This window comes from Amblyomma americanum, chromosome 4 (assembly GCF_052857255.1).
Source record: "Amblyomma americanum isolate KBUSLIRL-KWMA chromosome 4, ASM5285725v1, whole genome shotgun sequence".
Classification (NCBI taxonomy): Eukaryota; Metazoa; Arthropoda; class Arachnida; order Ixodida; family Ixodidae; genus Amblyomma; species Amblyomma americanum.
Genome location: NC_135500.1, coordinates 187,376,807 through 187,665,164, shown reverse-complemented (window position 1 = coordinate 187,665,164; position 288,358 = coordinate 187,376,807). Strand labels below are relative to the sequence as shown.

The following is a 288,358-nucleotide window of genomic DNA, read 5'->3' as shown; positions in this document are numbered from 1 at the left end:
TACGAAACTTTCGTAACAGTAGCAACTTAAGATGTTACGCAGGAATACTCCACCATGACTCAACACAGCAAATATATTCGGTAAAGCTGCCCTGAATAAGATCCAAATCTTTACGGACTCTTATAGGCTGCTTTAATGCCGTTTCAACACGTTTAAGAGGAGCAAGATGAATGAAGAGAGAAACGCGACAAGCAAGTAAAAACGCATCGCGGAATGTGTACGCCGACTAGCGGTACGATAAAGCCTGCTTCTCACGATTAAAAAGCTGTTTCATGGACATCTTTCAGAAGAGCCATTACAAACACTGTGTATCCCGCGATGCGACGAGAACTGCGTTACAAAGGCGCAGCAAACGAATCCATCAACAAAATAGAATGCGGCGTCCGGCGCCCATTTAGCTGCTCTCCGAACCCGAAACAGCAGCGTTCCCACCCCCCTCCCTCCGCGTGTAAGCACACAGCAAGGGGCTTTTAATCCCCAAACGATGACGAATGACGCAAACGGACGCGATTAGTCGAGCCAAGTGCTCTCGTCGCTTCCCTGTGGAACATGGGCCTTTTGTTTCCTCGAGATTATAACCTCGTCCCCACATTCGGGAAATCGCGCCACATAAACGGCCCTCGAGCGTAGAGCGTACAAAGCGCGGACGCCCTCTGCATGTTCTCTCTCTCGTGGTCCCCCACAGCACTCGGCAACTACGGGAGTCGACCAGCAAACGACCTTCGCAAGAGCTCGCCTACCAGGAAGTAAAAGCAAGGCGACGTCAACAAGGGGAGTCGACATGAAAAACTGCGCTTCCATACACGGCGTATGCGACATTCGCACGCACTTACTCCGCCCACTGTGAAGGGCGCAGCAACTTCGCGCCAGTGGGATGCCTCGCCACAGCGCCGTAAGCCCAGCCCGCACATGATTTTTTTTTTTAATGCGAAAGCATCATATGGCTGATCAGTCAGCAAATCCGGCTTTCCGTCCACGAGGAACGGACTCAAAGCACACGAGATCCCATGACGTCATCAGCAGTGTCTACATCAGGAAAGGAGAAATAAATTTTAAAAGAAAATTTATTTCAAAATAGTTTTCGAACTCCGGCCGGCGCGAACAGACCAGCTTCGCTGGCCACTTCATTAGAGCACTACTACACCGTCAACCAAGCACAACACCCCGCGCGGTAAACTGCCAGCCTCTCGCGCTAGGTTATCGTATCTTCGTCTTCATCAACTTTCATTCGGGCGGCGCGAACAGATCAGCTTCGCTGGCCATTACAGTAGTAGTAGTAGTAGTAGTAGTAGTAGTAGTAGTAGTAGTAGTAGTAGTAGTAGTAGTAGTAGTACGCCGCGGGTGCATGCTTTTGCATTCGCAGCACGTAAGTTGTCTTAAGTGCCCTCCATATTTTTTTGCCTCCATCAAAACGCAGCCTCCGCAGCCGGGTTCGAACTGGGGTACCCCGGCAGCGTAGCCGAGGTGGTGGTGGTGATAAACTTTAATATTGAGCCATATCTTAAACTATTCTTGGGTTGGCTTTTGGTCGCTTGAAGTGGCCGGCAGTCGGTGACGTCCGGCGACTTCCAAAGCCCCGCCCACCATTGGACAGCTGGGTCGGAGCTGGACACAGCGACCTCCCATCGCTCGAGGTCAGTGAGTTGCCACTCTGATGGCGGCTGGAACGCAGAGCATATGTATAGTATGTGATGGAAATCAGCTCTTGGGTCTCCGCATAGGGTACACTCTGGAGAGAACAGCCCTGGGTGCATTAGTGCTAAAAGGGCGGGGGAGAGAAAAGTGCGAGATTGTAGCTGGCGCCACGTCACCTGCTCTAATTTAGTGAGTGATTTGTGAGGCGGAGGATAGTGGAGTCGTTGCTCTCTGTAGTGGAGTGAAATTTCGTGGTATGTGATCATTCGGTCACGGGCGCTCCCTGACTCGGCGGCTTGCCCTGCTGGGTTGACGAGCGGTGTCATGGGCGGCTTCGTTGCCTGGATGGCCCGCATGCGCGGGGACCCATATGAGTTGAATGGGCCTAGTGGGGGGCTGAGATGAATTGAGAATTTTATGGGCGACGGCATGCGTCCGCCCTTTCGCAAAGTTTCTGATCGCGGTTTTTGAGTCACTAAATACGAGTGTGGCAGTGGTGGAGGAGATCGCAAGGGCAATTGCAGCTTCTTCGGCTTCTAGCGAGGTGTGAGCCGAGCGCGCCCTAACAGCCCGCACACGACAGAACCTGTATCTCGGACACACACTCGGATCGGCACACGACGCAGTGAGACGCAGGTACGCCGGGTTAATTTGCTCCTTTACCAGCCCCAGCATTTTCAAGACTAACAGCGGACCCATCGAGCCAGAACTAAAACCGTAACTAAACCGAGTCGAGTCCAAGCTAAGAAAACAAGCAGCAGCACGCACGCAAAACGTTACCTCGTCCACCTGCCTTCGCAAAGCAGCACTTGGCACGCGCGCAACGTCAGATATCGCACACCGTGAGAGCTGTCTTTTCCGAGCCGACCAGCCGGGAACGGGGCAGGGAAAAGGCGCGCCACCAGCAGCGCGTCTCGATTATTCAAGGCCCAGTCGGCCGATGCGATCATGACGTATTGGCAGGCGAATGGTGGAGGAAATTCGCGGAAACCTACGTCGGCCGCGCGCAACCGACTGCTGCCGCGGGAAGCCCTTTTCGCCCAGCCACAGGCGCACGAGCGACATCGATCAAGGCGCAGTTGCCCGCCGCGTCGGACGCGGCCAAGACGGCCTGGAACACAAACCGGTAGGCAGCCTTCCTCGGTGCACGCTACGCGCGAAATGGCGTCACGACTACCGAGCCGACGGCACCAGCGTGCATACACGGGTACAAGCCAAAAAAAGACGCAGGGTGCATTTTCGAATCACTTCGACGGCTCTGTGCGATCGGTTTTCAAAAGGGTATCCCATGTTGGTATACATTCCTTCCGGCAAATCAATAAAAACGAACTCCAATAATAGTAACAGTAAACAATGAGGCGAAAAGTAAAGAGCGCCTTAAATATGATAAAAATTCGAACCTCGTTATAACGAAATAATGAATATAACGAAGGAATGACGATTCCACTAGGAAGCTCGGTCAACACGGGCAATAACGAAGTATCTCCGGACCTCTTCAACTTCGTTATAACAAAGTTCAACTGTAAATATTCTAAATGAGTTCGAACAAACAAAAAGTGCTAAAAAATAAGCGCTAAAAGGGATCGCTCTAGAAGTCGAGAGCCTGAAGGCCCATTCACGTCATGAAGCATTTAAGCATTTCATTTACTGCTACTGATACTGCCTTCGAATCATCAAGGAATCACAGGAGCACCGGCGCCGCGCAATAAAGCGTTCGGCTGATTTGAGAGCCGAGTTTGTTGAAGCAGCAGCAGCCGCTTCAGCGGACGCGACTGCTGTCACGCACGATTTTCTTTTTTTTTTTTTACAGCGACAGCTGTTTCTAGAACATTGTAGCGCCGAAGCACGCGTCGCCCCATTCGGTTTAGTCTGCTTAGCACGAGATGGCGCTGCGCTCCTCTACCTCTGCGGGCCTCTAATACCGAGCGAGCGAGTTCACCGTAAGTCAGCATATTGGACGTATCGTGTGGCTGCGATAAGACACGCGTGAGACGGATGCAGAGGCCAAAGTTTCCTCCTTTACTTTACTTGCCCACACTATCGAATGCTAAAAAATATTAAAGGCGATGGATACAGTAACTCCGCTTCTCTATCTGTCGAGACATCCCCATCTGCCCAGCGGGGAAATACCTCCGGCAAATCTAACAGTCCCATTCGCGCTATACCCTGTCAGGTGTCATGCACCACGCCTTTTCAAAATGTCTGTAATCCTGGCCGCCTGAAAAGAAATAAGCCGGAAACTAATACAAAGCGATGCGCCGACGCCCAGTTCCGAAGGGCTCCTTCTCGGCAGTGCTTGCGCCATAAAAGCGCGTTCATATCGCAGTTTAACCAAGCGACGTACGCGCAGAAAAGCGCATGATCATTTCAGCTGCAGATGAACACTTTTTTTTTTTGCCTTTTCCGCACAGTCGCCTTATTCGCTAAGCCGTCAAACCTATTATATAGCAGCCTTTCTTCTCTGTCGGAGGTTGCCAAGGTATCACTCCAGTTACATTAAGTCCCGGCTGCCGTAACGAATGACGAGAGTTTGACGGCCTAATAACACCGCCACAGGGAGGCAATAATGGCAAACTCTGGTCTTGGTGCTGATCAAGGCACTGAAACATTCGTTTATTAACTACGTGCTGAGCGAGGATCAGTCAAGGGTTTGAAATGTAACGGCGTTTTTTTTTATATTCCTGCTGTCACAAAGACAAAAAAATATTAACGCAAGAATCCTCGAAGTTTACCTAAGTAAGCGAATATCTTCCTAATCTGTGAATGATAGTGGATCACTGCAATACAACGCACATACCAGCAAGACTCCGGAGATGACCTGCTCAACACTTTAAAGGACTACAAACACCTAGTTTTAGTTGCATGTTTTGTTCTTTCAAACGATCCGCTAGACACTGTAATATATGCATCACAGGGTGGTAATCGCTTACGACCACTAAATAATTTATGACAATTTCCCCTCTGATATTGTTTCCGTTTCGGGTTTCGTCAGCCGAACGATGGCTGTTGACTTGTAGATGAACTTTAGGTCACGTGAGGGACGAAAAAACCTGCAATATAAACGTTAAGACGTAGTTTTAAGCCACTACGACACTTAAACCAGCCTGTTTCAAGAGCTGGAATGACAACAAAGGACGTATCAGCAGTTATACTGTTTTTTTTTCTTCATGCGTCACGCGACCTAAAGGCCAACTACACGTCACAGCCATCGTTCGGTTGATGAAGCCGCAACGGCGTCAAGAATAAATTGAATTATAAGTTATTTAGCGATTGTATGCGAATATCACGCAATGATCCGTGTATATTAATGTCTAACGAATTATTTGAAAGAGAAAACACGCAAGCAAAAAGTTGGCGTTTATCGTCCCTTCATTATGTTTGATACATGCACGACTCTGTCGTGTAATGCTTTTGGACAAGTAAAGGCAAACATATTGGCGAGGCAATCAACGATGTCGCACTAATTCGCTGCAGATGACTCTCTCTTTGTTCACCACTCTGCATGCAGCGTAGCGTCAGCGTGCTTTCTCTGGGCATGTAAGACTGAGTTTTTGCAGTTTTTTTTTTAATGAGACAGGAGGCTTTGGTGGTATTTTCGAGAACTTTTCATTTACTACAGCCGACACCACCCCTCCCAGGCATGAAGCGAACACAGCCAGTGCTGCATATCGAACGCGAGAAAGACGCACACTTCCTCCGCCTCACTTGCCGCTAAGCCCTGTGACATCGCTCCTCCGATTGCGCCCCCTACTTAAACGTTTAAGGCGATAGCCTTTAATGGCTCATACTTGCGTCCGTCCGTTACATTTTAGGTCACGTGACCTTGTGATGTCGCGTGATCTCTATACCACGCTCGCGCAAGCTGCTCTTCTCCTCCGTCGTGAAATGAATTCAAGCGCGGCAAATTCAAACCAGTGCAATGAGTCGCAAACGGCTTTCGCCTCCCCGCAGTTAAGAGATATTATCCAAGTGCCTCCAACGAATTTATCCCCTCGGCGCTCTTCCTGGCAGGGTTGCCAGATTGGGCTATTAATAGCCAAATTGGGCTACTTTTTGCCCGAGTTTGCGTCAAAATTTTGCTTTCAGCTATGTGGCTATTTTTGGGCTCTGTTTTGTGGCTACAGCCTTTCTCGGCTTTGTGCCAGCGATCGATGCATCTGCGGAGAGGCTATTTTCTCTGTCCAAGCGCTGCTTAACGTGGAATATTGTGTGCGCCTCGGAACAGACGGGGCAAGTATCACGTGGGGCAGCCCAACAGCTTTTACACAAAAACTAAAGCAGGAAATTCGTGCTTCTAAAGTGTACGTGCCATCCCCTAGATCTAACTTGTAATTTGGCGATCGATGTGCTACCCGCCCACACTGACTACCGTGTATATAATGTACTATAATTCTTGTACGCGAAACTTTCAAATGGACCACACATTCTCCAAAAAGGCAGCAAGAGTACAGGGAAAGGTACGCCGCCATCACCGAGGTGATAGCGGCAGTGCTGGGCATCGTGTGATAAACATGTTATTCTCGCACAGACATCTACCAGCTTCTGTGTGACAAGATGGCTCAGCATTGTACCTACCTTGCGATTAATCGTGAATCAGTGGGCCATACTGGAAGGCCGCTTTGAAGCAACGAAAAGTATAGAATGCTGCTACGCAGCAAGAGTACATGTTAAGAGAAATGTACACAGATGAACAAAATTTATTTTTGTTGAATTTTTAAGCCCAATTATCGGTGAATTTAAGCGACTGAACATTCAGCGCGAGGCCCCAGCCCCTGCCGAGCTAAATGAGAAATTTATTCGGAAACGTTACTAGCAAGAGCTGCAATGCCTGCAGCTACTCATCATGGCAATGCCGAATGGGAGCAGCACATATTACATTTCAGGCCATGCGGTTTGGGAGTTCTCCAAAGCCCAGAGATGGCTTCCTTCGGGATCTCTTATGGACGTTTTCTGGCGGGTAGGTGCCGCAACGTTATTTTTGCGCGCATTAAAGTGTGCTGAAGAGGCTTCCTGCGAACCTAAAGCTTGTGAGCGACCAGCGCCTTCCCAAACCAAAAATTGCGAAGCAAGCCTTCGATTTTGCGCGTCGCACATTCGGTGCTTTTATACCGACAAATTTAATTTATGGAATATAATCTGAGTATCGCATGCTCCGAACGAAAGTCGACTACCTGGAAGAGGATACCCGGTTCAAAATGCAATTTGGGCAAGCGTGAGAAATGCAAAAAATGTTGCCGGCAAGCCAACCTCCACTGATATCAGAGCTGGAACTCGCCTTTTCTTGTCACTATCCTTATCAAACGCCGTCGTCGAATGAGTGTTCAGCCAGGTCTCCCTCACTAAATCAGACCCGCGACATAGAATATCTAACTAGACTTTGTCCTCCGCGTGAAGTTTGGCCTGGCCAGGAATAAAGGCTGCTACAAGGATTTTAAACTGGCCATGTATTTTTGTCCCGTTTCAGTTATAACATTTTGTATGGACCAAGCAGTACCACTTCGAAATAAGCTCATGATGGCCGAGGCTTCGTTAGCCTAGTTTATTCCGTCTATTGTGAATTTGTTGTGAGCTGTAACTATACTACATGGATAAACGCATACGATTGCTCAGCGAGTCTATTGTGTGAAGCTATTTGTGTTTTGTCTTTTTTTTGTGATTTTGTGTTCTTACAGAAAAAAAAAACGACGTTTGTGATGAAGACCGCACTTGCCAAATCATGAATTCGCTTGCACGCCAGCTTTGCTCCACTCCGAATAATAATAATACGTACTTGTGGAAAATAATTTATATGGCTAAGGAGTTACGTTGCAAAAAAAAAAAAACTTTTTGGCTACTTTTGGGCTACCTAAGGTGTTCACTTTGGCTACATTTGGACTACTATGGAAGCCAATTTGACTACCTGTAGTTGGAGCTATCTCGCAACCCTTTTTCCTTGCCTTTTCGCGACATCAATCGATCAGACGAGGAACACTGCAACTGTAGCCAAAAGAAATCGCTATTCGCTTCAAGAAAGGAAAAAGAATGAAAAGTCAAGGACGGGGTAACGGGTAACTCTTGGAGGGGGTTCAGCCACTGAATTCATCCACTGAGTACTGTTGGGATTCGGGCAGCGTGGTCGGGCCGGAGAAGGGACGAGGAAGTCAGAGACGCGGTAGAGCCCGAGGGCGCTGGAGAAGACTGTACAAATTTATTCACATATTTAAAGTGTTCGCAAGGTATTTGAAGAGATGAGAAGGTCTCTCATGGCATAAGCATTCCGGGGGTTTTAAAACCTCTCAGGTCCCCAGCTCTCCCGCTGGGGACTCTGGGCACTTGGAAGAATATTGAATCAAGGGTCACTCAAGCCGGCTTGGGCAGCCGCCCACCCCAGAAGGTGTCAGCATTGGCCCCCTTCGCAGCGGATCAGGTGGTGAAGGTCGGCATTCCAATGGCGAGGTCGAAGCTGTCACCCTGACGCAATACTTCTCACAGCGACGGTGATTCACCACGGTCGGTAAAGCAGGCCTCACCGGAACCAGCCCCAGACGACGGCGCGCAAATGGAATCCTCTTTCCAAGAGCAGTCATCCCTTTGTGAAGAGGTCATCGGCTTCCATCCCCAGCGACCGTCGCAAGGGACGGTGTCTTCACTCTGCCGGCCCTGTTCTCGGTAGAGGGAGGACTGGGGCCTTTGTTCCCGCATACCAACGCCTTTTGGTATGGAGAGCATTGTTCCGAGAGGCCCGTGGAAGTGGCCTGCAGGCGAGATAGGGAGGGACCCTTCGTTCCCGAGTCATGGCGCGTTCACACTTGGTCATTCGGCGGCGAGAGGAAGCGGAATCCGCGGCCGCCGAAATGCTGTCTCGTTCACACTTCCCGGCCACCGCATCGCCGCTCATCATGTGTGTGTCGTCTGCTCACGGCGTTCACAGATGTGGCAAGAGGTTAATCGATGCTGTCTACATACCAAAACCTTATGCACGTTTGCGTAGGCTAAATGCAGCTATTTTGTCGGACGTTACGACATTTCTAACATTCTCACTTTTTAAACGCCCAGTGGCGCCATCTGGTGGTTAGGACAGGAACCATTGTTGTCAACAACTCGACGCCCCTCTTAAGCCTAAAGGGGGAAGAATCGTCACCCGAAATAAAAATTAAAGCAAATTTATCGCTCAAACGTTTTTTGCTTTTTTTTTTGGGGGGGGGGGGGCGAAATAAGACAAAGCGAAAGACCGCTGGCTCTTTTATGGCCAGTGAACGCGCTGAAAAATGCATTAACAGCGACGAATTCAGTCCGAAGCGAGGCGTCCTGCATCGAAGGGCGCCGCCATGTTTGTCGCCGCGGGTACTCGCCTTCCTATTGGCTGACGAGATTCAGCGGGGTTTTTTTTTCGGCGGCAGAATTGACCATTTGCGGAGAAGTTTCTGCGCATGCGTGGTGAAGGCGCAGGCAGCGCCCTCTCTGGGCGGTTTGGTTTTTGGTTGGGAAACATGAGCCAGCCGTGCATTCCTGCGCTGTAGTGCGACGACTGATGTGAGCTGTAACTTCCACGGAACTGACATGTAACTGCAACGCGATTTATCTAAGCTAACCACGTGTTTTGCAACAGCGAGACTTGTACGTAATAAAGGCCGCGACGAGATAAAAGGCGCAAAAGACGAACCCGTTGATGGGGCCAGTAATGCGCACATCCAGCGCGTTTCGAACAAGGTGTTGCTGCTTTATTTCGCGCTTACTGCCGAGTACACACTGCTCGGTCGTTCTAGAAGAGTTTTGCCACCGACGCAGGAAAACCGAATGATACATACTAGTATGAACATTCACCATTAATGCTACAATGTGCTTCCTGAACAGCGGGGGCACGGCCGAGCGCAGCCTCGCGTATATCCGCGCATTCTAACGCTCCCGCGGCCCGTTAGCACGCAAAGCAACGCTCTGCCGTATCAGCACGAGCCGGGATTGAGATAGTACAACGGGTTCTTTAATAATCAGCTAAGTGTGCCCTGAGGCAAAAGGTGTTGTGTTAAGTTGGCAGAAACTCCGGCCCTATCAAGGAAGCGCAAACGTAAACGTCTGTGTGCATTAGGAAAGTGCATCCCATTATACTGTCACACTCGCCCGCGCATAGGCGCACATTCACGCACAATTTCACTTGGTCATTCGGCGCTCCGTTGAGGTAGCAGAGTGCAGGTATTGCCACACATGGTCGTTTTTCAGGCTACAACGCGAAAATAATCCGCTACACCCTGTTTCTAAAAACGGAAATGGGATGTTCTCCTCTTCCATCATACTCTTTCGTTAGCTGACACACGTTTCCGGCCAATAAACAACACTAAAACAACAAAACAAGCGCACGTGAGCTGCTGAACGCTGCCTTGCGCATGCTTGCTCGAGAGCCCCTTTCCAACCAAAGGTACCGGCGGAGCTTCTCTGTTTGCATGACAGGCGGCGCTCGCTTTTCCGCAAATGGTCCATTCGGTCCTGGGCCGATCGGCCTTTCCGCTGGGTATTTCGGCGGGATCTCTGCCGCGGCAGCGGATTCCGCTCGCTCCCGCCGCCGAATGTCCAAGTGTGAACGCGCCATCGAAAGGGGAGTCATCGCCGCAGCCGCCGTGGTTGCAGGGAGCCAGCGCCTGGCGGTCGCGAGGATGGCGGCTTTGATGGCAGTTCACGGGTCCTGGGTGCTCGCGTCCTCGTTGCTAGTAGTGCGATCACAAAACGAACGCAGTGTTTCAAGGAGGCCTTTCACAAAAGTACTAGAAAATAAAACCTGTGCCTGAACAATGTTTTTGTTGGGCCCCTTTGCTCAAAAGAAATGAGTTCACAGTTCCCTAAGTAAAATTTCTGGGTTGTAAGGAAAGGAGTGCCCCACCCGCCCATGAAACCGCTTCTGTGACAGATAAGGAACGGAACCAGTTCTCTGGAGCATCGAAGTGGGAAAAGCTAGTAAAAACAAGGCGCTACCGCCAAAGAGACAAACCGCCACTCCAACCGAGAGGACACTGGTGCGCCAACACGGAGACCCCCCACCCTACAACCTCCTCCTCCCAAGGACACGTGGGACGTCCAACTTCCGCGCTCCTGCGGTCAGCGCCCGGCACGGTCGTACTTAGCAGTTTTCGGGCAATAGTAGTACGCTGATACAAAGCACACTAGGCAGCGCTTGAAAGCGGTAACTTAAACAGGACTAACTACCCGCGTACAGCTTTTTACACAGCTCGCAGCCAAATCATAACAACCCACAAGGAAACTGCACCTCTGCTAAACTGCCGAGCGTACCGTCCTTGGCAAAGGTAACCAGGCAACGGTGGTTTGTTTCTGAACCGCGTAGCGAAGCACTTCTAGCAGCGCTTAAGCTACGAATCTGTGTAAAGTAAAGTGAACCCTTGTCCTCACGTTCTGACACCTTTCGGGTCTTTAGGGGTGCCGTGAAGGCTCCGTTATACAGTGGAGAAGCAAACGCCTGCTGATCGGGTACTCTTGGCAAAGGGTACGTTCCCCGCTGAGAACAGTGAGAAGAGGCGTAACAGCAGCCCTGCGAGGCCTCACCGACGGGAGAGACTGCAGCGGCCGGAGTGACGCCTTGCAACAGCGCGTGCACGGCGCAACGACCTTGCCGCGGGGGAGGCCACAGCGCCGGCACGCAGAGAGGGAGGCGCGGGCGCCAGCCTGACGCAACGCCTCGTCACTTCCCGGGACGCCGCCGCCGCAGAAGGACGAGTGGGGACTCGCCCGAACAAGGCAGCGGACAGCTGGCCCCGCGCGCAGGCGAGGACGAGCATGATGGCACTGGGTCACGAATCTCGCCGACCAACACATGCGGAACCTACTCAAATATCTCAACGCGTATCGATAGCCCCTGTTCCTTCCGCCGCTTTGATTTTGAGCTAATTGCCATCCTGTCTACCTTATGCTGCCGCACTGTGTTTCATTACGCATAGTCAAAATTCCGTCGCCCAAGTGATGCAGAAGCACTTGGTTTACGGGGGGGGGGGTTTAATATCCCAAGGCGACTCAAGCTATGAGGGACGCCGCAGTGAAGGGCTCCGGATATTTCGACCACCTGGGGTTCTTTAACGTGCACTGACATCGCACAGTACACGGGAGTCTAGAATTTCGCCTCCATCGAAATTCGACCGCCGTGGCCCGGGATCTAGCCCGCGTCTTTCGGGTCAGCAGCAGAGCGCCATAACCACTGAGCCAACGCGGCGGCTCATTCGTTAATACTATTAATTCCGCACGGAAAACAACGTTCCACCTTACAAGTCGTCTGCGCACTGCGTGCCAAGGCAGTAAAGGTTTTTCAAGGGCGCGGACAGACATGCAATGAGCACGGGGACAAAAACTTGCAGCGCATTTGCAGCTAAGGCTGGCGCTTTGCGGGCAATATCCGATTCGCTCGAACCACGCAGCTTGTCGCTTCCGAAGCGCAACGCGACTTCTCACCTTGCGCCCCCGTTTAACGAAGGCGTCACCCAGAACGGTCACCGCAGAGGCAATATTCATCTCTCTTTATTAAGCAGAGGTGGGCGGCGCCAAATTTTCCCTCAAATACTACGTCATGCTACAAGAAAAACAACACCACGACATCCAGGCAAGCCGGTTTGGCTACGTTTATTTATAACCAATTCCACCTCGTAGATACTTACGTCACTACGGGGACTGCAAAGAGAACAGAAATACATATATTTACTGAGACAGCAAGCGCCTGGTCGGGGCTTCAACAGAATAGGAAACGTGCTTTCGCCACCGCAAATAACCACGACGAGGCCACGACGGCGACTCGTGAGAAGCCCGATCGAACGCGGCTTCGGGGAAAACAATGACGCTCAAAGAGAAGGCAGGCATACAAGCGAAAAGGCATGCCAGCGTGCATTTGCATTTTTCGAGGGCACCAGGCTAGAATCAGCCTTAGACTGAACGTTTGGTATGGAAGAAAGACTGACGTGTTGGAGAAGCCAGGAAAGGACATCACAAAAGCATCGTCGTCATGCGCGTAAGTACACGGTTCCCTGGCGCATGATCACAGCAATCTTTTCAAGGAAAGCGTGGAGAATCGTTATTTTTTTTCTGGACACCTCGAAGTCGATATAAATCAACAAAGAACTATACTATTCGTCTACCGAGGAATCACAGCTCAAATTCGCAGCCTTAACTTAATACTTGAGGTGAACCACGATATTTTAGTAAATTAGCTAAAAAATAGCACGCCACACTTTGTCTCCGACGTCCCGAGCAGCCAATGGCACCATCATTTCGAAGAAAGCGCATCATCGCCGCGAAAATCCCCAAAAAAACCACTGCCTGAAGTCTTCCTCCAGAGTTCCAACTAAGCGCAGACAAGCGCGGCAACAGGAGATTGAGTAAGAACATCGTTAAGACGCAAGGAGAAAAGGGAGCGATGGGGATCCCAGCAGGGGCCCGGAGCGTCGGGAAGAGCTTCTCTTCAAAGCCAACCAGCGCGTGCTCCCGAAAATAGGTTGCTCCTCCGCCCACTAACCGCCCACGCGTGCCCCGTGCCCTCCAGCGGCGCGATGCCATTTCAGGAAATGTCGCCCCTCTTCATAGAGCACAGCACGTAGTAGTAGGGCCGCTCTTTCCACCGCAAACATTGCCGGCCGCGCGACGACGCTGCTGCCCCCTGGCCTCTTCGCCCACCTGCGACCCCGAGACAGCAAAGATTCACGCGCCTGCCGCGAGATAGAGGAGAGAAGGGATTAGACGCGCGAGCTCAGTGACGTCATCAAAGGCGGCATCCCTCGGCGTGAGCACAACTGGAGGAGGAGAGGAACAAAAGAAGGCGAGCCGCCATGACGTTTCGTAATCCTTTCTGCCATCGAGAACCAAGGAGCGGCGCTTACATAAAGCGCGGCCGACCAATCGAACGAAACCGGAGGACAGACCTCAAAACGCCAGACGAACGGAGAAAAATATTTCATTGCGGACACGAGACACGATGGAGCCTGGGAAAAGCCTGCGAGCACTCGCGAGAACGCTAGTTGGGCAAGTTAGTTCCAATTGTGAGTCGACCCTAAAGAAAACAAAAAAAAGATACTAGTAACACCGCTGCGGTGGCTGAGTGGTTATGGCGCTCGGCTGCTGGCCCGAAAGACGCGGGTTCGATCCCGGCCGCGGCGGTCGAATTTCCATGGAGGCGAAATTCTAGAGGCCCGTGCACTGTGCGATGTCAGTGCACGTTAAAGAACCACAGGTGGTCGAAATTTCCAGAGCCCTTCACTACGGCGTCCCTCATAGCCTGAGTCGCTTTGGGACGCTAAACCCCCTTAAACCAAACCAGATACTAGTAATGTCACAACGGTAGAAGCAGAACTTCTGTTTTAGCGGCCGATTCGATAAGGCATTAACGGTGAGAGGCGTTGTTTAGACTTATTTCTCCCACCTGACTATGCGCAGGGGGTTCCGCAAACTTTCCTCCCACCTCCGAGACAATTTCGTTTGGAAGGCTCGGGGCAAACTCCGACTGCTCGCTGGAGCACATCACCAACTGGTTCGCTTGAAGCACTTTTCTTTTTCTTTTCATTTTTTTAGTCATCATGGAAATGATCGTGCAGTCTAAACCATCCAATTTTAGTGTCTTGGTTAGAATCAAGGTCTTCAGAAAGAAAAGTCGACTAACACTGACATTCACTGCTGCATCCTTGTAAAAGCAACTTCGATGTTCCCAGTTTCGTAACTGCATTAGGGGCAACCCGTGTCACATAGACAGCTGCTTACTGACGTTCACTATCGTCTTGTTACCGTCAAATAAAACACAAAGGCCCCAACAACACTGGTTATTCAACGCCGTGTTCAAAACAGCTCACAGCATGTCAGAGAGGTGCGGAGAGACAATACAAAAACCTTAGTACACGATATGATTGCGAGTGCCGGATTAAAGCGAAAAGCTGTCCAGCGCGTGGGGAGTGAAGACGCTGGTTGAAAGACAGCGGCTTTCCCGAAAAAGGAACATGCCGGCTTGAAACGGATGTTCTATTTATAGAAGACGCAACCGCCGCCGGCCTGCGCGAAGCATCCGCCCCTTCCCCTGCGCCTCCTCACCAGGCGCGCGCAGCAGGGCGAAGTGCAGCGCCCTCGTGATCGCAAGAACGATCGTGACGTCATAGGAGGCGGCGACCAATGGGAAGCGCCGGAGCAGCCACTGCAGAAAGGCTGCCTGACCGTGGGCGAGAACAGGCGAAAGGGTCACTCCGCCGATTCCCATTATGCGCCCAAAAAGCGCGCGAAAAGTGTGGGCGAGCGTGTTCGCGCGTCCCAACCAGAAATCGATATCGCGCGAACGCAAGCAAGCGCGTACGCGGAAACGAGCGCACCGCGCAGATTTGCGGACGACCCGCCAATCTCTTCCGATCTTCAACGACACGAGTCTCGCCTCTTTCAATTCTGATGGACCCGGACTGTGCGAATTCTGCCGAAAACTTGGGCCCGTGAAACCAATCGGTTACCTCGCAGGCTGTGCCAATCATGGAGATGCCGTAAGCGAGGGCGTCGCCCTATAGTCCCGGCATCCCTGCTGCCAATGGGGCCTTCACTTTTTTTTCTTTTAATAAACCACTACCACCACGCCGAACACGGGACACTGCACACAACAAGCAGACGTTCCTACAAGGCACTCTCTCCCACCCGACAGCTTTTTTTCCCCAGGCACTTTCTCGTGTATACAGCTGCGATGACAGGACAACAGTTGACAAGACGTGGCATGACGATGACATGACCGACGTCCTTGGCGAGAACAGCGCAGAGTGGGTCTGTTAGCGCTCTCAGTCCCAAAAGAATACTCTCCACACCGAAAGAACCAAGCCCCCACTAGAGTCGACACACCATTCACACCAGCTTTACGAGGACACCTTACACCTGTTTTCCCCCCTCCGCAACGATAGGGCTAGGAGGTGCCCGCATAACGTCTCGCGTCAGGTTTCCGATAAGCATGCATCGGCGAGCGTATTGCCTCGCGACAAGCAGCGGATAAAACCGGGCGAGTCTGTCCCGACACGGTAAACATCGTCCGCCCGGATCGGCCGACGTAAAATAAAAAAAAGAAACAAAAGCGGAAGTTGCGCGTCGCTTCCGCGATCCACTGTAATCTTCGCCTGACCTCTGAGCCCGCTCGCGAGGCGGCAAATTAAAAGGCCGCCCGACAACCAATCTTCCGGGAAGGAAGCGCCCCAGCCCACAAGGAGGGCGGCCGCAACACGGCAGCAAAAAGGGCGCCACTACATATTCGTCATACCCCGTCGTCGAGCGAAACGTGAGAAAAACGCTCACAAGGGGGCCCCGTTACACCTCATTACGACTCGGCGGTTGCGGATAATGGGGGGGGGGACACGATGGAGTTTTCTTGACTCGAACTCGCTAATTCGAATTTTCGCTTTATTCGAACAGGCGGCTCTGGTCCCGTTATCAAGCGCACCAAGAAGGATCGTCCTTAACTGCAATTCCAGATATAACGAACCATTTTTCATTCCCTGCTTCGCACGCGAGGAAACTGGCCTGTTAGCGCCCGATCACACAATAAGCGTCCGATACACATTCAGCACGTACCGTCCTAATCACTGTTAGCGGGAACACTAAAGCGCGAAGCCTCGCGCTCTACAAGCACTTCCTAGCGTTCCGTAAACGGCACTGCAGCGCTTGCGCGCCGCGGGAACGACGTTATTATACGCTCCGGCAGGCGCACCACGTCACCGGTGCCCTCTTGCATATTTTGACAGGCTTGTCGACCTCTGCCTAGTGCCCACATAACGTAGCAGTTCTCAGTCAGAGCTGCGTGGGGTACAAGCACCCGCAAGAATAAAAAAAAAATAACGAACATGTGAAAAGATGCGGACATATGTGCGACCCGCGTACTGCCGAGGTTAGCGAACTACATAAATACAGCATTTTTTTTTTTCAGGTAACACCTCCTTCGTTGGGACAAGCTTATGGTCGAATGCGCGATATCTGGTCACGGCCATCCGTAATAGACTGTGCAGTAGGCACCCATCCGTTTCTGCAACAATGGTATCTCGATAAACAACTAAATATAAGCTACAGACACGGGATCCCCTTCAGGCAAATACGATTTTCAAAAGTGAAAAGAGTGCGAAAAATAAGTCAACAGAGTGGCAGTCGAGTCACTGCTTCCAAAAGCAACCCAGCCAATCCAGCATCAGCAGCCGAGTGACAGCACATCGACACCACGACAGCGAAACGCGTTGCACCACAAGACACAACGCGTTCCAACAGCAAGACGAAACGTTTTCCATTACAAACGCACGCTTCTGCGAACTCCGCGCAGTTTCTCAAGAGCTCGAGGAAGCTAGCCGAGAACCGAATGACTATCTTCCCAAAACTTCCGTGCGCGCCCGAACAGTCGTGGTGGGGAGAAAAAAAAAACGAGCGCAGCTGGCGATCTCTGAAAGTTCCACCGAAAACATTTTTTTTTTCCCGCACCGATACCCCACACAAGACAGAGGGGGGACACACGGAACCAACGACCGGCGGCCGAGCGTGGTAATGTGCTCTGCTGCCGCAGCGGCCGCGAACAACAGCAGCAGCAGCCAGAGAAGGGTGACCCCAAAAAAGAAGGACGTCGCCGCTGCAGCTTCGTTTTCACCAAAAAGGCGCAACTTTTTGGCCATCTCTACTTGTCCGTCTTTTTCGGCGTCTTCAAGGCTGCGTTTCGGCGAGAGTGCCGGTGCTGCAGCTCCAGGGCACGCATGAGCGAGAAGCACGCACACCGCATCTGCGGCAACCCAGTTGTGCGCGCTAAGCACCACAGCCCGGCCGCCGCTACACGCCGGGTGACCTCGATCGCACAGTGTCCGAACAGGAACCGACGGTGCGCAGCGACCAGAGGGAGGGGGGTGAATTCGCTTTCGCTACCGCGCGCGCCCTCCGGAGTGACTCCTTTCTCTCGGCGGTGACGAAATTAGCTGCGCCCAGTAGCGCAAACATAAGTACGCTTATGGAACAGGTTTACCGCACTATGGCAGACGCGGCAGAACGAGAAATGCGCGAGAGAAGAGAACCCGTCCTGTGTACGATCCGGCCGAAAACCTCGCCTCCATGCGGCTGACGGAAGCTGTGTTATACCGCAAAGCACCGTATCCCATGGTTCAGTGCACACGACCGAGAATCAGCTCGTGAGAAATCGGAAGCAGAAAAAAAAAAATTGTCCCCATGCACCTGCCCCATGCTTCCCCACCTCGGCCAAAATTAGTCCGATTCGATTACGCGCGCCAACGACACCGCTTTGACAGCTGGGGCATTGGACAGAATTACTGCGGAACGCTCAGCCGCCATTAAATCTAACCAACAAATGCCCGCACGCGTCGACGTGCTCAGCTGCTCTTTGCAAAGCACCGCTGAACTCTACGATAATGAGCAGAAGAAAGACCTGTGCGTCAACGCTGCCGAATGGGCAACTGCCGCGACCATCTCGATAGCGCTGTCCAAAAACGCCAAGGTCGAGCCGCACCGGCGGTGTGCAGCCCAGATCTGCACAGACAGAGCTCTGCCGGCGTCCAGGCGGGCAGCGGCGAATAAGTGACCGGCAGAAGAGCCAAGGCACGCACACAGCGTGGTCGCATTTTCGGCGGCGTCGCCACCGACGATCGAGAGAGGTGGCACGCGCGCGGCACGCCCACAGAGGCGGCCGAGCTCAATAATCGCGCCCGACGCTGCATACGGTGCGTGAGCGGGCACCGTTGCCCTTTTCTTTGTTCCTCCCCGCCGCTCTCTAATGGCCCGCGTATGCAAACAAGCGCCAGCCGCATTGACGCCGAAGAGCACGCGAGGGGTGCGTCGCCATTCGCGTCACGTAAACATGCAGATGGCCGCGACACCTAGGGGGGAGCCGCAGAAGATTAAAACAAGCAGAAAGTAATGGCCTCCCAATCGCCTCCCTTTTGTGTCGGCGAAGGCGATAGCTGCGGTACACGGCTGAAGACGCGCCCGGCGGTGTTGGGCCGGCACGACGACCCCCCGCCGGGAGGAGGGAAGGCTCATGCGTCCTGACGTCGACGAAGACGTGATGTGCTTTGCGGTCGGCATCAACTGCCCAAATGGTCGCCCCTCCTGCACTGCGGTGGCGCAATGCATGAAGCGCTCCTCAGTCGAGCACGGGGTCGAGTCCCGGCCTGGCGGTGAAATACAAAAAAAGCGCGCGCGCTGTCCGGCATTAACGCACCATCAAGAACCCAAGGTGGAAGAAATTAATTGGGAGTACTCCACTACGACGTCTGTGACAGCCTACACGTTCACAGCTGCATGATGATAAACGCCGCACAGCTTGAAATAGCCAATGCCCAACCGCCCACAGAAATGTCAGAAACTGGCGCTACCGAATGAACTTCCGCCTCATCATTTGCTCCCGGCCAGGCACGGCCGCCGAGTTCGGAAGAAAGGCGGCGCTGGCTGCACCGCCGTAGTAGCGTTCCTAAGCCTGGTGGCACGAAACCCCCCCCCCCCCCCCCCCCCCTGGGATACACAAGCCTTAGTAGACGGGCACAATAGGCCCAATGGGCACAATAATGAGCAAAAAAAAAAAACAGAGCGCGCATGCGCAGACACGTCTCTCGAAGCAACGCCGAAAGAAAGCGAGAGCCCGTGCGACGCGGCGACCGCGTTACAACGCAGCGCGTGACGAGCCGCACGTGCACAGCGTATCCTCCTCCCTCCCTAAACCACCATCCCCCCCCCCCCGGCCTCTTTCTTTCTCGGCCAGCGACCACGAGAGAGAGAGAAGATCGAAGCGAACCTCCTTTCCGTGCAAGATCCAGAGAAGGGGATTAATTGGAAAGAAAAAGAAAAAGGAAGCCAACCGGCCGGCCTCGTTAGCGACCTCGGGGAACGACGACGAAGTGCCCGCCTCTGACGGCCCCGTCAGCTCCTCTTTGGTCCAACATCCACTCCCCATTATCTGCACTCTTGCTAAGCTTGAAAAGTGGCACGACGGAGAAAGGCAAGAAGAGCAGCTGGCACGTGTTCACCCTCGCAACGCGTGCACGGCACAGCGCGAGCACTTTGTGGTCGACGCCAGACAACTGGGCCACCACAACCCTGCCGGAAAGCAACGCGCGATGCACCGAATTTCGACCTGCGAACCCTTTTGCTGCGTTCGTTTCTCGCGCCAAAGCACGACGTTCGCGTGTATGCTAACGACTTCCCGGGCGTCAATGCCACTGAGATTCGCGCGAAAGATAAAAGACGCTACGGTAGTAGCACCTCTGGCTACCACAGCTTCCTCCAGAGCTGAAGAGCAACAGGCGTAAGCACAAACTCCCTCCGTTCTGTCCTTTACGAGTCATATATGAGGCTACAGCAATGGAAATGCAAAGGTGACACGCTGCTAAGAAGGAACGTGCCAAGATCCCCTGGCCACTCAGGCGTAGCGTGTCATACCGCAAGCCACAGCACGTATTACATTATAACACGCGTAAACAAAATGTTTTCCTCGTTCGAGTCGAAGAACGAAAAAAAGATGTGAAGCGCATATGGGATTCGAGCATCGAGGCTGGGCGCCGCCCGTCAAGCTTTCACATTCGTGAAGCACCATGCAAGCAAATGGAAGCAGAATTATCCAGACGTTTTTAGTACCCCGACGTAAGTAGCGCATATCTGCATATTAAACGCAGCGACCTCGCGACGACATGCCCCGCAGCGAGCTACGCCGCGCAAGACGATGCCTGCTCGCTGCACGGAGAAGGCAAATGCGAGGCAGTGGAGCTGAGTGTTGGCCGCCAGACACGAACCTAAGGTCACCGGGGAGCGCAAAGCGGGCTCACTGCAGCTATCCTCGCAAACTAGTTGCTAGTCAATCTGCTCCGCGATTCCACATGCTCCTCCCGTGGCTCATATTGTTCGACTTTAGGGCCCAAGGTCGCGGCGTCTAATACCAACCGCATATACACGGCGGCGAAATCGGAAAGTGCCCGTCTAGTGTGTGATGTCAGTGTACAGACTTTGCCGACAGTAACAGCGCAGCATAGTTTGCTTCTCATTTGCGTAGTGGAGTCCTCACGGCCTCCCTAAAGTCTTGAGAGGTGAGGTCTACTGTGTGTTGTCAGTCCTCGCCAGAAGTAAAAAGGCTATATTGCTTGCTTATTTGAGTAGTGGAGTCCTCACGGCTTCTCTAAAGATCGAAAGGTATTAAGAGTTGAGGAGAAGGTCCTTCTTAGAGATTTAGAGCTTCGTGAGTGCCATATGACGGAGAAGCAAAACACACAGCCTGGTTACTTTTGGCAAAGACGGTACGTCGAAGAACCCGAAGCGGAAAACTTTACGGACATATATTTTTCTTTTTCCTCGATCCTTCCACCTCCCCCTCTTTCCTTTCCGTCGCGATTCAGTTCATATGTACCCTGAGTGAGACAATTAGTAGTGCGCCCTGCCTTTGCTCCCAACAACCAATTATTATTTCCTTCAGTCCAAACAAACGCGGCGACGCGCTCGCACAATGCGATGCCAGACCGCGCGTTCCCCGGATGCCAATCGCTCGCTTCACCACCACACCCTACGTCACCGGTCTGGAAGAGGAGGATGAGGGACGAGAAAGAGAAGACGTTCTTCTCCGCGTTGCTAAATCAAGCCAACGGAGTGGGCCGCAGTGAGACGCACGCATACATACAACAGAGCGCACACACCCACCGGCGGCGGTCGGCAACGGCGCACTGCACGTGGCCGCATCCAGCCGCGTGTCGCAACCAGCCCATCCTCTCCCCTCGGGGAGAGAGCGCGCTGGGGTTTCGGCGATGCTGTCAACGACCGGCGGTGCGCCGCTGAGCCGTTATGTTTAGCGCCGCCGCTAAGCGGGGCTGCCCCGCGCGGGAGGGCGTAAGGTTACCGGGGCAGCCGCGGTTGCCGGAGGCACGGATCGCGACACGTGCACTGCCTGCGTCGACTGCGAGGACGTCCGCGTTCTTCGCGAAAAGGAGAGGGAAGAGGGAAGGGAAGGGGGAGGACGTCCTTCGCCGAAATCACGCCGCTGCTGCCGCCTGGAATCGCTTGCGCCGTAATCGACGCCGTCCTCCAATTTGCGGGCCGTCCGGGGAAAGGCGGTTTCGTAACGGCGTGTTTCACGGTGCCGGGGGAGGAGGGGGGGCGTCGTCGAAAATGAAAATGTTCCTCAGACCTTGCTCGTAACTTCCAGCACAGCTTCTCCGCTTTCATTCGGTACTTTCTCCGCCGCTCTCGATTTCTACGCGCGAAATTTTGCGCACGCGCGCCCTCTGTTGACCCGGCGGGGAGCAACAATGGCGTCGCACTTCATCCCCTCTTACCTCCACAGGTTGCCAGTTTGCTCACTGCTCAACTACCCCGTGCAAAAACCGATGGTGCGCGGCTCACGAGAACATGAACCCCCCCGTTGATCCTTGAACCCACAAAAACGCGCTCGCAACGTGTACAAACAAGCGCGATCGGCACCACGAATTCCCGACAACGGCAATCGATGTATACAAACGGACGTCCCTCACACGAGGCAGAAAGGAAACGCCTACTCGTGATCAGAACATTCCAGTCGCGAAAGCATAAGGAAGCCCTCATACCCTTCTCATGACCCCCCCCCCCATACTCTCCCCTAGTTTTTGCGCCTCCGGTGGGAGATTCAGCAACAGCCACATCACTAAAGCATGGCACGCGAGGCCCACCGTTTAAACACCCAAAACAAACGCGAAGCGCGAGGGGAGGAACGGTGTCGAAACCAACAACAAAGCAAGGACGTCCAAACAACGAGGATGCATACCCCCGAGCGGAGGAGCACGTCGGTCCGTCCGAGTCTTCACAGAGCGGGCTAGGGAGGAGGAGGCCGACGGAGAAGGCGACTCTCCCCTGGAGCGGGGAGAGCGACCGCGCGCCCTTATTCCGCGAGCGCGGCCCATTCCAAACAGCGAAGCAGAAATCGCGGAGGGCGCCACTGCGAAATGCACCCGCGTGCGTCGTCGACCGACGCTCGGAGAGGGCGTGCCCCATTTTCTTCATTTCGCTCATCGAGCGGCGCATAAAACGGGACGCGGTCCGAAGCGTTCCACGCCATCCAAAAAAAAAAAGGCCGAAAAAACGCGCGAACGCTCAAGCCAGCGCCACCAAACGAGAGAAACTTGGGGGACGAGAAGAATTAAACGAAAAACAAACAAAGGAATAAAATCATGGCCCGCTGATGTCGGAAGAAGAGACGCAGAACATCCCTCGCGTAAGCCAGAGATGGAAAGCTTAGACGGCCGGCGCGCCAGGAAAGGAAACGCCTGCTCGGAAGCCGCCAAACACTGCACGGCGGTAGAATGGCCAGGGGGGAAAAAGAGAGATAGCGGCGGAACAACAACTGAAAGCGGTTATGAAAACATGAAAAACTACTGCTGATCCGAAAAGCCGCTCGCTGCCAGTCGGGAGATCAGGAACAAAAGCGCCACTTGGACTCCCAGAGCACGGCCCGCTGTCAGCGACATGTCTGTTGTCCGTTTTATACGTCTAGTTTTCTATCGCAACTCTGCTGCAGTTAACAGTGTGTTTTGGCATGGGGAAGGGGGGGGGGGGTGCTATCGGTTAGGGGGAAAGCGGAAAAGTGGAGCGCCAGCGCGCATGCGCAGGACAATAATTCGAGGACCATTATTCTTCGCATGCGCACTGGCGCCTCGCTATCTTGCGATACCCGTCTAAAACTCACTAATGATAAAACAACTAGACCAGCTATGTGCTCTCAGTAATATGGCGTCCAGCGCTACGGCGTGCCTCATAGGAGGCATTGCATGTCATGCGGATTTTTTTTTTTAGAAAACATTACAGTCCAACCAAAAGAATGTTCAGTTTTTTTTTTTTCTATCTAGCGCGCCTCCCGGCCAACCAGGTTTGTCACAATGTTCACATTGTCAGAATGTGCCCACCACTGGCGACAGGGGGAGGACCAAGATGACCGAAGATAGCGAGGAGATCAAGCCCGAAATGAGAAGCGGAAAAATATGGTAATAAAGTGGTTTAATCAAGGGGCGCTCCGGTTATCTTGTCACCTAGCAAAAAGACATACAGCCGAACCTCGTTATAACGAAATTGTTTATAAGGAAACAATGGATATAACGAAGGAATGACGATTTCACTTGCAAGCTCGGTCAACACGGGCTATAACGAAGTAATTGCCGGGCCCCTTCAACTTCGTTGTAACGAGGTTCAAATGTATAATTACTAACAGCGCGCGTGTCAAGCAGCAATGCGCTGAATAGGCGTCGCTGACCTTGGCGCCGAAGAGTGGAGCGCGGCATCCGGAAAGAGCCCCGGAGGCACGAACGCAGAAAGACGCAGGTGCGACAACGCACAGGAACAAGCGCAGCTGCCTCGCGCAAGTCGAGCCCGCGAAACGGAAAAAGAAGAAAAAAAGAGCCCGTCGGCCGATAACCTATCTTCCCAGCGCACTTCGCACGCTCGCTGGCGACGTCCGTACGTCGATTTTTCAGTAGCACGGCAGCACGCCCGCTTCGAGCCCAATACAAATGTCGCAGTTCTCACTCGATCGCGTCCTACGAAACACTTTTAATGCCATCGATACGTTGTTTTTTTGTATATACTGAATCAGCTACTTCGCTTCGCACACGGCAACATGCGAGCGAGTAGGCAAACGGCCCGCGCGTCGGACGTTGCCAGGTAAGGGCCCCCCTGCTGACCGGTTGCCCCCACGAGTGCAGCAGATCGCGGCCGACCTGTCCTTGAACTCTCGAAGCCGCAGGTCCCGCTCCTTATGATTCATTTCTTTTTTTGTCAACCAGGCAGCATGGTTCACTGGCATCACTCTGCTGCCGCTCATCCACGAAATGTCCTGCCACCTCAGCGCTCTATACGCTCAGCAAGCACGACTCGTTACGTGATGAGAGAGAGAAAGATTCGCACACAAAGTGCTCTTCTAGACAGCAAATGTGACGCCGATACAGGCTTGCGCAGGGTCTTCCTGACGGGCCATAAACGCCTGCATGTATGCGGCAGCAGCTGCTGTAGCACTGCGCTGTACAGTCACCCCGGGATCTTGGTTCGCGGGAAAAAAGTTATTGCGGCATACCAGGCATACCAGATCATTAAAACACCGAGAAGCACGAGGACAACTGCGTGATCCTCCAGCTACTAGAAGAATACAATCCGCGTAGCTAGCGAGGCACCGCAGACATAAATTTCGTTCCGCCAATGCGCATCCCGCAAACTTTTGTCCATGACTGTGCACAGGTATAGCTCCTATGTGAAAGGAAATAGATTGCACGCAAGAACGACTCTGAAACGCTCACTGCGTCCAGCCATCCATAGCACGCTTTGGCCTCGCTATTTCTCCGCATAGCAGCTCGAATTTCTCTCCTGGTACTCCTCAACCCACCAGCAGGGCCATTACCCTTGTACCTGAGCGGACACTGTCCAAGCATTTTCTCTTTCTCTGCACAGTAATCAAGGAAGAAAAAACACGCAAACAAAGCACCGGAAACAAACGACACATCCTTCTTACGTAGGCGGCCCAGCCGACCATCCCCGCTGCTTCGTGCCAACCGCGGGGTCAATTCAATCGGCGCCCTTTTAACATGCCCTTGTAACATGTTTAACATGTAAACACGTCTTACCCAACGTGCTGCACGCCTAACTGCTCCGCACTGGCCTTGTTCACTTCATTCGCACAGGCTGCTATGCCACCTGATCGCCGAAGTGCACCCGAGCTAACGGCTCGGGTCCGTGGGCGGCCGCACAAGCGCCAATCACCCGAGATCGTCCCACGCCGCGTCCGAACTCGCGAACAGGACACGACGCCGACGCGCTTCCGCCCACCTGAGCGAGGCCCGAGCGCTCGAACTCGCCCCGGTGCCAAGCTATGCTCGTGACGACGTCGCACACATCGCAGGACGCGGGGAAGCGTACACGACCGAAACGGCGAAGCATACGCAGAACACGTTACGCCTCGTGTCACGCAACTGAGGCACACACCTTTCGTCAGCGCGCGTTTTGAATAGGCTCTGAAGCGCCCTTAGCGCCGCTTCGCTGGGAAGCGCGATTCCTCAGAGAGTATATATAGAGGTTCGCAGTTGCAACGGCCGCGGTTAATCTATTTTTAGAACCTGGCGCGCTTAAGGAACACCGAGCGCGACCACGTTGCGCGCGCTGTCAATATTTGAACGGGCGAGACGACGCACGTGATCGTATTCAACGTGTTCCCTCATGAGGCGAGATGCGCATCCTATTAAAAAAAAAAAACGAAATACGTTGCCGGGTCAGTGGACAAATGGCACTGGATAACAGATACTAAGGCGAAGGACGCCCAAAATTCAGGAGGAAGTGCTTGCCCAGAGTCGTCTTCAGGTTGTCCCTGTTCACTGTTCCAATCGTGTTTCTTTTTTTTCTTTTTTTGGAACCGCGTATCGCAAAGAGCAACTCGGTTTCGCAAGCGTACACAGCTATTTCGAGCACGTTCCAAGCTCCTAGCCTTCTTGTTTCACCGTTTTGTTGGCATGGATCATCATTTCAGAAGTGTGGCTACAATTGTGTCAGTTGGTACATGGTTTCACGAGCAAGAAATGGCGCGAAATACACGGCACGGTGCGCGCGCGTTTTGCCTCCCTTTCCTCAGCCTGTCTTTTTTTTCGCCCCTTTTCTTGTTCGCGGCACAGATATCATATACAAATGAATTCACAGCGCGTGCCACTGTCTTCAATGTACAGGCAGGCTCAAGCAGCCCCTTCAAGGGCTCGCTGAAGTCAAGTATGAATATATCCGTTGCCTGCTGCCGACAAGCGGATTGGAAGTAAGGGCACTCAACCAGACATCATGTTCCGCTTCATCAAAAGAGAAAGAGTTAGGGGCCGGTCAGTGCCAGCGCTTAAGATATGCCCACAGTAAATTCCTTGACAAACCAACCCGCAGTAGTTCCTGATCATCGAGCTATCAAGACAAAACCCCTGCTTGGCTACAGTTTGTTTGTTTGGTTAGTCTGTTTCATTTACCAGAAGCGTACTGGGCAGTCTCATGGGTTAAAACTGTAAAACGAAATATTACGTTATACAGAGAAGAGTATTGTTGGGATTCAGGTAGCGTGACTGGACCGGAGAAGAGACGAGGACGATCGGAGGAAGCAAACTTGGAAAACTTTATACAAGGACTATTTACATTATGTACAAGCACGGGCAACTGAGAGTGCTTCTCAGTAAAGAGAGCTTCTTAGGAGTCGGGAGTCTCTGATACCTCTCAAGAATGGGGCTCTCTCCTGGCATCAAAACAGCAGCTCCTTAAATACTTTTCCTATTCCCCAGATCCCTAGCTGGGAAATACAGTTCGAAGAATGATGTCCAATCACAGGATGGCACTGAAGGTACCACCCACGGCAGGGCGGTCCTGATGTTTCTTCCCAGCTCGGTAGAGGGAAAGGGAAGCCCGGTCATACCGCGCCCATGTTGAACAGGAGGGCACCTGCATGACACAGGAATGCAGGCAGTCTCCCAGCAGGTGTGGAAAGAGCTTGTACTGGTGACCGGAACGCGGAAGCTCTGTCGAAGGTGCGGCACTCGGGCATTGTTTAAATCCAGCGTGACTGAAGGGGACCAATACCGCACTTCGTAGTGGCGAAGACTGGAACGAATACGCTTATGGTCGTCGCTGGCATTCCTGTGGAACAGGTGGGGACGCTATTGCCCTCGTTCCCTCTGGCATTCCTGCAGTTACGTCTCCCCCAGAGGGCTAACCCACCCTCTCGCGGTGGTCTTCAGGGAATCCTCCCCATGCCCAACTTCGCCGAATTCCACAGCAGGAAGGAAGCGCGAGCACAACAGCATGCAGTACCATTATTCCAACAATATTGTATCATTTGTATACCATCCAATTCAAGTCAATTCAATTTATTTCACCACATATATACATGGCTGGAGCTCTTGGGCAAAAACCTCTTATCACAGAAGTATTCAAGAAAGAAAGAAAGAAAGAAAGAAAGAAAGAAAGAAAGAAAGAAAAAAAGAAAGAAAGAAAGAAAAAAGAAAGAAAGAACCAGACATAAAGTACGATAACCAGGACATTGAAAAATAACTAAGACTGCTATAGAAACACTAAGGAAATTGCAGGTCTACATGGTCTACAGGATCGCAAAACCTTTTATTGTCTGTGCTCTCTTTTTTGGTTTTTTGTTTGGTTGGGTGATAAAGTGTAAAATGGAAAGTTATGTATTCATTCGGTGCAGACGGCAAGTTGTGTTAAATGAACATAACATTTAGTTATTTCGGCATCTTGGAATTAATCAAGGGTCAGTGCTGTGTGTATCGAACTTAAGCAGGCAATTGTTGCCAGGAAAAATTAAGTGCATTCGATGAGATATGAAACGAACGTAAAAGGCGGCACTCATACAACTGTTTCATTTCAATTATGCTGTGTTCCCTTCGATATTCCACAACTGGGGACGAGTAATCGAGATTTGCAGTAATGCCAATTTTTTTCACATTTTTTTTGTAGTAGAAGCCCTAATGACGAGGACAAAACAGCGACCCCTGAAATTTTACGTTCACGAAACTGTTCTCTGAACTTCTAAACTACATGTTACTAGACAGTTTTAGCTGTGCGTACGAAAGCACTTGCGTACGCACAGCTAAAACCGTCTAGTAACATGTAGAAGTGCTTGCGTACGCAAAGCACTACGGCGCTACGTGCGTTACGCTGCCCGTTCCGAAGTATAGTTTTAGTTGGCCGTGCCGTAGCGTCCCTCAATCGAACGCGTAAACAGTAGCGCCATCTAGTGACAAGACGTCAAAGCACATCAACGCTCGGCTGAAGAAAATTTCATCCGTGATTACTGATAACTAGGGTAAGTGCACTGTTAGCCTTTTTTGTTCCAAGAAGAAAAACTATGCAAAGCGAAGAAAATGTAAGAACTGACTAAAAGCTAGAAAACTGCTTCGCCAGGTGTCGTTGCTACGAGGAAAACACTGCATTTAGTTAGGCCTAGGGGTTTGAAAATCGCCAAATTATCTGAAAGGCAGGGGTTAGTTATCGCTTATACTGCTACGTTTGGGCAAGGGTAGGCGAAATAAAAGCGAACCGCTACCATTTGAGCGAGCTATTGCGTCGGGGAATCCAGCGGCGACATGTATTTATTCCGAAGCGGGCGAGCAGGGCGCCGCGATCTTGTCAACGTTAACGTACGCAAGCCACGCAAGCGCCGCAACGCGAAGTCCGCTGGCTAGCGCACGCACGCAAGACGCAGGGCTTGCGCTTGCGTTCTGCGCATGCGCACTACCGTCCCCGCAAACTCCTTGCGTACGCTAAGCCGTTGCGTACGCAAAGCTGAAACTGCCTATTAACGTGCCGCGCTTAACGGTGTCGTCAGGATTTATTACCGCATAGGCTGTGCGTTCTGTTAACGTATTTCATTTCTGTGCAATGTCTGCATTACGACTTTAGTCACAGGGCAGTGAAACAAACACCCCATTTTAGATAAATACACAAAGCCTGTCCTTACTGTGAGCATAAACGGCGAGGAAGTCACAAAAAGCCTGCGCTACAGCACTGTGAAGAAATAAAAGGCAAGCGGCATGGAGACGTCTTTCTCCACAAATTCTACGACCAACCCCGCCACAGTCACAGTGGCCAACAATGAAATCAAACGCTACTTAGAGACTTATTGTGACAGATCAGATTCTAATTTTGTTTTGTGAAACTTTCTTTTCCCGTCAGCACACCTGCCAGCGGCAGTCAGTGGCGCACCCATCAGAGAAGTCTAGCAAATGCGCGTAACGTGCGCCGTCGGTGCCCATGCGCAGGTCGCCTTGAGAGCGCTAGATGGCGCCAGGTGCCGGCCAGCTGCGCGCACTACTGCAGCGTATGGGCCAATCAGCGCGTACGCACTGCAGGGGTGCGGTAGGCACTATGCTAAAAGTCTCGATTAACCACGACAGCGCACGTACAGGCCACCGCCACAAGTACTGGACAGAGAGAGACAGAAACAGGAAACAACTCGGCATTCGTCGCAGAAACTCGAGAGGAGGGTGAGGGAGGGAATCGGCGGAACCCCGATCGTTGATCTTCACGGAAGCTCCCACACAAAGCGCGTCGTCGTCCCCCGCATACGGTCGACTTCCGCGAACCGCCCACAACTGGGGTCACTCGCCGGGCGTGTTCCGCGAGCGATGCACGCGACGACTCTGCGACGTCGCTCATCCCAACTGGGGATGCGGTGTGCGCTTCGCACCTACACTGCTCGGGTTGGTGCACTACGCCGCCTGTCCCCCTTCTCTTCCTGCCGGGGAAAAAGTTTGCACTGGGCGGCCGAATCTAGCAACGCCGTGGTAATTTAGCACAGCCCATTCCGGTGCCAACGCGTTTAGAAAAGCTGGTTGTAAAGAAAATAGCGAAAATAACAAAACAGTGAGGAACGGAATCGACTTTCGTGCAATCAAATCATACGAAAAAAGAATGCCCCTCGTCGCAATTGCGTAACTAAGCAGTTGCATAACCAAAACGTTCCCACAGTCGCTATTCAGAACACAGCCAACCGGCACATCTCGTTCAGCGGCAGCTTAGTGAAACTCGCGCTTCCGCCCCACCCACTTCCCTGTCAGCGACAGACGAGACTGAAACTCGGATGTCTTTGCAACCAACTTCCTCGGGAGCAGTCGCCACGGGAGGTCTGCAGTGCCCTGAAAGAACAGCTCTCCAAAATGACTTCTCCGAAATTCTAGGCGCTTGCCGACAAACACGCCATGCGCGACAGCACACGCAAAGGCGAGCAATGCCGCGCGCACAAAGAGAAATAAAAACAGGTGGCCTGTTTTACGTGCTGCAACTGGCCAAGAAAAGAAAAAAGGTCCGGTCCTACCGCACAAGTCGCAATGCGCTTATCGTACAGCGCTCTCAACATTCCTCCGCGAGTGCGCTGTTTTCTTTCACTTACAACGCATCGCTGTTCGCAACAGCATGCACATCCCGCGACGAGTGCACACTCGCTCGTAATTATAAGCTACGCGTTTACATGAACGCGACAGAAGTCGACTCCAGTCCCCGTTTTGAGGGAGAGACCAGGTATCGAGAAGGAAAGGAATGACTCGTCCTCTACTCTCCCCCTGCACGTTTTTACTTCTTTCAAAAAGTGGACTGCAGTCGACTTCTGTAGCTTTCATGCAACTGCGGCCAGTGCGCCACTAAAACAGGCTTTGCAATATTTGAACCACGGCCGTGGTCCGCAGAAAGTCACGTGACGTGCCGCCGCGCGCTTTCCATTCGCGGAACCCCTCTCAACGACTGCGCGGCACAGCGACCAAAACTTTTTGAATCCCGACCGGAGAGAGCGTGAGACGAGAGCGACGGTTCCTCCAGTCGCAGAGGCACTCGCGGCGTTTTTTTTTTTTTCGCATTTTCTTTCCGCAAAAGTTGCCCCACGTGAAACAACAGCCTCGAGTGGGCGACCGCAGTCAGCCAGCTGAACGACGCAGCGATAGGAACACGGCAGGAAACGCGGGGAGGCAAGAGAAAAAATCGGGGAGCAAGGAGGCACAAAAGAAGCGTATCGCATTCCACTCAAGGACGAAGCGCCTACCTGCCCGCAACAACTACGAGACAAACGCACGCCCTCTCCCACCGAAAACGCTCGCTCGCGGTGAGGAGGAAGGGGAGGAACGGACGTCAGGAGAGCGCACGCGAGAGCCGTGCGCTCCGACCGCTTCTCTGCGTGGACGCAGGCGAGAGGGGAGGCGGGAGCTTCGGAGCATCCTACCGAACACACTCGACAGCCCCGGATCGTTCACGAACACGGCGCCGGGCTTCAACGAGAGAGACGGCTCTTTTTCTCTTTACCCCCCCTCCCCCCTCCGATTCCCGCGACCTCGCCCCTCCGCCTTCTTCGCATCCTTGCCTCTTTGCCCATTTCTGGTTTCGGTCCCCCCTCGCCCATTTTTATGTCCCCCGCTTCTTCGTCGCAACCAGGAAAAGGAGAAAACGCGGCGCGACAACCACCGCTCCGATGCTTCGGGAAAACCGGCGAGAGACGAGGTGGACGACGCGCGCCAAGAACGCGCCGGAAGAGGAGGAGAGAGGCAGGTCCGCACTGCGGCCGACGGACAAGACGCGAATACCGGGAAAACGGAGCTATGCTGAAAGGGTGCCGAGGCGGCAGAGGAGAGCGCGAGTCCGGATTCCCTCTCCCAAGGCTTGCACGGCGCATCACAAACGCGCGGCCGCCATCCGCGTTTACACGAATGCGACAGAAGTCGACTCCAGCAGCCAACTTTTTGGCGGAAAGTGCAAAAACGTCGAGGAAGAAAAGTAGAGGACGAGTCATACCTTTCCTTTTCGAAACCTACTCTTTCCCTCAAAAAGTGGACTGGAGTCGACTTCTGTCGCATTCATGTAAACGCGGCTGCACTGAAGAAGCCGAGAAAAATGAAAACGATATCAATGGGGGTGTGGAGAACCTTCTACATAGCCCCTACGACACGTGTTATTCCTCACAGGAACCACCCCGTGACAAAAGAAAACCGCCCGCCTGCAGCCGCTCTCAAAACAAAGTGCACCCGAACTGCGGGGAGTGCAAATGCATGACTAAGCCCACAATGCGGCTGTACTAAGAAGGCGTTCTCAAGCAAGGCTATCCTCTCTCGTTCCGGCCATCGTCGAGGTACTCACAGCTAAAGAAAACACCATTCGCAGCGCTTCAAGACGAATCCAGGCTGAATAACCCCCCATAAGTGCTGGGCACGCAAAACACGCGGCGGTGCGGCGCGTGCCCGGGCCATTAGAGAGTTTTAGTTTCACGTACGTACATAGTTCACGTACGCAAACGTGAGAAGTCTACGTGGCGTGCGCGCATGTCGATTCAAACCCTTTTAGTTGCACGTACGCGACAGACGCCGCGCGTTCTTCCTGGCGTCATCTACTGACAGATGCAGACACTGCTGTAGCCACTCTAAAACAAGACGAGTCAAGAGCTAAGCCACTTGAACTGCGTCGGAGCGGTGCTTCGTTAGGCTTAACAGCTGAAAAATCGCCCTTCTGTCTGAAAAACAAAAGCTATTTGTCACTTGAAACCTTACGCTAGGGTAAGAATATGCAAATCGGAGGCGAATACAACAGTTTAGAACACGATATCGCGTCGAGGGATTAGCGACGAAGCTGTTATCGCTGTGAAGCGGCGGGCAGGGCGCCGCCATGTTTGTCAACGCTACGTACGCAAGCAACGCAAAGACCGCAACGTAAAAATCCGAACCTCACGTACGTACGTGAGACTCGCGCATACCCTTTGCGTTCTGCGCATGCGCACTGGTCACCCGTAAGAGCTCTACGTACGTGAAGCTATTTTCTTTTCTTTCTTGGCGAGATAGTGCACGTGCGCAACTCGCGCTAGGATTAGGCTCAAGCATGCAGGGCTCCCAGGTGCAGCACTGACCGGCAGAAGGCAAAACTCGAGGGAGGGGGGGTTCTGGCGCAATTCTCGCCATGAAACACCGAACCGACACCACGGAAAACGAGACCGTTGCATCAGCGGGTTAACACGACGCATGATGCGTCGTGATCTCGCAACCGGCAATTTTTGACGAGACGAAAGGAAATTACCCACCACGCGCGGGTAGAGCGAGAGAGACCGAAACACGCGCACCAACTTTCGCAAAGACCGCAGCGTCGGTTAAGGCTCGACGGGAGCAGAGAAAAAGCGCACTTACTCGTGAAGGTGTCTATGCGCGCGAACCAGTCGCACCGCGGCAACGGATTAGTATTTGCACTAACGTTAAGAGGCTTACCCATCTAGCGATGCATTAACTCGAGCGGAGCCTTTCAGTTACACTAATCGGGAGGCAATTAAGCGTGCAGTGAAGCTCCGCCCATATTCATGGCCACCGCACAGAATTCCTTCGCGACACACACAAAAAAAGAAAGTAGTCCTCTGTTAAAGGTTTCTCTTGTTGCCTAAACAACAAGAATATCGCAAGGCGACATTATCAGCTCGGAAATTTTGATGCACTTTAACACGGCGGCCCTGCGGGCGAGCTGGCGAGTATCAAACATATTGTGTGGGACCGAAACAACTCCCCCGTCACTGCCGACAATGTGAAAACTGTGTTCCGGGTTCGCATAAAATTTCGGTAATAGGAAAATAAAAGAACTGGAAGGAGAGGCAACTACTGGAAGCCTATCATATCAAGATACACGGTAGTAACGCGTGCATCATTGCACTATCACTGTTCCTCACGGATTAAGAACAGTAGTAGATATGAAAAACAAGTATCTGTCATTATGTTCTGTGCGCCAGATAAGTATAAACGTGTTAACTGTGCTGTGGTGACTCGCCACGTATGCTTTGCGCGCTTGACAAGCGTGCGTCGTTTGGTATCCTGGGCTGGCCGTTTGTCAAACTTCAGTCAGTCCAGCGCTGTCCCGTGTACTCGTGGTGATCGAGTCTGGTGCCAATATAATTAATTTTGATGCCTCTGGCTCTGCGATACAGTCAAACATTAGGAATCTTGATTTTCTTTACTGCTGTGGTTAGTCAGAATAGTTACACTGGACTCGGTGGGCCCACTGCTATCAACTGTTGTTTTTGTTCTTAGCTGCAACTACAATACCGAGGGACCAAATCTATTTCACAATGGTGCGGGCATTCAGCTCGTTTGTTATAAACTATTTATTACATCACACGATGAATAATTTAGTGCACTGCACCCATCGCATCTGCAGCGCTACTTGGCGTTGCAGAGGCGCGCTATGTGTATGCATACGCGCGCGACACAGGCAGTTATAGGAGAACGCGCACACACGCATTTCGTATGTGTGCCTGGCAGACGCTAGTCAGTTAGCCTCCCCAATTGAAACACTCTGGAGACCGTTGCAGTAGAACCCGGAAGCTTGTCAAGGCCTACGCTGCTCTTTAAAGGAGCTGTGAAAGGGGCTCTGATAAAGTTACGGTACGCCTGGGATGTGAAAGCACGCCGCTTCACGAATATTGTCCCGGAAGAACTTTTCCTATGTGCTTTGTAGAACCTGAGTTATATATACAGTCAAAATTGGAATTTCAGCGTCTTCGCGCCTTTCCCTCTCCTCTAGTCACTTTCTGCATACTGGAAGGTCGGCTATCCTCAGCTGGCCCCACCTCCTGAGGCAGAGCTTCCTGGCCCGCCGGAGCTACGCGACTTATTGGCCGCGGCCACGGTAGCTGCCGGACGTCTGAAAGAATCTAGCCAATGGCCACCCATCAACGCAGATGCGAGCGACGGAGGAGGGTGCGAGCATGAAAAAGTCGCCGGGAAGGGCTCGCCAACTTTCGCGCGTGATTATGGGTTCTCTGCTGCGTGCAGAAGTGCATTATTTGGCTCAGGTGTTCATGACGACCCAATGTAGTGATTGAGCCAGCTGTTATGCTCCCCCTAGGAAGGTGTTTCACAGCCCATTTTACCCGATGTCCTCTGCCCCTTTTGGCAGAAATAAATTCGATTTGAATTGATAATGTCAACAGCCGCGAGAAAGATCTTAGGCCCAATCAGACATCAACATCAGAGCGAAGTAAAATACTCGCTTTATTATTTTACACCAGAGCTTTGCCTTAACTACGAGCCTAAACCCCAAGGCTGCACAAGGCGCGGCAGACAAGGCCTCTGCTAAGCCACGCCGTAAGGCTAAGCAAGATTCAATGAAGAAAAAAAAATGTGGAGGGGTACAACACTACAGCGCTCATTAGCTGCGGTTAACAGGCTCAACCATAAACCCGTGCCAGAATGAAAATGCCACGTGCAAAGCGACCCCCGAAGGCTCCTACTGCAGACGCACACGCTCATCGCGGACAATTTCAAGCAGCGCTCGAGGCAGCTAAAGCCGGGGGCAAAGCGTCAATTGACGCTTTGCTCGAAGGTCTCGCCTCTCCAGCACGACGTCGTTAGGCGCGCACACGCATGGTCGGCGACGAGCCCCAAGGCAACTCCAACGCAAGCCTCCGATGAAAAAGTGGAGGCGCAAAGTTTTTCACTACGCCCGACAACTTTTAGACCACCAAAAGGTGACGACTAATGAAATTAAAACAGCCCGCACGAGAGTAAGGAACACGACGACGGCCCACCACATTTACTACTCGGACAATCTCGTCACGTTTTGCTTCGCTCGAGGTAAAAAAGGGGGAGAAGCGCTGAGAGGGGGGACAAGACGAAACCTAACCTCCCACCCCCCCACCCCCTTCCCCGCTTTGCACTGTTTCCAGGCTTGGAACCGCTCGGCTGTTCTTTCAGCCGAGGAGGCGCGACCAAGACACGTCGGCCGCGCGCCGTTGCTCAACTCGCTCCCCCCCCCCCCCCCCCCCCCCCCTTTCAGACGCCCTCCAAGAACACAACGGGCGAAGCTCGCGGAGGAAGAAGTTGGGCAACGGGGCAATGGTGTGCACAGCTAGCTACACACTAACACAAAGGCACGCAGGCAGGGCTGAACGAGCCCAATGGGGGCTTGCATCAGCAAGGAGGCTCTGTTCTGGAAGGCGTCGATGACGACGACGCTGTTCGGGTCCCGCCAGCGGTAACACAAATAGCGCCGCTGCTTGACACCGACGCGTTCTGGAATGCCCCATCCTCGCTCGCTCCCCTCCCTGCGGCACGCCCGGGTCGGCCGCGGAGAGAGCTTCAAGGAGCACGGGATCAATTGTCGCTCGCTCTCGCGGGCTTCTTCGCCACCGTATGCACGGCAAGACTGCACGGCCGGAACGTTTAAATATCGAACGAGAGATATGATACTGGTGTCGAAAGCGCGGGGAGAGAGAGTTGGAAGCGGTTTCACTGCACACGAATTGTGTAACAACCAAATTCTTGCGGCACGCACCTTACTATGCATTTCGTCCTCGCGGAACCTTTCACGTTCTGAGACGCAGAAATATGCACGTCTGGTGGAACTGGCTGAACAAAAGCCACTTATATGCCCGGGAGCATTTGGCAACGCTGGAAATTCGAAGCAATACACGACGGTTGTGCCGAAAAGGAGAGAGGGGGGGGGGGGGGGGTGTTCTACCGCACAAGAATTATGTACAAGAGTACATTTCGCTGGGCAAGTTGGTGGAGACCATTCTCTAACAAAAGGTAAAAACAACGCTAAATTTAACACAAACCACACAGAAAGACGGACAGGACGGAATTGTGTAACGCTTCTCGAGATATCGACAAAAAAAAAAGTGTGTCGTACTGCGGGCCAATAGCGGAGCAAGAGCTATTTCTGAAACTGGAAAGACCGGGTAAAAATGGCGACGCTAAAAGAATAAAGAAAGTGGCACCGTTGCGCTTCCAGACGCTTAACCACACGTGCCTGACGCCTCAACTTGTTGCGAGTGTTGTAAGCTTCAATGTACACTGAACAATGCCGACGCTGTCGTTGAGAGGAAACACAAATACCTCTCCATCCATGCCTACAGTGAATTACGACGACCGCCGAGACAGCGCTGTAGGCGGCAGTAACACAAGCGTCCCCGGGAGTCTCGCCTTTTACAACAGAGGCGATAAAGCCTGATGCGCGACAGCACTGAAACTCGCTTTCCAAAACTCGCTTCGGAGACACGAAGAAAAACGCAGGCTGCGGTGACATCTGGACTAACCAGTTTATTTTCGTGTTCCAACGCTACAAGTGGATACGCGAAACACTGTTTACGGCGGTGGTTCCTTAACGTGCATTGAAACTTGAGTGAATCGATGACGAATATTATGAATTTTTACGACGCAAGGACATCTGCGGCCAAAGAGCGCCACGACTCAAGGTTTTTCTTTTTTCGTCTGCTGGAGGTTGAGTGAAAAACCCATTTCCCAAGCATTTAACCCTAAACCAGCGCAGCACCAGGCGAGATGAAAGCATGTACCCACCGTATCATCAGTGGGTGCCCGGCAGCACCCTCAATCTCATGCGAGGCGGGTGCTCAAATCACGCCCCCATCGACTTAAACGCGGCGACAGTCGAAACCGCTGCCTTCATTCGTGCCCAGCAGCAGCAGCAGCAAAAAGCCACGGCGCGGCGGCAGAAAAGGACACGTTGCGGCCGAAGGTTACTGCGACTAAAAACCGACGTTCGACCAAATAAACCATCTCTCCGAATAGCTTAAATTAAGAGAAGCAGTGATGCAGTTCCTGCAGAGAGAGAGAGGGAGGGGGGGGGGGGGGAAGAAACGACTGAAACAGAAACATTTCCTGTCCTTATACACCGCCCACGCAGAAAGCGACGTCAATGCGCCGCTGCTTCCCTCCCAGGCTTTCGCAAAAAAACATGAGCCATGCATGCGGCTCGAGGACTTCCGCTCCATCGAGAACTGTAACGGCGCACAGGTGCTCCGTCTCTTCTGGTTCCCCAGCGCTGCAGTGCAACAGTGCAGAAACGCACTGCCGGTAGGCCCGCAAACAGATGAGCGCACCTACACAGCAGCCCTCAACCTCTCCCCGGCTCGCTGTCAGTAACAGTTCTGCCATTGACGCTTGTCGATCATGCGTTGTACAGAAAGAAAACGCATCAACAGCGCAGTCGTTTGCGACACAGTGTTATAACTGACGGAAAGGCCTGTTAACACACAATGATGAACACAATAACGACGACATGAAAAAAAATAATAACGGCGACGGTATCCACTAAACTTGAGAAAATCTGCACGCGGGCTTAATTAACGGCCTTAACGAGTTCAGTTCTCTCGTCGAGACGGATAAAGTTCACTCAACGCGAGACAGCCGCCGCTCGTTTGCCGCCGACAAACACGAGGCGCAAGGAAACCTTCCGTTCAAGAAAAAAACAAACTAGAAAAAAAGCGTCGTGCGCCTCTTGGCTATTTGCCCGCCTCGATTAGTCTTCTGCACGGGCACATTTGCACGGAACGCCAATCAGACGCTGTGTTCAACGACCTCCTCTGGAGGCCCCACTACTGAAGACCCGTGACGGCAAAAAAAAAAAAAAAACGCCCTACAGAAGAGAAAAATCTTTGTCTCTTTAACAGACAATACAAGCAAAACCGAAAGAGCGGCAGTAAGAATTCAAGCTCTGATGCGCAGGCCCCCATTCCCACTCACACGTCGCACATAGGCGCACCACGTGGGTCTGATCATCGAAAACTGGTCAATAAATGTGCCCTCCCTCGCAGGTCTCCCCCCTCAGATACCCATTCCCAATTGCTTCCCCTTATCCTGATGCTACTGCGAAAGAGCTCAGATGCAAAAAAAAAAAAGAAAAGTACTGCTTCAAACGCAACCACAATTTCCTCGTTGTCAAGTCATCAACCCGCCAGCTGTATTCAAGCCAACACACAGCCTGCTTACTTGACTGTCCTTGCTTCCAGCTGCCAGTTTGTTTTATTGTTTTTTACGAGGAACTCGTGCTCTGTACGCTGCACGCGTTACGGTTCCAGGGAGGCAAGGAATATAAAAAGAAGCAAGCCAGTAGCCGCCGTCAAAAGGAGCCATTTTCGTTCGCATCCAGAAGCCTTCGCACAGAAATCAAAACTCCAAGACACTATACGTGTTCAGTGAGCGTTCGAGGTCCAAAACCCCACGTTTGAGATCCGACCAATGTTTACAAAGTTTCATTTACATAGCAGCACGGAAGGCAAACAGCAAGAGCCTATGAGGTTTTAAAAAAACGCTGCTCGTCGATAATTTAGGCACTTTATTTTGGATTTACTGCTGAAACTGAAGATGTTTTGGTCGGGCGCGCCCAGCCCTTTTTATGATTAATGGTGACTTCCAATCGCAGAGTTGGAGCACTTCGGGAGCAACGTTTTCTGCTCTTCTCGGAGCAACTGTATTCCAATCGCAGATCTGAGCCACGGATCGCGTCTTCCAATCGTACACAGGGAGCGGTTGCCGAGCCGAGATTGCTCCGTGGAGCAGTCGGGACTGCTCCGCCGAAATCGGCGGAGTCGACCGGAAGTTTGCGTGACGTTCTCTTTCAGCGGCGCCCTCCATTTCCGGCGGCTTGTCGCGTCTGCCAAGAAAGTATTTAGAGGGTGTTGGTCTGCCGCGCCGGCTCCTCTCCGCGCTCCGTAGCAGACGATCTGCTTCGCCCGCCGCTATGGACTCAAAAGTGAATCGCGCGAAAAGCGCAAGGAATGACGGGTACTTCCTCCAGCAGTTCGCGAGCGCCACCTACATGCTCTGGCCAGAGCAAACGTACTCCAATCGCAATTTCGGGTCACACGCTCTCCGCCAGATTCAGGCGCTCTGTCACAGAGCGTGGAGACCGCTCCGGGCTTGCGATTGGAATTCACCATAAGTTAAGATTTCTGTTTGTTTCTCACGCTTTTTTTTAAGGCACACTCTTTGCTGACATTTTTTTTTATGACCTCGTCAGCTCCATCCTGATTATTCTTCATTGTGTGAAAATGTGTGTACACTGTTTTGTCTGCGGTATACGAGTACCAAGAGGCTATATATCGGTTGTTCCATGGCACCTGGAATAAAGATTGACTGACTGGTTGGTTACCGTTGTTATTGTACTGTTATTCACAAAACCTCAATATGAAGTCAATAAAAGCTCGGCATGGCCTCCCAAGTGCTTTCGGATCTTCCAAAGACAAAGCAATTTTAAACACGGCGGACTAACGAGCGCTGCAGTATAGCGAACTGCACTTACAGCGAGCCTGCTAAAACGACAGAGTCAGACCGGTCCGATACAGAACGGCTTGCCGTTTTGCCGTACGGGCGAGTCTCCCCCCCTTAACAAAACGCGCCCAGAGCGCACGCCTGAAAACGCCAAGGCCGCGCGCGGTGAGCCCGGCCCCAATGCAACGTTGTGCGTCGGAAGCCCCCCGGGGAGCTTAGCTAGCTGCTCGGTCGGCCGTCCATTTATTACCGCGGCGGCGCCACGACGCCACAGTGCGCTCGCCGGCTCGAATATATCTGGTTAAGCGCGCGGTGGGAAGCCACCACAAAGACAGACAGCGCTGCGAACGCTAGGCTCACAAGCGACGCTCCCACGCAAAACTATATAATCCGGGTGGCACAGCACCGCTCTCCCTCCCACCTCGGTAACGCCGGGCGGACAGGACTGGTTAATGCGCGCGCATACGATACCGGGGCGCGGCATTAGGGGCCAACCACGCCTGAGAGAAAGTCAACACGGAAAATACAGGTACACTTGCCCGGCTACTTCGCGAGGGAAGAACCCCGGGAATATACTGACGATGAGAAAACGAGAATTAACCCAGAGGCGCTCGAGGTAGAGTACGACAAAACTAATGACTACGCGTGTTCAGGGCACGGCGAGGAGTCGGCTCAAACACTGCTGCGCGAGCACGAAGGAAATGACGGCATCGCGTCAAGTTATTCGCAACGGTTCTCTACGCTCTAAACATTAAAAGACTGAAAATGGAGCAAACTGTCCAGTGGAGACACGGAAGACAGGTTACACCCAAACAGCGTACTCACGTTTGGTAAAGTCCCTTTAAAAACTTTATAGTGTTTAGACTGCAACGCTTATTCGCGAAGTGGAGAAGGTGTCACCGTGAACGGTTACTGGATAATCGCACGCACTGATTACGGTTAACGTAAACAGGCGCATCCCAACGCGCCAAAAGCGGGTTAATTCACGTTTAACCGCATCGTATTCGAGTATACTACGCAAATTCGCGAAAGAAAAAAAAAGAACGCGCCGCATTTAAGCCACTCTCGTTGGCGGGTGGGTGACCAGCAAGGGTTGGGGCTCGAGACGACAGGAGGTGCGCGAATTCGCAGCGGCGCCTGTAACCAAAGCTGATATAAGCCGGGTTTACAGGAGTGCGACAGCATTCGACTTCAGTCCACTTTTTGAGGGAAAGTACAAAAAACGTCGAGGAAGGTAGTGAGTGGAGGACGAGTCATGCCTATGCTTCACAAAACCTGCTCTCTCCTTCAAGAAGGAGGCTGGAATCGACTTCCGTCGCATTCGTGTAACCGAGGCTATGCAGATTGTCAAGTTGGAGGTGCGCACTGCAAACGAAAAACGCGTTCATAGCGGGACAGCCGACGCAGGTGGCCCGGAGGACACGGCAGCATGCGCAAAGCACTGCGACGCCCGTTAAAAGGAAGCAAACATGCCTCGCAAATAACACGTAACATAAAGCACGCCGCAGATCTCAGTTGGATCACAGAGCTGAGCATACAGCCACCAAAAAGCAGACACTATAGGAGAGTCCGCCGGCGGAATTCCTCTGAACACTGTATTCGCAAGCAAAAAGCACATGGTTGCCAAAACGGGAGCACAGCCTGTCGGAAACGACCGCGGCGCACGCGGGCGATGCCTGCATGAGCCGCACCCGCAGGCAAAAAAAAAAAAAAACAGCAGACCGGTGTCAGTGAACAGCGGCGACGGACAGAGCGCAAACGTACGCGGGCGAGACGCAGCAGCGCAGGCATCATCGTCCGGGCCGCTTTGCGACGCGCGTCAGCGTGCGCTCCTCCGCCACGCAGCGAGACAGCGGGAGGAGCGCCGCGGAACCGAGACAAGCTTTGACAAAGGGACTCCGAAAACACTGAGGGCTTGAAACGCAATGAAGCCGGTCTCTAGAGATGCAATCGGGACGGAGTGCGAGACCGACTTCAGCGTCTCGTTAACTTTTACACCTTACTGCAACTCAGTCGAATCGGAAAAATTTTGTCCGATCAAAAAGCGGACCGACAGGCTGCCCGTGTCAAATTCACGAGAAAAAAAAATTAACAAGGACACCTAAGTTTACTGTGTGTTGGGGAGTGCGAGAACATACCCTTGGCGGAAATGACGTCACTTCCTGCCTGGTGACGTCACTTCTCTCCCGCCAATGGGAATGCTCCGGTGTGGCGAAGTCGCTTCTCTTCAGCCAATGGGCGAATTTTAAGACCAACGACACATTTCAGCCTCATGAGGAGGCGTCTATTGATATCGCACTAAAAAAAAAAAAAAGCGACGTTAAGCCCTGCCGCGGCGGGGTAGCGAAAAAACTAGAACCACAGCGAGGATCCTACGACGGCATCGCTATTCTACGTAGCGTTCTTACGAGAGATCCCCAGCCACACAAAACACACTCGCTCGTCCATGACTGCCATTCAACCAGAGGCCATCATCGTCATTGTCCATGGCAAGTCGGAATAAGGGCGCGGAGTCGGTCAAACCGGGCCACGGAGCGGGTGGTGGCGTGCGTATCCGCAGCGCGTGCTACTACGGGTGCTGGCGCCCAGTGACTAACCCCGCGGGAGTAAATACCGAAACCGTACCCCGGACGCGCATGCCGGTCGTTCCGGGAAGCAACCGCAGCGACCGAGACGACGATACGAAAAGGCCGGATACAGGCACCCAACAAGAGCGAAACGACAACGAACAACTGCACCGGAGGGAACGACCATTTATGGCGGGCCACAACTACCAGTCTGCAGAGAGAGAGAGAGAGAGAGAGAAACGGTAAACAGGTAAATGGCCGAAAACACCTCTCCTGCATGCTTTCTTGGCATCCCCCTTTTTTCCCCCTCTATTTGCAGCAACCTCCCCTCTCCTCGTGGCTTTTTCATTGAGCGCTCTTCAACTATGCTCAACAAAAGAAGCGGGGTGTCGCTCCCATCGCTTCGACACGATCTATACACTATACCGCGAAGCACATCGCGCAACGAAGCGACCACTGACAGCCAGTGCGACCGAGTCGTTTGCTCGGGAGCTCGCGAACGCAGTATAACTCATCCCCCCTTCCTCCCTCGCTGCGATAATAACTCGAACGGGGTCTCCGCGTCAGCAGAGACTACTCAGCTACCCTCGTCTCAAGAAGATGAGAAGAAAGCCCCCGAAGGAAGGAGAATGCAGTACGAGCTGCGCATCGTTAGGCGCAACACGGTCAGGACACGCGGGAGGAAGAAAGTACGGCGCGAGCTGATGACGCAAGGCGCAGCAGCACCGGCCGCCCACTGCCGCGCTAAGCACGTCGAAGTACTGTGGGCGCAACTCTCAAGTTACTCGTGACGTCCTCTACGGGGCGGCGCCGGCTTTGCTTTTACTAAACGCTCGTTCGTTCCTTCCTTCTTGATTCACTCTGTCCGTCCGTCCTTCCTTCATTCGTAAACTCCTCCCTTCGCTCTCGGCTAGCCCGATTAAAAGCCCTTCACTGGCGCAGCGCCAGCGAGGGCAGCTATACAGGGCGTTTCGCCTAAGACTTTACGCAATTTTTTAAAAATAGGGTTTTTGAGTTAGGAGAAGGCTTTTTTTCGACACAGCACTGTCAGCGGAGTACTACACCAGAATGCGGATAAAAAGTGCTAGCTAGCAGGTTGATTAACTAATAATGAGTAGGTAACTATTAATGTTAGGCTCCTTAATTATTGAGAGGTGTGTAGCCCACCGTAAGTAGTATCCAAATCAGTTTCTAGACTAGAATTTCGAAAATGCGGTTACCCTCGGCGCTGCGGCCCAACAATTTATGGATATTTCGACGAGTTACGTGCACTGGAGAGGTTGCTTTGCCTACAAGCTTCTCGAAAGTGCATGCATTTTGGCGCGATGTAGCAAACATTTGTTGGGGCACAGCGCCGAGGGTAACCGCATTTTCGAAATTCTAAAAACTGATAAGAATATTATTTAGGGTGGGCTACATGCCTCTCAATAATTAAGGAGCTTAACCGTAGTAGTAAGAAAGTTAGTTAACTATTCAATACTCTTCAACAACCCTGCTGTTAACACGTCTCAGCTGCACTCTCACGTACTTCCCCGCTGACACTGCTATCCCGAAAAAGAGCGCCCTTCCAAGTGAAAAAGCCTATTTTTAAAAATTGTGCAAAATCTTTGGTGAAACACCTTGTATAGCGTTCGCACAGCGCAACGGGTTCCCACGACACGCCACCAGCGGCGCGATGCGCAAACAACACTGCTCAGACAGGAGGCGGAGGACAGAAGGCACACACGGGCGTGAAAAAAAAGAAAAACAAACGCGGGCGCGCGGTCACAATCTTCCCGCTGGCGGCCACAGGATGAAACAGGCGTTCACGCCGGTATTTTAATGCGCGCACGCGTGCAGGGACGGTGGAATACAAAACGCCTCGGACGCGGCAAACAGGTGAGAAGCACTTGCGACGCTGAAATGCAGCAGCGGCGGCGGCGGCAATCAGCTAGGACCCCTGTACGCGAAATTGAGGAAAATATAGACAGTAGACAGTTTTAGCTGTGCGTACGCAACGGCTTAGCGTACGCAAGGAGTTTGCGGAGACGGTAGTGCGCATGCGCAGAACGCAAGCGCAAGCCCTGCGTCTTGCGTGCGTACGCTAGCCAGCGGACTTTGCGTTGCGGCGCTTGCGTGGGTTGCGTACGCAAACGTTGACAAGATGGCGGCGCCCTGCTCGCCCGCTTCGGAATAAATACATGTCGCCGCTGGATTCTCCGACGCAATAGCTCGCTCAAATGGTAGCGGTTCGCTTTTATTTCGCCTACTCTTGCCCACACCTAGCGGTATAAGTGATAACTAGCCCCTGTTTTTCAGATAATTTGGCGATTATCAAGCTCCTAGGCCTAACTGAATGCAGTGTGTTTTCCTCGTAGCAACGACACCTGGCGAAGCAGTTTTCCGGCTTTTAGTCAGTTCTTACATTTTCTTCGGTTTGCATAGTTTTTCTTCTTGGAACAAAAAAAAAGGGGGGGGGGGGGGGCTCCCAATGCACTCACACTAGTTATAAGTAATCACGGATGAAATTTTCTTCAACCGAGCGTTGATGTGCTTAGACGTCTTGTCACTAGATGGCGCTACGTGCGCCTGGGGGACGCTACGGCTCGGCCAGCTAAAACTATACTTCGGAGCGGACACCGTAACGCACGCAGCGCCGTAGCGCTTTGCGTACGCAAGCACTTGCGTAAGCACAGCTAAAACTGTCTAATAACTATCGGACAGAACGGGGACTGGGGAAGCAGAACGACGACGCTCATGTAAAACAGGCTCGCCAAACAGCCGTGCGCGAAGACAGCGGGGGCCGGCGAGAAAGACGACTGCCCCAAGGAGCCCAACAAAGAGCACGACAGCTGAAAATTGAAGGAAAGAAAAATGAAGATGACGGAGAAGATTAGGGAGGAGGCGGGCAGATCGTCACTTAGATTTGGTTTGGTTTATAGGGGTTTAACGTCCCAAAGCAACTCGGGCTATGAGAGACGCCGTAGTGAAGGGCTAAAATTTCGACCACCTGGGGATCTTTAACGTGCACTGACATCGCACAGCACACGGGCGTCCAGAATTTCGCCTCCACCGAAATTCGACCGCCGCGGCCGGGATCGAACCCGCGTCTTTCGGGCCGGCAGCCAAGCGCCATAACCACTCAGCTACCGCGCGTCACTTAGATTTAATCACCAAGTACACGGCAAGGAGCCGAATATGAAGCAATTAACCCGCCAATTATAGCGGTTAGTTTTAAGAAATAAAATGAATGAAATAGTCCAAAACAAAATCTCCCCGGTTTTTGGACTCGAGAGAATGAAGGCATCTATGCTACCATCTCGCGGCGCGGTTCAGACAAGCCTTGCGACGATTTCCTAAACACTGCAAAACGAATAAAAAGAGGCACGCTTTCCAGCACGTCCGAAATGCACAGAGAAATCGGCTCGTTGGGAAACCGCGGAAAATGGACGACTGCGAAAATAAGTTTTAAAAATACGCTTTATCATAAATCTAATAACACAAAAGAAACCAGCGATCTGCATGTATTAAAAAAGGCGAGGAAAAAACCGAACTTGATTTGCCTTCATGGGAAATAAAAAAAAAATACCAGAAGTGACTATTATGCTAATGACTTTGTTATAGCTAATGACCGTTGCCGAAAATAATCCAGTAATCTGTAGGTGGATGACAATAATCAAAACGCATTTTCTGCCACTGAATTTCATGACTCTCTGGGCAAGGTCTAGCAGGCAGATCATTAATAGACATCTTGTCACCGTCGCTACCCGACAATGATTTAAGTGGCGCTAATTCGCTCGATAACTTTGCTTCTCAATATTGTAAACAAGCTAAGAGCTGCGGTATATATATATATATATATATATATATATATATATATATATATATATATATATATATATATATACGCTATGTCAAGCGCATATCATGAATATGTAGAGCTATAGTTCTGCTTTTCGTAGTGGTATGCCGTCGACGCGAGTTTCTGACACGAACTATGAGAAACCAAAAAAACGAGGTCAGGCCAACATCAATACTCGCAGTGTTTTTCAAGATCACTAGAAAAATTAAAATATCAGCCATTGCTTCCTTTTATATTTCAAACTCAAACTCACTGATTCGCAATGCGGTTTCAGAAAGAACACACCCATTGCATTTGCGCTGTTGGATCGCTAAGAGTGTATTCTGAGGGTATAAAAGCAATATTATATAATTAGTAGTCTCGCAGTTTTAATTCCGTAAGGTTCACCACTATGCACTTATGAGTACGCAGTCTCACTCATAAAACCTCGACACTGGTATCACGAACACGATGCACGGCTTCACATCAAAAATGCTGACTGCAAACACGAGTCTGGAACAAAGTACACACCTGGTTCCTTTCTTTGCACTACTTATAACAATGACACTGTTCATGCTATGTCGCTCTGACTTGTGTTGACTTGTTTACCGAGCATCGACAAGTTCACTTGCGCACACCGATGCTGCGAATACATCACTGTGTGTAATTCACGCCCGAGTTACTGTGACTTGGTTCGCGGTACTTTACAAAGCATGCAAAGTACAAAAATGTATGTGGTACAAAAGATTTCTTGACGCCTAGTAAAAAATTTTGCTGCATTACCAAACCATGAACTTTACCGAAAGTATAATTCCGACAAAAAAAAAAAAACACGTCACTAAATCTAAGTATTAAAAAAGAAATGTCTAATAGCGCTAACTTTTCTTCAACAAATTCCTAGATTTAAACACGTCGTACAAAAGCACATGCAACAAGCTAGAACTTGTGGAACCTAAAAATCTGTGTCGAAACACATATGGTATATGCGGACATATGGTATATGCACATATGGTATATATGGTAATCAGCTGCGACAACTACTTAATGAGCTTTCAGAGCAAAATGCTTTTTATATAACATCTCGCATTTAAGCGCTTGAAATTCTTAATTTCGAAATCGAAATGCTCCTATTGGTACTGCTTGCTTCTGAAAGCACCCTCAGCGATAATTGCTCTCTGCTGTGGCAACTTCATTTCTTGACGGCTACGTTTTCTGTCTGTGTCACATTGTCATAACGCGATATTTCAGTTGCGCTATGCTCTTATTCTCTGGCCTTGTCTCTTTTCTCGTCTCGGTTGAAGTTTCCTTCGCGTTATTTAACAGCTACTCAGGTTTTCTTTCCTATTTTGTATTTTCCACGACAATGAGCTTACTTTTTTTTCGCCTGCTGCGCCACTGCCGAAGAGTGCGGGCGCGTAGCTTCGCCAAGCTGTCAATGAACAGCTTTTATACCAACTCCTTCCTCCTGCACATAATGATGGTGTAATAAAGATTATAATAAAAATAAATGCGCCAAGGACGCCGACGAAATTTTGGAAAATAAGCGGGCAGTTCTCGGCTGTCAGCTAATAACCGCAAAGTAAGTGCAATCGCTAACGCAAATGGAATTGTAGAGCACCCCCCCCCCCCCCCCCACACACACACACACCTTGCACTTTATTTTTTATTTCTTGTTACGCTTCTCTACGAGCAAAACGTCAAGTACAAAGTACCGCCTCGCCCGAGCAATCGCCTTTTCTCACGTCGGTCAGTTCAAGCCGTTCACACCGCACCCGCAACCGTCAGCGTTCAGTGAAGAGAGGCTGGGAAGTAGCCCGCCGGGCAAATTGCGCGCAGCACTGCGCAAGGCTGCGCCGACGCGCCCTGACCCCTTGCGCCACGGAGGCACAGATGTGGAGAGTGAGCACGTCCTGCCCTTTCTCGTCGTGCGCCGGGACTCCGCTACCGCCTCCGCTCGGATTAGTAACGAGAAGACGGCGTCGTAGGATTAACTTCGCTTTTCCTTTATTACTTTTACAACACAGTATGCATGGAAAGACGAAGATGCCGCGGGGGGGGGGGGGGGGGGGGGGGGGGGGGGTGCACATTTTTCCAACAAAATCTGCAAAAGGCCGCCCTTTTTGCTAAGACGTTTATGCACTGTAGGCTAGTTGGTGTATTACTGGAATAGGTTTTAAGAGCACAAGAATGTATTCAAGTAAAAGGGCGCAAACCATGCCGTGCTGCTTCATCGAACCACGCACGTCAAATTGCAATATCGCACGTTCAGCACCAGTGCTAAAACTCTACAAAATAGTTCCTAGCTGCAAACGCACTATGGTTGCAGCCCATACTAACGATGCGAGCGCAATCGTAATGGGCAAGCACGGCGAAAGGAGTGCGTCTAAACCGACCACTGAGCACGCAACTTCGAACTCCCCCTTCTCACTAGTTACGTGCATCGGTTACAGTCTCTACAAAACAAGACGTGCGTGCGGGGATTCCGCGCTTTCCCCGCAACACGAGAGAGCGAGCGCGCTCTTCTGGGCAAAGGCGCACAGCCTCCAGGGCGCTGCACGCATTTACCTACGCCGGGTGGAGGGAGACGCGGGGCATTGCCACATCTTATCGCCGCCGCTGCTGCCCCCGCCCGAGGCCGCAGGGTGTCGCGGGAGGGCGATCCGCTTTCATCGCCTCCTCGGCTCGCGGCCGTTACGCGAGCACGGGGAGTACGTGTGTGCGTACGTACGGCGGAAAAAGCGTCGAACCGGCACAATAGAAAGACAAAAAAAAGCGCCCAGAGCGCTTGGAAACGACAGCAGCGCAGAGCGGTCCCAGTCTCGTACGAGTGTGAAGAGAAAAAAAAAAGGATAAAAAGGGAGAAATAGTAATAATAATAAGCCGCGAAAGGGCGAGAGAAGCGGGGAGCGAGAAACGTGTCAGCGAGCGAGACAACGGCGACTTCTCGCCCGGAGCCGTTGGACACCGCGCGTTTATGCGGGGTACAGCTCGAGTGCTCTCTCGTCAGGTGAACGCACACATATCATGGGTGGTTGATGGGGCGGGGGGGGGGGGGGGGGGGGGAGTATGACAATGAAAGCAAGGAAGCGAAAAGAGAAAGACTGAAACGGAGGGGGGAGGGGAAACTCGCCGTCACAGCCATCGCCGTTTCCACGCTCGCCACGACGACGATGCTGCAGCGAAGACGACGAGGGAGCGGTGTGGAGGTCGTTGACTTTTTTTTTCGGTTTATTTGTTAACCGCGCCCGCGCTAAGGGACAGGTGGCGGGCTAGTCGAGAGCCTGCAATTACACGACGCAGCGGTCTTTAGTGTTGTTTTCTTCTTGCCCTGGGTTCCGCCGTCCGATGAGGCGATTTTATCTAGCAGCGTCAGCGGCGCTTGTCCCGGTCCCATTACCATAGTCGTCGTCACAACCACGCGCTTTTACGTCACGCCCAGCTGATGAGCATTGCGCAACGTTCTTCCATCGGTCTCCGCTCACGTAGCCGCCGGTACATCGTTCCTCCTCCGGGCGCGTGGACTGATTCGCTGATTCGGATCCTCCGCTGGAGACAGGGCGCCAAGCCTGTTTTGAGCATTCGCAACAAAAAGGGGCAGGGAACCGGCTCGCAGAAGACGGGCTTCAAGGTTAGCAAAGTTCAGATGCGCCACACCATTGTAGAGACGACAGACACAACTTCTCGCAAAAAAAAAGAACAAAGAAAGAATGACTCGAGCGTCCGCCGAGGCTTCGTAAGCGTCAGCTAAGCATAAATTTCTCACCGCAGAAGATCAAGGCTGCTTCCCTCGTCTTCTCACGCTGGGCTAAGTACAATCAATTATTTTATTACCCAGAGTCAAGTACGCTTCTCAAGACATTTCATGCTGCACGTATTTAGGCAGAAAGAACCGCCCCATCGCAGCTTGCGTCAGCGGGCCGGGTCGTTACAGCAAGGAATCACTCAAGGCTGAAAAAAAAAAAAAAAGTTCCACTTCGCACTCCCGAGCATACGCAGGTTAAGCCAAAAAGACGACGCTTTTCCCGTAGTGACACTTGACCGCGACACCCCATAAAAAGGCTACAGCATTCCGGGGAACGAAAGGGACGAACACGACCACAAGCAGCAAAGCTTTTCTTTACTTCTCTTTCGGCCGAAGCGGGCATGTTCGCACCAGGTCGCCCGCAGCTGCGCGCACGGCACGCACTCGCGGCAAGCTGCCCGCCGTGCAGGCGCAACAGGCGCGACGTGACCGCCGCACGTCGTTCCTTTCCGCACGCACAAACTAAACGCCCAGTGGGACAGTGGCGCCTCCCATCCGTCGTCGCGGCAACTGGTGTCGAGGCCGTCGTCGCGAATCAAGCAGGGAGGGGGTGTCACGCTCCGCCACTTATCGTCACACATCGCCCACGCAAACAACCCGCCCAGGGAGAAAGGGGGAGGGCGAAATCCCGGGGGGGGGGGGGGGCTCCACTCGCCCCTCCCCATCTCTTTTACACAACCGCGGACAACAACAGATAGGCTAAATAGCACACAGCGTCTCCACCTGACGGTCACGTCAGCTGCGACCGCGACGGAACGCAAGGCGCGACAAGCTGCGCCACAAGCCATGCTCACCGCGCATCTTAAAACAAACAAAGCGCGACGCAGGGCAGTCTTTTCATCCTCTCCGCCACACACAGCGCGCCAAGCACTGACTGCATTCGCATCTCGTCACCACCGGGATCCCAGCTAGCGAGTGCCGAACCGTTCTAACAAACGGCACGCCTGTGAGGCGGCCGCTGCGGCCCTCATTGATTCGAGCCAGCTGGAGCTCCGTGCCACGTCGGCGACGCTTCCCCACGGAGACATGCTGCGGTTGCCGCTGCTGTACACAGGCGGTGACGGTCTGTTGACGCAGACGCCGCTGATACAGTGCGGACGACACGACGAGAGAGCTCGATCAGAGCGGTGGCGATGCCGATTGCAAGGGCACTGCTTTGAGACGCAACATTAGTCGCTTAGGGGAGGAGCTAATCCGGTAAGAAGCAACACAGTTTTGGACGCAACGCAAGCACACCGCGATTTTCGGCTACAAATAGTGCGCGGATAATTAGGCCAAGGGATGCATATTCATGACCGAATCCGCGGCGCAAAACAAGACAAGGCAGGGTGCCTCAAAGAGCTTGCCAGCAGCGACGGCTTTGTTCCGGAGCACAGGAGAAAACAGTTTTACGAGACGACTCGTCCAATGACTGCGTACTTAGTCTGATTCGACAATGTTAAAACGACAAAGCCGCTAATTTAGCTGAAAACGGAGCTTCTATAAATTGGAAGTGGCTCAAAGAAAGAAAAAAAAACTCAATCAGGCGTTTCCCTTACCTCGCAGTTCTCGCAAGCAAAGTGCGGTGCGTCCGAACAGTTCCCCGGTGCGGGTCCCTGAGGCTCGCCAACACCACCACAGACTCCCGAAAAGTGATCACGGAGTCGTTCCGGTATGGACGTCACGAGTTTGAATCGAGTGGAGGGAATTTTTTTTAATTTTGATTTTTTTTTCTTATCTACTGCCGAACAAAGAAGAATACGGCCAGAAATAGCCACAGAATCGATAATTACTAAAACAAAAGTTCGATGGAGTAAAATGGAGGAATAAAAAGGATGAACAAACAAAAAAACCCGTCAGCATGTGCGAAAAAGCTCGGGCCACAAGAAGCGCGAATTTTACCAATGGTGTACCACCTCGTAGCAGATGTTGAAGGAATTGTGAAAAGGGAGACGTCTTCTGGGGTCAGACCGCAACCTGCGATGCAAGTTCGCAAAAGCACAGTGGCAAAACCAGACCACATCGTTTTAGCAGCCGGTCAATTGTGCGAATTTGACAATCAGAAAATTGTCATGCCTTTGCAAGGGCCCCAGCCTCCGTCGAAATACGACCAAGAAAGAAACTTTGGGCTTCCCGCCTGATTGCACTGCAACGAGCCTACATGGATTTATCGGGAGCACTGTAGTATCGGCAATCTCCTTCCTGTCGATAAGCGTCAGGGGGCAGGTAATGAATCAATATGCGGTGGTAAACTAAAGGAACAGGGCTCGAATTGGTTGAAGCAAGCGAATGCACCCGCTACTATTGTTTGTTTTTATAATGTCCCAAATAGAAGCCTTTAGGTGCGCAGAGTGCACGTGGCCGGGACAAATCGGACTGGCGAAACACACGAGACAGACAGCCTTCGCTGCGATACTCAAAATGTTTGCTTTCCGTCCCGGCAACGATAAGCGGCGATAAATACGGCGACGCAGATAAGGTATTTCTGTGCAACGCCTCCGCGGATCCGCAACACTGTTCAGCTTCCTTTTTCGCAGTCAGAAATCTACCCCTGTTTCCTCAAGTAACGAACAACGGTGGAAGAGGGACGCGTTCGTCAAACCCCTGAATACAAATTCTGCCTCCTTCGCACGTTTCTGAGGCAACTGCGCCACAGCCTTCACGAACGTCTCGCAAAAAACCGTGCGGCGCACGAAGGCCCACCAATCTCGGTAGGCGACGATACGGTAAGGTACGACACGATGCAGCACGGACTATTCGTACGTGCGAACAAGTGAGTCAATTCGACGCGTTATAATCAGCTGCCGCCAGCCCCGGCTTCGGTGCACACTATTAACGACAAAAGAGTACACGGAGGAAGGAAGGGGGCGGGGAGGGGCTTTAGTTGCAACAACAGACAATCGTCAACCGCCACGTTGGGCAAAATGTAGTGCGCTACAGTCAAAACCAAATCACAGAAAAGGCCCGATGACAGCAGAGTTCTCGGATCCTAAACCAGATCTCGGATGCGTAAACTTCCGGAGCAGACAGTATTGGTGAAAAGGCCGAGGCTGTTTTTCACGTCTCAACCACCAGGGGAAAAAAAGAAGAAAAAAGCAGCCCAGTGGAAGACAGGCAGACCTCGCTACTCGATCAACGAGGCCCGACGCGTCGCTCCCTCTACCTCGGTCGCCGTCAACGAACAGCTCCCACAAAAGGAGCGCCCGGGAAAGGAGGAGGTGCAAGGGAAGGAGCCAGACCGCAGCCGCGGCAAAAGGCTGGACGCAAGACTGCCGCGCTTGGGCAACAACCGTCGCAGGACGCGAAGAGACCGCGTTGGCGAAGGAGCAAAAAGAACAAAAATTCATCCGGCGCATTTCACAACGCGGCGCTGTCTCGGTCGACCAGCGCGACCACAGGGACAGGGGGACGGACGGACAAGTCGGGGGGGGGAGGAAACTAGGGTTGGCGCATGTTGAGCAGCGCAACACAGCGCACGGGCAAACTGTACACACCGGATCCGCAAGACATTTCCAAGGAATATGTAACCACCGACACGTCCACAGTTAATACACGAGATGATCACTACAGAAAACGGCGACGCCGCTCCTGTTGAGTAAGGAGCGCAGGAGAAATGAAAAGGAAAAAAAAAAGTGTTTTGGAACCGTACGCCTCCCAAGCACAAACACCAACCGATCGTCGGTGGAGTCACTCTAATCGCCGGCGGCTGGGCGACGATTGATGCTCCCGAGCGCCAAACGGAGGCAGCACAGTCGCACGCAAGTGCTGCTCGGGGAGACCGCTGTAGCGAGAGGGCTGTACCCGTGTTGCGTTAAAACGGCGGTCTCGTGAAGGCTTGACCACGTGGCAAAACAAAATCAGAAACAGTCGTAACGGTCCCACTGCATATACAACTTACGTGAAACCTATGAATATGATTGCTCTATGGGCCATTTTAATATTCCGTCCCGTTGGTTTTCCCACGTCGCTATAATTGCGTCACTGGTCATCCGTAAAACGAGAATAAGGAGGTGATCACACATATTACTGCTTCACATGTGAACGTACTGCTGTCAGGGCAGCTGGTTGACACATACTGCACTTCATAAATTAATCCAATCTGTTTAGGAGTAACCCCCCCCCTCCCCCCCAGGTGGAGCAGCTTTCAATTAGGGTGTAATTACTCAAAAGCGACCACCTGTCCCCGGACGAGGACGAATTTTACTTCAAATGCGAAGCTTCCGAGGAAACTGCACAGTTTTCCTTCGTAGTCGTATATACGGCAAGCTCACTGGTGGACGCTACTGAGTAATCACTCCGTAATGCATACATTGTTTCTAAAATCCGCTGTTCGGTCAATAGTAGGCCAAGCAACATCGAGCTGAACCCGGCTTAGCACTAACGAAAAGTTAAACCGGCACTGGTCGATGCCACTCTTACAGGAGCGAAACACTTGCTCAATTTCAACCCCTCGATCCGAAGGCACCAATCCTAGCCTCCACAAAACTGCACCGTTTTAAAAAGAGCGAGAACCTACGCTGGGTGCGAGCGGTGACGCAACGTCGCCTACACTACACCCTCCTCTTCGCAACGAAAAGGCAGCGGCGACTGCATCCCAAGAATCGCAACCACTCTTTGTTTTTCTTTACATTACCGGTTAAGGTTTTGGAATAAGAGATGGCACCGAAATGCTGAAAGGTAGTTTACACAACTCGCGAGCACAGAACAATGAAATGAAAAGGCCCACAAACGTTTTTTTTTCCCCCGAAACTCAACGATTATGCAAGGAACAACGTAAACGGAATACATAGCGCGAACGTTTTATACAGACGGTCTCTGCACGCGTTTCTTGACACCGCTGTCACGCGGTCCCGCTATGCGTATGCGCCGGTTCATCACCTGCTTGCTAACTAGGCCAGCGTTAATTGGAGGGCTCCGTCGGGCGAAGCGCGCCGACAAGTTGCGACAGCGGGTTAAAAAGTGGCATGCTTACTTCCTGGGTTCCCACATGCGAGACGTCTGCAAAGAGAGAAGGGAGAAGAGCAAAAACACACTTGTCTGAGCACATTTAGCAGAGTTACTAAGGGACCGCTCTATGACGCTAGACAGGGTGTATACGCCGACGTAACCGCCGGCACACTTCTTCCACGTCACTGCAAGCAGAGGAGGAAACACGCACCTCGGGCAAGCGAGCGGCTCCTCAATTTCGCCGAGATGCCGGGCTTGGAGTTAGTTTTAAAGTGCGCATTCGGTATAGGTACACTTCCAGGCCCAAAGATCAGGGGAAAAATATTTAAAAATAAAAATGCAAATAAAGGTAAAAGGCGGGAAAGAAAATGAATTCATAGGATGTACAGCTCTGCCTGAAAAACATACGGCCCACGGTGCTTGCTTCCGCGCCATGCAGTGCGGCTCGATAAGCCTCGCCAATGTTCTGAATAGTATATTTCCCAAGCTGAGAGTAACGCTGTTGCTCGATCCTCTGGCGCTTAAGACTTCCACTGGAGCTACAGGCGTCACTGCGCGTCTCAGAAGCGAAACTTTTGATCTGTACGCTTTTGACAAAGACCCTAGACGTGTATCAGATTGGGCGCCGGAGTCCATATAGCAGATCGTGCGTTCTACGGAGGCCACCACCTTCAACTCGTTCTTCCTTATTTTCCACGCCCACCGGGATAGCGTTGTATCCTACCGAGGCAACACAGAACAGCCAGAAGGGATCGGCCTTACACAAGTGCTACGCGTTTAAAAGGCGCGTTTGTTTTGGACGCAGAGTGCACAACATTATGCTGTTTCAAGTAAAGGACACGGCTGTAAACCACGGCGCCCGCGTACCCGCACCGTACAGGGCCGTTAACAGTCTTCCTAGATGCAGCCACACTCAGCGGTAAACAACTCTGCAAACCAGAGATCAGTGCCCTCTGCTTCGTTTGATTCAAAACACGACACTCACCAAGGTAGAAAATTCGTTCATCTTAAAGTTAGCCTTCTTTTGATTCAAAACATTACGCACAAACGCAGGACGCTCAGTACGCGTTGCTGCCAGAAACGCCGACACGACAAGATTAGAATTGGGCTCAATGCACCCGAAAAGGTGAGCAACATCAGGCACGTGCACACATGACTGACAGACAGGACACTTGTACGCTGCGGTAAATTTACAACCCCGTCCTGGAAGAGGAGCGGGTAGCAAAAACGAAAAGAGCCAAACGACAGCTGCGCTCAGACCCGCAGCTCCACGGATCGAGTTAAACTAAACCCACCATGCAAATTTTGCTCTTCAGCAGCGAACGGCGTAGCGACTCGCTGTCGCTTTAGCATGTGATTACCTTAAAGAAGTGCTTTTAACTGCACCATCATCAACACAACCACGTCCACTGCGGGACGAAGGTTGCCTCCAAATCCCTCCAGTTAATCCTGTCTTGTGCCTGGCTGCGGCCATCTTATCCCTGCAGTTGTAGTAGCTGTACAGGCTGCTACTACTCCGGATTGCCCGTGATTACGGTTCCAACCCTCAAAAGCCGGAGTAGAAATTTCTTGCGGTTCAACTACTGCTGAACCTAGTTAGAGAGCGAAAGCTGTGTAAGTGGACCTGGCTTGGCCTCTAACGCTGAGTGCGTTCCGCACACTGGATAGGCAACGCGCCCGCCCTGCTAGGTGGTTAATGGTTGATCGCGAGAGGTTGGTCACCCAATGAACGCTGCGGCTTATTGCTGCAGCGGCGCCTGTCTGCCACGACGTTGTTCATGCATGCAGCCCACATCTCTCTCCCTCTCTCACCCCCGCCACGTACCTCAAGGCGCGATTGAGGCGTCCACTGTCCCAGGGAGACAGTTAAGCCCTCTTGCTTTCCTCACAATAATAAGCGAGGCCAACGCCAATGAACACAAAGACCGCCGACGGTCTTCAGTGCCTGCGTTTCTGCTACAACGTTGTGAATGCCAACGCATTCAGCGCACATCTGTCACTACCGCCACGTAGTTTAAAGCGCGACTGCGGTGTCCACCATCCGAGGAAGCCAGTTATGCGCCTTTCCTTTGCTTTCGAAGAAAACTGAAGATCGGTTTTTAAAATTGGTTTTGAGGAACGGAAATGGCGCAGCAACTTCCTCACATATATCGATGGACACCCGAACCGGTTTTGAGGAAAGGAAATGGCGTAGTAACTGTCTCACACACATATATCGGTGGACACCCGAACCGCGCCGTAAGGGGGTTTGACCTCTGGCTCACTTGAAGGCCAAAACCGCAAGAAAGCACCGCGAAACCGTTACGAGGGGCAGCGTAGTGAAGCTTTCGCTTCAAAAAAGACGAAATGACCGGAAAATTCGCTCCAATTGCCTAGGCAGCCGAGTGCGAAACGGGATACGAAGGAGACGGATACATAGAATAACTACTTGATACGCCGCAAAACGGCTATCGATTACCCGCGGTGATACCTGACGCCGCGCGGCGCTTCAGCTCTCCGTGGACGCTCGCTTCCGCCGACCAGACGCGCGCCTCGGAGCACGCGCGGAAGGTAAGGTTTCGCGCGTTTCGAACAGCGTCGAAGAGCTCCCGCCGGCTCGGCGGAACAGCAGCCGCGGGCTGTCGAACTCGACATACCTTCGGCATTGGGCCATCGGGGGGCATTAGCTTATTTATGCACAGGACGCGACTGACAAACGCGCGTACCAGGTCATAGCGCTCAGAAAGGCGTGGACTTGTAACCGACCCCTCTTCCCAAAAATACGAGCACGAGCGAAACGCGACACTAGACAGTTTTAGCTGTGCGTACGCAAGTGCTTGCGTACCCAAAGAGCTACGGCGCTGCGTGCGTTACGCTGTCCGCTCCGAAGTATAGTTTTAGCTGACCGTGCCGTAGCGTCCCTCAAGCGCACGTGGCGCCATCTAGTGACAAGAAGTCAAACCACATCAACGCTCTGTTGAAGAAAATTTCATCCGTGATTACTGATAACTACTGTGAGTGTATTGGGAGCCTTTTTTGTTCCAAGAAGAAAAACTATGCAAACCGAAGAAAATGCAAGATCTGGCTAAAAGTTAGAAAACTGCTTCGCCAGGTGTCGTTGCTACGAGGAAAACACACTGAATATAGTTAGGCCTAGGAGCTTGTAGATCGCCAAATTATCTGAAAAACAGGGGCTAGTTATCGCTTATACCACTACGTGTGGGCAAGATTAGGCGAAATAAAAGCGAACCGCTACCATTTGAGCGAGCTATTGCGTCGAAGAATCCAGCGGCGACATGTATTTATTCCGAAGCGGGCGAGCAGGGCGCCGCCATCTTGTCAAAGTTAGCGTACGCAAGCCACGCAAGCGCCGCAACGCAAACTCCGCTGGCTACCGTACGCAAGGCTACCGTACGCAAGACGCAAGGCTTGCGCTTGCGTTCTGCGCATGCGCACTACCGTCCCCGCAAACTCCTCGCGTACGCTAACTCTTTGCGTACGCACAGCTAAAACTGTCTACTGTTTTCCGCTTTCGCCAGAACGTCAATAGGGGCTAATTGAATGTGGACGCTTTCGCGGCGGAGAATACCAAAACGAGAACTCTGAAACTGGAGAGTACTGACATCGCAGAGCTATTTTAAATGCTGCGCATCTACGCATTACGACAACAGCGGTGGCGTCAAACAGGACCGCTCTGGTAAACGGCCCTCGTGACACACAACATGGTCCATGCCTGTCCCGTGTGTGCTCCCGTTTCGAGGATATCAATCAACACACAGGTATCCTAAACGTCGACGTTTGCATGAGCGAAGTTACTTCGGCATGACCATACGTTACGTGTATAACAGTGCTGGTGCCAAACGCTAGTGGGTGCCACGGTGTACTACACGGCACGCGACCGCCCCATGCCTCGCCTTTGTACCGCGCGCATCGGTCGGCATCGCTAGACGCGAGGTCGGCGAGGTGATAAGACCGGCCCGGACGACGAGATAAGGGTAGCCTGCAGGGCTTCTGACCAGCAGCGGCGCGCGCCCTTAGATAGCGGGCCCGCGCGACCGACGACGCCGGCAGCGCCGACGGCTAGCAGCAACAGCTGCTCGGTGGCGACAATTGCGCGCGAAGCCCGCCTGTGTACACGAGCGTACAGGGGCGTTACGCACAGGTACATGGTTCACTGGACAGACGGCCGGGGAGGGGGGTGGGGGGGCTCGAACCGATAACGGCCGCACGAAAGTTGTTCACACGTCCTCTGACCAAGCACTACAAGCCTTCATTCACGTCAGCACGAAACCACTGCCTGGCTAGCAGTATCAGAAATAATGCTGTCAAGGTCGAAGACAAGGTCAATCCGGAAATTATTACGGGCGCAACCGTCGCAGTCTTTCATCAGCTTTGGCTTTGACGCTTCACACGTCGCAATCAAATGCGACTCACTTCATATGAAAGAGCAAAAAAGGAGGGTAGAGGTGAGCCTGGGGAGAGAGGTCATGCAGTTAAACCCCCTGGAGAACAACGCGAACAGAAACACCAAGAACAAGAAATATCCTGAAATTCGAGAAAAGAAATGGTGAGAGAGAGAAATGAGGATTGAACAACTCACAACGTACCACAATGTTTTGAGAAGCACAAAAGGCGACCCCGAAGTGAGGCAGAAACTGCAAAGCAGCTGCGCAGTGTGCGCATAAGGATTCCAGACAAAGAATGCAGTCTGGACATGAGAAAGTTCTTGAGCCATCTGTGGAATAATATGTAAAGCCAGGCGCCTATACATCAAAAAGGCTATCATTTCCACAAACAACACCGAGATGTCCGTGAGCATAATGTCGCAACCTTTGAGAAGCACAGCGCACAGCTGTCGACCGCACTGAATTTCGCTAGCATCATTATGGATTGGATTGGATTTTTATGGCGCAAGGGCATCTATGGCCAAAGAGCGCCATGGCACAAGGTATTTTCGACTTCTCAAGTTGGGGTCAAAGACCCATTTCCCAAGCATTTCACACTAAATAAGCGGAGCACCAGACCAGGGGAAAGCTTGTACCCATTGTATCATCGGTGGGTACCCGGCGGCACTGGGGATCGAACCCCGCACCTCCCACATGCGAGGCGGATGCTCAACCACTTGGCCACCGCTGCGGTCAGCGTCATTATGGGATTGACACGTTAGAATCACTGCCATTTTTGGCCAGACCGAAAAAGCAGGACGGAACCATGACATAACCACAACACTAAAAGCTCAAACGACATGCGCAGTTATGTGGATGACAGTCACAGATAAATTTTGATAAGCATCAGTTACCCTTGCCACAGGCTGAGCATGAAGGAAGGAAGCTGATGCACTGACAGTACCCATAAAATCTACAGCAGCGACAGCGAGAAGCAACATGTCTTCCTGGTAACAAAGTCAGCAAGCACAGTGTATCACAAAGGTTTTTAGAATAGCTTCATGTAATGCAAAAGCTAGTAAAACATAAGTAGGGAAAGGAGGGCAGGGGAGGTTATGGAAAAGCAAATGCATAGTAACTGTTTCATGGTAAGCACCTGAACTATCACATGAGCAAAGGGATAGAAAAAACACTAAATTCTGTAGGAAATGAACAGGAAGCTCATAAAAGATACCATCATAGTTGTAGGGTACTACACTTGTCAGACACATTCACAAGCTCCCTGCCAAGGTGGCTCAGTGGCTATGGCGTTTGGCTGCTGACCCGAAACACACAGGTTCAATCCCGGCCGTGACAGTCGAATATCGATGAAGTCGAAATTCTAGAGGCCTGTGTACCCTGCAATGTCAGTGCACATTAAAAGAACCCCAGGTGGTCGAAATTTTCGAAGCCGTTCACTATGGCGTCCCTCATAGCCTGAGTCGCCTTGGGATGTTGAACCTGCCTAAACCATAAACATACACAACCTCAATAACACAAGAGGACAGGCATAAGTTACCTTGACAACACTACAGAAAGCTACTAACTACATTTGCATCAAAGGAACCATTTTGTGCTAAAATGAGGAAAGAGCAACTCATTGGCGACAACTAATGCATGAAGTTCAACAGTAGGGAAACTGCATGATATTGTGAAAAGCCCTTACATTTTTTACCTGGCTATGCTGATTCTCAGCGTTCGCATAAATATGTATTCACCTCATATTTTACATGCAGATGCTTGTTTCACTGCTACTGTCTGGGAAATAGGTGCACTGCAAACACAGCAAAACATATGCAGCTCTGTGATCAGCAAAAGAGGTTAGTGAAAACTAGAATAAAAAAAAAAAAGCAGAACCCAACAGAAAACTGCATGGTAAAACAGGACGACAGGGATAAGCAAAGATTTGAGAAGACAGCGGTAGTGAAAATTTATACCGCAGGTGAGCTAGCCCACGGAAGGTTTCTATGGACTCAATGGCAGGACGGTCACATGGCTAACAACCGCCATCCCCACAAGCACTAACCTCACTTGTGACGCTCACATGCGTACCACGCAGGCCTACAGTATGTTGGGCCGTTGCCATTCTGCCCCTGAAGTTACAGCACGACAGAGAGGAACTGGTACAACAATGTTCCAGGCCATGTTGCAGTGCATGTGCCACATGTACCTAAGGTGCAACATTTAAACAGCTGTATGAGTGACAACAATGGAAGTCCGAACTCCAAATTCCAGTTATCACATTACGTCTCCCTTTCATAAAAAGAAACTTAATCAAAATGACTCTCTCAGTAAATCAAAAGTTTAACTTCCTCACACAATGCTACATACATAGCGTGAAGCTTTTTAAGCAATGGGCCATTGAATATAAGCACTGATGGAATGCTGCTTATGAACGATGTGATGTATGGACCTAGCATTTGCATGTTAAAAGAGTAGTTCAGAAATGCAGGAAAAAGTGGCAATTATAACTATAAAGCCACAGCTAGCTATTTATAACCACTGCTCAGGAAGGCTTTATGCCATTTTCCCCACATCACTGACTTCTCTGTCACCTCATTGCCAATTATTGTCTCTGCATATGTAAGGGCAGTTGTTAGTCATCAAGCACTAAAGATGGAACGAGTTCCAACCGACCAAGCCAAACCAAGTTTGGCAAAGAGTATCGTGACATTAATGCTTTCTTTTTTTCCATCAACTTGAACAATGAAGAACAAAGGACACCTGCAAGGAACTTATTCAAAAGGACAATAAGATCTCAAGAGAGGCAGCATAGTTTTTAAGTGCACCGTCTTGATATGGAGTGATGAGCATAGGAAATTAACTGGTACTAGGTACTTGGCCTCATCTGGCACAAAGCAGGCATAGTTGGAGATCAATTTGAGAGTTCTTTGTCCTGGAGCAGACGCAGCAGCCAATGATGATCTCCACAAACAAACGAGTGGAGATTACTACTACAAGTTCAGAGTAAAGACAGAAAAGAGGATGTCATTTATGAGGCACATTTTCATGAAGACAATTTTGTCTTGCTAGTGTTACTTTTAATTTCAGGATTCAAACAAGTGGTTCCTTCGAGCTTTGTGTTAATGAAAGTGGACTGTAGTCAGAGTGGACTTTCATTTCATGACGTCCCAAAACTGGGCAACCACTAAAGGCAATTTCAATCTAAAAGTACAACAAACAAACTCACCGACTAGTAGCACGAACAATTTCGCACAGCACATACTGCAAACCAATACCGACAACAAAACCATGGCAGATCAGTAAGAATGACTAGCAGCTTTAAACAAGCATGAAGAGTGAAAATGTCCCGCTGGAAACAACGATGACCTCCACCGGTGACATCTCATCTAAGGTCACTCTTGGTCAACATCAGCAGACTGCACTACACGCCAGTCCACATAAATTTCTAACGCTCAAAGTGAAACAACCACAAAGTATAGAAAAGAGTTAGGACCTGTGGATACAAACCAAAATTATGGCCAAGACTAAGAAAAAGTGAAGAAGTCAAATTACATTGCACTCCTGTCAAGATTGCAGTTTACTGTGTAACTAAAGCCCGAAATCCTGACAGAAGGCCATGCATTTTGAACCGGATTCTTGAATGCGAAATGCGAATCACTGCCTTCAGAGGAGTGAACAGTAAAATCCTGGCCACACATACTGACATGTCAGTGCTGCGAAGACGTGCTGACCTTGTCTGCATTCCTCCTTCCCTTCCTCCTAGCTACAACAAAGCGAACCAAACATCCACCTGAACTTTGCTTTTTCCAATCCTCAGTAAAGAAATCTCTTCACGCCTTCACACACTGACAAATAGCACAGGTACTGTTAATGACTACGGCATACATCTACAGGCCAGTCTTCCATTTTTATGGTTTATGGGGGTTTAACTTTCCAAAGCGACTCAGGCTATGAAGGACACCGTAGTGAAGGGCTCCGGAAATTTCGACCACCTGGGGTTCTTTAAAGTGCACTGACATCGCACAGTACACGGGCCTCTATAATTAGTAGAGCTGTGCGAATAGTACTTCTTCCGAACCGAATCGAATATGAATAGTGTAGCTCTGCTGCCAGATAGAATTCGAAGAGTTTAGCTAATAACCGAATCGAATATGAATCGGATATTCTGACTAATATTCAATGCTAGTGCAAATATTCAATGAGCAATCGTGAGTAACAGCGAAGCACTGCTTTCGCAGTTACAGCAGTGTCTGTTAAAAGAAGGTAAACTGATCCCAACTGGGGGGTCGCAACACGAAGTCAGTGAATTAACTTTATCAGTGGCATGTTATGCTGGTAGGAAAAGTACATTTTGCTGTTGATAATGGCAGATAATAAACTAGCAGCACTTCTCAGTGCATGAGACGGGCAAGAGCTTCTGTATGAGGCATGGCATCTGGGGCTGAACCTGCCTGGGCCCTGCTGCTTTGTCCAATCTCTGAGGCCATGTATGAGGATTACGAACACCGCCACATGAATTGAAATCGCCGCAGTGCTGAACCCTCCATCCCAAGCATACCGATCGCGACAGCATGGTAACGTGGCATGTATGGTCCCTGTTTTTGGAATAGTCATGGAAGAAAAATACGGCGGGCCTTGTTAGAACTTCATGCCAATTATTCCAAAAGTATTTGAAAACATGAAAGCATATTCGATTCATTTCCAATAATTTTGATCATACACTATTTGATTCGTTTGAATAATCAAATACGAGGATATTCGATTTGGCATCCAAAGTTCCGAATATTTGCACACCCCTAGTTTTTAGGAATAATTTCACCGCAGTGTAAAACAGCAAATGGGTGGCCAGCCTATGTAGGGATCATCGCCAGAATATTGAAGGATGAAATAGGTTTATTGGGCTGTGTAATCATTACTGCTTGTCTCTGAGACGATTGCAGATGCTGACAGAGTGGCATCCAATGACCAGCTACAATGTTTATTCATTATGTAAGAGGCCAGACTTCAGGAGCCATCAACAACAGCAAGATAGAATTTCTTAGACCATTCCTTCGGATAATGCACAGAGCTATGATGTTGACGACAACATCACTGAACACACAACATAAGTTGAAAAATAACTTCTCTACTACCGAAGACACCTGCTGCCGAGCTCAATTTGCATACTTCTTGTACAATGTATAAAATTTTATGCTTCTTATAACTAATTTATTTGTTGACCACTTCAAGGGCTCATCAGTGCGGCTACACAGTTTTAAGACACACCTACTATCTTCACGGTACCGCTTTTTACCTAATCTGTCATTTATTGTAGTCATCTTTACCTTGCCAGGACAACATTGTTCAGGTATCATTTTTACTAAAATGTGAGCAGAATGCTATAGCTTTGCCTTGGTAATTGCAATAAAAGTGACCTCTTAATGATAAATACAAAGAGAACACAACAAGCGGCAGATTTATGGGTGACTTTTGGAGGAGGCAGTTCCATTTAAAGGGACAATGAGGAGAACTCTATCAATTTTTTATTCTTAGCAAAATCTGATAGTTTGGCATTTCATGGCTTCGTTGCCGCTTGTCCGGGCACGAAAGATGCATTTATTTCAAAGAAATTTGGATTCGAAGATGAAAAAGTTTTTCCCGCCGCTCTGATTCAAACTCAGGGAACTCTTATGACGCCACGGCAACTCTTATGACGTCTTAGAACGGAGCGACGTGACACGTGACGTAAATGCAGACTCCGTGATTTCTGACGGCTAGCGGTTCGGTGCGCAACCTTCCTTTGCCAGCCTCAGAGATTCGCGACATCCATGAAGTAAGGAGAACTCCTCCAAGGTGCCGCCTGTTGTCCTAGGAAGTCATCACGCTTGTACTTGCGAGATTGGCCTGTGGCGGCGATACCTGTATTTTGGTTCTTGCTATTTTCTACATTACAAGAGCTTTGTTTTCAGTAAGAGTGGCGTTTTTGTGATCAGGAGCTGCTATTCTATCGATACAAGCCAACTTCAATTTCTCCTCAGTGTCCCTTTAAGCCATGTATTTCTTCAGACTTATTTTTGTCGTAAAATGGGGTGTGTAGAGCTTTATACTTAAACAGTAAATGAAAGCTTAATACATTCCGTGCATAGCATGCTAAATAAAAATACGAAAGTACACCCTCCTCAGATCCTGATGCTGCATGCATGTTCAAGAATCCTAAACCTCCAATTCATTTACAACACCATTCATGCCACAGAAATTATCGCTGCATAACAAGCAGCTTGTATGGTTCTGATTTATGCTTTTACAGAACAACACTGTTTAATGGGACCTTATTAAGACAGTATGCTAATTTGCCTCTTCGTTTTGCAAAAGTGCCAGGAACTGTAAATGTTACTGAATTGGTGCCATCAGTATTTCCATCTTTTACTGCTATGTGTCAGCCCTTCCTTCTATAGCCCTTGAAGTGACTGGAACACATTAAAGTCAATTAATTTATTGCTGCCTCAGGTGCCACCACCATGAACCTTATTAACTCTCATAATGAATGCAGCTTTTTTCCCAAAAATCTCAGAAATTTTGGGGTGCATTCATTAGGCAAGGTAAATGTTCATAAAAACTGTAAGCTGAAAAAAAAAGGGGAAAAAAGCAGTCTCGTGCAATAAATATGTACTGCACCTTTTATGACTCTCCTAAATAAAGTAAAGCATTATCTTCGGCACAGTTTTCGTGCTCGAGAACTTATTCAGGAACTTTTACATAAACCCGCACCTATAACTCATGTAGCAGCCCATAACTCTGCCCAAAGAGACCACAACTACAATTTTCTCTAGCACAACTTACAGTATTCAGCACGATGCACAGCTAGAATAAGTTTCCACAATCATTAATATGGTAGATCGAACAGAGCAACCCTTTGTGAGCAGGCATGGTCTCTATTGGCTCTCATATTACTTACAGAACATGCTTATTTACTATTCACCTTGTAGGGTGAGGTATAGTAGTCTCTGCATTGAAGAGATGGTGCTTGATATTATTGTGCAGCTGTTTTGCTATTAAAAAAAAAGGGCGCCTGCTTGTTCACTATCATCATTGTAGGCTGCAAGCCAGAGGAAAGGTTAGTTGGTTTACGGGGCTTAATCTCCCAAAGTGACACGGGTCATGAGGAACGCCATAGTGAAGGACTCCGGAAATTTCGACCTCCCGGGGCACTTTACAGTGCACTGACATCACACAGTACTCGGGCCTCTACACTTCGCCTCTATCGAAATGCGACCGCCGCGACCATATCAAACCCGCGTCCCGTCAGGTGAGCAGCCGAGCACCATAACCACTCAGCAACCGTGGCAGCCCAAAAGAAAGGCATGCATTTATTATTACACAACGGGAGAAAAACTATGCATTTTGACAGCCGAAGGTTGGAGTGCATTCGTTATGCAAGTAAATACGGCACTCGCTTAAAAATGTGGACCTCAAAGTCTAGAAACCATAAGTATCAGGACATCCATGTGATTATATCTCTCGGTTATAGTATTTGGTTCAAGCCCTTGCACAGGTACCAGTAGCAAAACAGACCCACAAGTCTCAATTTGTTCTCAAGGGCTACACAATTGGCTGAGAACTACAGCCTCCCCGAAGCATTTGCAATGGCACGACAAAAGTTTATACAACTTTCTGACAGGCTAGCTGGCTGCCTTTCTTTCCTCTGTCTCCAAGTTTCCTGTGTTCGTCCTGTTAGCGCACGCTATTTAATAGAAATGTACCAAGTAGCCCGTCGGAAAGTTCTACTACAGCATATATTTTCTACTACGGGTTCTTTTATGTGTCTTCAACCCAGGCAAGCTGCTGCTTCGGTGTGTGTGAACCATATCGCTGCCACAATCTACCGTTCTCGTGCCTTGTCCTTTTACATGAAGCGAAGACTTGTGCCAGGGGAAATTCAACAGCTCTTTGGTGCTCTTCAGCCCTCCTGGGGTCATGCCAGGAGGATCTGCAAGATTCTCAAGTCTGAAGCCTGGAGACAAGTGCGATACTACTACGATTGGCTCCGCATCCTGCTGTATGAAGGAAACGGCAACTTTCTGGCTGAATCCCTCTTCAAAGGGTACAAGAGGCTCGCAGCAGAAACTACCGAGTTCCTGTGGCAGACAACGAGACTTGCGCTTACACCTGCTTCCACCTAAAGTAAGTGCAAAGAAAAAAAAAATTTTTTTTTAATGCGCTTCTTTCCTCTGTCTCCATGTTTCCTGTGTTCGTCCTGTTAGCGCACGCTATTTAATTGACAAAAGTTTATATGGCATGTAGCATACTCCGCCATTCTGTAAGAAATGCTGACATCAGGTAGCGATGCTCCTTTCACACAGGGACCTCAGAGGCCATTTAAAATGAGGCCCTTTCATTCAAAGGCACACGGCACATTGTTACCCAGTATAAACGCTGCGCTTTAAGTCATAAAAGGCATTAAAAGTAAAAGTGGCCTTCCAAAAGCTCTGAAGCCTCCAAGCAGCCTTCAAGAAACAATGTGATCATGACGCCATTCAACTTAGAAATCTAAAGGTAAATGAAAACTAATAAAGGCAGCTAACAATGCTTGAGAACATTTTATAGCCATAATAAAAGCTTGTCAAGTTACCGTCTTGGACAGGTGCTACCTCAGCCATAAAAATAAGAATCCATTAGCAACAACAAGCACCCATGGTGTCCAGGACTACAAAGAAACCTGTGGTAGAACTCCAACGAGTATCTAGTTACACTGCAACTCCTTTCAAGTTTTGCTCCTTCAGTGAAACAAAGTGTCGTTCCAGAAACGTCTCTGCAAAGTGCCATGTGTCAGGGTAGATATAAATCCTGGAGCAGCTAACCTGGGTTAAAGCCACACATAAGTTCGTAAGTCCACACAGCCACCAGCTGTTTTTTTAAGCCAGGAAGCCCCCTGACATTGATATATCTGCTGCTTTTCACAATTTAAATCGAAACTGGATGCAACTGCTGATACAATTAATTGTTGATCATGCACTGGTCAATGTGCTGTTCCATAAAATAATTACTGCGCCAAATCCAGCAAAAACAAACAAACACAGAATGAGAAGACCCCAGAAATGTGGTGCCGATGCTTCTTGAATGATAAACTGAAACCCAAAAACTAAAAGCGACATGAAAGGTAGACTCCAAGAAACTCAGTGTACCATAAGAATGGAAGTCATGGAAGAAAAGTGTGTACGCCCATGCGAGAAAAGCTGCAGACGTTTATATTCAGGAAATTTCCTGAGAGCACGAAAGATCATGAGATGCCGGCAGGTACAACTACATCAGCTGGTACCTTATCAAATCATCAGAAAGGATTACATGCAGAAATATAAAAATGCAGCTGCCTACAATGCCCTCAAAACTCACCTAAACAAGCCCGTTTGCGGAGCAAAGCCATATTTTTTTCCTACATTCTCTCTGCATTCAACAGACAAGAAAAGCACCATGCCTGAACATACTTTCCACACTTCAGCAACAAAGTAATGAGAGAATCTCTGGACTGCCAAAAGTGAAAGGTGCATTCTATCGGATACATGAAAATAAACGCCATGAACCTTTATTGCCCAATACAAACTGCGAAGAAGGATTCTACAAGGACATGAGCAGATTCCATTTTAACGAACCATAGACTATGAGCGTGTATTGCAAAATATGGTGCTGGCAGCTGCACGTAACCTCTGGGCCCAATTTATTTCTCATTTCACTTAATATTGTTAAATGAGTAATGAAATACATATTATGAACTCTCACGACAACCACCGCTGAGGAAACTACGGAAGCCCTGTGACTAATCTCATGGAGGGACTATTACATGCATAAGACTCACAGAAACCAAAGCTGATAACAATGCGGAGCGAATTCTTCAGTCATGTCATCAAGTGGTTGACTCCTCCAATGCACCATGACAAAAACAAGCAGAATATGCCAATTCATCTAAGTGTGATCGGTATCAAAAGTGCACCACAAGCCGCAGCCAGGGCATTACAAATGAAAGCCAAGATCAACAATGAAGCACTTTGTCTCAAATGCTAATGCAGATGACATACAACTGATGGCTCGCCATCATCAGCATAGATAGCAACACCTGCTGAAAGGTGACAATAAGTGGAAAGAGACTGCAGCCTGCAGACTGCAAGCAAAAGCAGAATGAAGCACAAACAAAGTGAAGGCCCCGAATAATTAAGCACAGGCTTAAGTTTCTGAATGGTACAATGCCAAAACTTATCAGGACAGAATGAGGTCCTTGAGCCTTAAGTGCAGGCAACAGTTCTGTTTCACAGCTAAAATCTGCACTGCTGTCCTATGTGTCCTGTTGCAGTTCCCAGCACCCCAGATTGGCATGCCCTAAGCAAAACAATGTTGCTACTAACTACAATGGTCTGATGCCCAGGTTTGTATAATGGAATGGCCATGTTCCTATATGATTACCATATATGAATTTCAATCATGTCAAAATGGCCGGAATGAATGTGAATTGAAATCAGAGTGAACTGCTCACACTAAAAATGGCACTAAGTAGGAACCAGTATGGAGAGCAAATAATTGACACAAACGCTACCTTACTCACCCATCAACAGTATGAAATGATTAATGAAAAACACTGAAGGATGTTATTGTAGATACCCATCAGTGATATCTCTCGTGAAGAGAAAGGACAGTGTTTGAACAAAGTGTGCAACGCCAAGTGATGCAGCAAACATGGATAAAAGAGACAGGACACCATTAAAGACCCTTCTCTCTGCAGGCATCACACGTGAGGGAGATAAAACAGGGGGCTTGATGTTCACCACAGCACACACACACATACACATGGACGCATGGGTTCCACCACAAGCACCAACTCGACCACGGAACGGAAGAGGCAGGCAGGTAAGGCACGTCAGAACTGCACAGCCGGCCCACGGCGAATTCCACTTCAACGGCGGGGGACCACACGGGAACCCTCAGATCGATGGTTTTCGGACCGGTGGTCCACGATGGCAAGGTGTCTTGATGGAAGCCAATAACGCACACTCCGCCACCTGACGTCACACGCACAGGAGTCGTTTCAGCATGGCCACACACCGGTTGAGACGCGATTTAGGTCACTGCCTAGATTTTTTTTCTTTCCTCTCGTCTTCCCCCCCGCCGCCACCACAGCCCTCTCGCTGCGTGCCCAACTACGAAGTATGGATTCCAGCAACACGAATAACAGCGAAGGAACCATTGGCTGGCATGCACCGGGCCGACGCCAAGTGGTGCCGCCGAGCAAACGTCACCCAGAGATACCCCCGAGATCGGCCCAGCGGCGCAATACGCTGTGACCGCAGGCCTCGTTCGCAAAAGCCTCCGGCATCACCCGACCGCTAGCCGGGTCGGGCCTAGGAGACCGACTCGCGAAATGCCCAGACTTCTTGTGCATGTGCTCGCTTCCGAGAGGCGAGGTGACGTCGAAAACGAAAAGCCCAGCCACCTCCGACTCTCGTTACGACGAGAATTTGGACCGGTTTCAAATAGCACAGTTCGCACTTTTTTCCTCCCTGTTTTCGCTGCTTGAACATTTTTCTTCCCTCGCGAGGCGCTATTAAACTCCAATGAGACTTCGATAAAGTGTGTGCTAATTAACTGCACAGCTTGTTTCGTGCGATGCATCGCACACGATGAGAATCACAGCCGCGTTCGAATCACGAGCAGCGATCGCAACCTTTCACTCCAACGCAGCTACAAAATGAAGCTCCTCTACTACGCGAATCGGATAATTTATGGTGTTAAATGATGCACACGAACATCGCGCTGTACTATAGTGAAACGCAACACCTTGTCATTGACAGATAAATCTGCTAGCGAGCACAACAAAAACGACTCCTTTTAAAGCTCCATCTTGAATGTCCTGTCGCTGCGGCGCGGTCGGTGGCGCCGACCTACGCGTCTGCTCGGTGAGTAATGCCGGGCCGGCGACAATGTCAGCAGCGTACATCCGACACAACTGCTCAAACTTGGCGCAGTCACCGGTAATCGCGAATCGGAATACGTTTTTAACAGCAAGAGTTGAGCACAGCCGAAACACGTAGTGCCGTCTGCCAAGGTCTCACTCGTCGGGCCAGCGCAACTTCGGAGTCGGCGCCGCGGCCCTGCAACCTGGCGACGCAAACCCCGGCCAGGGGGACACTGGCAGGCCTTCCTCCGGCCTTCCAGTTTCTTGTAAAAAGAATAAGACGCGATCACAGCCCCGAAAACGACCGAGAAACAGATACCCCTAGGCCTAAGCGAAGTCGGAACATGGCCGTCTAGTTCGCGGATATCGGGCGGTTGATTACAAGGGGACTTTAAAAATGACTGCCTCTTACCTCGAAGCGATCTTGCTGGACATTGTGAGCGGACCAGAGCCCCTCAGTGCTCTCTCATGTTGGCCAAACAGTCAGCGACAGGGAACTTCAGCTGGACGAGCACCATTTTCCCTCGGTGAAAATAATTAGGCCTACAAGTCAAAACTCGGCAGGTAGCTCGGAGCACACCAGAAGATTTCGTTTTTTCCGTGCGCACTACATCTTGGCAGGATGAAACAGTGAAACCAACATTCACTCTGCATCCACCGCAGCACAGGGCAACCAGGCGATCATCACAACGATGGGCACAAAACGGCCGAAAATCCCGTTTGGCCGGAGCAACACGTTCCCAACGGGAAAACAGTGTTTACAAGTTTTTCGCACCGTGGCTGTATCCATCCGCGAGCAGCCATACCCCGCGCAAAGGCCGCGTCCGCTTTGGAATGTAGTCTTGAGCCAATTTCGACGTGTTGCGTTAAATAACGTTCTCGGTTCGTTGTCGTGCTCTACAGTAAACAAATATTCTTCATCTTATGTGACACACACGGTATTTTTCTTCTCAGGACGAATAAAGTGGCGCGCCAGGGCCAGTCGGCGCCAATCACAAACCAGCTGTGCCCCGCGAATAATTTCGCTGGGTTTTGCCAATGCGTCGTCTCTCTAAAGCGCGGGAAATACGATTTTGGTATGCGAAAAAACGCGTGCTTGGCGCGAACCAGTCGAGAAATCGCACTGATTTGGGGTTTGTCGCTATACTAAGGCGCGACTGTCAAATTTCCATAGAAAAAGTAGGGGATGCTAACTGAATTCAAGACGACATTGTGAATCTCGTACCCACACGCAAGTACATGTGTGTCTCGAACTGTGTGTTGAAAAACCATAAGTGTACTCATTACACGGCAAGCTATTTAGAATCTGGAGGAAAAAAAAGAAGAAATTAGTCGCATTTCAAGTGCTATGAAAATTTAGTCTGTTCTTTTTTCGCGCTTAAGGTCAGATGCCAGTTCCCCTTATCGAAAGTCGATAACGTCTGCGTAATAAATAACGCTATTAGTATCACACGAGATAATATAAATTTGGGCATGTGTCATGCATCGACTGGCATGCCTTGCTATACTTACACATGCATCACGATCCAGTGTCATAGCCCTTTTTTTTTTTTCGCGCAGGGGTAAGAGTGAGCTGAGAAAGTAGTTTAGTGAGTGGTTTTTGTCGTGAAAATTAAAATGGGCTCTCAAGCTCTCTCACATGACACGTCAACTGCGCCATTGTGGGGAACGAGGAGGCCGTGTTTAGCTAATTCTTGTATGAGTCTGCGCTCAAGAGAGGCTGGTCCCCAGGTAGCACCGAAACATTACAACAATGTTATTTCTTAGTTTGGTCAAATGTTATTTCTTAGTTTGGTCAAATGTCATTTAAACGTTAATGTCAATTTTTTCCAACGCTTCCTTGATGTCCCAAACAAACGCTAAAATAACTTTTGAGTAATATTGATTAAACATTTCACAACATAAATGAAACATTCTCCAAAATGGTACAGTAGCCTTACACGCGCTTGCAGGTGCGCCAGTTTTGGAGGTACAAAACTTAATCAACGCTTTGCAAGGATCAACAACGAGGGCGCGGCTTCAGCTCCACAATACAGCACAACATGTAACTCATAAAGTCACCTGCAAAAGGATACCATGGAGTCACGCTTATATAGCCATCACTGAGGGTTGTCCCATAAGTGATAGTAGCGAATGGGTAATAAGCAAAGCTCTCTAACAAAATAATGGGGCTGCGCATGAAATCTATGGCAGGTACGACCTAAAAGGCTTAGTTACAAAGTATTTGCTGCTTGAAAAATATCTTTACTCTAAGATCACCTGGGAAAACTTCTCCGACCAGGTGCTTGAAAAATATTTGCAATATTGTTTTATAGTGATGATTCAAACGTTAAATAACGTTCAGAAAACTACATTAAATAACTGCTTATTAGGAACGGTATTATAATGTTTTTGATACAACATATAACATTATTTGTTGATTTTAAACGTTATAATAAAATCACAAATTATGCTTTAGAAAATGTTTACTTCCAGTGTTAAACTAATGTTTTCGATATAACAAATGACGTCATCTGTTAATTTATAGCATTAATGTAACGTTTCAATGCAACATATAACGTTACTGCAACTTACATAACATTTTTTTATAACATTCTAATTTTCGGTGCTCTCAGGTCGCATTTCGATGAAGTAGAAGGTGCCCGCTGTAAGGTTCAAGCCACAAGATCAGCATCATCATCATCCCGACTCCGCCACGGTCGTATTTGCAAATAGAAGAAAGAAAACTAGCCGAAATACAATTTATTCTATAAGTTACACACAGGCTCGGTGGCATTACAATATAACATTGATTTGTGACTGTTGTAGGGCCTTTATTGTGTGCGTTGTAACATCACTAAATAAAATAAATGTTGATACCTTCGCAAAAATGATAACTAGAATTAAAGAAGGAATAGAAGAAATGGTTATCTAACCAACGCGACGCAATTTCCCGAACAGTTGTGCAATGGTTCATATTAGACCGACGAGCCGCCGCGGTGGCTGAGTGGTTATGGCTCTCGGCTGCCGGCCCGAAAGACGCGGGTTCGATCCCGGCCGCGGCAGTCGAATTTCGATGGAGGCGAAATTTTAGAGGCCTGTGCGATGTCAGTGCACGTAAAAGAACCCCAGGTGGCCGAAATTTCCGGAGCCCTTCACTACGGCGTCCCTCATAGCCTGAGTCGCTTTGGGACGTTAAATCCCCCATAAACCATAACCGTACACTGCAGCATCTAGACCTGCGCCCACTGACGGAAACGAAGATACTCGGCCACTGGCCGCAGCGGTCGTCTGCGGTGAAGGCCTCCAAGGCACTGCTCCGCTTTTTGAGGACTTCTGGCTTGCACGATAGGCTGTGATTTTACTGAATGCTGTGACTTTGCAGACTGACTTTAATTTCCTGCAACTGTCTTTTCTCCTTCATCTTTTTCTCCCCTCACCCCTTTCACCCCGTGCAGGGTAGCAAACCGGCTATTCGTCTGGTTAACCTCCCTGCCTTTCCTCCTCCTCCTCCTATTATGAAATAGGTAAAATAACGCGAAAATGAGCCTGTTTATGATGGTAACCAAGGAGAGGTGGCTACGTTTCGTTTCTCTTTTAGTAGCAGTGTCATGAAGGTTATGATCTTAACACGAACGTAATGTTTTAAAACTCTACTTTATTTCAGGGCTTGCAAAATTTTCAAGAAATGCATTTCACTTAATTTTCAACTCTAAAAGGTGATCTGTGTCCATACAACGCAGTTCAAAGATGACGAAGGGATATCCGCGTTTTCTTTGTCATTGCAGCCGGTCGCACTCTTATTTGCGGGAAGCCACACTAGGAAGTCCAAATTCAAATTTTAGTTGTTGCTTTTTTTTTCTCGTACAGGGTAATAGCCTGGCGGAATTGTATATAGCCGGAAGTTCCAAGATAAACAAAAGGGGTCGAATTTGCCATCCGTTTTTTTGTAAACAAGCCGTCGCCACTGGTGCAGCCTCTCAACTTTCTCGTTCCTAACCGTTAAGAATGTAGCCACTGCGCATACGTCGATTACTAAGGGGGGAGAGGAAACAGTTCACAGGGACATCTAATTGCATTATGTACTGAAAACGCGATAGCGTTAGAAGCTGTTGATTCACTTGCATTCACTTTCATGGTTGTGTTTGCTGACCCCTATAGCATTAAAACCCAATAATGGCCCTCGTATGCCCTTTCTGAGATGACGCGGAGGTAGCGCAAACACGCGGCGCCTCCGTATAACTCTGGAATGCAATCGCGTATCAATAGCGTTTGTGCGCAATGAGATTTTTTTTTTCTAGATGGAGCAGACGATGTATCGTTGTATTCAAAACTCATTCCAACCGATCCCTTGTTGCATATTTCTTACGCCGGCACTGTGAAAGGGCATGGATTCACTTGGCCCGTTATCATGCAGAGAGGCATACGATAATGCCTCCCTAATTGGTCTAATGATATTTAGTATTAGGCGGTAGCACAGCTTAGCTTCAATGCAACATTCCGCTGTCTTGTCCGTTTAGGCACAGCGAGGCAGGGCTCGGAATAAGCTTCTGCACTTCCAGACAGCACGTGTCAAACACCGGCAGTGGTAACGTCCGGATTTCTTGGACAATACTTTTGAATATTGGAATAGTGTATGGTATTGTTGCCGAAATATTGAAGGTAATTGTCCATTCTTCCGATGCGTAGCAAAGTCTTTCTTTTAAACTTTTTCTATCGCTCGCATCGAGTGGTTAAGACTGCTATAGAAAACCAATGGGGAACGCTTTTAACTGTAGCAAAAACGTTAATGGCAAAAAAAAAAATGCAAGCCTGCTGAGGGAAGATATGCGGATATATTTATTGTTATAGTGAAATCCTTCAATGTGCGAAAAAAATTTCGTTCATAAACTCTTTTTCGTTTAAAAGTGTTTTTGTCCAGATATCCTGGGTATGTAGGACATAACTCTGAAGTAAACCACAACTCGGGAATTTCAACTTTTCCGCGCAGGAAAATCCCGTCCGCCCTTCTAATTTCCACCTATCTAACTTGCGGGAGCGTCGCGATCAGTGGATGCCGTGCGGATGCCGTGCGGATGCTGTGCGGATGCCGTGCGGATGCTCATTATGCGACGTTGCCGTGTCTTACACGGAGCACATTGTCCACAATTGGCACAGGAGACAAGAGAATGACAAGAACAGCCAGAGAAGACGCGGTTTTACAAACATATTTAGTATATGTTTCATGTTTGTACAGGAAGCTGAAACCAGGCGTAGGAGAGAATATTAATCACTCTGTTACTCTGCCCCATACGATACAAAGGAATATCGATCATTTTGTCAATCACTCTCTCTCAAATAAAATAAACAAAGACGTCTAAAATAAATCACTCTGTCACAGCTGAAGCCACAGTTCACGGACGAGGAACCCAAGCCGGGGCCTGGACCTGCCCTGGTGGCTCAGTGCTTATGGCGGTCGACCGGTGCAAACGAGCTCGCGTGTTCGCGATCCCTGCGGCCGCATTTCGATGTAGGCAAAATGCAAAACCCCCCGTGTACTGATTCCTCGGTGCTCACTGAATAGTACAGGGGTTTCGAAGCTGACGCGCAGGGCTGTCCAAAGACCTGCTTCGTAGTACACAGTGCCAGCAACGTGCCGTTCTGTCTGCACGCCCGTCTGTTTATTCCCTCGCTTCCAAACGCATTCGTGTTGCCCATAATGTTGCCTCGGCTCGTATAAACACATTGATGAGATAGCCGCCGTTGCACTGTACGGAGTCGCGAAGGATACAGCCAGGAGGCTACGGAACACAGTGACGTTGTGGGCTGGAGCCGGTCAGGGCGGCATCGCGCTTTCGCAGTTTTTCGATACCACCAGCTGAATTGAAGGTTGAGGTTACCACTTACCATACTATATAGCGGGTTTAGCCTTGCCATTCCTGCGATTACTGATCGCACCTAGCGGCATTTTAAGTAAAAAAGGAGACACGAAGAAAAGCTTCGCCATTCGTGGCTGCTCTCCAGGGCACGTCTATATTTCCCATGACTAAAGGCCCCGTCATCTGCGTTGTGGCTGTTGCCCAATCATGAAATAGCGCAAAGCCATACTTGGGCATCAACCAAGTGTCTGGAAGGCGTTTGCACTTGAAACGTACCTCCCACATTCGCAATGTAAAAAGTCAGCGTAAGCATTTGTTTATTAAAGGGTCCGCATCTATAAACTCAAGAACAAGGGAAGCCTTTGTCCGTGCAAATGTATATTATACCTTTGAAGAATTTGAAATAAGTATGCAGAATTCAGTAAATATTGTTTTGGGTTCTATGGCACGTAAGCACCTAATGCTATCATGCTTCTCAAAAGAGATGCTATAACTAAGGAAAGAAAGGGACTCTGCAAAAACAAAAAAAAGACCTGTTAACAAAAGAACTGATAAAAAACGGACCAACCGACCGTCCATAGAACACAAAAGAAACCCATTACGCCATTTACTGCTCTTCATTTAAATGTGTTTTCGCACATTTTTAGAATTCATTAAGGCAGAACGGTCTATATATATTCACAACTTTACGCATTATTTCGAATTCGAATTCAGTTTATTTCCGTCAAAAACAATGGAGGGGGCTCTAACAAAAAATGAAGCAAGTTCAGTTTACTGCGTTCAAGCCCCCCTCTTCGTGGCATACAGTGACGACAGAATTCTATTCTAACAGCATGTGCATTTATATTTGACAGAACAAAGCAAATGTTTACAATAAGAAAACGCTTCATTAAGTGAGGCGTTTTCGTTCTTCTACGCTGCTGATGACGAAAATAAAAACGAGCTATCAAATTAAATTCACGCACATGTAGCAGATCTCAAGTTAGCTCGCTAAAATTTTATTATGCTGGGAGGCTTCGTAGCTGATGCTATTCTTATAATCGAGGTTCCAATGTCTCGTCCGTGAGTATATGCGCTCTCAGCTCCGAGCAACAAGGAATTCGCCACACCGCACATAAAACTAGTGCAGGCATCGTTGTCGGTGGCGTAAAATTACACACTAATAAAACAGTGATGCTGCCCTTTTCAGCGCGACAACCCCATCACTGTGGCTAATCTGCACGCAAAATGTTGCATTGTTGACACTATGCGAAGTGCCCTGAAAGTACTTATAGATTCCCACTGTGTTGTCATGATTATGAATTGCCCCTTGATGAAAAAAGAGATCTACGGGAAGGTCTGCCGACCACGGTTGGTCATCGGGTACCATTCCCAATGTCGAGAAAACGTGTGACTTCTGCCGGGTGTTAATTTACCATGTCGTGTATGCAAGACGGGCGTAGATACATTATTCAAGAGTCTGCAATCGAGTAAAGCGCGAAAGGAAAAACAAATGCGTTTTAGCTGCTGAATAACCAAACATAACGTCAGTTTTCTATCGTTTCGGTTTTGAACCGTTCATAACTTAATTGAGATTCATTTGCATGGCTACAACATAACAATAGTGCTTGACAAATTGTATAGAATATCTAAACAAACTCTAATATGAAACAGCTGGCGCAATATATTTCCAAAAGAGCTCGAATGTAAAGGCACCGAGTATATAGTCGCGGATTAAGTAAAATCACTCCTTAATATGCGCACAAAGCGTTATTGGCATGCAGAAAAGTGTCACAAGCCTCTGGTGAAATCACATCTCAACTTTTGTATAAGCACCAATGAGGCCATATTAAATTCTGCTGAAAATCTGCGCATAAATCACTCCTTAATATGCGCACAAAGCTTTAGTGGCATGCAGACAAGTGCTATTCAGACTCTTGTGGAATCACATTTCAGCTTTCGTATAAGTACCAATGAGACCATATTAAATTCTGCTGAAAATCTGCGCATATATGCCGAAGGAATATTTGCTGACGTTCTCCTTTCCTGAAAGCAGATATATAGAGATAAAAAAAATCTCGCATCAGTTTTACCTACAGCTGTCGACCGGCGAATTATGTCTTGCGACTTTAATTCTTACTGCGTGCACAACGAATTATTAATTGCGCATCTATTCATCGGTTTCGACTGCAAAAAAACACTGGGTGTACTACACTGTGACGTCGCAAATGCCGAGTCAAACGGGGCAGCAGAACTACGACAAACCGCTGAGGCGCCAGTGTATAAATTGATCATCTTCTGACGTACGCACTCCTAGCTGAACGTTACTGAAACTTGCAGACGTCATCACGAGCATATTAGATCACGATCATGTTACGGCCACATGGAGGAAGGAAAGCTAACCCTCGCTATCCAAGCTGCACGCCAAAGAGTGCGCCGGAAGTCATGTGCTTTCGCAAGGACTACTGGGAGTCTTTGGCTGACGGCGCAGCCAATAGTAACGTTGTGTGCAGCGACGTCGTCTGCTGCATTGTCTGCTGCGCATGCGCAAGCGCGCTAAGGCAGCGGTCAAGTCGGGGTTAAGCCTTCACGTCCGCGGCTTCAAAAAATGTGACTCAACAGCCTCTCCTCAATTCTTTCCTTCCTCCATGACGTCCACGGTGAGAGCGCCTCACTATTGAGACGGTCACCCAAACAATCACTGTAAAATAAAATCAGGGGATCGCAGCGAGCCCCGCCGCGGTGGCTCAGCGGTTAGGGCGCTCGACTACTGATCCGGAGTTCCCGGGTTCGAACCCGACCGCGGCGGCTGCGTTTTTATGGAGGAAAAACGCTGAGGCGCCCGTGTGCTGTGCGATGTCAGTGCACGTTAAAGATCCCCAGGTGGTCGAAATTATTCCGGAGCACTCCACTACGGCACCTCTTCTTCCTTTCTTCTTTCACTCCCTCCTTTATCCCTTCCCTTACGGCGCGGTTCAGGTGTCCAACGATATATGAGACAGATACTGCGCCATTTCCTTTCCCAAAAAAACAATTATTATTATTATTATTTATGCAGACTTGTCTAGAAAGTTCGAAAGGAACGCGGCCCGAAGCCGGCCGGGGGTATTCGGATTGCAACCAAGCACGCGTCGCTGTTACCACCAAGTTTGTTTCTTTCCCTTCTGTGGACACACGTTCGACCACCAATTCATTTGCCGAATTTTTCGCCAAATATTTCGCCGAATTTTTCGAAGTTTGTTTCCCTGCTGTCGCCGCCGCGTGACATCGTGTGCTAAGCAACGTTACTATTGACTTCCTTGGAAAGTTGACTGTAAATTGTAAATTTAGCGGTTTAACGTCCCAAAGCCACACATGGACTATATATGAGGGACGCTGCAGTAGAGGGCTTCAAATCGCACAACAAACGAGCGTTTTTTTTGTATTTTACCTCCATCAGAATATGGCCGACGCATCAGCGATAGAGCCCGCGACCTTAGAATCAGCATATGAACGCAAAAGCGACTGAGCCAAAGCAGCGGAGGATTTTCTGTGAAAGGCACCTGTGCATATATCTGTACGCAGTGCTCAACGAGTCACACGCGATAATCGCAGTACGCGGATCTCACAACAACAACAACAACAAAAGTATTAATATTAATGTTTATTGCCAGCAGAAAATAGAAATACAAAATATAGTGGGCCAGTGAAGCCTACAAGGGCTTGATCGACTAGGCGCGGCAACGCCAGAAATTTGCTGTCTGGGCGGTTCAGAAACCTGCACAAAAACTTCTGAATTTTTTTTTTTTGCTAAGATACAGCAGTATATTGCACACTTTCAGAACCTTAAACTAATGAACATGAGCGGTTCAACGTCATAGTAAAAATAGTTGTCATAGCAATAATAATTTACTCACTCATGTATACAAGTACAGTAACACAAATTAGGTTCGACTAAGCCATCAAGAGGCTTGTCGCACGAATCCCGAGAGCCAATTCTTTGCCACAAAATTATACTGCAGCCTTAGAGAACAAAAAAATGCAAATGAGAAATTCAAAGTACAAAGCAGGACACAAATAACAAACACAATAAAAATTTTACAACGATACGAAAAAACATAATTAGTCGATATATAAGTACTTTAGATTTTTATGATTATGACAACGATGTACAGGAACCATAGTTTCCAAGAGAAGAGCATTAAATATGCTTAGAACAAAGTAGTATCGGGTGTATCTACCAAATTTAGCACGTGTATGAGGAATGAAAAATGTAGATGTATGACGCAAAGGCAGACAATTCCTAGTGGGTAATTTAAATGTATCCGTCCAGAAATGTGTGAGTAAAACTTGTTTGAACAAAAAGTTATCTGAAATTACGCATTCCTAGCCAATGAAAGAGGTTCACATCTGGCGGAGTGCCAGATGTGTGCATGCATTTAAATAAACAACAAGCTGATGCCAGACACCAGAACAGTGCACTGAAATTCCATATCCAAGTATTCTGTATGGCAAGGAATGGACCAACTGTTTCCTGGTAGAGACGGTACACGTATTTTAACACTGTATTACAAACAAACAAAAAATTCAGAATTTTGGCACAGCTAGAAGTTGAATGTGTGCGGACCAAAGGAGACCGGATTCAAGCCATATGCCTAAATACTTTACCGAGTCAGAAAGATTAATGCGAGGGCAAGATCAATTTGCACATGGAGAAGTGTGGAAATAAAGTGAGTCAGAGAGTGCGACCTTCAGCGGGCTGCAAAAGCAAACAACTAGCTTTGATTTAGAATGATTAAGCACGCAGCGAACCAGTCCATTAACTTTTTGACGCTATTTTGAAGCGTTGCAAGTGCGTTCGAAAAATTCACGTGACTAGCAACAAGAGCAGCATCATCTGCGTACTGAAATAGTTTGCAAGTGAATAGAGCATTATGCATGTCTCTTACGCACGCATTAAAAAGCTGGGGCGATAATATGGAACCTTAGGAATACCAGCCTTGAGAAAAACACAGGATTTACGAACATTTGAAATGGAGACGAGCTGTGGACGATCGATATATAAAAAAAAAATTGCAGCAGTCGAAAGGAAGGATCGCAAAAACCTATTGTAAAGTTTAGCAACCAAAAGAACATGACATACTGTGTCAAATGCTTTTGCGATTTCTAAATAAAGTGTACATGATACAAAGTGAAACGAAGGAAATAAATAATCTCTTCTAATAAAACTTGTGTGCCCCCCCCCCCCTTTTTTTTTCAATTAAAGCCGTATTGGCATTCGGAAAATCATCCTTATTTGTGAAAAAACATCATTAATAAAAATATGTTTGTCAACAACTTTCGCTGAACTAGAGGCAGGGTGAAAGCCGGGCGATAATTTCCTGCACATTTAGCATCACCGCCTTTATGAAGGATACGAACTACGGCTGTTTTTAACAGAGTAGAAACACTGCCGCTTCCGAATATAGAGTTTAAGGTTTATAATTTATACACCTCCTTCAGGGTGCCAACATTGCGGTAAAGGTCAAGTATGCAAATTCGGTCAATTCCCGGTGAACGTCGACAACTGAAGCTGCCTAGTAAAGGATAAAGTTCTCGTCTGTAATGGTGGTAAGAAAAGACTCAGTTACCAAATCAGAACTAGTGACAGAAATGCAGCGGCATTGGTTAGACACCCTAGAACACTGTGTTTTTTTGGACACCCTAAAAAAAAAGTGCTTTTGACAGTTCAATAAGAGGCACAAATTTTGTGCCAGAAACCGGAGAGGGTCGAGCACAAACGCTGGTGTCGGAAATGATCCAAGAGTCAAATATCTCAGTCAAACACAAATTAATGGTTTTTAGCTGAAACTAATGTCACGCGTTCCAGCTGAGGCCGGTCAGGCGGACAGAATGAACGACGAAGCAAACGTTGCCTCTAACACAAATATTAATGCGATAGCAGTAAAAGACTTATGAGGCCAAAATGCGCCGTAGGTGATTAACTTAAACCATTGGCTGGAGAGAAGTGACATCACCAGACGGGAGCACTTTCATTGGATGGAGGCAAGTGACGCCACCAGATGGAAGCCTTTCCATTGGCTGGAAGGAATTAAGTGACGCCAGCAGACCGGAAGTGAAATCACGTCCGGCAAAGGCATCAACAGCTGATAATGCTTTCTCAATGCCAACAATACTGAAATTAGATGTCCCTAAGATATTTTTTTTTACAGTGACACCGAGGACAAACTGAAGTTTGCGTTTACCCGCCGCGGAGGCTCAGTGGTTAGGGCGCTCGTCTACTAAGCCGGAGTGCCAGGGTTCGAACCCGACCGCGGCGGCAGCGTTTCGATGGAGGTGGAGGATCCCCGATGCTAGGTTACACCGCCATTAACCTGTTTTGTTATTTAGTCTTGGCGTCACGAGAAGTAATCGATTGGCGGGAAAAAAATATTCTATTTTTAAGTGCAATTTTCTAAGCAATAAATGTGCCTCTTTGCGCCAAACTAAACGTCAGCGTGTAGTCAGAAAGTGCCGTAGGATGAATCCTTATAAAGAACAAGCATCGAATGGAGTTACCCTCGGCGTCCCTTTAATTCACGTGACAAAACAAGCACAAAAAAACAAAAGCGTACAAACACACGGCGGGCACTTCAAGAAAGTGTAAGTGAAGCCACGAGTACGCTCTCGAACGCTACGGAAGCTCTCCACGCGTTCCCAAAGAACGAACGGATAACTGCGCGCTCAATTTTAACCCGTAATCAAACTTCCTGGTATCATTCGACAAATGAATGTAAGCAACAAAAAAAATAAACTCGCAGGACGGCTGCCATTATGCAATGCGAGACTCGGCGACAGTGGTTTGCAATGGTGAATAAAACATCGTTTATTTTTTTTATTGCCGTCTCTGGCAGAGTGCGTGTGACGTCACTAGCTCTCCCTAATTATATCATTGAGTTCGGACCACTCAGCGTTGTGCATTGCCATGGCGTGTTGCTCTGACGTCATGTATGCGTCACTACACAGGGACCAATCAATGTGGCGCGAATGAACAGAGAAATGTACCCTTAGCTGCTATCGCTGCAAAAAAAAGGGGGGGGGGGGGGGGCGGGGGGGGTAGAGGCAATGAATATAATTGATGCGGCGGAAATTCGTTAGCATAAGGCGTATTCCCTTTGAGTTCTCTCATATGTGTTTATGCGCTATTCTAGCAAGTGGATCAGACAGAGGCATTTATTAAAGGTCTTCCCTGCCCGCCACCCGACGTGTCCCCCCTCTCCTCTGAAAGTGAAGAGGGGTTGTCCTCCCTCAACTCTGCGACCTGCCAACCGTGACTGGTGAAGGCTCACAGAACACGATGGACACTTTTATTCCCGAACTGGAGTCCCCAATGATAATGCATTTATAAAATATACGAAAAATTTGCTTCCGCTCTGTTTTCGGGGTCTAGTCGGCCTGGCCGACTTGTGTCGTGGTCCGTCAAAGTGTTCGATGCGTCTGTGAAGTAGCGAATCGGCGGCAGGAACACTCGAGGTCAAGGTTCTGCACGGGTTAATGCAGCAGGCCACGGGTCCGGTGCGAAGTTGGTGAACCCTCCACCCAAGACGGGCGGCGTTGCCTCAGCGTCAGGTGCCCTTTGCGGATGGAGCATAGCCACGAGTGGGATTGGCCCCACAGGGAAGAAGTCGAAGCCTGACATTGTCGCGCAGAATTTCGGACAATAAAAAAAATGACGGACGATTTAGCGTGGTTAGCTCAAAATGCGAATTAGGCGCGCTAGCAACACGGTTTTCACTTCGGCAGTGGCTTCAGGTCGAGTCTCGGTTTTTCAAGGCCAAGCCGTCGCCATACAAAGATCGGCGAAATGGTAGAGTGCGGGCCTTCCGGCAAGCTAGCGCACTAAAACTTAAGGGACACTTCAGCTCCGCCTTAAGGGTATGACGAGATAGTGTTAATGGGTTAATGTCCATATATGCGGAATTGGTCATTCTTTTATTTACATTCATAAGTCCCCTGGAAGTCCTCACACCACTCCTGGCGCAGTGGTGCAGCGGTTAAGTGATGAGCCACTGCCCTGCGATGGCAGGTGCTGCCACCGGTGGACCTTCTGAGACCCAGATTGCTCTTTCCGAGCAACCTCTCAAGATTAATCATTAACTGAAGTGCCACCTACCACGGTAGGCAGCTTGCTCACAATCCGGCGGGTTTAACGTCCCAAAGCTACTAAGGCTATAAGGGGCGCCGTAGTGGAGGTCTCCGAATAATTTCGACCACCTGGGGTTTTTTAACGTGCACTGACATCGCACAGCACACGGACCTCTAGAATTTCGCCGCCATCGAAATTCGACCGTCGCGAATGGTATCGAACCCGCGTCTTTCGGGTCATCAGCCGAGCGCCATAATCCCTGAGCCAGAAAGTAAGATGAAGTGATGAGGTTAAACAACTGGTATGTATGCGGGGAGGCTCAATTGATGTAGCACCGCCGACGAACAATTAATGTCCGATTCAAAAGCGCTTCGTATCCTCAATATATTTTGTGATGCTATACTACTGGATGAAGGTCTGACGGAGATAGAAGTCCGGTTGTGGGTTAGTCTAAAATAGAACAGTAAATAATTAAAACAGGCATAGCCAAATTCCGAATGCATTTTAGTGTTCTGTCGCACAACACAAAAGAGTGTGCGCAGGATTTGCAATAAAATACAAAGGAAACCACAGTATCGTTTACGGTTGTTTTAGTTTCCCTGGTTGCTACGTCGAGTTTGCCACTGCCATCCTCTGTAGAATTTTTCATTATTTGGTGCGTGGATTCAGTGGTTAATTCAGAGAACAGGCCGCGGGAACTTGTGTCGTATTCTAAATGCCAACGAGTCTCATTTGCACGTGTGCGAACCTTCCAAGTGGGAGACGATATGAGGAAACTTGCTGCGGAACACGGCCGTGGCTAGCGCACTATGCATGAGCAATCAGAGATCAATGATATCAGTGAACGTAATCTTGCAGCTGTTGCCGCACGATTATAAGGACGACGAAGACGAAGGCGATGGAGACAACGACGATGACAGCAGCACCCTGGCCAATCCTCCGCCGTGGGTATGTGCCATTAAGCCTGAGGTCATCATCAGCAGCAGCAGCATTTAATGCTTCCAGCAGCCTAGTGCGTACATTGAGTCACGGGCAAGGACACAGCCAGAGCAGCCCGATGCACACTGTATTTTGCAAGGCAGCGGAATCAAGAAGCTTTGTGCCTAAATTGTGCCAACGGGGTTGTTATTCTCCTGTCTGGGGAACGAGCTTATAAAGGAAAGACTGCGAGATACGTCAAGGACCGGCTCCGCGAACCCAAAAATAACGCTAAGAACGTAGTGACTGGCCATCCATGAGCCAGCTGCAGCGATCTCATTTGTCACGCGCTTTCTAGTAAGAGTGTCATGATGGCCAGGAGGAAAAATAAGCTCACGAAAAAGACTGAAAAAACCCTTATTGTAGTTTAATACCTTCAATATAGCCAGCTCCGTTACTTCGACTTCATATCCCAATGACTTGTACTTAACCCTATCCTGCGCCACCTGCGGCCATCCCATGCCACGAAATTTTCCAATCTCAGCCCCCCCCCCCCCCCCCCCCCCGTTTTCTTTCCTTTAGAACCGACTCTGTTACCTTGAGAGACCATTACACGCACACCCAAAGTACATTTTCTCCTTTTCAATCAATAATATTTGTAGACATATATTACTAGGATAGCCCTAGCTCGAGTCTGGCCGCCGCGGTGGCTAAGGTGCTCGGCTGCTGACCCGAAAGACGCGGGTTCGATCCCGGCCGCTGCGGTCGAATTTCGATGGAGGCAAAATTCTAGAGGCCCGCGTACTGTGCGATGTCAGTGCACGTTAAAGATCCCCATGTGGTCGAAATTATTCCGGAGCCCTTCACTACGGCGTCCCTCATAGCCAGAGTCGCTTTGGGACGTTAAACCCACATAAACCTAAACCTAACTCGAGTTTGTTCTCCACAAAACATGGCATTCTCTTTTTGTATTTCACGAACATCTGTGGCTTTTTTCCTGTCCATACATCATTGCACTGCCCTCTACTCGACTACAAGCCTTTTCATCAGCCTGCATGCTTTTGCCCCATAGGAGGATAGTGGAAAGATACGAATGTTACAAATCTTTCCTTCCAGGAATATCTGTAACTTGTTCGCAAGTATTACTGTTAAGTTAGAAGCCCACGGCGCCGATGGGTCGTCGTTTCCCCCCCCCCCCCCCCCCACACACACACACACACACACACCTGTTCCCAGGAGCGGTCATGCCCGGGGGAAATAGAGGAATGCAGGTCGGAAATTTGGGCGAGTTGGTAAGTGTTCATTCTCGCCTGTTTGTGCTAGTCCTTCGTCTTGTGTCCCGTTCGTGTTGCGCTGAGAGCGAAAAAAAAAAAGGGAATGCAGGTGCAGGCGTGACGCCCCCGCTTAGGGTGCCTCTTTGCTAGCTACGGAACTAATCCTTTTCTGTTCTGGCGCCGAGTCAACCATGTCCCGCGGAAGACATTCCTTGGCTGTCAATCCTGTGCGTGGCAGTCGATGGAATGCGCATGCAACGAGCTGCGTACGCGGAGTCACGCGCCCTGCACGTTCCAGGAGGAGCGGGGTCCACTGGGCTCGGACCGGTGAGCCCTGGGCTCCGCCCACTTGTACATTGCATGGCTATTGGTTCAAATTGGGCGAGGGCTGGTTTGGTAAAGCTCCGCCCAATTATCGAAGGGGTTAAAACCCTAGGGAAACAACGACTTTGGACGAGCGCGCCGAGTCTCAAGCTCGGCCGTTTTTAAGAACCTTTTCTATCAGCCTTTTTTTTTAAACTGCCTTTTGCTCACTTGCCTTTTTATGTCAGTGCCGTCTTTAATAAATAAGTTTTGTCGTAAGAAGTTGGAATTGCTGCCCCAACCGGCAACGTGTCGCCGGACGAGCGGACGAAGACTCGAAGCGCTCTTCGTACCGCTAACCGCCGTATATTCGATCACCGGCCAGCGTGCCATCATCGTTCACCGCTCGCGAGGAGCAACCGACTAGCCAAATCCGGCCATCCCACAAGGAGGAGGGCAAGAAATTTAACTATCACCTTACATTGCCTTTCTAATGCGCTGCGACCAAATGCAGCAGTTTAATACAGACATGCTAAACTTGACGAACTGGACAGTTTCCAAAATGAATAGACACTTTTCATTCATTTTTGGCAGTTTGTGGGCTCTTTAATTTTTCCTGGTTACCATCTGTCCTTACGCGGCCCTGTTAAGAACGCTTAGACGGAGTTCTATTTGGTAATTTAAATCGGTCCGAATTAACCAGTATACTTTCGAGGATATAGACACAGCAGAAGTAGTCACAAACCATGCTCAGCTGCGCTCTTCTTTCAAAACATCTGCATAATCGCCCTTTGCATGGGCGCTGAGTGGCGCCCAGGTATAGTGAGTGTCAACCTGCATTTGTAGCGCAAGAAGGCGTATTGTCTTTTGGGACGCGGCATCAGCGAGGACAGGGCTGAACTAAACTGGGGTGAGATAAGCGAGGCAGTCAGGCCTCTCCGATTAAGCACTGGGCACGACAGACACTCGTGCCAGTTATCAAGCTCCATGCACAGGTAGTGCAAAAGCCGTCACTGCGCCGTCACGCACAAACCAAAAGAAGTGCGAGCACGCACGCACGCACGCACGCGCGCGCGCGAGAGAGAGAGAGAGAGAGAGACACCGGGAGGCATTACGTACTCGCCGTCTGCGGGCGTAGCACTGTTCACTGGCATCGCCTTCTCAGGCAAGTCACTTTGTTAAGCAGACTTCTCCGCTGGATGCAAGGAGACTTACGTGGAAGAGCGCCAAGTTCCGTCTACCGCTAAGGTTAAGCGGCAATTTCATAGCTACAGTCAACTCGGCTGGACTCGTGATGCCCTGTCCATAGAGTTTCTCAATACTAGGGAAAAGTGGAGCCACCGTCTATGCGAGTTTCTTAAAGAGCACTTCATCCACCGCGGGAATGCCGAGAAGACGAGGTTTCATATTTGGCTTCGCTAATGTTGAGCCGAAAATGCAGATTCTGCCTCGGAATCGGTAGCGGCGATGCGATGCTCTCTCCCCTGAGCGCAGATTCAATCATTTCAATGGTGCGTTTTTCCAATCTGCAATAAATTTAACGCAAGTGTTAGGCTGGTATGGAAACGTTCCCGCATTTGTTCGAGGTTTTCCTCGAGAAGAGTCTTATTGTCAGGGCTGAATCCACGTTTCATGCCCAACAATAGCCAAGCAAAACGCAAACGATCATCTTCCCAGCAATACTGCGCCTCTTCATGGTGGATTAACTAGCGCAGCGCCAGCTTTCCCTCTCTCTCAACCAAGTGGAACAACCTAGCGATAACACAGGATTCCACATTTTAGAAATCAACTACAAGTGCTTCGTCAGAAATTAACGACCACTTGAGCGTTAATTATTGAAAAATCGAATGCTCAGAAATATACTGCAATACGGTAGAAACTTGGATTTGTTGGTTCTGACCTAAAATCAGCGTTGTAGCGCTGTGTGTGTGTCCTCTCGTTCCGTGTCCTAGTCGTGCGTTGCGCTACAACGATGGTTCTAGGTCAGGGCCACTTTAGTGTTAATTACTGAAAAATCGAATGCGCAGGCTTTCAACAAAAAACCGAGATAAACTCGAAACGACGACAGCGCAGGAATACCACATCATATCACCGTAAAAGACCGATAATTCGTCTGTCGGCAATAATATTTGCTGGAAGAAACCTAAATCTGCATTCTTAAATAAAGACCGAAAGGAAAACAAAAACTAGAAGTCCCACCCTTACATATTGGGCACCTGTCAAAGCTGTTGATCCTAGGCAATTGTGTTGCCTAAATGGGTGTAGCGCTCACAGTCCGGACGCGACCGCGAAAAGTGCAAGGCCAAGAATGCATTTCTGCACTGAAACAAAATGAAGGGTGACATGTGCCATGTGTCATGTGACAACAGGTCATATGACCGTGCTATATCGTGAAGTCATTTAGTGCGGCCGAGGCGAGATGTCGAGGAGGTGGAGGAGGTGTCTGACTGTGAGACGGCATTGTAAAATTTTATTAGGCGGCTCAGATTCGAGTCGACTTAATTCGTCCGACGTTGACGAATGCAACGCGACAAAAGGTTTTGACTCTGCAGACACGTCATCTGACGGTATAGGTGGGTGGCATTTCCACTTGGCTGGAATTAGTCTGAGGTGTCGGCAGTGTTTTTTTTTTTATTCGCAGTCGTTGGAGGACCATCTTCGCAAGCATCGGTCTTCAGAGATAACAGAACAGCACGAAGGAGTGAAGGCCCCCGAGGTGCAAGTGGCTGTTTTGCTCTGCACCTCTCTAGGTACACATATGGTAGCGGTTCAGAGGAGGGGACGTAACTGAAGACATTAGCTCGGACAGCTGGTTAGTCCCCTAGTATGGGCACTGGTCGATAACAAGGATGCAAGGTATAGGGTTGTGGTGTAGGGTTTCGGTATAGGGTTTGTGACGATGACAAAGGGTGCACCCCTCGGAGCAAGGCAATCCAGGCGGCTAAAAAAACATCTAAGATATACAGAAGGTCCAGGTTATTAGGCGTGCGAAGATGTTGTCGGGAAGGTTGATGTGCCTTCGACCTGTATAGTATAAATCAGCGGAATTTCCTGTACCGGGAAGATGAGAAAATGGCTTGCATTCCCGAGGTCATTTCTGCTCCCGACGAGACAATAAAAGTGTGAGCTTAATCTGTATGTCTAAGACATTGAGTTGTCGCAGGCTGAAAAATCCACATATAATTCCAGTGTATAAGATCGTTAAGTAAAACTCTAGTTTGGGCGAGTTGGTTCATGTTGAAAGAAAAACTGGTAATGGCGCAAGAAACGGGGACACAGAAGGCACACAAAAGACAGGACTGACAGTCCTGTCATTTGTGTGCCTTCTGTGTCCCCGTTTCTTGCGCGATTACCAGTTTTTCTTTCATAAGGTCGTTATCGGCCGAAGTTCGTTTCGGGTGAGCTTTCTCTGCATACGATGTACGGGCAAGTCGGGAGTCCCTCTTTCGGTAAACAAACTCCGGCAGCTCTGCATCCTGCCGCAAGACGTAGACGGCAGTATACGTTAGGAAATGCCCTGCACCGCAATCTTGGCCACCCTGTCGAGACACTCAAGGACAAGGTGTTGACACAGCTTAAGAAGCCAAACAAGGTTGAAGGATGACACGGGTGAAACGACAGGCGGCATCTGCTCTGAGACCGCGAGCCCTGTTCTAAATAGAGAGCGCAGCTTTGAACCCATTGGGCACATACATATCGAAGTATAACTCCAGTTCGGTAACCTCTAACGCCGAGAATCGCGTTTGAGAAAGCTACAGAAAACGCAGTTCTGGTAATATGGATACAATAAGCAGTGCTGCGTACGAATTTTCGTCTAGTTTCGTAGCACGATGAGCGCACAGCGGCCTTTCTCAGGAGAGAAATCGAGACTGTTTGTATGACGATCATCACTGACACAGGAGCCCATTACCTGATTTGCCTGCCGGGTGACAGACCTGTGCGCGCTACATGTCGTCGTGTCGTTCACGCTGACTACGGATATGATGTCACACATCTTCCCCAGAAAAGACGCAGGCAAAGGGTAGCGAGGACTATATACGTTAAAAAGATTTCATGAAACGACCGATATCCTTGAGGAACGCGCGATGCAACAACTGTACAACTTAAACAGCTCGTGAAACGACGTCGAAAGTGGCTATAAAATGCTTGCATTACGTACAGTAAAGGCCAATGAGGGCTCATATCGCGTACAAGTCCTCGAAAGCAAGTAGATTATTCGCAACTAATTTAAAAAAAAAAACTGCAAGGGACACTTGAGCTCCGCCTTAAGGGTATGACGCGATAGTGTGTTAATGGATAAATTTACATATATGCGGAATTGTTCATTCTCTACATGACATTCATAGATCCGTGGGAGTGTTCATACCACACCTGGCGCAGCGGTACAGCGGTTAAACGATGCGCCACTGCCCTTCGATGTCAGGTGCTGTCACCGGTGGGGCTTGTGAGACCCAGGCTGCTCTCCCCGGGCAGCATCTAGCAACCAATGATTAATTTAACTGCCACCTGACGCGGTGGGCAGGTTGTGATGATGTCACAAGGTCACGTGACCTAGGTGGCAGGTGGGCCAACCACCTGCTTCTCTGGAGATTTATCGCTTACGCTGACGACGCCGATGACGACGACTGCCGCGTGCCGACAGAAGTAATCAGAAATAAATAGATGCGAAAAAAAAGATAAAACGAATAGTGTAGCCCAGCAACCAGGTCGGCCGAAGCGATTGCTGCAGCAAGAAATACCTTCAGTATCCCCTCCCTTCCTACTGGTATGCAGGTCGTAGAAGGTTATGCAAGGAGAACCTGCCCACATACTATGGTGCCTCGCTAATATGGACACTTTGGTTTCCGCGAAGAACTGCTCATAAAGCGAGTAGTCCGTAATAACGAATTGTTAAGAAAAATGTATGCTGCAGGTCTACTTATGTGCACAGGGCGGTCACTGCAGTGGCATGGACAAATTCTTGGAAGCTTCGATTTCATTATCATAGTAGCCATTATCAAACATTGTGGAGTACTTTTCAGCGCCCAGTATTCTATTAACATTGCCAACCACAGCGTTGCTAAAAGCTGCCTCTAATCTCGTACGCAGCGAAACACAAGAAGGAAAGCAAGGATTTATACAAAAAGACACCGTACGAGAGATAAATTTTATCCGCTGTTGAGTGCACAACGTCCTCACGAGATGCCAAAGAGACACTCCTTGAAAAAGTTGCAGGTTTTTATGCATTTGGATAGCGCAGTCTCTTTCTTTGAGGTGAGTTCTCTGCTCTCTATTTCTCTCTTCGGGTATGGAGGTCTTTGCGTGTGGTTCGCTCGTCGCGTGCATGAAGTAAATTAACAGGCGATGATTCTAAGCCGAAATGTCGTATACGTGCTATGTCATCGCTGGGTGCATACAACTGAGTAACAGGGCAAGTTCATAAATGTTTCTTCAGCAATAATCTTCGTTGCGCTGTTCCTTGTGCATGCGTAAGGTAAAAACATTGAACAGCAGACATGCATTCGTGCAGTGGGGTAATCTAGCCACAGCGCGGATTAGACTGTTAATGTTTCTATCGTTCTAATATATTCCGAAAAAAAAAAATTCTCTGAACATCGTGCGGACATCAAAATGCGACTCCACTGCAAACAAGTGCAAAGGTGCCGTAAAAGACATATCTGAGTGTCATAATTATCAGTGGGTGATACCACAATTCTATACTTTATATTGGGACAGGTCGTCAGAAGCTTTTTGTAAGGACTGTTTGGCTTCTCTCTAAGAGTGCACCAAGCGCAAAGATGACCAGCGTCTTTTAAAGCTGTCTGTACTTGTGTAATTTGTAAGCAACTCAAGACGTAGCTGTGAGGCTGCAAAGCAGTGTGTGCTGAGTTTAGCTGGCTTCCATGTGATGGTGCAATCCAAGTAGCAAAGTTGTGTGGTACACATCTGAGATGTCTCTGTGCTTGACGGCCGCTCGAACTTGTTCCAAGAAGTGTAACCAGAAGTGAGATGAGGAAACCCAGGGAAATACAGTTGAACCTCGCTATAACGAAGCTGAAGAGGCCCGGCAATTACTTCGTTGTAGCCATAGCTTCGATATAGCCCGTGTTCACCGAGCTTCCAAGGGGAACTGTCAATCCTTCGTTGTATCCATTATTTCGTTATAACGAGGTTAGGCTATGAGGAAGGGATGTGATGCATTGTAACATATTTTACACACTTATTATTCCAAATGTTCAATTAATTACTCATTGGTCGTGCTCTGAACAAAATATGCTGTGAAGTAAGAATTCGAATCAGAATGAGACGCATTTTTTGTGTTGAGTTTAGGTGTACAAGTTTAGGCGTACAAGAAGGTTTGTGGAAGTTTAGCCAATTTAATTTGGGGCCTCAATAGAGGCGCAATTCGCAGCTGATGATGCTTTTTTAAAGGACCGTTTTTAAATTTGTGCGGTGATGTCATCAAAGGCTCAGGAACGGCGGGGACTCGCCCAACGAAATTCTCGGATGGGAGAGGTAGCATGCTTCGATCAAAACCAAATCCAGGGTTAGGAGTGGAGGATTGTTTGCACACAGAGAGATAAAGAAACGTTTCACATCATCTGAGAAGCCGCGGCCGACGTTCTGTGACTGCTAGCTTCGAGTAGATCCTTTAATCCTACATAAAGTCCATAGCGTAACCTCTGCAGTCCAGATTTCGGTCCTGCGGTGGAACGAACCACTCTCACCATGACGGTGGCATTGGGCTGGAAAAACCCGCGTTCTTCGAGTATTATACGAGAGGCTACGTTGTTCTACAGCAATATGGACAAATAAGGATTCCTACCTAATCACCGGGCTATGAGATCTTTTACCGCTGGTGTCAGCATGACATTCTGTTCCCAACTATACATATGACTCAAAAGCAGAGAGGACGAATGAAGTGGGCATCAAGCGGTGACAAAACTGCGCGCGTTTTGAGAGAGATAGAGAAACCACAATGTAAGAACAGTAAATGAAATCAGAAAATACACTGTAAGCGTTGAACCCTGGGGAGACAGCTGCCACGATGTACTATTTTCAAACCGTTTCGCAACTTCTGTGGCAGACGTATAATAAGTGAGGGGAGGGAAGCCATAAGAGAGATTATAGAGTAAAAAAAAATAAAGAACAGAATAAAACGCCTTTCACAGCTGCTCAGGCAGCAGACTGGTCCCACAGAATTTCACAATTTAAGCTGCGACTCGTAATATATGCCAGACGTGACCATACTACGAAGAAAGGAGAGAGCACAGTGCCTTGCTCTCTGACTCCGCTGTTCCGAACATTGCGCTGTGTTTGCTTTTCTGCCGTTTAGTATATGCGCTGTTCACTGTGATGCCAAGTCAACGTGTATATACCTCCATCGTCCTTAACGCAACCGGACATGATTTACCAAGTCACGGCTCTCGAAACGATTGCACATCGCATTTGCGAGAATCTTGCTCTTGGTTGCACTGAAAACACGACTGAAGAAGGGAGAAATTAAAAAAAAAAAGTGTGATAAGCAAGTCGCAACAAGGCGAAAAACAAAATTGCGCGTGGAGCCCTTCCCAAGGAACAAAAAAAAAGAAAGAAAACACCCACCGAGAGGCCGTGAAACGTATAGAACAACGTGGCGAGCTTTCTTACATAAGACGACGGACGCATCTCTCATGCAGTGGGCCACTTGCGCAAGCTATTGCGCGAACATTTCGCACAGTTGTTGCGTATTACATGCCTCAGAGGGGCGCGGAGGATAGCCCCATCCAATTTCGGTTCTCAACAAAAGTGAAAAAAAAAAAACGATTCTGACCCTTTCTGTTCCTGTTGATGTTTGGAAGGCAGGAAAAAAAAAAATTCATTTGTTGCCGAGAAAATTTCAGTTCAAAATTTCTCTTGTCCCTCGATTCATACTCGTGACGTCTACATCAAAAAAGACTCCGTGATCCCCGTTTTGAAGTAAATGCCGGTGTAACGTAGCCTCTGGGATTAGCGCAGAAAAAATATGTCGACGCACCGCAGTTTACTTGCGAAGTCGGTCGGTGATGGCGACACTTGTATTTTTTTTAAACTTTCTTTAGCTTATGAAAACATTGTTTTTCAGTGGAACAAGCTTATTTGTCGTTAGAATGCGGAAATATACCGATACAGGCCGACATGAGTTTGTCTCCGCAGTCCCTTTAAGTTTCGGTGACTCTTTCATACCGCGTATAGGAGCAGCCATCCAGTCCTGCTAATGAGATGCGCAGCGTTGAGGTGAATGGAGAAGATTGGGAGAGGTCTTCGCCATGTTGGGGACCCTGATGATGACCTTATTTGCTTCACAGTATAGCAGAATTAGGTACTAAAGATGATTAATCTTTTCCTTTCTGAAATAATTTACATTTTCTCAGCGTCTTGCACAGCATGCACCATTCTGCACGGAATATTCATGAACTGCATTGAATACTCCTTGAATTTTATCTCGCTGGAAATGTCCAAATGTGATTACCTATAAGGAACGTGTTTCTTCAAAAGAGGTCTGTTGATTTTTCCTCTTGGTCTTATAGAGGGAAGTAGGGTGAGAGATGATGGTTAAAGGATGCTTCTCGTTTTGTAGATTCAATATTGTTCGATCAGGTTGCTCGAGGACCCTTTTGGAGAGGTTAACTTTTTTATAACAATTAAAAAATATATATACAAGCTAGGAGAAAAGGCATTTACACTTGACTGACTCGTAGTTTTACCCGACGAAGCCAGCTTTCCGTCCCGCGGAGACAGCTGGTTTTAAAACCTATATCCCCGCCCTTGGTGGGGACAGTAACCAGTTAGGTAACTCCACAAACATCCCACCAATAAATGATTGGGGAAAGGAAAACATCACAAATAAACGATCGGTAAAGGAAAACACAGCCAATCACAATCAAAAATTGGGGAAAGAAAACTCATCTCGACCAACAATGTACAAATATGTACACTTTCCACAATGGAGGTTTCAGAGGATTCACCCTTCCTCCCGCGAGCTTTGCGAACACGGTCGCTTTCCCACAAGCGAGCGCTGTTTCAACCTCCGGTAAACCCAGTTTCGAGGAAAGGCAATCTTCAAGGCATATCTATTCGGCGCCGTCTCTCACAAATTGTCATCATGTACAGCAGACGGACGGTCACAAACTCTCGTACAAAGCGCGTCTCTCGCGTGTCCCTTCCCTGTGCATGTGAGGTTGACCCGTGCTAATGAGCGGTCATTCTTTGTGTCAGCAGCTAGCGTGGCAATGTCTTGTTGACCGCAACTCAAGGTGTCAACGTCAACGAGCGCCGCCGTATGAACCAACGCTTTGAGCAGCGGAGCCGCAGACATGCATGGGACAAAAGCAACGCGACGCGACGCGGATTTTGATGGCTCGTCGCCGCTCGTGTGCGGCCGCTCCGCGGCAAGAAGGTGCACAGTGGGACGCGACCTGAAGTGTACCTTCCCGGATAGGGTTTGACCTTTCCCGTATTCCCGAAATCGTCCGGCTCCCCTTATCCCGCTGGGTACCGACTGTGACTAACCCCCTCTTCTGCTGTTGTGCCGAGGGCCGAAAAAAAAAAAAAACAATGGGCATTTCTTTATCGCGAACCCAGACACGGCAAAGAACACATAGCGCCACAAACTTTACTAGGTCTAACTTCGGTTTTCGGTTCACAAATCAAGCAATTCTCCGTTTAAAATTCATCGGATAAGTTTTGTCGACTTTATATTAGGAATCCTTTTGTTCCGGCTCCTCTTTGTTGGTGTGCTTGTATCTATATTGAAGCAATGTTGCTTGCACAAACACCTTGTTTATTACAGGAGCTAAATTACTTTGTGTATATATTGTAAATTTGCGTACACTCTTAATATTTTTCACAAACCGCTCTCTATTTCTTGTCGTGGGCGGGACTGTTGCATCCTGCCTTGAAAGGGTTACTTGGGCCTCGTCAAGCTGTACAGCTTTTAGCGCAGTTTATGGTAAACAAAGCACAAACCTATCAGTACCGTCTACCACCCAGCTCTACAGCGTTATTAGGATTGTAGTTCAGCAGGATGCGTTGTTAGGCAAGTTGACTCATAGCATTAGAAAAATTAATTGCGCATGTGGAACGTTCGCAAGAGAAAACAAGACGAGACAAGCGCCAACTTTTCAACTCAAGTTGAAACGAATAGACCTCAGGTAAATTTTTTGCGCTTGTCCAGTCTTGTCCTTTCTTGTGAATGTCCCATATGAGCAGCCCATCTTTCTGGCGTTATTGGCAATCTCACTAACGTTGCTCGTGAAGTTGCTGTATAGTACACAGACTTGATTTCTACGCTAAAGCAACATCTGAAATTTTCATCACATGACACGCAAATACGGTATAGGTTACAGTAAGCCAGGTAGCCGATTTTATTAATCCTTCCTTTTCACGCGCACAAGCAGAGTCAGCAAGGAAATGAGAGCTAGATCGCCTTTATTCCGCGCCAAATTTCCAGCGAGAAACGCGAGTAAAACAGATCAGCCTCGAGCCTATCGTTTCCGGGAAACAAAGTATTTTACTGCTTCCCGCAAGTGCTGCATCAAATGTGGCGAATGACCTTACCGCTTTCCTGAACAGCGCCTTCAAACGCTTCGGGAGCTTTCGTCTCTAGCTTTGAACCATATTTAACGTGCGTTTTCGGATTCAGGGGCAGCCCTATCTGATATCTCGCCCATCACAAGACGCTGGACGTCCTTTCGTAAAAGGCAAAACAAAAGAACAAAGTAAGGGCTGGTTATTCGCCTCGCTGCCTTAACGCCAATCGCCAGCCTTACAGAGGCCGACAGGTTGGAAGCAACGCTCTGACTGGAGGTCACCACGACGGTAGCAGCAATAACACGGCACTAATATGGCGACCGCTCGATTTCTCCGAATATCGCGAAATCTCGCGCCGCTTAAATCCGCGGGATCGTCGTGGCGATAACGCGGCATGCGTATAAATACGCCTGCCCCCAAGCAAGGACGTATACGAACGATAAGGTCGGCCCTCGGCTTCTGTGCAGAGTGAGCTGCGTTTATAGCGGTCCTTATCACACAGCATCTAGTCCCGTAATCACAGACGTCTGTTTTTTCTTTTAACTTAGTTTAGTTTCCGGAAGCTATATACCTTGTAAGCCCGGAGAGTATACAGGTCCCCGCATTGATTTCGACCTCCGCGCGTTCTTCAACGAACGGTCAAATTCCAGCACGCGAGTGCTCCCTTACTTTGTCGGCATCGAAATGCAGCCAGTTCGGTCGGGAGTTGACCTCCTATCGGTGAGCAGTGCAGAATTCCACAGTCTTCTTGGACGACAGCCGTATGTCCACAGAGGGCGCATGTTACGCAGTGCAGCGAGCAAGCAGTACATGCGAGTTGACGCGCAGCTTAATACAGAACCTCAGTCTGATAAAAAAAAAGTAGAGCGTGCAAAAAGTTCTACTTTTTAAAACTTTCTCTCGTGGCTTTTTCCTTCTATGGAAACGAAAAGGCGCGGTACGCTCGATACATTGCGAATTTCCCGGATGAATATGCCCACCAGCTTTTAATCGGCTTTCAGCTTTGCGCCAATGCTACTGAAATGCGCCCCTCCAGGAGGCTTTCGAGCGAAGCTGTGCTAAACTCGGGCATTGCCGTTATCTTTCAGCACGATCCTGTAAACTAATGCACTGGCTAGGTTCCGGCGATTGACATTTCTTACGTTTGCTTTCTTTTTCATTGCTTCTAATAACGAAAATATTAGTTTAAGGATGAAGATTTCGCGACTTTGACAAGCGAAATTTTTTTTTTTAATGTATGATGCATTATACCGTTGTGTTCTTACCTCCTGTGTGTCCGTCCACTCAGATGCACTAGTGCAAAGATCAATCCACCGCTGCCTTGAACCTGTGCCTATCTTATGCACAAGTGTACCTGTTCTGTCGGCGACAAAAGTTTCCAGGACGCGTCCCCCGGGAACCTATGCTGATAGCTCTGTGATTAGCAGCGGCCTGCAGACCACACTGGTCGAGGTGAAAGAAGGATTCGCGGTCTGTGATGTGTGGAAGTGATAGCGAACCAACATGACAGCTATTAGCGAAATCGCTTGTCGCGCTGCCTGGTCAATATTGTACCTCACAGCACATTGTGAAACCGGATTACGCTGTCAAACCGTATTACTCAGGCTGAGAGTTCTTTTCTTGTTTCCTGGGGTAAGGAAATCTCCAGGGCGGTTCGAACGCTATCTCCCTTTCAGCGGTCCTCAAGATGGCAGTATTACTTTTGATGATGATAATGATTACGAGTTTTTATGGCGGAACGGAAGCATTCTGCAAAAGAGCGTCATGGCACAACGTATTTTCGTTCTTACACAAGGTGGCATCAGAGACCCATTTTCCAAGCATTTCACCCAAGAGAAGCCGAGCACTAGGAAGCTTGTACCCATTGTATCACTCGTGGGTGCCCGGCGGTACTGGGGATCGAACCCCGCACCTGCCGCATACGAGGCAGATGATGCTCGACAACTAGGCCATCGCTTCCGTAAGGCAATATTACTATTAATATCCACATGATTCCAGCCGCAAGGGCTCAAAAGAAAGCGATGCAGCTTCCTGAATCTTCCCGCAGTTGAGGAAAACCGCTTCTTGGTCCGGGCATCGAACCCGGCATCCCCGCCTCGCAAACGCCATCGCTCTGGGAGCTGAGCTAACCGCGCCGGCTATCTGTGGTTGACGGCGGGAAAAAGCCAAATTTGCCTTTCTCGGTAGCTGGCGGTTTGTTTTCAACCAGTGAATCACGGGAAAGGGGCGGACGCGCAGAGCGGCCGTGTGGAAGAGGCGAGTTGATCACTTTACGATGGGAGTTATGTTAATTTCGTACACGGGTACCCATGAGCGATCGTTGCACTGAAAGGCATCTGATCAAGGCTGAGCAAACTGGCGGACGAAAGACTCGCTGTCTTTCAAGAATCGCAGATCAGAAAGAGAGGCACTGAATTTTCGCGTTCCGCCAGTTCATGACCCGGCATCACACGCAGACCCGAATAAGAGGGCAGGGACACGACCTGAAGAGCCGCAGCCGAGGGTAACACTTGCCAGTGCAATGCAGGAAACTCAAGAATTCCGCACTGCTCTTGCTGCCCAGCGAGCGTGCGCAGAGAAATACAGAATGAAGGCGGAAAAATAAAGTAAAATTGCAGGAAAGGGGGGGGGGGGGAGCTGAGGCAGACAAAACGAAGACACGCAACGAACAAACAAAAATATGCGAGGGGAAAGAAAAAGCAACGGCTCCGAAGAAGGGGTTTCCAGCAGGAGGAAGATGTCATGATCGTCATCCTTCCGGAGAGCATTTAAATAGCGGCATCCGGAAGCGACATTTTTCTCTTCTTTCGTGCCCTAATGGTCCTGGAAACAGGAGCGCGGCGGAGGAACGCGCCGTGCCTTCCCCGCGCCACCCCCTCCCTCCCTGAGCGAGGCGTCGGGTCAGCACAAATCCGTCTCTTTCGCGGCTACGTAGCGCCAGAGCCGCCGCCGCCAACGCCGCCGTCGTCTGCTGCCACCGCCGCCGTCTGCTGTTGCTGCTGCCGCCGCTTGTCGGGCCAGCGCGCACGACGGCCGCCGCGCAGCAATTCAACTCAACTCGGCGGCCGACTCGGCGATCCGCTGCCGCGCACGGCGCAATATATACGCCTCGCCCAGCGCCGCGAAGAGGGAGGGGAAGGACGGAGGGAGGGAAGCCAGGCGCGGCAGCAACAAAAACGAACCCGTTTCAGGGATTTCCCGGGCGAAAAAAGAAAAATAAAGAGAAGATCCCGGGCCTAGATAACGGCACAAAACACAAAAACGCCGCCGTAGAATAATCGCGAAAGCTGCCACAGTGCGGGAAGAGACGGAGGGGAAGGGGGTTCTCTCCGAGAAACTGGTTCTCGCCGGAGAAGTTTGCTTCGCTCCGGCAGCGGCTGCGAGAGAGTGAGGGTGAAAGAGGAGGGGGGGGGGGGATGCGCCTCCGTTCTTTTCCGTGCCGCCCGAGCAGCAAGCAGCCAGGCCCCACGGCGAGCCCCTTGGCTTCATTCTCATGAATCACAAACGTCGCCAAAGTCGCTGATCCTCGCCTGTCTCCCTCTGTATATTCTCGTCTTCATTCGCTCCCAGACCCTTGCCGTTCGCGCGAGGGTTGCCTTGCCCTGGATGAAGCCGCGTCTGAGAAGGCTGCCCCCCCCCCCCCCCTCGCCTCCTCCCCTTCCCCCGCCTCGTCCCCAATCACCATAGGGTTGCAAGAATGTGTCACGCTGCTGTTGATGCCGTATTTTCGTTCTGGTTGAGCTACGTTTTGCGCTAACAGCTACGAATTTAAACGAAAATGTGAGAACTAAAAGGAACACTGATAGGCAACAGCACAATTGCTGTAATATGAAAGTTAACTAAAGAGAGTATATCTCCGTCTGTTCCCGCAGCTTTTCAGTAATGAGTCCTTCTAACTGATGTGCACTGAGCCGCATAATGTAGGCTTCTGTTTGTCGAATCGCCGTGCGCTATCTACTTGCATTAAATGGGAAACAGAACAGCGCAAATAAAGATAGCCCGGCTCTTGCAAAATATAAAGGCTGCAGAGACCGAGCAAGTAGTTACGCTGAATACAAATGAGTGAGCAATCTTTTCCGAAACCACGGGAGGAGGAGCTGGGGGAGGTTTCTGTGGAGGAAAAATCTGCCCTTCGCCTACGCAGCCAAAAGGACGGGAAACTCAATTTTCCAGAAGCAACCTGGTGTCACTCTTTCTATTTGTTTGTTCTTTTAATAATGAACCTTGTTTTCGAAAAAGCTGTTTTGTTTCTTTTACATATTTTTGGCCATGTTAGGCAGAACATATTCATTCCATCAGCACTAGAAGTGGAAGTAGTAGTAGTAGTAGTGGTGTAAATAACAGAATCAGCCCCGCCGCGGTGGTTCAGTGGTTATGGCGCTCGGCTGCTGACCTGAATGACGCGGGTTCGATCCCGGCCGCGGCGGTCGAATTTCGATGGAGGCAAAATTCTAGAGGTCCGTGTACTGTGCGATGTCAGTGCACGTTAAAGAACCCCAGGTGGTCGAAATTTCCAGAGCCATTCACTACGGCGTCCCTCATAGCCTGACTCGCTTTGGGACGTTAAACCCACATAAACCAAACCAAACTTTAGAATCTGTTCGTTGCGCCATTCTAAAAGCGCATAAGTTTATGCGCTGAAATATGCTAAAATAACTGCTGAGACATAAAGAAGGGGCTTTTTTTTTTTTTTTTCACGGAACCATTAAGGCCTTCTCCCTGTAGTACTTCAACGCCCACTTGTGGGAACCAGGAGTGCCTTCTCGCACCAAAGGCCACCGTGGATGCTTACGGTGTGCACATATATATTCGAGAATATTAAATACATGCTAGGGCAGAAGGACCTGTTGCACTTGTCCCCGACACAACGGACAACAAAGGTTCAACACTGCTTAGTCAGCCCTCTGCTTATCGGTTCCGATAAGCAGAAAGGAACTTGCAGAAAGGAGAAAGCACGAGTTGAAAGGAACGAATGGTAGGTACAACAGTTGCGCAACTGTTTTCTTTTTTTTTTATTAAGGCGGACAAAGTTTGTAAATCTCAGCACGTTAATTTTGGCATGTGCCTTTGTTGGCGAAGATAATATGCAGCGAATTGCTGAACGAAGTCCAATCCGGGCAAGACGCGAATGAGAACATTTGTCTCATATCTCTCAATTATGCTATATAAGAGAACACTTTGTGGGAAAAAATTTTTTTTAGTAGATACAAACTGAAAATTAGTGATCTATCTAAAAACCATACTAATTTATCGCAATCCAAATGTTAAAACAGATGAAAAAAAAGATATGCATAATTCTTAATTTATTTTATGTGCTAAATATACACTTGACGCCAGCCATCATAACTTTAATTTAGTTAATTGCAAGAAAAATTGCTTTTCTGTTATATACATAAATACCTGATCTGCGCAATGAACCATAATAATTAAACCTTCAATTGTCATTGTGTAATGGTGGAATGACCAAAAACAATGCTTTTCATATAACCATCATTTTGAGAAAAAATGCAGCATAACGAAAATATGGACGGTTTTATTTATTCTGGTTCATTGCACAGCTAGATATATAAGAAATATGTGTAACAAGTTTCAGGGCAAATCTTGTATAGGAATAAAGTCAGCATTGTTCTGTAAGAAGAAATGAAAAAAAAAAGTGAATTTCGAGAAAACCGGCAAAGAAGATTCGGAATAACAACAAATGGATCTGCACCAAACCTTGGCCAATCCCCCACCGTGGGTATGTGCCATCGTATTTGAGGCAACAACAAATGCCAGAAAGCAATGACCTTAAGCTCATCTCTTCCTTACTCTTGCTGTTTCTTGCCTTTGCACGTGTGGGAGTTCACTTTTTTTGCTCACGTTTTCATTGAGACATAAGTAGACCGACAGGAAAAATTTCCAGATACGCTGTTGGTCCCCTGTCAGTCAAGATTTCAGTGATTGACGACCAGGTTTTCTCCTAATGTGCTTCAAAATGTCTAGCGTCCATGTGTTGCCATTGTTGAAATCACACAACACCATACAAACCAATCTTCAGTGTTGTTAGGCTGACATGACCACCCAGTGTGCTCCAAATGCCTTGCGTCGCTTTTGTGAGGGATTAGTCATTAAACATGAACTGGAATAGACATAGAGGCAAGAAACAATTATCATCAGTTCAAACTGGAATAAACTGGAAAGAAAAAATACCTTGTAGTGAAAAAATAGTCACTTATTTTGATGTTAAACTGTAGTTTCGGTTTCGCGAGATGCACAGGGGTTTACAACCTTGGCTGTTTCTTTGGAAATGTATTAAGTAGAAGCATAAATTCTGTTGCAGTTCATTCAGAAACGAATGGGTGTTTTGACGAAATAAAACACAAAAATGATTGTTTTTAATATCGAGTTTTCAAAGCGACCTAGCTGATACCTTAAAGAATATAGTGATGCAGGAAGAACGCTGAGGCCAACAACAACAACAAATCGGAACAATGTGAGAACGCGCAGGAAGTCATACGCGACCAACGGATATGCTTGGTACAGACCGCTAACACTATCCGCGAGCCAATTACGTACAACGACTTTCGAAAAGCGAGCGACTGTACATTTCGTTCATTTCTTCGCTCGACTGAGGATCGGGTTCATAATTCCTGAGTGCCGACGGGCAACGAGGCCTTTCGATCGCTCGGCTGCTGCCTTGTGTGTACACATGCATTTCACTCCAGTCTGAGATGGAGCGATACCGAGCCGCGAGGCCGAGGGGCGCGATATCGGCTCGGCGCAGCCCCGGCCTTCGGAGAGAAATTCGCTGGGCGGGACTCGAAGAAAGAAGAAGAAAGAGGTAGACGAAAGAAAGGGAGAGTGAGACAGAGGGAATAAAACCAAGACGGCGGGATAGAAGCGCAGGCCATGAGGTCTGTATCGGAGACAGCCGGGCAATACGGATAGATGATGCCACAGGCGAGAATGAAGTGTCCGACTATTTTTAGATCCCCGGGGTCATCGATGGCGGCATTCCTAACTAGTTCGGACGGACGATAAAAAATACCCGGTCGCTGAACTTCCGAACAGGGTATGCACTACTGCAGGTTGTTATCGTATCGCCGGATGCTATGCGAGGATAAGACCTCCCTTGGTGAATGATTGTCGCTATTCAATTCTGTTTACTGCCGGGGTGGCCGATAACTAATTCTGAGGAAAGCTCGTACGTAGGGAGCTTCGCGTGATGTAAGAAAAGATGGATGGGCCTGCCGCTTCCCTTCCCTGTAGCCGTATGAAGCACTGCACTTAATTTGTGCAGCCGAAACTTGATGCAGTTTTTAGCAACTTGGATATAATTAGCGTCTGATTTTTATAGGCCAGATTAGGTTAAGTAACACCTCGACAAATTATGTGTGCCGCAGCGGACTCTGACAACTTGCATACCATTAGCGTACGCTCGGCCTTGTGATTTTTAATGGCTATAGCTCAGATTATGTGACAGCTGAGTGAATTATGTGCTCCGCCATGGCGATGTAATATGAACAAACACTATTATTTTGTGCCTTGCAACGATGCTCTGTCTAGTGCCGGCAAGTGAAAGAAAAACTAATAAAAGAACCAATTTAGGTGCACGGCGGAGTTTATGACGAGACAGCTCAGAACGAGGCTCGACTTAAGATGAGGCCAGCTCTAATCAGTAACACAATCGGCAAGTATACCTGCCTCCACAGACAGACTCGGCAAGGCGCACAGCTGTGCGAAAAATTAAGAGTAATCGTAGGCCTTTGTGCAAACAGTATATATTTGCACCTGTACATCGTAGGTAGATGAAACAATAGGCACACAGTATGTAGCAGTAGTTGACAGGTTCACGCTGCTGTCGCTGTGGACGGACGGACGGACGGACGGACGGATGGATGGATGGATGGATGGATGGATGGATGGATGGATGGATGGATGGATGGATGGATGGATGGATGGATGGATTGGATGGATGGATGGATGGATGGATGGATGGATGGATGGATGGATGGATGGATGGATGGATGGATGGATGGATGGATGGATGGATGGATGGATGGATGGAAGACAGGAGCTTCTCCTTTGAAACAGGGCGGTGGCAGTTGCCACCATGCTCGGCTTTTTTAAATTCATTTTTTTATATTTCTATAAATCTCTCTACATATTCGCCATTTTCTTTAAGTACCTTTTTAATCCCACACTTCTAACATTATCTCACCTCTCTGCTTTTGAGTCACTAATCCTTCAATCGTTTTTTGCTAACTTCCACCGCAGATTCGTTCACATGACCATCAGTATTTCTAAACCCTAGGGCCACAGGGAGAGCGTTTGTGCCTGCATCCACATCCGGATGGATACCATCCCATTCGACAATAAGATGTGTAATTCTTTCTACAGATTTACGATACACTGCATATGTGTCAATCATCTTCTTGGTTATATTTCTTTCTGTAGCTGCGCGCTCTAAGACACCCTTAGAAAGATTTCTTCGTTATCTGTCTTTTTCAATTTCGATTTAGTTCTACACTCTGCTTCTTTTACATTGAACTAATCCAGTTTATAACTTCTGTTTTTTACTTGTCGTATAAAGGTCTTTATTTCTCCGTCCTTTTGTCCTGCATACTTACTGGTTAGTTTCCTTGTCCTTTAAGCTAGCTGAGGCGCCATTGCACTCTGGTGGTGAATAAACCCCGTTTCAGAATATCAGCTCAGAGACACTGGTTCGACACTACGGCCTGAACTAAAACCTTTATACGCAACGCGTGATTGCAAAATCATTCTCTATATATATTTTTCTCTGTTTTTTTTCCCCACATGGCATAATCAAAAACAGCCCAGTCATGCAGTGACAAAGGCGGCATGGAAAACCGTGGCCAAACAGAGGACGTGCCTGATAAAAACAAATGCAATTATTGCTGAGTACAAACGCCAAACATGCTTAACATTATCAGATTATCACGCCGCTATCTGTGGTACGCAAAACGACAGCGCTGTTCCCGGCCAGACTTGGGGAAGGGGCGTCAAAAAAAAATGATAACGACCACGTCTCTGTGATTAAGTGCACAGGGCCGTAGAGACTCACGCTTGGGCTGTGTTGAGAGAATTGCTGCCGTGCAGAAAAGGCCGTTCCGCGCGCGTACTCCTTCAAGATTGCTTTGCACCACTCCTGACCTTGAAAACGTAATGGCATCGAAGGAGCGCTCCAGCGAAAATTGGAACCTCGTTTCGAGTAAAACTGAGCAACCACCGCTCAGACGTAAAATTGCCGTCCGTTTTCTGCACGCACGTATAGCTGGTAAAAGAAATTCACGGCGGCTGAGTTCTGCATGCTTATAGCTTTCCAGATGGTGCGTTGAAGCGTATATACCAGAGCTAAGAGAGAACACAGTAACTTGGCTCAGACGTGGCGTGCGATGCGCAAGCTGACGCGCTCAGGGATCCATTAAATGCACCGGCGCGTCGGTTGTGCTCCTGTCGTTTCCTAACCCGAAGCCTTCAATTTCAAGCTCGAACTCAGAGGCACCATATATGGGCAATGCAGTAAAGCAAGCGGCGGAGGGGAGCCTTCTTTGCGCTCGGTTTCTGAGAGGGCGTACGTGGCATGGTTTCATGAATATGCAGAAACAGCGCGAAAAGATACCAAAGTATACGGTGCTTCTCAACAGCAACCCCGCGTGTTTTCTGTAAGCACTCGCTGAGGCGTGTCGCACTGCCCAAGCAGTGCGAGTGATATTCTAGGTTCTTATAAGTGAGGAAAACACTCTCTCCCGCTGTTCGAAGCGGACAGAGGCAGATGTGTACAACAGAAGCCACAAGGCAAGGAACGGCGGCTGTTAGGGGCACAACTGAGATAACCTGGGAACCCTCGAACAGTACTACACGTGCAGTAAATTGGCACTCAATTTTTATACTATAGCCGCTTCTTAACGTGTATCTTCACACCTTGGAAAGAGAGGCTGAGCTTTCGCTCAGCGAGCATTAAACTTGAACATCGTAAACGCGTTACATGCAATAGAGCAGTCCGCTCATTGAAAACCTGAAAGCAGCTGTTACTCCCAAACATCTCTTTGCCAAAAATACGCGGATGAAATGAGACGCGCGCCGCCTTTCACTAAATGGAAATTAGTGTCCCTATACTAATTTACGAGCTCTTGAATAGCGGCTGGGCAACAAAGGGGTCGATTTGAATGAACAGTTCCCACTGCAGCGCTGATTATAAATTCTATATATACACACACACACGGACTGAAGCCGCATTAAGAGGCGCAGCACGAGTAATCCAGCCGCCAATTTGCCTGCACGGGCTTTAAAACCACACAGCGGCAGGGAAGGATGGCTGAGGAAGCCCTGTAAATCGGCAGGGAAGACAACCCGACGTTTCCCAAGGTTGAGCAACCTTCATTTGAAGCTGCGCGTTCGTTAGGGAAGCCCCCGTCTGACGTGCCTTCTTTATCGCCGCCCCTAACGGCTGCGCGCGCCAAAGAAAGCTCCATGCTGGGCGAATTATAGATCGGACTTATGACCGCGAAAAGCTCACGCGGGTCCGGTTTATTTGTTAAAGCCGCAAAATAGTGTGACGAAAAATGGAAATTGGTTTTTGGGGAAAGGAAATGGCGCAGTATCTCTGTCTCTTGGTCGTCGTCTGTATAGACGAGATCACACAGCAAGATCATGTGACCCACTGTCATCGGTCTCATAACCGATAGATCACATCATCTATAAACATATCGGGATAGTACCAATACACAAATCTGGAAACAAGCACGCTCCCGATAATTACAGACTTATTTCTATCACTTGCGCCTGTTGCAAGATACTTGAGCATGTCTTGGCAAACTGCTTATCCGACTATCTTGAGGGCAACAACAAGCTAAATCCTTATCAGCATGGTTTCAGACGGAGGTTATCTACTGTTACCCAGCTTGTAGAAACGGTGCACGATTTTTCTAAAGCAATAAACAACAGGGATCAAGTGGAAGCAGTTTGCCTGGACATGTCTAAAGCATTGTCTAAAGCATGTCTGTCGCTGGAATATGCGAGCGTCATATGGGATCCGCACCACAAAAACCAAATTGACAGGATTGAAAAAGCTCAAAGAAGGGCGGCTAGGTTCATTTTGTCAAAATACAGATTTACAGACTCAGTGACTGACATGCTTCGTGAACTAAACTTGCCTCAACTTTCAAAGCGAAGGAAGGTTGCCAGGCTAAAAATGTTTCATCTGTTATATAATAACCACTTCAACTTGAACACAAGCAACTACTTGAAACAGCGTTCCTCTAGAGCTGTGAGATCTTCTCACAAATATCAGGTTACACCGATGACGGCCCGAATCAATTCCTTTAAATACTCCTTCTTCCCCAGAACCATAGCTGAATAGAATTCCTTGCCTCAGGCCATTTTACAAGCAGACAATCTACACCAGTTTGAAACTTATCTGTCCGGTTATTTAAGCCTATAGAAACCATTTGTCATTGCTGTCATTCATTATGTTCATTACCTGCGGTTCCGATCCTCGGTGGTCTGAAACCGAGCGTATTATTATAAACGCTTACCTATCTGACGCATGCACACTTGTGGTTTTATCTGCTGGCAAGATGATTTCATATAGTTGTATAAATTTTGTACTTGTGGCTGTGTGTACTTCTTGAGTTGTATGCGTCCACCCTGTAACGGCCTTGCGGCTGACAGTATCAGTAAGTAAATAAATAAATAAATAAATAAATAAATAAATAAATAAATAAATATGACATCTCTTATCGCATTCATCCTTCCACATGTCCCCCATACACATACTGCTGCCACTGGAAAAGTGTCACATTACGTGAAAGCCGATTTAATCTTTTTCTCTTGTTGTAGCTGTGTGGGTCCGCTGCGGCGCATGATACGATTTCTGATTATACTCTTTTCACAGCACATGCCAGGAACGATCGATCTCTGGACGGCCACTCATTCGGGTCTGAGCTGGCTGCGCGTCCACACGCTATGCGCCATTCGGTGACTAGGCGTCCTTCCCTTTCGTAGCCTGGCGAGAGATACGGAAATATTTTTTTTTTACTTATTGATAGCGTGGGCGAGGATATGATCATGTCGCGGAAAAAATCAGCACCCGATACCTCCTGGTCTCCATATCGTGTCTCTTGCGAGAGTTGGTAACAAATCAGGCGAAAATAGTTTCGAGAAATGATTCTCTTGGCGTCCCCGATAGCGGCTCGAGAGGAGTCGGCGTGCAGTGCTCGATGTGTTTACTGACTGTCATCCGTTTTCCCAGTATAGAAGGGCAGGAATCAACTGTAAATCGATCGATAAAGTTAACTGTATCGACAGATCAAGCAGCACTTGCCACGCAAGAACTAGCAGAACAGTAAATAAGAAAAGGGTCCGAGAGAGCGGGGAGCCCGCAAAAAAAAAAAAAGTCAATAAGCGATGTTCATATATGCTCTCCGATCAACACGCCTTCTTTCGAAAGAGCGACTCGACGCATCGCTCTTTTTTATCGGTGATTCCTATTCTCATTCTTCGGTCTTGTCGCGCATTTCCTCGTTATTTCTCCGTTCTATATCATCGCCGTCCCCAAGCACTTCACGCACCCCGCGTTGTAAACCGCCGGGACGTCCACGCAAAAAAAGCACTCGCACCAGCCGCAGGATTGCGAGCGCTCGAAGCATTCGCGAAGGCCACTACACACCGCGGAGCGAAGGGCTTTCGTCGCCAGGCAGCCTGCATAAATTGCCCACATGGCCAGCCGCTCCGCCGACGAAAACAAGCACCCTCTCTCCGAGTGAAGATGTGTACGAAGGTTTTGCTTCCCCTCTCGACGAGCAGAATACAACAGAAGATGTGCGAAAACATCGCACACAACTAAACGAAGAAGTCGACACCGATACGAGTGTTCCCTTCAGTTCTTTTGTTTGTTTAGCCTTTCAAGCATTTGCAAAATCCGGCTTTCCAAGCGGGCGACTCTTCTTTCTCGTTTTTTTACAACCAACCGATCTCAGCGCGGGTTCGGAGGAACAGTGCAAACAAACCGCTGTTTTAGTTGTAGGTAGAATAGTGTATTTTTATTTTGGTTAACGACGAGCGCGGCGCACTATCAATTGTCCACATAGTGGAGCGCAGTCGAATCGTTGCCCGGCATGGTGGAACAACCACAATTTTCTTACTGCTTGCAGTGCTGGCAGAATGGAGGCTTAGGTTAGGAGGGAATCAGTAAATGTCCCGCAACATTTCAAATTGAACAAGAAATAAAGGAAATTCATCTGGTTCTGTGTTTACATCGCTATCCTCCCCCTTCTGCACCTATGCCTGCCTGTCTGTCTGTCTACATCTATATCTGTACCTGTACCTGTTCCTATACCTACGGTTTTTTTTCGCCTCGTAATGCTCCGAGTGCTGTGCATATAGTGTAGTGTAGTGTATAGTGCATGTACTTGTTGTAACTGTCCTCGTCTTTTGGTATTTCGTTTGAACGAACAAACTACGGAGTTTCGTCCGAACATTGAGCTGAGTGCAAGTTTTGAAAAAAAACTACAAGTATTCAGTCCTTGTTTATTTTTATCTTGCATAAAATACAAAAAAGCTATACAAGAGCATCTGGGACAGGCAAGCGGGCGGACGGGCGGACGGACAGATACATGTATACAGACAGGTACAGACACGGACAGACAGTAAGGTGGAGCCTAAAGGGGTATGCATCTCCGCCCGAATCAAAATTGATTTTTATTTTTCATAAATCGTCCTTTTAAATGCATGCACTCTCGTTCATGACATCTACGCGGGATGGTGGCCTAGCCACAGTTAAGGCGGTTTATGGCGATGTTGATTTGACCTTCTTCGACTGACTCTAAAAGCAAGTGCTACTCGTTGACTGTCTTTAACTTTTAATACACACAACGGTGTACATTTCAAAGCATTATGTAACTTAACACTGTAGCATGCAACAAAGCTTATTCCCCAAGTATGAGTGAGAAGTCTTTTTGCTCCAATATAATTAGTTCTTTGACCTTGCCTGGTCAAATGCATTCTGTACTTGTGCTCTCACGTTCGACGATGGCGCAGGTTCGATCGTTCGCCGATTATCGGTTTCCGAACTCGTGCCTTCGTCGCGGCCGAACGTGGATTGATTGCATTTACATTTGCGCGTGACACGGCCGCATTAAGGTGGGAGGATAAATGAAGCGGCCGAGGTGCCTCAGACGGTCGCCGTTTCGATAGCGAAGCCTATCTGTCACAGGACTCATTACGCGGCGTCTGAAGCAATTGCCTCGTTTTATTGTTCTTAGTTCTTCGCTGTGCGTTTCGCGTCGTCGACCTCTTACATCTCTGACTATGGATTTCGGATTGTTTAGTCTCCGCCATTCTTCCTTATCTCCTTATTGTCCGATCACTATAGGATAAAAAAAATAATGTCTTTCGCTTTCACCCTGGTGTATTTGAAGGACAATAAGAAGACAACAAATTGTTTTCATCATATTTGTACTGCTGACTATAGGGGGAAAAATAGGGGTGACCTGTCAAAGCCCCTAAATGAACTTCATTGGGGGGCTTTAAACCTGTCGAAAATGACCTTAGGCCCGTCTCCACTCACTGCCCGCTTCAAAGCGCACGCCAGCCTTGAGCTCAACGTAAGGCAGTATAGTTGGTGCCCTGCCTCGACCAACACAGCATGTTTTTCTCTTTTCTGCTACTTGACGATAGGCGACGTTCGGACGGTACAGCGAGCCAGCTGAAATCAAATCAGCGGCTGGTAATTTCCAAAAATTTTCTCATATGACGACGGTTGGTACATGCCTAGCTCGCACCCGTGAACTCAGCAACTGCATTCATTCATTCATTTATTATATTACATGTCCAAATGGAACTACGTGGAGGGATGCATTAGAACAGCAATTTGGCGACAAAAAGAAACACGCAAAGCAATCTTCCGCACGCATGGTAGTATACTGGTGGATAGTAAAGGTGCCCAGCAGCCATGGACCATTTTAACCTGGAAGCAGTCTCGAAATCTGGTTTCGAATTGGTTGACCGAGCTATAATCTGACACAACGAGTACCATTTTTTGCTTCAGCGAGACAGATAAGCAACTCCGAAGCAACTCCTTAAATTTGTTCTCCCCCCACAGAAACTTGCATGCTTGGCAAAGAACGGTCGTCGAGCGCACCTCTTGACAAAGTGCAAGCTCGCGTCGACAGAAGCCGAAGCCATTCAATTTCCCGTGGAGCCCTGGAGCTCGTCTCGGGCGTATATATCAGACGCAAATCCCCTGGCGGTCTTATCTCACGTTTAGTATTCAAGATGCGACGGGCGCTGAGAGCGCTACTACTCTGGCCACGCCATCGCGATCCTTTAAAATCTAGTCCCATGCGTATTCTCTGCGGGGCCGAATGCTCTCAGCGTCCTCCGGTCACGTGTGTATATATATATATATATATATATATATATATATATATATATATATATATATATATATATATATATATATATATATATATATATATATATATATATATATGTGTGTGTGTGTGTGTGTGTGTGTGTGTGTGTGTGTGTGTGTGTGTGTGTGTGTGTGTGTGTGTGCGCGCGCTCTTCATAGCTTCAAGTGGGACAATCGCCGAGGGCGCGATTACCTCACGGGCTCTGTCCGTGTGGCTCGATGTGCAGAATGCATATACTATCAACCCAACGTCGCGACATAAGTGAGGATGATTAAGAAGACATCGGTCTTCTAGCTCCAGTGCCGCGAGGCCTGGATTAAACGGTGGCAACACACCGTGGAACGTGTAATTTGCTCGCATGGGCTTTGTAACAATAATTACACAGCCTAGCGCTTACGTGATGTGCCTTAGCACGAGCAGACTGGTTACTCAATCTTAACCTCTTTGGCCTTACATGCAGGAAGGTCAAGCGGTACACCGCTTGCACGGTATAATCAAGCATGATGGACGCCCGAGTAGTTGACGGGCACACATACTTTGTAAACCTCTGTATGAGCTATTTTCCAGGGTGCGCCCGATAGCAGGCTAAGGGTCTGCACGATGGTTTCCATAAAGCTCTGGACAAAATAAAGTGGGGGCTGGAAAGCCCAGCGAGGTATTTTTCTGGAGAGGAGGTCTCGTATAGTCGCGCGGCCGGGAACTTTCCGTCCGAGGTGGCGTACGGCATTCCTGAAACTATGGGATCGCGAACCGCGCTTTAATTTATCTTTGACACCAAAGCGTAAAACGCACTATCAGGAAGCAGATTAGAAAGCCTTCGCAGATTATTTAAAGATTTTACGGCTGAAAAGGAAAGCAGATGATGAAGGGCGTGGGTGTTCGGAGAATCAGCGGCGACGACTTTCATGTTTTCGTCAACCAAATATATTTAAAAAGTCAAACTATGCCTCACGTAATTGGCTCCGTTTTCAATGCACGCAAAAGAACTCATGTACACCGAGAGTACAATACTTTTCCACTGTTCTGGAGAAGAAAAAAAAAAAGATGCGTTCCACAGAAATGAATAAGGCAGGTAAAGGAAGGCAGCACGCAGGTACAAGTCGGTCGAGGCGAAGAACGACAAAATGCTACATAAATACACCAGGTGGCGCAGTGCCCGCCCTCTTGTCTGGGGGAGGAGAGGGGCTGAGGATGAGAGTCCCTTCTCCCAGTTCCTTTCTTTTACTTATTTGATATAACGCTCTCTACTGTTGCATCCACCGGTTTGTAACTTTTCGTATTTCGCCTTCTTTATCGCGCTCTGAAACTCATTTTCCAGCCATCCCATGGCACAATATTAAAGTATAATTGTCTTTTTCTTCTCCTGTGACTTTTTCTTCTCCTGAGATCAGCTCCGAGCGGCGAACGTTGCGAAACCTAAAAGAAAACATTATCAACTTCGGAATAATATCTCGAATCGAGGCAGCCAGGTAAGGGTTCGGCATATATGCTTGCGTCAAAACTGTCCAAACTTCTCATGCCGGCTGCTCCAGCGGCAGAATACCATGAGGCTGACATGACGGCGGGAGAGAGCAGAACTTTCAGTGCTTCGTCACTAACGGTCCCTGAATTGCAGAAATGTAAAAAAAAAAAAAACTGGTAGGTTCATTCAAAAATTGCTACCGCATGTTTAAATGTAGCAAATTATTGTTATTTCTGAGTGGCGCCCTGCCTCCCTCTTCTCGTTTTCTTTTCTCCCTCTCTCTCTTGACTTGGCTTGGATCTTTGTTTGGCTTGCCTTGGCTTTGCGCCTATCTGCTTGTGCGCCAAGCTAAGTAAGGGAAGAATAACAACTACATCTACAACGGGCTTAGTCACACGACGATTGAGGGTGGGCTCCCATTAACGGCTCTCGCCGCAAATATTGTTCTATCGTCTGCCAGGAATCGATATACACCAGCGAGCATAAATGAAAACTATTCACTTTTTCTTTTAATTGCGGCGTACGCGATAAGTCGGGCATTACTGGGCTATTGCGTCCAGCCAGATGATCGGCCAGGTGGTCAATTCGCTTTCGTCCTACCATATGCCGCCCCGGTTAGCTCAGCTGCTAGAGCGTTTGCCCCGGCGAGGCTATGGTCCCGGGTTAGAACCCCGGACCAGGACGAAGTTTTCTTTAACTACGAAGTTTCCTAGAAGCTGTTTAGATCTCCTTTGTAGCCGTACGGCTGCGCTTGTGTGAATTCTAATGAGTAATTGCTCATTTATTAGTAATCTTAAAAGGTGGCCGAACTCGATGCGGCAACGATGTCAGACCACTTCGTTGCAAGAGCTTAATCCGATGGTTGGCAGAGTTTTCAACGAGGGAGCGATTCATATTAGGGAGTTTTAGCGTATCGGAGCGTATAGGCACATACCGGACCAACCGAGTGTCTACCGCGCAAGCGCAGCAGTGGTCGGCGTGTCCGGTGCACGCCAATACGATACTGCGTCTCAGCTACGCTAAAACTCTCTATAATTAACGTCCACATCCGACACACATATTTTTATCGTGCGTCACTGCGTGGGGCCAACTTTCCTGAGCATGAATAGTGCTTGTATACAAACTTAGAACGCAACCACAACACAAGGGTTCAGCGAACACCCACGCGCTGTGCGCTTCCTGTAAACAGCATGCATGGTTCGGCGCAGCCGCTTCAGCAGGCCGCTTCAGCCGCGGCTCGGCCTTTTATCTCTGAAGACCCACTCGAATCTTGTTCCCGAGTCAGGCGAATACGTTCGCCGCCACAGCAGCAGCAGCAGCAGCAGCAAGGAGACGCCAGTCCACAACGCATGCACGATGCGTATACGGTGCACTTGCGCTGTTCGCGCGTGCGCGACACAATCTTTGAGGCTCATCGGCGCTTCTTTTTCTCCACGAAACGAAAATAGCAGCGCGGCCACGCCGACCGAGACGAGCGGAGAAGAAAGCGGTCGCCTCCGCCGAACACGTCGGCGAGCGCCAGCCGACACCTCTCGGAATATAAGAGCGCCGCTAAGAATAACAGGCGCGCGCGGAGAACACTCTTCCATTATTTCCGTGCATGTTTACGCTACGTGAAGAGTGTTTATGTGGGAGCCGGAGCGCGGCGGCGCGCGTGGTTACGCACTGTGTTTACGTTTCGGGTTACGTACGAGTTGAGAGGAGGACAACGTCTCCGGTTGCTCAACGCTTGGCTTGTTCCCTTGCTCTGGCAGACGGGAGACAATAGACGGGTTTATCAGTGGGAAAAATATTAGCGCAAGCTATGAATTAAAATGGGGGCAACGCAAGAGCTAAGGAAAATGAAACGATTGTGGTAACGTTAACAGACAGCCTTAAGAAGGGGACATGGACAGTCTATAGGGCATACAATATAGGGAGCAGATAGCCGATGGTCAGTTATGCTAACGGAGTGAATTCCAAGAGAAGGTAAATCAGTAGAGGATGGCAGAGAGAGAGAGATAAGTGGTAGAGGAAAGGCAGGGAGGTTAACCAGCAAAATGTTTCGGTTGGCTACCCTGCACTGGTGGAGAGGGATGAGGGGGGCGTAAAAGAATAAGAAGTAGACAAATGCGTTCCGTAGCAAGCGCGACAGGCAATGACACAAGCACTGTAAGTCACAGGCCGCCGCAGCTGTAGCCTGCACACCTTGAGGGCTGCCGACTGCTGCGACCTGAGTGGAACAGATCGAGGGCCCTCCATCACAAGGCAGCGCAGACGTTTCAGTGTCAAGAAAGGCTGCTTGCCGTTGGGGCTGACAATGTTGATGACAACGTAAGCATCGGACTTCTGCGTTGTGCCAGCTATTGGGCAGCTGCAAGCACTGGATTCAACAAATCCAGCATATACAGTGCATTCTGTGCAGCTGGCATGTGCATGCTGGAAAGCAGCACACGCAGCAACACACTGGGTGCGCGGTGACTGTTCTATCATTGAGGGTGTGCAATGCTTCGGGAGCGATGGCCAAGTCACTTGCCGGTCCCGGTCTTGGACCGGAGTTGTGACTTGTGCTTGATTAGCAATGGGCTCGGGACTCTTAGTAGGCAATACCTACTTGGTCACTGCGGGTGTGTGTAGCTCAGGCAGGGATGGCCAAGGCCCGTCTGCGACAACCGTCTGTGCCTCGCCAGTCATACTGCTCCCAATCCTTAAAGTAGTATGCGGAGCGGAGGACAAGTTGCGGAAATTCTTGGACGATCCTTTCCAATGCTCGCTACACTTTTAGAAGTTCTGTGACGAGGGCGACAACGTCGTCGCACCTTAGCGGCAGCTTCTCTGTGTGTGGAATTGTCTCTTGTCATTTGTTTCAGTACCGCCCTTTCCCTTTTCAGGCGAGGACAGTCTTTTGAGGCAGCGGCATGAGGGCCGCGGCAATTGGCACACGTAAGGACTGTTGCCCGGCAAGAATTGCCGCTGTGTGGGCTGAGTACACCGTGGGCACACGATGGGGAAATTGCACACACTACTCACGTGCCCTATCTTCGTGCATTTCCGGCACTGGAGAGGCTTCGGGTAGAAAGACCTAACTGCATGCCGAAAGTGTCCAACCTTCACGTACGTTGGAATGCCGTCCCCTTGGAAGGCCAACCTGATGCACTTTGTCCTCCCAAGGCGCTGAGCTTGCACCGTCGGTAGCTGGCTGAATCAAGATGGGCAGATCAGAGTCGCGGATGGCTACGTCGACGTCGTAAATGACGCCTGCCGTAGTGCCACTGCCTAGAAGGACACGGGAACGAACGCTGATGCCGTCGAGCGTTCTGATGTTGCTCAAACTCTCAAGCGCGGTCCGGTCCATGACATCAATGGCGACGACACTCCTAAAACGATAAACCCTCGCGTCTTTAATTGCGACGCGAGCCTCCAGGAACGCAGACGTGGCTTGCCTATTGACGTGGTTGAGATTGTCGGTGGGAGTCTCTGGCACAAATAGGACAGTATGTGCCGACGATCCTCGCTCCGTAGTGATCGTGGACGTACTCGACGACGACGAGTCCTCACCTTTGCGCAGTCTCCGTTTGGCCTTCTTGCTTAGGACTCTGATGAAGCCGTCGTCAGCCGAAGAGTCATCACTGGTGGCCGAGTACACCACGGTGGCCTGGCTGCTTGCGTCATTCGGGAGGCCAAGACGTTTCCTCTGGGCGGCAGCGGCTGACCAACCGGACTGAAGTCCAACAGCGTCCGCTTCCAACACCGTCACCAAAAAAGAAACAGTGGTTTCATTATAATGTCGTAAATCGGCAGAGAGTGTATATAATCGCACTTCTCGATCGCCCTCCTGGCAAATTTCCCAAATTCATCTGCCGGTAGAGAGTGTACATAATGTCGGCAGATGAGTTTGGGAAATTTGCCAGGAGAGCGATCGCAGCGAGCGCAAGAGAGGGCTATAGTTGGGGATCAATGGGTGACACATTTGCCTCGCAATTGGTGATAGCCAGCAAGATGGTGATGATTATGAGTGCAGGTGCACAACCGCCAGCCGGATGCCTGCTTGACATGGGCAGTGGCAGATGCGCGCCCTTACCTGGCCATTGCGCATGCGCAGCAGGCACTCGATTAATTCAGTATGCGTCAACGATAGTACCCTTCAAGCGAGCACGTTGTTGGGGTAGTCGGTCGTTAATTATAACAAAGGTCTAATCTTGTTTGTCTACGCTATGCTGAAACTGTATTGAATACCTGCCACTGAAAGTAAGGACAAAAAAGATTCACAGGGACACCTAATTTCATTATGGGTTAGCAGTGAGGTAGCATAAGCAGCTGTTGATGCCTTTACCGCATGTGACGTCACTTCCTAGCGGTGACGTCACTCCCTTCCAGCGCATGGGAATGCTGCGGTCTGGTGGCGCCACTTTCCTCTAGCCAATGGGAATGCTCCGATCTGGTGACGTCACTTCCAACCAGTCAGTCTGAGAATTTTATGACCGACGACGCATTTTGGCCCCACGGAGCTTCAATGCTACGGCATTAAAGAAAAAAGAAACATGCATATCTCTATGAGCTGGGGATGTGAACGTCGAATAACCGCAGTATACCGACGCCGTTTTAAACCCAGTATGGCAACGGCGAGATCGACCGTTTGGCGCTGTGTCAAACAGATCGCAAAACGCATCCGCGGGAAAGATAAGCGCGGAAACGAACAAATGAAGCGAGCGGCAGCGTCTGACTCTGCGGCACCGCTCACTTCGCAGCAGCGTTTCGCCGGCTTACCGAACAGGGGCACTTGAACCACTTAGCGTCGTTCCCGGGGCTTCTTGAGAAATCGCTGCTGCATGGCCTCCGCACGCCGCGCGGTTTGCTCTTTGACGGGAAATGGGAGGCTCTTGCATCTTTTTCACCTGGAAAGCTGGAGCACTGGTGTACTACAGCCGTCGCTAGATACGCGGAAAACTGTACTTTTCTAAACACAACCAGCAGCTGTGAGATTATTACCGGGGAAATTGAAGGGCAAACTAGCGCAGTACTGGGCCAGAACCCTTCTCGAAAGCAACAAAACAAGCCCTTCATTTTCTTTAAGGCCTTCAGTGGCCCATTAAAAATGAAACTCTGTGGTTATGTTCCGGTTATGAACTTTGTATAGCTGTTATAGCCAGGAGCTATCGCCACTGTGTAGTACGAAATTGAAATTGAAGCTGATAGGTATATATTCTGAGAAACTGCAACTTCTACCTACATATCCTATTTATTTATTAATTTAAGTAAAAATATATTGTATACTACTCTTCTATGCAGCAAAATATAGTTGATGTATTACAAATGGAACGGCTATTCAATAATCTAAAAAAAAAGAAACTCTTTATTTCTACTTTTCATCATAAACGGGAGGAGATAAACAGATGTCGACAGCTGTAAAAAAATTTCCAATCGTGGCCTTCGGCCTCCGTCACTGCGCAAATAGTCAAATACACGCACACACGCGCAGTTTTTCAGAGAAGGGCCCACGCCTTAGCTTGGAAAACAGGCCCGATTCCACTCTGAACACTGTGAGAACGCTTTGATGGTTCAATAATATGAGCCCTTTCCCACACACCGGCTCTCTCACGAGAAAGAGAGAAACCAATGGGAAACCACTTGTTTCTGTATTTCCTGGTGGGCACAAAAGCTAATGCGCAGAGGGCGAGCTGGCTGGTCTCTGTAGTACCGTGGGTGGGGGTGCGGGAACGCCTAGAAAAAAAAAGGTGGTCCTAAAGCTACATCAGGTGGTCCAGTGTGGCACACGTGGGACAAATGTTATGCCTACGTTATGCCGGGGACTATGTTATGCCGGCTGTTGCCATCGCACACAGCCCCCGCCTGCCCCTCCAAAAAGCTCATTTCCTACTTCATAGAAAACAATCACCTCGTGTGCCGGTCACTGCGATTCCTTAAACGCACCCCTAACACCACGCAACCCCAAACCGTTGCCGCCTCGAAATTGGACGGTCGACATTTGCAAACACCGCTTCTTCACGTTTTCGCAACACACCGTCAAAGCTTCCGCGTCCACTCACTCTCCGCCCACACCCGCCTCCCCCTCGTCCATCCTTCTAACCCCTCCCCCCGCACACCCCAGATCGAATACCTCCATTAACCCCCCGACCGGTCAATCGGTCGCAGTGTTCAGCCAGCGCCCCGAAGCGCTGCCATAGAGCGCGGCCTTCCTCCACTTTCGATCCGCGCGCCATCTTCCCACGGTGCTCGCAACGAAAGCTTGCCTCTCTCCTTTCCTCCCTCCGCCCCGTGATCTCAGTACGTGCGCGCGGAAACGGAGAGGGTTGCTGTCGCGCAGCGTGTTTATTAGACAACTGCAAACATAATTACGCCGTGCCAACCGAAAGAACAGAGCGGCACTGCTTGTGGGGGAGGGATGGAGATGAGCAGCGCCCGCCAAGCGTGGGGGGCTGCTGCCTCTGCGAAATGACACGCGACCGCCGCCCCGTACATACGGGCCGATTGTCTCGCCGCTGCTGTCGCAAAGTGTGACGCGCGCCGCCGCGGAGTCAGCGGAACAACAAAAGGTGGCCGGTAGGCAGCAGAGCGCTGCGTGCAGAGGGGAAGGTCAGGCTTGTGCGTGCGGACGCGAGCCCACTGTGAACGCGTGCGAGACGAGTGCACGTATGTTTCGGAGCGCCCAACAACGAGAGGGTGCTTTTATTTCGAAGACCGAGCGAGTCGCTCCTGTGAAAGCTTTACGGATCGGTAGGGCGGGGTGTATGTGAAGAAATGGAAGGCACTGGGCGCCTGACCTTCATCGTGAGGAAAAAAGAGAAAAGGTCATCGTTGTAAAAGGCTTAAAATTTCAAATGAGCCTTACAAAGAAAAAGAGCCGCAACTCAGCGTATTCGTATTGCGTATCTCATTCCCGCTGCGTAGAACCTGATGGCGTAGCAGATCCCACGTTCCTCAAGCAAGGTTTCAGAGTTTGTAGCGCAGCTACAAAGCTACAAAGAGGGTTTAGTTGCAGACGTCCTCACGGCTTGGTTCTCGGCTTCCTTCCAAGTTCGTGGCTGGAAAAAGATTAAACCGTTGCTTCCAAGAGTAAGTGGTTCCTTCCGCCGTTTCACCCTCGAGCGATAAAGTATAATTGGGACCAAAATAATTTTCGCTGAAAGCAGCAGCCGAGTTTTGCTCATCAGGTGCGATAACGCGAAAACAAGAAATTCTCTTGTTTTTCCGTTTTGTTCGGAACGAGACAGAATAAAACTGATAGATTATATGAACGCAAGGAAAACAGTTAATGAAAAATGTATGCACATGTCATCATCATCAGCCTGACTACGCCCACTGCAGGGCAAAGGCCTCTCCAACGTCTCTCCAGTTAACCCTGTCCTTTGCTAGCTGCGCCCACCGTATGCCCCCAAACTTCTTAATCTCATCCGCCCACCTAACTTTATGCCGCCCCCTGCTACGCTTGCCATCTCTTGGAATCCATCCTACTCTTAAGAAAAACAAAACAAGAATGCGCCAATGTAAACCGCGGTCAACATTCGCACAGTGTCCGGCCGCGTGCGCGCAGTCGCCTTTGACATGAATCATCGGCAGCAACCGGAAGACGCCGCATGTACCGCGGCATGCACGCCGTTTCCAGTGCATTCAACCAGTGGCGAATCACTGCGGTAGCATCGGCGCTTGAAGCCCTAAGCGAAAGGCGACGTCACATCGCGCGCATCGTCATTTATTTACAGAAAACGGAAGAGCAAAGAATAGAAAGAGCCATGGAACGCTTTTACGACCGCATCCTTGTCTAACACTCTCATAGAGAGGTCAGGGACCGGTTGGTCCGCTGCACAGAAATGCCTTCCGGTGTATGGTGTACCAGGCGAGGTAGAAGGAAGAGGCGGGGGTGCTAGCATGAAAGTCTGCAGTGAAGCTCCGCCCAGATTCAGGACCGCCGCCCAGAATTCCTCCACGACAAAAATGTAGAAAAAAAATGTAAGCTCTAGAATTTTTGATGACTGGCTCGTTTAACAAAGCCAAGCATTAAAAAGCTGATTTCGTTTACTGTTTTGATTGGCTAGCGGAGTAATACAGGACGCCGCGGACCGTGGCCCGGAGTTAACAACTGCTTTTTTTTAAAGTTGTATCCTACTATAATAGCTCAGAATAGTTTGTGACGAAATGAAACCGCGGATGCTGAGTGCACGTGACTGAAGAGCCCCCCTACGCACGCACTTACACGCCGACGGACTCACATTTTGTACACAAACTTTTGGTCAGGTGCCCAAGTTAGAAAAGTTTCTGGAAAAAGTTGGCTCGATGCCTATCAAGGCCATGGTTTGAGCCACTTCACGGACGCCATTGGGAGAAATGTGTACAGAAGAAAACGCACTAACGTTTAGGCGCAACGTTGCAAGAAAAAAAAACAAACTCACACAATGGACACCTTTAGCATACCGTGTTACCGTGGTCGGAGTACCGGAATCCAGCCCACCGGTAGTAAGCATGCGCTGATTGGTCCCGATGCAAGCTTGCGCGCAGCTGCCTAGTGTTCCTGTATATGCTCCCGCAGGTATATGCTCCCGCAGGGAGCATATACAGGAACACTACAGCTGCCGGGCACTTGGCACCATCTGGCGGCCTCTAGGCGATCTGCGCATGCGCAGTGACGGCGCGCGGGCTCTCGGTACTCCGGTCACGGCAACGGTAACACGGTGCACGGTATGCTAAAGGTGTCTAATTTTAGTTTTCCTCACAGGCGGGGAAGCGAAAGCAGTGGTTGTGCCGTATCCGTCTTCCCCAAGCCTTTGAGAGTTATGAATAAAAGGTTCACTGAGATAATTCACGTGACCACGCCGACGCTTACTCCCCGTGGCCCAACTGGTGTACAGCTATACATTCCAGTTCTTTAGTGCAGCATCGTTAACGAGCTGCACGCAGAGGTTGCATGTCGCCTTGCGATGATCCCATGCATGGTGTCGCCACACGGGCTCCTCGCACACCCGGCCACGTGCTGTCTTCAACTGTGACACGAGCATCGTCGCCATCGTGATTAGACACCTTTAGCATACCGTGTGCCATGTTACCGAAGTACTGGGAGCCCGCGCACCGCCAGTGCGCTGATTGGTCCCGTTCGGTAGGCGTTCGCGCACGGATGGAAGGAAGAATGCCCCCTTTGAGACGGTATGGTGGCAGCTGCCACCATGCTTACTCTTTTCTTTTTCATTTTTCTTTATATTTTTTTAACAGTGTTATAAATCGTCGGCCTATATATTCGCCATTTTTAATATGCGTTTTTAATTCTACAATTATAACATTATGTCACGTCTCTGCTGTTGAGTCACCGATCTACCATGGATGGATGGATGGATGGATGGATACGGCTGAACCCTTTACATCGGGCGGTGGCTCAAGCCACCTAGCCATGTCTTGTGAAATTTTACTCCTGTCTTGCTTTTAGCCACCAATCAGATAACCTTCGCTTGGTTACTTCTAACCTCTTAAAATCCACTTTCCCTTCACTATCCCTAAACCCCAATGCCTTGGGTAAGTCAGCCCCGCTGCCTTCCACTGTAGGGTGAAGCCCTTTACAGAAAAGTATCAAGTGTTCAGCCGTTTCCTCCTCCTCTCCGCACGCAATGCACAAAGTGTCTATCTCCTGGTACCTGACTCTATACTTCTTAGTCCGCAAAACTCCAGTCCTGGCCTCAAAAAACAAAGAACTTCCCCTACAATTATCATAGATATTTTCTTTGACAATTTCCTGTTTAAAGGTCCGGTATGTTTCTAGTGCCGATTTCGTCAGCATCCCTGTTTTCCACAAAGCTCTCTCTGTTCCTTTAACCTTTTTCTTAACCGATAATTGCTGATTTGCCCCCTTACTGCTGTCCAGATATTTGCTTGTCAATTTTCTAGTTCGCTTTCTCCATTTCGTGTCAACATTCTTCATATACAGGTATCTGAAAACTTTCCTAGCCCACCGCTTTTCCTCCATCCTTCTCAATCGTTCCTCAAATGCTATCTTACTGCTAGCCTCTCTGCTCTCGAAAGACGCCCATCCCATATCACCCTGTACCCCCTGATTTGGTGTATTGCCATGTGCTCCCAAAGCTAACCTCCCTACTCCCCGTTGCCTAATTTCCAGCCTTGCTTGAACATCTGGCCTCATACACAGGACCGCATTCCCGAAGGTCAGGCTAGGGACCATCACCCCTTTCCAGATCCCTCTTACCACCTCATACCTATTGTAATTCCACAGTGCCCTATTTTTCATGACAGCTGCATTCCTACTAGCTTTATTCATTACATATTTTTCATGCTCTGTCAGATACTCAACACTGTTATTTATCCACACCCCAAGATACTTGTACTCATTCACTACCTTTAGCACGAACTCCTGTATTCTATGCTCGCCGCCCTCTTCATTAAATGTCATGACTGCAGATTTTTCCTTACTATACTTGAAGCCTAATCTATCTCCCTCTGTACTGCATATGTCTAACAACTTCTGCAGGTCTTCCTTGTTGTCAGCCATTATCACTATATCGTCCGCATATATTAGTCCCGGTAATGTCTGTTTAATCAATTCCCCTTGCTTGAAAAAAGATAGGTTGAAACCTAGTCCGCTCCCCTCTAGCTTGGCCTCCAAACCTTGCAGGTACCAGCTGCCGGGTACCTGCGCCACCTGACGGCGCGCGGGCTCCCGGCACTCCGGTAACGATAACATGGCACACTAAAGGTTTCTATTAGTCGTTCACTGTAGGCATGAATGCAGGACAAGGCTTCCTTTCCCACTGACCTCATTAGCCCTCTCCTGCCGCCTGGCTCTGCCTCCACCCCTGGCTACGTTCTCTTTCCCGTAGTGTGCATTATGTTACCCTAACAGACCGTTGGCTATCTGTTAATTTCCCGCATTGCATGTTCCGCCAAAACGCCTCTCTCTTCTCTTGCCTCTCAACGCAGACCGTCCCGTTTTCCCTTTCATAGCCCGCTCCGCTGATCTAATTTATTTGCAAGTGTTTCCACTAACCTCCGAGTTTCGGCCCCATAATGAAATATGCTGACACGATTCAGCTGTTTTACAGCATTGCTTTTGAGGGATATATATGCTGGAACTTTAGAGCGCGTTTGCATCACTCTTCGTGTGCTTCATGACTTCTATTTTATGCTTAATTATTGTCGCTCAATTTTTTTTCCGCTCATTAGTTTTCACTCTCCTCCTCGGCTTCCGTGTCCTCCTGGGGTCTTTTAGAACGAAAGCACTACTAATGCCCCCCCTCCCATCATGGGAATATGCAGTCAGGGTGCATTGAAGCTTCGTGCAGCTCGCTATAGGTGATGAAAAGAGTAAGGCGCAAATCTAGGAGCGAGATAACGAGAGGGCGGTAAGGGTGAAAGCCACAGCCCCTGTCAGCAGTTGACATCTGGCAGCGCTCGTGTCAGCGATAACGTCAATCGAGAGGCGCGGCCTCGTTCTGGCTCCTATAGCTGTGTGCCTGACTCTCTTCATCGCATAGGCGAGGTACACACGAGGCTTCACTTCACCCTTACCGCAGATTCTCAGGGGGAGGGGTTCCTGTAGCAGTGCTTTTGAGGACCCTCCGCCGCTCGCTTGCTCGATGAAGTGTGTCTCTTCGCTCTCGAGAACTGCGCGCCCGCGCGCTGATCATAAGCCTAAGGTCCTGGCGATATTTTCCAACCCCCCGCAAAAAACACCAATTGACGAATACGCTTTCAACAAAGCGCCCGTGCCATAAAACAAAACCATTCACTGGGTGATCGATGTGTGCAAACAATTACATCACCTCACACTGGTGCAGTTGTGCCATCATGGTCTCGCGGAAACAATAGCGGCGAGCATTACGGCCAGTCACTCATTGCAAACAACATTGCGGCAAGCCCAGGCCCATGCCTGTCAAAGGTAGCAAAGAAGATATGGAATGATCTGATGCAAACTCAGGCATTTCAATGCACAAAATTGGAAAATCGTCAAGAGCAAAAGCATCATATCAAAAAGCTTTCATCATAAAAGCTTTTGGGCAATATCACCACTGCTTACGCAAGTTGCCCGCATCAGATTGTCTGATCGCCATTCCAATTTTTTATTCCATCTCCCCAACGCAACGCAGCATGTAGACGATTTAAAAAACCACCGGAAGAAATACTTCTTTCGATATAAATAAAGTCTACGTTATCTTTTATTGCCTGTCTGCATGGTTTTGTTTTATACGTGGGATAAAAAGTACAGCCCTTATTAGGATTGAAGCCACTTGAGAAAGTGGGTCTTTGACTCTACCTTGCGCAGACGAAAATATCTCGTGGCATGGCGCTCTTTGGCTAAGCTAACCTTGCGCCATTAAGTAATCGTCATCTTCGTCGTAAAACCCACAACTGTTGTGCATTCTTTCGGTTTTACCAAGCAACTTGGCTACATTGATATACACGAAAACACGGGGCATATACGTGATCGGTGAGTCCTGAAGCGTCACGAATATTCGACAGTGTTGTTAAACATATTTTGGAAGAACTATAGGCCACAGACTAGTTACAGGATTCGGCGACAGCGGCCACTGATCGCAGATGTGACACAGGTGCCGGCGGCTGTTTAGCGCTTATGCTTTCTTTTCGACGATGTAGACATGGTCTGTCTCTCTTTCTGCGTGCGTGCGTGCGTGTGTGAGATTGATTAGCACCGATCCAAGCGGCCAAGATGGTGGACAGTAAGTAAAGCCTCCCTCCTCCCCAGCCAGCGCCCCTAGGGGGATCGCAGCGTTTCGGACCAACTTCCGTGCATCCTCTGGTGGGTAGACCTCCGGGCACTTTCCACATTTTACCCAACACGGTTATACGAAGTCCCAGGGCGGGCTCTGTATAACGACTCTCACCGTAAAAGGCCAAGAAATAAGACTGCATTGAGGTCTATCTGCCAATCAGTCAGCGCACAATGCATCGTGCGCTCGAACGACAGACAGCCATAATCGTAACGAGCGGAGCGCGATACGCGCAGCCTATATGAGCAAGTGAGGCGGCACTCAGACTAGTCTGCACGCAGTGCAGCTGGCGCAATCGGACAGCGGCGAGGAGTGCGCGTAAAGAATTGTGACGGATGGAAGGGTGCGACGCGGAGTCACACTTGCCGCGGCCGCAGGCTTTGGGTCAAGGTCGGTGCCGTCGACTCGTCCCCACTCGGCGTAATTGCACAAACCCTTTCGCAATCTGCGACACGCAAAGGGGAGCTTGATATCCGTTTCCCCCTTTGTTCATAGCACCACGCGAATGTGTGCGTGTGTCACGATCCATGTCTTCGAACCGATCGCAGTGACGTTCCCGGTGAGGTGACATATATACATGGATGAGCATATAGTGTTGAGTACTCCGTCCGTCTGCGCCCCAACTTTCCTCGGGGACTGCGTGAGGCCTTAATCAGCATTCATACACGTGTGCGATTGCGCATCGAGGGTGGGCCTCGACCAACCAAGTACACCCGAAGCGGTGAACCTTCATCGCGGACACTGCATAACTGCGATCAAAGCCTCAGAGGATGCTACAGATGCACCGTGCGCAAGTGTTTGGCAACGAACGACGGCTCTCGAGTCTGAGCGCTGGCCAACTCGATTGGTGTGTCGTCTCACTGGGGCGTTGCGACAGTTATTACCATTGGGTAACGTGATGTTACAATGCAGTTTATAAGCAGGCATTGAGGCACGAATCAAACGCGCTGCTGACGCATGAAATTAGAACTGAAAGCAACACAGCTGATGTGTATATATACAGCTTAATCGCAGGAATGACCAATCTGTCACGTGCTCTTGCCTTTTACAAGGAATGATAAAGCGTTTAATCGACTCCGGAAATCAATACAGAGCATCATCAGCTAGGTGACCTAATGGACTTAACAGTGGGAACTAAGCAAGAAAAATGGAGGGGAAACTTAAGCTCCGCCTTAAGGGCAGCACGCGATAGCTTTATAGGTTAATGCCCATATATGCGCAATTGGTCATTCCCTACATTACATTCATAGATTGCTGGGAGTCGTTATAATATTCCTGGCGCAGTGGTACAGCGGTTAAGCAATGTGCCCCTGTCCTGCGATGTAAGGTGCTGCCACCGGTGGGGCTTGTGAAACACAAGTTGCTCTTACCGAGCAACCTCTCGCTACCAATCATTAAGTGCCAGCTGCCACGGTGTGCAGGTTGTGATGACGCCACCAGGTCACGTGGCTTAGGGGGGCCCACCTGTCACCTAGGTTGCTTCTCTGGTGATTTTTCGCTCACGCCGCCGCCGCCTACGACGACGCCGGGTTTTCCGCTAAGCGGGACCCTTAGCGCTTTCGCGTTAAAATAAAGAACAAAAATTTCGTATTCTTACGACTGAGCCTTACCTTTCTGGTCACAGAGTACAACGTATGTGCAAAGATGGTACTCATGAAATAAGCGGGTAAAGCGAAAGGTACATGCTAGTCCATTTCTTAGAGGGAACACAGTAATGGTTTATGGGGGTTTAACGTTCCAAAGCGACTCAGGCTATGAGGGACGCCGTAGTGAAGGACTCCGGAAATTTCGACCACCTGGGGTTCTTTAACGTGCACTGACATCGCACAGCACACGGTCTTCTAGAATTTCGCCTCCATCGAAATTCGACCGCCGCGGTCGGGATCGAACCCGCGTCTTTCGGGTCAGCAGCCGAGCGCCATAACCACTGAGCCACTGCGGCGAGAGGAACACAGTAACGATCAGCCGGAATGAGGGCGCCTTGCACACTAAAGATCAATATAGGTGCATCGATGATCGCCCATTTCCTATTCAAGCAGATGACAACCGCCATTTTGAGTCTGAATCAAAATGACGTAGTTGTGGGCGCCCTGAGTCTGACGTACGCATAAACTACGCCTGGTAGTTGCACTGGGGCAATATACGCAGCCCTTGCGAAACAAAATGCGTCTCATAACCGAACAATGGTTGTCACCACCTGTAAAGAAACAGTACACCTGACCTATGTTTGGCAGCTGAATTCGGCAATCTACGCAGCCCTTGCGAAACCACAACGGCGTTTCCTAACCGAACAATGGTTGTCACTATAGTTGTCACCCCCCCTTTTCCTCATAAGGAAGCGCCGGCATGGAGGCACCGTCTAACGAACGGGTGCCCGAATGCTTGTTGATGCATGTATACACGTCAACGAACATTGACAACGTTGCGTTGACTATGTCCATCCCAGCACAGTTCGTACTCTCGCCTGAATTTGTTTCTCGCACTAGTATATGTACTCTCATGTCTCTTGTACCAGTGAACGACCTTGTGGTACCTTCGTCGAGACCTTGAACCCCCCACGAGAGAACGCGCACACTACACGGCGCATTGGCCGCACTGTCGCCCAAGCTGGTGCCTCTCCATCAAGACGTACACAGGATTGCGCCAGGCCAGACAGCCCGCGCTGAGGCGCTCACGCAAGCTTGCGACGGCGCCCGTATTTGGCTGCACCGTTATGATGAAACTGCTTCAGCGGCACGACTCCAAGAAGAACAGACGCGCGGCACCTCACCCGGGAAAGAGCGAGAGAGAGTTCTTCGTCGAGGCAGTGCCGGCGCGCACGGTTGCGCCATAGTTAATACAACGCGTATATATGTACTGTCTCGAAGTGGAGCCTATATAAGTACGCCAGAGAAGCCTCGAAATTTTCCACCGAGTGTTTTTCTTTCGCGAAATCACGATGAAAATGTCGCAATGCGCTGGGCTAAAGTAGGGCATCGGTGATGGCAACAGGAGACCTGCGAAAGAGAGACAGAAAAGAAATCGAGATTACAAAATCCAAATAAAACTGCTGTTAATCGCAAGTTTATGAAGATTTATTCCCACGTAGCACCGAAACGATACAGTGCTACTTTTTGTTTTGGTCACACGATAATACGTTGTTCTTAACGTGCTCATTTTCTAGCGTTTATGAAACGTTGCAGATAAGCCTTAGAATAACATTTTCATAACCTTAATCAAACGTTCAAAACACGTATGTGCGACTTTCGCTAAAATGGTGGCGCAAGACCAGACGTGCCAATTATGATCCGCCAATCATCTATTTGCAAGGGGCATGAGGCAACGACGGCGACACGCACTGCAATACACCCCAACTAATACATGCAACTCACACACTTACCTTCGAAACGGATATCATGGCCTCAAGCGTGTACAAAGCCAGCCGTGAAGGGTGCTATGAGTGATAGTGGTGGATAGGTACCAGATGCGAAGTTTTCTAATGAAATCATCGGGCTGTGCATGCAGTCTACGGCAGGCATCATCTAATACGTTTAACTGCAAAGTTCTGCTGGTTGAAAAACATCCTCACTGCAAAAACAGTGGGAAAAATCTTGAAACACAATGCTTGAAAATATTGGTAATGTTGTTTTATTTAAGGGAAAATAGCGCAAAAGACGGGGACAAGTGAAGAAAACAACAGGACCAGCGCTATTTTCCCTTAAGCATGTATCACCAACTCGCCCGTCTTGCCATTGTGTTGTTTTTTGTCAGGATTTCAACATTATAACAACCCTAGAATTTGTAATGCTGTTTTATAATTATGGTTCAAGCATAAAATACATTTCGGACACAGCATTATGAAAATGTTGTTTGAACATTAAATTAATTTTTACCACGCAACATATAACATGCTATTTTTAAAATAGCCATAACGTTATTTTGTAATGTGTAACGTTACTTCAACTTACACAACAGTTTTATAACATTATTGTTTTGTTCGGTGCTACACGGGGTTGTTCACCTCCGGACTCTGCGTACTGGGGGCACGCACACGTGTGCAGGATTTAAACGTTACAACGAGACGCAAGTACAGGATTTTCTTCGCCCTCATTAAATTCAACAGAGACGTGGTTAGTTAGTGAACGGTTGAACTCGCTACAGAACGCTACACTTGTTTCTGTTTTTCATTTGCTACGTTGGACATCTATCCAGTACACCTAATCAATGTGCCTTACCACCCACCATTGTGGTAAAGACTGCAACAAAGTAAATAAATAAGAAATTACTATATGGTGGTGCGCCCGAGCAGGGGGAGAGGCAGCCCCGTTAAGTGGATCCATCACGCTCCCTCATTTAACGTAGCCCGCTGAGAAGCGATAAGCAAATAACGTTCACGGGGTTTTTGTGCAGGGCTTGGTTTCACCACGATTCGAGAGGACGTAATCAAACATGCGAACGAACGCAACCAGTGCTTATATGATTTCGAGATGTGTAATCGCCGGAAGTTTGAAACAAGCTTGCGAAGATAGCAAACACATCATCTTTTCATTACACCTCAGCTCGCTATACGGGCGTATGTTTAAATATTTGCATGCGCAAACGGTCCTGACGCCTCCATCTTTATTGAACGCACTGCTCCAAAGAAGAGTGAAGTGTGCTGGGAGGCGTCACTCATGATATTTTTTTAAACAACAAACGTCCATTAGGCACCCTGGGGAGCAATGGAAGACTCCCAACGTTTCAGAGCCAGCCCTCGATCCGGCCAACGAGACTCTCCACAAACCCTGCCTTTCCATTGTGCGCAAGGCTTATACACTGAAAAGAATGCTGCTTGTACCCCTCACTCTCAAAGTAGCCATAAAAGTTGCGAGACTCGCTTCCCGGTACCATCTGATAAACACTGCAGACAAAATTAATTTGGCCCGTCCCACGGTTGAAATGCACTCTAAACAGAAAGGAGTAAAAAGTCCTCTAGGACACTCCCTTTTATAAAAGGGAATGTGCTAGAGCATAGCTTACTCTTATAAAGGGGTATTAATGTTGCGTGTAGCGTGATTTTTGAGAGTGCGAAGTAATGTTAAGCCTCACCGAAGTGAGCACGGTGCGCTGATGGAGATTATGAGTTGAATGTTGGAAAAATTACCGAGTAGGCTGCATTCGTATAGAACGGTATAGTGCAGAATGCAGGAAATTCACAGTCAGCCAGGGTACGTTCATCTCTCGTCGTAGCGCGTGACCTTCTCCAATAGTTCGGGCCTTCATTAAAAGAGACAGTGTTACACACGGAAAGAGGCTGTTTCAGCAGTGTCGGACCACTCCGCGTGCACTCAGGCTGGGCAGCGGCCGTTTTCCCGGCCAGAGAAGCCCGACAACAGAGCTTCTCCCGCGGACTTTATGGCGCAAGCAGATTGGGCCAGACTGTCCACGTACGCCACGCGCGGTACATGTTGTGTTCAGAAGTTGAGGCACCTCTTACTACAGGCACTTATACGGGAAGAGGTGCGGCACGTGGACCGTCGACGACGAAGTATACAATGGCAAGGCGCCACCTTTTGCACTCGCGCAAGCAGCCTAGGCTCGCGCGTTGTTCTCGTTAGATTAAACAATGCACATGTTTGATTTATGTGAGCTTAACGTCCCAAAGCGACTCAGGCTGTGAGAGACGCCGTAGTGGAGGACTACGGAAATTTCGACCACCTGGGGTTCTTTAACGTGCACTGACATCCCACGGTACACGGGTCTCTCTAATTTTGCCTGCATCGAAATTGGGCCGCCGCGACCGGTATCGAACCCGTCTTTCGGGTCAGCAGCCGAGCGCCATAACCACTGAACCACCGCGGCGGCTGCACATGTGTGCGATGAAGGCAACGCTGGCCCCATTGGTGTGCTCAGTCACCGGGGGGAAGGGGGGGCATTCCATTCGCGGCTTCTCAACGACGAAGTTCAAGTAGCTCAATTAAAACCAGCCGCGTCACCGCGACGTTCCCTATATCCAGTTTCTACAGTGATACATCGCAAGAAAGATGCAGCAAATGCCCCTCAAAGGAGAGAAACCCTCTAGGCAATGGCGTCGACCGATTCTGACGACGTCGTGGTTAATCCTCTTGGACTTTGTCACATATATTAAGGAGCCTAAATTAAATTTTAAAGGAGAGAGGTGTGAAGACGACGTAGATTAACCGAAGAATAAAGAAGAGGAAGAAGCATTCGGTGAGGTGGAGAGAGATGATTGGTGGAGAAAAGAAGAAGACGACAAGGCGTACGTGGACTAACACCGAGGCTAGAAAAGGGCGAGTGAGAGCGAGGCAGGGGGGGGGGGGGGACAGCAGAGAAGGGGAGGCTTCGGCGGGTCAGGGACACTTTGGCCGGAAGAAAGCGACGCCGGCTACTGCTCCGGTGAGCTCGCGTTCTACGGCAACGCATCGCGGACCTCCTGCCGTGCCTGAGCCCGTTCCGGGGAGTCAACGGAGGACGCGACCACCTGTTACGGCCAGGGGTATCTCCAGCGCTGTTGCCACCCATCCGGGTGGTGCCCCCAACGCCAACACCGGCATCACCTCCACGGGCGCTTGGACCGGGAGCTTGTACGACGCAGCCAGCGACGCCAGCCCAAGCACGTCGAACGCCGCCTCGACGCCGGCTACGGGATCCATACAACACCGCAGCCGCACCGAACCAACCGTGAGCACGAACGCCGACCATTAACAGTAGAAAGCTAATAGTAGACGCTGGTAGCAGCGTTCCCGGGTCGTGTGTATTTTTATTCTTTGTTTTGTGTTCTAGTATGGGTGTCACGTAGGGCGTATTTAATGTGCGTTTGTGTGGGTACACCTGTCGCCTAGTCCATTCTTTCGACCCGAGTGTTCTCCGGGGAGATCCGTGACAGAGTTGCTAGCGTGACATCGCAGGGTGGCAGTTGAAAGGCACGGAATAATCGGATTAACTGCGGCGTCAAGAAAATCAGTCGACCCCATTGTCTGGAGGGCCTCCTTTGAGGGGTATACATGCCGCTTCGTTCTTGAGTTGTATCCCACCCACTATAGTATAATCTCAACAGTCAATAAAGGAGAACTATATAGGAGGCCAAGTAGCAAGGAAAATTAGAGCGCCCGCCAATGCAGCATAACTAAATCAAATACTACCAGATTTCAAAATAAAATCACAAAACGAGCGAACGCGGCCCGATCTCCTCAAATGGAGATTTTCCATATATCGCCGCGAAGGTCACGAAGATAGAAATAAAGGCGCTCAGACGCCGACCAATAGGGTTGCGACGGCTGCGAGTTAAGCTGTCCAAACGATGCAAAGCTTTTATACAGTGCTTATTTCGAGCTGCACTGCTTTCGGGACACCTGTCGTACCGCCTTTCGTACAGACAGCGTTCAGTCAGCGAGGCGTGCGGCTGTTAGCCATGCTCAAAGTACGTACAAGAACAGTGCCTCGGAACTCAGAGCATTGAGTGCAGCTCAAGGCGACGGACACGCGATTTTTCTCTCGCGTGCCCGAATAAGCTTGCGTTTTCCTGCTGAAGTGGTGTGCACTTGCGAGCAAGGCCCTTTTGCGAGCCATCGAAGCTTGCTTTTAGAGAACGGCAGTTTCACACACCATTGGGATCGGGTATGGCGTTTCATTGCCGAAGCCAATGACAGTGATGACGTAAGAGGCTTTACGTCCTGTTCACGAGAACGTGCAGGGGATATTATGAACACTAGACTTTCCTCCATGTATAGAAGGCATGGAAAGCTCATTTTCAGAATACAAACTAGGCATTAACGATAACCACCGCAAAGCGTGGCAGCGTGATGCGGTAAAAAAACGCGCAGCATTCGTGCATGAACACAGCGCAGTGCGTTGTATTGTCGAACAGTTATCACATCATCGCAGAACATAAGGAACGCAATAATAGCATAACCCAGTTATGCTGCTATAGAGCCACATTGACTTGAGCGATCACCCAGCACGGCTGCTCAATGGCTACGGCGCTTTCATGCTCAGCACGAGGCCGTGGGTTGATTACCCAGTCGCAGTGGCCACGTATCGATGTAAGCGACACGCAAAAAAAAAAAAAAGCGTACTGAGCTTTCGATGCATGTTTAAGAACCTGCAGGCGGCTGAAATTATAGCTCAGGAGCTGTCCGCTTCGCCGTTTCACATACATCCTGCAGCAATAGTTTTACGAGACAAAAACCCATTACAGTTCCTAATCGAAGTAAGCATTCGTTCATGCAAAATCAAATTAGTTTACTATACGCAGAGAAACGACCACCCCACCCACGTACGCAGCGCACTGCGTTATCCACTCATTCTGTTTAGACAAATGTACTGCGCGGCCGCAGACTTGTTAAAAACAACATGTGGGACAAGGCCGACACCACGCGCCGGCGTGCCTCTTCGCAGGCCGACCTCAATTTGCGAGCCCCCCCCCGGTGGCCGCCCAGACTCGGAAATCGATGGCCAAGGCCCTTTCACGCAACGCGATCGGCGCGACCGTTACCGCACACGCTCTTAGCTCTGCTCGCCGCTAGGAGAAAGTCTCGCTCAGGATCATCACGTGGCAGCCGAGGTCAAGTGGCGACCCGCCATCGATTGCTTCCGGACTTAATCAATCGGCGCGGTCTAGACGAGAGCTCAGACAGTACACGCTGTTGCGTACCCGAGGACGGGAATAACTTCCGAATCGACGCTTCACTTTTCACCGGCGCAGAAACGCGGACATCTAGCAGCAGCCAGTCTGGTAGAAGGCAAAGAAAAAATAAACTGAACAAGGCGCGGCAAAACACAAACCAATCACGATAGAAATCTTCCAGCAGTTTACAGCCGACTAGGCTTCTCATGCGGAATGGTTATGGTGGAGCGCAGTAATGCGATACGCTATCAGCGTTGGCGTGACCTACTGCAGTACAACACATGGGCGAAAAGGCCATAGACCTGTTGATGTTTTGGGACGCCACCCATGCATCCTGCTCCACCGCTTTCATTTGCAGCGAGGCACCGCCGGCCACTCTGGGATTGCCCCAGATACACGCGGTTCCCCGGCGATGCGTCCTCAACAGTATGGCTGGGACCCCGGCCCACCTACCTCCGGACCTTGTCCTGCCCGGAGCAAACTGTCCCCCCGAGGACGCCAAGAGGCTGCGGCGCGCTCTCTACTGATGTTCACGTCGTTGTAGTAGTATAGTCGGCGTAATCGGGGGGGTGGTAACCATGGTCACGTGTACCCCCCTCCCCATCCCCGCTCCCAGCTGTGCCCCCGCGATATGGGTGGCAGAAATCGAGCACATTCCCCCCACGTAGCCACATGAAGATGGTCACCGTGGAAGGAGCGTTGCGCTGACGTCGCTGGAACGTACCGCGGTAGCACACCACGCTGTGTGGTATGAACCCGTTATCTCCGGTGTGGCAGCGTAGTTTTCATCCCTCGCAACTCCTCCCACGTTGCTGTGACGACCTACCGAAACACATGCATAGACTTCCATCTTTCAGAATCGGGCACTGGTGCAACACCTTGAACACATCTCACCATTTCTCAGCTTGTAGACTTCCTTCAGGACTCTCAAGGACTGGGAGTGAAGTGCTGCTCGAAGAGCTAGTGTGTCCGAAAGGTAAAAATAGTGGTCTATAGCATGTGCATATTTGCATGTCGCTCTCAAGTTCTTTACCTGAATACATCACGAAATGAAAATACCTCTTCAGCAGTCGCTGAATCTCGCATTACACAGTGGTACACGTCCTGAGAGTTTTTTTTACCGCCCCCACCACCACCATAATATGGTGGCGCCGTCCTTAGCTCTGCGATGTTCGCCATGCTGCTGCCTCCGGGACATTGACGCAATGGACTGCAAGCCACTACAGGTCACCTTTCCCCATCTCCTCTACCGCAGCGTTTGTAGACATTAAACTTGATATACGTCAGTCACACACCCACGCAGCTGAACAGTATTAAAAAATTTCTGAATAAGCATCCAGGCAAGTATTACTTTCAAGTCCACACAGATGCTGACAAAAAGCATACACACAGGACATCATTGGTACAAGGTAGCAGTGCGCTCAGTGATTGATGTTCATGATCTCCCCAACGCAGCACAACCTGAACGAAAAATAATGCCACCTTTATTCAAGAGCAATTACTGTTTTGAGTAAAAACTGGCTCTTTCCGGATAAGTCGACGTTTTTCCGGCAGCGAAACACGCATTTAATGGCGAGAAAATTTGTAAAAAAAATATTCCCGCCAGATTCAAATTTGTGACGTCCTTACCGAAAGAGAGGCCGTTATCTTCCTCTAGTGAACGGCAGTGTAGCATAGCCTCTGGGATCCGCGTTAATAATCGCTACTTACGCACACTTTTTACTCATGAAATTGGCCGGTGATGGCGACACCTGCATTAATTTAGTTTCCATTTTGCCTTTTCTAGCGTACAAAAGCTAAGCTTTCGGTGAGTGAGAATGCGGCACACTGTGATAAAGGCAAATTTTTATTCGTCCTGCCCTTTAACGTGGCTGTCCAAAGGAAGTAAGGGAAAGTACAGATGCCTGTCGACTGGCACTAAACGGGTCACTAACCCGCCTCGTGGGAATAGACGAGAGTTTTAAGAATGGAAATGGGAGAAAGAGATTGACTAGCAGAATTGAAACAAACTGCAAAACGTCGGCGCTGCGAGCGAAAAAGCAGGTGCGGCCTTCCTGCCACATAGGTCACGTGACCTTGTAACGCGCACCACTGCACTGACAGATGGCTGTTTTAAACATGGCCACTTGTGGGGCTTGCGAGACCCAGGCTGCTCTTTCCGAGCGATTCGAGGAAGAATAGCTCCCGCAAGCTTCATTTTTGCATGTAGGCCTACTGCTGTCAGTCATTTTTGCCGAGTCATTCTTCATCCTGTCTCTCTCTCCCCTACAAATGAAAGGGTGAGAGGACGGTTGACAGGTGTCAGGTGGAGGCTTGCACTGACGAAAAACTGTCACCTTCATGGTCCTCCTATTGCTGTTGCATTAAAGTAATTTAGGGGTGATCAATGGGATTGATGCGGTGGAATTCTTTCACTCGCCAGTCTATCCATTTCCGAGCCCATTGTCTTTCACTCACCGGTCTATTCCAATTTCGAGTCCATTTTACGCGACAGTGTATACAGCTCGTTCGGTCCAAGAGCTGTCGGTGTAGTATAGTAGTCTGCACCACGTGTCAGAAAAAATCGGGGGCTCCATAAAAAAGAATCGTATCATGGTAATTGTCATTCTAGTTACTGATGAGTGATTGGTGTGTGCTAGGCGATAAGTTAATGAAGTCAGTAATTAACTGAAGAAAATAAAAAAAAGTGGAGTTAAAAGGTGTCAAAATGCTTAATGAAAAAGCCAATGCTTGATGATGGTAATTAAGAAAATCTAGTCTACCTGACCATTTAATTCAAAAAATTGAAAAAAGAAAAGAAAAATGCATTCAAAGTTGTTTCTAGCGGGCAAGGAGTTGCGCCGAACGGGCGATGGAATATCGTGGACTCCCTGGCAGCGCTGCAACATGCTGTCGCGTTCCACTCATAAAAGCGAAGTTTAAATTTTTTCTTCCACTCCTCAATCTACTGCAATTATGGTTCTTTTCAAATTCCGACAAGACAAAATGCATCACACTGTTAGACCAGTGAGACCACTGCGAGCCATCGTACCTTTACCGGTGCAGTGGTGCTGCGGTTTAGTGATGCACCACTGCACTGGCAGGTTGTTTTATCAAACACAGCAGCATGTGGGGCTTGTGAGACCCAGGTTGCTCTTCCCGAGCAATGCGAGAAGAAATAGCTCCCGCAAGTCTCATTTTTACACACACAGCTCTTCGGTAGGCTGTATATATCGCACGTAGGCCTTCTGTTGTCCGAGTAATTTTCGCATTTGCAGTAATTCTGTGTTCGGCAGCTCCCTCCTCTCCATTCTAGTGGAGGCTTTGCAGACGCCAGACAGTTTTCGCCTTCGTGACCCTCCTAGTCCTATCGCATTAAAAAACTCAGGGGCCTTCTTGACCACATTCTTAAAGAAGAAAATGCGACAGTATTCAGGTTGCCTGCTATGGTATCTAAAATGAGTGTCTGCTGTTCTTGCAGTTTTCCCGCCAAAACTCCGGTAACCGCTTCTACAGCCCTTATGCGGTATGTATATGCTGTAGTTAGGGCACTCGACTACTGAGCCGGAGTATCTGGGTTCGAATCCGGATGCAGCGGTTGCGCTTCGATGGAGGCAAAGCAAAAGGCGCCTGCCTGCAAGTTAAAGACCCCCAGGTGGTCGAAATTACTCCGGATCCCTCCACTACGGTCTTCTTCCACCTTCAATCACGGCATGGTTGAGGTGTTAACAGAGAAGAGTTACTGTGCTGCCTCCTTTCCTCAAACACTTATAGAATGTTCCAGTACCTTCCATTGGATCATCATGTGGAAATATACTAATCCAACCCACTAGTTCACCTTAATCCATTGTCTGAGGGGAGCCTACTTCCAATATTTTGAGGGTGCTCTGGAATATTTAGGGGTGAGCCAACTTGCAATGTTTGGGGGTCCTCAGATGTTCAAAATTGGCGGTGCCCTACGAGTGGTCCACTTGTGGTCACATGCTGTTGATGACATCGCAACCCTATTGCATTCATACATTATGGGGTCCTCATGTCACTCCTCGCGCAGCGGTGAAGCAATGTGGCACTAGCCGTTTCAAACACAGCCACCAATGGGGCTTAAGACTCCGATTGCTCTTCCCGAGCTCGTATAAGACACACGCGCAGCACCTCGATGGGCAGAGGGCAATTTGAATTAATTTCACTGCCACGTGGGGCAGGCAGCTCACAACCCCGTGGGCAGGTTGCCATGTACCATGGTGGCCAGGTTGTGATGACGTCGCAATGTGACATGGCCTCTCTAAACCAACCAGGCGATTTTGCAACAGAGAAGCCGAACATTCCTGTGAGACAACCTAAATGCTATTGCATTAAAAATTGAGAAAGTTCAACAAAACAGGGTACAGGGCTTTCAGAGCAAAAATTTGGGGGACACTTCAGCTCCGCCTTTTGGAGTACAAAAGATACCACAGCTGGGCTAGTTGGTTCACGATACTGGAACGAAACAGCGTGAAAATACGGGACTACAAAAAGGAAAAATACAGACACAGTGATGACTTACAACTAATGGGGCTGGCTGTAAGTCAGTGCTGTGCCTGTGTTCTTCCTGTAGTCCCGTGTTTTCGTGCTGTTTCATTCCAGTTTACGAGTACGACACAATAGCATTAATGGGTCTTCTCACTGACTCCACTTGATATCATTAGCATATTACTCGATCACGTGACACAAACAGTCGTTTGCATACACTCGCCACTCAGACATGCATTTTGTAACTCTCTTAATCACTACTACCTTAATTACAGCCTTTAGCACCCAGTCATAAGCTGTCACATTATGTGAAAGACCACACAACATACATATAATACGCCGCTTTAACCAAGTCGTACAAATGTGCTTGTATGTCCTAAGGGTAGCGTGTCTGACTTGCAATCCAAGGGCCAGGGGTTCGATTCTCCTCTAATTACCCCAATTTTCTTTTCAGCGCAATTCATATACTATATATACTAACATGTAATGACATTTGAGCCACGTTGCAACCTTATAATCACAACCTATGTCATGCTTTAATCAATTTTCAACCAACCCAGAGCTTCGTGACAACGCTGGATGCCAACCCCACGATGCCGAGTTTTCATTTGATTGGAAGTCTTAAAGCTAGCGCTTTAAAAATGTGCTGTCACAGAAGAGCAATCTACACACAGCAAGTTAAAATAAAGTGAAGATGATAGTTTTATTTCTCTGACAAGGTGATCTTTTTCCAATGGAATGGAGGCGTTCGAGTGTGTAATCAATGTCTGAAACAATAGCATGAGGGTGAGTTTATCACACACAGCGCAGCCCAGAGACCACCAAGACGTGGGCCACGCCGACTTGCATTTTGGGGGCCCAGTGATTTAAAAACATTTGCGTTAGAACCCGGGAACAGGCTGCCGCACAATAAACGGTGCGATCTACAACAACCGCCCACCCCAATTTAGGGTTCTTCCGGTGACCTTCCTCCACAACACAATGAGAAGAGATGAGGGAGATCTTGTACTCTTTAGCAGGAGCAGGCAGACAGTGCACTGAATGATGTAGGAAAACTTCTGCAGCAGTTGCAGAGCCAGGTGACACACGCACTGCTCACTTGTTGCATGCCCTGTTGCCCTCAAGGGATGAAAAAACAATGAATGATAACAGAAAAAGAAAAGCACAGCGCTTTGCGTGACTATTACCATAACAAGTTTACAAAGAAAACAGGGCCAGCCATCGAGCGTGTTTAGGTAGACACAAAAAGCATGGGGAGGCCAGAAAACCTGTAAAAATGATTGACACTTCAACAACAGGACACAAATGACTTGACATATGCCTAGACTGCTGCCACAATAATCTGCTAAAAATAATTAGTGGCCATGTTCTGAATGCTGTAAACATGCTGGTACAGTGTACAGAAAGACCAGCCACAAAGCTGTCACTTCGAAAACCGGAGTACTAAGAGCTACTCGAGCACAGTGACTTAAAAAACAACAAAAATTGCAACAATGCCTGCAACAGAAAAAGCTCCTGTGAATTGTTTTTAAGACTTAAAGCTCTCCAAATGTTATGAGGTACAAAACCTTGGCCTCAAAAGGAACAGCCAATGTCAATTGGAATGAACTTCGAACCTAAATCACTACTTATATGAAGGCCACACTGTAAGGCTCCAGATTCTTTGACACCAACTAGCACAACAAAGTAAAGAGCAGGAAGCTAAAATGAAGAGTTCATACCAAATGGGACAGAAAAATAAAAGTGCAAATAAAAAGTAAACAGCACCCAGAGGTGCCCAGTTGTAAAAAGGCACTGTGTGCTAACCAGTGAAACAGCAGTGCATTCGTTCTGCCTGCTCCTCATTCTGCGCGCTGGGTGGGGGCAAGCCAGCGGAATAACCTGTGCTCGAACTGTGGCTCTGAGCTGTGCTTTGGCTTCAACGTGTGTGTGTGTGCGCACACATGTGCGCCCTCCCCTCTCAGCATCTCCCACTGCCGACTGGCTGCCGGTTGCCTCAGAGCCGAGTCCGGATGTAAACTGCTGATGCGTCATGCTCTGCGTAGCCGTGCTTCTTGGCATGCTTGAATACCTGACCGGAGGAAGAAAAGCAAGCGCATCGACGTTATCACGTGCGCAGACGAATACAGATGAAACCTGTAGACACACCAAGCACACGAAAAATGCATATAAACAAAGACAATCTAAAGAGCTGAGACCATCACCCCAGGAAGCCAATCGGTCCTTCCATTTCTATCTCTGCTCCGCTTTTCATTCATGGTGTACGCCACTGGCATATCAAAATACACAGCCGTCTGGTCGGCGTTGCCGATTTGCAAAAGGTTGTAGCCTGCCGCTTCTCTCTTTCGCAGCAAGCAGCGCTGAAAAGCTATCAGCTTTTCTTCGAAATCGCCTGGCAGCATCTGGGCGACTGAAGAGCGACGTTGGAGGCTGAAGCCGAAGCGCTTCATGAATTTCTGAAGCCAGCCCCGGCTGGCTTTGAAATCCTTTGGAGTTGGGCCTCGCTCTCTCGAAAGTTCCCTAGCTTTCGCTTGGAGCACTTCTGTTGTCACTGGAAGGGCAGCTGCTCTCTGCGTCCGAACAAAGTCGGCCAAAACTGTCTCCACATCCTGGTGACGGCCTTTCTTTGGTCTGCTAAATGCCATCCTCGTTGCGGCGCACGCAAAAAGCTGCTGTCGTTCCCTCCAACGATGGACTTTTTTTCTTGTCGACGCCGAAGTCCCGCCCGGCTTGAAGGTTCGACGATGCCTCTGCGGCTATCACAACTTTTCGCTTGAAAGCGGCACTGCAGTGGCATCTCCTGCTTGGTGCCATCGCGATAACACCACGCCACACACCGATACGGCCGACACGACACAGGTCAAAATGGCGACCTCACTTGAGTACGGTTGGCTACTGGCAAGGCTAGTAGTGGCTGCGACACTGACTTTTCTAGATGGCACTAGCTATGCACCATATTTAGCAGTTTCAATGAAATACTGGTGCGTTTTTTAAAATCCTTGAATTTAAGCCGACCCTAGAATTTGGAATATGATTATATTTGAAGAAAAAAAAAAAAACTATCGGCCTAGATTCGAATAAATACGGTATCTCCTTGCAACCAAAAAGAGTAAGTGACTCAGAACAAGATATATAAAAAAAACAGCCACTCTGAGAGGCTGGTTAGTTGAAATGTAAGCTCGAGATGCCCACCTCATTTGCAGCTGCCGTGACAGGTAAAGGCTGTTCCAACTGGTCGCCAATGCCAATGGCGAGGCAGAGGTCTTTCTGGAGGTGCTGCAGGGGCATGTTGGTGGCAAAGGTACCTTCAATGATGGCTGCAATGGGAGAAAGCCATGCACGTAAGTTAAAGGCATTGCTTCTCTCTTGGCTCTGATGCCACATTGTTGCCTGCTAGAGGTAAATATGCTAGAGAAGATGGAAACCTGGTCACATAAACTGTAATGATTAGGGGCACGCAACTATCAACAAAGTTCTGAACAAAGCAATAAAAGGCCACACACTATGACCCATTTTGTGTGTGCATACATCATCATCATCAGCCTAACCACGCCCACTGCAGGGCAAAAGCCTCTCCCATGTCTCGCCAATTAAGGGGTGATGCAAGTCTTGAAATGAACATTTTTATTATTAAAGATATCCTAATGAAATTTTGTGCATATATGTGTTTCTTCCTGTTTTCAAAAATATAATTAGTTTCAATGTCTCAGTTAGTTTCCATATCACGGAAAAAGAATTGAAGCCTACTTAGTTAAATTCTTACTATATTCTAATTATATCTCTAATTATACTGTTGAAGTACACCATCATATAAAAATGTTAAATTATGTTCAAACACCATAATTATTATGGTTCACATAATTTGAAATGTTTGACTGAGCCAGACAAAAACAGCATAGCTCCAGTTTAGTACTTTCTGAATTCAACGGTACCAAACTAATTGCAATTGCACCATAAAAACTTAACAAAAACTTCTGTAAGGCATAGTCATGTTCGCAACAAACACGAAGCTGAGAAAACTGCATTTGAACTGCGTGCGCCAGCCATTCGGAGGTCGTTGTAGAGGCCCCCAAAAATAGCGGAATACGGGCATTCCAAAACTATTTCACACTAGTAATTAATACCAGGCAGCTGGGAAGGGGCCCAGGTTTCAAACAAAAGCAAGATGGCGGCCATCGAGGACACGGTCGTGGGAAGTGACGGGCGCAGAGTCCTGCTGCATTTCGCTCCAAATTTTCCATTTCCGGGCTTCGTAAGCTAGAAATATACAGACATTTTAGTAGTTGGAGGTTGAATTTAGACCTTGAAGATTAGTAGACAGGAACTTAAGAGTGTATTGAGCCCGAATATACCATTTTTGCAAAATCAAAACTTTTTGTATTTTTTTTATAATTTCAGGACCCGCGTGTACCCTTAACCCTGTCCTTTGCTAGCTGCAGCCACCACCAGCTGCCGGCCCCCGCTATGCTTGACTTCTCTTGGAATCCACTCCGTTACCCTTAAAGACCATCGGCTATCTTGCCTTCGCATTACATGCCCTACCCAAGCCCATTTCTTCCTCTTGATTTCGACTAGGAAGTCAATAACCCGCTTTTGTTCCCTCACCCACTCTAAATACCCGGATTGTGTGCGTGCATACATGCACACACAAAAAACCTTTCACTTATGCTACAATTGAAAGTGACTGAGTTACTGCTACATTAATTGCAAGAAAATGCCTCTATCTTTGCTCAAACACTACACTCTACTTAGTGCATCCATGAGACCAGGTGAATTTGTCTGAAAATTTTTGAAGCAGCCAACATGTGCTTAACACGACCAGTAAAGAGTAACATGTATCCGAACTGTGGCGCTGTTGACAGGAACACGCTTTGGTTCAAAGGAACAAGTGAAAGGAGATGTGAGACGCAAACGCCTTAATTCCACTCAACGTACTCATGATCACCAATGTTGAAATAATAGCAATCCTCCCTAGATCCAGACAGCTTGGTGGCTGCCATTGCTACTGTGCACAAAAAGGTCATCCGTGATCATTCTGCCGCAGTATGACACAGTTTTTGGTAACGTCATGCGTAAGCAGACACGCCGCTTACGCATTTGTGCAGCAACGCTGGTGGCAACTGTCACATTTTATGAAGGCTTGAAATTTGCCCAATGGCAAGGCTTTCTGCAGTAGCACCATTTGCATCGTTCTCCATCTACTGTTTCCACACCTGTGGATGGGTTTGCACCTTGATGTGTGCATTGGTTGACTTATAAGCGAGTAAACACAACGGCTACAGTAGACCCTCGTTAACCTGCACCCTCATATCTCGAAATAAATTACTCATGTCAAACAACACTCTCAATCAGACAGCTGTGTTACAATGGCCTAAAAAATAATAATTAATAATAATAATAATAATAATAATAATAAAAAACAGGTGGTGCCCTGCCTGCGCTGCCTGTTAGCATAACAGGCCTCAAATAGGTACAGTGTGCTTGTCTCTCTTTATTTCAAAAGCTACTGGTGACGGAATTTAAATATTTAGAAAACTATGCCAGTGCACTGAATGGCCCTAAGGGCACACCAAAAAGCGAGGTGCTCATCTCTCAGATTTGAAGTTTTGGGATTTCAAAGAGACACGAGATAAGGACAGTGTGTTTCCAAGACAATGTGATGGCTGACTGGGCAGGGAAGAGGAAGATCCATACATGCTCCGGAAGTTACTGCCAGGAACACTGCTCCCGTGCTATGTTAGCACGCTGGGTAAGCAGCTAAGGTGGTGTGCAGTGCTCTTCGGAATGTTAGTGGCAGAGCCGATTTGCGAGAAACTTAACCCTTTGAGGGTTTTTGCTGTATATGTACAGCGGTGCTTTTCCGTCCTACAAGGCTTTTGCCGTATGGGAATGGTTTCAACCCTCCGTTTGAAATTTCACGCCATAATAAAGATGCATGCTCAGTGGGAGGTGCTGCCACCTCCTAGTACTTACAAGAAGCGTTTGAAATCTGTTTGTGCTACCTTCTTGCGGAGAAAAATAGGACTGATCTCTAACTTCAGCATGTTGCGCGGTCTGAGGCAACGCCCTTTTCCTGGTTTCAGTTTTGCCTCGTGATCCCAACGGAGCCGCGCAAAGCTTGATTTTTATATTTATTCGCACTCCTTTGCAGGCCCCCAACCAACCAACCAACCAACGTTCATGAGGTGTTCTCGTTCTCCTTGTTTACCGAATTTCCTTGCAGTTCTTCAGATGCATGGCAAAGCGGCGATATGCCCAAACCCACTGCCCATTCTCTTGACACCGGCGGCGATGACTCTTCCGCATTCTATGTGTGTGGACTGCGATAGGGCGGTGTGCGTACACCTTTGTTTCAAAGAATACGACACTCTGAAATACTGTTCCCGATTCTTTTTTACTATTTCTTTCTGACTTTATGCACTTTTTATGTTCAAAATCTGCAATAAAGTAATTTGACCCCCTGGGAAAGTTTTCTTCAAAAAAATTCGGCCCTCAAAGGGTTAAAGGTCCCTGAAAGGTGTGCTGGAGGTTGGCTATAAAATGCTTGCATTATGTAGAGTACGAGCATTCATGCCACATAAGAGACCTCAAAAGAAAGAATATTTTGCATCTTTAAATGTTCCACTTTCACAGCTCTCAGCGACCAATCAGCAGCGCCCGGCTATCATGCAAAACGTGGCACATGAAATCATGTCATGCAAGAGATGTCAGCAGCTGGGGGTTATCACTGCTTTACCATGCCTACTCTTTCAGACGTCACGCAGTTACCATGGCTGCAGACACTTCGGCAAGTCAAGAATCGCCAAACATCATTCTCTTTTTCAGGGGTTCCTGCCATGCAGGGAGGTCAAAGGAGCATATGAGCATTCTCTACTGTAATATAGATGGAAGTGAGAAATCGAAGCGACTAGTTATCAAGGAGTCAAAAAGACCTTTGTGCTTGTCCAATGTGCACATTCCTGTTGACTGAGAGCCAAAGAAAAGTTCGTTGATGACAAACAGAAATTTTTAATATGTGGCTACTGGACTCTGATAGCAAGATGAAGAACCAGAAAAAGAAGGTGCTACTTTTCCTTGTTACCTGTTCGAGACACATGCAGGTTCCTGGGCTACAGGTCACAAAAGCTGCGCATTTCCCTCCAGGCACAGCACAGTATCGCATTTGTCTTGCAGACCGAGTACTTTATGACATATAGCAGAAGAGGGGTTTTAAAAGAGACCTGAAATCTGCTGTGCTTCCGCAAACTGAATGAATGTTTCCGCAAACTGGCTTTCTCTGTCTTAAGTGACAGTAAGCCCCCGACTTCTCTGGTGGAGAATCCAGACCAGGCAGATTCAAAGTTGAGGGAAGCTGTGGAAGTAGCTTTTGGAAAGCAAGAGTTTTCAGAGTATGCAAGTGTGGATGACAGCCTTGTCAGTACGGACCTCAGATTCCAAAAAAAAACACCAAAACAAAAAAACATGGCACAAGACGAAACAAAGTGTCAAAAAGTGTTATTCATATAGCCCCCGTCAATGATTACCAACTTCCTCGCAAAATGTCAGATTGAATAAATCACTTCTTGTCTATAGCTGTGTGCATAGCTTGTAGTTCATGCTGGTTAGGAAAGAGTCATGTACAGTTACAAATCAAAGTCTGTTGTAGCAGTACAGTCGATCCCAGATATGTCAAACTCGAAGGGAATCACAAAAAAGTTTCAATATACAGCATAGACCGCTGATAACGCATATTGTGGGAGCGGGGAAAATTGCCATTATAAGCGGTACTGCACTGTAACCAAAACAAAGCTTTTGCATGCATTCGCGTTTTCAGAATGGCCAGCCTACCTACCTTGCAAAGTGCGCCTGACAACGCATCAGATGCACAACACTGCAATCACAGGCAAGAAAGAAAATTTTGATATTTTCGTCGAAGCGTCGTAGTGAATGGAAGAACGACTTTATTTTAGTCTGGCGCACCAATTGAACTGCGTTGCTAATGGCTTCATCTTCAAACACAGTGAGGCACTTCAGCGCTTGCTTGATAAGGTGTCTCTGAGCGCAGTTTGTTGCAACAGTCGAGCGTGTCTTTGCAAGAAACTTCTGCTGCACTTTCACTCACTTCGTCGAGCTCATCCTCCGATAGAGGCTCACCGCGACCGATGCCACGATGCCTTCATCTGTGGTGGCTACTTCACACACAATACCGTCGGGGTCACCACCGACGACGATGAGCTTATCTCGCTGGTGCTTGAAACGCTGAATCCCACCGTTCAATGGGTAGAAACCATCATTCCCCAAAATGTTTGCAAGGCACCTGGCCTTAGCTTGCAATATCAAGCCTCTCAAAGAAACGCAATGGGTCCGGACCTCACAAGACCATTCAAACGAAGCGCCGACATCTTCATACTTTCACGCATGAATCCGCTTCCTTGCAAGCGAAGCGGAGTCTTCCTGCAGTTGTTGTCGCAACTTGCCGCTGTTCTTTCAAATGACGGGCATGGTAGCGTTAGCGCCACTACTTTTAAGAGTGTTAGCTCTTACTCATCACGTTTCGAGATTTTGTGGTGTCTGCTACCACCCTGAGATCCCAGTGCCATTGTGGCAGCAACTACTCACCACGCTTCGAGATTTTGTGGGGTCTGCTACCACACTGAGATCGCAGTGCCATCTGTGGCAGCAACTAGATAACAGCACATCTTGCATTGCAACTTGTAGCGCCAATGATACAGTGAACTAGAATAGGGATAGTGTGCTCACTGGCCGGGCTGGAGTGAAGCCGCTGCTGTCGTGCTCACTGTAGGAAGGCAGGGAAAGCGGTCCAGGCGTATACGGAATAAAATGCCGTGTTACTGACAAAAGATCGTGCCTTCGCGGACTAAACTAGTTTGAATCATGTGTGTTGTTCACCATTAGCGGATGAAGGTTTAATAATATCCTCATTCGCGTGAAGGCAGGGCAAAGTCAAGCGCATGGAGCGCTGGTGCACAGCAGCCGCTACTTTGCAATTCCAAGAACTCATCAGCTGAAATTGTGGACCCGACGCTCCGCATCGTCCGACAAACGCGACTTAAAAGCATATGCTTTGAGCACAGCAGTGCTGCTATGGCGTGTCGCTTTATTCCAGACTTTAAAGTAGACAAATATCGCTTCAGATGAATGCTAATGACGGCTGTGAAACTTCACACATGCTCGCCGATTTAACTCTGCCGTTTCACTACCATGCAGTTCATTTCGTGACTCGTTCGCTCTTTTCAATTGCCTGAACCCACCCATTCCTTTGAACTTGCATGCTGCAACTCCTATGCCATAGCATATATCAGCCTAAAGGTGTTCAGCGCACATTTGAAATTATGGTTTATGGTTTATCGGGGTTTAACGTCCCAAAGTGACTGACTATGAGGGACGCCCTAGTGAAGGGCTCCGGAGATTTGACCACCTGGAGTTCTTTAACGTGCACTGACATCGCACAGTACACGGGCCTCCAGAATTTCGCCTCCATCGAAATTAGACTGCCGCGGTCAGGATCGAACCCGAGTCTTTCGGGCCAGCAGCTGAGCGCCGTAACCACCCAGTCACCTCTGCGGCTGAAAATTTGAAGTTAAACAGTACACGAAGCCCTTCATCTTCGAATGGAGCAGACAAATTTATTTATATTGTTTGAGATAAGCGCGCAAAGAAAGCAAGTGTCGCAGTGGTTCTGCTACGGCTCAACTTCAAGGGCTTGGCTCATTCACGTCTGCCAGGCCTCTCAGTGTTCACTCCTTTCACAAAAAAGTGAAGCCCGACTACGATGTAAAATTTTAAAATTAGCTCGGAAAGAACTGCGTGAAAATGGCAACCAGCTCTTTGCATAGCCTTGCCCTGACCATATCCAGCACATCAAAGATGCTCTCTGAATGGAGTTGGCTTTGGCTGCAGCATTCTTTTAAAAGGTTCTCAAGCTTCAGCATAGAATCATAGAGCTGTGCAGAAGGGTAGATGAGTCGCATACCTTGTCGCAGTATTTTGCGTGCCTTGCAAGTTGAAAACTGTCATCAGTGGCTGGCGTACTTAGAAGGGCAATGGCGCTTTCACACTTTGCCTTTACGACACAGTTCCAGTGTCTAAGGAAATGATCCACATAAAAGCAATCGCTATCGCTCAGCACATGAACATTCGACCTGAGGACTTCAAAGCCAGTCGATGGCTTTAATGTTTTATGAAACGGCCCCAACTCTCCATCTGCCGTCGGATGACGTGCCAGAAGCTGCCAGCCGAATACGAGGACCAAATAATGAAGTTTCATCACTTTGTCAATGCACTTCAGAGGGAGCATGAGTACGACCTCTCATAGATAGGCAATGCTGATCAGACCCCTGTCTGGTTTGATGCACCTGAAAATTGCACAGTGGAAGCCAAACGGGCCAAAAGTGTCTCCATGAGTACTACTGGTGCCAAACATCAAAGGTGCACATCACTGCTGATGGAAGGAAGCTTCCACCCTATGTTGTCTTTAAAGGGCCACTGACCAGGGGTCTGGGCATTTTAGACAAACAAGCCCAGTGCATAGCTGAAGCATCGAAGATAACCTCTGCAAAATACTAGAGCCATGCGCGCCCCGAAAAGCAGTACAAATTCAAATCAAAGCCTGTCCGCTCTTTCCTTCGAGAAGCCAACCTCCTTATCTCTACTCTGGCTCCCGAGCCTTCAAGTTGACGTCATCTCGAAGACCCTCGCGAAAGGCATTCGATTGGTGCGTCGTTTTGACTGACGGGCGAAGGGTGGGCGTAGCCAGTTCGTCGTGTCGTCTGCTCGTTGCTCGCACGCTTTCCGTAGCGCCTTCCGTTTACGCACACGCATACAACATCCCCCCCCCGAAGGTTTTTAGTTACTCATGCCAGTTCATGTATGCTTCACCGTGTTCGGTGCGTGTGCCGTGTCGTGTGTCATAGAGCCTTTCCCTTTCTCGCACACTCGGCCGCTCCGCACACACACTGCTTCTCGCTGGTCCATTTTGTCAACACTGCCACTGCCTTGGTTTTTCTCGGCTCCGTTGAAAGACAGAAAGTTTAGAATCAGAGAAAAGACGCAAACGTACAGAACACATAAACACCCACGGAGAAGTGCAAATGTGCAATTCCAAGAAATACTGGACGGTTCCCGGGTCCGCGCTTCACCGTGTGTTTCGAAAAAAAGCGACTCCCACCCCCCCGGTCATAAAACAGCAGGAAGGCCTCTCTTACACACATATACGCACACAAAAAGAAGGTCATGAAAAGGAAACTCGCCAACTGGGTATGTCACTGACAAAAACAAACAGATATATGAAAGGATGCGCTCGCTAACATGTTGAGGTGGTCGAGCCGATCGCGTCTCTCGATCGCTCAGTGTGCAGAGAAAATGCAACGACGCTGTTTCGGCGTTGAATGCGCATGTAGCGAATGGAGTCGAACCACGATCCTAGGCAGAAATGTCTCCTAGGCAAAGCAGCCTCAGATAACATCCAAGGCGCAGAGTGCAGAAACACAACTGTGAGCACAGCAGAGCAAGGCCGCCAAGGCACACGTGCCAAGCAATGCGCAATGACGGTGGAGAAGGGGGGGACGAACACAGGCCGGAGAAGAACCCCCCTGCCCTACCACCCACCTCCGCCATAAAATATCCGGGACAGGAAAAACAAAGAAACGAATTCTTTTCAAGGTGGGGCCATGATATAGATGTGAAATATTCCACCAGACACCACGCCTCCGGCTAACAACCGAGGAGGAAGGGTGAATTTCCCTTTCGGAGCCTACTCGACGAGGCACGCGAGAGAAAATTCTCGGGGAGGGAACGGAAGGAGAGGAGCATTGCGAAGTAGCCTGATTGCGATGGCTGTAACTAGGCTATTAATGAGTCTTTTCAAAATTTGCGGCTGTCCATCCGGGGACGATGCCTCGTTACCACAGGTAGAAAAAATTTTCGACCAGAGGGTGGTCAACAGCCCTTTAAGAAAAAGAACGGCCCTTTAAGAGAGAAGCTCCCCCAGGGTACTGTATGCAACATGCTGACCATAGCATTACAATGCTGCACCATATGAAGAGTTACGGTGGCGCCCTCACCTTGGCCCTTCTGGCTGATGACTGCCGAGTTGAGGTCGCCCAGCTCGAGAATCTCCAGCAGGTCCTTCTGAGACAGCTCAGCACGATCACAGAGAGCCATGGCTTCGGCCAGCCCCGCTAATGTTGTGCCCAGAAGCATGTTGAGGATGAGGCTCATCTTGGCGCCGTTGCCCACCTCCCCTGCACAGTGTAACGACAAACAAGCAAGGAGTGAGCATAAAGGAACATCAGGACATGCAGCCAAACCCGGTTACAGCAGCCGACGGGTAATTCGGACTCCAATAATTCAGACTTGCAGGATATTTCGGACTTTGGTGAGGCACCGTCAGTCACCCCATAGAAGCGCATACATATTCGCAACGGATATTCCGGACTCTAAAAGTCTGAAAGTTAGATTTTTCAGACTAATTTAAGTCGCCTGTGGGCCAAAATCGGCCATCTTATTGGCTTTTCACCGGCGCAAAAGGCGTCATCTTGGATTAAGGTGGATTTACTCTGCAGTTGGATTGGCTTGACATACTCTTGGTACCTCATTTTTGCCAGTAGGGGTCCGTCCCTGCGATCCCTGACACTTCAAGGTGGCAGTCGGATTGTCATTGTCGGCAGCTTGGTTTTGTCGCTAACGTTGTCGCGGGCAGTTATCGCTTGTCTCATACGTTGAAAATTGGAAAATTGGTTTTTGGGGGAAGGAAATGGCGCAGTAACCACCTTAAGGGAAGGAATAAAGGAGGGAGTGAGAGAAGAGAGAGGTGCCGTAGTGGAGGTCTCCGGAATAGTTTCGGCCACCTGGGGTTCTTTAATGCCCACTAACATGCTGCAGCACACGGGCGCCTTTGCATTTCACCTCCATCGAAACGTGGCCACCGCCGTTAGGTTCGAACCTGGGTACTCCGGATCAGTAGCCGACTCCCTAACCACTGAGCCACCGCTGCGGGTCACATACGTTCGTCATTCACCATTTCATCACTTTGATTTCTCCGACCACGTCGACCGAGTGGCGCGCCGTCTTCACGAAGTTACATAGCTTGCCGTCTTGCAATTGCGTCCGGATGTTCCACTGTTTTGAACGAAATGTGCCTTGTCTTTGCGTGCGTTTGACGAGCAGTGTGGTGCACACTCGGGTTGTGGACAACATGGCCCCGCCTGTGCCGCCGGGTCCATCAAAGAAGCATGGGAAGTATTCAGCTAAACGCCGTGACCTTGCTGTCTAGCATGTACAGTGAAAGCACAACTTTGGCGCAAATACAGGCGCATATCGTCGCCAGCAAGATAAATTTTTCCGCAAGGTAAAATCAGGGACTTTTCTAAATCGATTTTATCTCAACAAAGTGATTTTTTTATACTTCGCAGATTTTTCGAATTGTTCGATTATTTGGACCATTTTTCAGGTTCCTTCGAGTCCGAAATATCGGTCGGCGACTGTATGACGAACTTGGGTAGAGCAAATTATGCTTTATAACGAACACTCAAAACTGTCTTAGCATTATTCATGTGAAATGTACTTTCTGTAATGAACTGTAGATTGTATATAGCGAAGTGAGCGCGTGGTCGACGATCACCCATGGGCACCGCGTGCCGGCTCCCGGGGTGCCTCAATCCGCCTTTTTCATTTTCCTGTGCTGCCACCTCGCGTACAACGCTGGAAGCTCACTGGTAGGGTACTACGCGCCCAACCCGGCCGGACTGAGTGCCGCTGCGGAGCACGTTTTGTTGGAATCTATCAACGATGGCGTGTCCTGGGCAGCACCTGGTACCTGGAGGATTTCTAGGCTTGACTGATGGCTTGGTGCGAAGTCCGAGGCAGGCTGTAGTGCCCACCGAAGAGCAAATTCTTCAGTATCTCCGATCATCCGGCATGCGATGCGAACACCAGCTAGCAAGGGCCGCCGCTTCAGAGATGAAGGCTACATTCGGAACATAATGTTCAATGAAACATCCCAGAACAGTGAGGTTGTCGTTTTCCGCTGTATATGCCTGCCATTCATGAAAGGTGGATACTACATCGTGCACGCCGTAGTACAGAAAACGACTGGGGACAACAGTTTCCACAAGCAATCGTTGTGCTCAAGCGCTGCCGAATAGCTACACGAGCTATAAAAGCACAAGCGTACTCGCAACAAAGCAGCTCTGCTAGCATTTCACTGTATTTTCCCACAACACACCGCTGCATAGGTTAAACAAGCATGCGCGTCCATAAAGACGAGCGCGAGAGGCGCACATTAATCCATTCCGGCGATACCACGCAGAGCTCTTCATCATGGATATGATTCGAACACACGCATAACGCACCTTCTTCTGCCTCTTAATACATGGCACATACCCACACGGGGGGATTGGCCAGGGTGTAGTGGCATAAACAAGGAAATTTCCATAGGAGATTATGACAAAATTTTAGCACCATGCGTGAATGCTCTCGTAGCTTCTTTTTCGTTGTCCGCACCATCGCGCGTTGAAAGCGGCTCACAGCACTTTCCCATTCGGCCTTCTTGCTTGAGAAAGCAAAAAGCGCCAGAACGAAGTCTGGGTGCCGCGGTGACATTCGAGGCCTTCCTGCCCATGAATAAAACACTTCGTGATCGACTGCACACGCATTTAAACACAGTACCTCGTCCGTACCTGTCACAAAGTGATTCCCGCACAGTCTTGACGTGCTTGACGGTGCCCAAGGGCGGCACAATCGTCGAGCCGGCGAACTGCTTTTATCCACGCTTCGCGTCGAAGGCTGTCCCGGGAAGCGCTCGGAAAGCGAAAAAATCAGAGTTTACTTCCCTTTACATATTGGGCATTGCTGCCGTATGCAACACATTTCGTAGGTATCGCCAAATGCGTCGCGCTGAACGCCCGACGGCTGCAGCAACGCACCCCGCATAGGGTATGTTTACACTTCCAAAGCCGGTCTCGAGCGACCCTTCCAATATGTTTCGCGACACCGCCGCCAGGGGATGGGCGCATGCACAGTTGCGTCGTGAAAAAGGCGGATTGCGCCTGCACCCACCTGCTCCCTGCCCCGGTGCTGCGGCGCAGCTTGGGAAAAAAAAACAAGTCTACTAACCAACGTGCTACCAACAGAGCGCACAGAGAGTGGAGGGGGAAGCAACGAACCAGTCGAGCAGCCCCTGTCGCCTTTGCCGGCTTCGCCCTGTTGCTGTGCAGCGCTCCTATTCGGCGACTGCTCACCACGTGATCAAGTTACCTGCATGCATCTCCAGGCCTATCGTGACACCGGACAGAACAGCGTCATAAAAAAATAGCCAGTAGAAAAGAGCAAGAGGGTAATGTGACTTTGGCTGCACACCTCGCCTACCGCTCTCCTCCTCTTTTTTATCCCTCATGTTTTCTTTGTTGACGTTTAGTCTTCCAGTTGGTTTGGTTGCTCCTCGTGCGTCGTATGTGCTGGTGCTGTTGATTCCGGCCGTTGCTGCGTCCCCGTACCTCCTGGCTTTGGTGTACTTCGAAGATGGCTATGAAGCAGTGGCAAGCTCTGCCCGCTTTGCGCCAAAGTGAATATTCTTTGCTGCGTCGAGCGCGGAGAAAAGAAAACGCTTGTCGCGTGAACTGTTTTCGGCATTCTGGACTGTGCCAGGCGGCTGCCGAAGCCGCGAGTGCAGCTGAAGATAATGGCGACACTGCCGCTCTTTGGGAAGAACTTGCCCGCGTTCCTGACACTGTGCCCCAAGATGTCTGCTTAGAAGATTTTGCGAAGATTGGTGATTAGGTATCGGTGCCGGCAAGCCCACTGGATGCAGAAATCGTTGCTGATGTGCTGGAGTCCGGTGGCAAGGAGGAAGAGCCGCCGCCACCGCCGGAAGACGAACGCCCTCGCCCTACTTTTCATGAAGCACTTACCGCAGCAGACGTGCTGCGCCGCTACTGTGCCGAGATACAGGGAAGCAGACTTGACATTTTATTGCGCGTTGAGAATGTAATTCACGCTGATGTTATTAGGCGCTCTGTGCAAAACAAGACCACCGCCTACTGCAAGTAAGTGCAGATTGCTGTGCAATAATAAATAAATGCGCTAACTTTCGTTAGCGCATTTTTGCTCGACTTCACAATATCCTGTATAACGAACTGGATGCTGAAATTCGTTAAAACTGGGTTTGGATAGAGCAAAATATTTGCTATAGCGAACAAATTCTGGAAAATCATGCTGTTCATTATAACCGGGTTCGACAGCAGAAGATGGCCTGCATCAAGAGGGTACCACATTGTAATCACAAAGGGCATACCCTCACCGAAAAAGAAGCTTTAACAAGCTAGAAAAGAACAAAAACAAAATACAGGCGTTGCTATTACATGAAAATTTTGCATGTGAAATGTGTATGGACATTGATTTCTGGGCATGGATCTCAGAAGCTATGCTAAATTTACATTCACTTCAAAGCGGTGGCAACCTTTCCTTTTCAGTATGGTCACTGCGAGTTTGAATTGACTGGAAGGAAGATTATAAATCAAATTTTCTCGCAAGAAAATGCCTGTTTCATTGCTAGACAAAAATCAACACATCCTGCAAAGACAATGATATAGCACCTTTTGCTACAGAAAATGTAAGGGCGCCCACAAGAACTATAACAATGCTTAACTGCTGGGCAGTCTAAGCACAAAGCCATGAACTGAAGGGTGTGCTTTGCATTTTCCTGCACCTCTAAGCAGCGATAAAATACAGGTTTTCGACGATTTCAGTGTTCAGAAAACTTTTGTAGGTACTTGACTTGCAATGGCAACATTGCATGGTAGCTGAAAGGGCAGCAATACACATTGCAGAAAACCTTACCATGTTTTTTTTTTGTGGCTGAATTTGCATTTTTTTCTAATGATTATCACTTGTACATGACAGCAGAAGCAGAAAACTGTGACTAGTAGAACAGAGGTCAAGCCCTCTACGACAAGAACACCCTTTCTAGAATCTGAAGATGGCCTATTCAGCGTTAATTCCCCCTACCCCACCCCTTCTTCAGCACGAAAATAAGTGTGAACAAGTGCTCCTGTATTAGGACAGAGCTGCAATGATTAAGCTTTTGTTTTGGCAAGAGTGGCACAAGAGGCAACTGTAGCTGCATTACCAAAACCACTCCCAATCAGGAAAATGCTCTGGCTGTCCAAACTTTGGTGAGGAAAGTGATTACACAGCCTGCGCAGTTTTCTACAATCATTTGCAGTGTACACTTAATAGGGAACAGTAACTGACCCAAGTAGAATGCATGCCTGCCGATGGCTTCAAAGCAGCTTGCACAGTCGTTGAAAAGTGACCGATCCCCAGCTCCAAGGATGATGAGTGTGCCATCTTCTGCAGGTTTTTTCGAACCTGATACAGGTGCTTCCAAGTACCGGCCGCCCCTAAGCATGATGGCCTGGGAATAAAAGTACGAGCAGAAAGCCCCGTTTCACTAAACAAGTGTAATGCCAGTGGCAAAAAGTCGAAGACTGTAGGAATGGTATTGTCCAAATTATTGCGTTTATTCAGATTCAAACAGAGATGCATTACAACTTTATGGAGCTTGTCTCCTCCAATTTTCCTGCCACTACCTTGCCTGGCTTCAAACTGTCTAGATAGAGGTGCTTGCTAGCTGAGCCATCATCTCAAGGATTGTGCCATGACCTTATTAAAAATTTACCTAACTTATCACATTCCCCTCAAAAGCAAGCCATTGGCTGGTGACAGTCATTCAGGGGTAGGCCACTCTCCTTGGCTGAATAGACAGCATATGCCATGAACTCTTAAAAAAAAAAAAACACCATCTTAGAGATATTACGAGAAAAGCCAATGGTTGATGAAATGCAGATATGTAAAAGGGCCCATGCTTCATACACCCAAAAGTGGTAACAATGACTAGACTTAGAGCTTAATTAATAATGCTTTGAGCAGTGCACAGCAAATAAAAGCAGAGCGTCTTCTTTATGATGCAAAGATTTGCATACGCTTAGCTGCATCTACAGGGTGGCCAGGAGCTGCACATATCAAGAAAACTGTGGAATGGGCAATAAGGGCCCTCGCTCTTACCCCACTTTGCTGCCAAATGCGACCTATGCATTAAAATGTGGACTGAAATGCTGCCGCCGTGGAAAAAAGCTGCATGTATTCATTCACCTCTTGATCCAGTCGCAGTCACACAGCATGGCGACAAAAGAAAGGGTGTCTGTGCTGATCACAACAAACATGAGCGGCACAGAATGATGCCACCTGCTTGTGGTTGGTACCCACCCACGAGTTCTGTGGCTCGACTCCCTACATGGTTGCATTTCTTTTTCTGGGCATCTCTACTGAGGCGATGCAGCATGGTGGTCTTCTACCAGGAACATGCCAAGGGTTGGCCTCACAAATGCAAAGCACCTAAAAACTCCCTGTGTGCGCACCCATCATGCTATAACGAACTATGTAAGCTTGGATCAGAAATCTAAACCCTACTTTAAAACTTATGTTCAGAATTTGTATGCGGTTAGTGAATAGCATGCAATACAGCGATCAAAGAGACACTTGCAACACCAGATATGGACGGAAGCAATGTCACCTAGTGCTTACCTCCGATATGTCTTGCGATGTGTCAGGGTCTATGGACGTCATCTCCACGTACCCCTTGTTATCCCGAATTTCTTGCAAGACGCCACAGTTTCCAAACACCATCTGAAAGTTCAACGAACGAGACGTGCAGTGCTACAGAAGCTGCACTTCACCTGACCCAATCTGCAATCAATAGTGTGAAAAATATGCTGTTTAGAGACATAGCCTTTCTTAAAAAAAAAAAAAAAGGAGGGGGAGAGAGAGAGCCTAGAGGCAAAAGCATGCTGAACTTACTTGCATCATACAGATTACAGAATGTGCTGTGTGAGTTAACAGCCTTTAAAAGCATGTGTTCTCAAATGTAGCTTTCGCAAAAATCTCAGGATGTGTTTCCAACACTTAGTTTCCAACCTTAAGTGAGACCTCCACTTCAAGGGAAAGAGAGAGTAGGCATATGTGGTAGCTAATTGGCACATGTGACAAGTTTTCTATGTCAATTCAGCAGGAAATTAAGGGGACCCAGAAAGGGGCTTGTACCGAGGGTAAGAAAAGCCAGAACACTGAACCGCCCATCATTCTCCCGCAAAAATTTTCAACGTAGCTTGCGCAACACTAGAGATACAGGTGATTAAAAATGACCCAATCCGCCTTTTCCCTCTCAACTCATACGCCAAAGGGAGCCATAAAAAAATAAAGAATACAAGCTGGCGCGACGCTCCGCCTATGAATACGTAACCATTGTTTACTTCCGGTACCCACGCTCTCTCGCTCACGCCTGGCGCATCATCGCATCGTCTGCCATTGATGAGATTTGCTTATTTGTCACCGTTATGGACCCCGATCTCGAGAAACGCTCGATACAGATGAGTGCCGAGATGGGCTTTGAGCCATACAAGAATACGCCGTTTGAAAACCCGGCGTTGAATTTCACCGACGACGAAAGTGATTCGTCAGCGGGTTCACCGGACCCTCCCGACGACGGCAGTGGCGATGCTGTTGGCGGGTAAGTGATGCATCTGGTAATGATCGTCGACATATTCTTAGTAGTACAAGTTCTGTAAGTCATACAAAATCGTAAAAAATAGCTAGCGTGAGTGCTTGCTTTCATCAATATTTTGAGCTGTCGCCCATCGAACTATGTTCTGCCCATAAACATTCAGGGCTAACGCAGGTGCAGTTGCGGCTTCTGCGGTGTAATGCCGACACCCCTGGAGCAAGTTTGCTGCCGCGACGTTCTGGCGTAGTTGCGGAGTGCGAGGAAGGGTGCGTGACACAGCATCACGCATTCCAGAGCGTATGCTGCACCCCCCGAGGTTCTCAGGGTGGTGTATTGGGCGATGCGGGAGAACGGCCTCCACCTGGAAGAGGACGAGGAGCTGCACAGGTAACCCAAAAGTGTCTTACAACTGAAACACAGTTATATGTTCACAATAACCCTTGATTGTTTCACAGCTAATCGGTTCCTTGCGTACCGGGCATTCACCCATTGGACACGGGGGACGCTCGGGAGAGCCAACCGTGTGGTGCTGCCAGCCTGCGTTGTGTGCAGGATTCGGAGGGAATTTCCCTCAGCCAGCTACGTGGGCTTTCGGCACCCTGCTCAATAGCGCAGGTAATGGTCCACTAATGCCATGATGTTCACATTTTCCATTAACTGCATATTACTGTCTATCTGCTGCTTAGTGCCGCCGTCGGCTCATGTCTGTCGTTCACTGTTTTGATACTGTTGACAAGAGGCATTGCTTCGGCGAGGCAGCAACAAGTTTATATAGGCCCTTCTAGGGCCTACAGATACACGTGCTTTATGCATTTAATGTTTTGTGCATGGCTTTATCTGTGCAGGCAGTATCGTGCATGCGCCACATTTTTTTCTCACCAATGTAGTAGGATCACAACATGCAGCACAAAGTGCAACTTGTGCCTGCTGGGACAACATTGAGTAGATTTTGGATGTCATGAGGACACGAATGGTCAAAGGGTAGCAGCAACTGGGCTGCTTTCGATGGGTGCAGTAAAGAGACGTATGGCAGCTGTCAGTTTTTATTAGGATAGGACACAGTAGGCATCTCGGTTTTTTTTTTTTTACATCAGCTCTCATCATTCCTCCTTCGTTTGTGTCATCATCATTTGTGCATTGCAAGTTCCGTCTGCCACTAAATATTTATTTTTACCTGAACCACTTCTGCAGTAGATAGGGTTCTTATATTGGTCGTCATGCCAGTTTACTGGTTTATGGGGGTTTAACATCCCAAAGAGACTCAGGCTATATATATGAGGGACGCCATAGTGAAAAGCTTCAGAAATTTCGACCTCCTGGGGTTCTTTAACGTGCACTGACATCGCACAGTACACGGGCCTCTAGAATTTTGCCTCCATCGAAATACGACCACCGCGGCCGGGATCGAACCCGCGTCTTTCGGGCCAGCAGCCGAGCGCCATAACCACTGCGCCACTGTGGCGCTCACCAGTTTACTATGGTCTACAATGGGCAAGAACAGGAATGCAGTTTTTTCTGCAGTTTTGGTGGTGTGCGCTGCTTACAGAAAAGTGGTATTGTGCACTTCAATTTTTAACTTGTATTCTAGGAAACTACCTTATTTATTGTCCCGTTGAATATCACATCATCTTGTGCCTAGTCATGGATACCATTAAGATTCTTCATCACTCTTAGTGTCGCCACTGCTGGAGGCCAGCTAAGTACCACACACCAGCTTCCAAAACAGGCCGCTCAGGATGCAGCTGGAAATGGTGCTAAAGTGAGCAGATGAAGGGCTTCAGTACATTCGTAGGTTGCCCAGCAGTGGGACACACTACAAAATGATAGCACCCTGCCGGGTGAGCTTAGCATCAACCTGCAGTTACTCACTCGGTCTTCTGTATGTGTGTCTGCATGTATCTGCCAATGAAAGCCTCGACTGGCTTGCTGGGCTTTCTTCCTCATATTGCATTTTGCCCTTTCGTAGACCACATTCACATGACATGTGGCATAAAATGGGCTTCAAACTTAGCCTTGACAATATTGTAAACATTCGAACCTTCCTCTGCATATCAAGTGAGGAAAGAACATCTCCAGCCTTTCTGGCGACTCAATGGTTATGCCACTCGGCTGCTGACTTGAGTATGCGGGTTCGATCCTGACTTTGTTGGCCACATATTGATGCAGGTAAAATGCAAACGCCCATGAACTGTGCAATGTCAGTGCATGTTAAGGAACCCTAGTTGGCAGAAATTTATCCGCGGCCCTTTCTCATTTTATTCTATTTATTTACAACATACTGCTAGCCTCATAGTGGAGGCTTTTGCAGGACAGGGATAAATTGTATACACACATGAAAAACGTTTAGTCAGGTTACTGCAGAAATGAAAAAACAATAACAAATAATAACAAAAATAAACTCTTGGTTACAAAATAACTTGCAAAACGAAAAAGGCAATACAATGCGATAAATCAAGCACGCAAAAAACAAAATAAAAACAAACAATTCCAAAACAGTGCACTTATTCCCATTCTAGATTTCACAATAGTCCCAGTTTCTTTGGGACGTCGGACCCCACAGTCAGTTGTAGTGAGCGTATAGTGGGGGCTGATGGCTCCAGGGGAAAAGGTTCTCAGTGTTAGCACAGCTAAGGATAAAACAGCACAGGTCAGCTGAAAAGGAGGATGCGCTGGGCTTGATACACACTGGACTGCTTTACTCTGCGCAGCTGGAATCATTGAAGGTGTAGTGGGGCTGGCATCACCAGCGGCACTGATGAAGCTAGGAGGCCCTCTGTTGGAAAGGCCCTCTGTTCCCGGCAAGCGGTCCCAATGCCACAGTGGGCTCGCTTTTGCAGACAGCCGGTCCACCCCGTCGACCACTTCCCTAAATGGCAGCCTGAGCCCTACGCAGCAGATCTCCAGCCCAGTGTCGTGCGCCGTCATTTCGCTGTTGCCAGCAGCCAAGGCATCGTATTCATTTCTACAGATGTGGCTTCCGCACGCCATACCTTCATCTGCACCGACTAAGCCAGCGAACACCCCATCCCTCCTGCAAATCCCCACGTGGCTGCATTTCCTGTATGGACATTTCCCGGTCAACATCAACCCAACTGGCGGCCCCACCAGTAGACCTTATGACTGAAGCACACCTAGCTCGCCTCCAATTCCTCGATTTTTCCTGCCTGTTCATTCCGTCATCATTCTCATCTTTTGGCTCCCTCCACCCTTTGCGAAGCATCCAGGCTCGTCAGCCCGAGCTCGTTTCTCCTGCCCGACGGCCATCACGAACTTCACTGGCATGAAGAAACTTGTAGATACCGTTTTTCTTTTTCTTTCATCGCGCATCGCACTAGGGAAGGAGCACCTGTAGCGGTGCTGGCATGGCCAGCAGCGCTGATAAAGATGAAGCTGGGAGCGCGACCTGGCTCGCGCAGAACAGAACAGATTCGGCAACCGGCCTGGCCAGCAACGTCGACAGCCCGCTTCGCCGGCTCACCAGCCGCGGCTGCCGGGACCTCCAATAAATATGGATCACCTTCCACAAAAGCATACTGTACTTGAAGAGAGGGGGGTAGCTTGGCACACAGGCATAGGAGTGCGAAACCAGCAAGATGGCAGTGATACAGTCTATGTAGTGTCCAAACACAGGGCAGGGTAAATGGTGCCAAGATATTAAATGGTCGAGTGCTTTCTCTGTGGTCCAGACTGCCAACGTTGTGCTCAGAGGTGTTGCTCACGATGATGACGCCGATGGTAGGGCAGGCAGTGAGAGTGGGTCTGGTAGTGTTTTTGATAATCTGGAATGTCTGGCAGAAATAAGGTCTTGTTTTTCGGGCCTGTTGTAGTGGCTTGTCATGTGGTGTAGAGTTGGTGGCTCATTGCTCAGAAAGCTTTCCTTGTAGGAGGAGCCCTCGCAACTTTCGACAACATTCAGCAAGACGTTGTCAACATAGCCTGCGGAGAAAAACACCAAATTAGATGTTGTTTGAGTACACAACAGCGGTATTAGACGAAGTATCTATCCAAGTTTGTGCAATCGGCGTCAAGTTGCTGATGATTCAGCATGTGTGTTTCCACTGAATGATAAACAATTGCTTGCTTACTGTATGTTGTCTCCTCTTTTACCGGACAGACATTGTGACCCCTTCTAGCCTTGGATGTTTTCACCTTCCACCAACGTTCACCGTCAGCTGTCTCCGCTTGCACTTTCGTAGAGTTCTCATTGTAGTACACCACAGCCAGCTGAGTCCTGGATGAAATGGTCATCTCATCTGCTTGCATGCCACAGGTCAAAGTGCGCAGGTACCTTGCTTGCATCCCTTCCTCCGAGAAGGCATTTGTCTTGGGAGCGAACTGTATAAGCAGGCTGTGGAACGACTCTAACGAAAACGTTTGCACGTCAGGAGACAGCTGACGGATGTCACGCAGCAACAAAGGGGAGCTCACAATTTTCTGTAGCTCTTGGAAGGCCTTTTTGAGTCTGGAAGAAAAGGTTATTAAAGGGATATTAAAGCGCTGCTTTAATATCATTACCGGAGCCTAAAATTCAACACTGACTAAGTATTAAAGTAACGGCATTCGGCACCAGCACTTACTTTGCTTCATCCACAGGCGTTTTTCAAGAGGGCCATGTATGCATTTTTGGTAGGGTCCCTCATGGCCATTGTGCTTGTTGCAGACATTCAGCAAGCTGTTCCACATGCTGACCACGAGGTCCCCATCTCCTCGGCCCATAGCAGCCACCCAGTAGAGGTGGTCAATAATGCTCACAATCCATCCCTCAAGAAATGTGTGTATGCGGCAGCATGCCTGGAGCTTTTTCTTGAGGCCTAGAATGAAGATAAAGTTACCCTGCTTGCAAAGCATATCCTGGCCCTACTGCACTAACAACATGGTGCCTAAATTACCTTTAGCAACATGCCACACATCAAACCAATGCTTGATGCCTGGCTTCTCCGTCCGGCAGAAACGCATGACACCGGGATGTCTGTCTGAAAATAGAAAACAATAACAAGCAAAGCACTGTAATTGCTGATAAAAATATTTGTCTGCAGAAGCAGCACAACATCAGGACTTATGCATATCCCGGTCAGAGTGCCATTTTGAAACCCCTTAACTGATGGTGTATCAACTCAAAGGCCTATTGAACGCTGCTACATGGGCAGCTGTAATGGCATTGAATGAACAGAGGAGCAAAGGACTGTGGTGAGATTTAAAAGGCCTTTGAGCAGTGGCGAGAAACCACAGCCAGGCTCAAATGAATGAATTCATAGTAGTAAAAGCGGCGAGAGCCTTTAATGGTTCATACTCGCGTCCGCCCGTTACATTTTAGGTCGAGTGACCTTGTGATGTCAAAATGCAGATGGCATGCTACTAAAGAGGCGATTCCCAAGATTCACATGCCACAATAGAAGGAAGTGAGGCCTGCGATACATTTAAGACATGTAGCCGCTGCTGATGCGGCAGCAGTGGACATCACTGCCTTGCTACCGCTACTCGGTTTTGAAAGCTGCCCAGTCCTGCACCTGTTTGCCCTTTCTTCTCCTACTCTGCTCAACTCATTTAGTGCTTTCTCTTTCGCAGCGACCCACACTACCTTCTTTCTTCATCCATAGCCGCCTTTTCTGCACTTGCGCATAGTCCTTTGCCCCAAGGCCGGCAAAAAGCTGCTCTCAAGCCTCATGACGAAGGTTACTTTAGCTACCATGAAAAGCTTAAAAACAATTCACACTGTAGTATGTATTCCGCAGCATTATTTCATACCTCCCGTAGAAGATCGCTATTCTTTGTTCTCAGAAGAATTTTTAATTTTCTACAGCAGAAAGTTAGGGGCCTTAGTCATGGCTATATGCTGGTAAATAATGCTTGAAAAGGCAGCTGTAAGATATAATTTCTTTTTTCTAAATTCAGTGCCAAATTGTGAATCATTAAATCCTGCAAAGAAAATATGTTTTTGCATTGATGCAACAATGAAAGCAGGACATTTCAAATGTCAAAACATTGTACAGCATCAGAATCTGACACCCACAAGCCAAGGTTCATAGTGCCAGCTTCAATGCTTATTTTGATTGGAAAAATGGTCTGCCATATTAATTTTAAAAGCTAAATAGAACCTGTTTATGTGAAGCCTCACTTGCACCTATACACAGTCATGCATCCTTAGAGCTTTACGATACTACTTGCATCATATTCCTTCCAGACAACAAATGAACTAGGCCTGCATCATTACTGACTCATTTATTGTTTTTGTATGTTTTCTTTCTCTGATGAAACTGCTGCTTGTGCCGGGCTATAAAGTCGCACAGAGCTTTGCACAGCATGCAGCCATTACCTTCTTTACAGCGGACAGCAAGTAGGCCCGCTGATAATTGTAGAATGTTCTCTCGCAGATGGTTTGCACATTGATGGACCTCAAACAATGCAGTGATGCAGCCACCGGGCATCCGGAGAACAGTATCGCCGCAGCCAGTAGAAGGCTGCCAGCTGCCTTATCACCCACATGTGGCTGGCTCTTCCAGGTGTAACTATGGCCTAGTGCACACACAGCCTGCACTGTGAGCAGTGTGCCCTCCACACTGAAGTGACTGCGGCAGGGATGGCAGCAGGTGTGGCAGGTGCCCACTAGCTCTCGCAGGCACCTCTCAAATACAATGAGCTTTCGTTCACTTTGAACAGGTGCATCTTCATGTGAACGGAAAATAAACAGCATGCCACTGCATTCGAATTGCCATGCCCTCACCATACATTTTTTTACTTGCCATTACAAAAGGTTTGAACTTTCACTGAGCTGCCCTTGTTTTCACAAGTGCACTCCTACAATGCAAAATGAATGTTTCCACGTTTCATAGGCCCGTTTGGCGCTAACGCTGAGAATATTAAGACTTCAACACCTATTGAAGTAATTGACATGCCACCCTACCGTCTAACACTGCATATACCTTATTTCACAGTGCACTTCAGCACACGGCCACATAAATTAGCAATGAGCAAAAAGGAAAGCGCGGTTCCTGTATCACTTTGAACGGATACCACTCATTGAGTATGAGGGAAGGAGTGAAAAACGGGAAAGAAAAAGGCACCATAGTTGAGGGCTTTAAATTATTGCAATGAATTGAAGCTCTTAAATATGCTCTCGCATCGTTCGGCATGTGAATGCCTTCTGCATTTTGCGTGCATCAAAATTTGTTCATTAAGGGCAAGAATTAATCACACCCTCTCAGGATGATCTACCGAACAGTGACCATAAAGTTGCTGTGACCGGAGCAGTTGCTGGTGTAGGTGTTACAGTATTAATCATAAGCTTCACATACCTGCCGAAACTTGTATCAAATGATGGCATGTATGTGATGTGCTCTGCAGCTGGCTGTACACCTCCATCCCAATCAAAACTGTCCACTGTCTCCGACACCACACTCGCTGCCTCTTGTTTCTGTGGCGTTGACGCACCCTGCGCTCTGAAGCCGGGTGGTATGGGCGACAGCGGGGCAGGCAGCATTGCAAGTGGCTCGGTCTGGGTCCTGGCCGCAACAAGAGCTTTGATGCTGAAGTTTACCTGTGTAGTTGCAGCAATTTTCTGCACTTATTACCTGAATAGTGCACTTATTACCTGACTAGTAGTGGTTTCCAGCCTTTTCAGGCTGGAAGCCACTACCATGTTGCGGAGTGCATCCTACTTACCAGAAGATTGTCGCAGCGGTGTGCTAGGCACATCAGGCCACTGCTCTGTGGTCTGTGTTCCCACCGTGTTCCTTATTGCAGAGCACGTACAGTTACGAAGTGGCTCCTAAAAAAAGGCAGATGCAGTTATCTGAAAGTTGTGAACTTATGGCGTGCTCACTAGTCTCGTGTGTATAGCAGTACTCCTACCATTTTCTTATGCATGCTGATGCTCTTGCAGAGCGAAGGAAGGCCTCACTTTAGCTGAAATTCTTAACAGCCACAAACAAGCAGCGCTGTGAGCTGTACAGCTAACTTTTGTGAAAATCATCTGCTCGGTATATGCCGTTGTCGGCAATGTGCAGGAAGCAAAAGACCACAATTGTGAACAGAGAGTCAGAATGGTGTGCCTTGTGGGCATCGTGTCAGTGGGACTACCCTTATTTTCCCTTATGCCATGAAACGACTGTCCATAGCACAGCAGCATTGAAAAGATTACATTGGTTGTGTGTAAGGCACGTGTTATGTCATAATAATGCTAACAAGTGGAGCTGTTGCACATTAACTGATAACAGTTCCTAGCTTATAAAAGAACCAAGACAAGTGTCATGCGGCAGCCAACTTGGGCTACAACTTACTGCAGTTTTAAGCTGGCTGGTAGATGCTCCAGTGGCTTCACTGTTTTCTACCACAGCCTGTGGTGGAACTTGACGCTGAAACCAAATTGGGGGTCTTACAACATCATAAGGAAGCACATAATTTTTATACTCTATGACCTGTATATTAAACAAGGCTGAGCTACCTCATTTTTCTTATGTAGTAAACAAACTGCAGGGAATGATAAAAACAATATCAAGAACACTCAAGGTGAACCAGCACTCATATGCAAGAAGAAATTTTCCTTTTTATGCAGTGTTGTTCATTTTGTTTATATTATGAAGAACATGCAAAGTTACTTGTTCCTTAAGTAAATAACTTGCTCTATTTTGCACAGTGCTATATAAGGAAGCCTTTTCTGTTCACTGAATACTGAAAATGAAGTTATCAATTAGTGCCAGAAAGAGAAATCTATTTCATTTGAAAGTTTATTCAATGAACTGATAATTAAAAAGGTAAACAAATGCAAAAATAGTAGCCCAGCTGTTTTCAGTATCTGCTTAATTGTTATAGCGCTTTTGAGTGGGGACCTGTCTTTATAGCATTACTTTTCCCGACCTTCTTACGATGGCCGGCATGTTTATGCACTCATGAAATTTTTGCGGACAGAAAAATTCTCCCATAACTGGCAGGCTATACGCGCATTTTCCTTCGAAACAAAATGCATGGTGAGGAAGGCTTTGAATGCCATTATCACATTTCTTTTTTTGCGGTACCCCACTTCCTTGGGAATGACTGAAATGTTTTTGCTGTCGCGAGGCCTGCGGCCAAATCATGCATGTACACGTATTTACGGCACAGGTGATCCTGCACGGAAATCGCACAACGGGCACACGCACGTTTAGTATAGTGCCATGAGCATTTCACCTGTCCGCTAGCCAGTTTATATATATATGGTGCTGGAGTTGTGACTCACGCACTACATCATACGTTAATTATTAGAGTGCCGCATTGCAGTTTTGCACACAGGAATACTTACTTTCGTCGTTGGAAGAAATAACGTCAGCAGAGCTCTCGGCTTCAGCCTCAGCTTCTTCACATTCACACCTGTTCACTGCACGAACTCTGGGTTGTAGCAGTAGTCGTAAGGCGAGAAATGGCGACCACAGACACGGGGGCTCTTGCGCTCGTCCAACTGGGAGAGTCCGATGCGCTGGAGCCAGACAGCTTGCGTGCCTTCATCTTTCGGCAGAGTGTGCCGAATGGTAACACCTTGCCGGTCCCTAGCTTTGCAACCGACAACGCAGCACGGCCCATCCATTCTGATCGCGCATGCGACGGAGGTCGCGACCGAAAAGGCTGGAACGTTAGCATTAGCACCGCTTCTAAAATTCCGAATTCTACTACGTCTGTTAGCGAGCGTACTTTTCATGTCTATATTAGGCGACCGTAGTGCGTCCCCTTCTAACACGTTGGAAACACGTTGGGTATAGTTCCCGATTCAACAGCGGCACCGGCAGAGTGACACACATGCTACAAGCAGACGACAGTATTGAAAACCGGAAGTGCAGTACTAATTTTTGATGCTGCACACACAATAACGGCATAAACATGCATATAAACGACTACTTTCCTTTCTTAGATGAGAAACGTTTCCGAAAAAGCAAAAATTTAAAGTATCTAGCGTTTTTATTTCGGTAATTACGGGGTCTGGCATTTGGTCACGTTGGCATGGCGAACCAATGAGAACCCCCGGCTCCTGACGTTGTCTGCCAGATTTCGCTCGAAAGCCCGCCACCGCTGGTCGCCGCGAGGTGCGAAAGCGGGGATTTTTAAAAATGTATTGAAAATTATCCGCTCGCTTCTGAGGCCTCGTACATAGCATGAACTCTCAGTGGTCTATACTCTACTCAATGAAACCATTTTATAGCCAACCTCAAACCGACCCCCCTTTAAGCAAAGAGCCTTGCACGTAAGTGAGTACATCAAACAGCATCTTTTTAAGTTTTACATGTAAGTCTAAGGAGAGAATCAAGAGCGGTAAATGAGCGCTTCTTTAGGGTACTGTTTGCTGGATAATAGGACAGATACATCATTGCACAAGCATTCCCACTCCACTGTGAAACATGAGGAATTATGCGAGGCATGGGAGAAAATGCAGGTTACAAGATATATACTAAGTCTTGGACTCAGGCTCTAAGCAGTAAGCTCACGCTTAAATGCTAAACACATGTAGCTTTTTGCATAGAGTTCCTTACTATTAACTAGAGGGAAAGCTGGCGCCCGCCTATGGGAGTATGCATGGAGCTTCTTCAAGACCACCTGAGCCACCATAGGCGCTCTAAGCATCATGGGGCGGAGAGCTACAGACTGCAGGACCACTACTTTTGGCCAAAAAATAATGAAAAAACAAACGTTGTTAGATGATCAGGAATGCCCTAGCATTCAATATCCTGTCTACAAATTGCAACAAACGAGCACAAAAGCATGTATAAATATAAAGTTTGCCCAAAATAATCGATGGCTTGCTCTCCTATTGGCCAAGTATTGCAGACAACAAAAGCCAATATTTTGTGTTTAACAGGCGTTTTTTTAAAAGAAATGTTTTGAAAAAATTTTTGTCTCTAACATTTTAAGAGGTTTTTTAATGGCATTTCGGAAACCAAAAACCTTTTATTGGTGCCGTTTGCTGTTGCATTTTCGCTACTATGGCTTTTGCGCACTATATTTGCGCCAAAGTCGTCTGCGTTGTGGACGGAACGAAACATCTCAGTAACACCACTTTCTGTTCCTGAAGAAAACAGACTGCCTCGCACCAAGTAGCTCATCGCCCCATGATGCTTTGAGCGCCCATGGTGGCTCAGGTGCAGCTCCGCCAGCTTTCCCTCTAGTTAATAGTAAGAAACTCTGTGGTTTTCTCTGCTCCTGCTTCAAGAAACGATGTTTAGTTTTGAGAGCGCTCAGGTATATTCCAAACAAAAATGCGGAACAAGTTTGCACCAAGCCACCTTTGACCCTAACAGCCTCTAAATTCCTATGGAAGTGCCACAGTCCACAGTTATGTGCCTGCACCACTGGCCAGAGGTGCAAAATGGTCCAGAGGCATGTTCAAACTGAGCAGTGCACAGATAAGAGTAAATAACATCTTTGGTGCAAATGTGCCAGACTTGCTTTCACTAACAAGGCTGGTCAATTTGTCGCATACCCAAAAATGCAGCTACAGAACAGTAGTTGCACACCATTATCTCACCGCATTTTTAGTAGTAATACACAGCCACAGTATGCATTTCTAGTATGCTGTTCATTACAGTGAAAATGGTTGTGAATGACTGTATAACCTGTCCACTGTTATGTACCAATGGGACAAATCAAATGTAACTTTAGAGGCTGCTGTCCTAGCAAGTTTAAAAAGATGTCAACTTTCTTTTTGCACGAAACAGTTTGTGAGTTCCTAGGCTAGAAAATTTACACACACTGAACACGAGAATTCAATACCTCCTTGGCTGCGACAGAATTGGAGACGCAGGAGAAGGTGATGTCGGATGCTGCCACGACGTCAGCAGGTGTTAAGCCCTTGACTGCACCTGCCTTGACAAAGTCTCGACACTGCATACAGAAAAAAAAAAATGGCAAAAAAACTGTAAAGCAAATATGAACCATAAGTTAAAAACAGAATGGCTACTGCACAATCACACCACCACAATATCACCATAAAAAGCATCTGCTCAGAGGCCATTCTGAAGACTCTTTGTCAGGTCTCAAAAACATTCTTTAAAGCTAGCAATATGTCAGTGACACGGACTCCACGCACAAATTGCAGAATGATTTCACAAAAAATAACATTTGCCTTCTATACGGCCGCAACAAGGATTACCCTGTGACTATTGCACTAAGTTAAGACTAATGAAGTGTCATTTTTTTGAAAATACTATTTCCGATCTTCCTAGATAAGCCTTTACACTTTCGTGTGTGCAGTAAGCCCTGCTCAAAGCATAAAGGCAGGGTCCTCCATAAATACACCACTCGTACCATGTCAAGCAAACATAAATCCAACACGTCCCAACAATGTGGGCTCTTTACACAAAATCAGCAGTTTTATTGTGAAACCTGTCTGTGCTAAACTGACCTCGTTCAAGGCTGGTAATTACAACAAAAACATGAAAGCTTGCTTTCCTGCCATGTTACTCGGCTGTTGAAGCAGCACAAGTTGCCACTACAAATAAATGCTACAGTGAAAAGCTCCCCAGAGAATGTAGGTCTCAAACTATATAAAAGGGTTAAGCAGACTTATTTTTTATAAGGAGAGCAAAAGGTTTTCCAAACACCTGAATCCATTTTGGCCCTTTCTTTTTACTTGTATCTTCAATACAATTTCACACAAAATTTGTACTTCACTGCGGGAGCTATAACAATTATTTTAGAGCAGCCTGTTTCACTACTATGTCCAGTCATTATTTATTGAATTGAGTATTTCTTGAGGGTTGTGCATTGGTATACACATTTTTTACATGCGCGCCACAGGCTGAACTGCTAATATAGAGGGTTCTCTACACGCCCCGTGTTCCTCTAGGACAAGAAGTCTGAGAAAGAATCCCTTATGTAGATTGAAACACAAGCGGCGCATTCCGAACTCATGCGACATGCCACATTTCCTTTGAAACCATATTGAACCAGGCAAGCTTCAAAGGAAAGTCAAAGTCTGGACAGATCAAAATGCATGTCATACAAACACTCAAGAAATGACATGGTGGCAGCACTGCAGAAAAACTTAGTCTTATCACAATGTGGGTTCCTGAGGGTCGCATCAATTGTTTTTATGATATTAATAAAAAAGGAGGCAACAGCAAAAAAAACCCCACCACACTAGCTTAAAGGAAATATCAACTATAGTCCAAACAAGAGTATTTTCATTAGCTATGTTAAAGATTCCGTGTGTCACTTCCGTCAAGAAGGCTTCATGGCATGACACTTGGACCCATCCACTCTGTGCAAAGAAAGGATGCATTAGACAGCCCCAAGAACATTTGGGACTGTGGTGTCCCTGAGGAAGTAATTTCTAGATCAGGGCTGAAGCGCCAAGGAGGTGATTGCTTCGTCAAGGTGAACCAGCAGACCCGTACAAAATGTGGAGTAGTGTGCCGCTCGTTTCAGCTCACTCCTACCAGTGTACCAGTATTTATTAATAAAGTTGTAAATAAACCTCATTATAGCTGCTTTATTTTTATTTGCCATAGGTTACTGAAAAACAAGCAAGCTCAATCGATGAATTAGCCAACTCGCACTTCTCTACGTAGAAAGGCGTATCAAGTGCTCTGCAAAAGGTTGCAGGGACAGAAACAGGGTACAGAGAAAGCCGCACCAGTCAAAGAGTTCAGCACCACTTGGTGGACAAAACAATAGTTTGCATTGCTTCGCGTTCTTGAGCAGAGCACGTTTTGTGCTAACTCAGCGCTCTTCGTGCTTTGGGCTATGCCTTGCCCATGGTGATCCAGTCCTGCCACTGAGGCTCGATTATATGTGAGCATTGCAGACTGCATAGAATGGGAGATGTTTTCACAAGCTCGCACTGTAGGAGAAGTGTGCTATACAGCTCTAAATAAGAAATGCCAGAAAAACAAACCTCAAACGAACTGTCAGGAGCACTAAGTGCGAGCAGAGATATCCTGCATAGTGAATGCTTGTCTGGGATGAGCGTGCTTTTAAATGACGGAAGATATCTGGGTGCTGTCATTATGTAGCACTGCTGGCCTGCTGCAGACAGGGCTTGCAAATGAGGCAGGAGCACCACAGGTAATTTTTTCTTGTTTTCATATGCGTTTCTTTTTCTGCTCTGTGTTCTATGATTCAAGTCTCAGCCTAAATAAACTCTTAAAAGGCATACAATAATTCGAATGGTATTGTTCACCAATGATTGTTGACAACGTTAAGGCTGACTTGATAATGCAACATTCATGACTTGCGTAGCACATGCCTACAGAGTCAGATTTATGCAACACATTGAGCGGGGGTCTGGTTTCCCAACGGTGGTCGCCATGGCTTTATATATAAAAGCTTGCCTGCTCTGCTACAAGCCAAGCAAACAACACGCAACACTCGGCGTCGGAAGCTCAGCCAGCCGCGTCGGCGCGACCAGCCATTCTCGCCTACATTACAGCACGCGCTGCCGCACATAGACCCCCCCCCCCCCGGAGAATCTCGGATTGCGCCAGCCACCAGCACAGCCGTCACCAACGATGGCACTAACGACGCCGGCAGCAGCGAGTGAAGCGGCAGGCTTCGCGAAGCGAGGGCGGGAGCCGCCGCCGACACCATTAACTTTGCCGTCTTGGCTCGCGTCCAGCGTCGCAAGTCGCGAGATGAACGGTGGCGGCTCTGCTGGCGGCCTCGGCAACAACGCCCGTTGCCGCGGCCGCCTTTGAGCTTGCCCACTTTAAAGGCGGGCCGCGCGGGTGGCTGCAGTGCCAGGCACGCGTGACGAACGCACAGCTGGAGTGCGGCAACCCCGCAAGTCAACTGAGAGACGGGCAAATGTGATATCAACGCACGCAAAGTTTCCCCGGTTTTCATCTGCTCAGGGTATCTGCGATGACGTAAGATGCAAAGCGACCAAACCTGGAGTACAAAAAACGGCAGAATGCAATGCGAACACAGCCGTTTGTTTGCACTTCGCCGGTTGATTTCGCACCTACAAAGGTGCGAATCGGTTTAGGCCTGCCGAACGTTGCAACTACAGAACAGGTTACGTAAGCTCCGATATTTGACAGCGGACTTGCGTAACGACGCATGACACGAACTGCCAAGCTCTTTCTTTTTTCAATCACTGAAGGGCGTGAACCGCAGGAAAGACGCACGCCGCCTTTGCTTTGTTTTCCTTTTGCCAAGCTGAAGGCTGCCGAGCGAGCGACAGAAGCGCCACCCTCTATCCACTACTCTGCAGTTGTGGAAAGAGGCAGCAGATGTCACCACGTGTGGCCAAGGTCCTTGTTCTACATGGGGCAGCTCCGCGGCGCCGACTAGCTAAGCTTAGGCCCCTTATCACCTCCTCTTCGCTAAGACTTACTTCGAATTTTCAAGGGCTCCCTCTTCAGTTGGTCATCGCAATGTTACAAAATGGGTTTCTCCGGAGCGCACCGCTCCGTGATTTGGTCGCCGTCGGTGCAGGACCTTTCTTCCTGCAGCAAGATTACGCTGCGTGTTAGGGCCTTGAACAGTCAACACACAGGGCTGCCATCATGCGGCCTCTACTTAGCGCTATTGTCAAAGCTCGAGAGATCGTTTACAGCGACAGGTTCAGAAGTAGTAGCAAACATTACACGAGGTGCACTTGTCTTCTTAGGTGAGGAAATGCGAAAACTGTGCGCGGTCCGCCACCTACGCCATCTGCTGGGCTAGCGCCGTACATAGCGAGGGGGTTTTCAGTGAGTGCAGCATGATGACGCTATGACTGCACGCCAAGCACAGAGGAAATTTACCGGAAACAGAGGAAATTTGCTACTCGCTTGATTACAACATCTGTAATTAACATGCTCATAATTACTCACCTAGGCCTCAGTACATTTTTAGAAACTGTGCATACACTCGTGGCGGAGAGGCAGCGTACCCTCTCGCACGCCGGCGGCCCGGGTTCGATTCTCACCTACACCAAATTTCCTTTTCTTGTTTTCTGACATTTCGCGGACAGATGACCTTGAACTGAACCATCTAATGCTTTCGCATTAATAAACTTTATTCACTTCTCGACTAGGTAGGTGAGCCACTGGGTAGTTAGGCTACCGGCAACTCTAGCGTCAAGTTGATGGCTACAGGCTCGCGAAGAACATTTGAATGACGAGGGTCGAACCACGATTGCAGATGCAGGGAGAAATGTTTGGCTACGCCCGAGTAGCTCGCGTCACGTCACGTCATATTAAACGTTCGTCATCGCCTCGGTGTTTCATCGACGGAGCTTGGCTGCTGTCCGCTGCCACCGCACGAGTGTATAACGAAACCACAAGGTGGCGCCACTAGGTCATTTAGCAGCACTGCTGCGTTAGGAGCTTTTGAAAGCCGACCAAAGACGTTTGCTTGAGAGACCTCCGATCATTTTCGCGGCGTTTTCGAGCCACCCTTGCACCGCACGCAGTACAGGCACGAGAAATATAGACGGGAAACATTAGTTCGCACTCAGCAAATATAAACATTGGCTCTCACCGAACTCGGGAAAAATCATGAAAGGGATCCCGCATTCCAGAAAAATTAATTAGAACACGAACGCACTGTGGAAGCGACCGCCGACAACGTGTACCCCTTAGTTCACTGATCCAGAACATACAAAAAAGTACCCCTCCCCTCTTTGTTTCGGTCTCGTAGAACCAGAACTTAGCTTCTTTTATTGATAGTAACTCACTCCCCTCCCCCGAATGTGATCCGTTCCCTCAGGTCGCAGATAAGTTTTTTCCTTTCTGCATAACCTCCCCCTTCGTTCACACGCAGATGACCCTGACAGCAGAAATGACAAGCGGGAGTTTCGGAATGACAATGCGGAAGTTTGGACACGCTTGCGTTCCACTACGCAGCTGCGAGGCGAGCGAGTTTATCGCCGCGCATATCGCACGCGCCGTCCTGGAGGCAGCGATCCTGCGCGCAACGTGCAGAGGTTGCGCCTTTCTAAACACTGGCGGCCATCACAAGTCGAGTCAAAGAATGGCTATCCGCATCACCTGCCAAGGCTTCCTCGCAGCTGCTGTCAAGCAGGGCCGTCGTCCCTTCATGACGTGACGCCAGCACGAAAAGACAAAAACTGAGACGCCGCTAGCACCGAGCCGCGCAGTTAGAAAATTATTTGTACTCGTCCGATAGCTCCACTACTTATAGTCAACGTTATTACCAAATACCAAGCACGCGTGGTTCTCGATGCGCTGGTTGAGGCTAGCAAGCTGATGCTGAAAGACCCACGTGTCCATGAGTTGGTTGCGCTTTCCGCTTTTAGGTTGGGGCAACCTAAAAAGATTGAAAAATAATAAGCCCCAGCCTGCACCGCTCACGTACAACAGGCTTAATTCAATATGAAGATAAACGAAAAGGACCGAAGGCAATGATGTAATTTTACCACCCGTAGGCGGGGAAAATGGAAAAAAAAAGAGGGATAACAATGGGCCTGCTAGTTAAGTAGAATGCCGTTGTGCGTAGGGGAAGACGACATCGCCACACCCCGCGCCAATTGTTCGGCAACGGACACCCCCCAACTGACGCAACCAAACCATCGCCGACGCGGAAGCCCAGACTCCGACAGGCAGCGAGCGCCGGTGTTCCTTTCGAGTCGGCATCGAGGCACCGTACTTCCAAACGCGTCGCGAGCTGGACGAGGCCCGGCAGTCTTGCCCCAGATACAGCGACAGGCGTTGCCACACACTCAGACGCCGACGAAAGGCGCCAATTCGGAGTGTTCGCCGAATCCCGATAACAGCGTGCCCGCATATACAAAGACACAATCTGCTCCGTTTCATGTTACAGCGCCACGACACGTCTTGTTACCACCGGCGGCCCTTTCCGCCGTAACCAGTTCACGGCCGTCGTCCTCAAGCCTGTATCTTCGCGACAAGGTCGGTAAAACCAGTAGCTGCGTGCAATGCAGCTTAGGGAAGTTCCTGCGTTTTTCGTTGCCTCAGAAGGCCGCACAGTCGCCTACGATCCGGAAGACAGTTAAACTAATTTCGACCATCCGGGATTTACTAATACAGGAGCAATTACTCATTGGCATCCACCCAAGCGCAAATAACAGCAACTTACAGGCGCTTTTGCGCGCCGCTCTCATCAAAATGCGGCCGGCTATCGACCTTGCGCTGACATTAGACCCCCCCCATTTGTCTCGCACGCTGTTTCTTATCTCTGGTAATAAAGAGAAAAGCGGAAAAGACTCTTTCGCACAGCACACACAGTAAGAGAGATAATCGTTTTCTGCGCCACCAGCCCGACGCATCGGGGCGAAGAGCCGCAATCTCGTCCCGAGATAGGCAAGGCACAATGGAGTCCCGAAGCGCACCTTTCTGCGCTCACGCGTCAAGGGCAGATAACGGACTCACTTTGGGCGTTTTTTTTCAGGGTGAAACGTGAGAAGAGGACACTGCCGACAAGAGAAACGGGTACGCGAGCAAAGCGAGGTCGGCCCGGGAAATCCCGAGCGACGGAACAGAAAACACAACTAGGCACGCGCATATAAAGAACGTCACAAGGATCTCACGCTTTACTTGGGGACAACGACGGAAGGCAATTGGACGCAATACAATGGCTCTGAGTTTCAACTCTCACCCCCACGACGACAGCTATCGGTCGAGGCAAACCGCACGTTGCATAAGGCCGGGTGAAAAGAACGCCCGTGCACCAGAACCGCGCGTCGCCTACCGTCAAGCTTTGAACGAAAAGAACTAGGGGAAACACACTTAAGGTCCGCCTTAAAGGTATGACGTAATAGCGTTAATGGGCCGATTCCCATATGCAGAATTGGTCATCATTACGTTCATTGATCGCTGCGAGTCCTCATACCACTCCTGGTGCAGCGGTTAATTAAGCGATGCGCCACTGTCCTACGACGACAGGTGCTGCCACCGGTGGGGCTTGTGGGACCCAGGTTGCTCTCCCCGAGCAACCTCTCGCGACCATTCCTTAGCTGCCACAGGGGCAGGTTGCGATGACGTCACAAGGTCAGGTAACCAAGGCGCACCTGCCACCTAGGTTGCTTCTTGTTAAGAACGAGTTGCGCACGCATAAAATACGCAGACAGGAAGAAAAAAAAAAACGATGAAGACGGAGAGAGCGCAATTCCCCGTTTGCGCTCTTTCCGTCTTCGTCTCTTAAAAGTGTGTGCGCAACTCGTTCTTAACAAAAGCCACGCACCAACTCGCCCAGCAAGTTCTAATCAATGTTGCTTCTCTGAGCAGTTTTCGCTCACGGCCGACGACGCAGTCTTTTCAGCGACCTTAAGACTTTAAGCGTTAAGGGTCCGCCCTACTCTCTCTCTCGCCCCCTTTCAATTACAGTGTTCCCGTGTGCAGGTCGAAGCAGTGCCTGCGACATTCCGCTCGGTCTCGTCGTTCCACGCGCAGTTTTCGCGTCGAAACCACAGCTGCTTCCGCCGGCCGCAGCACCGGTACACGTACTACAGTCACGATCGATACGAAATTGATTTCGCGTCGGCCGAGCGACACCTTATCTGGTGTCACTGTCAATTTACTCCCCCCCGGTTAAAGTGATCGCGCCGTGTACAGAGAAGAGGAGTCAAGCGGTCAATAATGCTCACGCATTCTGGTCACCTTTCTCGCAAAAACACACCGCTGCAGATCACTCTATTCCCGGCGCGCTACGCTTAAAGTGATCGGCTCCATATTGATTCTGACTGCACAGGCGTCCACGCAGCTGTATGCAGCGCTCGGACACTGGAGTCATCTGTGAGAGCACCTTGTCGAGCATATTTAGTCGCACCGATCATGGTTTGCTTCATCGGGTCGCAAAAAGCTGTGCTGATCGACCCCGGCACGGAAGCGACTAATGTCACAAACGTGTAGACGTATTGTGCAGCCTCTGCCAGAAGCAAAAGAGCGGGGGAGGTGCTTGCTTCTAAGGCGTGTAGGGCTCCTGTAGCATTCGTGGAAGTCCTACTCGTTGAAGGAGGCAGGCAGGAGCAAAAATCTTCCTACAGTTGGGTGATGTTGATCATTAATGATGTATTACAAGCCGTACGGCATGACTCAGAAGAAGCAAACCCCCTGGGCTCTGTCTGAGTTTTTGACAAAGAGTGTAACTGCCTCAGTCATTCAGCCCGTAACCCGAACGGACCACGCAATTCCTATCCCACCTCGCGCCTCTCCGGCGGCACCGTCGGAGGCCCACCAACCCGAAAGAGGCCGCGCTGCCAACAACCCGACGTAAACTCGCCCGCGATGCTGCGTCGAATACCGCAGCCTGATGCGACGACAACCAGCCCCGCTAGCGAGGGTTCAGGACTGCTCCGTACAACGACACAATCTCCGGGAACCAGATGTCCGTCTCCCTCGCCCCCTAGCCGGCGAGACTCTGAAGAGGCGGCGGCGTTCGAGGTTCCAACGGGGAACTTGGTAAAAAGAGAAGAGCGGCAGCCGGCCGCCGTTTTCCCGAAGGCCGCGCACGTTAGTGGAAAAAAAAAAAGCAGACACGTGCGGCCTAAACGAGTAGAGTGCGATGCCAGCCGGCACTGCGATTCCTGCTTCTCGGAGCTCGGCGAACCACGCCTGCGCTCTTCAAGGTGAAAAGAACTTCCTCGTATAGTGAGCCTCGCCAACCGCTGCGTCTAGTTTTCAAAGCTCAAAAGGATAACCGTCTGGCGCTGAAGTAGACGATCGTGTCGCTCTTTTTCGGTTTCCAGTCGAAGAAAGAAAGAAAACAAAATACGGGAGGGTCAGACACCTGATGCGACTATTCCGCGAAATCAGTTGTATTTACCTTCGGTGATTACTTTGACGCCAGTTCTGCTCGAATGAATGTTTTTACTCCAAGCTGAGTAAAGTGCCTGACGCAGGAGACTGCCCAGAGTTCGTATAAGGCTCACGAAGCCCATCCCGCGACTCATTAACAGAAGGAGTGGCCGCAAGAAAAACGTCTCGCAAATTCCCCTCCGCACTGTGGAACGCGCGCGCAGCGCCGAACAGACCCCTCGACATGACACAGCCAACGCCGGTAGCTCGGAAACGACTTCCGACAACCACTGGTAGACGTGGCCTGTTCACGTACGCACTCATCGCATGCGGAGAGAGAGAGAATGGGGCAGTTTATCCTCCCCTTTCACCACGCCGCGAAACGGGACCAAGCTGCACAGCACCGACCGACACCTCCGGCGCAAATCAACACAGGTCTCCACACGCTCAACGAAGGAACCCCAACTGCGCCGCCTTTCTGTGGCCGCCTCCCACAAACTTCCGCATCCTGCCGCGCCTCGGAAAATATTTTGACGCACCGCGAGCACGTATCTCCTGACCGGTCGGCGCCGGGAAGCCAGGGATCGAGAGAGAGAGAGAGAGGGAAACTACTTTTCCTTTCTCAGAAGAGCTGCCCCTCCTCCTCCTCCTCGGTGCGTGACGAGACGTCAAGCGTGTTTACGCGCCAACCTGCCAGCAGTGGTGCCGCAGTGCGCACAGTTTGTAAACAGCGCGCAGTTAGAGGGGGCTATTACGTCTCCGCATTCAGGCGCGTCGTTCGGCTCATTACCTGCGGTGCTCCGCTCGGGACGACCGTAACGGGACGGCCAATTAATGTGTTTTTCACGCTCCAAAAGCTACCCACAGCCCCGGTTTCGAGGAACGAGGACCACAATTCCGACCACCGAGAATTCTTTAACGAGCCTCCCTAATCTCGCTGCGCGGGGGGCATCGTGTAAAGGGCGGTTTTCATACCCCGCGTTGTGTACCGCGATGTGCGCGCGAAACCCCACAAAGGCACGTGTGTTTGTAGATGGATTCTGAACAGCAGAAAGAGACACACGAGGTCCACACAAGCCCATAAATCAAACGAGACACGTAAAACCAACTAGTCATGCAAATTAAACCTCTGAAAAAAAAAAAGAACACACTTTTATAGCAAAAATGATAAACAAGCACAAACGCCGTAATTGTAAAAAAAGAAACACCGAAAAGAACGGACGTTGTTTTTTACGGCTCTTTCGTTTTGCAAACACGTCGTTTTTGCTAGTCCTTCCTCGCCCCAGTAAGTGTTTTGCAAGAACAGGCTTTCAGTCGCGAGCCAGCGCTTGCGCGGTCTTCACCTGTCCGTGTCGTCGTTCCGCTTAAAAGGCACGACTCCCAACTGCTCTTCTTTCCACACGTTTCGAGTGATCAGATCCCCGAATAATTAAAGGCCGAATGCCAGCCGATGCGTCAGATGACAAACACTAGGCACACTAGGTATTGCGGGGAAAATAGCTCGACGCATTTTGATTAGCCGCCGCAAGATACCGGTGTACGACATTGCGGTTCAACGGACGACAGCTTCGATAATACGGCCGTTCGTCGGCGGCATCACGAAAACTTCCGTGCGGCTGCGTGGTCATACAACCGAGTGCCACTCGCTGTGCGAGCAGCGCAGTGCGCGACTTGGAAGTACACCGGAAGGCACACGGGAGCTGCCGAAATACCGTGGCTTTTAACGGGAGAGCATTAAAGCCACGTTAGCCCAAAATGCATCGTCGGTGATAAATTCGCGCAGTGGCTAAGGTAAAGTGACGTCACCAGAGCGGAAGTGACGCCACATCCGGTGAAGGGCATAAACCGCTTCTGATGCTATCGCGTTGCCAACACACAATGGCACATCCTAACGCCTCGGCTGTCCAATCAAAGCGGGGGCAACGAGACGGACTTCAGCGAAGGCGGTATATCTCGTTTATTCGAACTGACTTCGGTCCCGTCAAAATCAATCACGTGCATACCGACTGCATGGCCTCCTTCGGTCCGAACAAATGTTCAATCTCTTTCGAATACTAGAGAATTGTTCCGAGGCCCGGTTAGCGACTTCCGCCCGACGAGGAGAAACATTCCGAAACGACGCGTATGAATTAAAGAGAGGCGGAAAAGATCGGAGACATCAGCGCTGCCCACTGCAACCTGCGTAATTTTCTTTGCCCATTCACGCGCATCGACCAAAAGCCGACCCGCGTTTTCCTTGCATCCTCTTCATGTTTACGCATTCCTCCCTCCATCCTAGCATCGAGGGCGTCGAGAGATCGAACAGCACTTTCCTTTGAGGAAAAACCCGGCTCTGCGCGCGTGACTAACAAATGGCAAGGGAAATAAGAGCTGCACAGACTGCTGGGCAATTCGGGACGGCCATCATGACACAAAAGCTACAGGTAGAGCAGTTCGCTTTCATACGCAACTGGCGTCTGCCTACATGTGCGCGCTTGACACGGCTGCGAATTTCATTTAAAAGGAAACACCGCGCAAAAGCTGCACAGCTTGGAAGTAACAAAAACATCCTGCAAGATCCTGGCGACGTGGACTAAATTATAAACACCATGAATAAAGCCTAAAGTGCCTTCGCGCTAAAAAAAGAGAAAAAAATTGCCGTCGGTTTGGCTTTGGTTAAACCTGGAATGACGCGATAGCTACAGCTGGCCGAGTGGAACTTGCTCAGTTGAATTGCAAAGTCAGCCTTTCGCCGGCTCGGTTTGGTCGCGCGCCGCCGGCAGCAGCAGCTGCTCCGCACCACGTGGCTGGTCACGTGACCAACCACGTTACCACGTGGCCACCGCCACGCTGAAGGCTCGAAATGCTACCGTAATAGAGCTATCGCTACAAAAAAAAAAAAAAAATCCCGCGACAGCGGCAAGCTCCAGCCCGAACAACGGACGAGGCTACCCCGGAACAACACGCCGTAAGAAGCCCCGCCGTTCGAGTTCAGTGCGGCGCAGTACCCTCGACGAGGGACAGCTGCAAGCGACGTTAGAAGCTATTCATGCACTAGCGAGCTAGCTGAACATCTACACGCAGGATGATTAAGTGCAACCCCCGCTGAACAAAAACATGTTTTGCTCACTAAAAGTCTTGTTTGTTTGTTTGTTTCTCTTTAAAACGCACGAGAAGACCGTCAATCGGTGGCTGACATTTCCTCTCCGCTACGTGCCGCAGCTGCGCTGCTTCCTCGATGCATCCCGCCAACTGCGCGCTTTTTCGAACCGCTCTTCGAAACATTCCCCAGCCTAAATTTATCCCTCTCTAGTTTGAAGCAACCATTTCCGTGCAGTCGCATAGCAGCATCAGCGTGCCCGAACGACACACGTTCGACAGTGACGCAACAACCTGCAGGGCACAGCAACTATGATTACATCGAAACGTACCCCTGCAGACCTTGAACGCAGCGCTACATGAAAACGAACAACCTAGCAGCACAAGACTGACGCAGCCTGCTCGCCCACATCGCTTCGATAACAGACGTCACTCGCACCAAACCCACCATTGAAGATGCTCATACTGTTCAGACCGCCATACGCAGCCACCATTTCAACACCCAATGCCTCGTGAAGCGCCCGATAAACGGTGCAATGCGGGCGCCCGCTGTTAAAGGAAGACCAAAGACACGTGCAGGTGTGCGGCCATGCAGCTTCCAAACCGCACAAGCATCCGGGCAGCTCCATGCACAATGTGCGCAGCAATAACTCCGCGGCATTTCAGAGACAGACCACCTGCCACAGGTACGCGACAGCGAGCGAGCGCTGCAGACCGCGAACTCACTGCTGACTCACTGCCAGCGACGCATTCAGGCCGACCCCGGGGACACGGGGGTGGCACGCGCCAACGTCGGGTACGCAGCGGTCTAGGGCCCTCCTTCTGGGCCAGCCCGGTCCCCGACGGGTTGCACAACACGCATCGCGGCAGCCAAGAAGCCCGACTGAGTCAGTGGGTGCGCACCCCGTCTTCCGCGCGTCTGGCTGCCGACGGGGGAGGGGTACAAATGGGGTGCCGCGCGGTTTTCACGCATTATGCAGCCGCGGTCCCGACCGGGGCTCAATTACTACGGAGGAGCGGGAAATCAAGAAGAAGCAGGGAGCGAGGCCAAGTTCCCCTTTGGCGCAATTTGCCGCGGGTGCGCAACCGAGGAGCGGGGATTACGCAAAACGCAGTAGCTAGCAGGTGCGGCGGCGAGCTCCCAGATTAGGAGACAGAGGGAAAGGACAAATGCTTGCCGGATCGGGAACGCTCTTGCGTCAGAGCGGCGCCGACCTTCCTGGAGAATCGGGTGGCGTCTGCGGCGTCACAACTCCCGTCAGTTGCTGCGTGGACCTCCAGAGCAACGAATAGGGGAAAAAAAAAAAAGCCCTTCGTCCGCCCGCAATGTCAGACCACCCGGACGGGCGGCATGACACCGTCATCTCAAGGGTGCTCCCAATACCCACGAAATACTAAACCACGAGTGACATATCGGCACCGCTCCCCACAGAGGTCGCGTTTCCGGTCGTCGCTGCAAGAAGCAGTCCGAGGGAAGTGCGAACTACATCACGAACTTTTGCTTCCTCCGTGGTAGCCGTCAGATTTACCAGCTGGCTTATCGAGCGCACCTGCGAAGCGCTCGGCCGTGCTGGGCTTCGCTCAGGCTGCAGTTGTAATGGGTTTGCTAAAAAAAGCCGCGAGTAGGGCAACCACGGAAGTCCTAACCTTGGAAGCCAGGGGTTTGGAACGCAGGGGGGCTGCATAACGAACACCAGTGTCGACTTTTGACAATGGCTGCACATCATTAAGTTAACCCTAACTACGACGCAAAGAAAAAAAAAAGGATCGGCCGGTCGTCTTTTTCTTCCAGCTTTGTATACTGAACAGCAGCGCAGAAACATAGTAAAAAAAAAAAACGCGAGAGGGAAGCGAACCCCAGACCTCTCAGAGGGAGACGAGACTGCGGGTCTCGACTGAAGCGTCAGGGCAAGACTGGTCACAAATTTTCGTTCATTGTCGTAACGGCAGGCTATGAATTATTCAAATGTGTGCAGAATGCGATAACTAAAACTCGCCAGTGTTGATAGTAGATAAAGACAGTGCCCAAGTTGTACGTCACTCGCATGGGTCTCCGAATCTTCCTTGACCCGCAAATCGTGGGCTCACTCGCTGACAAGCCGGCCCGCCACGCTCGGCACCTTTTTCCCGCGACATGTACGACACTACGCGGAGATGTAGTAGCTTCGATCCGAGAACAGGCCACAGTTCGTGGCCAATGAAGCGAGTGCGAATTTCTAGTCTAATGAAGGATAAATTGCCATAGGCAATTATACGGTACCGCGGTAAAAATTGCGCCCCCGTAGCCCTTGGTACCCCGGTAACAGTGGCAATGGCAGCAGCGGTACAGGCTACGTTATAACTCTCCTAACGACCGACGACCCCGCCTTAAGTCGCTCCTCATATCCACGCCTGAGGGTATAGGCGTGCACTACGCGAAGGATGTCCGCCTCTCTCAACCCATGTAGTAGTAGTAGTAGTAGTCCGAAAAGCCCCGAGGGAGACCGCAGTGTGAACCCTGAGACAGCTCGTCGTTGGGGTGCGCGTAGGCAGCCAGGGCGGACCGCGACTCGACTCTCGGCCACTGCGGGAGGAGCTTGGAAGAAGCGCCCAAGCAGTTCTGCCCCGCCGGAGCGCTTCCCTTCGTCCATGAAAACGCTCCTCTCCGCCAGTACAGGTGACTGACAGGGCGGTTTCGGTGCCTACGTGACAGGGCGTGACCCCCCACGGTAGCCACGCCGCCTCTGACGAGTCCCCGCAAAGAGAGACAAGTGCCTCACAGCACTCCACCCGATAGACCGTCGCGGGCTTGGTCGTGAAAGTCCATTGCATTTGATGACGCAGCGCAGCGCTCCTCTACATCTGAACCGCAAAACTTAGCAGTCGGTTCCAACAAGCAGGCACTGCTTAACGAAATCATCCGGCGCAGCTCAACAATCGTTTTGGCTGCTTCCGCGGGACTCAATTAACGAAGAAAAAAAAAAAAACACGCCGCTGTTCTGCGAAGAGAACCCCGATTTCATGGCCCCGTGCCAGGGGGCCGCAAGGACCCCACGACCGCTCTTTGCATCGCTTCCCGATAGGGAGCCTCGTCTCGTACCCCGCCCCAGTTAACGAGATGGCTGCTGTCGGAGGCCTCGAAATGCGGCAGGCCACTAAAGCACGCCCCGCACATGACGAAGATGACTGCGAGGGGAACCCCTGCTGCGAGTGTGCTGCCGCAGTCACGGGACCCGAGCCGGCGACCGCGCCACGAAAATCGCACGATGTCATCGGAAGCCCTCGCGATAGCGGAGGCCGGGCGAGGGAAGCAAATCGCCGCTCCTGCACCCCACTCCGGTGCCTGCAGCCCGCGTCACCTTGGACGCCGTCCAGGGCCGCACTGCGCTGCGCGCCCAATTTACCCAAGAAGACGACACACATACGCGAAACCCTACGCGAGACTCACTGTCGCGTGGGCACAGAGATGAGATACCGAACCGAAGGAAAAACACATGAGAGGTTCCTCGAAAATGGCTAGGAACACGGCCCGAGGCGAGGTGCTGCTTTCGCGCCAGTGGCCTGCGTACAGCGCAGTTTCGGTGCCGCCACTGCACAGGCGGCACAGCACAGCGACATAGGCTGCCCTCTTCCTAGTCCGAAACACATGGGAATGCGGCCTCGCGAGAGCCCAAAAGCCCAGCCGAAAGTAAACCAACCGCAGCAGAGACGGGAAAGGGTGCAGCGTGGGTGACAAACGACGAAGTGCGTCGGCACCGTCCGCGCTTCTTTTGTCCCCGCGGCCAGATTAATCGCGACACCCGTCCTCAGCGATAATCGCGCGCAGCCGCCCTTTGTGCTCCTCGCCCACCCTCCCGCCACAAGCGAAGCGCGACGGATCACCAATAATAAACACCGGCACGCGAGCGCAGCCGGACGACCCCGGAAACGTTGGTTTCCGCTGGCAGAACCGAACCGCCCCTCACGTACGACACACAAAGCTCCGCCGAGGCACATCGGGGCAACGGTTCTGTAGGGAGGCGGTGTTACAAAGCAGCGGGTTTGGCGAAGCAGCACCGCGGTGCCCCTTCGACGTCGCGCCAACACGCGCAGCCTGCCGACACCGGCGGCGCTGAGAGAGAACTCGGCGCGCACAGAGCTGTCAAAATCGCGCGCATCGGTGGCCTCCCTCCCTCAGGGAGCACGCGCAACGCCCTCCGCAAGTGGCACACCGGGACGACGACACCCGCAAGGGGACGACCAGGGAGGAGGGAACACTCCGCCCGACACCCATCGGGTTATCGGGACAATACGCCGTGCACTTGAACACTTGTTTTTCGGCCTGACGCCACCCTACGGAGCAGAGAGTAAACACTATTATTGCCCCTAAGCCCGGGGTGTCAAAGGGGACGACGCCATCGAGGGGATGGATGGACGTCTATACAGAGCCAGAGAAGCAGGTGTGGAAGCCGTGAGCGTATCTACTGCACACGAGTCTCGGGGCAGCGCACTTTTGGATAACGGTGACCGAGTGCGTCCGACGTGACGCGGGGGGCCAAGCTGTCCGAAAAAAAAAAAAAAAAACCTCTACGGTGATGACGCAGGTGTCGTGGACAGTGACTAAGTACCGCATCGATCCGCCGACTGAGTTTCATTACAGCTACGCTCGAACAAACCACCGGCTCGAAGTTCGCCCCGGTAAATAAACTACGACGACGTTCTTTTTTCTAACACTGCCCACCGGAAAACAAAGCGGCAGCCCGCACTGCTCCACGCGTGAGCCCAGCCATACCCGCGGGGCGAAAAAAAAAAAGCCGGCACATCGGAACGACCCCGAAGAACGAGCGAACGACTCCGGCCAGTGATCCGAGTTTCTGGCGCGAAAGCATCTAGCCAAATCAAAGGGCCGTCCGCCCAGCGACACAGATCATGGACCCACGGGACACGCGAGTCGCCGCCCGCCACGGGGGTATGACGACGACGACGGTTCATTGCACCACCGCTACTGCCGCCCCCTACACGACGGATAAGGTCACCACCGCAGACTCCCCCTTTTATCTTGCAGACGCACGCCCTCCGCTTTCGTCGCAGGAAACCCTTTCGCCCGACAAGCGCTACGCGGCCACTGGAGGCGCAGCATCCCGCGACTTTTATCCACGCTCAGCGCGAAAAGAAATCGATGCTGTCCCTCGATGGGGCTGACACTGACGCCCTTTGTGTCCTCGTCAAGCAAAGATCAGTGACTCGGTGCTGAGGAACCTTCCAGGGCAGGCGAACGCACAGAGAGCGACGTTAAGTGGCGCGCCTGCAGTCAACGATCTTTGCGCAACAGCGACAACTCGGTCATCTGCGACGATTTAATGGACGACCCAAACACGTTGCGCCGACGGGGGCCACATACTCAGCCGCTTGGGATACTCGGCGGCGCCGGACTCCGAAAAATCGATAGGAAAAAAAAAAAAAAGCTTAAGGAGAGGGAGACCATGGGAGCGCCGCGCAGTTAAGAAAAGAGGCGCAAACAAGCACTGATTAAAGTGAACGGAAATTACACACACTCGGCGAGCTCGTCGCGGAAAATGCTGACCGTTAGACCGTGATGTCATGGCCTGCACGGAATCAGCGTTAAATACGGCCACAGTACTCAGTTATTCTCTCCCCCTGTTGCCATGACAACTGCGCAAACATTCACGGTCAAAACAGGACAGCTGGGCTAATTGGTTTGACACTGATTTGCGTGTCTGTACAGAATGTGCACAAGGAATGTTCGTTGGCTGCGTATGACGACCCTTAATAGAGCATAGCCTGTCAAATAACTGCACCCATTCTAAAAAAAAAGAGGAAACAAATGGTCCATAGATGCAAGACCAGAAGCCAAACGCATTGACACAACGACAAAAACAGGACCACGAACCGATAAGCGGCCACTAATTTTCAAAAGTGCGAAGAGGGAAGCGAAAACAATACTCAATCAGCGCCTTATCGCTCTCTTCCGGCTCTGTGTCGACCGCCAGAGGACGCCCCGATGCGGCCGCCGAAGTCTACACGCGGCAGTTACACCTGAAAGATTAATACAAGTCGCACTTACGACGTATGCCTCTTGCTGAAATCTATAAGCAATAATGGGTTACTGTTCGCGCCCGAAAGCCTCTCCCCCTCCCCCCCCCCCCCCCCTTCGTTTTCCGAACATTCATTATTCTGCTAGCGCTTTTACACAAGTCCCGCCCCTTTCTTCCACGCTTTGCGGTCAAGTCTGAATCTTTAAAGACGACACATTCGTCTTGCGAGCAGTGGGAGGCTCAATTGAGTAGCGTATCCTTGTGAGATAAGCTGAAGCTCACCTACCTGTGAAGCAGCTCGGGCCACTGGAGTTCTGGAATGAGTGGCCCCCACCCATCTGATCGGCAAGCAACTCTCGAAAACCAGTTTCTCGATAGGGTTTATTCTCCCTTTCTCCACGCTGTTCTGGTGTGCCCACAGTTACGAAAGCATCAACGAAAGACACCAGTAATTACCGTGGGACAGTACCGTACAATAATTTACACGTACACGCTACTAGTAACATAACCCAAGCCATGACAGGGAACCAACCCAGTGTTTACAGACACGCCAGGTTTCCTCGGCGTGCACGGCTGACGCGCCAGTTGTCCTCCTGCTCTGACCGCGGGGCGGACGCCTCTCGCCCTCCTATGCGCACGTACCCACACCTCAGCTGGGAGGGGGGAGGCGGCAGTACTCCGTCTACCGGAGCTGGGCAGCCAGACCGGGTGGTCGATCCGGCGACCTTGGCAGCCGCCGTCACGACCCCCCCTCCCGCCGCCCACGCGCGCCGGCGCACGTCGGCCACGCCGACGTCGATACTACTGCGCCCACGTACTGCTGCTGCTGCACCCCCCCCCCCCCCCCCCTACACTTCTTATACATCTAGCGTTTCGGGGGAAAGGTAGCCCGGAGCGGAACACAGACAAGCCTGAAAAAGAGTGAGCGACAGTCTTACAGGTGGGGCGAGTACGAAGAGAAAAAGGTGAAATCAAAATAAAGCGCAGTTGGAGGCGCATCTGGGTGTAACTAAAGCCACCTCAAACTTCGTAAATGCCAACCTTTGAAGAATGCCACCCCGCAGATCACCATTCCGTGTTTTATGCTCCCCCACGCTGGGCGCGGCCGCCCTGCGCCTCCCCTGCAACGCGATTTTTGATGCACGAATAGACGTTTCTGCATCAAACGAGAGGAGGAAGGGCGGAGGGGGGGGGGGGGGGAGAGATGCCGCTACTTTACGAAGTTTGATGGGCTTTAGTTGAAACTCTCCCCTCCACCCCGCATCATTTCGAAGGCAAGGCACCGTTGCACCGCCCACCGGCGGAGATACGCGACGTCACAAAACCGAGCAGAAGAAGGTGTACAGCAACAGGCAGATGTTCGGCGCGGCGGAGAAATGTAACTAACCGCTTCACAAGCAGCTGTTGCTAGGGCGAAAAAAAAAATAGAGGGCAAAACACGCGCTCGTTTAACTACTTCACATCGCAATTCACAAGTTGCCTCATTGGCTATCTCACTTGCGAGGCGTCTCAAATACGATGAGAGCACTCGTTTCACTGTAGTCACAATTTACACGAGGCACAGGCTATCCGCTGGAGATAACGAGATTCTGCCGTAGACACACGCGTGATTAATCCATTCGCAGCCGTTGGGCGACGCGCTGAGTGACCGAAAAAAAACCCCACTGCTTGGCTACTGAGCAATAAAAATTCGTTCAGACCCCCACTATTCCCCCCCCGATCTCAACACTAAGCGCCATTAAGCGCGACAATTTTGAGTCGACTAAATGGATTAACGGTGTCAAAACTTCCACAGACAAGTGTGTGCGACTCGCGACAATTGCCGATAAGAAGAAAATACCGGTCAAGCTGCAAAAAAAAAAAAAAAGCTAGCCGTGCAAGTCTGCAGAGGCAGCCACTCGGAGCGTGATTCCGATTTCAGATAAGGCCATGAAAAGGCGCACCGCGACCCATCCACAAACGCATCGACCCGCCGCGGTGGCTCAACGGCGTTGAAGTTCGGCTACTGATCCCAAGGCCGCCAGTTGGGTCCCGTCCGCGGAGGCCCCATTTGGACATAGGCGAAAAAACAAACGTCCGTGCGCTGTGCGATGTCGGGGCACGTTAAAGAACCCCGGGTGGTCTAAATTAATCCGGAGCCCTCCATCACGGCGTCCGTCATATTCCATGCGCCACTCCGGGACGGCAAACTCCACAATTTAACGATTTCATAAACGGCATCGCTTCGCCCTTGCTCGCAGATGCTCTGCAAAGCTGCAAAACAATATGCGACGGGCCGGCAAAGTGAGAAAACACGTCGCAGTCACGAGATGCCTCGTAAAAGGTTAAAACGACAGAAGGACGGGGGGAACAGGTGTGCTGGGGCGGACGATAAGCACGGCACGCAGGAGGGGGGCTGCGAGACGAAGAGAGTGGGATAGGGTGTGTGTGTGAGAGAGAGAAATAGATGGGGAGAGAGAGAGAGTGCAGCTGCCGCTCGACTTACGCATCCGCGCCGCGAAATAAACGAGGCCATCCACGGCCGCCCATTCCCCTTCGCGCAATTCCGGCCGACCGCAAAAACACCGCCGCTGCGACGCGACTCCAACGACATCGCCGGCGGCAGCCGCGCGTTTCCTTTTTGTTTTCGTTTCCAGGCTACTGCGCAACGGGAAGGTCGCCGCACCTCTCGCCGATGCCCGCTACACGGAGACAGGCGGCGCTGAGCTGGGCCACAACACCGCCCAGCTTTGCGGGTTGACATCACACGGTGGGCCGAGGACGAAGGACGGATGCGGCATTTAAGTTGCAAGGGCGCAGAAATTCGAGCACGCGACGACACGCGTGCGAAATACAAGCGCAAACCGCTGCTCCGAGAATCCCGACGGCGCTCGCTGAACACCTCGCAAGAAAGCGGCAAACTCGGCAGCGTACGCATGAACTGAACGTGAAGGCGATGCGCGCCAGCACGCCGCATTATAAGAACCAGCGGCGATGGGGAGGCAATTTTTTTACCGCATCGGATCCGCGAAAAAGAAAAGAAGAAAGTGATAACGTCTAAACCCGCAAACAACGGCTCCTCGCGCGAAAGCAAAAGGTCATCGAGACAGAACAGCCTCTCGAGAGCAACGGAAACGACCGTTTCACGGCATTCCCCTCTCTCCGGGAATCCGCATCGCCTCCCATATGCAGCAGGGAACGATGGCCCACCGAGCGAACCCGTCTTTCTCCCTTCTGCGACGGAAATCTAGCGCAGCGGGCGCTTAACGCCGAATGCCGCGCCAGAGACCGTGGCGGAGGAATGCGTCTAGAAAAACACTCTAAACGCACAAACTACACGGAGCCCTGCATCCAACCCCCTCTCCACCACAACACTTCCGACAAACGCACCCTTTTCCTCTCGTTCGCCAGCAGATCTGACACGAGCTCGAATTCCCAGATTCGCAAAGTAACGCGGCCGGGGACCCCACCACTCCCCGGACATCCGGGAAGCAACGACGCGCGGTTTCCTTCCGTAGCCAGAGCTCGACCTCGTCGGAAGGAAGCCGAAGCGAAAGCAAGCCAGGCACAGAACGGCCATCGAGTGAGAAGAGGGCTGGCGGGTATTTTGGGGGCCCGAAAAGCGAACACGACGCCGCCGCAGCCCGGAAGGAGAGCGGAGGCGCAGATATACGACGCGACAGAGATCTCGGCGCTTCTCCGAGGCCGAGTTCGCGCGCCCCAGACTCTCCGCTTCGAACCACCCGCGCACCCCCGCAAGGCACAAGCCGCCACAGCTCTCCTCGACGCTGGCGAAACGGAGAGAGAACAGCGTCGAAGCAGCCAAAATCGCTCGATCAGACGAAACAATGCTCGGACAAGCGAGAGAAGACGCAAAGCGATACGCAACCACGCAGTCGAACGCTGCCTTGGCCGCACCGGTGCGGGGAAATTTGCATACACTCTCTACTTTTATTCGGCAAGCACAGAGGACTGCAAACCCGTATAGAATTGCTATGGCGCGGCCACTTCGGAATTCAGACGGCGACCTCGCAGCCGAAGGAGGCACACGCGCAGTTCCGTGACATTGTCGAAACAGCGCAACGCGCCGTTCCGACGGGCTAGCTTGTACAAAACGTCTGGCATAAAAAGGAAATTAAAAATAGGAAAAAAAGAAACCCAGAAAGCTCAATAGGTGCGAGACCTGGCGCCGCCAAAACGACGGCCGCGGCGCGTTGTTGAGAAACAACCGCCCTCCAATACGAGCGGGCGGCTCCGAACTATTTCGAGTGACGCCCGCCGCCGACTCTTGCGCCGCGCTGCAATTTCGGGACGCCACGACGACAGACGACCGTCCTTTTTCTTTCAAACTCGGCATCGATCGAATAAACGCCCTCCTCTGGGCAAAGAAATAAAATAAAATAAAAAAGAGGAAGTCGAAACTTCTACCTCTCGAATTACCAAAGAAGCCTGCCCCTATTATGCAGCCCGGGTCGATTTTGTCGGAGCGGTGATTAGGAGAACATAATGGACCCCGCCGAGGCAACCACAGGGTCCCCGAGGGGCGCGGTTAAGCGAATGGGCCGGCGACGCGGTTACCGAAACGAGCAGAGAGATTCCAGATTCTGGTCCGTTCTCAACGCCTGCATCAACAAGTGGCCCATCCCTGCAGCAAGTACAGGGCGTGCCTTCGTCACGGCCAACGACCGCCGCGGTGCGACAAGGCTGATTGGCAGATGCCCTTTTACTGGCCAAATTAACACGTGCGCGCTTTGAGCGGTGGACGGCTATGGATTAGCTGCTAAGATGACGCGCGGTCATCTACCGTGTATACCGATAAGTTTCAGAACGGTGAAGGACTAAAGCGCGAACCGATGGGAATTGAATTGTCACCCGTCCTTTGGCTTGCATAGAACGGAAGAAATGCGGCATGAATTGTAACGGTATATATATATATATATATATATATATATATATATATATATATATATATATATATATATATATATATATATATATATATATATATATATATATATATATATATATAAACTCAGAACAACCTCCACACTAGAATCGTTAATTACAAACAAGTTTTGCGATTGCAAAAAAAAAAAACGAAGTTCGATGCGTAGGCTCCTTTTTTTTCCAGAGATTTTATTAGCGCGCCTCAAAATTGAAAGCCCGTGGTTGTTTTCGCATGGCAGCCGCACCGATCGTGCAAAAAAAGAAGAACGGGGGCGTTTAATTATTATCATGCGATGACAATGCGTTAGTATTAAGTGTCATCCTGTATTTTAACTGCTTCTATTCTACTTATCTTCTCTTTACATACATTTTGCTACATAATTTGTGATGTATTTATTCGCTCATTAAGGGTTCTTTGCTCAACTTCGCTGTCCTCTTTCCAGAGTCATGCTTAGCCACTTTCGTTTTTGTTCGGTCATTCGTGGTCATTATTAGTTATGAAGTTTACGAAGATTTTATTTTTTCTAAGGGGGGGGGGAGGGGTATTTCCGTGACAGCCACCTACCGGCCTCTCCCTCTATCCCCCATACAAGTAGTGAGGAGTATTCCCCACTCCACTTCGCCATCTATCAGCCATTGCAGGTAGCGAGTGGTACACATCACTACACCGGACACTTTCTTCACAGCGGAGCGTCTATGCCAACGCATAAAAACAAAAATAAACCAAACACGAGAATCACACAAACAAAAACACCACGAAATCTAACGCGGCGGCTGTCGGCGATGCGCAAGCAGCACACCAAACTCCCAGCTGCCAAACGCGCTCGACAACAGACGCGGGACCCCGCTCGGCGGGTGTCGGCGAAAACAGCTCCGGGAAGGAAGCTGCTTTCATCAGAGCGTCCGAGTAGGCTTTCCCGGCAATCGGTGCACTCGTCGCGAGGAGAAAGCGGCGCGCCCAGCGCACACTTTAATCGGCGCTCTATATGGCGGCAGGTGATGGAGAGACAGCAATGCGTGCGCGCGTCGTGAAACGAAACCCGTGTAGTACACGTACTCTCGCGGGAGATAGCGGAGCTCAAGGACTAACGAAATGGCCCGCTCAAGCGCGCTCTTCGGAATGAGCGGAAAAGCGATAAAAAAATAATGGGACCGCGATGTCAGCGACAACAGCTGCGCTCCCGCGTCGAGGATCTGCACCGGCGCTAGCAGAATACGCATTCAGCAGCACCACCACGAACGCAACACAGTGGCGAGAATCGTTCAACGTTTTCTTAGGACAAATTCATTCCAGGATCGGGCGCTTAATTCGACGAAGGAACGCTGAGAGAACAAACGCCTCTTTGGGGAAACTAGCGTAGGGCGGCAGAAGAAAGACACTATAAGAAACAGGTGGCGTACACAAACCGGACAGGGCCATCATCGTCTATATAAGCTAAACAAGCATCATGCGCGAGTGTCTATAGTGGGACAAAGAAGTGAAGAAAAAAGCAGCTTTTGCCCGTCAAAGAACCCCGTTCCAGCCAATGGCGTCGGCCGGCTATCCTGAGCAGCGTGACAATGAAGAAAAGGGGTGGGGTATCCCCGAAAATGCAGGGAGCGGACTATCCCCTTTCATGTGCCACTCCTTGCGTCACGCTAGCAGGTTCACGAGAATCCACCGCCGCCACCGACTGGAAGTGGATCCCTTGACAGAAGAGAAAAGCGCTTTTTTTCTTGACATGTATCCGACTACAGCTGCCATGCCTGTCGGTGCCATACCGCGACTACTGGTTCGGCAGGAGGAAACGCTCTCGCCGCTGGCAACGCTCTCGCCGCTGGCACGCCACGCCAGCGGCGAGAGCGTTTCCTCTTGCGAGAGCAAAGCGCCCCTGAGCAAGGCGACCGCAAAGACAAGCCAGCGATTTTCGACGGTCGCGTGGCTCGCTCGCCACATAGAACCAATAAAGTTTCTCTCTCTCTCGCCAGACAGGGCAAGGCTGCGCACCGGACGACGGTGGCGGCGGCAGCAGCAAGCACGAGAGTCGCGTGGAGCTGGGTCCGCATCCATTAGCTGGGGGTCCGCATCGAAAGCGAATCAAGCCGGCCGACGTCAACAAATGCACCGAGCAGGAAAAGAAGAAGGACGGTTCCACTTGGCCGACGTCCAGCGCGTCACGGTCAGCTTCGCACTACTCTGCAGGCCGCGGCGGCCGCGCACGTAGTCCCAAGGGCGGAACGGAACGAAAAAAAAAAATAAAAAGGCGCCGCGTTGCGAAAGCTACAGAGGCGGAGATTCAAGCCAAAATCGGGCTCTGAATTTGCCTCACCTTTCGCGCGCGCAAGAACGGTTAACATTGTCCGACAATCGTGGGGCGTGACTTTTACACGTCTAGGTAGTACCCGTAGAAAAGCGGTCATCTGGTCAGATGACGTAACACCGCATCCAAGTTGACAAGTTTTTTTCCCGCGTGCCAATGACGCGCCTAGGGGAAAACTGGGGCGCTCTTGCACTACCACAGCATTTCTGTAGACATTTTTTTTTTAAATCCCCGCTTCTGTTTTCTTCGGTCTCCGCAATCCAGTTCTTGTTCGCAAGCGGCGAATGCCTCTAGACTGCCACTTTTTGTGATAATGTTCAGGAGTTTCTCAAGTTTCAGCAGCTACTTTAGTCATCTTATTCAGATACCTCCCTTCCTTACGGGTATTAACGGGGTGTATGCGGGAAGGAATCAAACATTAAAAAACAGATGACATCTAAGAGTCAGTTTCGCTTCGACGACGGGAAAATTAAACACAGCTGATTACCCCGGATATCTGCACCCTCCAAAGTAAAGACTTTGTCAACAGTATACATATGGCGTGACCGTGTGGTGCCCTACAGTCTTGACAGCTGCTGCACCCCGAAATCACAGCTTCCCACTAACATCGCACGCAGCCGAGGCACGTGACCGGAGAACTCGTGCAAGCCACCGCAGCGGCGATAACGCTGCACAGCTGGCACATTCCTGGTGCGGCAGTACGCCCACACTCTATCACATCACCTGGGAATGCAAGAGAAACATAGCATTCCACAATCAACAAACACCGAGTGCGGAGCAATGGGAGAGCTGTCTCTTCAGCAGCGAGCTTGAGGTCCAGAGGGCCTTGGTAAAGCACGCAACTGAAGCGGCACAACTCAGTGGAGCCCTGGACTGAGGGCCCACTCTTGCTTGAAGACTCAAGTCGCCAGCACCCAAGCAAGACGACCAGGAAGTCTTCATCCCCGCGAACCTCTTGGAAAGAAATAAAAGTTTTCTCTCTCTCTCTCTCCAGTCACACAAGAAGAAAAAGACAGCCCAGACAGACAGCCAGAGAATACGAAGAGAAAGGCAGAGGCGGCTCTGCGACGAACGCCGAAGCACCAAGCAAGAGCGCACGACCGCTACCGGCAGTAAGACCAGTCACGTGGCACGACCTCCCGCGAAATGACTCCGCAAGGGCGATGGGGACGTTTTTCTGTTCCCCTGTGCGGTCGAGCAGCGTAGAACAAAGCGGAAAACACCTGTCTTCTTTCTAATTACCTCGATTAAACACGTACCTAAAGAAGAAGACGAACAAAGAAAATCAGCATTCGAGACAATCGCACAGAAGACTCGATCGTTACACTAAGCGTGGAACAGGAGAGGCGAACTGTTTCGGCCATCGTGGGCAACTTGATGCGACTTTCGAACGGCGAATTCTCGGCGCACACGTCGCACGCTATTCGCCTCTCCGAGGCACAATTACGCTGCTTTCGACGCCAGTGCGATACGGTCAGTGAAACCTTGATCGCAGAGCCGTGCCGCTGCTAAAGCGGCCGAGCGCGCGCGCTCTCGCTTCAGCCCCAGTTACCTTGAGGCTGGGGACACGACAGCGGTCCGATCGATTGCAGCGAAGCACTGCAATGCGGGACCGTGCACTCTCCCCCACCCGCGTTTCACTCGGCCCCGCTAGGGCATCGACTTGGGCCGCAGCAACACACATCCCCGCTATATGATAACACGGCCTTTATCAGCACTTTATCGTTGTCAGCCTTCCATCTGACAATGCAAGCAATAACCACGAGCATTGCTTTTTGACGTCGAGGTCTTCGCTAGAGCTTCATGCAGGCGAATGAATACTCGTTTTCAGCGCACAAGTAAAGCGCATTCTCCGTACAGTCTTTACCAAAAGTGACCAGGCCGCACTGGTTTGCTTCTCAGGCGTGTGCAGTAGAGCACTTCGGCCACCACTGAGCGCTAAATCGTTTAAGGAGAACCCTCGTCCTCGGCTTTCAATACCTGTTTACTTTCCTCCTCCTCTTTTTTTACTTTTTGAGCGCCTAAAGGGTTCGACTCGCTGCACGGCTGAGAGGCAAAACATGCAGCCCGGTTACTTTTGGCAAAGAGGGCACCTGCAGTGCATCCAGCGTTAAGTACAATTCTACTTTTGTAACACTTGTCAGCAACTAAAGCAAACCGGGGTACTACCACTACTACTAAGCGCTGCTCTCGGCGGAACTTGTCCGCATTATTACCCCAGTGAGCGCTGGTAAGTTGCACCCGTCAGGGAGGCATTACACACGCATCGATGACGCCGCAAACGACTCCTCCCAGCGCGTCAGCTCCACCGTGCGGGCCCCCGATACCGCTCTCCCCCTTTACGGAGCCTCGGGGGCGCGAAGACGAGGAATTAGGACGCGCCCCCGAGGAGGAGAAGCATCCGAGCAGAGCGAGCAAGCAGCGCGCCGGAAAACGACCACACGCAGGCAAACAACGGTGTCCTCTCCGGCAGACCAGCAGTGCGCCGCCGCCGATCAATAGCGCTGCTCGCACTTTGCTTAATGCACTTGGCCCCGTCACTCGCACGCACCCCCCCCCCCCCCCCCCCTTTTTTTTGTTGCGCTTTCGGTCCGATCGGCGCTGTGCAGAGCCCGGGGCGCAGCCGAACAAGGCGTGCGCAAGACGTTCAATCGAGGCGCGCCACACTGGCGCTGCAACAGCGCCCCAACCTAACATCGTGGAATAAAAACAGCGCAACACATCGGAAGAACGCGGAGCTTGGGGGATTTTACGGTGAGACACCCGAAGCGCGAATTTTCGCTTCTGAGAGTTGCAAGCGCTCTGTTTCGAGCTAGCTGATCGGTTCATAGCCGTACAGAGTACGCTTCGGCAACGCCGCAGGAAAAGACAAAAGAGGAAAAAGAAACAAACTTATTCAGCGCCTTCCTTTGTCCCTCTCCCCCTGTACCAACACTCATCAGCAGAATGAGTGCGGCCCCTGTACGTGTATACAGAAAGGTGTCACCTCGTTCGTCCTTCACCCGCATCCACAATGCGCGCGCAACGCCGCTGGACGCGGGAACGTCATTACCGCGGCAAGAAACCGACGGAGGCGGGCAAGCGGAGCGCTTATTTAAAGCACGGATTACTGCCTGTCCCAAGCGCAAAGAATCTCGGGCACGAGCGGCAACACCGCTCTTCGTGTTTACGTTTCCACTGCGATGTGGACGACCCGCGGAAGGAGTGCGGCGTTACACAGTCGCCCCCGCTGCCGAGAGCGGAGAATAAACACCGGCCGGTCACGCGGAGCAAAAACACGCCGCGCTCGAAACGAAAAACACACGACGACGGCTGCTCCGGTCGGAGCGCGGGCGTATAGGTAACGCCCTCGAAAGCGAACTCTCTTTTCCCGATGCTTGCACTGCGCGAAACCCGGACGGTCGCGCGAAGCAGCCGCGACGGAGAAACACTCGACAGCTACCGCCTCCGTTTTACCCGTCGCCCTAGACAGCCGGCGGGTTACAACAGGGTCGTAACTTCTCCTCCGACCGGTGACGTCAGAGCACTCGCGTGAATCACTGTGCGATTCGAATCCAGCCGCCCCGGCTGTCTTACCGAGGCGCAGCTGCTAACGGGTTAACCAAAGAACAGACTCGCGGTCACCCCTCTATTGGCAGCAGCGGAAGCGACACAGAGGTCAGGTTTCTGGGCGCTTGCCTCGCAGAAAGGAGAGAGAGATACGGCGACGAACAACGCTGGCATTCTAACACGCAACGGTCGGCGTGACTGGGAGCCACGACAAACCATCGAACCCGAAAACGTATACCACAATCGCGCATTCAGGCTAGAATTCTAAAACGCCTACGACCAAGAAGCAGGCACAACGCACAGTTTTCAGAAATCACATAAGCGTCGTTCTCCGTCAGGAGCGACCGAACGCTCCGCGAGTTCTTCCTTGAACGATTAATAACTGGACGCCCCGCTCCAGTTGTAACCAACACAGTGCTGTGCACGTGTGTGATTTAATTCCTCTAAAACGAACTAATCACGCGCACAACCTGGACACATTTCTTATTGTGTAAATAGTTTGTACATATTACTTCTATCCTCTCTTCCTGTCCCCTCACCTCTTTCATTTCATTTCTCCATTCTGCCTGCTGTCCTTTACTTCCGCTGCCCCAGCTCAGGTGCTTAAGTAACGATGGCAGATGCCGGGGCTAGCAAAAATCTTTTCCTTCCTTTTTAATATTATTTTAATAAACAACCACCTTCGAAACTCACCTAGCTCCGTTCGAAAACTTGCATATTTTACATTTGTTCGCCCACAGCTGGAATTTATCTCACCTATATGGTCTCCCCATCAAAAATATCTCATAGATATGCTCGAGTCCATTCAAAGCAGAGCTGCCCGGTACATTTTTAGCAATTATAGTCCCCTCGCAAGTGTATCCCAGCTTAAATACCTTAATGACATACAGATACTTGAAATTCGTCGCTCCATTTCACTTCTGTGTTTATTCCATAAATATGTTCACACCCGTCCTTCGTTGTTACCTCTGGCATCACCTTTCCGCTCTTCACAACGCTTACACAATCAACTCAGCTTCAACCGGATATATGGGAAGACCCTGTCGTTTAATTCCTCTGCATTACCTAGAGCAATAAAACTCTGGAATGATCTTCCTGACAACATAATCTCTTTCATTGATCCTGGTGAGTTTAAAAAACATCTATGTATACATTTATTGCCATAGTGATGTTCGAAATGTACAACAGTTTCATTTGTTCTTAACGTTGTTTCGTGTCTGATGTTATTTTAACTCGGTTTTGTATAAATTTCGTGTTCCTTTCTTGTATTTGACTTGTACCGCGTTCTTGCACCGATATTATGGGGTTTTTTTTTTCCATCTGTATGTACATCTGTATTTGCCCCCCTCACCCAATGCTCTTCGGGGCCTGTGAGGTACTAATAAATAAATAAATAAATAAATAAATAAAAAATAAATAAATAAGCGTCGGAGCAGCCGGCCAAGGAACCGGCGTCAACTCCGCGAGCCATTTGCCAAACTCGCTCGAAAGAGTGAGACAGAGAAGAGCGAAAGAGGAAAAAAGTAAAACGGAAGAAAGGCGCAACGGTTCCGCCGCTCGCAGCAAGACTCAAAAGCGAGCGTCAAATAACCGAGTTATCGAACCGCAGCGCGGCCTATGTCGAATCGGAAACTCCAAGCGGACAAAAAAATAAAAACGAGATAGCACCACCACCGGCAGTCATTTCTCCCCGGTTCTCGGCGCGGGCACCGATAGCACGGGATACCCGGATGACAGACCTGGGCACATGGAAGAGGGCGGATGCCCCCCTCGCAGAAGCCAAAAGGACAAACGGTTATTTCATTCGCCTTCCTCGCCCCTCGGGCGGCACACACAACAGTCGCGCCACTCTCTCTCTTTCACCCCGGCAACTCTCGACCATCGCGCGGTCCGCAACACAGATAAGTCAGGGCTGCGCTCCGCAAGCGAGCAGCAAAGGGCACACCGGGCGCTAAGACGGCTGCGAAGCGCGGGCGTTCATAAAAAACAAAACATACGAAAAAAAAAAGATCACTTCGCAGACACACCAGGAAAGGCAGAATGGAAACGCGCGCAGCTCCGCCTGCAAACCAGCGTGCGTATGTGCAGCCGGGCTGAATCTATCAATGCTTTTTTTTTCCCTTCTTTCTTTTGCCTGCGCAGCAAACTGCGACGCCCACGCTCGATTCGAGTTTTTAAAGCGTCTTAGGCGACAGGCGAACCGAATCGGAGCGCACTGAGACGTTCGCCGCGGGGTAGAACGTTTAGCGCCGAACGACCAACTTCGCGGTCACGACCGGTTCACCGAGAGATGTGGCAATGCCGCGGCGCAAGCTGCGACGCCGGGTGGCGAAAGAAAATAAATATTCCAACGAGCTCCTTCACTCGCTAATGTCGCACTTGAGCCCTCAATCATACGTTCTCTGGAGGGGAGGGGGGGGGGGGGGGGGCAACTTGGTCGCTGCGTAGCGGCGCACGCAGGCCACTACTGCAGCAAAGCGCTGACACGGCCAAACGCCTCCTCCCTGAGCCTCTCCTGCGAATATAGTCGCGCACGTAAGATACCGAGCAACGTTCTCGAAGCCATGCTGTATCCGCTATACGGCCGCAACACAATTAGCATGCGCGAGGCGGTTGGTAGCGGCCAAGCTGGTCCCTCCGGTGCGACGACGGGGCACAAAAGAAATCGTCAATCGAGGACAGAACTGGAACAAAGCGAACGAGTTTGAATTCTGGAAAGAGGCACTGCTATGTGCGCGCGGCGCTCTTATTGGGTTATCTTCGTTTGAAGAACTAAAGGGGGAAAAAAAAGCGACAAGCAGACGTGACAACCCCCACCAAGGGAAAACAACAACAACAACAAGGCCTCGAAGAGCGACGCAGATGTTTGGGCAGACTACGCTCCGACACCGGCGCACGACAACGAAAAGGTTCCTCCTCCTCCTCTGGGGCGCAACAATGCATCGCAACGGCGACCCAGCAAAAGCGCCGGAACGCAGAGAGGGGCCGATGCAAGGAGGAGAGAGAGAGGGGGTAGCGGAATCGAAAGAGAAAGGCGCCGAAGCAGCCTCCTCGCCCGCGCGCGCGCGCACCGGATCGGACGGACATGTTGGCGCCGCTCCGCGCGGTAGCAGCAGAGCAGCAGACGGGGGCCGACGGCGGTCGCTGGGCCTTTCGCGACGGCAGCAAGCTGGAAACGATGCTCGCGGGTCGCAGCCGCGCCGCAACAACCACTCGTTCACGATGATCCGCAGCCGGTCAACAGTGCGGGGAAAGCGGCCCAGGCTAAAGGCAGCGGCAATCCTCGTTGACCCCGAGACGGTAAGGAAGCCCCGGCAACCTCGCTCTCCTTTGCGCGCCCAACTGCCGATCGAGGCCGCTGGCCTTGCGCGCTCGCTAGCTCGAACACTCGGAAGCTTGCCCATATTGCTCGCGACGGCGGATCACCCGCGACAATAGGAAGCGCGGGGTGGCAACGGCGCGCGGAAACAGCGCAACTTCGCGACCCGTCTTACATACGAGCAGTGCGGTCGACATTAGGCCTAATCCGTTCCTGGTCGCAGCCAGCTGCTTATCAGCCGTTAACGGCGGACAGAATGACCCAATGGGTTCGCGGGACTTCACAAGCCGAACAGCAGCCCCTCGCGACGGGTCCGGCGAATTCGGCCCTTAATTTAACGACACCGCTCGCGGCGTCGTGGAAAATGCTTACAAACATTGCCCCTCACCGAACCTCGCTGGATGTAGGCCGACACATCATTTTCAGAGTAATATTAATGTCTTAGGCCAGGCGTCCACCGCAGTTTGAGCCAAGTTTTGTAAACACCCGCATGCGAGGCGCGATTTCGCAACTGACAGACGATCGATGCAGAGCCGAGTCGATAAAACCGCTCTACCAACTCGTCCGCGCTGGTTGACGATGCCGCCACCTTTTCTATTCCAGGCGTGACAAACAATGCAAGTGAAGCTGCCATCGAGAGGCGTCACACTCTATGTATGCCTCTCGCTGCTCGCATGTGCCGCCTGCGGCGTGGCACCGGCGGACGGCGCTGGCTCGGATGGTGCCGTCCGCCAAGATGGCGCGCCGCCCGACTGTCCCCAAACGTGCAAGTGCCGCACAATCGACTCATCCGGAGCGCAGCAAGTCCTCTGCGTCGGGCAGCTGCGCAGGGCCGTGCCGAAGGACCTCTCACCTCAAGTGGCCTCACTCGATCTTTCGCGGAACAAGATCCGAAGCTTCAACTCAAGCGAGCTGAGTCCCACAAACTATACACATGCAAGTTACCTGAGCCGCCTCAATCTGCACCAGAATCTTATAGAAAAAATACATGTAGATAGTTTTCGGACGCTAGTCTCTCTCCAAGAGCTGGATGTGAGCAACAACGTGATCTATGCCATCCATGTAAATAGTTTCGATGCCCTTGAAGCACTTACTGTGTTAAACCTCTCGGGAAACCATCTGGACCAATTGAAACACGAGTGGTTCCAAAGCCTTTCGAACTTGACAGTGCTTGACCTCTCGCATAACAATGTCCATGCACTGAACAATGTTGTGTTCTGGTCGCTGCATCACCTTGTGCATCTACGGGTGGATTACAACAGCATCAGTTCCATAGGGCTACTAAGCCTTAAAGGCCTAAACTCGCTGCAATATCTCAATCTTAGCCACAACCAAATCCCGACCATACAAGCCGGCACGTTTCGACCGACGCCAAAACTTGAAGTACTGGACATTAGCCACAACCCAATGCTGGGCCTTCACGAAGCCTTCAAACATGGGCACAAAGTCCGCCAACTGCATGCATCGCACCTGTACAAGCTCTCCCACTTGTCAAAGGCATCATTCGTGGGCCTCGACAGTGTGCAGGAAGTGCTCATGACAGACTGCCCTGCTCTAGAGACTGTGGAAAATGGCGCTCTCTGGCCACTGACAACTGTTCGCAAGCTGGACTTGCGTTTCAATAATTTCACAACTCTCCCGTCTGGGCTGTTTGACCCGCTGACACAAGTGGAACGAATTCGTCTCAATGGCAATCCCTGGTTCTGTGACTGCCGGCTGTACTGGCTGTTGCTGTGGCTGCGTGACAACGTGCAGGCTCATCTGTTGTCACCGTCCCATACGCTCTGTGCCAAGCCCTCAAATCTAACGGACATCACGCTGCTTGATGCTGTTGACAAGCACATGGTGTGCCGCAATGCCACTGTGCTTGAGTACACCACCGAGGCACACTTTAGGTTGCTTACATCAGCAGTGCTTTCATGCCGTGTGGACGGAAGTCCCACTCCATCAATCACCTGGACCACACCACACAGACACCGGTTCAACTGGACTGTGGAGTACGGTGCATCTGTTGGAAACTCTTCCCTCAATGGACCAGTGGCAAAGGGTGATTGTCCCAAGTTTGTGCTCCTTAAGAATGGGGACCTTTTTGTGCGTGAGGTTCAACGTGGTGACAGTGGTCATTACCGGTGCACAGCGAGCAATGTGCTGGGCCACCATACAGTGGCCATACAGCTGACCCTTGACTATGACTTCCTTGTGAATGTCAAAATAGTGAGTGTGCTTGTGGGCTGTGCAACAGCCTTTGGTTTTCTGCTGATCACATTGGTGGTCATGGCAGTCAGTGCCATACTGCGAAGGTTTGGGGTGGAGTGTCCGTGCTGCATGGGTGGCAACTCCCCGCGTGCACGCCAGCTCTACCGCATGCTCGAAAGCCTGGAGCAGTACCGGTGCCAGCAACTGGAGCGCCTTCGAGAGAACTACGCCTGCCAAGTGCAGAGGATCAAGGACAACTGTACGCAGCAGATGGAGAAAATCCGGGAGAGCTACTCGGGCCAGACAGAGCGCTTGCGGGATTTCTGCGACTATGGCACAACACAAATCACCAACATTCGGGACAACTATTACTCACAGGTAAGACAAATTTTTCACCCCATTACACAATGTTCAAGTAGTTCGTTGACAGTAGCAGAAAAGACAGTTTTCGAAGTTCTTGGTACTTGAAACCACCACAAACTATAAAACCCAAACAGCTTTGGACTTGTTGCCGCCAAAACTGTAATACAGCACGAGTGTTTTAAACCACCTACTTGTTCCTACTCTAGGTGCAACGGGTGCGGGACTATGGTGTGGGCCAAATTGACAGGCTTCGAGAGAACTACGTCTTTCAGCGCAACAGGATTCGGAAATTCAGTGCTCATCATCTGTACAAGTTGCGTGAGAACTACAAGCTGCAGCAACAGCACCTGAACAAGATACTGGAGAACCTTAACCTTGAGAGCTGTAGAAGTGTCTGCGCCCGCACGGACTCCATCATCTTCGATGCTGCAGATTTAGGGCTTGTGCCTCCGCATCTGGAGATGCTGCCGCCACCACCAGCCATCCTCCCACTGTTTGTGGATGAGGACACTGAGAGCCAGGTCTCTGCCTACTACACGCCAGATACACTATCTCAGGTGTCGCCAGATGAAGTGGTCCTGCAGCCAAACTTCCCCAATCTTGACTGCTTCCCTGACTTTGCTGCAGAGCTCCCTGTAGTCGACATGCCGGAAGTGATGTGTGTGATGTCAGCAGAACAGCCAGGCCCCAGCCGCATGCCACCCTTAAACGTGACTGTGCATATGGACTCACAGATGGAAGCAGCTGCCTCTGAAGTGCCGCTACTGCACAATGCATCCCACGAGACTGCTGTGTGATGAAGCAGAGACTACAGAATAGAAGAGTACTTAACAAACTGAATTTTGTTGTTTTTGTGCTGACATTCATGCTGTTCAGACAGGTGGCAAGTGCAGCTTGCTTGCGTCAGGAATGGAGCTTACAGTGTGCTCTAGATCCCAGACACCCAGCTTAATGTTTCACAAGGGCAGCAGCCAGATTCAGACAAGCTAGTCTAGCCAGAAAGGACTGTCGTCCACTATAGTGTGTGTTGCATGCTAAGTAAAAAAAAAAGAAAAATTAAGTGGGGGGGGGGGAGGGACATCTAGGGACACCTTAACTGCTTCAGAGGCATGTTCACAGTTAATACCTCTGCCCAGAAGGCTGCACCATGCTTACAGTCGCTTAGGTTGTGAGGTGCATTGCATATTTTCGTACCGGTGTCTTAGAGGAACAGTAGCAAAAACAAGTGCTTCTAACAGCACTATTTAGAACATATCAAGAAGAAGAGCACATAAAGAGGAATAATCCCTGTATCTTCCAGAAGGTGCCCTTCCCCTCGACAACAGCTGCCACATTTCAGGCTTTTAGATAAGCCAAGTTTCTGTGATAGACAGGATGCACCCTTTGCTTTCAAAGGTATTCACAGTAGTGAGCATTCTTGTTATTCCAGGCTCCAACTCCGGCTCTCCCCAGACTCCCATGCTTGTGGATACTAGACTGCTGCATGTTTGAAAGTGCACTTTTGTTGTCAATGGTTCCTGATGAGGCAGAAAACTGACATCCATGCAGGGCTGGCTTGCAGCTATAAACAAGCTGTGTGCCCCACAGATGGCAATTTCAAAGAGAATTCTATGGTGCAAGAAATTTACCTGTGGACATTTTTTATAGTAATTATTGTTCCCATTATTGTTTACATTAAGTGTATTTCCTGTGACAGTGAATGGTACAGATGTCTTTTTTTTTTCAAACTTCTTTTTTCATAATAAAAATATGTACCTGCTTTTTTGACTGAGGTGTGTGCTGGTCACAATGCAAGCATAGTGAAGAGGATGCACCGTTCAAGAAAGACAAAATCCAGGAAGTGCCATGGTGCTGAATGATTGCTTGTGCTTGCTCATTTTTGTTTTATTGAAGCCATGTGCCATGTAGAAGTTTTTATTCAGAGGAAAAGGACACAGAAACCCTACTTTGGTTCTAGTGCATGTGGGGAGTTATGCACGTCTCCATCAGGTCAAAAAAGTGGCTATGCCCAAGCACTTTACTGCTGGGTACATGCATATGTAGTTTAAAATCCTACCAATGTTTTTGCTTGCAAGTCCTGAATAGACAGCTTAATAACTGCAAGCACTAATCAAAATAATTGCATAGCTGATTGGTTGCAGATATCCGTAACGCATACCACTTTTTGAAAAATTACTGGCTGCAATGCCACGACAGCAAAACAAAAGTTTTCAGCAAATATAGCCATCTATGTTGGTTCACGCACTCCCGAAACGTGCTTATGGTAAAACGCTTGAAACTTGTGTCTCTATCACAAGGAAGGTACATGTTTTCCACACAATCGCATGCATAGCAGATACAGTACATGAAGCCCTAACAGAGGCTACTTTAAATTCACAACAGAAGGATCACACACAGCAAACTGCTCTGCAGCCTATCCTTGGCATAAAAACGTGCACAATAATTTTTTTTTTTTTTCAAGATAATTCCGGGGCAGATTCTATCTCTGCACGTTTTGAAAACCTGGCCAAAGAAGGCCAACGCATTTGCTTTGGCATCAGAAAGGCACTGATGCTAAAGCAAGTAAGTGCTTTAACCCTTTCAGATGCCATTTTTTCTTGTTTCCAGCGAAAACAAACATTTTTTTCCGCTGAAATAGTATATTCAGGCTTCAGGAACGATTTGTTAGCTTTCCAGATCAAAATTCCATGAGGTAATATTTTACAGGGATGTGCAAAATTTCCTTCGAAGTGTCATAATTGTTGGAAATAGTAACATCAAAATGACAGGATCTGTCATGCAAGTGGTCGAGTGATTGTGGAATCACTTTGTTTTGAAGATGCACATTACGCTTAAAATTGACGAAAAAAAAAAAAGCTGACGTGATTCCTTGCGCCAAAATCTGTCTCCACAAAAATGGCGGATGACACTTATCTTATTTGCAACGGAAGGTTGCTAAATGCACCTGATACAAAAATTACAGCTAGGTGCAGGGCACTAAGAAAAAGCTGCGAGTTTTCTTTGTACACAATTGTACATTTTAAGGCACTTTGTATACAATCTGTTTACAAAGTACGGTTGAGTGGAGCGGGCACTTGCCTGTTCTACCCCTTCAAAACGCAACTGATATTAAAACACTGCAGTACCATCTACTCGGTACCACTAGTATGAGCAATGCACTCGTTGCTGATGCAGCCAATTTGAAATGTTCCAGCAGCGCTTTTTGATACGAAAAGCAGAGGGGTGTGTCCATGGTGTGTGTTTGCTTTCGATGATTAGATGGCACTTTTTTTTTATAAAGTCGCATCTCCCTTAATAAAGCCAGGCGCTTTACTTCCAAAAAGTTTGATGAAAAAAAAACTGCGAATTCCTGTAGACATCGAGTACTGGACCCACTATTTGGCCACTGTGGAGGTGCCTCATACATGTTCAAACAATCACAGCCTGCAGGTATGGTCACGTACACAGATACCCCTTGTTGTAAAAGGCCTTGGTGCAAGGCACTCCATGGGGAATGGGTTTATTTGGTTGGTTTTCCTGCTAAAGAATACATTCCCAGAAAACTAGACAGCCATCTCTAACATGGGTCTCTGCAAAAGTACACCACGTGTGCCAGTACATCAGCATGGAATGAGCCCTGGCATCATTACTGCAACATTAAGCCAGTGCCAAAATCATTTATATGCAAGGTACCTTTCACTCTCTGCAGTGGCGTGGTTTCTAAGCAAGGCTGCTGTAGGCTCAAACGCATGCCATGGCAGCCCCTTTTCAGCGGAGGTGAAATGCAAGGTATGGCCATGTACTGTGCTACGTCGGTGTGCGTCCAAGAACTTGGGGTAGTCAAAATTAATTCGCAGCGATCCAAAAAGGCAACTCTCTCTCTCTCCCTTCTTTATATGTTCCTTTATGATGGGGTTTGGATCTCCACCCTGGCAGTTCGCCTTCTGGCCACAAAATTTGCACTGCACCGAAAAGGACTCTGACTCATCTGGTATGGGCTTGTCGGGAAAATAGCAGTATTGACATAATAAATCGGCCGTGGGAGGGCTGGGAGGCGGCCCTGTCCAGTTCGGACTTCGAGGAACAACGAGCCCTCGTCGCCAGAGCACGGGCAGCGGCTTTTACCAATGGTGCCCCGGACTAGGGACCCGATCAGCCTTCCCTTCGTCTAAGTCATTGTGGTTTAAATAAATGTTTTCGTCATCATCTACCCTGGCAGAGTCAGCTACAGTGACTTTCCTTTTTTGGTAGCCAATTATTACTTATTACTAAGGCGCTTTTAATTGGGAAACTGGAAAGGAGGCCAGCCTTGAACCTATTCATGCACGTTCCTTTGCAGCACCAGGAAACCCCTGTGCTGACAAACAGAAGAAAAGCAATGGATTCAGCAGAAACATCTAAATTTTGTTGAAGGTAACATTTTTTAATGGCACTAATAATGTCTCTGCAGTGCTGCACCTGCTATAAAAACAGTGCTCACTGATCTACTGTGCTCAACTTTTGCTCCCAAAAAAGTAGCACTAGTCCTCAGCCTGCCACAAAAATATTTTTACCAAGTACCTCCAGGATGAAAAGAATAAACGAGGTGGACAGTACGGACAGCCTAATAAATGCACTGAGGAGAAGGTTCTTATGGCATCAAGTTGAATTTAGCTATAGGGGGCTTTCCGGCAGAGAATGAATGCAATTAAATGCGCGGAGATTTGCCTGATAGCAAGTGCTGGTAATACGCAAAGACAAGCCGTGATGCAGGCAGTGAGCCTGGCTCGTTCAACACAGGTGGACAACAATCCATTCCCTCGAGGGTAACGTCAATGAATGGCACCTCAGTGACTGAAAGCAAATCTGCTTCGCTACAAGGAAACCTGGACCACAGTTCCAATCCACATTTAACTATAAGGGACATCAAGTTTTGTCACTTTTTTTTTAAATTCAATTTTATTCATTAGCAACGGCGATGAGTGTATTTGGAATCTTCAATTCAGAAAAAGCCAGGCAAGCGTGGCAATTTACTATGCCACAACCACAGCGCAAAAAAAAAAAAAAAGAAACCAAACTCATGGACCGTTTATTATTGCGCAAAATGGTGCAAAATTTCCTCGAAATGCAAGAACCAGTGCTCCTGTCGATTTTATGAAGTGCCCTATTCATCTTCAATTAGCATGTGAGGAAAAGAAAGGGACATGAACAGCGAACAGCCTATTTTTGGCATTCATAAGCAGCAACCGGAAGCTGCCACACCTACAAGGGGGCATGTGCACTCAAAGGGCATCTGGGTGTCAGTGGGAGGCCCTAGTGAGAAGCCCCATGCTGAGCGAAACTGCTCCTGCTTGCAAACAAGGTTATAAGTAGGGGGATGGAGTTCTTGGTTCAGACTAGAAAAAAAAAAAAAAAAAACTGGAAAAGTATGCAGAATTCAGTTTTCAAAATTCAGTTTTGACCAAAGAAGGATCAGTTGACAAGGAAGCCTAAGGGGCCATTCCATGCCAAACGCACCAATGTACGCGCTCGCCACTCTTCGATTTCGTTCAAAAAATTCGCGACTCTTTATTGAACTGTTAAAAGCAATTCCCCTTTATATCTAGCGGGAAAAAAATTTTACCGCTAGATCTCTAGGTCTCTGTAAAAAATTCACAATAAAATGTCTATTTTTCCTTCTGCCCTCCACATTTTTTCTGAACAATGTATATGAGTTGTATTTTTTATCATGTGTCAAGACATTGCCTGCAAAAGGTTTTCATATTCTTGTAATTCGTTTTCCTAACTTAAGACGGTCCATTTTGGAACTTTTCACTGGCTCGCCAGAACATGGAAAAAACTGTTTACACTAAAATTAATCCGAATAACGATAAAAAAAATGCTAAAGTTGCAAAAAGTGCATTTTGCTCCGTATTCAGACGAAAATATTATACTGTGGTGCTCAATGCAAAAATGTAGTGAGCACCTGCTTCTAATAGCTTGTTTTATTGTAATGTTGCTCAGCAATTTTTATAGAGGTCTTTCTTGTTTTATCGAGAAAAAATTTTTTTGAAGTTGAGCGCCGCCGCGCTGGTCATGGTTGCCCCGTACTGTTGCTTCACTGCAGAACACAACCTCAGTGCTGTTCAGACTGTTCTCTTTCCATGCACTGTGTTTACAAAACGGGAAAGAGCAGGATCAAACCCCGCACCTTCCACATGCGAGGCGACGCTCAAACGACCACCAGGTCCCCACTGCGGACATGGAAGATCCCATGGCTGAAACTGACTGCAGAATAATACTTCAGCCTCAAGAACGCCACCAAAGGAAAAGCAAAGGCAGGTCAGACCTTGGAGGGTGTTCGGTTCCAGACGGTGATGTGGTGACCCGAGTTGAGGAGGTTCTTGACCATGCCCTGGCCCATGTTGCCTAAGCCCAGGAACCCAAACTTCAGGTTTGACGGGCTCACCCGCTTTTCCCGCAGCACGTCCGATATCCTCTCCACATCCAAGGGTGGCGTCACCTGCCATTCGTGTGCAAAAGGGAGACACATTGTGAACTCTTACTAGCTCCACCACTGAAGTTCAATCAAAAGCACGTATTTCCAGTCTTCTATCTGCAACAGACTAACAAGTCTTCATTCGAGCCATTCTGTCTTTTGCTGTAAGGCTTTTTTCAATTCCCTTGGCACTGCTAACATGCTTCAAAGTACAGCATTTGCCAAAAATACACAGCCCAAGAGGTTTGCTTCTGAGCGTCGTGGAGTGGCTCGTTTTGCACCCTCGGCGATCTCTCAAAGGTGGGAGAAATTCATGCCCTCAACCCTCCCAAGCTTAGCTACCAAATGGGCCAGAGAACCCCGCTATACGGCATAGAAGCAGGCCTCTTGAGCTGCACATTTTTGATAAAGGCTGTACTTTGCAGCAGGTTCAGTGCAACACAACTGAACAAAGGCCACAAGCCAACAATGTGCAATTCCTGTCTTCTTTAAAGGTTTTTGGAAAAAGGGTATTGAAAAAAATGTTTCTTATTAACGAAGTTACAATTATGACATATTCAGGGAATATCTACATTTGGCCAATTCTTTAAAAGTCTCACCCAAGTGTTGAACGAACAGCCGTACAGCGGCCTGCGGCGAAGCGGGGTGGAGATACAGCAGAGAATATGCACATGCACGCAAAGTGCCTGCTGTTTTCGTCCTTTTTGCCACTCCGCTTTGTCAACAAGCACTGCACGGACGTTTGCTTGACACCATTGTACTATTGTTAAAGAACTGCCTGGAAGCATTTCTTTTCTTCATCTTAAATATGTCACTGAATTTCATCCAAAACAAATCCTTGTGCACTTTTGTAATAAGTTATATATGTTTTTGTCGAGAACTTTAAAAAAAACTGCTGCAGGAACATCCTAAAATGCATGCTACTGGTTTTTCACAACATCAAGAAATGCAATAAGGGTGAAATTATCCTGCAATCATTGAGATTAAGTTTTGGGGTTTTGAAGCTGCCACTCTAGAAATGGGAAGAAAAGTTTGTATTCCTGTTTCTGAAGTGACTGCTCCAAAACCTTGTAACTCAAGTCATACGATGGGCAGGATGATAATTTTACTCACTGCCATGAGGATAAAAGAAAACGCCATGAGAAACCAATGACATACATTTTAGCACATTCCCTGCTGCAGAATACATAAAAAACTTTTGGCAAAGAGGTACATAACATGACGACGATGGATTTTTATGGCGCAAGGGCATCTATGGCCAAAGTGCGCCATGACACAAGGTTTTTTCGACTTCTCAAGGCGGGGTCAAAGACCCACTTCCCAAGCATTTCACCCTAAATAAGCCGAGCACCTGACCAGGGGAAAGCTTGTACCCATTTTATCACCGGTGGGTACCCGGCGGCACTGGGGATCAAACCCCGCACCTTCTGGATGCGAGGCGGATGCTCAACCACTCGGCCACCGCTGCGGTATAGTTACATAACATATTACATAACTGCACATGGGCTTGTTTTACATAAAATTAAATGGCACATTTAGAATCAGCATGCAAAAATACATGTTCACGGAAGATTTTATGCCTGTGACTTCCTCACTAGCATTACTTTTAAGATCCTCTTTACCAAACATGCACCAAGAAGGCTTCCATTGAAAGGGCTAGTTGGTTTGAAACAGTCAATCCTCAGCTAGGCATTTTTATTTTTCAAAGAATTCTGCAGTTCAGACAAAAGGACGAGTAAGACACAGAAGGCAGGGTCATGCCTGTCTTGCACTGTCCTCTAATCCTCTCGTCAACAGAAAGATAACAAAAAAGGCAATGCAGAAAGGTGAGAAAGCTTGTTTTGAATATTCTGAAGCACCTGCAGGACCTCCAGGTCACTTGAAGCACACTTCTGGATCCCCAAGCACCTATATACATGCTTGCTTCTTTCCTTTACCCACTTCATTTTAGGACCTAACATACTTTAACTGCTTGCAGCAGACTGCTTCAATGTATCACCAACCATAATTATTTGAATAGGCCAAATTTTCCGGTGTATAAGTCCCGTTTCATTTTTCCTCTGGATTTTTCGCCGGTGCTTTTTATACAACGTTGAAACTTGTATACGGTGAGAAACGTGCTATCATGCACAACATTTTGACGTTCCCAATAAGAATGTTTGAAATGATGATTGATGTGTAAAAGGAAAAATATGATTGAATTATTAGAGAGCCTTGGTGCACTGCGATCCACTACCGTAATCTGCTCCTGCAGGAACCTAGCTGTGCCTGCGTAGTGGCAGGTGCGAGCCTCTCAAGGCAATTTGCACATGCACAGATAGCTCCCCATGGACGCCATAAGGGAACACAGACTGGCTATGCTAAAACTATTTTAGAGCAAAGCTCTTATACGCCTGTTCCTAGCTTGTGTGTCGTCGCTACTGGCAGACCTATAGCAAAGCGAAGAGCATGGTGAAGGATGGCAATAAGGTGATAACGAAAAGGCGGGGAGGGGGTACTGGTGGAAGAGAGGAAGGGCGGAAACTTAAGGTGCAAAGTGGAGGCGAAGGGTATGGTGGGGGCAGGAGAGAGGGGTGGTGCTCAGTTTGCACCGGTTGACGCATAGTGACCTCATACACACGTTTACCGATAGCTGTCATGCTTAGAACGTGCACTGCAACCACCTGCACAGAAGTGACTGCGGTGGATGCAGTAGCAGACAGATACACCCGCATCCCCTTCATTTTAGGCGGCACACATTGGAATGGTCATGAAAAACGATGCACTGCTTTGCCCTAGTGAGGAAATTCCTCGCACAAAGATTGTGGGCCCCTTAATTGTCATGCAGATGCTTGGCTGCTTATGTTTAAATCGGGTAAACATATAACACAAAACTGCTAGTCGCAACTTGAGTCAGCCATGAATCGGCAGTCGAGCCATCAACCAGCACGCACATGTGTGTGTCTAAGAAGGCCATTTGTTTACCACGGAAACAGGCACGTGCTACTCTAAATGTGCGGGTCATGCACCCAGTGGCCTGCTCTAAACGAAGATGCGGCCCTTGTAGCTTCAGCCACAGGGGACGCATCTTTTGAAGCAACGAGACTAGCACGCAGCAAAGCATTCTCACAGGTATCGGAAAACGCAGGAGAGGACGCCACAACCAGGTAAAGGTTGCACCGCACCGCTCTACACCAATGAGAAGCATTTGTTCAGTGCAGTAGTTTAAAAGCCTTGTGCGAAAAAGTAGGAGTGCTTTGCACTGCACTCCTTTAAAGCTTAAGCGTTGTCCAAGTTTTCTGCCTCAATATATCGCATAATCAAGCCGCACTCAAATTTTGCATTTCGGAGTACAGTACTAAATACTAAGGAGGCAGCAAAAAGTCGGCACTGCCAATGTATCAAGTCCAGCCATATCCTCTAAAGTTTAGAACTTTTTATGACGGGTCGCAAAAAAAGAGAGAGCTTATCACGTCTGAACAGAACTACGGAGAGAGACACCATCTCGCTCATCTCAAGGTGGAACACGTTCGTCAGTCACGCCACTTATTGTCTGTGCCGTGCTTGCGCAGTGATCACCGATTGAAGCAAGGCAAACCTGACAATCAGAAAAAGTTTGGGCGCCCATTTTGTTACATCCACACACTTGCATGGGTCACAGTGAAGAGCAGATAGGTGCCTGTGCTTTGCGGACGTTACCACTGCATACGAGTCTCCCAAGAGGTCCTCATTCTTGCACTGCACTTAAGCTAAGCTGACTATGTGCTCCTCACTTTACCTGGCCCAAAAATTGACTCTTGCTAGGACAACAACTTGAACGGCCTGAAACATTTTGTATGTGCGAAAATCGGCTGCTACTGTACCTGCCCGTAGCATTGGCGCGAGCTCACGCGACACGCTATCGCCAGTCAGTTCTCAGCAGGGAAGGCAGCACACAGAAACCACCGTATCTGTGGGTACAGATTTCGCACCTGGCCGATATTTGAGGCGTAATTAAACCTGACCTTTGGTCACATGACGCATTATGCCTTAACGCATGGTGCAGATTGCCTCATTGACTGCTACACGTGCGATGCTCACATTGTTTTCTAACTGTAGTTGAAATGGCTGCGTCTCGAAAACACGTTAACAGGCATCATACCTGGCCAGACTAATAATAAATCGAGGATATTCATTATCAATGCACCAAGTAAGTCTGCCTTGTCATCTAAATTGAGACTACTCCACACACTGCGTACACCCGGATATAGCAAACGAAAAGTGCATGACGGTCATGTTCATTATTAGCGGGTTTGACTATACCTAGTGCAATGCACCTGCATGACCAAAGCATGACATACTGGTGCAGCGCAACGGCAGCGGCAACAGGCGCCAAACACAGTCGAACCGAACAGAGCAACGGGCACTTATTTGCACGATTCCCGCGCTGTCACAGTCGCACCACAAACAATTGGGACAAAGAAATCAGGCGTGGATCCAGCACAGCCACGGAACAGCAGTGACAGCAGCAGTACAAACAGTCTATGACAATGATGATGCGGCTTCTTCCTTCGAAGCGCGTGGTTACCGGCGCCACCTATCCACTACTCACAAGATCCACTATCATTACATTTCTTGCCCTTCAGCTTTTTTTTTTTTGGTCGCTGTTTTTCGTTTTTGCCGAGCAGCGCGCAGACCGACTCTCCCCGCGTCGGTTGTCCGTTGCCCACCCGCTGTGGATGCACATCCGTACAGTATCGCATGGTTATGCAGGAAGGTCCGTAGCCCTCATCGGAGTTCTCCGAGTTAACCGATGCGTGGGTAAATGCCTCCGAGATAATGAGCCTTTTCCGCCATTGACCTATACGCAGTCTTGCCGGGACCGCAAAGCGAGTCCTAGTTAACCAAATTTCCGAGTTAATGAGATCCGGATAAACGAGGTTTTACTGTACTGCCTTTGGCACATCGCCGACAAGCGCATTGGCTGGGAAAAAGTCTAGACGAAAAAGTGAACCTGCCGCTGCAGGAACTGCCCTATGCCCGCAGTACGAAGGGTCCTGAACGACAAGGTGAAGATTTGGAAACGGTAAGAACCGACAAAAGGCTTAAAGAAACGCACCATCAGCGTTGGCCTCCATAATTAGGCATAGCAACTAGAGTTAAAATTGGCACCATAACCGGCGGTATGCACTTTGCAGTGGCTTGTGTATAATGATATGTGGCTTGCCTGTAGTTAAAACTGCAGTTGTTGATGGCTGTATGACGGAAAAGTCGGCTGCGGTGCATTTTGCGTGGGTACGCTGACCTCGCTTTGAAATGCACCACCATTTTCTTCCGCGCTCATCGTCTCCGTGAAGCTGTACGCTTCCCACGCTCTTCGCTCTACTTCCCGTAGTCGAGACAAAAGACCCGAGGATAAACGAGTTCCGTGAACTGTGACTAGTGTAGTGTGCAAGTTTGCAGGACGGATGACATGCAAGAACAGTCCGAATTCGAAACCACATGGGCACAATGCTCAGACTCGTGGAGAATATCAGCCCCGACATTTACGAGGCTCCTTTAAGCTTGAATTTCATTTCATTTGATGATGTTTTTGATCTTCCTTGCAGTTCTAATTAATGAGGTTTCCACTGTACACATAATATGGCGGCTTGGGCATTGGGGGTGAGTGCGAACGAGGTCCTAAAAATCAAGCAATCAGCTGTGGTGCATCCGAAATTTCAGGTGCTCTCATACATCAGCTCTATGGGCCATGTCGCGGTGCAGCGAAAAAGTCCGAATAATCAAGCGTGTCTGAGAAATCAAAGTTCCGAATTAAGGATGTGCGAACACTCGAATACGAATCAAATAGCAAATTTTCTAATTCGATTCGCGAATCGAATACCTAGTAATCGAGTAATTGCGCTGATGCAAGATGTTTCATTCCTCCCTCTTCTCCAATTTTCCACTGCAGTCATTGGTTCGTGCAACGCACATTTTTAATCTACAGACGCCGCACAGCAGGTGGAAATAAATTAATAGCACAAGCCTTATAGCACTGTCGTGACACAACCAAAAAATGAACGGCCGAAAAAATATCTCCCACTTCATGCAGCCAGAACATTGCTAGCAGCACAGGTCACTGTCGGCACGCGTGAGACTAATTTTGTGGTGAACGCCGGTATGTTGGCCTGTGGGTCTCTATTAATGACTACAAAAAGAGCAGCGTTTACTATTTCACTTCTATTCCTGTTCACCATTTAGGGCACTGGCCATCCTACTCCAATAAAGATTCATTCGTTCATAAGACAGGCAATTATGTAGAAATGTTTAGTTTTCAGAAGAGACAGAAGCATGCCGCAACTAGAAAACAACAGCACTGAATTGAACAACACAGATGGTGGTGGTGAATGCACGCAGCGCCACCAGTAGAGTGCAAAAAGTTTCCCACTCCTGCTTCTCTGCATGCCCACGTCACCGTGCTGTCAGCGCTTCACAGTTTCGTGTCTATAGTTCTGTTTTTCGAGTATCCGCACTGTTTAGTTCAGCTCTGTGGTTTGTGTGCAGAGTCTGTCTCAGCAACGTGGCTGATCACACGAAAAGTGCGACCTAGAAACATTTCGTCAAGGATAATCCGCAGGAAGCAACATGCAAGACGTGCGATGCCAAACTTCAGATGCCATCGGGCACAATGACACCACTGGCGAACCACCTAAAGAACTAACATTACGCTTCGCACACCGAGTTTTTGGTGGAAAGCGGGAAGCTAACAAGTTCCGGCAGCACATCGCAGCTATCAAATGTAAGTTTGACATGGCTAAGGTTGTTGCAGCGCCGAAGACAAGAAATCATGACGCACATTGCTAGGATGCTGGCACTTGACATGAAGCCATACGACTTTGTTGAAAGCCGAGGGTTCAAGCCGCTGTACAAGATCCCCTCTCGGACAACGTTTTCAAGAACGATCATCCCCGACCTGTACAGGGACACTGTAAGCGCTGTCAAGCGGCGAATTCACGCCGACCTGCAGGAAGGCGTACAGTCTTTGTCGTTCACCAGTGACACGTGGACGTCGAGGTCAAACCAGAGCTACATTAGTCTCAAGTGCCATTACTTGACTTTGAACATCGAAATCCGGGCGTTCCCATCGGGCAACCAGCACGTGATTGACAGTCACACTGCATGCAACATCTTAGCACACCTAAAAGCTATGGTGAGAGAATTGGATCTGCCACTGCAAGAGGTACCCGTTTTTGTTGTGACGGACAATGCTCGAAATTTCCGTGCAGCTCTTTGGGACTTTCACTGCACCTCCATGCACTGTTTGGGCCATACCATGCAACTGGCCATCATGGATGCCAAGGAAGAAACTGCAGGAGTGCCCGCCATTCTTATAAAATGCCGTGCAATAGTAGGCCATTACAAGAACAGTGCCCAAGCTGCAGCAAGACTAAGGGACTGCCAGCGGCGGATGGAGCTACCCCTCCTGGAGCTCGTCCAGAATGTCGACACCAGGTGGAATAGCGAGCATGACATTCTCTAGCGTCTCCTTCAGCTTAGCTCTTTTGCTACTGAGCCATAGGCGACCGGGCTCATATGACCGACGTTTTGAAAAGCCGCCGAAAATTCATTTTGGCGCTTGCGGACACACTGTGCCATCTAGGTTGTTTCTATGGAACCAAGTTCATAATTGCGGCTTTTGTTTGTGAGGGGGCGCCGTGAAAAATGAAACTTTGAACGGCCGCAGCAGCGTCAGCTGGCAAACATGGCGTTCGCGTCGTGCTCCTCGAAGTCGAAATCGGACGCCGAGCGCTCCGGCTGGTTTCGGTTCCGGTTTTTGCGACGAAAGCAGCAATGATAAGTCAGACAACGATGTACAAACGTTGGATTTCAGTTCTGACAGCGAGACATCGTCTCAGGGGCCTGGAACTTCAGCGTGTATTCGCACGTGTTATGTTTTCGTTCGCTCTGTGTTTTTTGTGTATTCGCACGTAAGTTATGTTTTCGTTCGCTCTGTGTTTTCTGCGGTGCACGCTGTTTGTAATTGACGAGAGTGGTTTATTTTTCTGCTTCAGGGCCTTCACAACATATGGCCAAGACAGCTTGCCAAATGCTCAAGGTCGCGTCGCGTTTTTTCAGCCGAGATGACGGCAGGTGTCCATGTCGGCACATCTCTGCAGAGTGGCATTCGGAGATTCGCTTGACCTCTAGACTTCTTAACGTTCTTCACGGCAGAGGTGATGAAGACTGTACGAAAGCACTAATAAGTATGCTTGGATGAAGTTTTTGGACAGGCAAACATAAGCTCGGCGTGACGGCTCATGGGAAGAGGTGAATCCGTTGGACAAGTTCATTGGAATCATCATACATGTGGGAATTGTTGACCTGCTGCGACTACATCTCTATTGGATTACAGCAATCATCTATTCTGGCCTTCAGCCACCAAATAACATTTGCCGATATCGGTTTTTCGTTTTGCTTGTTTTTCTGCTCGTAGCGGACCAGGAGGATTCAGTGGCAGCTGCATCTATTGGCAAGACTTGGAAAGTGCTCTGGCTTTTGAACCACATCACATCAATGAAAGTTCATCGATCCTGATGTTCCAGATCTTGGCCAAAATGCCCAATTTGGTCAGCTGGCTTTCAGGAAGCAGCTCATTCAACAAATCTAAGGGTATGGATGAGGTAGAAGAGCCCACACCCCCAATCTTCCCACAGAATTCATTCGTCACCAACCGGAAAAAAAAAATGGAAAAAAGAAGGAACTGCAAGCCCTGCTATCAGAGAACAAAGCATGAACAAAGATCAAACGCTATGTGCAGCACCTGTCAAGTCTACCTCTGATTCACATCTTCACGTGATTGCTTTTCACAATGGCACCACAGTCATGACCGCTGACTTGACCGGCTGTGGAAAGTGCAATAATTTTTCCTCAGAGCTGCAACTTGGAGGACTGACAGCTATAAACATGTGAACCAGTTTGTATATTCCAGTTCTCTTCTAATCAAATTTGCACTTTGTACAGCCGGTAATTTTTGTTTTTTCTGTATAATTTTTCCGTGCTTTTGCCACATCTGACTAATAAAAGTTCAAGTACTTTTGCACACACGACTCTACTGTTTGTTTAATTCAGAAGTGTAACTAATGAGCTACAATTTCATGTGTTGCAATATGTGCTGGGTTTGTTACTTGTAGCGGAAAAAAATTTTTCTTTCAGTACCCTCCAAATCATGCATATTTCCGTGGTAGCGAAAGAGTTAAAGAGGCAGTTTGCCTTGAACTCTATTCCTCTGAGACAGCGGTATCCAACCTGTCACCACATGAATGGAAAACAGTGGCAGGACTGGTCAAGGCCCTTGAGCCAATTGCATCAGTAACCAATGACTTGAGTGGGCAGAAGTACATAATGTTGTCTTCGGTGATACCATTCCTTTACGGAACACATATGGTGCTGAAGGACTGTGCTGCAGTGGATGACGACACGTCATTGTTTGTAAAAAACTTACAAAAAGCATGAAGGCAAGATTTAGCAAAAAGAGTACATCATGGCAACGGCATCTGACCCAATATTCAAAAACATCTTCTGTACTGAAGCTTTAAAAGAAACAAGGCTTCCGGAAGTTTCACAGAGTGAGCTGCAGAGCTTGTCAACCCCACCACCCAGTGACTGTGCTGAGCCCTCAACATCTACAGCACAAAAGCAGCGCAGTGCCAATATATGGGACAGTATCGACAAACTTGCAATGTCATTTGGGAAAAGACACAACTGCAAACCAGGTAACACTGGTGAATTTCAGCGGTACCTTCGAGAGCCAGTTTGCAGCAGGGATGAAGACCCTTTTGCATACTGGAGTAAAACAAGCAAGCAGAACATTCTCTGTACAGAATGGCCATGATATACCTGGCTATACCAGCAACACAAGTTCCAAGTGAAGATCTATTTTCTATATCTGGCAATATTGTCACGTCCAGGCGAGAAAAGCTGTTGCCGGATCACATGCGGCAGCTGGTTTTTTTGCATGAGAACTTATAAATTGTAAGCACTTCAGCACATGTTTGAATAATTTTTTTTACTACAGTAAAAGCTCATTAATTTGAACTCGAAGGGGACCAAAAAATTGTTCGAATTAAGCAAAGTTCGAATTATCGAATGGGCGACAGAATGAGCGGTTAGTACGCCCCACCGCGTGCGCTGAAGCACTCACATCTAGACTCTTTATTGCGAGCTAAGCACTACTACACGTTTGTGGCGGGCAATTCTGAGAATTAAATTCATGTGATCCCAATGGCAAATGAAATAAATTGATCGGCCAGTTATGTGCCAGAAACGAGTACTAGAATGCATTCGCATGAGTAGCAATATTAGTGCTGGAATATAGGGTGCTGTTTATGCTCCAAAACATGTTTATTTACGGGGAAGGGTTGTCAAAATTAAAAGTAATCAGTGATGTGCATTTGCTTGCGTTTCTTCTGCTGATACTCCATCAGAATCATCTGCAGCTTGCCAAGAGCTCCAGTGCAACGTCAGAGCTCTCAATGGCAGAGAAGTAGCATGCTGCAACATTGAGCGCCGACGCTATACTTCACATGCACTATATGCACTTGGCAGTCGCATAGGCTCGTCGCTGCAGTCGGACTCATCACTGTCGACTGTGCTCACCGCATGTGAGCCCTGTGGCGTCTGCCGGCAGCATGCAGCCTCAATTATATCGGCGCCACTCAAGGGCTCCAACGTCTTCACACTGCTGTCCACGTAGCAAGCGACACCAACAAGCATAACGGCGGCGTCCTAACTGCCATACTGCGTTGCGTACACCAAGTGATCGCTACCCAGTGACCGCGGCACAACGAAAACCTGGAACGGCTAGCGCCGAAGCAATGGCGGCGCGGGCGAGTGCACCGGCAGTGAAAACCTCCTTCGACATGCATTCATGGTGTCTACCAAGTTGACGTTTCCAAATTCGCCGAGTTTTCCAGGTTTTCCCTGAGTGCATTTGTAAAATTCCCTGAGTGACACAGTACCTTGTTTCATGCGAAAACAAGCTGAAACAAAGCCGCCTGATGGTATCACTCTCCAGTAAGCATGTTAAAAATAAAAACAACAATTGAATCCTATTTGAATAGTGAGGAGGAGTGTTTATCTCATTGAAAAAAAAGGGGGAGAGATAAGCAAATGCATAACAAATCGAATATCTTCGAAAAAATGCTAAAACAAACTGCGAATCGAATTGAACATTTTCAAATACGAACTAAAAGGAAGAAGCACGCGGAAACAAATATTTTCAAATGTGAGATATCTCTATCTACTGATAGTAACCGCAATGGTGTGGGACCTGAACTTTAGCGTCACAAGTGCGATTCTCTCTTAGCAAGTCTATTCAGACGAACTGCAGATTATAGAAACCTTAGTTTGTAGAAGTGAAAGAGCTATGAAGTGAAAAACTTCATAGGGTAAATGTTGCTCCAGGTTATGCGTGCGTATTCAGTGCATCGGGCAGGTACACATTTGAATAAGTTGTACACAGCACGAATAAACTCCACGAGTTGCCAACCTGTTGCCGCGTGTCCGGTTTTGAAAGCACCGTTCACAACAAGGAGGCCACAGCTACCAACTTCAAGAATACGACGGCCGTCGCTGGATTCACAAAGTTCTTGTTTGATCTCACAGAGAAATTTTATATTTACATTTGGCCCATCCATTGAGATCTGAAGAATTTTTGATCGGGAGAGTCCATCTGTGGAAGCTTTAAAAGCGGACACTAATTATTCCGTCCGTGTGCGCCCCAGAAAGCATGACATCAAGTAGCGCGTTTTCACGCTCTGCTCCGCATCCGACCAAAAGCGAACCTACACGTCAATTTACTCTTTTTGTGCAACTCAGTTTAACTATTCGTCCAACGCCACGATGAAGTGGGAGGCTTGGCTTGCTTCTGACATGAGATTCTCTTTGGAGAAAGGTGCGAGGCCATAGACAATAGTAAATCCTACCTTGCCTTTGCCAAGCTGCATTTTTTTGGCTGTAGCTGATGATGGGAACATCAAAGGGAACAGAGAAGCCGATGCCGCGGCAGTACAGAGTGATGTGTGCGTCATAACAGCGTTGAGGCACCACATCATTTCAGCATTTATGACCCCTAAGTCAGGCTGAAAGATATCCTTTTCTGTACAATCGGGTTGGACGTCCGTCGCAGTAGTTGAAGCACTTGAAGGATGCACAGGAACTGATGGCACTGGCCCGGCATTGGTCACAACGGTGGTCGGCGGTGTCAAAAATGAGGCTACAGAGGTGTCCTAGCTCCGGTAATGGCCAGTCGGTGCTTCTTACTTTCCGCGTGACTTGTCACCACTCTTCTTCCCATGTCGTTGAGCGAAAACTGCTTTCTGCACAGCGCACAGTACGCTGCGATCGGGTTACTTTCGACGGGTCTCATCCAAGCTGCAAACTCACAACATCTTGCATTCGTCCAGTCCTGGACGAAAGTGCACTTGAAGGCCGTCATGCTTGACACGTCACACACGGCTTGCCTGCGGCACCACAGCAGTCGATAAAACTAAGTCAGTTCAAAACGGCGCAGCTAAGTACGGACAGAATTCGTTGATTTGCTAGCGTCGGCAGATCGCGAAAAGGCGCGAAACCGTTTCCCTTTCTTTCAAAGTTTTGCCGCCTGCATCGCGTGCGTGCACACCCTGGGCAGAAACGGACGCTTCCTTCAAGGAGATGCGCAGGGAGGAAGGGCGCACGTTCACACTTATCCGAAAATCCGGCGAGCGAAGCGGATTCGCTCGCCGGGAAAACTAGGACCTGTCTCATCTGTTGACGCCCGGACGAGGCGGAACCGCCGCGCCGCTGCCGTTTCTCGCTTTTCCACACACTTCCCGGTCACCATGTCACCGCTCGCGGCGTACACAGATATGGTTAGAAAAGGGCATAAATCGATACTGTCTGTGTACCATAGCCGTATGCACGCTTGCGTACGTAAATGCAGGCACATTCCCATTTTTAGTTCAGCGTATGCAAACAAACTCGCAACGAAACGCCCGGCCTAGTGGCGCCATCTGCTTGTCAGGACGGGAACTAGTACTGTCAACAAAACCGGCGCTCCTCTTAGGCCTAGTAGCGGCAGAATCGTCGCTCAAAATAAAAAACAAAGCAAATTTATCACATACTTTTGCTTATAGGTGAGGTGAGACGAAGCGATGTACCGGTGTCCGATTTATAGCCAGTGAACGCGCTGAACAAGGCCGCAAACAACGACGAATTCATTCCAAGGCGAGGGGTCCTGTGTCGAAAGGCGCCGCCACATTTTTCGCCGCGGCGGCGAACGCGAAAAATTTGGGTCCAGCCCGATCGCCCTCGCCGCGCCGCTTTCTGCCTCGCTTGGCGTCAAAAGCGGCCGAATCCGCCTTTTTCGGTCGGCTGTAGTTGACACCTAGAGTGTAGAACAGTCTTCCATGCAACTAATGCCTGAGGGCTGCACTTACTGGCCGTGTGATGTAAGACTGCCTGAGGAGGTTGGAGCTGGGCTTTGACGACGATGACGTGGCATTGGTTATGCTGTTGAGACTTGAAGTGTTATTGTTGGGAGTGGCAGCAGCTGCAGAGGAACTCTTTTCAGCAACAGCTGCAGCCTTGTTCCTCTTTGCTGGTGCTGAGCCCGTGCTGCTACTCTCGGAAGAGGTTCGCTTCGATGCCCTGTGTGCCTGGTCTTGTGACTGCAAGCGGAAGCACAACAATGTCATATTACGTCAGGTGACATGCAGCACACAGGCAAAGACAGGGCGTACTCCACTACACAAACGTTGCCATGGACAACAAAACAACAAAAATGGGCAATGGCGTGACATGCAACTTATTTTATACTGTCACAGAGTAATCTCTCAAGAGCCAAATGGTTCTGGCAGGCACAAGTCATGAAACAGTGAGAGCGATAGTGAAAAGAAATAGAGTGAAAACAACCTTAAGTTGAAAAAAAAACTGCACTGTCACCACTCTGTGAAATGAACACGCTCAGGAATAGAACGGTCTGTTCTGCACGTGTATGTTCCCATCTGCAATATAGTCATGACAGTAGTGTTTCCGTGGGCCGCCCCACCTCCACACCCACAAAGGCAGATCTTGTGCATCTGTCACAGCCTGGTCCTTTAGAAAGGCATGTAGCACCAATTTCAGCTAGTGGGCTTGGCCCCATCATGTGCCTCTGTAGATGAGTCGTGCTCCAATGCAAAGATGTCATTCGGAACTTATGAACATTCAGTGATGATAGAGAAATTTTGTCCCAAGCTAATCTCATTATTAGACACAGTTTGTAGAAGGCATCTTACAGTAAACAAAAAAGCTTCACAGGCAAAACAGCATAGAAGGTTAGAAACTGTGCAAAAGGACACGGACAGGAGGTAAAGAAAAGAATAACACCACGGGTGCATGGTGCAGTGGCGTAGTAGCGGTTTCTTTACCTCCTGCCCTCATTCTTTTGCGTAGTTTCTAACCTTCCTCAAAAATGAATTAACTAGCCCACAAGAACGTCCTACTAAAACGGCAAAACACGCTGCCTAAACGACATAGGTCAACTGCAAACCTTAGCCTTGTTTAAATAAAACGCCGAATTCTCTTGAGCAATACTGTCAGCATCAAATGAATGCAAACAACAAAACAAGGATTATTTAGATAAGAGAGAGCGAGTTTAACAAGAAGAAAGCTGCAGAGGCTGGCCGGTGGTAACATGACCCTGGCTTGCTACTCCATATGGGGAAAGGAGAAGGGTAGGAAAGGGAGAGGTACAGTGGACATGGAAAGTGATTATGTCATCATACAACGAACTGCATGGGTTCACCTACACACGAGATGTCCACATACACATTAGTTGGCATTCATCTCAAGTAGATTCAACGTGCAGCACAAGCACTCCATATGACACCACTGCATATCACTTACGCATGCTTCATAGATGGGCCTCCATGCAAACACACAACTTAGCACACCCACGTATGGTCATGAAGCTTGCCTTAGATGAGAGAGATTGACTACCCGAACAGGTGATTTTCACTTCAAAGGCCTAACTACCACTCTTTAGAGGCATTAACAAGACCTGCCTGATTCCCTCCCCAGCAGCTAATAGTAAAACCTCGTTGATACGTTTTTGCGGGGAAAACATATGATCCAAACTGCCTGATTTTGCAAAATGTAACTGTTGAATGAGGTAAAAAGACATTTATTGACAATTTCACTTTACAAGTGTCGCTTGGCATTTCTTGGCACAAGAGCTGAACATATCCTATTCCAGTGCTCGTTGAATTCAGTCCGCGTTCGCCCCGTCTTTAGAGCGGAAGGCAATTCGTAATGCGTCCGGCCCGTCGACGGAAGTAACGAAAGTAACTAAAATGTCTTCCTTGTCATTTTCGGATGCTTCGCCCCTGTGCACCCAAGTACTGTGGAAAAGCCACCGCGCTGGCTGATTGCCACGGTGTTCCTGCTTTTAAAGGGACTATGCAATAAATTAATTGAGATTACGTAAAGCAGACGAGAGAGGCATTTCATCACTCGTCACCCCAAATGCAAGAATTTTTAAGCTAGCATCAATAACAAAGAATATATAAACGATTAAAAATTACGCTCCTCTTCTCAACTCGTGGGGCACAAGACAAAAATAAAGAAAACAGCTCTGGGACTGGGCCCCACCCATGAATACGTTGTCCGCTGACGTCCCTTTTGCAACTTCCGGTTGTCGCTCCTAGCACCCCAGCAGCAGCGTCGGAGGAGTGATTGCGGCGCGTGTTGGGTTTCTTTGCTTGTCGTCTGTTGTAGCTAGCAGTAATGGATCCAGACCTCGAGGTGCGACTGCTCGCTCTTACGGCCGTGATGGGCATCGAGCCCTATGCGTTCACGCCGTACCGGCTGAACGCCAGCGACGACAGTAGCGACCCGGCGAGCCACTGAGAGTGGCTCCGGAACTCCTGACAGAAGGAGGCGGCAGAGGAAAATTGAAACCATATGCGCGAAGGCAATGCCCTGGCTTGCGCACGGCTACCGGAAGTGTGCCCGTGACGTCGTGGCTGCCGTGGCTCCAGCAAATGACAGCGTGTGGTGGCCTGGTGACGTCATGGGTATAGTGACGTCTTTTTTCACGATTTTAGTTTCAATATCGGTCACTACAAGCACACCAATCGGCCCGCGAATTTTAAAAAACACTGTTTTTAAAAATTCATAATAAATTGCCGGCTCAGTTCCGAAGACTCATACTTGGTGTGAATGCTTCTTAGCATCATTTCTAAGCATTGAAAACATTTACAAGCGACTTTTTATTCATTGCACAGTCCCTTTAAGCTCGGTTTCCCAGACCTGGCCCGTTCGTATATAAGCGCACAGCTGTAGTTTGTAGAAGCTTCGCCTCCTTTCCCTTATGCAGTGAGAAGAAACCTTACCGTTTCTCCTCTTCACGTCACGTCCCCACAGAAACGGCTGTCGCAAATGCTAGCGCGCAGTTTTTTCTGTTCTTGATGGTGGTGGTGCTTCACCTCATTGCTTCGAGGCACTGCAGAGAAGCCACCACGGCAGCTGACTGCCGCAAAAAAAGTGTCGTGCCCTCTCGTTCAGCTCACTTGTAAGTTTGCACATGTGCAGTTGGTCAATAAACGTATTATATGACCACAATTTGTCTAAGTTTTAAACGTAGTAGCCAAGAAATCGAGTTTTCTGGGAACTTATTAACCGGGAAAAATGCAGCGTAACTCTATGGTAATTTTTATGTCTGCAACTTTGCGCATACGAACCGGGAAATCGTATGAACCGGGAACGTATCAACGAGGTTTTACTGTATTTCTGTCTTTGCGTTCACTTGCTAACTGCCCTGTCTGCATTTCAATTGGTGCTGATAGTACATATTTACCATAAGCTTGGCAGATGGAATAACATTATCTGGTTCAGTAGTTTTTCCAATAGTTCGATTATTCCACACAATCTCTGTCGAGCTGGAGGATCAGACAGCATTTAACACTGCAGGTGCCTGGGAATTGCAATATCCAACAAGCTACTCAAAGGAACACGGTTCGCAGCTTTTTGTTAAAGAACTCAAACCAAACAAGACATTTCCAATCTTATTGTAAGCTTAGAAAAACGGAGAACGCAATCTCTTTTCTTCTAGGAGCTGCTGTTCATTTTCCCACAACTACACACCTCACGTTTGCAACGAGTAGCTCAGTGCCACTTGGCTCTACACACAGGAATGGCAGCGCCACATCTGACATCACTGCAGTGCTTTTTGTCATGAGCTTAGCTTCCTAATCGTTAAGCAGAATGTTTCTTTGGAAAGAACACAAATAAGCCCGAAGGTAGGAAGGATTTTTCTCACCAAGCAGTGCTTGCTTGCCACATTTATCAAATACTTCATCTAATGTTCATCTACTGCCACTGGCCACATCATGGTTTGCAAGCAAGGGGCAGTGACAACTGTGCGTCCCCTCACCTCTCTTTTTCTCCGCCTTGGCTCCTTGTCCCCTGTGCTGGGCTCCTTTGGTGTCTTGGGCACTTTCAGCTGTGTCATGGGGCTCACTAGTGGTATATCCTCGGTCTCGTTCTCCGAGGCAGACACCCTCGCAGCCGGTGGGCCCTTCGGAAGACGAACGAAAGTGCCGAAAACAGTTCATGTCAGAACCCTTTGGCACGACTTGCTTGAGCAGTGCAAAACCAACACAGGGTAGGGACAGCGGTGAGTGGCTAGCCCTAGAGTTAAACACTGTCTGCATCAAGAATTGCGGTGTAAACGTACCTCCCCAATATCTTGCGGAATGTTTTCAAAAAGGAAGATCAATAATCAAAACTGCAATCAAGGAGTGAAAAAGCAAGTATATAAATGACTACAAGTAATGCATGGTTTTAATGGCCTAAAAAATATAACCGTGGAAGTCCATCGAGAGTTTCACCGATGCAAAAGTTGCGGAGAGTTTATTTTAGAGGAGATTAAAGTGCGGTGAGACTAAAAAGTGGTTGCCACAAATTGATTGTAGAGCAGTTGTAATAAAAGCTATGAAATTTGTTACCAATATCCTGCATGGTGCAGCTTGCATTAGAGCTCATAACTAGATTGAAATTCTGTCTGTTGCTTATTTATATTTTAACCCCCCCCCCCCCCCCCCCCCCCCCCCCCCCCCCAAATGTACCGTTTTCTTAAACTCTACTGGATGCAGGGCACTGAAATTTTGTATGACAGAAGAAACGGTTATTCTACACAACTGAAAATAAAATTGCGTACTTTGAGCAAAAAATATACTTATTACGTTTTTCTTTCTTTCGAGGTGCAAGAAAATTGCCACCAATTAATGGGGTTTTTTTTCAGTCGTAAAAGCAGAAAGTGACTTCAGTATTGATTCAAGTTACAGTCGTGTAAGGCATTGATTGAACGCTATGGAAAATTTTGTTTCCTTATGTCTTATGCAAATAAAGCCTCTGAAAACTCACTTTTCTGCTCGGCCTAACAGAAAAGGATCAAGAAAACATTTCTGATGTAGCCAATATACAAGTGTAATACATTTTCTGAAAGCTGAAGGGTGCTTTTGATACCACAACTTCTAATCAATGCAGCAATTTTATAAAAGTCTGTTATGATGACAGTTTTTTTGCACTGCAAAACTAATTGACTTCCTTGATGCTTGCAGAGACTTAAATGGGGATCCTAATGTTTGAAAAAAACTTTATGCAGTCACAATTATGCAATCCTTACGGAACATGTATTTTTGTGTGCAGATTCTAAATATGTCAATTAACTTCATGTAAAACAAGCCCTAGTGCAATTATACAGCATGTTATGCAGGTCTTTTAGAGAAAGCATTTAAGAAAGTTTGCCGCAGGGAATTTGCTAAAATGCAAGCCATTAGTTTCTCATCACATCAAGGAATGCAATAAGGGTAAGGTTACCATCCTGCCTATCATAGAAGAGCACGTTAAAAGATTTTGAAGTCGTCATTTCAGAAATGGGAAAAAAAAATTGTATCCCTGTTACTGGAGTGGCAACTTAAAACCTCTATGACTCAAGTTCTACAATATGCTGGATGATAATTTTAACCTTATTGCATTCCTTGATGTTATGAAAAAGTAATACATAAATTTACGCAAATTCCTTGCAGCAAAAACTCCCCCCCAGACTTGTACAGACACCCTGTACAGAAGAGGCCTTTCCCAATCCTTCAAGCACTCTTTAACCTACACCAAGAGAGAGAAATCATCAGTCTGTCAAGCTCACCAGCTGGACGGTGGATACTATCCCAGACCCCCTATACACCCATCTCCATCCCAGACCCACCACAGTTTCCGATCTGCCCCTCTAACCTCCGCCTCGCACCCATTCCGCACAACATGTCCGCATACACACACGCTGGCTGCTGCCAAGCCTACGCATACATCTACAAGCCACTCTTGGATACTGCGGCGGTGGTCTACACAGATGCCTGCCTCACAGAAACCGCGGACTCCACAGCAGTCATCTTCCTCCGCACTTCCCTCTCTGCAACCAGCGCTCACGACTGGTCCACACACCTCCCCACCCTACCCTAGAAGCACACGTGATCGCCGATGCCACTGCACACTTCACCACCCTACCCTACGCATCCGCACACTATTTACACGATTGTAAGTTGACATATTTTTTTAAATCTGAAAATTCGAAGTGGGACGGGGGTTACCTTACAATCGCAATCAAAGCATGGCACCATATATAAAGGCCCCATAAACGAGATATCAGGGATGTACAGCGTGGTTGCATTTTTGCTGCGCGGCTCCATTGCATCGCTCTTGATACTGGCCATGAGCAGCTGCTACGTCAACGTGCAGAACCGGCACTCCCTCCCCGCACACAGCGGCCGATGGTGGCTGTTGATAAGCGGGCCCTTCCCCCCCCCCCCATGTGGCTGCAGATTGCAGCGGCGGCTGCTGGATAACGCTATCGTGTTTTTTTAACTTTCAACTGCACACTCAGCACTCAAGGTAGTGTCGATAGTTGATGGAAGGGCCATTGGTCCAATCGCACAGGCGCTTATTATTTTTCTTTTTAGGTTGCTCCAACCTAAAATATGTTCCAATTGGGGCTGTACCACCACTCGGAACGGCAGCGGTGTCTGGGAGTGTCGGTAGCTGACGGAAGAGCCGATGCCGCTCACGTGGAATTTCTCTTTGGCTCTGGTGCATTTGATGACTGCCAACTGCATTTAAGTTTTTAATGTAGTGTTTCGTCGATCGTAATTTATGCTCCAGGTAGAGTAAGCGTCTAGCGTTTGTTCACGACTACATTCAAAATGGTTATCATTCTTTACGCCGAAGAAATTAACTGCACGCCTGGCCGCAAGTTCGACGTTTGCAACAGGTGATACAGGTGTGGCAACTGCAGCGAGGCAAAATTTTCAGCTGTTCCACACAATGTCGTGGTGCGGCTGTTTGTGAAGCGCGGGATTTCGCTGCACAACGGCGTTAGAGCAACGAGCTGTGGGACCCCAGTAGCGATTACAATGGCAGCGCTAGTGAGGACGATGGCGCAAGTGTGGATGAGTAGTCCAGTAACTAATACATTTTCCTTTTGGAATGTGCCCACGGGCAAACCTGCGCACGGCAGCTGAGAGCAGCTGACGATAAGCGGCGACAGCTGGATAATGCTATTGTGTTCTATTAAGGCCAAACTTAAGCGACCTCCAAGTTTTTTTTATTTCCTGACATGGGATATGGGGGGGGACTTACAATTGTGTAAATAAGGTACGTAGTCTATACAGACTCGCAGGCAGCTCTGCAAGCTTTTTACGTAAAGAGCTCTCCCCTTCCTTACCCGGTTGGCCTTAGTTGCCGCACTCACTGCAATAAGCTAGCTCACCAGCTTGTCTGCGATACCAGGGATCCCACGGGTGAACCAACCGATGGTGCACGCAGTCAGGGCTTACAAACTCACTGTCCACGAATACTGCACGCAGCAAAAATTCACCACACCCAACCCTATCAAACCACGAAGCTCACATTCTTTGGCAAATACAATTTAATCTCCTTCATACATCAGCGAAACTTTATTTGTACCAGTACACTTCCACATACCCGCGCTGATATAAAACACTGCCTTACACAGTACCACTCGGCCTTCCAGTACCCTGCTTATCCTTCGCCCCACTCCCACCATGGCCCATATGGCTAGCTTCCGAGCACCTGAACCTACAACGCACCGTCGTCACCTTGGCCCAGGACCTGTTAAACGCCTAACATAAAGGCTGTTTTAATAAACGTGTTACACCACCACTACCTTGCAGCAAAATTTCTTGAAAGCTCTCTCCAAAAAATTTCATGCACAAGGACTTGCTTTGCATGAATTTAAATGACATTTTAGAATCAGCATACGGAAATACATGTTCCTTGAAGATTGCACAACTGTGACTTGATTACTAACAACTTTTTAAAGAAGACCATGCCCCCCCCCCCCCCGTTCTTCTTAAGGTAAAAAAAAAATTGAACAAACAGGTTGAACAGGTATGCCAAACGGCGTGGGACAAGGCATGATATGTATACTCAAAGCCTCAGCAAGTGCTGATCAATACCAATTTGTGCAGAAACCTATGGTGCTGGGTGAGTGCCCACTGTTTTTCCATTCCTCAGATTCCACTGCAGGCATACTGCTGCCCAGACAACACAGAAATTTCAACAATCACAGCAAGTAAGAAGCATGATTCACATCAGCTGGTGCAGCAACTTTTGTAACAACACCCTTTTCTGCTGCATTAAATTACAACTCACAAACTGACAGAAAAAAAAACGGAGAAAGAATAAATATGAGCTCACAGAGCTCATACATAAAGTTACTATCCAAGCATGATGCGTAAACCCCTGACATCAAGCTCTGAAGCAACAAAGTAATGCACTCTTAATCTCTGCCCACATCGTGCAACCAGAATGAAAGTTGTCCAAGAACACCATCATTAGTGTATAGAGCTAGAGCCAGACAAATATCAGGAAAGATGTCGAGTTGTAAGGCACCAATCAGCAGCTACACCATTTACTTCCGTTGATGCCAATTTTTAGAAAGTGCGAACAGAGTGCAAACAAATAATAATAACAATAAACACTGATTATGAGAGTGGGAACAAGATAGAAAGAATGGACAGCATACATACATAAAGGAACTGCAAACCCTGCGACTTAAAACATTTCATAATTTCACGGTGCACCCTGAAGGTAAAGGCATGCAATGGTTACTGGCATGCGCAAAAGCACTGCAGCGAGCAGTTATACCCTACACAGGAAAGGAGAGAAGCTGTACTCCATGAGCTCGTGTCCCAGAAAGAAGAAGAAGAAAAGAAAATGGCTGCCTCATAAACACATTGCTAAGCTATGCTTGAAGGCACAAAATAGACAAAACAGCTAGCTGCCTCTTTCATGTTAGGATGGAAACAAGAAGTGTCTACTCTGTTATAGATGACCCTTAGTGATGCAAGACAGGGCAAGGCAAAGGCATGCCATTCAGAAACTCACGGCCATCCACACAAATCTCTCTAAACCAGCACGCTACTGGCAATTCACCTTGGTTGGTGTGTTCGTTATGGGGCTCACAGAACCGTTAGGGAATATTGTGGAAATCTCCTCATCAATGCTGGGCAGATCAGAGCTCCTGACTGGTTGCTGCAAGAGTGCAAAACAACATGACCAATATAAGCCCCCTGCTGGAAGGCAGCACTTCTTGCAACTAGGAGCAGCAGCTTACGTTTTCAAAAGTTATTGCAGCTCTCACAGAAGTCAGACACTTAAACAGGCATCAAGATAACTGCTACAGTTATTTGCAGAAGTTAAAAAAACTTGAGGCGTAATAAATGTTAACAATGTCTGCATCTTTAACGACATTGATGCCATTTAGCATTATTGCCCAAGCAACTGAAAAAAAAAAAAAAACCCTGAGACTGGCTCAATTCATGACAAAGTCTACCTGTAATATGCAACACTGACAAAAGTCAAATCTACCTTCACTTACCTCTAAGAAAAGACTCTCATATTACAGTACCCTTTGAATTTGCCATCCTACAACCGAATATACCACGTGATGCACTTGCGCATGCAAAGGCAAAAAGCAAAAGCACTTTTTTTTTTTTAGCAGAAAAATGCTTACTATTTAAAATTTGAGAAAGCAAGCATGCAGAGGAAGGATGCAAGCAGGGTAATCAATTGCATGCCTTCAAAAGCTGGTAGCCTTCCCAATGCACCATTCACAAAAAGGGAATGCAAGGTAGCAACACCAAACAAAGTGTACTTGATGGCATGACTAATAATGCTAATCAAGTTCCACCTGTTCACAGAAATGCATGGATACACTGCAAGAACTTTAGATAACAAATCACAGTAAGTCTAAAAGGTGCATTACAAAACAGCTACCAGAGGGCTGCCTACATGTCCCTTATTCAAGGCTCCAAGACAGCAAATGTTATTCAACCCCAATGTGTTTCCATGCTTACTTTGGCACTAATATCTCTGACAATTTCAGTTACCTCTATACTCAAAGGACTGCAGCACTAAATAAAAAGGCATTGTGCACAGCTACAGCTGCCATAACCTACTCCACAGCAAGAGACCAAGCATTGGAGCTGCCACATGTTTACACGCAGGAAGACAAGGTCTTGTGGGGTGCAGTGCTTTGAATTTTGTCTGATATGGCTATTATATCTGCTGGGTGTTACTGCTGCAGTGAAAAAAAAGAGCTCGAAATGTGTCCAACAAGACGGTTTCGCTGGCAAGGAGAAAGTGGCACTGCAGTTGCGAATATGCTACCACATGAAACAGCAATTACTAATGTGACGGGGAGGTGCACAGTCAGAGCAGACATACAGGTGCACAGCTAGTTCTCTGTGCTCCGTGCCATTCCAGTTTTGTGAGCCGACCGATTTGTTAAAAAGTGAAATTTATTCAGCCACGCAGCTGCTTAAGTTCACGGGCACCATCCATGCAGCATATGTCCATTCCAAACTGATCTAGTATGGTGCTGCACGCTTAGTGAACTGACTGGATGAATTTTCCTAGGTGGTGCCTGGTTGTAAAGCAGGGAGCTTATTATAAGCCAGACCGACTGCTTGTATCAGCAGTTTCAACAGCAACACAGACGCTGCTACGTATACAATTTACATATGTAGTGTATTGGTAGTGAATCTGTCAAACCACACGCTGGCCCACACAATGCCCTTTGGGCAGCTGTGACAACAATGGCAGAGCAACGTAAATTTAACCATAACTATTCAACACAAAAAAGAATACAGAGAAAAGCATTTATGCTTGTTATGTAAAATGAATACCAAAGTAAGAAGGAACAAAAAAAAGAAACGCAGCATGCGCAAAAAAAAGTTCAACGATATGCCTGCACAGAACACAGAACTTTAGTGAGGCAGCAGAACAATCCACCATTCAAATATGAACGATGGCTTCAAATCTCACTGTGGTAATGGCACACTACATTTCACATTATCAAAAATGTTTCATCTTGGCCTTTGAAACTGCCATTTGCCACATGCTCCGCATGCATTCTGCATAGCCCTTGGCTTTGTTAAAACATTCTCAGTCACGTCGACTCAGTCAGTCAGTGTCGACTGTTGGAGTGCATTCATCTACCCCTGAATCCTGCAAATGCATGTGCATTGCAACAATTAAAGCAAGCAGGAGTAGTGAGTAGACAAGGTATTGTTTAAAGATACATCGAGGACACAATTTGGCCTATATTATTTGACTGCCATGTTCTAATGAGAACCAGAAAAGACCAAAATTGAAATAAAGGCATCGCTGCCACAGTTTCGTTTACACACTAACGGTGGTGACATCAATGCCTTTATGCCTGTGCATCGCAAAGCGAGACCACACTGCCACACAATTCCAGTTGGTTATTAAGCAGCCTTTTTCACAACCAACTCACAGCTTTTCAACCCAGTGGTGGGGAAGAAAACGTTCCTTTTTATCTCCAATTTTGGCAGCAATAACCATGTCTTTTGTTGTCAACCAAACATCATCAAAGCCACAAAAAGCCCTAAAAACTGACTTTCACCCAGAAGGATAACCAGGTACGAGTTGTCCTCATTGTAATACAACAGACTCACCGCGTAAGACAAGCTATCATACTGCACTTGGTATGAACGTTATTTCACAAAATATACCGCGTACAAGCTGACTCAAACATAAGTTACCCTTCCAACTCGAAGCCCTCGGTGCCCAAAAAAAGTCGACAGCGAATATAAGGCGACACCAACCCTATGCCCACGGTGGCCAAAGCAAAGAGATGCATGCCTACAGCATTTCCTGCAGGACGGCATTGCTGTGTGCACACAGCTGAAGTCCTTACGTGCAGTACAAAGCAGTAGATGCATGACGGTGCAATCACGAGGCCATCAGTTGGAGGCAAATGCATATCAGAAGGGATAAAATAGTGCACCAGTCTAAGGCTAGCGGTAACATTTGTAACAAACCAGATCTAATATTTTTGAATAGCGTCCAATATGAATGTGGGCAGTTTAAATTAATAACTGCCTAACAAAATAGCTACAAAAAGAAACAGATGTAACAGGCGTGTTGCACATCAGTTTTATCTCGTTTGTCATCAGCATAATTCATTATACCCATAAGGCTTACCGGGCATTTAATAAAGGTGATGAAGAATCCATACTGACAGAAAAACTTAATCGGCAAGTACCGTAATCAGTCCAAATGCCATCGTAAACTGAAGATGCAAAAATAAAACTACACCACAAGAACACCACTAGGGCCACGCTGTGCGAGATGCAGTCGCACAGGCTGGCACCAAGACTTTTGAAGTAAATATAGTGCAAAAACGTGACAGAGGAAGGAAGCAGTTTTGCTATCCATGAGTATGCAGCAGTCGCTAGCGATGACCTGACTTGTAATAAATTGCATTTCCTTCAAATTTTGCAATGAATCGATTACTTTTTGTAGGGTGCAATGTTCTCAGTAATACATTTATTGCAGAAATTGATTTTAGTAATGTTATTAATTATTCAAAGAAAAATTAAGTTGTAAGCAGTGGTAAAACTTTGAGAACCTGAACTTGGTTGCAGACACTGATGTAACCCAGAATTCCCTCGTGTTCAAGCGGCAACAGTCAGGCTGTAGAGATGCCGTGCGCGCAAGTATGTCAACATATGCGGCCTGCATTTGACTAGGCCACCACGTTCCACGCTTTGCATTTCGCATTTCACCACGATGGCACAACGAAATGTCATGTTTACCAAACATGGGCTATGTCCCTTTAGAGTATGGACAACAGCAAAGCACGGCACTTGGTGCAAGTTCGAACTATGCTGAAGCAATGCACTTTCCTCTGGCACGTACCACAAAAACCAGAATATAGGTCGAACTCTTTTTCAACAAAATGCAGCAAAATGTTGACCCCCTTCTTATACAGTAATCCCTCATAATAACGAAATCAGTGAGCTTTGGCTATTTCAAGTTTTTACCAGGCACATGCAACCCCTGCTCTAATCTGACCAAGCGTTGCACAAGGCCGTGGTTGGCACGAATGCATTCAACCTTCGGGATATTTCGAATCGTGAGGATAGTGGCCGCTTTTATGGAGGTATTTCGGGGTATTTCGAAGGCAGTGGCAACTTTTACGGGGGGAGGGCTCATGAAAGATTACAAGAGTATCGCGCTAAAAAGCGCCGCAAATGCCGTGGCTAGAGTCTCAGGTTAGCTGCTCATTGTGGGTAAGCAGCGCGATCGTAGAAACTGAATGGTCTTGCAGAAGGGGCTTTGCATGACCACTGGGCAATCTCTTTCCGAGGTGTGCAGAAGGGGCTTTGCATGACCACTGGGCAATCTCTTTCCGAGGTGTGCAGCCGTGAAGTTTGCAAAACGAGTTTTTCGGTGCACAGTTGTCAACCACACTGTGCTAATTCTACGATTCAAGTGTCAGTGTTCACGTAGCGTCGCGTCCACGCCATTGAGAAATGTCTACGAACAAAATTCAATGACCCTACCACGCATTTAGATCATTTGTCTAGTCAGATGGCGCAAATCGAGTACCGGCTCGAGAAAATCGGTGAAGAAACACCGCCATGTTGATCCGCTATGTTGACAGCCTGACTCGCTGCTGGCGACACTCGAATTTTTCGTGTTTTTGGCAAGCTGTCGGTCAATTTGCACCGTCAAAAGTGCAACGAAGCCAGGGGCAGTGTTTTATTGCGATGCAGGCCAATTATGACAAGTGGCGAGCAAATTTATAGATCGGCTTCCCCAAAGTCATCTTTCCGATTTGTTAACGTAGCTTCTCGCGTCAAACATGGCAAAGGGCATGCGACTAGGCAGCAGCTTGACAACACCATTGTTCACACTTGCAAAAGTGACCTGCGGGTCGCCTTCCCGTTAGATTCTCGTTTGAAACGAAAACTCTCGGAAATGACGCTGTTCACGTGCTTTTCGAGTTTCGTCTGCTTTGGCCGCGTCTTCTACACTCGCGCTCAGTCCTCACAAGTGCTATTCGCAATGTACAGGTGCCCACAAAAGTTTTCGGAACACGAAAATTGCAACAAAGCCTAATTACTGGGCAGCCTAAGCATGCAGCCATGAAGTGAAGTATGTGCTTTGTAGTTCCCAGTGTGACCTGCACAATGCACCCCTCAGTGCCTGTTTGCGCTTCTAGTCAGCGGGGAGATTAATGTTTTTCATAATTTCTGCATTTCCAAAACTTTTGTGGGCACCTGTATGTACTACGACGACCAGAAGGATGTCGTGGCGGCTTTGATGTGCACCGCAGCCGTACAAGCTTCACGATGACAGGGACACGCTTCTCAGGGCCAGCTTGCTAGCCTATATGCTGGCCGCCGGCAGCACAAAAATGCGCTAATATTGTTTGTTCGCATTCACACCATGCCCTGAAAAGAGGCATGTCAAAAATTAATCATTTTTGAGGATCGTTGGCCAGTACCGAGTTGCTGGTAGAAGTGATAATTGCGATACAAGCAAATTTCTTCCCACAGCCGCTTTGCTGCTGCCCAGTGCAGCTGGCATCTGCTAGATCCGCTGTTGAAGGCGTCGCAGAAATCAAGCATATGATTATTTTATCATGAAACAAGGTTCACAGTAAAACGGTGACGAGAATAGGTCCTTAATTACAGCACTAACCAGTTCCGAGACGCCCTCAGCTGCGGCATCGACGTGAAACGACGCAAGGGCATCTGGGACCAAAGAGCTCCATGGCACAAGGTGTTTTCGTCTTCTCAAGATGGGATCAAAGACCCATTTCCCAAGAATTTCACCCTAAAGAAGACGAGCACGAGGCTGGGGAAAGCTTGTGCCTATTGTATTACCGATGGTTATCCGACGGCACTGAGGATCGAACCACGTACCTACCGCATGCGAGGCGGATGCTCAAACCATTAGGCCACCGCTGCGCTTGGTACCTGTTACAATGAAACCCACGTTCATGCGTTTTTCACTGGACCGGGAAAAAAAACGTACCAGTCGGGAAAATGCAACAGTGAGAAAAGCTCCGAAAATTAATGAAAACAGTGCAGCTTTGACTTGAAACAATTTATTTCCCAAAGTGAAATTAAGACTAAAAAATTGAGAATGGTGGATTGCCGTTTTTTTTCGCTCGCTGGAAAGCACCACACGTTTCTCAATAGCCTGCAAAGCCGCACTGCTGTCAGCATCACTTTGAGGTGCAACATACCTGCGGAGGAGATCCAGAGCCGCGACGGCTTCTCCAAAGCTCGGATCTGCCAACTCCCCGGAATCATGCGGTTTATGCTCGTCGTCACCATCACAGTGAGCGGCTTCACTCGCGACCGAGTTCGCAACGATCTCGGTGATACTCTGGCACTCCCGACGTCGCGACAGCAGTATCCATGGCGATGTAGTCGTCATGTGTGACTCCCGTGGCACCCAGCGCATTCAAAGCCTCAGTTAGCTCTTGATCATAAGAGGCTGCTTCCGACTTTTCAGCTTCCATGGCAGTTTCCACTTCCTTGTCCTTGCGAAAGCCACACTGTGCGAAGCAGTGCTGTGCAGTTGACGCGCTCACTGCAGTCCACACTGAAGCGACGTAGTGCATAGCGTCAAGTACTGAAATGGTCGTGGGCTGCTGTCCGTGATCAATACGCACCAGACAGCGCTTCACTAACAGACTTCCTGTAGGAATGCTTCACGTTTTTTTTGACGCCGGCATCCAACTGCTGCAAAAGGCTTGTAGTATTTGGAAGGAAAAACACAAGCTTGACGTTCTGAAGAAACGCCAGGTCTCTCGGGTGGGCAGCACGATTGTCCAGAAAAGGAGAACACTCCTGCGCTGGGAACCCATCTTGTTGCCAAAGTACCGAAGAAATTCTTTGAACGAACACGTCATCCATGCACGACTGTTGCTTCTGTAGTGAGATGACAGCAGACGAGTGTTCTTCAAGCACCGTGGGTTTTGATACTTGCCGATTACCCATGGCTTTAGCTTGTCCGAGCCATCCATGTTACAGCAAAGGAGAACCGTCAATCGGTATTTGCTGCATTTGCCTCCGTGGCATGCTTCGTCCTTCAGGCTTAACGACTTCGATGGCTGCACCCGAAAGAAGAGACCCATTTCGTCAGCATTATAAATGTCACGAGGCTCATAACCCTCACTGCGTTTAGTACATTCAACTTTTCAAGGGAAAGCGCCTTGCGCTTGTGCGACGCCATCAAAGCATGACAAATTGCTCGCGGTGTTGGCGGTTACAAGACGTTCTCATTACGACGTTCACAAGGCAGTGGCCGTCTAGTGGCGGTCTCTCCAACTCGCGTGCAGCTTCTCATGGCCTCCGAGATTATCCCAGAGCACGTGCGGGGTTGATCTCGGAGGCCATGGGCTTGCAGCCAGTTCCGTAGCCAAGCCTGGCCAAGACTCGTCAAAATGGCGGTTGGCATGCATTGCCCGGATGGGTTCGGGGTGCCAGGTTGCGACGTATTATGCGGGAATGTTTTCACAGCTACAACGTAACAGCAGGGTTCCCAACACATTGGATCCCATGGGAGCTATGCCGGGACCGGATGAAAACGACATAACAGACGGGAAAACGCTGCAGTGAGGGACGCAACAGCGGGGTTCTACTGTACCAGGCAGGTCATCGGTCGTGGGTTTGGTACTTTTGTGGCATGTTCTGTGCCTGTATGAGACTAATTAAGTTGATACTGCATGTGCACATGTGCACTGCATGTGAGCGGCATGCGCCGCTGTTCAGTGGTGGCGTCTCGCTCGCCACATCGCTCTAAGCAGGTCAAGTGCCATGTGCGGTTCGAGTAATGCGGCTTAAAATGCATGCATTTGCGTCGAGACCGGAAGAAATTTCGAATAAAGTGATATTTCGAGCAAATCGATTTCATTATAACGAGGGATTACTGTATACAGGTCATTTGTGGATAAACTATGGGAGTCTTGTAACAATGGGCAGATGAAGTCAGCAGCCTCCGTCACCATCAGCAGCAGCCGACACCATTTTGCGTTTTTGTTGATGCTGCAAACACCGTGGTTGTGAAGCTGCTTCTTTCGCTTTTCTCTCAAAATGAGCGGAAGCCGACGCATTTCCCCAAAGCTTTCAAGAAAAATGCTATTGAATACGCGGAAGCATATGGAAGCCTGGCTGCACAGCATGCATTTGGAGTATTGAAAAAAAAAAAAAGCATTCTATACTGGCGGAGCCAGAAGCAGTGCATCACGACGTCCAATAATCAGAAGAAAACATTATTTTGCGCACGAACTGCAATGTATCCCGAAATGGAAGCCAAGGTTGCAGAGTCTCTCAGGTAGCTGCGTGCGAGATCACTGCCAGTGTCTTCCGAGTGCACCCGTAAGAAAGCTGTTGAGATCGTGCGTGCCTATGGACTCACGAGGGTGTAATTCAAAAACTCACTATCATGGGTGCGGCGATTTGTGAAGTGGAATGGCTTTGCACTACAGCGGCGTACTTCCGTGTGCCAGAAACGGGCCACAGAGTATGAGACTCAAACAAGCTGATCAATTTTCAGTGATATGCGATCGAGCTGAGTCACCAACACGACTACATGATGGGACACATCGGAAATGCAGATGAAACAGCAGCATGGTTGTATACACCGTCGAGCAGGGCTGTTTACGAGAAAGGAGCCAAATTAAGCATCTGACAACGGGGGCAATGAGCACTCGTGCTTCAGTGATGCTTGCGAGCACAGCCGATGGAAAGGAGCTGACCCCTTTCATAATTTTTAAACTAAAAACTTTGCCAAAAGAGGACTTCCCGCATGAAGCCATTTGTCCCAAATAACAAAAAAGGCTTCATGAATGCGTCTTCTGGAGTGGATCGACATGCCTGGAATTGGAGGCATGGTGCTCTTTTCCAGTGACCAAACATGCTGGTTTTCAACTAGTTTCGAGGCCAATTCACGACCAATGTAAAAATGGGCCCTATGCGATGGCAAGACGAACCTCGTGGTGATCCCTGGTAGACTGACGTCCGTGCTGCAGCCCCTGGACGTTGTGGTCAATTAGCCATTTAACGATCAGGTGCATGAACTTTATAATGAATGGATGCTGGGCGACATCCCAACCACCCTCAATGGCAGCCTGCGATGTCCACCGCTTCCAACTGCTTGTGGCTGGGTGTAATCGGCACGAAAATCTCTCCCCAAAGAGATGGTGTGCAAGTCTTTTCGAAAGTGCAGCATCAGCAACAGGCTGGAGAGTACACAGAACAATGCTCTGTGGGACGTAGGCAGCAAGAAGCATCCTTCATTCCACTCGAGTTCTGATGACTAGGATGACTCCATCTAACATTTGTGCACTCCGTGCCATTGTGGCATGCACTATGAAGCCGGTCGAGTTGTATTTGTTTCAAGGTAATGGTGTCCGGCACTTATACCATTAAATCATTTTTTTTCTTCATTTTTTAGAATAGGCAAGTTAGGGAGTCGACCTATATTCAGGTTTTTGCAGTACATACAGATACCCTTCAGTGTTGTCTACTGTTATGTCCACAAGGAGAACATGAGAAAAATGCCAAAGAAACAAAAAAAACTGCAAGTGAAATCGCCAACGTATGTACTCCAACAGACAATAGATCAGTTAGTTTTATGTGAGGCCTAGCATTACCCCATCCATGTGCTTTTTTATCAAGGGAAATACAAGTTAACTGATGTGACAAGTGTGAGTGACCACCACTCAGAAACGCCGTTCAGAAGTGCATGCAGTTCTTATTTTCAGGGCTCATTCAATAATTCGAACTTTTGGATAATTCAAGCATTTTCACCAGTCAATTGAAGTTCCAATCAACGTGCTTCTACTGTACATAGCAACTGGAAACTGAAGGTTTTCAACTTTTTCGAGAGCTCTGCTAAGAAACCATGAGTAACACCATTTCAAGCAAAAATACAGCTGCTCTACAGATGGAATGGTGCTTTTGGACAGCGCCACTGAATAGTCCTACATCAGTGGCCCACCAACAATGATGTGTTTCCTATTGTCCCACACTGCAGGTGGTTTGAATGTGTTATCATTCAGAGCAGAGTTCTGTCACGCGGAAGAGCCTAACAATTATCGTGTACCTTTTGTCATTTGAACTCAGAAAGGTTTAGAAAGATAAATTGCTACAGCCTATCTTGTACGGATGCATATTCTTCACAAGCTGGTAATAAATTAAAAGAGGCCCAGTAATTACACTATAACTCTGGTCATTTCCCAGATTAAGGAAGGGGGCTTAGGAGGAAATCGAGTGGTACCCCACCTCTTCAAGATAAGTTGTTGACCCAAGTAGCACACCCCTCCCCCTTCTCACATAACCACCCAGTTTTCCAGTCAGGTGAGCAAGCTATCTTATTTGCATTAAAAGTTTAACCATCAACTCTGCACTCTTCACACAGACCTTAAATTCATACCGATGTTGCATACTCTGGCCAGGCCAAACTAGTGACAACTGACTATTTACCGTATATACTCATGTAAGGGCCGCACTTTTTTCCACGGTTTTGACGGGCTGTGGCCGTTACATAGGACCGGCATTTTGAAGCGAAAAGCTCCACTACGTGGGTCAGAGCCGAGCTTCGCGTGAGCCGGTGAGTTATGCGCATGCACGAAAACAAGTGACGTCACGCGTCGCGCAGGTGGTCGCTCCTCTCCGCTGCCGCAGCCGACTCCGTCGCCTGACCTTTCGGCGCAGCCGCGCGCTACTGCACATGTGCGTCATGTGCATTCGCAAGGAGGCTATATAATGCGCTTGCCAGAGAATAGGCGTGCGCACTCGATATGGAAGGGAAGGAGAGTGCGGCTGCTGCTAGACTACGCAGAAAAGCTCAGAAACTAGATTCGTCCAATCCAGAAGTACTCGCTTGTGAGTTGGCTGCACAACAGGGAAAAAATGATAAAGCCAAAGCTAAACGTGCAGCCGAAACGCCTGAACAATGGGAAATACGCCTTGCTAAACGACGTATACAATACCAGCTAAGTAAGCTACGAAGCATAACCATGACGTCAAACCAAGCATAACTGAAGCTTTTCGCTTGTATGTCCAGGCTTAACCAGAGCTAAGCCACGGCCTAATTTTTTTTCAGTAAAATTTTTCTGACTGAGCACGCAACCCTGATTATGTGTCCCTTTTTTAAGCTGACAAATTGGTGCAGTCCCGGCAAATGCTTCAAATACATAATGCATTGAAAGCATGGATGATAGGACATATGCGTGCCCAATGACTAGCATGAATTAACCACATAAAGTAAAAAAGAGTGACCAGTTTACTGACAAAATTCACGTGAAACGAAGTTCACATCAAGATCCTCCTAAAAGCCAGTGCCAGATGGACAGTACTGATGCCTTGGCCGTCAGTTCGGAGCGGTGCGCCACACGTTCAACAGATAGCCGTCAGTGTGAGGTGACGTGCGCGTGACCTGCTTTTCTGCGAGCTTCACTGCCGAAGGCGTTGAAGTCAATTACATGTTCATTTTAATGCGAGTTTATTGTGTGATGGTTAACCGGACACAAGGTTAGACCTTTTATAGTAAACAGTGACTAGATTCAAAGCAGCTTAGCTGCGACTTGAAGCATGCTAGGCCTAGCGACACCTGTAGCATTCGACAACTCAACTCATTGCCCGAGCCTAGCAGGCAGCACGTTGCCGCTTGGAAACACACCGCTAGCGTGGGTACTCCCCACTCAAGTTTTTTGCGCAGTACAACGTCTTGTCCTTTCTGACTCGAACGCTGAGAGCACAGGACGAGTTAGCAGCGCTATTCAATACCGCATGTTCGCGGCGGGCAGTCCGGTGCGCAGGATCACAATGTACTTGGTTGTACAGAGTGTCGCAGGCAGTTACTGTCTGTCAGCTCCCAGCATAACGCACCATGTGGCCGAAATTATGCACAGCTTAAACAATTCTTTTGTCTGACTTTTTTTTTCCGAATTATCAGCTGCCAAGTGGGAGTGCGGCCCTTACGTGAGTATATATGGTAGGTCCGTTCGATTCGCCTGCACTACGTGAACTTGTTCTCGCAGTGCTGCACTTTGCCGTTCGTTTCAGCGGTGCAAGATGGTGCCGTCTGCACAATGCCATTGGCTTCAAAAAAGTGCAGTCGCTGTGCAGGTCTAGTTTAGGAAAACTGTGCACCTCCTCAGTGGTCGGTGCCGAAATCGTGTAGCTGCAGCCATCATGGAAGCAGACGTTGGCTTGTGCATTGTGATAAACGCGGCGAAGGGACTCAGGTTTATCCACTTGTCGACGAGAATGGTGCCCCAGTAGGGTCCTACACGTAAGGAGCATCACTGGGGACTTGTTATCAGGCCTATAAATACTTGCAGCGATTTCTGTGCAGCATGTGTGCAGTGAACCACGCTTGTGGTGTGTGTGTCAATACTTCTGTGCTGGTGTGCCGTGCTAGTGTGCCCTCAGGCTGTGAACGGTTCCTCGTGGACAGACGCACCACTATTTGCTGTCACTCGGTGCACGCACACCTTTGTCATGTTGAGTAAAAGAACACACACGAGTTTCGCACCAGCTGCTGCGAGGTGCACATGCATCGATCGAGGCCAGTTCACGGCAGCAGTTCGCTGCGATGCTGTGTTCGAAAATTTTTCACGGGCACTGGCTGCAATTTTTTAGCGACGCCAAGGCTAGCAGATGGCCAGGCCTGCACTCGAGCATTTGTTTTGAAAGCAGCCAGTGCCAAGCTGCACTTGAACCGCTGGAACTGGCGCGGGCACCGCTTCAGAACTTTACAGGACTAGTGAAGCACATGCAGGCGATTCGAACGGAGCTGGTATGTTCATGATTTGGGCGGTATCCATCAGACTAGTAGCCATGCAACATGACACTAAAACAAGAGCTCACAAATTTGAGAAGAGTAACAACAAAGCATGTAAAACTGCTATGGCGGTGTAAAGCACAAAATGAGTGAACATAAAGATGTGGAACTATTCCCAAAAACAGAGCATCAAATAAAGTTACCACAGGAACGGCATTGTGAATGCAAGCAAGGCGGGATGGCAAGGGTGCCCCTGAGCTATGAATTCTGAACAGCAGTCCGTGTTATTTTGGTTACAATTGCTGGAAGTAGCTGCTCTCTCTCTTTTCAGCTTGAATGCCCTTTTCAAATACATTCCAGGCACCTTCACTGCGGGCTTCCTCAGCATCCATATACAATTAAAGCTTCGAACTGCCTGCTGCATTTGAAACAAACTACATTCCCTTCTGAGCATCAGTGATGTGAACCAAAGGAAAGTGATGATGACGATGATTTGATCCAAATGAAGGAAGGGCAGCTTAGCCAAAGAGTGCTATGGCTAAAGTGATTTTCGGCTGCACGAGATAGGGTCAAAGACTCAATTTTCCCAAGCATTTTACCCTAGAGAAACTCAGCAGCAACTGGAAAACGCTTTGCACTTCCTGAACAGCAACACATCATTTCGTGTGTGAAATGTTCCACGGGTTTTGGATATCTAATACTGTAACCAACTTATTTTTCGGGCTCAATACTCTGCAAATTCTACTTATGTCACAGCTTTGGAATGAGCAGCGAGCACTGAACTTCATGCAGTAGAACTGGCGGGCCTCTCGGTGCTCCCCTCTTCACTGCAGGTGCGCAAGCATTCAGATGCTGTAAAGGCAGGAACGTGACAACGCTACAATGTGCCCCACCCTCGTGGCACAAACCATAACAACTCTGTTGTAGACAAACAGAAAACGTATCAATGGCTGTTCCAGAAGGAAGACACTGTCTGATGTAATTCCAATGCCTGCCAAATTCCACATCTGTAGCCAGGACCTCCTTTTCTTTCTTCTTTTCTGCATAACGCCCAATTCATGCACTGACTTCGGAATTTGACTCGCAGAAGCCATCAAAAGCTCTGACCGATTTCATGTTCACTGCTGCACAGGTTCCAGAGATCTCACGTGAAGGAAGGGCTTTACAAAATGAAGCAAGGGAATGGAAAATTTAACACAAAGGAACTCGGGCGATGGTTCAAGAAGAAGTCAGCCGCAAAGAGCGAGGACAGCTGCTTCTAGAAATGATGCAGTCTCTCTGGGACTGCATCACTATTTTTCACTTCCAGTTGATAAGAACAAAGTGCTCATCTCAGGGACATTTAGTTTGAGGAAATTTTCCCAGAATTTGGACATTTTGGTCAAATTACTCGCGGGCCACTTGTTCTACAAGTTGAACAAAATTCACACATAGAAAAAAAAAATTAGGTCTTCATGATAACTACATCATTAATAGTGTTGATGTGCAACGTTCATAATCTTACGCACTAAAATTTCTGCATGCATGTGTCTACGGGGGCTCTGCCAACGACAATAATGGCAGTGACATAGAAAAAAAGAAATTGACAAAGAAACACAAATGTGGCGCCTTTCTGCCAGAAATGTTACTCTCCAACATGACAGGATAGACTGATACTGAAGGTAGTGGTGATAGTTCAAGAGTACACGAGAAGTATGACCACAACATAACAACAGATCACTGCACTCGAAGCCAAGCTCATGGCAGGCTCCAGATGAAAATGGGCATATGGTGCTTACCTCAGGAAGGTTCTTAACATAGTCCTCAATGGCCTCCAATGCTTCCTTAAAGCTGGCTGTCTTGCTTGACTTTGAAAACTGCTCTTTGCTGGCCTCATACGGCTTGATCTGGTCCTCCTGGATCCATGCACTGAAAACATGGTGCGGCATTCAGCAGGAGTGAATAAACAAATCAACTGCATGTTATCAAATGTAAGCCCTAATTTACTCCAATTCTCCGCACTGTCGCACTCACTATAACCTGCGCCATGCAATGATCAGAGCTCACTTCACAATGCAGTTTGAACCTGTTGTGCCTATCTTTCGATAAAAGAGGATTCCCTGCATGTTATGCGACATCTACCACAATTGCTGCCTGCACAATGGTGGTCATGTCGAGTACAACTTCACAACAACCAATGAAATCAAGAAGGCTTTACTACTGGATCAGTGAACCCACCACTACTGTGGAGGAAACTGCAGTGGTGAGTGACTACAGACATCTCAACAGTGAAGCAAACAGCTGCGTCTCACACTCCATGAAACGTTCAGACCTCAAAGGTCACCAACACGACTACGCGATGGCACACATCGCTTTCATGCGTTGGAGCACATTCTCATTGCCAAGTTGTGATGGTTGCAACTATAAAAACTAACTTGTTTTCAGAAGCTGCACCCTGCCCAATTTCGAATGACAGCAGCCTCCACCAATGAGCATCAAAACCTTTAATCAAATGCCGTATGGCCTGATGATGCAGGGACAATTATTCTCAGGCCATCACATTAGTTTGAATTATGCTTTCATTAACCGCTTTGTTTTTAAACTACCCAAATGACAATACTAATGTGCCCAGCATAAAACGTGTGCAAGGACCTGAAATATGACACTGGTGTAGATACGCAGTCACTCTGTGCTGCCGTGAAAGTCCCTCAAGACTGTGCTTGGATTGGCCATGGCTCTTTTATAAGTACGCAAAAATGTTTTTGGGCCTCAAGGAAGCCCACCTTTACAATGAGCACTGCAAAATCATTTCTGTTAATTCTAGGCTACACGGGGCTCATCCATACCCAGTGAATATCGTTCAATATGTGTGTGGATGCATGTGAACCACGAAGCCCTTCGCCACTGCAATACTATGCAACCCACCAGGTTTACAGCCAAGCAGACATCTCCAACAACACCAAACATTCACTCCCTCTCTACCACCTACTCTTGCCATGCTCTCCAATGTTGAGATAAGACCATGTGCCACATACAGTATATATTTCAGTGTGAATTTGTGTTTGGTGTATTTATGTTTGTTCTGGGCTTGAAACGGGCGGTCCTCACAGCATACTCCTGCTTCTCGATGCTACAGTGGCAACAGAACGATGAAATCAGATGCAAATGATCTCCGTGGTTTTTTCACGACTACTGCTATGGCTCATGAGCAATTTCTTTAGACAAAATCGAGGCTCTAAACACTATCGCTCACTGACAAAACCATATAGTGGCCTACAAACCATGTCAATCTGCTGGGTCCGCAACTTGATGGTCCCAACCTGCAATGTGAGCACCTATTGCTTGCTGCCAAGCACACAATTGCTGGAAATGGCTGGAAAAACTCTTACATAAGTCTTCACAGGTTGTTACCAAACATAAGTCAGAATAAACATTCCCTATACGCAAGTTGCCGCTTTACAATAACCTTAGGCTTCAGCGAGAGCTTCACCATCTTTGAACATTTAGTAGGTGCTGAGTTATGAGGCTCAATATGTCCAGGCACAATATGACAGTAGTTTCCTTTGTTCTACTTCTTCGAATAACAACAAACGTAAGCTGCATGCTGTCAGAGCACCTAAACTACATCCTGGGTGTGCAGTACAACATTAAGAACGATGGCCATTCTGAATTCCCATCTCTGAGCAGTGCACTTCCGAAGTTCAAAGTAGAGCAATGACACACAGGTAAACTAAGCAAGTGTTTTTCACTTGTCGCATAGTCACCAGAGAAATAGCTTGAATTTATGACCATAAATTGTTGTGCATACCCTCTGCAAGAACTGGGTCACTGCCCTTAGCAGCAACTCGCGTGAGCAGCTGAGGAGAGCTACTGGACTGACGACGCAGCACGACTCCGGGTGACTCGGTTTACTACTGACACTCCTCATTTCGCTGCCATTATTTCCAAGTCAATGTGTAGTCCCGATTCCCGCAATGCTAAATGCTAACCTCGCTGCTAACAGCAATTATGTTCAAGGTGATAGATTACACATGGCAGGATTATTATTCAGTGGTCACTTAATGCTTGAACTTCTAACAATTTTTTGGCTCAACAGCACAATCGTTAGTTTTGTTCATTATTGCATTGTGTGCGACAGCTCCTCACTGTCTGGCTCCGCACCTCGTGTGTAGGTTTGTCGGTGAAGGGGGTGTGGGCGCATGCAAGAAAAACAAGAAAACTCACTAGTTGTTGGTTCCAAAAAAGAAGATGCACTGCATCGGTTTCTTCAGCGCCGGCCTCTTAACCTCCTTAGTTGGGTTGGCAACCTGTAAGAGGGCAGAGGCGCGTACACACAGTTAGAACCGTGCCTGTTGGTGTAGGCATGCCATGTGCCGGTAGCGATACGAAATCTCCCGCCACTCCAAACCGAAAGTCAAATACAACCGCAACGCAGACGCCAATGGCCGCCGGACAGAGCCAGGCATCTTCAGATACGCATCACGCAAACGCGCACGTCACATGAAGCCATCCAACGAGGTACTATCGCAACTAAACTAACCTCCCGCCCGAGTCAATTGCGGCGGGTTTTGGCGGAATCCGCTAGGCCTAAAAGCGTATAAACACCGACACGGGATGAGTTTCCCCGGCAAGCGGGACACCCGATGACCACCGTTAACGGTACATTAGAACGTAAGGAAGTCAGACAAAACAAAAGAAATTAGACCCACTGTTTTCACCTTAGCCTCAAGCTACTTGACAAGGCGGAGAGCACGCCGATTTTGAATTTGAATGATCGTTGAAGAGGCGCTATGAACAAAGCCACACTACCTTTCCAGGCCACGGAGAAAATCCTTTCATTTTCGCCCTGAAAAGTAGAAACGTGACATCAGTACACTCCATACTATTATAAAAATTACCATCAAAGTCGGCAAGTAGCTCCGAAATGGTGGGTTGAACAAAATCTCTCACCACACAGGGTCACCGATGTTATACTTCGTCGCCATGCTGGACGAGGAGCGTCGTAGAGGCTGACGGGATTGCAACAAAACGCGCACGCTATTCTACAAAAACAACTGCACATTCTCAGTTTCGTAACAGACCTAGCTAAACAGAATACCAACAGTACCATCGCAAAAAACCATAAAAACAGTTTACTTTTTTGAAACATCTTTTTTTGTTTATATTACCAAACATTACTGTGCTATAATCGAAACCAGAAGCAACTTAAGGAGCTTTAAAATTTCAGAAATTGCCAAAAAAAATTACTGTTTTTAGTTATTTTATTAAACGTTTTATGCATCCATTTGAATGCCTGATTTTTATGCTTCCCTGACGTTTCATCGCTAAAACTGATTGGGAAGTGCTCTAAAAGGTTTTTTTTTTTTTTTTCCTGGACCGCGGCGGCTTTGAATTGCGAGGAAACCGTGGAACGCTCGAACAGGGGGAGCGTTTTTCTCCGTTACGGCTTTCTGCCTGGATACTCACGTTGCGGAGTAGACTTCTTCTACTTTATTCTACTTCTGCTTTGACCCATTTATTTTGTTGCACTCTTCTCTTTTTAATCCCCTCATCTTTCCTCTTCACTGCAGGGTAGCCAACCAGAACACCCTCCTGGTTAACATACCTGCCTTCCTTCTTCCTCTTTATCTCTCTTGGGACCACTAATTTGTGAAGAACGTTTCTTCCCACTCTAGATACGTCAAACGACAATGCATTGCAGAAATTCAAAACTAAAATTTGCGCTTAGCGGGGGAAAAAAAAAAGATTGTCTTGACCTGTAGCATGCCAGTAGAGATGCAATTAATGCAGAGTCAGCTTTCTCCCACTTATTCTTAACCATGCAGCCTTTTCACAAGATTCAGATGAAAAATATACATTAGAAAACAATATTCTGGAAATGTAACTATGGTTTTATGAGAGTAGCAATAAAATTATTTCTAATATCTGCAACAAATTTCATTTATATGCATCAAGAAAAAGGATGTTTGCTTAAACCACATCCCCCTTTAAGTTCCGGAATGGCACAAGGTTTCTATGCAACTGAAAAATTATTGCTATGATTAAATTCTGCATCACGCATCATGACCACAAGGCAAAGAATTTTTACAGCTTGAACTTAACTGCCTTGCCACATAATGCTGACTTTAGTAAGACATTTACCAGTGCCACGCCATACATGTTTCAGCCAAACTTGCGGCTCGTCGAAGCTGTTTCCCTATTACTTCGCAGATAAATTAGTCCCTGACAACTTCTTACAAGTGCTATTTCAGTATTCGTCTATGGAAGCTAGCAAGACAAGTCAAGTCCAAGGGCTTTGGCCACATAGCCAGTATTGATTTACTATCTTTTTTCAGCTAGAAGCATAGGAGAGTCAATCTCTAGCAGCATTTAATTTGAATTTTAATTTAACCCCAATAATGAAAACTTCATTTGCAGCAAAAAGCACAAAGAAACCGTATTATTTTTGCTGCAACAATATAGGCAGACATTGTACTGCACATCCATGGCAAGTTTCATGCCTGAAACCAGTCCTGTCAAGCTTTCAACAATCTGTGTATGCAAACAAGCTACTCAAAGTTAAAGCTGAAAATTTCGTGCAGTGGGTGGGTTGCAGTGTTTCAACACTGTCTGAACCATCAAAGAGCATGCAATATAACAACTCCATTAATAATATTTTTATTGTATTTTATTAACAATTTGTCAGGTTCCTCAATTTTATTTTTCATCGCTGCATCAAAGTCCTGCATGTGGAGCTCCTTCATATCTTCTTCCTGCAAACAAACAAGCAAAAAATGAAATAACAACAATGAGGGCCGCGGTGGCTCAGTGGTTAGGGCTGGTTGGGGCGCCTGGCTGCTTATGATGGAGATGAAATGCAAAAGATGCCATGTGCTATGTGATGTCAGTGCACATTCCCCAAGTGGTTGAAATTATTGGGGAGCCCTCATGTATGGCACCTCTTTCTTCTTTTCTTCTTTCACTCCCACCTTCCTCCCTTCCCTTACCCACTGTTCAGGTGTCCACCGAGATGTGAGACAGTTACTGCACCATTTCCTTTCTTCAAAAAAACCAATTATTTTTTTTCCAAGATGAAATTTTTTAAAACGAAGTGAAAATATAATATTTCTGCCAGTGCCAAGACAACACATGGTAGATTAGAGCTATGTGCAGGGCAGCTCCTTATGGGAAAGGCTTCACTTCCAACATGGTGGGAGGGCTGTCTGCTATGTGATTATTCAAATGAGGTCAAGAAAGCAAGCCCAAAGCTGGAAGCATGCACTCAAGCGTGAAGTGCTACTGCAAGCAGATTTTTCATCTTAGGTGAAGTATGTTGCCACCTCAGTGGGATGGGAGGTGCCATGCCACACCTTTCCACCAGCAACACACATATATCCAATATAAATAAAAAAGAAATATGTGCTCATGCACTAGCCACATGCCAGAATCAAAATTATGAACAAGATCAGTGTGAGAGCACTGAAAAACGATGAACACCAAGCAACCATCAGAGCAACGAATGCATTCATGCAGGCAACTTCACAAAAAAGGAGACAGAAAAGAAAGAAAAAGGAAACAGCAGATTACAACAAAAAATTTTAAGCAATGCCTGTTCAAATTGATCAGCAAAGAAAACAGGCAAAGCGAAATGCTGTGCATGATGGTGGCACACTGTGCGCAATGTATTCAATGTATTATCGCAAGCAGAAAACTATTCGCGCACTGACCAGGCATTATGCAATGTTTATTTGTATACAGATAACACTGCCGAAATGCAGTTCATCTGACATGCTGCAATAAAATAGACTGCATGTCTATTTGCTTGAAATGTGACAATCAGTAACCTTCTACCAGTTGCAACCAGAGAGACACTGAAACTGAAAACTGACACTGAAAGGAAAAGGTTTCGCTATGTTCGTTTTCTGAACAGCATTCTTTGTCCTTTAACACCTGCACAAGGCCTTGCCCTTTCCTGTTAAACTTATCTTCTATAGATAAGTTCACCAGATGTGACTAGACAGTTTCCAAAGGACTGCGACACCACATGACTGTTTCTGCAATGTGCTTGATTGTCTGCAACAATGTAAGCGCATTGGAAAGTTCCATGTCATGTTTAAAAAAGTATAGCTGAAAGCCGCAGTCCACTAAACACCTAGTGCCAGAGTCGCTGCTGTTTCCGCCCAGACACTTTCTTTTTGTAGGCACCAGATCAGCCGGGAAGCAGTTTGCCGGAGTCTTAGCCTGCTTGTCCGTCCTCTACGCCTGCTTGCTTGCTTCAGTCCACTGCCACACAACATCCAGTGGAGGTGAACGTATGCAAACGGCTACCCTCGCAAGTTACTACACCAGCACAAGCCAAACCACCACAGCACGGACTTATTTCAGGAAACATATTGAGAGCAAGAGGTGTGAGGGACTCTGCCGTAAGTACTATGAAAAACCTCATGGCACAATCAGCAATGATCTTAGAGTGACCATAATTGCTCCCCACTTTCAATGGCTCTGCATACAAAGACCAAAAAATGGCTTGACCAACTTGACCTCACCGCAGTGCTTAAAGGTAACCGAAGGCATACTTTCTTTGTGTTGGAAGGCTCTACATGGACGCAGTATGAAAATCAAGAGACTTCCCTGACAGCCTGGGCCGAACTGAAGGAGGAAATACTCAAAACGTTGCTTTCAAGAAGAAAGTTGTGTAGCTATGTAGCTGCTTCAGATACATATCCAACACCGAAATGAGATGACCATAGCTAGCGCCCCTAATTTTCTGTGGTGGGATGTTTTTAATTCTCAAACTGAAGAACAAAGAATCCGTAGTATTCTGTGGAAAATATAGCACACATCAAATGGCCATACCAGTTTCTTTTTTAAACATGCTCCGCCTACTCCAAATGTGTTTTGGTTAAAATCGAATTTAGTCGTTGCCATTCAACATTAGGTAATGCTTGGTGTTTTATTTATGTGAAGAGTGGTGTTAGCCTAACACAATGGTCGCAAAACAAAGGAATATTTCGCTGATGATGCCTCGGTGCACAAATATGCACCTATGGTTTATAAATGAAGGCAATTAATGCTAGCGCACTTGTACAAAGCCAAGAACTGCCCTGACTCGCTTGTGACCATGTGCACAAGGGGGATGCACCACCCCTCCCTCTGCTATTCACTCTTGTTCCTGAACAATTTGATGCCCTCAACAAGAGGAAGCATCCAGAATAAATGCAAAGCATTACTCGAAACTAGACACATTTTTTGCTACTACTCTTAATATTGCTTTCGAAGGGCAACAGTACCACAAATCTCCCCACAGTAGGGTGCGAATGCATCGTTGCCAGAACCACCATGCTTGACGCACTAGCTTGCTCGTACAGATGGGAGAGCATGTCAAGGCATAACAAGAATTTCGCTCGTTACAAGATTATAGCTTTCAAGAGAATTCAGATGAATAAAGTAATTGCTCTGTCATTCCCACTGATGTCTGCAACAATAACATAAAAAAAGAATGCGGCTGCTAACCCACAGTTCCATGAAAAATGCTCAAATCCATGATTTTTCTAGAATTGCAGAAAATAAGAGGCCCTAACCATTGTGCTAACCCTGATATGAGAGAGGGAAAGATAAAGCTATTGACAAGAAGTGTCAAGCAGCAGACTTGTTAGCAGGAAGCACTAGACTCGAGTGGAATGCTGGACACACAAGCTTGCCAATACAAGTGACCAATGAAAGTCCTCATAACTAGCCACCAGAACCCGATAGGTGAAAGCAGTGATAACCTGCAAGAGATGGTCAATAACATCGTCAACAAAAACTGCACCAGCTGCTGCTATCGTCAACATGGGTTCAAGCAGTGGCATTTGTAGGTATTGTTCAAACAGAAGGCTAGCACACATTGGCTTGCCACAAATGATGATCCCAATAAAGAATCCACAAATGACAACCTGTTCCCCTAAACAGCACAACCCCAGACATCAAACAAGACATTCAAAGCCCACTCCGAGATGCACCCAAGCAGCCTGAACACTACCCTCCAGCTCTTTTTCTGCTCCCTACTTTTGAAGCACACGCCCTAGAAAATGCGACGCCTAGAGGACACCTGACTACTGTTCCACGTGTTTCCACAACAGTGAGGCTGAACGTAGTCTTGGACAGTACACAGATGAATGAGCCTTTGTGGCTCCACCTTCGACACAACATGTGCATGATTTGGGCAGCAACTGTGAGAAGTAAACAAATACCTAAGTTAAAAAAACTGTACACCACGGTGTATCGCCTGATCGCCTTTGCCATCAAGTGACCTCTTTGTATTGCCAAGCTGTACCTATAAATTACGGCTGATAGCTGTGTCCATTTTGATTCCAACCTATGTGTGAAGGGATCGAATGGGCAGCTGCGTTGAATCACTGTGAGGTCGATCACGCGCCCAGTCCGTAGGCTGCCAGGACGCGTCCCCAACACACTCTCGCCACTTCCGGCACATTGTGGTTCCTGCTGTCTCTGCGGCAGTGATGAACAGCCCTAATGGGGGCCCACTCGGCTTCGAAGGTCAGGCACCTGCGCTGCACAACGCTGCGCGGGGACCGAAAGGCCGGCGCTGCCCTCGCGCAGAAGGTTTCATTACGGGAAAACGGGGTCTCTTTCCGAGGCGGGAGCATTTAGCTGCTCGCCTTAAACAAACACAGCCGCGTCCACCGCCGATGGCTCGCGGCGCCGCGGCCCGCCGCCCTTGCCGACACCCGACACACTGTCGTTGCGTCTCGCGGGGGGGTCCCGTGCCGTGAGCTAATGGGGACGTCGGTTTCGGGGAATTGTCCCGGGCGGCGGACGTCCATTTTAACCCCCGTAAACAACAGATGCGGATCCCTCGTTGACGCCGCCGCGTGCATTAGTGGCACCGCGGACACGCCGGCGCCTCCTTGAAGCATCTGTCGAGAGACGACTCCCAGTCGCTTGAACCCGCCCGGAATGTTGTCGCGCCTCGTCCGTAACAGCGGCAAGCTAAGCCGCGTATGCGCACGAGAGGCGCCCCGCTGTGGCCCGATGACAGGACTAAGTGCGGAACAGCTGCGGGCCGGACGAGAGTCAAAGGAAAACGATTGCACTTGCGGGCACAATGGGAGGTTGTTTTTGCTTTTTCTTCTGGGGGCGAGAGTGTGAGCAATACTGTGAAGGCATGGGGCGTGCCACCTAAACCTGGTGGGCCAATCATTTCGAGTGTCTATTCCCGGAATGCCATGTTCGTATAGCTATTTTGATGTTCTTTTCGTGTTGGGCATTTTAGGGAAAGGGTTTTGAACCTTGCCGAAGCGGGAAGGCGTGCCATACAGTTTTTGAACCAATCAGGTGTTAGTTGTTTGTGATTGGGTGATGCAAGGGGTGGGCCAGTCTCCTAGGTCTTTAAAACCAGGTCCGGAGCCGGGAAAAGGCGTTCTGAGCTAGATTTAGATCCCTTGCATCTTTGGCGATGCCAAGGAGGGAAGATTTTCCCTTAGCCAGTCCCATGTAATCATGCCTGCCGTTTATTCGGTTGTAAATATGTGAATTCCTGTATAAAGTTTCAGTTTTCCTTCCTTCAGTCAAGTTTTGCCGGATCTCGTCTGTTATACCGTCTCGTCTCGGACGGTGGGGCACCCGGTGGTGGAGCCCGGTATACGAGTTATACGAAATCTCACCACGACCAAGAAGAACGAACCTATCTTTACTGGCGCAGTCGAGCAGGATCCTTTCGTTATCAGGAGATAGCAAAGGAGGAAGAGACGACGTTCCGGCAACGGGCCAAGCATCGGCGGCTGAGGAGGAGCAAGAGCTGAAGGCAGGAATCGGCAGCTTCCAAGGGAACCAGCAGCGGAGACTCCAAGGGTGGACCAGCAGCGCAAGGCGGTAGCCGGTCGGGAGAAGCTGCGTGGGGAAGCGGGCGGCGACAGAGAGACAGCGACAGCGACGAAAGTCGGACGCCAGCGAGGTGCATCTCATCAGTGGGTGAGTCCTCTTTGCCTTTCACCTTGGCGGGGGCATTGCTGTCTGGATAGGCGGTCTGGGAGTGCATGAACACCCGGTTCGCACACTTAAACCCGGACAGGCGGAAAGCGAGCACGATGAGTGAGGGAGAGGAAACGGTTGTTTCGGAGGACAGTTCGTCTGTGTCTGACGCTCAGATTAGCAAGATGGCTCTGGAAATGAAAAAAGAAGAGGCCAGAGCTGCTGAGGAGCACCGTCGAGCTCTCGAGGTCCAGCTTGAACTTGCAAAATTCCAAGCAAGCAACAAAGGAGTAAGCCTGGAGCAGAACGCCACGGCGTTGGAGAGAAGCGACTCGCGAGCGGAGTTCTGTCGGTACTCGAAATGGTTGTCGGGAGTGCTCCCGAAGTTCCCGGCAGAGGCAGAAGTGCCTGTCTGGTTCGAGTCGATTGAACACACCCTGGAGGCCTACGCGGTCCCGAAGGAACAGTGGGGCCAAATTGTATTTCCGCTAATAGTGGATAAGGTGCGGTTCTTGTCGACGCGCTTGACACCTTCGCAGCATAAGGAGTACGAAGTCCTGAAGAAAGTGGTGCTAGAAGAGCTTAAGCTCTCAGCGGGAGAATATCGCAGAAGGTTCATAACATCGAAAAAACTGCCTAATGAGAGCTGGAGGGCGTTTGCGACTCGCCTGCAGAGTTATCTCAATTTCTATGTGGAGGAAAGGGGGGTGAAAACGTTGGAGGGAATTGTTGAGTTGCTAGTGGCGGACCAACTAAAGAACACCCTGTCTGAGGACGCCCTTCGATACGTAACTTTGCAGGAGGGTGAGGGATGGAAGAAAGCGCCAACGTTGGCGGCATTACTGCAGACGTTCGAGGAAGCGCAGGGAAAGAACAGCGCAGTGAAAAAGCACGAGCAGAAAAAGGGGGAGAGCTCAAATGGTCGAGACGGAAAGCGAGATACGTACCAACCCAAACGGGAGGCGACAGGAATACAAAGGCCGGACACGAAGCAGAAGTATAAAGGGTGCTTTTCGTGTGGGTCGATGGGTCACAGGAGGGCCGAATGCCCGCATGGCTCGGGACGAACACCCACGAAAGCGCTTAACGCTAAAGGGGAAAGCCTTACTGCACGGGTGGCGACACAGGCACGAGCGGCCGCACAAAGCGAACTAAGACCGATAACTCTGTCTTGTCAGAATAGGCAAATTAATGCAATTCTGGACACAGGCGCAGAAATCACGGTTGTGCGGGAGAGCATAGTACCCCCGGGACTGGTGGAGCCACATGGGTCCATCGAATTGGTGTCAGCCTTTGGTGAAAAGGTACGGGCTAAGCTTGCAGTTGTGCCCCTGATGTTAAACCGCGGGGCAGGCATTTTCTCCGAGATTAAAGAAGCGGTGCCAGTGGTATGCGCTCTGACCGACAAGCTAGCGTCGAGAACGGACTGTTTGCTTTCGGAGGAAGCATGGGAGTCACTGAGGGAGGAGTGTGATATGAAAGGGCTAGTAGAGGCGAACGACGGTCAGGTGGCAGACCACGTGGGGGTGGAACGGGACAAGTTACACGGGCCGCTAGAAGAGAAACCAGTCAAGGAGGGCGTAACTCCCCACGCGGAAGTGCACGCGGTGGTCGGCAGGGCAAGCGAGAGCGGCGCACTAATCGCCGAAGACACAGCTCGTAGTGTAACCGAGGAAAGCAGCGCCTCGGCGGTTTTCAGGGAGGAGCAGCGCAATGACGCCACATTGCAAGAAGTGTGGAAAAACGCCAGGGCTGGGAAAGGTGGCATAACTGAAGTAGACGGTCTCCTCTACCATAAGGAAAACTTGCTTGGGCAACCAGTAATGCAGCTGGTGCTCCCTAAATCCCGACGTCAAGAAGTACTTAGGTTAGCCCATGAATCAAACTGGGGCGGTCACCTTGGATTCAGGAAAACTAAGGCGCGAATCAAGTACACGTTTTATTGGCCAGGTATTGAAGGGGATGTAAGGGCATACTGTAACAGCTGCCATGGGTGTCAGACAAGGGCGGATCGTCGCCAGACGGACAGAGTGCCGATAGAACCGCTAACGAGGCCTCGATACCCGTTCGAACAGGTCAACGTCGACGTTATAGGTCCATTGGATCCACCCTCAGGAAGGGGTCACAGGTACGCGTTGTGCATCATCGATTTGTGCACACGATGGCCTGAGGTGGTGTGCTTGCGCTCCCTCAGTGCGAAGGCCACCTGTGACGCGCTCCTGACGGTGTTCAGCCGGACGGGAATTCCGGAAGTAGTCGCCTCAGACTGCGGGACAAACTTTACGGCCGAACTCACACAAGAGTTTCTGAAGAGGCTAGGCTGCTCGCCAAGGTTTTCAACGCCGGGGCACCCCGAAAGTAACGGCGCGGTCGAACGTTGGAACCGGACATTTAAGAACATGCTGTATCATATCATCCAGGAGGAAGGAAAGGAATGGGACAAGTTTGTGCCCTTCTTGTTATGGGCGTACCGCGAGGTACCACATGACACGACGGGCGTCGCCCCGTTCCAGATGCTGTACGGGCGAGAACCAACCGGTCCGCTGGTGGTTTTAAAGCGCAGCTGGGCGGGACAGATAAGTGTACCAGCTATGCTGGGGCCGTCCCCATCACAGTATATGCGGGAGCTGAAGAGGCGCCTAGAGCATGCAGCGGAGGTGGCACAATTAGTGAGCTCGAAGCAGCAGAACGCGTACGCAACCCAGCACAACAGGCGGGCGAAGGACAAAACTTTTCAGATAGGAGACAGTGTGCTGGTGTTTGACGAGCAACGTCCTGGAAAAATGTTCCCGCAGTGGAAAGGGCCGGGCAGCGTCGACGGAAAGTATCGCGAACACTCGTACTTCGTGCAGATGCCAGGAGGTGCCCGAAAATTAGTACACGCCAGCAAACTACGGCCGTATCAGAAGCGCGTAATGACAGTTGGGGTGATATTTGATGAGGACAGGGCGTTTGGCGAGGTAGAGTACGTGCCTCGATCGGTGTCAACGCGGGCTACAGTATCGGTCCTCCCCAAGGACATGACGGCCCATCTGAAGGCGGAGGAAGGCGACCTCATTCGCAAAGTGTTCACCGAACACCGAGGCCTATTCGACGACAAGCCGGGAGTAGCGAAAATAGGAGAACACAGGATCGTTTTAGAGGAGGGCTTCACACCGAGGTCAGGTTACCCTTATCGAATACCCGCAAGCCTAAAAGGCGAAGTGGGCAAGCAAGTAGATGAGCTACTTGAGATGGGTCTGATTTTTCCCTGCGAAAGCCCCCACGCCCATCCCGTGGTCTGTGTCCCCAAAAAGGACGGGTCGATGAGAATGTGTGTGGACTTTAGAAAGCTCAATGCGGGGACAGTGGCAGATGCCTACCCGATGTCGTTGCAGCAGGAGCTCATTCTGAGCGTAGGAAGGGCTAAGTACATTACGCTCCTCGACCTTAGAAGAGGGTATTGGCAGGTGCCCCTGGCACAGTCGGCTCAGCTACTCACCGCTTTTGTCTGCCATCGGGGGCAGTTTGCGTGGACGGTAATGCCGTTTGGGCTGAAAAACGCGGCCCAGACGTTTCAAAGAGCCATGAACGAGCTTTTACTCCCGCATTCTGCCTACGCGTGTGCGTACTTAGACGACATCGCCGTGTTCAGCGAGGCGTTGCCTGACCACATACGACACTTGCACGCCGTCTTCGCAGCGTTAGAGAGGGCGAACCTGAAAGTTAAGCTGGAAAAGTGTCAGGTGGCGAAAGGGTCAATCCGTTACTTGGGACACATAGTGGGCTCGGGAAATCACGCACCCGATCCCGAAAAATTGAAAGCCATTAGGGGACTGAGGGCACCGAAAACGAAGAAAGAGCTCCGTAGCGTGCTCGGGCTGTGCGGTTATTACCGGGGCTATGTGCCCAACTATGCGGAGGTGGCAGCGCCGCTGACAGAGCTAACGGGGAAAAGGATTCCTAACAAAATTCCGTGGCCCGCGGAAGCTGAAAGTGCGTTTCAGCGACTCAAGGCGGCACTCTGTGAAGCTGCGGCTCTCGGGACGCCCGATGCTGGCAAGCCGTTTTGGCTGTACACGGACGCCTCAGCGGTTGCGGCGGGAGCCTGTCTCTCCCAGTGTGCCGCGGATGGCTCCGAGCGGCCAATTGCGTTCGCGAGTTGCAGATTTTCTCCAACGCAGGCTCGATGGTCAACCATAGAAAGAGAGGCGTTTGCAGTCATCTGGGGGCTGGGGAAGTTCGACCTCTGGTTGTTCGGCGCTCAGGTTACTGTGGTGTCTGACCACAACCCCCTCTCCTTTCTTACTCTCACCACGCCTCAGGGAGCGAAGCTGACGCGTTGGGCACTTGCCCTACAGAGATATAATGTGTCAATAAAACACAGGAAAGGGAGCGCTCACGGTAACGCTGACGCGCTGTCTAGGTTGCCGAACGACAGCTGGGAGGCAGACAGCAATGATCACGCCGGGGGGCAAGGAAGAGAGGACATGTGTACCAAAGAGCAAACCCAGTGACGTGTGCTGTGGCAGTAACTGGAACTGCGGTGTAATCCGCTCGTTTGGGTGTTTGCAGTGTCGCAATGTGTTTGCAGTATCACAATGTGTTTGCAGTGTCACAATGTGTTTGCAGTGTCGCAATTTGTTTGCAGTGTCGCAATGTGTTTGCAGTGTCACAGTGTGTTTGCAGTGTCACAATGTGTTTGCAGTGTCGCAATTTGTTTGCAGTGTCGCAATTTGTTTGCAGCGTTGCGATGTGTTTGCAGTAGTATCCCCACTACTTAGGTCGCCCTCAGAGCGATTTTATAGGCGAAAAGGGATCCCTCGTTGTGTTATAATTCTACAAGGTGCCATTTGGGCCCCTGGTAGAATCTTAGGGGGGGCGTGTGAAGGGATCGAATGGGCAGCTGCGTTGAATCACTGTGAGGTCGATCACGCGCCCAGTCCGTAGGCTGCCAGGACGCGTCCCCAACACACTCTCGCCACTTCCGGCACATTGTGGTTCCTGCTGTCTCTGCGGCAGTGATGAACAGCCCTAATGGGGGCCCACTCGGCTTCGAAGGTCAGGCACCTGCGCTGCACAACGCTGCGCGGGGACCGAAAGGCCGGCGCTGCCCTCGCGCAGAAGGTTTCATTACGGGAAAACGGGGTCTCTTTCCGAGGCGGGAGCATTTAGCTGCTCGCCTTAAACAAACACAGCCGCGTCCACCGCCGATGGCTCGCGGCGCCGCGGCCCGCCGCCCTTGCCGACACCCGACACACTGTCGTTGCGTCTCGCGGGGGGGTCCCGTGCCGTGAGCTAATGGGGACGTCGGTTTCGGGGAATTGTCCCGGGCGGCGGACGTCCATTTTAACCCCCGTAAACAACAGATGCGGATCCCTCGTTGACGCCGCCGCGTGCATTAGTGGCACCGCGGACACGCCGGCGCCTCCTTGAAGCATCTGTCGAGAGACGACTCCCAGTCGCTTGAACCCGCCCGGAATGTTGTCGCGCCTCGTCCGTAACAGCGGCAAGCTAAGCCGCGTATGCGCACGAGAGGCGCCCCGCTGTGGCCCGATGACAGGACTAAGTGCGGAACAGCTGCGGGCCGGACGAGAGTCAAAGGAAAACGATTGCACTTGCGGGCACAATGGGAGGTTGTTTTTGCTTTTTCTTCTGGGGGCGAGAGTGTGAGCAATACTGTGAAGGCATGGGGCGTGCCACCTAAACCTGGTGGGCCAATCATTTCGAGTGTCTATTCCCGGAATGCCATGTTCGTATAGCTATTTTGATGTTCTTTTCGTGTTGGGCATTTTAGGGAAAGGGTTTTGAACCTTGCCGAAGCGGGAAGGCGTGCCATACAGTTTTTGAACCAATCAGGTGTTAGTTGTTTGTGATTGGGTGATGCAAGGGGTGGGCCAGTCTCCTAGGTCTTTAAAACCAGGTCCGGAGCCGGGAAAAGGCGTTCTGAGCTAGATTTAGATCCCTTGCATCTTTGGCGATGCCAAGGAGGGAAGATTTTCCCTTAGCCAGTCCCATGTAATCATGCCTGCCGTTTATTCGGTTGTAAATATGTGAATTCCTGTATAAAGTTTCAGTTTTCCTTCCTTCAGTCAAGTTTTGCCGGATCTCGTCTGTTATACCGTCTCGTCTCGGACGGTGGGGCACCCGGTGGTGGAGCCCGGTATACGAGTTATACGAAATCTCACCACGACCAAGAAGAACGAACCTATCTTTACTCTATGCAAGTCACTGCCACTTCATCATATTTCTTTCTTTATGGTCTTTAGTTCACCCAATGAACAGTTTGTTCCGAGTAGTACACTTGCCTGGCTGTCTGTACTCTTCCTTGCGTGCTGTCACCACAGGACAGTATCCTGCCCTATACACTAAGCTACCTCTTTATCAAGTCATTCCATGACCCGCTCTGAATATGACATATTCGGTTTGAACTATACTCATTTAATTTCATTTCCCTGGTGCTAATCTGTGAAAGGTCTATTAGAAGGATGAGAAATGACTAGGAACAGTGAAATGAGAATGTGTGCTACAAATGATACTGCATCAGTCCATGCTCTAAGCAAGGCAACTGCATCTTCCCCAGTAATGTTGGCTTCATGCTCGCCTTCCGATGAATCGGACCTTGCAATGTGCACTGTATTTTTGCTCCTTATGATAACAAAAATTGCAAGAACGGAAATAGACAAATGCTACACATGTCATCACTGTCCACTAAAAGTACTTGCTCATAGGCTATTACAGTGGAAACCTGCTGAAACAAAATACATAAGGTACGAGAAAAATTTTGCTGAAGTGAGAACTTAGCTGTCATGAAATCAGCCAAGAACAGTGACCGATGAAACTAGACAGTTCATTAATAATGTTTATTTTTACAAATAATCAACTTTGGCTGGTTATGGCCTTTCAATATCGGTGCCGTAGCATTATTTTCGCAGTACTTCATTGTGTGACAACCTCATCTCGTAGATATCATTGACCGATAACTTCGGCTCAGTCAAGCAACCAGGAAAATAAATAAATAAAAAATGATTTATAGGGGTTTAACGCCCCAAAGCAAATCAGGCTATGAGAGATGCCGTAGTAAACGGCTCCGGAAATTTCGATCACCTGGGGTTCTTTAACATGCACTGACATCGCACAGTACTTAGGCCTCTATAATTTCACCTCCATCGAAATTTGACCGCCGCGGCCGGGATCGAACCCACGTCTTTCGAGTCAGCAGCCGAGCACCATAACCACTGGGCCACCAAATAAGTAAAAAATAAATATTGATTTGGACTTCATAATTGCCAAGTGGCTGGGAGAAGCGGCCAATAGTTTTCTGCACACTGCTACGCTTCCACGCCATCACATCTCGCCAGATATCAGTTGGCGTTGCGCCGCAACTGCACACAGGCGGCCGCGCAACACCTCTGTTCATGTGCTTCATGCTTGATGGCAGCACGGTCATCAATGAGTGCACATGATTGGGCAATGCCTAGAAAGAAAAGCAAACATGCCACGAGAGGGCCCTAAACACACCACGAGGGCCCTAAACGAGAAGATAGAGATGGCGAAAGAGACAAGGAGCGAGAGCAGCCAAAGTACCCACAGCAAGCATTCTTCGTGATTAGGCTTTCCATTGTTTAGCTAAACCCTGAAGCTGGAGCTACACCATTATTTATGCTTTGCAACTCAGATAAGATGAGAGGAAGCGAAACACTAGTTAATGCTGATGACGAAGGAGTCAGGGCTATGTAGCATTTTGTTTTGAATGTGAGGTCCTTGTTTCGAAAAGCGGCACCATATCCGTTCACAGTCACGACGGCGTAGCCTTCCACTCACTTTGCTTTCCTTATTTCGCACATTAGGGGGAAAAGATTAAATTGGATGAGTTCCTTGAACTGCAACTATGACTCAAGTTCGTGTAGTGCAGGACGTGTGACAATGATTCAAAAGTGCATTTGCGTGTGATCACCATGTGCCAATCAGTGGAGAATGTCACCAGTGCCGTTTGAGGTGCATACTAACTTTGGTGGCCATTTCGGTGAAACCAAACAGAATATTAATCTCTGCAAACATCTTTGGATGTGTGAAAATAAAAAAATTTGCGCCCTTATGTTTCTCTGAAATTCACTTTCACTTCGAGAACACTTCATTGAAGCAACACCTCGTTCCGAGGAAAGCACCTGTGGTGAAAATTTCTTCATTACCTTATATAGTTTATTGACAGGAAATTACAGATGCTTCAATGTGATGAAAATTTAATTATGGCAGCATTCATTAGAATGGGGTTTGACAGTGCACAACGAAGTGACATCAATACTCCCAAGACTTGATCAGGAGAATGCGTTTTTACACGGAATACCATGGCAAATACTTAAACAATCTGTAAAAAGCTGGCTTTTGCATGCTTTCCATTGGTGACAAATACCTCGTAACTTTTCTTGTGACCCAGTGTTTTCTTTGCTGCTACCCTTCAATCATGCAGCCCAATGGAAACCAAATCAATATGCTGCCTGGTAAGCTTCGAAGAATAGCAGAAAAAAATATCTCAAAATAAGATTAACCAGCACAAATAGCCATAGACATGAATTCATGACACATTTATGTTAGTTTTGTACCAGCAACTGCACAGGCAAGAAACTGATTGCTTAATGCTCAGACGAGTGGAGCCGTGTTTCAACCACAGTTTCAGCAAAAGTTAATGCATGAGTATGAGCAACCATGTCATTTAACCATAAGAGCAGTAAGGACTGAGAAAGTGGAAAGAAAGACTCACTTCTTTTTGAATGGCGGGGGCCGGCCAAGTTTAGATGCATCCAGGGAGCCAGACTCCACTGTATCAACCAATGAGCCTATGCTTACTTCGGCAGAAAGTGGTGGCGAGTCACTCACAATCACGATCTCTTCATCAGCATCTAGGTGTCTGAAAAACACGCCAAAAACAAGTGGTATGAAAACACAAAGTTCCTCTAAGGATGAGAGAGAGGAAATCAGCAAGCTTTCAGCAGCAGACTGACTTGGTGATGTGTCTTCTCTCAGGTTTCGCTTTGCATTCACCCACGTATGTGCCAACACTAACGTACTATTTGCAAAACAATTAGTCTGTATTAAAAACACTCGACTGTTTGCACTACACAAGCAAAGAGGTATGTAAGCTATATAGTGATTTAGAATGACATAAGCGCTGGAGAGTGTACTTTCTGCCATCTACAGAGGCCAACCAGTAAACAAGTACGAGTTATCAGCATTCAGCAGTCAACTGGATAACATAAGAAATCTTGGGTGACCAGGCAATTGGTTACAGCTATTAACACCAGCAATATAATTACAGGAAAAGAAAGAGAAAGAGTCAGCAGTTAATGGTTGGTGTACTGGCACCTTCATTTGCAATTACGGCCACACAACAAAATGAAATGTTCCGACTTGTTGAAGCCATGTGAAGTCTGAACATCACAATTCAACAGCACTCGCCAGTGATTAGCACACCACCCTTCTACATCACACTGATGCACAGTGTGAATGTATTATAATGGGAGCTGAAGTAGATGACAAACTGAACATTTCAATTCCACAGGCACCTCACTCGGTTTCTTTAGTACAGCCACTGAAACAAGAGATGAACAGAAGAAAGGACGACACAAAAGCGCTGCCCGTCTTTCTTCCTTTCTCATTCCATAAGAGCACTGAGGGCAACTCAATACAATTTTTGCACTTTATAAAGTTGAAAATTTAATATAGTGAATGCCCTAGACCAGCATTCTGCAGCTGAGCATGCAACCTACCTCTTCTTTATGGTCTAGCATTTGTGCAACTTTGTAAAAACTGCTTTCTTAAAATGTGGCTCAAAATCTACTTATGGCATTTTTAGACACATCATAGACTCTCATCATGACCAACTTTCTTCCTTTCTGTGGAAGTGTGCTCTCCGCACAGCACAGAGCGATAGCACTCACAGCAGCATGCAGGCTTCGGGCATGCCACCTGCAACATGCAACGAGTTATGTGGACAGATGAGCCGATTTGGATTGCTGCATGTGAAAGCTTTCAAAGAAAACAAAAAGAAGAAGAAAAAATGGCCAGGCTTAGCTTGGTTAAGCCAAGAATGCGTTGCATATCTCGATGGAGTTCTGTGCTGCTCCGTTGACTCGATGGGCTATTGACTCGATCGCCATTCAAAACTGCCCGTGTAGCATCGCTCGATCGCCTTTGAGTCGATAGACTATCGGTTCGAGGGCCCTCGAAATGCCTGTGTGACAGGGGTGTAAGACTGTCCCGGCGAAGGAGCGCAGCTCTTTTATACATATGCCGTGACGTCAATCATAGCGCAGCGCCCCTAGCGGGAGGAGCGGGAGTCAGGTGGTGGCTGCGGCCGCGCGCGACTGCACAAGTTGGGGCCCAGCTTTTCCTCCGGCTGTCGTGACGTCACGTCACGTGGTTGCGCTAAAGGTCAATGGTGGCTGCCCGGCCGCACCCAAGGGCTGAACTGAGTGATTGCAATATGCAACGCATAAAAGAGGTAAAGTACCGTCCTGAGCAGCTGATGGTAGCATCTTGCAACGGGTTCTGAGATTTCAAACCTGACTTGCATGAATATCTGAAACCACGGTGTGTGTGTGTTCTAAACAGCCACACTAGCAACTAGCTATCTGAAGTTCGAGCTCTTGTAGTTCATTACAGTGGACTCTTGTTAATTCAAACTCGCATAATTTGAAAACCTGGTTTATTCATGCTGGCATCTTGGACCCATCAGCACCTAATATATTAAGGGGAGATGCGCGTCGAAAAAGCGAGTTTTCCGAGTAATTTTTCAGTTTTGAGTTTTTGCCTGTAAAATTATCTTTGGACATTCAGCTACAACTTCCCATAAGATCAAGGCAAAATTCGATCGCGAAATCAGTGAAAAGTCTATTTTATTCAACCACAGTGGCTCGAGAAAGTGCTGTTTTTGGTGCAAATCGTCAACTTTCGAGTGCCTGCATCTCGAAAACAGCGCGTTGCCCGCCATTGCCGTTTGGTGGGAGAGGTTGAGTAAGCCTTTTTCTCGTAGACAGCGCCTCTTGTAGTTTCGTATCTGGCCGAAAATAATAAGAAAAACACGTTTTTCTCGCATGCTCCAGCGGCTCTACTGATTACGTGGTGCTCTAGCGAGGCCGCCATTGGCCCAGACTGATGCGATGCTGTGGCGAAGCCTACCTCCTTCCTTTCTTGCTCTCGCTTTGTACGGCTAGTACGGCGTCTCGATCGAGCTCTGCGGCCTTTTAGCATTTGTTCATTTGCGATGGACAACTCGCAAAAGCGCGATTTTCGAGCTCGAAAGTCTCGGATGAACAACCCGTACCGAGGATGCCGTCGCAAACCTCACCAGAAAACGGCAAAGGAAAAGCAGTCACCCGACGCCAGCTAGTCCTAGCCAGGCCAACGGGCACTCGGATGAGATCGACGCCTCGGAGGTGAAGATTGGACTCTTTAAGGAAAATAAAGCAGCATGCGGTCGACATTCTGCGAGTGCTGCGATATGCGAAATTAGCGCGCTTACGGTGCTGGTAAGCGGTGCTACTTGCCCTACGTGTCCCACCTGTACCCTTGCGGTACGCGAACCGGCGGAAAAGCGAAAGGGGCTTTCAGCTTTCCTTGAGCTGCACTGTGAAAATAGTGAGTGCCCAGCATCGGTGCTTTCTGCTGTGCACACCTCGAGCCGCGTAGTGCCCAGTGAATTTGCGGATGGCGCCAGCGATAATCGGGACTATCAGAGAGGAAGCTCTCGCGACAGCTTCGCCGTCAACGTAAAACTGGTGGCGGCTGCGCGCGCGATTGGCGTCGGGCACGAGCAGCTGTCGCAATTTTGTGCTATTCTTGGCCTGCCAAACCCATTTGCAGTGTTTGCTTAATATTTTTCTATTTTGCAATAAAGTTTCATGTGCTTTAGTGAAGTTTCTGAAAAATACAGATGTTTGAAACTTTCAAATGCAGTTTTCTCCATTTGTAGTTTTCAGCATTTTTACGTGTTGTGCAACAAATTTCAAGTACTTTCAATAGTCAGATTTGGATGAAATTTTGCACACAGCGTCTTCAAAGTGTGTAGAATGTTGCTATCTATCTGATTATAAAAAATCTCTTAACATGTTTTGAAAAAAATTCAGAATGTTGACACATAGTGCCCAAGATATACACTTTGGTGTTCCTGAATTGTTTTTACAATTATGGGCTAAAATGAATAAATTTGAAGCAGATTTCAACATACTACATTACCAAAGCAACACACTGAGCTATTGCAAGCTGCTCTAAACATATATTTCATTATCAAAAAAGTGTGCACAAAATGCCCTATATTGTGCTTGTGTGGACCCTTTTACATAAAAACTAATAATTGTATACTGAAACTAAATACATATTTGGAATCAGCATTAAAAACTCTATCAGTGGCCAGAGTTTCATAACCTTAGGTTCAATATTAAAGAAAAAGTGTTTTCAAGGAGCATCTCATCTTAAAGTGGCACGGGCACTAAATTTTTGGTTATGTGTTTGTTTCTTGCAATAATGAGCACAATGATAAACACAAATTGTCATGTGGAATTCACCAAGGCCTGGTAAACAATTCATAACTGAATTTCTTTTTTGGCGTTTCCGTTTCAACAGCAAAACAGTGGCTATGGTGCACAAGTAGACCTGAAGTCACGTGAGGCATAAAAAACTGTGCCATTATAGCTAGTCATTCATTTGTTCCCATTCTGGCTCTTGAAGCTGGCTAGTGTAAGTGCTTGAGTGAATTAAACGGTAAAGCAAGGATTATATCAGGTTTTTTTTTTTGCGTCATGTGAACTGAAGTCTGCTTACACAATCCAGCCAGAGTTTGGCATTGTTTGCCTGTTGAAACTGGGGCCACGATACGAGAGAAGAAATTCAATTATCAATTATATACCTGGTGCAGGTAGGACTGCTTTTAAGCTACTACAAATTCAACTGTATTAGATAACAATTTGCAGACATGCATGCTTGGATGCCCCCTGCTGAAAAGCGACACACCCTATTGAAGAAGCAGTGGAGCCCTTGCGGTGGCCTATCAGCAGAGGGTGCTGCTGCTGCTGTTGCTGAGCAAGCCACTTGGAAGAGTCGTCATCTTTCAGTGACACACCCTCGAGGCTCTGCAGGGCCCGGTGCAACTCGTCCATGGGTGCCTCCTCCACCTCGGCCATGCTCTCGTCCCCATCGTCCAAGGTCGGGAAGTGGATCTCACTCACCGGCTCCTCCTTTACCCTATCGGTCAAAACAATGCCCGGGTTAACTACGTCTTAGGTTAGGCACACCCTATACATGGCGTACTAATTCATGCAGATGTGAAAAATAATGCACAGTAATCATCACAGTTACAGCAGATGCCTAATTTTTTCCATTCATTTGATTTTGCATGCTTCTTCCTAGCTGCCTTCGTACGGCCAATATCAGTTAGCAGCTGTCTAATTATATATTCACCAACATGAAGTTAAATTACAGCCTCAAGATTTTGAGCCTTGTGCATTCTTAAATGTATGTGATAACTATTATTGCGAATAAACATAACAATGACAGCACACACGAGTTAATGACATCCACCTGGAACCAAGAAGAGGAAATGGTCATGGGCAGGGCATGACATGCAAGAAATAGATAGCCAGTGGTCCCACAGGACCAGGGAGCGGACTCCAAAGCAATGTAAATGCAGCACGGGGCCACAATGCTGGTGCAGAATAAAGTTAATAGGAGATAAATGGCAGAGGCCTTTGCACTACAGTGGATGTAAATGGGATGACGACAATTATGAACGACAAACTGCAGATCAGTTCCACTAAGAGATGAATAACAAGGGGTATGACTACTATAGCTGAAGAGCATTTCTAATAGGAGTGTGCGAATAATGGCTTTTTTGTTCAAAGTGAACAGTAATTTTCTTCAAATATTCTCAGTGAATATTATGAATACTGCTGGCATATAAATAAGGTTGAACGGCACAATAAGCAGTTTCAAAAGTATGTATTTTTATAACACACAAGGCCATTGCATGAAAAGAAATTATGGAGGCGCTTAAACAATTCTTATGATGTGTATATGCAAGAGCACTGCTTGGTGCTGAGTGCGTCACTGAGATGTTGTCGGGGGCTTAGGGGGTGAACGGTGTTTCGCTGCAGCAGCTCGCTTCGCACGTTTTGCTGCATTGTTATGGTGGCGTACTTCGTAGGCAGTGAACAAACTGCGCCTCCGGCCATGCTTTGCTGTCTCACCAGATGATGTAGACACGAGCAATTCAACTTGAATGATGGAGACCCCATACTGCCGCAACATCACTCTCCGAACACTGAAGGCCAACTGACAGCCGAGGCAGGGACTTTTAATTTTGTGTAATCTCTAGCCGCGTTCACATGAATACGACAGTGGCGCATCGTATTTCCTAGCATATTTCACGGAGGCGACATGCCACTGTTTACATGTGCCACATCAAGTCCGGTGGGACAGTGGCATCTCACCTAGTGCATATGTCAGAGGGGACCAGCCCCTCCCATCTTGAGTTGGCTCTGCTTTGTTATTACAGTGAGAGAGTATTGTATAGTGGCCCCAGGGGAGAGGAGGAGGGCTGCCCCCAAACCTGTTTTCATTCATCTTGGAAGTCGACTTGTGACTTGTCCTTCTAGGAGGGGAAGAGTCACAATGATGGTGATGACATCACTCGCATCTGCGTCTGCCCCGTGTGCCTGCCACGACTTTCTGGATATGGTGGGGTTTTAGCACAACGAGCCAAGTAATGTGCTCACATTAAAACAGAAAACGCATTGAAGCTGTGTCGACTTGCTGCAAAAGTGGTACCACAGGAAAGAAGTGCCATTCTCGAAAGTGGCGTACAGGAAAAGTTTTTTTTTATTGCACTGTCTACATTTGGCATCTTAACAAACTCTTCAAGTTGTTTTCCTGGCACTGCATATGTAATGAGAAAACTTAAACTTGAAGGAAAAAAGGTGTGCACAAAAAAACGCGATGAATGCATTGCTTCAATTGAAAGCATAGCCTTTCAGAGAAAGAAAAAATTCTGAGGGCACTTATGTCTGCTTACGTGGAGGAATGCGAAAACATAGATCTTTCCAGAATGCGGGTTTTCTCCACGATGCCAGTGCACGATCTGTTTATTTATTTAATTTCATTTTATTTTAATTTTTATTTATTTCATTTTTATTTTCATCAATTATTATTATTATTATTATTATTATTATTATTATTATTATTATTATTATTATTATTATTATCACGTGCAGGTGCTACGTCGACGTCCATAGCTGTTGTGACATCCAGGTGCTACGTCAACGTCCGTGGCAATTGTGTCGACGAAGTGTAATTAATTAATTACAATTCATCAACCAAATGTTTCCCACAACAAGATCTCAGAACGTACTATCTAACACAATCAAACTTATGCATATTTATCTTCACAGAACAATGTAATCATGCGGACAAAGTTTTGCTGACATGAAACACGCGACATAAACGCGGGGCTATTGTGACATCAAAGAGTAATTTTCGCATTTAATTAATGCAATCAAACTTTTGCACATATGTCTTATAGAATGACACAATCGTGCGAAGAAACTATGTCGACGTCTGTGGCTATTGTGACATAGAAGTTCAATTTTCGCGTTGAATTAATTAACTAATTTCACCACATCGACCAAATTTTTCTCACAGTGAGATCTCATCACACACTATCTACCACAACCAAACTTTTGCACATTTATCTTCACACGGCGACGTAATCGTGCGGGGAAAGTTTTGCTGGCACGAAACTCGGGACACAGCCATCTAATGCTTTCGCATTTATAAAAGAAAGAAAAAAAGCATCCAAGCCTCAGTGCATGCTTCTGACAAAGAAATCAAATGAGCAGATAGTATCATAAACTCAAGGAATTCCTTTTTGCACAATTCTCTGTTGAGAAAAAGAGGATGCAAGGAGCATAAGAAACCGAGCCTGGTTAACAAGGAGATAATGAGTCTGTTGTCTGAACCTTTATGGTTTCGTAGGAACCATATACTACTATGAAAAATATATACGTCTCAAAATCCTATGCAGTGTTATGAAAAGATCACTTTCCACTAGCGATCCCTAAGCTTTTCAGTGTATCTATAGCACCGCGAATAGAACAGTGGGGTCAGCATTTTGTTTGCACTGTGTTGTCTAAATCAAAATGCAAATAACTTTTCATTTTCAGCAGGTTCCCACAACATTATGCAGTGTAGCTAAAAAAGGCATCCAATGAAAGCTCTGAATTCCCCTCATAGCTATACCACTGCAGATCTGCATGGCTACAGAAATTACAATCACATTTTAAGCTACTAGTATTTTATGCAAGTAGCTTCAAAAGTGTGAAATCACAGGAGCTCGGCTAAGTTGGCAATCCATTGAGTAGAAACAGTGCGAATTGAGACTGCGACGAAGGAAGACACACAACAACAGCACTTTTCCTTGTGCACCTTCAAGAGTTTCATTGCACACAGATTAGAATAAACAAAAACTAAGAAATCTTTCCAGCACTGACTTGACTGGTTTGATGTCGTCATTTGAAGACCTCTTTGGCTGCCTGACTTGGTGGTAGTCTTGGTGCAGCTTAAGACAGGTCTTTTGCATGTGCTGATTGTAGCCAATGACGCGTTCGTCAAAGAACTCCACCAGTGTGCCGAGTCCTCCCATGCCCATCTCGTGTAAGGCATGGTCCAAGGGATCCTGTTGAATGGAGGTCCAGTGAATTTTTTTTGAAAAAAAAAAAACTGGATAGCAGCAGCAAGATTAACCAAAATGAAAAGCATGCAAGCATCAGAAACCACATTCTAAAATGATCGTTTTTTGATATACAGGCTACCTCCACTAACTCAATCCAGCCCCAGACATAGAAAATTAGTTTTAGTTACTGCATATACATATACTGGTGTAAAGGCCATTCCCCCCAACTTTGCCCCAGACAATTTGAAGGAAAAAGAAAAAAAAACAAGCCGAGAGCAATGTTTCGAGTTCACAGAATTTTCCCTGCCCAGTACATTCTGCAGAGACCTAGGAGATGGGGACGACTGTCTGCAACCCAACACAACCATGCCAAGGAAATGTTCTGTTCAGACTACACCTAGAACCGCTATCAAGTACAGGCTTCATCACTATACAGCACTGCCTCAGCGCTGCTTAAATCGTCTTACGTGCAATGCATTCGCATCATAAAAGTCAAAGGCGTTTTCACAGTGGTCGCCTGCTGCACAAAAGCTAGAATGCAGTGCACCTAAGCTAGTAGCGCATTCCCTGTGACCAGATGACAGTGGCCAGGTAGCACCACATCTAGTTCACTGTAGCAGTGCACCGCCTGCTCAGTGTTGCTATGCTTAGCGTAATTCGCATCGAAGCGGCCATGGAAAGCGCTTTTTAACTAACTAGCCACTACTTATGACAATAGGTCTAATCTTGTAACTAGTTTGGCATCAACATAATAGCCTCACATTACACTGAACGTATGATTGATTTTCTTAACATTTTCGGCATTGAAGCAAGCGAAAAAGCTGGGCAGGAGGGAGTGACCTCACATCGACGGCCGTGCATCACATATGCAAAGTGCTGTTCATTCGAACAATCACTATGGTTAGTCTGGTGCTGTATCACATCATTATATGTACACATGTGGCTTTGTCTAAATCCTAATTCTTATTGAAATTAGCTGAGATGTGACATCTAGCAATATAACAGGATCTACCAACCTCTTTCATTCTAGGCGGTTTTCACCGGTCAGTGTACCAAGCCAGGGAGTGCATAGTTTTGTGCCATATCATCCAGACTCTTAGTTTAATTAACTTCCCAAAGAGTTCGCCTGTGCTAATTTGTCATAAAATTGTGGTTGTCCCATGAATGAGGGTCTCATAATAGGGGATCCACTGTAGCTGCGAAAACTGAATGTAAAAATACCACTTCCATGTACAGGCCGCAACCCATTAAACTCACAAAAAGAAGTGTGGCCCTAACACAAGCATACAAAATATATCAAATAGTACTTCAAAAAAATAATACCTCAAAGATTTATAACCAACTAAACCTATTTCATGAAATGTTGTGGAAGTGGTGTATAATCGTGCTTGGAAGCAGAATCTAATAAAGATGCATTGATGCTTTTATAGCCTCTTCTGGAGGTGAATCTCAAATGTTTATACTTTCTGTTCAACCAGAACAACATTCTCTTGGACTAGCAGGTGAATGCGTAAGCCTTGGTTATGACGTAGAACGGCATCACCGCAGAGACTGGATAGGAGAAAGTCTTCTGTAGAGCAATTGCTTGTAAAACTTAGTCACCTGTCAAGATGCATATATAAAGTAGATTTTAAAAGCCCTAGTTTCATTTTGATCTAAGATGCTTGGAAAAAGGTGGGTTTTGATGCATTCCTTATCTTCAAAACAGAGCAGTGAAAGGAAAAAGCAAATACAAATTTTGCATTCAAAATTTTCTATGTTAATAAACTTCTTGCACTCTCGTTCACTGTCCTTGTCACCCCTTCTCATAGCCCATGCATGTCCATCACTCAGAAAATACTTGCAGAACTTGTTTCTACATTTTTTTTTTCAAGGTTTGCGATTTGTGCGGTTTATTGTGCCAAAACAGCACAAGGGCCATGAGGACCGCCGCAGTGGAGGGATTCTCATTAATCTCTACAATCTGGAGCTCTTTTCCGCACACAGATATCACATAGCACATGGCTGTTTTTGCATTCCGCTTCCAGTGAAATGCGTGCGCCTTGGCCAGGATTTAATACCGTAACCTTGAGCTCAGCAGCCGAACACCATGACCACTGAGCCATCGGAGTGGGTTTTTTTTTCTATAAGAAACACTGATCGGACAGGAAAGAACACCCTAAAAGACAAGGGCAAGCACTTCTGGCTCAAAAGCCTGCCTAGCTACGTTGCCCTGTATAAGCTGTCACATACCTTCCTATATGGGGTGAAGTTCGGCATTCAAGAAATAAGCAGCTGTATTGACATTAGAACACAAACAAAATTGTTGTCAGACATAGATTTGGAGCTCTTGAGCAATATGAAGCCCTAAAATGTTGATAAATTGGTGGTTGATAAACTGTGCGAAGTTTGGGGTGAAGTTTGATAGCCTTTCCATTATAAGCATATTGTCACGCAGTGGTGACGGCAGTTGAAGGAGCGATGAAGACGGACAAAAGTTCTTCTAAAAGAAAACTGTTTATTGGGCTGGCTTGCACCCACAATGGACTGAATCACTCAGCGGCGGCAAAGCGACAAGCGTGCTCGGCGGTCGTCAAACAGAATGCCCGCCACTGTCGGCCGTGCTCAATTTAAAGCTGATAGCGAATTTTCGAGATAAAGCATGCAAAGTTACTAGAACATTCCGGAACAACGTAGAATCAGCTCTGCCTGGCTGCGATCAATCGAGATAAATCTAGTCGCGTCTTGCGTCGCAAACAAAGCAATAAAGTCATCACAACCTGCCAAACATTCACTACACTTACCACGAACCCAGTCTGACCAGTCAGAGCTTCTCTGTCAACAAGAGTGCGGAGCTGCCAGCACAGTCGTTGATAAAAGTCCCCACAGACATCAGTCAGAATTTCCAGCACCGAGTTCCAAGTTGCTGCAAGAAAACAAGGATAAAACGAGGCCTATCATTTCCTTTACTCTTTGTTCAATTCTCTGAGACTTTAATGGCAGCATCTAGTTAGGATGCAACACAGGTCGAAAACACAACTAAGTAGGCCAAACAAGAAAGCTATATATTAATAAACATTTCTCGAGCCATGACTGATTAAAAAAAGAGTAGACGTGCCAGCAAAAGGAAAGACGGTGATGCCATGCATTCGTTTAGGACAGGGGGTTCTTTATCCTTTTAGGCTCAGGGAACCCCAATAGCCTTCAAAATATATTGAGAAACTTGTGCGTCTTGGCTTCCATCTCTTCCTACGTGACAGGCATCCAAAAAGGAGCCAGCAGATGCACTGTCCTTCAAAGAACGCCCAAATTCTATTAATAATGACTGATTGTGTAGTGTGACAGTCTGCCATGAGCGAGTACAACATGATCATTATCAATTTTAAAGTGAGTGCAGGAAACTTGGGTGCTTAGGGAAATCAAAAAGCACTTCAAGAAGCTCGAGGGTTCCATAGAAACTAGTTTCAGAACTCCTGGTTTAGAGCTACCGCATGTTGAGATCACTGAAAATAATGAATCGTAATGACTGGACACTTCTCACATTCTTGACACTTAAAAATAGAGGCTGAGGAAAAACTGAAGCTGGCCCATATCAATAGACTACCGTGCCCTCATGACAAAGATGCTACTTTCACTGAAAATGGACGTTTTATAAGCTGGAGGAGACCAAGAAAAGAAATACAGGTATCACCACCACCTGCTCATTTCACAAGCAAACTGTGATGATATCAAGACCAATTTCTGTGCAGAGATCTGAGGCTAAGCTACCCCACATTCATTTCCAAATGGTGATCAGGGAGTTCAAGTACTGATGGTATGAGTTCGAAGTGAGTGGCAGGAAAAAAAAAAGCCATTTTTGAATTCTATTTTCTCAGTAATAAATGCATGTTTTGTTGCCAAATAAACAGGTACATTTAGCATAGTGCATACCACGGCCACTACCACTTACTGCGCACCGTGAGCCGCCACTACACAGTGCAGATTGCCCCAAGGGTGTCAGATGGCGCCACATTCCTGTTAACGGCGCACACGGCTGCCACGTCGTAACCAATTTGGGTGCGCACAGTGGTGGGGCGTGGAAAGCGGTAAACAGTTGCAGTAGCAGTATGCACAATGCTAAAATATCTAATATCAATATAGCTACAAAGGACTGAACAGTTAATTTTTGCTAAGAATATACATTGGATGTGAAAGGGGATTTCTGCACAAATAAAACAGGATGGAATTCACAGCGGGCGATGCAAAACAGCAGGCAGAACGGCGGGCAGCACAAAAAACAGCCAGTCCAACCGAAGCGATCTCGTGCAACGCAGCGGTGCTTAATCTTTCTCAGTCATCTTCCTAGACGGCATCAGGCACAGCCGTCATAGCTTGCTACAGATGGAACTACTCTTAATGTCCCTTTAAGCCATACCTCAGGTGCACTGAAAGACTAAAGGTCTGAATGTAATGATGCTCCTGCAGATTTTTTCATGCTGAATAGCTGCTTTCCATCCTGTTTCCTCCAAACAAGGTTTTTTCTATTTCTAGAAGATGGAACAGCATCAAACACGAGTTTTTCGGTCAATGTAGAAAGATGCACTCTGCAACTATGTGTCATCTACCCTCAGTGCTTTCACCTATCAGTGGATATCTGCAATAAAATGTTTCGCAGTGCAAAAGCGCAATGTTTGGAGCCTAATAATCCCATTAAAATTCATTTTCACCAAGAGCAATGGATGAAGCTCGAACAAAACATGAGAGGACTTCACTGGGCTGAAAATGCGCTGCCTTTCATAATGCCTGTAGAGATGACATACTTCTTTCACAAATTGCTGTATAGTTATATTACAGAAATCTAGCACGTACAGTCGTCATCATCATCAGCCTGACCACGCCCACTACAGGGCAAAGACTTCTCCCATGTCTCTCCGATTAACCATGTCCTTTGCCAGCTGCAGCCACTGTACCTCCGCAAACTTAATCTCATCTGCCCACCTAACTTTCTGCCACCCCCCGCTACGCTTGCCTTCTCTTGGAATCCACTCTGTTACCATTAAGGACCAGCAGTTATATTGCCTTTGCATTACATTACACACACAGTAAAAACTCATTTTTTCTACCCTCTTAATTTGGAAAACTGGGTGATTTGGACATTCTGTCTGGTCCTGTAGAATGTATATATACCACTCTAGGATGTGAAACTCTCGTTAATTTGAAGAAATTTGGCCATGCTTCGGTTAGTTCGGACAGGCGGCGGAGCTAGCAAGTGTACAATGCGCCGGAGGTGGGGGCAATGATTATGGTGAGCGAGTGACTCTGACATCTGGCTACTGTAGCGCGAGTAGTGCTGGAATCCGAATGAAATGTAAAGGCACCATACTTATCCCTGTGATCAACAGCTGAAAAGGATCGACAAGATGCTTTTTTGCTTTGAGCTACAGCCTGCCATTTTGTTTGTTTTTGTCCCATGCACGTTGCAGACCGCAGTGTTAGCGTTCTTCATGTTATCACTAACTCTGTAATATCACTTTACGTTGCAGTATGTGCGTGTACACAGGGTGTGTGCGCATGTATGGTGGGGAGGCTGTTGATGCCCTGAGTATCCTAGAGGAAAAATGAGTTGGTACGTCTGGCAATGGGCACACACTGTCCCTTTTGACAGAACTCCAACAAATAGTTATTTCCACACAAATTTCTTGCATGAATAAATCAATGATTGAAGACTCCCTTTTTAAAAGATGGCATGGCATATGGGGTTTAATGTTCCAAAGAATGAAGGCATGTTGACGTGGAACACTCTCCTGTGGCTCTCTCTTTTGGTCCCCCGCCCCTAAATTCGGCATTCCGTTTGTTTCGAGATTTTGTCTGGTCTCATGAAATCCAAATTAATGAGGTTTTCAGTTATAAAATAAGGTGACTAAAACAAACATAACAGGCATGGCTGAATATATGCTATCTGCACTCAAAGAGAATGACTGAATGTGAAGCTGAGAGAGTGTAGATAATAAATGGCAATGGTTCTCACACCGAGCTAGCCTTGGCAAGGTTGCCTAGTATGGTGTCCAACTTTCTAGTATGCCCAAGAGGTGAGGTTTTTTTTGGTAATGCATACTATTACAGTGGCAACCAGAGGAATTCTTCATGCAGCTGCTCTGTACATGCAACAGAAACTGCATTTTTATTACAAGAAGAGAATGAAGCGCAAAGACGCATGGCTTACTGTCAAAGCCAGCATGTGCACACAAAGCCGTGACAGCCCTTCGAAGAACAATGCGGGTAGCATGGGCTCCCAGTTGTGGGGGTGGCCTCCAAGAGCTTTTCCTGCGAGAAACAGAAAAAAAAAGGCTACTGAAGAAATGTGACGGTTTTCTGTGCTTTTTTTTCATCCCAAATTGGAATTCAAATTGCACGCTTGCATAAGAAAATTTTTTTCCAAAGTGTCAAAGACTGGTACCAGTGATTGCTTATGTTTGTTGCTATTGCATATTCCATGTTTCCAGTCTGTCAATATATATACACCTCTGACCTCAATAAGCATCCATTTCTTGTAGCATGCTTCTTTGTCACACTACCATGAGTAGCAAAAAGTGAAAAAGACTAACATCTGCAATGAAGAAATAAAATTTGAATTAAGCCGTAATTTTATGTATGTGCACTGGAACGAATTCAAGAAAAGTGGAAAATATCACTTATATTTCTGAACGCTAGCTGAAATAATTCTTCAATTTTTTTCTTTTAAAGTCCTCCTGTCAGTACTGCCCTAATCTCACTTCTCACAAATTACACCCCAAAGACTACAAGACAAAATGTGGCTTGAGCACTCTGCATACAACAGCACCAAGTTGCTATCATGAGGGTATCAAGTATCGTCCATTAATTCTTCACCAAGGTGCCCTAACCAACACCTCAAAATCACTTAAAAACTGATCAGCTCAATTTATTCTAACTGCACTACCTACATTATCATTGCTACACTCATATTCCTTGATTTCTAAACTTTGCCTTTTTTATAAAGCTTTCATTCATAACGAAATCCTCTGACATGAATTTATTTAAAGTCATAGTATTCATCTTCATGTGGTAGTCCCTCAGACAGGATAGTTTCCTTTGGCATCAATTAGTTTTAATACACTTTTTCACCAAAGACTAGCAAAAGACAGCAAGACCAGTTTCATTCATCTAGTATTGCCACTGAAGGCACATTAATCAAGAACAACCAAAATGAATATTGTTTTGAAACTGCTACAGCTCATTTTCTGTATGATATTCCAGCACACTGTACAAACCCCTGAAGAAACCTATTCCCAGTGCTGGCTGTCCTGCCTAGCTGTTGGTGCTTGAAACCCTGAAATGTAGCCTTTTGGATAATAAGTGAGTGTAATAACACGTGTTACACACATGACACTGTAGCTATAGACAAGGTTACCACTTCATGAAGCCCAGCTTTGATATTGAAACCTGATTTCGTTATTTCAGCACATACACTTTTGCGATGGATTCATCTGATGAGCACATTATGAAAGTAAGGCTACCAATACATTAGAGATTCATCTGTTGGATGCATCATGAATACTAGGCTCAGGGGCATCGCTTCAGTCAGGAGCATTTGGTGCGGTGGCCCAGTGCATTTCCTCCCCCCCTCCAATGTTCTCACAGCGTGGCCCTCCACACCTCTGCCCTTCCCTGTGCTGCGCATGCAGTCCTTTTGGCCCTGTGATGATGATGATGATTTATTGACTCTACCCTTTATATCGGGTGGGCACCATGTCGGCGCCCCAGCCATACAAAAAAATAACATTAAAAAGTACAATAAAGACAAGACAATGCTGTACACACAAACTCAAAAGTTTCTACAGTCCTTTCGCCCCCTTGCACCTCCTAGTGACCGAAGCCCAAGGCTAGGTCGTTAAAACACTAACTTTCTAGCTCCACCATCAAGTTCACAACGCTCACAGCCAGTATGCAAACATCCACAATGTTTCTTGAGCTAGCTAAGCAAGTACCACTCAATGCAGTAACAAAAGATCGATTGTGACTTTATATAACTGATCACTTTAATTGACTGTAATTCTGTTTTAACTGTTCATGCACAAAACAAAAGGTTAGCAGCATCTGTTTTTTGGAACAGAACGGGAGCAGCAGAATTTTTACATTAATGTGGGATTCACAGTGGCATTAGGGAGTGTGCGGTAGTCCCGTCTCCATGATATGGTTTCCTCCTGAACACATCATATACATATCTTAGTCCTTCATCCCTAACGGTAGAAAAAAGAAATCTTAGGGATACGCCACAATAAGCATTGCCCGTAGTGTATATTACAAAGTCAGGAGCATATACCTTTCTGTCTTTCTTTCAAAGTAACTGTTGTTACTCGGACTTGCCGTTGTCAGGCCAGGGATGCACGGTCCTTCTGGTATAGGTGGCAAGTACTCTGCTTCTAGCGGCTTCTGTGGTTTGAATAAAAAGAAATATATCAAAATTCTTAAAACACGGGCTAGATGCTGCGTCCACAAACTCAAGGTATGTAACTTGATATGTAGCACTGCAAGATCACGTTGCAAGGATTTGAAATGCAGAGCAAGGCACATGAACATAGCTTACAATGTCTCTGTCTTGCTGCTGGAGGTTGGTAATACATGATTGGACCTTCTTCGCGTGTTGGATCAGTGCAATGGTGTGCGCGGTGATAGGGTCAATGGCACCATGCTCTGGCGCCTGTCGGTCGCATCTAGTGAGGTAAAAGAAAACAGAAACAAAAAGAAGGCAGGGCAAAATTAGATGGCAGGCAAATGGATCAGTGCACACCGCTTGTAGACCGCAATGGTAACGCTCAAAAACTTATCAGTCACTTACTGGTTACGCAAGTTATGCTGCCCTGGCTGATACAACGCGGCTCCTTGAATTGAGACGGGACGCGGTTTCGTTATTTGCTCTCGTTCAATCGCAGCAATACCAGATTCGGTTTCCGTGATCAGAGGCGGCAGTTCCCCCCAGCGCTTTTGCTGAACACCAGCCATCGAGAGCCCAACACTACGATCAAACGACGAGGCAACATAAAAAAAGTGGGCGTTAGAAAACACTGTCCCCCATGCGACTCTATTGTCGTCTTGTATGCCGTCTTTACAAAATCTCGAAGTTCTACATCACCGGAACAACGCGCTCGCACGCACGTCAAAAAGAGAAAGCGTGCTCGAGCGTGGGAACGTCAACACCAATCGCCTGCACGCCCGCGCGGCCCGCGTCGCATCTCCTGGCAACTCTGGGCTCTGGGACGCTGCTCCTAAAAATCACGTGACCAAATTGTTTGTTGTAGGTTATAAAACGCACGCCAGATGGCGCACAAATACGCAGGAAATTCGCGAGGTACAAGTTTCAGCTCATTTCGTTTCTAACGTAACTATAGTCGGTTACAATTCAAGAGCGAAGGGGTAGATGCTCCTCAAAGGAGCCCATCCAGTCAATGGCCGCGACCGATTCTCCCCCTTGACCGATTCTCCAGCCCTCCCTTGCATCTGCTAGCGTGAAACCGCAGGGGGTGGCAGATGAAAGAGGAGTAATCATGGCCAGCGGCAGCGTTTCGATGGAGGCGAAACGCATAGGCGCCCGTGTACTGTGCTATGACAGTGCACGTTAAAGATCCCCAGGAGGTCCAGATTATTCCGAAGCCCTCCACTACGGCACCTCTTTCTTCTTTCACTCCATCCTTTATCCCATCCCTTACGGCGCGGTTCAGGTGTCCGCCGATATGTGAGACAGATACTGTGCCATTTCCATTCCCCAAAAGCCAATTTTCCAATTCTTTAATCTGATTATTGCGGCGCCACAAAAAGCTGTCGACGTCGTTGGCTGGACGGCCTCCTTTGAGGGGCATCTGCCGTTTTGTTCTTGAGTTCTATCCGACTACAGACGTCTTCGAAGGAAAACAGCTCGGTATAGGGACGGTAAGCTTCTCAGCTGAGCAGGCTGTAATATCGATCTATTACAGCAGTGTAAAATAATATAACAGCCTGCGTGCTTGTCGTTAGTTTGTAATGATCATTTGGATTCCCGAACCATGTACCAAACATCATGTAAACTCCTCCAGCTAGACCTTTCGCAGGCCTTCGACCACCTCCTGCACTCCTCTCTCCTTTCCTGCGCCGAGTCTGTGGGAACATCTAACATCTGTGGGAACACCGTGGCTTACGTCTCTCTAACCAAACGCAGTGTGTCGTCCACCGCGGCGTTGGCTCATGAGAGTTACCACACGGGAGTGTGCTGGGACCCATTTTGCGTTCGCTTGGAAGCGCAATCTATCCGGAACTGGATTTTGTGTACTACGACTGTTTAGGAAAACTAGATAGGACGCCCTCTGGGGAGTGCGCGAAAAGTATTCACTTGCTTGGGCAACGCGATTTGATGGACATCGCTTTGCGCTCTATGCAAGCGCTCGGTTTTCGAATGGCGCGAGAAATGACCCAAACTTGCAAACCCACAGTGGTAAGGTTAATCGCTCTTTTTAAATTATAAAAATCGATACGGCTATTACTAACTCCGGCTACAAATATCTAATTGCAATCATGTGCCTATGAGTATTAGTTTAGAAGTTAAGTATTAAATCTTTAATTACTTTGCTAGTTAGCATGGCGCAGCTGTTTTCTGGTGTCCGCTTACACTTCCACAAAAACTCTCCTCGTCAGAAATATATATATATATATATATATATATATATATATATATATATATATATATATATATATATATATATATATATATATATATATATATATATATATATATATATATATATATACAGTATTGTGCGTTTTTATCGCTGACACTTTATCGCTATATATATATATATATATATATATATATATATATATATATATATATATATATATATATATATATATATACACACAGTATTGTGCGTTTTTATCGCTGACACTTTCAAAAATTTCCCCGCCTCAATCGCTGGCTCGTTTGCGGAGAAACTGCACACAGAGCTTGCGTATTATGGTAACTTTTGTATCGTAGCAAGTTTTACAATGGTACTTACTTAGTTCAGGC

At 48.6% G+C, this 288,358-nt stretch overlaps 5 protein-coding genes across 9 annotated transcripts in view; 1 reads left to right on the top strand and 4 right to left on the bottom strand.

Moving 5' to 3' along the window:
* Positions 1-72,500, bottom strand: part of lilli (AF4/FMR2 family member lilliputian) — a 239,161-nt gene extending 166,661 nt beyond the window's left edge. Inside the window, exons 1-2 of one of the 2 annotated variants that reach the window (XM_077662608.1) lie at positions 71,933-72,033; positions 55,262-55,287 (exon numbers count right to left, since the gene is read on the bottom strand). In XM_077662608.1, the coding sequence (XP_077518734.1) occupies positions 55,262-55,278 (17 nt within the window). In that variant the 5' untranslated portion in view covers positions 55,279-55,287; positions 71,933-72,033. Of the gene's footprint in view, positions 1-55,261; positions 55,288-71,932 lie in introns of both variants that reach the window. The other variant, XM_077662607.1, reaches the window with a different exon arrangement.
* Positions 72,501-141,842: 69,342 nt separating this feature from the next.
* On the bottom strand, positions 141,843-253,720 carry Ndf (Nucleosome-destabilizing factor). 2 transcript variants are annotated; one of them, XM_077662602.1, is made up of 14 exons: positions 253,644-253,720; positions 253,503-253,539; positions 252,918-253,000; positions 250,493-250,622; positions 236,028-236,126; positions 230,953-231,096; positions 226,976-227,206; positions 213,408-213,581; positions 172,447-172,557; positions 159,741-159,842; positions 158,409-158,571; positions 153,221-153,400; positions 144,351-144,475; positions 141,843-143,229 (listed from the first exon to the last, which is right to left on the bottom strand). In XM_077662602.1, exons 1-14 carry the CDS (start codon positions 253,676-253,678, stop codon positions 143,155-143,157), a joined length of 1,689 nt encoding a protein of 562 aa, XP_077518728.1. In that variant the 5' UTR covers positions 253,679-253,720; the 3' UTR covers positions 141,843-143,154. The 2 variants fall into 2 exon arrangements, with proteins under 2 accessions (XP_077518728.1, XP_077518729.1); XM_077662603.1 differs by lacking the exon at positions 236,028-236,126.
* LOC144128843 (uncharacterized) lies at positions 164,513-172,440 on the bottom strand. 2 transcript variants are annotated; one of them, XM_077662605.1, is made up of 6 exons: positions 168,993-172,440; positions 168,376-168,481; positions 168,009-168,250; positions 165,606-165,689; positions 165,294-165,527; positions 164,513-165,178 (listed from the first exon to the last, which is right to left on the bottom strand). In XM_077662605.1, exons 3-6 carry the CDS (start codon positions 168,073-168,075, stop codon positions 165,141-165,143), a joined length of 423 nt encoding a protein of 140 aa, XP_077518731.1. In that variant the 5' UTR covers positions 168,076-168,250; positions 168,376-168,481; positions 168,993-172,440; the 3' UTR covers positions 164,513-165,140. The 2 variants fall into 2 exon arrangements, with proteins under 2 accessions (XP_077518731.1, XP_077518730.1); XM_077662604.1 differs by lacking the exons at positions 168,009-168,250; positions 168,376-168,481; positions 168,993-172,440 and adding an exon at positions 167,030-167,263.
* On the top strand, positions 204,117-212,151 carry LOC144128841 (uncharacterized). Of its 2 annotated transcripts, XR_013313835.1 has the most exons (4): positions 204,117-204,543; positions 205,166-207,136; positions 207,328-210,889; positions 211,440-212,151. XR_013313835.1 is itself a non-coding variant. In XM_077662601.1 (3 exons), exons 2-3 carry the CDS (start codon positions 205,178-205,180, stop codon positions 207,916-207,918), a joined length of 2,550 nt encoding a protein of 849 aa, XP_077518727.1. In that variant the 5' UTR covers positions 204,117-204,543; positions 205,166-205,177; the 3' UTR covers positions 207,919-212,151. The 2 variants fall into 2 exon arrangements, 1 of the variants encoding a protein (XP_077518727.1); XM_077662601.1 differs by having other exon boundaries at positions 207,328-212,151.
* Positions 253,721-255,334: 1,614 nt separating the features above from the next.
* LOC144128840 (STAGA complex 65 subunit gamma-like) lies at positions 255,335-286,560 on the bottom strand. The gene is made up of 9 exons (XM_077662600.1): positions 286,160-286,560; positions 285,908-286,034; positions 285,644-285,753; positions 283,526-283,626; positions 280,128-280,249; positions 277,163-277,347; positions 273,633-273,863; positions 269,386-269,532; positions 255,335-255,445 (listed from the first exon to the last, which is right to left on the bottom strand). The coding sequence occupies exons 1-9, from the start codon at positions 286,321-286,323 to the stop codon at positions 255,433-255,435; spliced, it is 1,200 nt and encodes a 399-aa protein (XP_077518726.1). The 5' UTR covers positions 286,324-286,560; the 3' UTR covers positions 255,335-255,432.
* Between the last annotated feature and the right edge of the window lie 1,798 nt (positions 286,561-288,358).

What these genes read in the sequence shown, in the direction of transcription:
- LOC144128843 (XM_077662604.1), bottom strand. Translation starts at nt 167,141, where the DNA reads ATGCCCGGTGGCTGCATCACTGCATTGTTTGAGGTCCATCAATGTGCA. An exon ending in TGCTGTCCGCTGTAAAGAAG is followed by an intron (nt 165,690 to 167,029) that starts GTAATGGCTGCA and finishes TTCTATTTTCAG; the next exon opens with ACAGACATCCCGGTGTCATG. An exon ending in ACGCCTGTGGATGAAGCAAA is followed by an intron (nt 165,179 to 165,293) that starts GTAAGTGCTGGT and finishes CTTTTCTTCCAG; the next exon opens with ACTCAAAAAGGCCTTCCAAG.
- LOC144128841 (XM_077662601.1), top strand. Translation starts at nt 205,178, where the DNA reads ATGCAAGTGAAGCTGCCATCGAGAGGCGTCACACTCTATGTATGCCTC. An exon ending in GGGACAACTATTACTCACAG is followed by an intron (nt 207,137 to 207,327) that starts GTAAGACAAATT and finishes TTCCTACTCTAG; the next exon opens with GTGCAACGGGTGCGGGACTA.
- Ndf (XM_077662602.1), bottom strand. Translation starts at nt 253,678, where the DNA reads ATGGCGACGAAGTATAACATCGGTGACCCTGTGTG. An exon ending in TTTTTTGGAACCAACAACTA is followed by an intron (nt 250,623 to 252,917) that starts GTGAGTTTTCTT and finishes CCATGTTTTCAG; the next exon opens with TGCATGGATCCAGGAGGACC. An exon ending in TAACGAACACACCAACCAAG is followed by an intron (nt 231,097 to 236,027) that starts GTGAATTGCCAG and finishes CGTCTTCCGAAG; the next exon opens with GGCCCACCGGCTGCGAGGGT.
- LOC144128840 (XM_077662600.1), bottom strand. Translation starts at nt 286,323, where the DNA reads ATGGCTGGTGTTCAGCAAAAGCGCTGGGGGGAACTGCCGCCTCTGATC. An exon ending in CTGGTCAGACTGGGTTCGTG is followed by an intron (nt 277,348 to 280,127) that starts GTAAGTGTAGTG and finishes TCCATTCAACAG; the next exon opens with GATCCCTTGGACCATGCCTT. An exon ending in GACGACATCAAACCAGTCAA is followed by an intron (nt 273,864 to 277,162) that starts GTCAGTGCTGGA and finishes TTTGACCGATAG; the next exon opens with GGTAAAGGAGGAGCCGGTGA.